The sequence below is a fragment of the Abramis brama genome (genome assembly GCF_963993115.1).
Source record: "Abramis brama genome assembly, chromosome: 15".
Classification (NCBI taxonomy): Eukaryota; Metazoa; Chordata; class Actinopteri; order Cypriniformes; family Leuciscidae; genus Abramis; species Abramis brama.
This window is the reverse complement of record NC_139977.1, coordinates 3,020,438-3,276,097: the sequence shown is the minus strand read 5'-3', so window position 1 is coordinate 3,276,097 and position 255,660 is coordinate 3,020,438. Positions and strand designations below refer to the sequence as shown.

The 255,660-nt window shown below is 39.7% G+C and overlaps 10 protein-coding genes across 13 annotated transcripts in view; 4 read left to right on the top strand and 6 right to left on the bottom strand.

Annotated features, from left to right (window-relative positions):
* Window positions 1-11,502, bottom strand: part of tmem185 (transmembrane protein 185) — a 14,735-nt gene extending 3,233 nt beyond the window's left edge. The window contains 5 exon segments of the mRNA XM_084137980.1: window positions 3,488-3,677; window positions 5,030-5,113; window positions 8,412-8,619; window positions 10,882-11,058; window positions 11,346-11,502. Of these exon segments, the coding sequence (XP_083994106.1) occupies window positions 3,488-3,677; window positions 5,030-5,113; window positions 8,412-8,619; window positions 10,882-11,058; window positions 11,346-11,383 (697 nt within the window). The 5' untranslated portion in view covers window positions 11,384-11,502.
* Window positions 11,503-11,668: 166 nt separating this feature from the next.
* ankrd46a (ankyrin repeat domain 46a) lies at window positions 11,669-20,043 on the bottom strand. The gene is made up of 4 exons (XM_084137867.1): window positions 19,936-20,043; window positions 18,353-18,677; window positions 15,555-15,713; window positions 11,669-14,306 (listed from the first exon to the last, which is right to left on the bottom strand). Exons 2-4 carry the CDS (start codon window positions 18,661-18,663, stop codon window positions 14,090-14,092), a joined length of 687 nt encoding a protein of 228 aa, XP_083993993.1. The 5' UTR covers window positions 18,664-18,677; window positions 19,936-20,043; the 3' UTR covers window positions 11,669-14,089.
* Window positions 20,044-20,172: 129 nt separating this feature from the next.
* Window positions 20,173-41,698, top strand: atg4a (autophagy related 4A, cysteine peptidase). The gene is made up of 13 exons (XM_084137865.1): window positions 20,173-20,221; window positions 20,715-20,816; window positions 22,718-22,789; window positions 23,386-23,484; window positions 25,986-26,087; window positions 26,507-26,579; window positions 27,062-27,141; window positions 28,469-28,635; window positions 28,718-28,796; window positions 30,706-30,851; window positions 33,288-33,344; window positions 33,416-33,527; window positions 41,083-41,698. Exons 1-13 carry the CDS (start codon window positions 20,212-20,214, stop codon window positions 41,145-41,147), a joined length of 1,164 nt encoding a protein of 387 aa, XP_083993991.1. The 5' UTR covers window positions 20,173-20,211; the 3' UTR covers window positions 41,148-41,698.
* Window positions 41,699-42,945: 1,247 nt separating this feature from the next.
* Window positions 42,946-50,410, bottom strand: irs4a (insulin receptor substrate 4a). The gene is made up of 2 exons (XM_084137862.1): window positions 47,036-50,410; window positions 42,946-44,742 (listed from the first exon to the last, which is right to left on the bottom strand). Exons 1-2 carry the CDS (start codon window positions 50,133-50,135, stop codon window positions 44,738-44,740), a joined length of 3,105 nt encoding a protein of 1,034 aa, XP_083993988.1. The 5' UTR covers window positions 50,136-50,410; the 3' UTR covers window positions 42,946-44,737.
* A 14,967-nt stretch (window positions 50,411-65,377) lies between these two features.
* LOC311097447 (NHS-like protein 2) lies at window positions 65,378-74,985 on the bottom strand. 4 transcript variants are annotated; one of them, XM_084137115.1, is made up of 4 exons: window positions 74,829-74,985; window positions 70,051-71,847; window positions 68,100-68,241; window positions 65,378-66,099 (listed from the first exon to the last, which is right to left on the bottom strand). In XM_084137115.1, exons 2-4 carry the CDS (start codon window positions 71,768-71,770, stop codon window positions 65,832-65,834), a joined length of 2,130 nt encoding a protein of 709 aa, XP_083993241.1. In that variant the 5' UTR covers window positions 71,771-71,847; window positions 74,829-74,985; the 3' UTR covers window positions 65,378-65,831. The 4 variants fall into 4 exon arrangements, with proteins under 4 accessions (XP_083993241.1, XP_083993243.1, XP_083993244.1 ...); XM_084137117.1 differs by having other exon boundaries at window positions 68,100-68,238; XM_084137118.1 differs by having other exon boundaries at window positions 68,100-68,238; window positions 74,748-74,858.
* A 15,424-nt stretch (window positions 74,986-90,409) lies between these two features.
* gpr185a (G protein-coupled receptor 185 a) lies at window positions 90,410-95,599 on the top strand. Its single transcript, XM_084136074.1, has 2 exons — window positions 90,410-90,611; window positions 91,223-95,599. The coding sequence occupies exon 2, from the start codon at window positions 91,246-91,248 to the stop codon at window positions 92,230-92,232; it is 987 nt and encodes a 328-aa protein (XP_083992200.1). The 5' UTR covers window positions 90,410-90,611; window positions 91,223-91,245; the 3' UTR covers window positions 92,233-95,599.
* A 5,839-nt stretch (window positions 95,600-101,438) lies between these two features.
* On the bottom strand, window positions 101,439-140,289 carry LOC311097449 (actin-binding protein WASF3). The gene is made up of 9 exons (XM_084137120.1): window positions 140,077-140,289; window positions 131,245-131,403; window positions 125,900-126,034; window positions 119,592-119,745; window positions 118,470-118,587; window positions 117,905-118,080; window positions 113,355-113,609; window positions 106,730-107,109; window positions 101,439-103,586 (listed from the first exon to the last, which is right to left on the bottom strand). The coding sequence occupies exons 2-9, from the start codon at window positions 131,375-131,377 to the stop codon at window positions 103,429-103,431; spliced, it is 1,509 nt and encodes a 502-aa protein (XP_083993246.1). The 5' UTR covers window positions 131,378-131,403; window positions 140,077-140,289; the 3' UTR covers window positions 101,439-103,428.
* Window positions 140,290-145,575: 5,286 nt separating this feature from the next.
* On the bottom strand, window positions 145,576-169,079 carry LOC311097948 (5-hydroxytryptamine receptor 2A; the record flags this gene model as incomplete). The annotated part of the gene is made up of 4 exons (XM_084137959.1): window positions 169,012-169,079; window positions 156,915-157,356; window positions 154,844-155,044; window positions 145,576-146,216 (listed from the first exon to the last, which is right to left on the bottom strand). Exons 2-4 carry the CDS (start codon window positions 157,201-157,203, stop codon window positions 145,576-145,578), a joined length of 1,131 nt encoding a protein of 376 aa, XP_083994085.1. The 5' UTR covers window positions 157,204-157,356; window positions 169,012-169,079.
* Window positions 169,080-205,248: 36,169 nt separating this feature from the next.
* On the top strand, window positions 205,249-226,960 carry tmlhe (trimethyllysine hydroxylase, epsilon). The gene is made up of 8 exons (XM_084136534.1): window positions 205,249-205,458; window positions 205,581-205,725; window positions 206,870-207,046; window positions 217,668-217,947; window positions 219,384-219,503; window positions 221,980-222,216; window positions 223,335-223,473; window positions 226,572-226,960. The coding sequence occupies exons 2-8, from the start codon at window positions 205,587-205,589 to the stop codon at window positions 226,701-226,703; spliced, it is 1,224 nt and encodes a 407-aa protein (XP_083992660.1). The 5' UTR covers window positions 205,249-205,458; window positions 205,581-205,586; the 3' UTR covers window positions 226,704-226,960.
* A 2,540-nt stretch (window positions 226,961-229,500) lies between these two features.
* dkc1 (dyskeratosis congenita 1, dyskerin) lies at window positions 229,501-245,448 on the top strand. Its single transcript, XM_084136073.1, has 15 exons — window positions 229,501-229,567; window positions 230,364-230,425; window positions 232,107-232,193; window positions 232,509-232,600; window positions 233,786-233,970; window positions 234,071-234,135; window positions 237,727-237,853; window positions 238,908-239,038; window positions 240,489-240,632; window positions 240,708-240,828; window positions 241,020-241,138; window positions 241,221-241,324; window positions 242,484-242,532; window positions 243,800-243,955; window positions 244,041-245,448. The coding sequence occupies exons 1-15, from the start codon at window positions 229,552-229,554 to the stop codon at window positions 244,107-244,109; spliced, it is 1,527 nt and encodes a 508-aa protein (XP_083992199.1). The 5' UTR covers window positions 229,501-229,551; the 3' UTR covers window positions 244,110-245,448.
* Window positions 245,449-255,660: the final 10,212 nt, after the last annotated feature.

Below are 255,660 nucleotides of genomic sequence, written 5' to 3'. Positions count from 1 at the left end.
AAGAACAATAACTATATTAGCGTCCACACCTGTGCATGATGTCATTCTGTTTGTTCAAAGCACAAACTGAGGTTTGTCGTCTGCAGCTTTAAATGCTCCAGCTCTTTAAAAGCAGGATGGATTCTGATTGGCTGTCAATAGCTACGTTTACATGGACATAATCGGAATGAAATCAATCCGATTGATGAATCCGAACAGGGTGTTTACATGAATGATAAATAAAGTAATCGGGTTGATGTGCGCGTTTATATGTCACGTTTCAAATCGGATCTGATGTTTTGACATGCGCACACTGCACGAATATACAGAGTTTCCCGCTGTTCGCGCATAAATATTCTCCTCTATTGGTTCTTTATTTGTTTTAAAAAGCAGACGTAATATTAATTCGTCTCTGGTCATAATTTAGAGCATATTAACCGTTTTGCCGTGCTGCTTATTGATCACGCAGTAAAATGCCCCTCCCCGTCGTCTGTGGATGAGAATCCAAAACAAGGACTGGTGGGACGTTGTCCTGCTTCACTTCACAGACGCGAGAGTGAAATGAGAATTTTAGAATGACGGGAAACTTATTAATATGACACTTTATTCAACAGGAAGAACAGCTCGTTCCGCGCGTCATACATCATTACGCTAGTTAACGTCATTGCACATGCGCAGTCCTTTCAGTTTCGGTTTTCAATCCGATCAAGTGTTTACATGTTCTCTCGATCGGATTACAAAAGGAATAAACCACCCCTTTCAATCCGATCGAAATTTCATTCGGATCGAGCTCAATCGGATCGATTAAGGTGTTTACATGAAGGTTTTTTAGTCCGATTGAGCCGTCAATCCGATTATAAGTGTCCATGTAAACGCAGCTAATGTTTTTAAATGTTTTCACGTTCGGTCTGAAAGTGATTCCAATGATCATGTTTCTCTGTGCCGTTATTGTTATAGTTGTGCTGTGCTTTTATATTTAGAACGATTTTTAGATCTATATCTTTATCTTTATAGTTATCGTCCTTGGTGTGGACGGGCCTTAAGTCTGGTCAACTGCTCAAGGGTTATTTCGTACTTCACAGTGAAGCTAAACTGCTGCGCGCGTGTGTGTGTGTGTGTGTGTGAGTGTTGCCTGTCTGGAGTCATGTTCAAATAAAGCACAGGCATTTAGTGAAGTAGAGCTACGACTGCACACAGGATGAAGACGCCATTGGTCAGATGTCTAGACGATAGATGTCATTGGTCAGTTTTTTGGTTCTGTGATATTTAGAACTTTTGTCCCATTTCTACTGCGGACATTTTGCTCATAGTAAAAACACTAGAAAATAGCAGTCTGTCATTTGCTCATTAGTTGCTAATTAGGACTAAATATAACATTTTTTTAAAGGTTCTGATTGGATGGATTCTGTGAATGCAGCAAAACGATCAGTTTTTCACTTTACTGATTATTCAACGAAATAGTGTTTCAAACAGCTGTAAAAGCTTAAAGCTTTTAGTTTAACATGGACCAAATATGTGATCTAGTATTATTTTATATGTGACTCAAGCTCAGCCTCAGTAAGATTTTATTTATTAAAGAAATTTATAATTTTATTCAGCAAGGATGCATTAAAGTGATCAAAAAAGACAGTAAAGGCATTTATAATGTTAGAAAACAGTTCTCTTTTAAATAAATGCTGTTCTTTTGAACTTTCTATTCATCAAAGAATCCTGAGAAACAACAAAAGCAGCACAACTGTTTTCAACATTGATAATAATCTGAAATATTCATAATAAATCATCATATTAGAATGACTTCTGAAGGATCATGTGACACTGAAGACTGGAGTAATGATGCTGAAAATTCAGCTTTGATCACAGAAATAAATTACAGTTTAATATACTGTATATTTAAACAGAAAACAGTTCTTTGATTTGTAAAAATATTTCACATAATTTTTTACTGTATTTTCAAAAAAATAAATGCAGGTGAATATAAGAGTTCTTTCAAAAACATTTAGTTCACACTTTATTTTAAGGTGTCATTGATATACACTTAAATACTGAGTAATATTAATTAATATTATGTGCTTACTATAGGTTTAGGGTTTGTGTGGTAACACTTTAGTTTAGAGATGCACCGATTACAATTTTTTGGGCCGATTCCGATTTCCGATTTTTCATTAAGCTGCCGATACCGATTTTAGCCGATTCCGATTTCATTTTTTCTAACCACTTTACAGCACACACAAATATTTATTTTATATCTTTTCTGTAATAGAACATTTTACAATTTGCATAGTTCACACACATCTAAAGTGCAGTGTTATGGAAGAACCATTTCCTTTTCACATTCAATATCCAATATTTTTTTATATATGTATTTAACAAACTAAACATCTGTATGAAAACAGGGAATGGCAATAAAATAATATATAAATAAAAAATAAAATAATATAGCCTTGCAGTATAAAGATATTTCTCAAAGCACACACACACAGGCCTATTGCAATCACTTGTACAAACTGAATAATAAAACAAGTTTAAATGGGTACATTTTCTATAAATATTAGTCTTCGTTTTCTTTTCTGACATAGCCTATTCCAGTTCTTGTTAAAACACGCAAAGTCTGTGCATTTTGGGCACTTTTTTGGTGAAACTCTATTTGGGCTATTTTGTCCATCAAAAGTGTGCTTTCCCTTTAATTGAGTGTGAGCAGTGCAGCAAATGGACTCGGCGCCGAAACACGCGCTTCACTGCTCGCGACGCTCCTGCTTGACGCTCACGCGCTGCTCCTGCTCCCGTTGTGAATGCACTTATTGATTAACATGCACGCCGGAAAAAAATACGCGCTTGCGGTCTGAACGGACGTAATTCACGAGGTTTTCTACATGTGTGTACCGTGTGCACGTGTGATGCTGATGTTGCGCGATGTTAATCATGCGGCGCCCGAGTGCATTTGACCGGCATAAAATCGGCATTTGTCAGACTGACCGGCCGGTCGCTGGTCACGTGAAAATCGGCCAATTCCGGTCACCAGCCGATCAATCGGTACATCTCTACTTTAGTTTAGGGTCCAAATCTCACTACTAACTAGTTGCGTATTAGCATGCATATTATTAGGACAATATGCATATTTTTAGTATTTATAAGACACATATTAATGCCTTATTCTGCATCTCTTAATCATATCCAACAACTACCTTACTAACTATTAATAAGCAGTAATTAAATGTTCAAAATAGTAAACATTGGACAAAAGTAAAGTGTGATTATTGGTATTTAGGTTTAGTTGCATGTAATTATTGAGTGTTTATTGTTATTACTATAAGTACATGTAACAAGAAAATATACCTATATATATATATATATTACAGTGTTCTTGTTACACTTTACATGTACTTATAGTAAAATATATATATATATATATATATATATATATATATATATATATATATATATATATATATATATATATATGTGTGTGTGTGTATATATATATATATATATATATGTGTGTGTGTATAGTAAATGAGTCCAACCTCGAAGGTGAGCAGCGGCACAACGATGGTCATCCAGCTGATAGCCATGGTGATGTGTGTGCGGCGCTGCTCTGCGATGACGTCCATGGAGCGCAGGAACAGCACAGACCACACGATGTAATACAGCACCACCAGACACAGGAACGACATGAGGATCCACAGCGGCACACACACCACCTGGAAAACAGGAGAGCCAGGGTCACACACTCATGATGGGCCAGAGCTCAATCACACAGGTGTAGAGCTGGCCGGTGAAGCGGTTCATACCGAATACCGGTGTTTTAATATGATATGAATTTTTAATATACCGCAATACCGGTGTATGTGGCTTTGACAGCGCTGGGAACACGACATTGTTTGAGGGTCTTTTCACTGTTGCACTGGTGATGCACAGATGTGTGTGTTACTGTGACGGTGAAGATGGAGAGGTTAAACTATAACTGATAGCTTACAGTGTTTCCCATTCATTGGTTCCCACAAATAGATTTTCCAAAAGGCTTTGACATCATAGCCTGGAAATCCAGACCTACTGTAAATCTGAAAGATGAATGGTCTGGCATCGACTAATGAAACTCGGCCAGCTCGAGGGGCGGCACCAAGCATGCATTTGAAAATCTCACTGCACGCAATTGGATAACACAACGACCAATCACAACATCGCTTAGCTACCAGCGGAGCAAACTGGTAGATTAGACTCTTGCCGTATCCGGTCGGCAAAACAGCAAAAACGCCCTTCTTGCAAAGGAACGATTCGAGCGGCGTCTTCTGTTCCTCATTTAGATAAAAAGCCAAGTCTAACTCGTTCATTGTAGCGGCCAAAGCCGTTTCAAACAACTGGTGTTCCTCCATAGCCATCTTGCCATGTTTGACTTCGACGTCACAGCGCTGTCGTCATCTCGCCTCTGGCCCGCCTATATCAGATAACCCGATGTGATTGGTGCAGCTCAGATACAAGGGCATATTTAATGAGCATCATTACTCGACACCAGAGTAACTCACTGAGCAAAATCAACTTTTTCGCGAGAACTCTGGATTTGTATTGACATCGTTGAATAAACATGAAACACGTTTCAAAGTCAAAATGCGGCGCGGGTGTTTTTATATGAGTGTTTCTTAGAAGGGAACTGACGTCTTTAGAAAAGTTTCAATGTTATTTTCATTTAATCTTTCTTTATCTTTCCTGCTGGTTTGTGTTCAGCCGTTACCGGGGAAACCGCTGTTTCTGGCGCGCATACAGCGCCTCCTGCTGGACCGCTTTATAAACACTGCAAACCTGTATTAATACTAGTGTGGATTTTTCTACAATATTCACTCATGACAGTAAAATAGGGAATTCTGAGTCGATCTACTGCAGCATCTCCTCTCTCAATCAGCAGAAAATGTGGTTAACACCCAGTCAGGCTTGAAAAAAAAAAGAATACCGTCATATACTGTGAAACCCGTATCATTATGATAAATAGAGTGATATAAATGTTTGGTCATCCCGATGCCCAGCACTACACATGACAGGTGTCGGTGTCCTTACTCACCAACCACGGCCAGCTGATGATCTTATCCAGCCTCAGAGCGATGAAGATGAACTGAAGGATATTTACAGAGCACAGAATCTCCAGCTGAGGGAAACAACACACGTCAGAAAAGATGCACTTCTATTAATGCTTAGGGAAGATATGCTTGATAAACATGTGGGTGAATCTGACAAGAATCAAATCTGGCTCATATTTCAACAAAAATATTTGTATATAGGAAATGGAGCTTGTTTTAGGACCAGGACTTTTGTGACAATATTTTGCATATTTTTTTCTTTATTGTGATGCAAAATAATAATAATATATATGTTAAAGTTATTTATCATTTAGTTTAGTTTTAAACCATATATAGTCAGAAACTAATCAAAACTGTACAGAATTCAGTCATAGTAATTAGATAGTAATAATAATAATAAAGTAATACAAATTTGTGTGTAATACTATACTAATTAAAATAATTATGAATCACGGGAATTACCAAATTGTCATGAAAACTTTTTAATAAAATATATATTTTTTGGTAACACTTTACAATAGGGTTTCATTAGTTAATCACTTTAGTTGACATGAACTAAGAATGAACAATACTTCGACAGCCTTTATTAATCTTAGATAATGCTAATTTCAGCATTTACTAATGCATTATTAAAATCAAATGTTGCATTAACATTAGTTAATGAACAAACCATGAAAAGCTGTATTTTTATTAATTAAAATTAACAAAGATTAATAAATACAGAAACAAATGTTTTGCTCAGTCTGACTAATGAAGTCTTATTGTAAAGTGTTGCCATTTTTTATTCACTTTTCTTTTGATTTTGGCATGAAATATTAGCCTGACGTCGTCATACTCAGATTCTAGTCAGAATGTGAGTCTGAATCTGCTCCATTGGGCTGTGATTATGGGGCGTGTTTCAACCGAACCAGGAAGGAAAATGCCTCTGCACTCAATTGGATAGAGTGACCTACAACCAATCAGAGCAACGGAGTAAGTGACGTATGTTTTTCATTCATGTTTCTGATCGACAGATGCCTTGATCGCGGTTCTCTGTTCCTCTTTTAAAATTAATGCGCTGTCGATATCTTCTATAACAGACGCGATGGCGGAATCTACACATAATGTTTCATAAACAAAGTTCAGGAGGAGCACGTTCAAATAATCAATCCAATCAACCGTCTAAGTTACGTCACTATTAGCATGAGGAAGCATATATTCACTCTATCAACCTTCCTTGACAGTTTCCAGCATCCCTCCACTCACTCTCGGCTTGTTCTTCCACAGCCAGGAATACGGGGGGAGTACTTTGGGTTCGGGCCGAATACCGAGCCCACCCTCTCCTCGGACAGCGCGCCAAATATGCATTTATTCTATCTGACTTATTTGTAAGTGTGAACTCGTGAAATCTCAATTCTCCAGCGGCAGTCATTTGAATTCAACCCAAGCGCTCGTTGGTGACGTGGATGATTACGTTACCGTTGCTCATCTGTCCATCATCGTATAAAGCCCGCCCTGACAATTTGATTGGTCCGAACAATTTTTGTTCGGGCATAATAGCTCCTCAACGGATCGAGTCCAGACCGAACTTCCCGACCTAAAAATTGTGTGGGCGGGGCTAAGTTCGGCTGGCATCCAGGCTAATGAAATATGACCTCAACATAAAATAGCCAGATTCAACCATCCTAAAAAAAAATGTGTTATGCCGGGTTTAGACTCCACAAGATCAGCCCGATTTTGGGTATATAGTGATATATATATATATTTTATAGTGTGTCATAGTTGACGTCAACGACGCTGTGTCTGTGATGCTTAGCAACAGAAAGATTAGCATGTTTAATTTTTTCCGGTATTCCACGACGGGTTTGGTCACATTGACCAATAGGAGCACAGAAGCTCTTCACACACGGTGAAACGAAAGAGAGACGATGGTACTGCCGCAACGGAGGAAAGATTTGTGGAAGGCTCTGCAGGATCCCAGCCGAGGAATAAGAGACAACCAGTTTCTCCCTGTTTACTGAAGTGAGGTGGACCCCGGCCGTATCCAGATCAGATGGTGGACCTGCACCTGGACCCAGCCATGACGCATCCCTGAAGTGCCAGCCTCATCAGCCCTGTGAAGGCCTCACCGACACGACCAATCTGACTTCTGACCTGTAACGCTGCATGGATCATAATCATACACTGTTCGCTCATTGGCCAGAGGAGACCTGGCCCCCCGACTGAGCCTGGGTTCTCCCAAGGTTTTTCTCTCCATTCTGTCACTGATGGAGTTTTGGTTCCTTGCCACTGTTGCCTTGCTTTTTGGCTTGCTTAGTCGGGGACATTTAATATTCAATATTACTGATCTGCCTTATTTAGGGTGGACGATGATGCAATTTTCTTCTAGGAACAAACTTTGTTGTATGTTTTCATGTTATCACTGTGAAGCTGCTTTGATACAATCTGTATTGTAAAAAGCGCTATATAAATAAAGGTGACTTGACTTATCTCTTCAGACAAAGCCTCCTTCCCTTTACCTCTGTACAGATAAAGCGTTGTCGGGATAATTCCGGTTCGCGTGGCTACGCGGAAGCGAGAGAAATTCTGTATTATACATTTTAAGGCCAGACAAGTAGTTTGTTGAGGGTTGGTTTGTAGGCAAGGACTACACGCCTGCGCACATATATTCAAACGCGCATACCTATAGACTGAACTCGTAATACACACGTGCACGCCGTCAGCGTTCTCACGGGTTCGTGTTTTGAAAGTTTGCGTAGAGAGAACTGAAGGGTTTTCTGTTAGAACGGTGTCGTGTTAGCCGCCCCTAAATTAATAACTAATGATCGTTGAGACGGAAGTGAATCAATCAAAACTAACTTTATCTGGACACTAACTTTATTCTAGAGCTGCTGTAAAGCCAAAACAATCTACATTGTTAAAAGCGCTGTATAAATGAAGGTGACTTGACTAGACTCTTAAAAAATATAAATGTTTATTTTGTTATAAAATGTCCGCTGGTTTGTCTAGATGAGACTCTTATTCCTCGGCTGGATCGTGTCGAGACTTTGAAGCTGCACTGAAACTCACATCTGGACCTTCGACCCGTTGGACCCCATTGAAGACACTATATGGAGAAACATCCTGGAGTGTTTTCCTCAAAAACCTTCATTTCTTTTCCACTGAAGAAAGACATGAACATCTTTGATGACGTGGCGGTGAGTAAATTATCAGGAAATTTTATTCTGAAGCGAACTACTCCTTTAAAGACGGCAAGCAACATGTTTCTTGTCCATGACACAAGAACTTAAAGAGTCAAAACTGCATAATCTGACGATTGTAACAGACAGGAATATAGTGTAGTCTGACTCTGAACCCGGCATTAGACAGATCTTTCCCGGCTCGTACCTCGAGCGAGCGGTCGTGTCTGAATCCCCACACACACGCGGCCACTGAGACGGGCGACACGAAGAAGAGCGGCATGAAGACGAGGAGCCAGAAGTGTGTGCCTCGCTGCACGCGGTCACACACCAGCACCTCGAAGGTGAGCAGGAGCAGGTGGATCCCCACAGCGATCAGCATGGCTTTAAACTCCACACACGTCTCGCCTTCAGCCCTGAGGACGACAACCCACCGCATCACAGAATACACTGACAGAGGCACGGTTTACAGCTGGTGTTAAAGGAGTAGCTCACTGTAAAATTAGCCCATGATTTACTCACCCTCAACTCATCCTATAGGTGTATATGACTCTCTTCTTTCAGACGAATACAATCAGAGTTATATTAAAAAAAATGTCCTGGCTCTTCCAAGCTTTATAATGACAGTGAATGGCCGTTTCTGTTCTCTGTTCTGTTCGTGTGGAGCACGTTTATCATGGATAGATGCACGTTTATGATGGACAGATGCACTTTTATGATGGATAGATGCACTTTTATTAGATGCACTTTTATGATGGATAGATGCACTTTTATTAGATGCACTTTTATGATGAATAGATGCACTTTTATGATGAATAGATGCACTTTTATGATGATAGATGCACTTTTATGATGGACAGATGCACTTTTATCATGAATAGATGCACTTTTATCATGAATAGATGCACTTTTATCATGGATAGATGCCCTTTTATGATGGACAGATGCACTTTTATGATGGATAGATGCACTTTTATTAGATGCGCTTTTATGATGAATAGATGCACTTTTATGATGGATAGATGCACTTTTATTAGATGCACTTTTATGATGAATAGATGCACTTTTATGATGAATAGATGCACTTTTATGATGGATAGATGCACTTTTATCATGAATAGATGCACTTTTATCATGGATAGATGCCCTTTTATGATGGATAGATGCACTTTTATGATGGACAGATGCACTTTTATGATGGATAGATGCACTTTTATGATGGACAGATGCACTTTTATCATGAATAGATGCACTTTTATCATGGATAGATGCCCTTTTATGATGGATAGATGCACTTTTATGATGGATAGATGCACTTTTATGATGGACAGATGCACTTTTATCATGAATAGATGCACTTTTATCATGGATAGATGCCCTTTTATGATGGATAGATGCACTTTTATCATGGATAGATGCACTTTTATGATGGACAGATGCACTTTTATGATGGACAGATGCACTTTTATCATGAATAGATGCACTTTTATCATGGATAGATGCCCTTTTATGATGGATAGATGCACTTTTATGATGGATAGATGCACTTATGATGGATAGATGCACTTTTATGATGGACAGATGCACTTTTATCATGAATAGATGCACTTTTATCATGGATAGATGCACTTTTATGATGGACAGATGCACTTTTATGATGGACAGATGCACTTTTATGATGGATAGATGCACTTTTATTAGATGCGCTTTTATGATGAATAGATGCACTTTTATGATGGATAGATGCACTTTTATTAGATGCACTTTTATGATGAATAGATGCACTTTTATGATGAATAGATGCACTTTTATGATGGATAGATGCACTTTTATCATGAATAGATGCACTTTTATCATGGATAGATGCCCTTTTATTAGATGCACTTTTATGATGAATAGATGCACTTTTATGATGAATAGATGCACTTTTATGATGGATAGATGCACTTTTATCATGAATAGATGCACTTTTATCATGGATAGATGCCCTTTTATGATGGATAGATGCACTTTTATGATGGACAGATGCACTTTTATGATGGATAGATGCACTTTTATTAGATGCACTTTTATGATGAATAGATGCACTTTTATGATGGATAGATGCACTTTTATGATGAATAGATGCACTTTTATGATGAATAGATGCACTTTTATGATGGATAGATGCACTTTTATGATGAATAGATGCACTTTTATGATGAATAGATGCACTTTTATGATGGATAGATGCACTTTTATGATGATAGATGGACTTTTATGATGAATAGATGCACTTTTATGATGGATAGATGCACTTTTATGATGAATAGATGCACTTTTATGATGAATAGATGCACTTTTATGATGGATAGATGCACTTTTATGATGGACAGATGCACTTTTATCATGAATGGATGCACTTGACTTCAAAACAGAAGCCATTCACTGTCATTATAAAGCTTGGAAGAGTCAGGACATTTTTTAATATAACTCTGATTGTATTCGTCTGGAAGAAGAATGTCATATGACGGCTTGAGGGTGAGTAAATCATGGGCTAATTTTCATTTTAAAGTGAACTATCCCTTTAAGCACCTTGTACAAACCCTGCACAACAATAAGTATCCCACATGATATTCTTTCACGGTCTATGGACCCCTAAAGTAGCCTAGTTATGCCAGTGAAAGGCTGACTCTGACCTGTACTGTGGGTTGTGAGCCCAAACCCCAGTGCCCACCGAAGCCCCGATGATGACCATGAGTTTCCAGAGCCAGATGGGCGCAAACACGGCCCAGTAACTCCACTGGATGATGCCATCCAACCTCAGGGACAACAGCACCGAGAAGAGCAGCAGACAGGCGTAGATCAGGAACTTACTGCAGGGAGAGGAGAACAACAACACACGGATCTGTCAGACTCACAAACAGACTTCTGTCAGGATCACGACACGGGCCTGAGGGAGAAGACACGGCACGAGAGGAGCTTTAAACAACGTATGGTCAAGTGTTGAATGATAAAGCACTTTCCATCACTGTGAGGCTGCTCAACTATGCGAAGAGAAATCAAAACAGGCCTGCGCGGTGAACATTAGCAGCTATGCTAACAAGCGCTTTCAAAACGAAACACCGTTTCATTGTACACCAATCACACACACACATCTTACCTGGGGTTGAAATCTTGAAAAACGCCTCGTAGATTCATGGTTTCCTCTTCAGACCATAGTTTACTGCGGTGGAAAGGAAAGGAAAGGCTGGTTTACTGACTGACTGGCGCTCGCTCGTTCACATCAGAGCAGTCGGTTGGCGAACGCGACCAAACACGCTGACGTCACGCGCCCTGGCCCCGCCCACCGGTGCGCTGTTGTTTACATTCACGTCATTATTATGAATAATAAACAAAGCTGTTTCTGTAGATTACCGATGTTGCGTTTGTACATTTTGTCTGTTTATTTGTATGCAATCTAATGCGTAATGAACCACGTACACCTTTGTTGAGGTTAAACTCTACATTTGTTTAATTTAGTTCCTATTTTACATTAAAATACATTCTTGTGTATTATGAATACAATGTTACAAAGGTCTTGAATGAATACATTGTTAATTTATTTATATTGCAGGAAAAATTTGATGTACATAAACAGAAATGCTTAAATACACCCCCAATGTTTAAAGTGTTTAGTGGAATTTTATTGTTTTATTCTCTTTTCTTAAACAGAAAGTCATCAGAATGTTTTAAAATATTACGATATAAATTTCGGATCCCCAATTTCGGTTACCAATTAATGTCACACATCTTGTTTTGCACTTTTTTAAGCTATGCTATGTTCGCTACTTATATAAAACAAAAGGTTAAACCCTATATAAAACACCATTACACTTTAATGTGCAAATCCATTCATTTAAATGAAATGCTGAGGTGGACTGGCACACACTCAATAACATACATGTGCAGAATACACTACAAAAACAACCATGGATTTATTATAACTGTAATAAATTTGTATAACCACAGTTTTACTACACAAATACCATGGTTAAAGTATGGTTAGTGTAGCAAAGCCATGGTTAATTAGTGGTTACCATGTTTTTTGTTTCAGGGTTTCTGTAGATTTTATGAAGGTAAATTTAAGACCTTTTTAAGACCAAGTAACGAAAATGTAAGAAATAAATTGAAGGGAACACAATACATCAACATGTTCTCCAAGTGTAAATGTTTAAGGAGAAACACTTCAGAGTTTAATATATGTTACTTTTTAATTCATTTACAAAAAAAGAAAAAAAAAGAAGCTTGAATCATTTTGCTCAGAACCACAATATGGAAATATCTTTTACAGTACCTTCTGATCAAACTGCAAAAAAGTGATGTTTTTCCTCTTGTTTTCCAGTGAAAATATATAAAGATTCCTAAATCAAGATACATGTACTTGAGATGTAAAATCAAAATACATAAAATATGAAGTCTTGCTTCTGTGCTTTCTTGCTTTAGGACTTCAACAAAAACAAATATCTGCCAGTGGGCTCATCAAAATCTGCTTAATTTAGAAGTTTTGACAGATATTTGTTCTTGTTTTAAGCATAAACTCACTTAATTCTATTACATTTTTTCAAGACTTCGTTTTACATTTACGTCTCAAGTAAATGTATTATGATTTAAACTTATTTAGATATTTGACTTTCTGCTCTGATTTGACCAGTTTAAGGCCATAATTTGTGTAAGGGCAAATTAAGACTCGCTTTGTTTTATTTCTTTTAAAATCATGATTAATTGTCGTATGGGTTTCTAAATACACAAGAATTTACATTTTCTTTAAGCACATGAAAGGTCTATTTACATTAATATACAAAAAGAAAAAGAAAAAAAAGAGCGACAGAGAGAATGTATGGTTGCAGTTAGAAGCGTGGTTATACACATTCCTGTAGGAACAATCATCAGCTAATGAGAGATTTTAAAGTCCCCCTGTAGTCGATCATTTCATCCTTTAAAACTCATATTTGATCACCAAAATTACATATTTAAAAGTTTTTTCCTTGGAAAAATTCTTCATGTCTTAAAAATATCTTGAATGTAACTCGACACCCTTGCCTCATTTAGTATACGCAGTTGTATGCAGGGTTCCCACACTTTGGTTAACTTCAAATTCAAGAACCTTTCAAGGACTTTCCAGGTCCAATACCCTAAAATTTAAGGACTTAATATGGGGACACATTTGTGTTCAACAACAAACGTTGAGGTTCCATTGTAGTAGTATCGTGCGCGCGTGAACGTCATGGCAACGTACAACACAAAGTACCTCACGTGGGAAACACTTAACGTAACGCGTAAATGTGCATAACTAACGTAAATCAAGCAAGCTAGTATAGGCAAGCAGGCATAGGCCACGAAGTGTTGGTGAAATAACACTTTCATCTGACTGGAGGGAATAATATGGAATTTTTTTCTAGAAAACTTCTTGCACAAAATAAATTAAAGCACTTTCAAGGACCTGTATCTGTGTATGTTTATTTTCCAAAACCTTCCAGGGCACTGAATTTTTTTTTTTCAGTTTCACAAACTTTCAAGGATTTCAAGGACCCGTGGGAACCCTGTGTATGAATATGCAAATGAGCCCCGCCTCCACTCACTCACTCACTCAGCTCAGAGATCCACTGGTTGACGATCACTCGTTGATCTGATTGGTTACAAGGTCGTTTGTGACGTCAGAAACACCAGCGATTTCAAAGTGTGTTTTTGAGACTGTCTTTGGTTCACTGCAGTTTTAAGGAGGAAATACTCAGCAATGCTGTCGACTTATGAATTTACACATGGTTAGTCTTAAAGCATATTAAAAACACCACATAGACACATAAACAACATTAAAAACTGGATTTTCACCACAGGGGGACTTTAAGAATCATTGTTAATGAGCTTTCAGTGCACGAGCTCCAGCTGGTTGGATGCGAAGGGTAAGACTCCGCTGACGTAATACGCGATGCCGAGCGACAGCAGAGCGATGACGAGGAGCAGAAGAAGCACGCGCCAGAAGCCCAGATCCTCCACGAACTCCTGCCATGTGGTGCGAAAGCTGGACAACACGCCGTCGCTGTAGTGCAGGTGTGGGTTCAGCAGAGAGTGGCTCTCCATGGCACTGCAACACACACACACACACACAACAGCCAGGAATGAGTTGTAGGATTGAGAATAATCAGAGATATTTGAACATGTACAGCCTGAACCCCTGGAGAAACACCGCCCTCACAGAGGCTACGTTTACAGGCACTTTTGTTTCAGTCGGACTGAATTCATTCCAATTGGTGAATCTATAGTGTTTACATGAACGCTGAACATGTGATCAGGTTGATGTGCGTCTTTATGTCACAAGGTTATAATATATGGAATATACAGAGTTTGCCGCTGTTTGCGCTTAATAACCATCTCCTACATTGCTTCTTTATTTGGTTTAAACAGCAGACTTAATATTTATCCATTTCTGGTCATAATTTGGAGACAATGAGCATATGAACCGTTGTGCCGCTGCTTATATTTACATGTTCTCTCGATCGGATTAGAAAAGGAATAAATCACCCCTTTCCATCCGATCAATATTTCATTCGGATCGAGCTCAATCGGATCGATTAAAGGGGTGGTGTAATGCCCTTTCACAAGATGTAAAATAAGTCTCTGATGTCCCCAGAGTGTGTGTGTGAAGTTTTAGCTCAAAATACCCCACAGATATTTTTATAGCATGTTAAAATTGTCACTTTTTGAGGGTGAGCAAAAACACACCGTTTTTGTGTGTCCCTTTAAATGTAAATGAGCTGCTGCTCCCGGCACAGGGGGCGGAGCTTCAACAGCTTGTGTCCTTAAATTTTCTTTAACTTTTAGCCTTTTATGTCACAGTCAGAATGATGGAGAGACTCAAGAAGAAGTGACAACATGTAGACAACATTTCTGAATGAATTTATGTAGCTTATGTGTAGTTATCTTCTAGTTATTGATTAGCATATTCTGTCTTGATAATCTATAAATCGTGTTCAGGGGGCGGGGTTTATGTAAATTTTAGGGTTGGTGATGTCACTAACCCGGGAGGAAGCTCGTGTAGTCTCTACCAGCCGTTTGTTGTAGTTCTTAAAAAGCGATTTCTTTAAAAGCAAATATCTCCCTTTGCTTTGAACTTTGAGCGTTGTAACTTTGCAGATGTTGTTTATGCTCAAACAGCAACATTACACACTAACTAAAGTTAGAAAAGTCAAATCATAATCAACCACCCCTTTAAGGTGTTTACGTGAAGGCTTTTCTGCCCGATTGAGCCGTCAGTATCTGATTGCATGCAAGCGTAGCCACAGTAAACACACGTGGGGATCAGTAAGTTCTGGCTGTAACGGTCACGCCTCACCTCTCACTGTCAGCCATGTGCATCTTCTCCAGGCTGGCGTGCGAGCTGCGGTTGAAGCCCTTCACCTCCTGCTCCTCCAGGCCCTCCAGCAGGTGCAGCGAGTCCTTGTTCACGCCGCGTCTCTTGGCCAGAACCAGCGGAGTCGCTCCGTTGTGATTACTGTTCAGATACAAACACCACATCAGTCCCTGCGTTGAGCACGACACTGGAACTAACCGGTTTAGAAAGAGTTATCTGTCAGGTTTCCTCAAAACCGACGCACTGCCCTGCAACCCTCACCAAACACACCAAGGCCGGTTTCACAAAGCTATTTTAGACCGGTCTATAGTGTTAGACGAGTCTATAATTCGCTCATAGACTAGTCTAATGCAAGTTAGACTGTTTCACAAAAATAAAGACTGACTTAATTTAGACCAAAAAAATTAGACACCTCTTACCCCCGGGCTAACTGAGGTCTAAGACTCTGTTACCTTGGCAACCAGCAGTAACAATCAGTTACAAACTGCCAAAAGAAAAGGGAAAATGGCTCATAATTTAAACATTTCTTCTTGTTACTACATTCTCCGCTAAATTTCCCAAGTAAAATGTCCTTGTAACGGTGTACTCCTTCAACAAACACATATTCTCCGCTGGGGTATTAGCGGTTGAATGCGCTTACTCGATCCGCCATGTTTTTTGTTTTGAAAAGTGTCTTATTTTACCCAGAATGCATTGCAGTGTAGTCCTACTTAAGATAGTCAGAGTCTTCAGTGCTTTGTGCAACGGTCTGATTTAGATGTCTATCTGAAGTCTGACTATCTACTATATCTAAGCCATAGTCAAAGTCTATCTTTGTGAAACCGGCCCCTGAGCAAGACTTCAGAGTTACTGGAGTTATAACATTCAATTACAGATACAGTGAGTTTGATCTGGCTTTAGCTCAACTCTGCCGGGCCGGATTTGAGGAACCCTTCATGTACAGTCAAACCAAACATTATTCAGACACCAGATATCATTTTTGATATATTGTTTCACTAGTGTGTGCAGGACACTATAGTTCATTTCTGTAAGTGAGGAGAGCAAAATACAGTAAACTGTGACATATTATACCCAAATATTCTTCATACAGTGACTACCAGTGACATTTATACAAATTAGGGACCAAATATGATTCGGACACTTTGAGCTGATCATGTTTTGCTGAAGTGTGTTTTCTTTAATTGCTAATGCTCTTTTTACACACAGACTGAACAAAATGAAGCATTGCTTGGTGATTGGTTGAGCTAAACTGGTATTATCTAATAGTGTAGTTAAATTTAACAGCTGACAGATATTCAACATAATTCATGTGTGAGACAGTCTAACAGAAGGACGGACAAAACCAGTCAAATATCCACTGAGTTCTGCTCATATTTCATTACCATTTTCTAAACTATAGCGAATAAACTGATAATGTGAGAAATGTTGAAGGAGTCTGAATAAATGTTGGTTTGACTGTACACTGCTATTCAGGGGTGTGGGGGGAATAAATATAAATGCTGCCATTTCCAGAGTTTGATTATATACTTTCTAAAGACAAGCCAGAGATCCAATACTTTAAGATTTTACACGTATCATTTTTATTTTTCACATTTACAGAAGTGTTCAAAAGTTGTTCATTTTTGTTCATTACTTTACATGCCTATTCATTTTTACTTGTCTTCATTATAGGGATGCACTGATATGAACATTTTGGCCGATAACTGATAACTCTTTATATTTGAAAGCCGATAACCGATATATTGGCCGATAAATCTAAATCTAAATTTTGATATATCGTTTGAGAGCCTGATTACAAAAACAAAGTCTCACCATTAAAATCAATGTCCCAAACACACAATTATACTGTTCTCATGTGCTTAAACTTTTATGTAGCCATGCAACAGTAATTTCAGCATGCATTCACTGTATACACCGGGACGTGATGGAGGAACAAATATTGTATTGCAGTCTTTGCGAGACCTTGTTTGTATGTCACGTCTGCCAAATAGTTACAGACAACAACAAAAAATGAAACTCCCCAGCCTGCTTCTCCAAATCCACTCGTACTTTTGGGGAAGACATAATCGGCTACCAAAATAATTGAGCATAGAACATTTTCAATTAACAAAAAAATATAATACTACAAAATGTGCTAATATACTTCAACTAGCCTAAGTGAAAAACAAAATGCTGTTCTTTTTCTATTTAACAAAATGCATATTTGCAATAAAACATTCCCCTTTTCAAAGCTACACTTATTTTTTTTTATAAATTGTATACATTGTGTACCTGTTTGGCTTGATATTTTATATTCATTTCATTTATTTTTGTTCTCCGGTGGGTAATTTGCAGAAGGTGCAATCCTTTTTTTGTAATGTTGTATTAAGAAGACAAAACTAAGGCCAAATAGCCTTTACTATTTAAGTTTGTATTCATAGTTTTACATGTTATACATGTTTTACAGTAAGTTGACTTAACTGTATTGTTATATAATTGTTGGCACTGGCACTTATAAACACTAAATGGGTAAAAATTGCAATAAATAGGCTTAGTTTTGGAGCCAAATGTTGGAGTTGGAATAAATACCTCTGTTTTTTTGTTTTTTTTGAGAAATAAAAGCCAAATGCTTGATCATTTTACAGCCACATCATTTTTGTTATGCATTATTTGTTTTGGTTGTTTAAAAACACACAAATTTTTTTATCCGATTAATCGATCGATTAATTGCTAGATTAATCGATTACAAAAAGAATCGATAGCTGCAGCCCTAATATCAATAAGGATGAAAAGCCACTGACCAGATGTCAATCTTGAGTCCGTTGGACACGAGGAACTGGATGGTGTCCACATGCCCACACATGTGCAGTGCCGTGTTGCCTTGCGAGTCGGTGGCCAGCAGATCCGCGCCGAACTTGTGCAGTAAACAGCAGATCTCCACGTTCCCCCGGGCTGCGGCGAGGTGAAGCCCGGTCCGGCCCCGGCAGTCCCGCGTGTTCGGGTCGACCCCGGACTCCAGGAGCCGCTTGCTGAGAGCCAGGTCCCCGTCCACACAGGCCTGCAGCAGCGGCACCGTGGCCTGCAGCGAGTCACTGACGAACACGTACGACATTCTGCACCTGGAATCTGAGGTTTGGAGATAGAAGTCCGCTCATTTAGAAACAGCCTGACACATCATAATGATATATTGCATCTTTCTGCCGTTATTATCTGCCAACTCTCACGCTGAATGCAAACTAAGGACACTGTTCTCACGCCGCACATCCATGTTCTAGATAGAAAATTAATTCTAGAGAGGAGCATTGTGCTAAATATATGCATTATATTAAATATTTACTATATTTTTTACTCTTATATCATTTAAAAATATTATAACATTGTTATAATTACCAAATTCTATGAATTGTGTAAGAATGAGTTGTTAGTTTTAACCTTTAACACTCCTTTTTCCTGTTTACACTGTGTTTATAGAGCGATTGTATAAAAATATACATTTTAATAATACAAATGATTTATGCTGGAGTTATAGATTTATTTATTTTTGACAAATGAAAAATAAGAAACAAAACAAAAGATCGCTTTCCCCATTCATTTTCAATGTGGGGTCAATTTCAAGTCTTCAAGTTTTGTGTGCGTTTAGATAGTTAATGTAAAAAAATCACAAAATCTTATGGGACTGAGATAAAGGGAACCATGTTTTCTAACTAAGGAAAGTTGAAATGGGATCATACTGACCCCAAACACATGCCAGCTGACAAGTTCCCTGTATTTATACAGCATTAGTTGAGAGAGATTTGTTTCCTTGAGAAAAATTAACATGTAGGCCCTACTGTACCTGATATTTAGATGCATGAATCAATGTTGAATAAAGATTCTAATTATTTAATTAAATAATGATTCTAATCACAAGCTTATGAATCAAATCGCTTAAAAGTTGGATGCCCTGTTAAGACCTCATATTAATGGAAAATTTGTATTTTTACATACAGTATATATTCATAATTTGTCACACCACAATGCCACGAATGAACTGCAAATTGTTAAAAGTGCTCAAAAATGCTCAACGAAAGTAACGTTACACAACTGAGCCTTGAATCTCTTTTTAGCAAGTAGTTATGATGGATGCTGTATGCAACAATAATATAGGTTAAAGCTTCATAAATTGTAAAAGTATATTAAATAAAGGATGTATAATGCTGGGAAATGTACTTAGATTAGATACATGGCAGTGTTTCAATTATCAAAACAAACGACTGATTAAAAGCTAGCGGAATAGCTTTGTCAAGCTAGTAACGTTATGCTAATAAACAAAAACAAACAAAACGCACGACTGTTACCAATAATGCCAACTTCCTTTATAATACTAAAGAAGATTAATCAATACCTCAGACTGATATCTCGAAGGTGATATCTCTTCCGCTGCTTCCCGGCCTCTGTTGTTGGATAATAATAGAAATGAAATGACGTAAAAAGATGAGGAGGGCCAATAAACTACAAGCCCCAGTATTTGTTATGATTACTAGTATTCGACTTCCGCGTCTCAGCCTCAAAATCTGGTCATTGTAGTTTTTATGGCGCCGTCAACTATTGGAACGCCTCAGACTTCGACTACATTACCCACAGTGCACCGCGATGTATTTGTATCCGATGACGGCCGAGGATGGAGGCAGGTAGGGAATTTATGGTTAAAATAAATACGAAATTGGTCTGCAAAGTATCGATTTATTCCACCGACAATGTTCAGGTGACGTCTTAAGTTATAAAAGCGTCGACAAAAGTCTAGTAAAATCTGCTAGGGATTCTTCCAGAGGAAATTTCGTTACTGAGTTTCAAGTTTTCTCATTGTTCTACAGTGGCCTGTGAATCTCTGACTTACAAATGCAGACAAATAGAGTTTGTTTATTCCACGAGTCCCTGTTGTTGTTGTTGTTGTTCACAGTCTATACGTCGTTGCAAATTACCGTGGTAATACCATGTTTGTGGACATATACCATGTTTTGAAGATATGTACCATGGTATTTAAGTACCTCGGAGTACCCAGTAAATACAAAGTACATGACCATGTAACTATTATGGTATTACCATTGCTTCATCAGGGTTTCAGGGTGACAGAAAGTGCAAGCAATGCATGTTGACAGTGTGTCGCAACTCTAATCTCTCCAGTTCTAGCCAAGTATGAGAATCAGTTTTCCGAGTATCTAGAAGAGCTTCCTGAAGCCGACGAGCCAGTGTGGATCCTGGGAGAGTGTTACAATGTTAAAACAAGTAAGACATGCCACAAGTTCATAATGCAAAATCAGATCAATATTTCAACACATTCACTATTACTGAATGGGAATTTGCATTATATCAGCTACCCTGCTCAAGCCTCAAAAGCCATATTAGTTTACCACTAATTAAGATATTTGGTGTCCTTATTACAATGTAATTATACAAGTAAGTACTGTGTAATATTAATTAACAACATGTGCTAACCTTAAGGTTTGGTTGAGGTTTAGTTGCTTGTAATTACGCATCATTTACTGTCATTACGGTTACACTTTATTTTAAGGTGTCATTGTTACAGTGTAATTATATTTTTAAGCACTGAGTAATAATAATTAACTACATGTACTTACTATAGGGTTAGGGTAGGATTAGGATTTAGTTGAGGATTAGTTGCATGTAATTATGCATAATTACTGTTATTACTATGGTAAGTACATGTAATCAACTGATATTGGTTATTTTGATGGCCGATGCTGAGCATGGTGAGATATATACATATATATATATATATTAGGGCTGTGAAAAGATTAATCACGATTAATCACATCCAAAATAAAAGTTTGTGTTTACATAATATATGTGTGTGTACTGTACTACTGTGTATAATTATTTTGTATATATATAAATACACACACTTGCATGTATATATTTCAGAAAAATGTGTTATTTATATATAAAATATTTATATTGCAAATATTTATATTTCTTAAATATATACATGCATGTGTGTGTATTTATATATACAAAATAATTATACACAGTAGTACACACACATATATTATGTAAACACAAACTTTTATTTTGGATGCGATTAATCGTGATTAATCTTTTCACAGCCCTAATATATATATATATACAGAATGGCTCTTTCGGCATTATCCTGAACGCTGTATTTGCATTAATTTCATGTGAACGGAAGAGAGGCTCTCGGGAGCGTGTGTAAACGTCACATCCTTATGATTCTCCCAGCAAAAACAAAGTCCTTCATGTAAATATCAGTCTACAGGCTTTCATAGACAACCTAGGAAGGCGTGGAAGTCTTTTATTTCATTTGGTTACAAGCTGTTCACACATTGGCAATAAAAAAAGCGATTAATACATGAAAATTCTTACATATAGCCCTGTAACAAAAAGGCAGTAAGCACTGTAAGCAACAGTGCCCTCGCTGATCTGGCAAGTCTGTGTGCGCTGGGAAAGAGTTCGGGATGCACCGATTATATGAACATTTTGGCCGATACGATAACCGATAATCCTTTATGTTTGAAAGCCGATGACCGATATATTGGCCGATAAATCTAAATCCACATTTTTATATCATTTCTGAGAGCCTGATTACAAAGCAAAAGTCTCAACATTAAATCCATTTCCAACACACAATTATAATGATCTTCTCATTATTATTTTATGTAGCCGATATGACAGACTTGTTGCACTGAACCGTATTTTCCTTTTTTGAAGTGATTTCAATCATATTTCAAGCAATTCAAAGCCATCATGTTGAACAGTGCGCATCTGAAGAGTCTCAGCTGAAGGAAATAATACATTATTTATCAGCTTTAATATATCAGACAAAAAAAATTATCGGGCCGATAATGATCAAATTAAAAATGACATATATCAACTGGTACCGATAAGGTGGCTGATATATTGTGCATCCCTAGAAAAAAAAAAAAATTCTCAAATAAAATAAAGCACTGGATTCTCAGCAGTGTCGAAAATAAAAGTCACTTATCAGGAAGGGAGGAAAAACAAATTGGCCGATAATAATTATATATCGGTTTAATAATTATCAGATAATAGTTATATATCGGCCAACGAATAAACGTATAACAAAGACACTGTAAAACAGTGTTACTTAAATCCTTAAGCTAAAACGAACATCATTGTATCTCTTCCAGAGAAATCAGAGCTGCTCTCGGACGTGCGATCGCGACTGTGGTTCACATACAGGAAGAAGTTTTCTCCTATAGGTAAGTGGAGAGGAAACTAGTGGATCTGATTCAAGCCAGTGTGTTCGTGTGCAGAGAAGTGTGTCCGAGTTTTTTTTAGCTATGTATTTTACATTTATGCATTTGGCAATGCGACTTGCATTGCATGTCAAGGTACACATTTACATCCTCATCAGTTCTTGCTTTCCCAGGAATTTTAGGAATATTGTCTTTTATAATCTTCTACTTTTCTAAATGTCTCTTCCCCACGTCGGACGTGTTGTTTTGTGAAGCACGCTGGTCGGCTTCGGCTGTATATATTGTGGGAGAACGTGATTTCACCAAGTACCACATGTTCCTGGATCAACATCTTTGCTGACCCTGGAACAACTTTCCAATCAACCAATCAGATTTGAGGGACAAGTTTACAGTTTATGTCAAGTTTAGGCTAAGACCCAGGGTGAGGTGCTTCGACATCAGTGTAATTCACCTCTGATTTTAGGAATAACTTATGGGTAGGGTTAGGTTTAGGGGTAGGGTTAGGGTAAGGACAAAATATGTTGACCCAGGAACATGTCTTACTTGGTGACCATATACTGTGCTGTATAAATACAGGTTGAGTGTGTCTGTGTCCTCAGGAGGAACAGGCCCTTCGTCGGATGCGGGATGGGGGTGCATGCTCCGCTGTGGACAGATGATCCTGGCGCAGGCGTTGGTGTGCCGGCACCTCGGACGAGGTGAGCAAACGCCGCACAGATCGTAACGGGTTACGATAATAGTGTAATTGTCGTTTTAACGATGTGCGTTCTGACGTTATTGAATATCAATAACATAGTATTAACATCACATGAAGATGCCATTTTTCTCCAAGTATCAGCATGGTTATGGTTACAAATGTGATATTGATTTTATACAACAGTTCAATAAACAAGAAGTTAATAGATGTCTCCCAGATTGGTGAAGGAGCTGAAACGGGTTGCGCTAATATTGTAATTGTCATTACATTGACATTAAAGTAACATTATATTGACATTACATTGTAATTGTCGTTTTAACGATGTGCGATCTGGCGTTATTGAGTATATCCCTCACTTTATAGGTGCACACATACACTACGTGATGTAGTCTAGTGGGTTAGACGTGTGTGTGATTTACTGTGTGATTTACTCTATAAAATGCATTTATAATGCGTCGATATTCAAGATAAGGGGCAAAACTACCTTTGTATGTCTTTTATATTTATATCATTTAATATAGTTAAAGTCCCCCTGTAGTCGATCATTTTATCTATTAAAACTCATCTTTGATCACCAAAATGACATATTTAAATGTTTTTTCCTTGAAAAAAAATTCTTCATGCCTTAAAATATCTTGAATGTAACTCGACACCCTTGCCTCATTTAGTATGTCGGTTCTATGAATATGCAAATGAGCCCCGCCTCCACTCACTCACTCAGCTCAGAGATCCACTGGTTGACGATCACACGTTGATCTGATTGGTTACAAGGTCGTTTGTGACGTCAGAAACACCAGCGATTTCAAAGCGTGTTTTTGAGACTGTCTTTGGTTCACTGCAGTTTTAAGGAGGAAATACTCAGCAATGGTGTCGACTTATGAATTTACACATGGTTAGTCTTAAAGCATATTAAAAACACCACATAGACATACAGTATAAACTACATTAAATGCTGGATTTTCACTTTGAGAGTCAAATGCTTCGTTCCCGAATGAATCAGCCATTTGAACGAATTGGTTGAATCTCATTAAAACTGACTTGCTGTCACCTACTATTTCAAATATCAATATTTAATGTCTTATGTTTAAAACATCAGCACATTATTACAGCATGTGTAACTGCAGTTTAAATGCATTCATGTCCCTCTGAGCTGCATTAAACAGCCTGAGTAAATGTATATAAACGTCACTTCAGATGCAGCGTCTGTGTTTCCTAATGATTATATGATTGATATTGATTAAATGTAAGAATTTTGACACAAAAGATGATGCATACATTTAATTAGCTGGCTTTATAAAGTTAAACATGCCCATAAAAGGTAAAAATCCATTTAAACTTACTGGAAAAGCTGATTTCTGTCACTGCTGTGAACTGACCACCGCTCAGAACATGAAGAATATCCAGAACTGTAGTAGTCGGCTGTTCACGGCAGTCCTAAACCTGGAAAGGCATCAACACAACAACACACTCGGCAAAATAGCGTTTAAAGGTCCCGTTCTTCGTGATCCCATGTTTCAAACTTTAGTTAGTGTGTAATGTTGTTGTTAGAGTATAAATAATATCTGTAAAATTATAAAGCTCAAAGTTCAATGCCAAGCGAGATATTTTATTTAACAGAAGTCGCCTACATCGAACGGCCCGTTTGGACTACATCCCTCTACTTCCTTCTTTAATGACGTCACTAGAACAGTTTTTTGACTAACCTCTGCCCACAGTTGCTCCCTCAACTCTACCGAAATTCGTTTATGTACTTGCGCACTTCTTATAACTTACTGTCACTGTGTTTACTCAGCTCTTACGGTGATTTTCTGGAGTAAAACTGACGCTTCATCTTTTGTGTGATGTACAATAAACTTTATTAAACTCATCAGTACATGTTTGATCATCATTCGGATCTGGTCCGAAACAGCAGACTTGTAGGCTATTAATAAATAATGGATACATACAAGCAGATGACAAATACGTTATAATAACCGTAATTAAACTACTAAACTATACCTGTTCCATCTCTATACAGCACTCTGACTCTGTAGGCATTATTGTCCGACTCGAAATGAACACCGTTACTGAGTTTCTGATATTATCATCATTCCGTGAGGTGATATTGTCCTGAGAGACTGAGCGCGAGCTCATGAAGCTCCGCCCCCTGGGTCGTCCAGCAGCAGCTTATTTGCATTTAAAGGGCACACACTAAAACAGCACGTTTTTCTGTGCCCCAAAAAATGACAATTTAAACATGCTGTAAAAAATGATCTGTTGGGTATTTTGAGCTGAAACTTCACATACACACTCTGGGGACATCAGAGACTTATTTTACATCTTGTGAAAAGGGGCATAATACAGGACCTTTAATTATCGTTATCGAGAAAATCCCAGAAAATATTGAGATTATAATTTTTTGCCAATATCACACACCGGATTAGCTACTATCACGCTACTCCTACTGTACTCTGTGATACTGTAGTGAAGGGTTATGAACGCCTCTCTGCTTCACTGCTCTAGACTGGCGGTGGGATCCAGAGAAACATCAGCCCAGAGAGTATCACCGGATCCTGAGCTGCTTCCTAGACAAGAAGGACAGCTGCTACTCCATACATCAGATGGGTGAGGCTTACTGTGTGTGTGTGTGTGTGTGTGTGTGTGTGTGTACTTGTACAACTATCTTTGTGAGGACCAGTTTGAGTTTTAGAGCATTGGAGTGAGGACAGAGAGAGTAAAGTAAGGACATGTTGGCCGGTCGTCACTCTCTGAGAGCCTTTAAAGGCCTGTTTGAGGGTCAAGACTTGGTTTTAGGGATAAGGTTATAATGAGGTTAAGGGTCGGTTTAGGGTCAGGGGTCGGGTTAGGCACTTAGTTGTGATGGGTTGTGAAGGTTAGGGTAAGCGGCTAGAGATTGCATTGTGTCAATGAATGACCTCATAAAGATAGATGTACAAGAGTGTGTGTGTGTGTGCTGTACAGCAGTGGTACTGAAGTCTGTGTATTGTGTGTGTGTGTGTGTGTGCGTGTGTGTGTGTGTGCAGCTCAGATGGGCGTTGGCGAGGGCAAGTCTGTGGGAGAATGGTATGGACCGAACACAGTGGCGCAAGTACTCAAGCAAGTGTCTTTTCTTCTATGCCAAACATTCTTGAAAATAATATTTTGTTGTTACACATGTACACATGTTACACATGTTGTTTGTCCTTATTTTGAAGAAGTGGTTTTACACATTCCACCCCCCCAAATCCAGTGATCTGGATTAAAAGGACCTGCTTTTTTACACTTCCAACTTTTTTAAAGTCCCCCTGTAGTCGATCATTTCATCCCTTAAAACTCATCTCTGATCACCAAAATTACATATTTAAGCATGTTTTCCTTGAAAAAAAATCTTCATGCCTTAAAATATCTTGAATGTAACTCGACACCCTTGCCTCATTTAGTATTTGCGGTTCTATGAATATGCAAATGACCCCGCCTCCACTCACTCACTCAGCTCAGAGATCCACTGGTTGACGATCACACGTTGATCTGATTGGTTACAAGGTCGTTTGTGCCCAAAGGTTGGGGTGAGCTAATGGCCAGTGTGTGTTTGCTTGCAGGAAACTGGCCCTGTTTGATGACTGGAATACTCTGGCTGTGTATGTGTCCATGGACAACACAGTCGTCATTGAAGACATCAGTAAGTGTCTTTTTCTGATTAGTCAAGTCACATTTATTTATATAGTGCTTTATACAAGACAGATTGTTTTAAAGCATCAAAATAAGTGTAAATGTTGCAAAGTTCATCAGTTAGAAAACTTGGCTTTCAGCTGTAAAGTAGTGTCATTATTCAGTTGTGTTCTCATCCGATGGTGTATGCGCAGTAAAATTGATAATATTACTGAATATTAATTGTGTTTTAAACCACAACTAAGCAAGCCAAAGGCGACAGACACTAGCTGTTTCCATCCACATATTTCTGTGCAAATTTTTGGATATTGCACAAAAAATGCTTAATGGAAATGCAGAGATGTGCATAATTTCTAAAAATGTGGATAAAAAACCTTGTGCGCTCAAACGAGGTGGATAAATATTTTTATAATAAGACGTTTATAATAAGACGTTTATTGAGTCTCGTCTGACGCTCTGAGACACTCGTTTATGATGGAGTTTTTATTACTGATATTTTGAGTAATTTGCGTCAAGTGATGATTTTGTTCTCTTGAACACATGGGTTTGAAAAACTGATTCATTCGCAAGTGTTTTATAAGATATTCCAATTTTGTGCATAAATTAAATTCGCAAATTTGGATGGAAACATTGCTAGTGGCAAGAAACCCAGACCTCATCAGGTGACAGAAATGGAGAGAGAAAACCCTTGGCAGTTCTCCTCTGGCCTGACTTCATTAGAAAGGCTGACAAGGTCCATTGGTGGTTGCCAAAGTTGATAGTTCTTCGCCATTATCACAATGCTGGAGGGATTGTGGGGGAACACGAATAATCAACCTTAAAGGTGCAGTGTGTAATATTTAAGAGGATCTGTTGACAGAAATGCAGTATCATAAACATAACTATGTTTTCAGTGGCGTATAAAGACCTTACATAATGAACCGTTATGGTTTTATTACCTTAGAATGAGGCATTTCTCTCTACACACACCGCGGGTCTCCTTACATCGACATGTTTCTACAGTGGCCCTGAACGGACAAAAGCGTTTCGTCACTATGTTGTTCTTCGTATGAAGAAGCGAGCTAAAGCTAGCGAATAAAACACTGACACAATGATGAACAAGTAACAATAATATTCACAATAACATATCGTTTTACTGAACAATCAAGTAAACCTAATTTCTTAATTTATCTTTGTAAAGAATCCTCATTGATTAACTGGCTACTCTCTGCTGTCTCAGACGACGACATCACTTCCTGTCGGGTGCAATTCACAACCTCACCACTAGATGCCGCTAAAATGACACACTGCCCCTTTAACTCTTCTTGTTTCTCTCTTACACTCTTCTTGACGAGCAGAGAAGCAGTGTCAGCAGCCGGGTCGGGAGTGTGTGTCGGGCCGGAGCGGTTCAGAGGCTCTTCATCTTCACACACAACGGCCCCTGGACTGGAGGCCCCTGCTCCTGGTCATTCCTCTGCGAATGGGCATCAACAGCATCAACCCCGTCTACATTCAGGCCTTCAAAGTATGACGCTTCTCTGATGTTCAGCCCAAGTGCATGATGATGGCCCTTCATGTGTCACATGTTTCATATCTTCTTTTTCTAGGAGTGTTTCAAGATGCCTCAGTCATGTGGTGTTTTGGGAGGAAAGCCCAACCTGGCCTTTTATTTTATTGGATTTATTGGTGAGTTTTCTCAGGCTAAGTTTTGAAACTCTGATGATTCTTCCGCAACAGCCGTGCTTCCACTGCCGGGCCAAAAGCGAGTGTGTTAGTGTGTGCCAGTCGCGTTTCCACGGTCACTTCCAGGGCGAACGAGCGACGGAAGACTTCATGTACCAGCTAGCATCCGCTTTAAAGACTTTTACAATCATTTTAGCTCAAAACTCACTTTCAGACAGCAGTGAGTGTTTGAATATCTTCTGTTTGTGATCCGATGTGGATTCTGGTCACCGTATAAGGCAGAAATATTTATACGCGATGCAAAAGATGCGCGCTAACCATTACCATAGTAAACGTGGTAAATACGGCCGCTTGAAGAAATCAAGACAAATCATATAGGCGATCACAGTCCTGTATGTATTTTATCTGTCAGTATGTCGTTATACAGGACTGTCTGAGATTCATATGTAGCTCTGCATACGTCACAAAATAAAGCAACTTTCTGTGTGACTAATGTGCAATCTTGACACAAATTGATTCATTAAGGTCAATGTATATGTCAATTAGTGTAAAACATTGATTGCTTGGGTTATAAATCTTCAAGTAAACAACAAAAATGTCAGCAAACGGTCTCTTTTATCGTTTGCGATCTCGCTAGTTTCCACTCATTTCTCATTTAAATAGTCCATTTGTTGGTGAAATGATGAGTTTGTGTGACGTTGTTCCAGAGAGGCGTGTTTTAGTGAAGCGCTGCGGAGCTTCTGGCCCGAGCGTGGTTTTGTGCTCCAGGTTCGAGGCTATAGGCTAGTTGCACGTGGCCGCCATGTTGGATTTCCGATCAGAGAGTGTGCGGGTAGACACTTCCGGTTTCGCATTACGCCCGGTGCAGAAAGCCGAAAATGATCTCTTATAGTTGTTTATAGAATCAATAATATCACTTAAAATACTACTAAGATCCATATTACTATCACGGCAATTAAATGCACGGATGCATAGTCAGATTAATGAATGAAATACAAATGTTCATGAACAGAAGATTGTGTTTGATTCATGCTGCATACGCAATGCCAGTTATGCCTACTGTAAATATAGAGTTACAACTACGATTAGAGTTGTTTGCATAAATGCAGCGTGAACATTCACACGTTTGCCCTGTGATAGGCTACAGTTTATCTCCATAAATACTATTTTCTCAATTCTGCGCATATATTTTCACTTACTTGCATCAATTGTTCGATCAATATTATCATCACATATTTTACATTTACATTTTTAACTGTAGGTACCACAGACAATTTAATATAGGCAAGTTTGTGTATATTTTACACGTAGTAAAATACTGTATGTGCTGCTTATAAACACTAGACAAATAATGATTTATGAAACAGATCTTTACTCATCTCACTTGCACAAAATAAATGCAGTAGTAGAAAGCACAGAAACGCACAGGTGAAATACACTGAAAATTATATGCATTTAAAAATGTGGTCGGGTTGAAGTCATCCTCCGGATCTTCTCATCCACTCGGCCCGTACCGCAGCGTCAACGGGGAATGCATGAACGCTGACTTCTCTGTTGTAACGCGACGAAACGGTACATAACGGCACACAGCGATGAAGTGCTGAGGCTGTCACCCTCTGAAAGGCAAGTCGTCTCTCTTGAATCCTAAAAACACTCATTGTGAAAAATTATCTCTGGCAATGGACCTCGGTCGCTGTTGTCACTCGCTCTCGCTGTCAGATCACCGGAAGTACTGGCCCACACACTCAAGGTCGAACGTCAACGGTCGCCATATTGGCCCTGTTTAGTGCCCCGGCTCGCACTGGCCCGACAGTGGAGACGCAGATAATGATTCCTATGAAAATGAATAAAAAAAGTGATGCTTTATCCTGGAAAATGTGTCATGGATGCATTCTCATTTGTGCTTCTTCAGATGACGAGTTGATCTATCTGGACCCTCACACTACGCAGCAGGCCGTGGACTCTGAGTCAGGCAGTGCTGTGGACGACCAGAGCTATCACTGCCAGAGGACCCCTCACCGCATGAAGATCACCAGCCTGGACCCTTCGGTTGCACTGGTGAGAGATCAGACTCTGTGTGCTTCCCTTCAGCCTAACCTCGTCTAGCACTTCTCCCCACCCAAGATAAACCATGGGTCAAATGTTTGAGATGTGTCATGGTTTTGAAAAACTGCTCTAAGGCCCAGTTTACAGCTGGTGTTGACAATGCTTTTTGGTGGATCGGATCACAAGCAGACGAGGGAGACACATCCCCGTTTACACCTGGTGTTTTAATCCACTCTCCACCACTTCTTCAGAGGAGGGTCTATGAGCGGGTAAATGTGAGCTTTCTCAGATCTTTCAGTCTAATGGACGAAATAAGATCACACAATCTCTTACAGCCACAAGATCAGCCGAGCGCTGTGAGTGTGTGTTAGAAATCAGGAACGCTGAGAGAACAGTGTGTTTGGCTCGATTTCCCTCTTCAAACCGAACTCGTGTCTCCAGCTGATAAAGATTAAACCCGTCCGGCTCGAGCTCTTCTCATAATGTTCCCTCATTATTCAGTAGACGGAGAGAAGACGGTCTTTTAGAGGCTGTTTGAACACACTCGATCACATGAGCGTTTACACTACGACAGCAATCCGGTCGAATGGAAGTGGAGGAAGTGGACGAGCTCAAAGCGTTTTAGACCCGTTTACTCCTGTGTTTAGAGTCGTCCACTAGTGACCCGATCGACTGAAACACATCTAAACACCAGCTGTACACAGGGCCTTGCTCACCAAGGCTAGGTTTGGGTATTGTTTGAATTTTAGCAATTCTGATTCTACTTTTTGATTCTGATTCTTATTGATTCCCAGATTCAATTCCAATAAGGTAAACAATAAATAAATAAGTAAAACATTTAGATATCAAACATATTTATTCTGTGTCTTTTTGCAAAACATTGAATACCATTGAACACTTACTCAAAGAACATTTGCCTATGGTTTTAACAAAAATACAACTAGCCTAACTAATATAAGGTTCAAACATTATTAAAGACAAGGAAACAGTCAGTAAAAAAATAAGAGCAAATAAACAAATTAGCGATAGCACAAATAAATACAGCTAAACAACGTTCAGGTACAGACATTAAAATGTAAAATAACACTGCATCTTCACTGTATAAATGAAATAAAGATTAATCTTATTAAAGCTACAAAAGTGATTCAGTCGAGAGATTTTAATTAACGTTAATTAATAATTAAACGGTTTATTAGGCTGCTGTCCCTTTAAGAGCTGCACAGATCCAATACACTGATACACGTTTTCTTTCTCAACTGTTAACGTTCACTTAAGACAAATCTGACTGTGATTACGAGGATATTTTGACATCATTTTGTGTGTATTTCCCGAAAAGGGAAACTCCAGTAGGGAGTCATCAGACCGGTTTCAAAATAATGAGAATGGCACAGAAACTGTGAATCATGGGAAAAGTACAGAAACATTGATCCGATTGCTTGAGCGACATTACCCAGAATAAAGGTGCAAACTTGGCAGATCAGTGCCCAAATTTATTTAAAATGCAATATTCAATTCACTTTTTTTTATAGCGCTTTTCACAATACACATCGTTTCGAAGCAGCTTTACAGAAAATGCAAGAGTCCACATTACAGTACGGCAGAAACAATGAGCTTATTGAAGTAATGAATACTTGTTTGTTAAGAAATGATTATGACATATAGAAAATTTAAGCACTGATCTAGAAATTAATCAAAACTAAAACTAACTAATGCTAAAAGTGAAATAAGAGTACCTAAATAGTAATATTTAAAAACAAAAACTCATCTAGATCATTTAGATCAGAGATCTTTTAGATTTGGCCCACCAGTGTGTGTTTGTTTGTTGTTGTTGTTGATTTTTTGCAGCGAAATGTAGAAAATTGAATTTTTTTTAAATGTGCATTTTAATAAAACACAGTTAGATATAATGCAGTTAAATACAGTTTTTACTTTGAGCCCACGTCCCTCAATCAAGCTGGATTTTTGTCCGTTCTTAAATGCTTGGGCACCTTCTGTTACACGAAGCAAAAAAAGAATCAGAATATTGATGTTTGATATTGCAATTATTATGTAAAGTTATCATTAATATTATCCTCAGATCTTTTGCATACTGTTGATTGTATTTTACACCCTAAAATGAAAGTATGTACAATTGTCAGAATTGTAATTGAGAACATATCGCTTTAATCAAAGGCCTGTCTGTGCTTATGTGTGAAAACATTCAGTTCACGTTTATTTGTACAGCGCTTTTCACAATACACATCATTTCAAAGCAGCTTTACAGAAAATGCATGAGTCCACATTACAAAACATAACGAGCCTGTGAAACCATTTATTTTATATGCTGAGACCATTTCACTTCCAAACGCATGAATGAGAGAATGAGCCGAGCGTTCTGAGTTCCAGATGGTGGAGTGTGTGTTCAGGCTTGGGTTTGAGTGGCCAGTAAACGTGAGTGTTTGTCTCTAGGGTTTCTTCTGCAAGAGCGAGGAGGACTTTGACAGCTGGTGTGATCTGGTTCAGCAGGTGAGACTGGCACGTCTGCTCGCTGGCTTCATACCTTTAACTTGCTTTTAATAATTCTCTCTGATTTCAAGGAGCTCCTCAAGAAAAGAAACTTGCGTATGTTCGAGCTGGTGGAGAAACATCCCTCTCATTGGCCTCCGTTTGTTCCTCCCACCAAACCAGAGGTTCAGACCACAGGAGCAGGTAATGTCGGATCTCAAACCTTTGGCCCCGTTCACACACGGTGTTAAGATGCGTTTCAGTCGATCGCATCACGAGTGCACGACTCTAAACTAGTGGTCGACCGATATTGGTTTTTTGATGGCCGATGACGATATCTTAGAGAGCAGGATGGCCGATATAAAGCCTATATTTTTATTATATACTTTATATTTATTTTAATCAATATTTTATAAATTTTAAATAAATTAGAAAGCAAATCTTTAAAATAAACATGCTTATACTTTAGACGGAAACTTCTTGAATCTGCAATCCTATTACAGTATTTTTCACAAATAAAGTAATTGTTTAAAAATATATGAATATGTGAATAAAAAGGAAGTAAACACTAACATTGCACTCAGTAATCTGGCGATATTGTGCGCACTGGTAATCATATTCAGAGGTGGACGAAGTACACAACTTCCTTACTTGAGTGAAAGTATAGATACTACTGGTCAAATATTACTCCGTTACAAGTAAAAGTTGTAAAGACCTATTTTTACTTAAGTAAAAGTACAGAAGTACTCGATTTTTAAAATACTTAAAAGTAAAAAGTAAATGTCAATGCATTGTTTTATTATTGTTGCATTGTTGTATGTAATACTTAAAGTACCGTATGCCTCTGAAGCTACGCCTGCCTTCCTAACCTCATATCAATATCAAATTTATTTCTAGAACACAGTTCCAGTGGGATTGAATGTGAGATTGAATAAGTCACTCAATAACGTCCACAATGGTTTCGGACACCCAGATGGCTGTTCACTCAAATATTGCCCTATTTAAAGTTTTTGGGCTTTTAGTATGAATATGTCAGCCTTACTGTTATCTATAAGCTAGTGTGCTCCAAAAAAGTGACAAAAGTCGCATTTAGAAGACCAAACCCAACGTTGAAAATGAAAATCAGGTTTATGTCAGAATCCAATGTCAGATTGACGTTGATCTCCAACGTTGGACAGACGTTGTATTGTGGTTGAAAATGAAAATCGGGTTGACGTCAGAAACCAACATCAGTCGGGTTCTGACGTCACCCCGACTTTCATTTCCAACCAAAATGCAACCCCTGCAACCAAAATCATCCACTGACTGATGTTACTTTCTACTCAAGGACCTTGACAGAATTGTAGTGGAGTAAAAAGTACGATATTTATCTTTCAAATGTAGTGAAGTTAAAGTAAAAAGTTTCCAGAAAAAATAATACTCAAGTAAAGTACAGATACTCAAAAAGTGTACTTAAGTACAGTACTCAAGTAAATGTTCTTTGTTACTGTCCACCTCTGATCATATTTAAATCAAATAAAGACAAGGTAACGCTAATATTACATACAGCACAGTGAAAACGATATGAATATGACACAGTTGGCAACTGGATATAGCACAGCATATTTTAAAATGAAGGATTTAAAGTGTTTCGATCGCGTCTCCTGAAGCTGATCTTCTGTTCGCATTCACTCACTTCGCACAGACCGACCGTCACTCGCAGTAACACGTTTATGCTGACAGTAATGCACACTTCACAAGATATCACAGCTGGACTCCAGTAAACAATTGGTTCTTACAATTGATTGTTTGGGTCCTTACATGCGCTTCGTGAGGCACACTAGCACACACACGCAAGGTCTCTCGCTCCCTCTCTCTACACGTTCTTTCCCCGGTAGACGTAGAATCCACAGCTAGATCAATGAGAAACCCTATGATTACAACGACCATCATTTGAAGTGTCACACAGGTCTGAAATTATCGTACATTATAGGATTTTTTCCATTATTGATCGTACATCGTACAGAGGTCAAAATTATCGTACAAATACGATAATTATCGTACATCTGGCAACACTGGTGAGCACTGTGTGTTCAGGCGCTGGTGTTCTCAGCGCCGCCCGTCAAAATAAAAGTCTGGAGCGTCGTCAAAATAAAATTCCCGCTTCCAACATATCGGCCAATCAGAAAAACTTATCGGCCGATGCCGATATTTTAAAAATGCCAAATATCAGCCGATATATTGGTCGACCACTACTCTAAACACAGGTGTAAACGGGTCTGAAACGCTTTGAGCTCGTCCACTTTCACCTTTCAGGGAGTTGAAAACACATTCGACCGGTTTGCTTTCGTAGTGCTCATGTGATCGAGTGTGTTCAAACAGCCAATAAAAGACCGTCTTCTCTCCGTCTACTGAATAATGAGTGAACATTATGGGAAGCGCACTATTTTTTCACTGGCTTTTCCCATAGGCTTTGGGATTATCGCTAAAAACAAGCTCTGTGATCAACAAAAGTTTATGATACTTGCTCGTTTTGTCCATCAAGATAATTATCACAGATGAACAACTTTTATGAATTTTGAAGCCTAGATGCCAGGAGTAAAAAGCTAAAGGAAGGCTGTAAACGAACTACACCACGGTACCACGGATTCAACGTCACCATCACTACACTCATTTAGACACTTGTTAGGCCACTTGCCCTTTTTCAAGACACGTAACAGCTTAAAAAAATCACGAGTGGGGTAATATGGATGTATTTTATGTTGTAGAATAAAACATGAAAGTGTCCTGAGCTTGTGTTCACCACAGACCTTATTTCAGCCATTTAACCAAAACCCCATTCAAAAAACCCATTGACTTCGGGACGATGGAACCGGAAGTGCTAAAATGCAACTCGCTTCTCATTTTTGGCCTACAAATTTACTTAAAGGGGTGGCATAATGCCCTTTTCACAAGATGTAAAATAAGTCTCTGATGTCCCCAGAGTGTGTGTGTGAAGTTCTAGCTCAAAATATCCCACAGATATTTATATTTATATAGCATGTTAAAATTGTCTCTTTTTGAGGGTGAGCAAAAACACACCGTTTTTGTGTCTGTTCCTTTAAATGCAAATGAGCTGCTGCTCCCGGCGCAGAGGGCGGAGCTTCAACAGCTTGTGTCCTTTTACACACACATGCACACATGCACTGAAAATTTCAAAAACTTTTAGCCTTTTATGTTCAAACCGGAGTCAGACAATGATGGAGAGACTCAAGAAGAAGAGACAACATGTAGAAGCAACAGGACATTTCTGAATGGTTAGTTGATGAATTTATGTATCTTATGTGTAGTTGTCTTCTAGTCATTGATTAGCATATTCTGTCTTGATAATCTATAAATCGTGTTCCGGGGGCGGGGTTTATGTAAATATTAGGGTTGGTGATGTCACTAACCCGGGAGGAATGTGGTGTAGTCTCTACCAGCCGTTTGTTGTAGTCCTTAAAAAGTGATTTCTGTAAAAGCAAATATCTCCCTTTGCTTTGAACTTTGAGCGTTGTAACTTTGCAGATGTTGTTTATGCTCAAACAGCAACATTACACACTAACTAAAGTTAGAGAAGTCAAATCATAATCAACCGACCCTTTAATATCTGTGCAACTCTATTAGCATAGATCCACCCTGAGTGATCCTCAGTCAGCATTCCTGTTTCCTCGCTGAGATTTACAACATCTGTGCCAAAAAACATTACAAATGTTCTGTGATTGGATGTACCAACGAACATAAGAGTCTCCGGCGTCTGAGCCACTGAGGACACCGGGGCTGAATTTCATTTATGAAGGAAATGTACTGAAGAAAGTCTGTAAAGTGTTATATATTTGAGCAAATCATTTTACGCCAGATTGCTTCTCAAATGAGGGTCAGTTCAATGCTGGATTTGCACAAAAGTTGTTTCTGAAATATTTTTAGATTAACATTACGGTACATGCTAGTCGATGAGTCGAATCATCTTAACTCTACAACAACTTCATAAATATATCCACTAACCGTTCAGAAACCGTGTCTCCATCAGTGTCCGACATCGACACGTGTGAGGCTGAACAGTGCTAATGACAGTTCGGCTGCGTGAGATTCTCCAGTCTTGTTGGCGCCGGAGTATCCGAAGCATGAGCTGCACAGGCTCCGCCCTCTTCTGGAAAGGGGGCGGGGAGCAGCAGCTCATTTGCATTTAAAGGAACACGCATGAAAACTGAGTGTTTTTGCTCACACCCAAATATGGGCAAATTTGACAAGCTGTAATTAGTGATATCCGGTTCTTTTAGTGAACCGGTTCTTTTTAGTGAGCCGGTCGAACCAGTTCACCAAATCAGACTGAATCGTTCAAAACAGTTCGCGTCTTGAGTCAACGCCGATTCACAGTCTTCTAAAGTTACTCACTTTCCAACATGCCTGACACAGTCCCTCCACTCGAAATTTTGTTGAACATCAATAAGCGTAACAATAAAACATGTTGGAAACATGTTTATCACATAATCACTGTCTTATCACTGTATTATTTTAAAGATTGGAAACACAATGAATGGATTAAAACTGTCAAACTAAACATTTATTATTATACTAAAACATTATTTTCAGGAACAGCTGATTTAATTTCTAAGTAAGTTGATATTTGACGTGAACTCTTGCCACGGTTTTAAGGGTGCAAAGTAAATGTGTTTATAATGTGTTAATCAAAACATAAGTATTAAACACACTCGAGACATGCTGCAACTTTTTAGTTTTGTTGAAACAACCACCAAAATGTCAGACAAGTATCAACACGTCTGTAAAACATATTCTTCAGGAATGCCCAATCTTTAATGTTATGAGTCAGCGCTTTATTTATTTCTGGATCCAGAATGTATTTTGCATTAAAAGTACATTTAAAGAATCTTTTTTTTTTTTTCTAAGTTTGTTTTAATTATGTTATACTTCTAATATTGTTGTTAAATGTTCCATGAGCACGGGTGAACCGATGAGGGGGCGAATTTGGAAAAATGTACATTTATTTAATAACAAATAAAGCGAACTGGAAAATGCAAATGCAACTATATAAAACATATTAACATGATGAACATGCAACAACTGTTCAGTCAAAACATGAAGGCCTAAATGTATTTTACTGTTTACTGTTGTGTGTGCACGTTAGCCTGTATTTCAAGCTTTATGAGCGGGATCCTGGTTTCTATAAGAAGTTGATGAAGACCAGTTTATTCACCTTATATCTTTAAGACAGCGTTTGCTCATCGCCTGTACTGGGTTCATTTGTAAAACGTAAATGTAAGAAACGTATCCAAGATGATGATGACGATGATTACTATTATTTAACTGAAGTTATGATTACTTTATTTGAATGTATTTTTATCCGCCGAGATGATAGAATCGACGTCATTACGCGAGGACGTAAAAGAACTGGTGAACCGTTCATTGAAACGAACTGTCCGAAAGAACCGGTTCGCGGAAATCAACCGGACTTCCCGTCACTGGCTCTAATAACTGATCTGTGGGGTGTTTTGAGCTGAAATTTCACAGACACATTCTGGAAACACCATACATTTATATTACATCTTGTGAAAAGGTCTCCTTTAAACTTTGTCCGCTGAAGACTTAAGTTTGGTTCGAACATGAAAAAAACAAAGATCTGAAAAGCCCATAGATTCAGTAGACCCTTCCCTGGAAGACATCAGGACAGAAGAGATTAAAACTCCTGCGGTCTCATTTATAAATCTGTGCGTAAGATCCTTAATAAAAGTGTACAGTACCAGTCAAAAGTTTGGAAACACTACTATTTTTAATGTTTTTGAAAGAAGTCTCTTATGCTCATCAAGCCTGCAGTTAAAAAAAAAACAAAACAAAAAAACAGTAATATTATGAAATATTATTACAATTTAAAATAATGGTTCTCTTTTTTAATATATTTTAAAATGTAATTTATTTTTGTGATGCAAAGCTGAATTTTCATCAGCAAGTACTCCAGTCTTTGGTGTCTTATGATCCTTCAGAAATCATTCTAATATGATGATTTGATGCTCAGTTATTATCAATGATGGAAACAGTTGTGCTGTTTAATATATTTTTTTGGAATACTTTTTTCAGGATTCATTGATGAGTAAAACGTTAACAGCATTTATTCATAAAAACAGCATTTATTCAAAATAAAAACATTTCTAACAATATAAATCGTTACCATCACCTTTTATCAATTTAACGCATCCTTGTTGAATTAAAGTACTAATTTCTTTTAAAAAAAATAGTTATTGTTCCCAAACTTTTGAACGGTAGTGTATATTGTTACAAAAGATTTCTATTCTAAATAAATACAGTTCTTTTTAACTTTTTATTCATCAAATAATCCTGAAAAAAGTATCTCAGGTTATAGAAAAAATATTAAGCAGCACAACTGTTTCCAACATTGATCATAAATCAGCATATTAGAATGATTTCTGAAGGATCATAAGACACCAAAGACTGGAGTACTTGCTGATGAAAATTCAGCTTTGCATCACAAAAATAAATTACATTTTAAAATATATTAAAAAAGAGAACCATTATTTTAAATTGTAATAATATTTCATAATATTACTGTTTTGTTTTTTTTTTGTTTTTTTTTAACTGCAGGCTTGATGAGCATAAGAGACTTCTTTCAAAAACATTAAAAATAGTAATGTTTCCAAACTTTTGATTAGTACTGTATGTGCGTCTGAAAACAAAAAATGGCGTATGGTAAAAAATATTCAGACTTATAAAACCGTGCGTACACCAGAACCTGTGCAAAATTCACCCGAAATAACCATATGTGGAGCTTACAGCGCCTCTTTTACTATGCACATCCTCATCTGCATATCATTTGCATATTCATCCACGCGATACCATGTTTAACGGTACAAGACATTATGAAAATATGAGATACTGATGTGCGTCACATTACATTGTTAAAAATCATTTAGTAGCCTATCCTTTCCTTGTTTTTGAATAAATAAATCAAAAAGTATAAAGTACATTTCAGAGAGAGTTTTTCTCAATCTTTTCCACTGGCCAAATAGTATTTTTAATTGCTTTATATTTTTTATGGAAACAGAGAGGCCTTATTGTGCATTATTGATCACTATTTGTGTGGAAATATGTCTGTTCTGCTATTATCATGCGCTAATCAAACATTAAAGCACAGCATGCCACAGGAAAAGTGTTCAAAAGCAGCGCATCCACTACAAATATTATTTATTAGAATCTAAAAAATGTAACGTCTCTGTAATGATTTCATGTAATTTAAGTGCTTAACTCCATTAATGAGACTGACATATTTAATCTAAATGTGTTTATCAGATGTAAAACAGTTCATTATTTGATGTATTTAAACTGTTATCGTGAACATGCACTGTATTAATGATTAGGACTCATAATGAAGATTTAAAGTGGTTTTCCTTCATCGGTCCCTCAGATCGCCGTCGGTGTCGCTAAACTGCTCCGTCTCAAATGTTCGTACGCATGGGTCAGAGTTTGCGTGCAGGTGCGCACATTCTCCCGTCAGTTTTGTTTTTATAAATCATAACATAAGTGTGGGAAGTGGCGAACGGCACTCACAGGGCCTGTTCTGTGTGAACGCAGTGGTTATGAATAAGTGTCTCCCTCGTCTACCTGTGATCCGATCCACCAAAACACATCTCAATACCAGCTGTAAACTGGGCCTAAGATACTCTCAGACATCCTAGATAACTGTGGCAAAGTGAATTTGTGTTTCATAACCTGAACATCATTCTTCTCCTAGAGTTCATCGAATCTCCAGACAAGCTTTTCGAGTCGGAAGAGGAGTTCGAGATCCTGAACGTGTGATCTCGGGCCGGCCGGGTGTCTGAAGCTTGTCTCCGCTCCACAAGTGCCTCAGATCAACACCAAGCAGAAAACACGAGCTCGTGCTTCTCTCTGTGGAAACAGGAGAAAACAACAAGCCAAGGATCCCGTAGCGACTTCATGTGACGTTCAGCCTCATCCAGAGGCCACAGAAGCAGAGCTTGACCAGTTGCATGAACTTTCTCGTACTGTACGATGGAGTGAAGGCTTTCATGAGGATGATCTCTGTACAGCCTCAACACACTCTTACCTCCTGACTGCAGGAGATCGACCATATGCACAGTAACACTCAATCTCTAATTCAGTGTTATATAAGAAAACCTTACTGGTTAAAAAAAAGTGCCTCTATTTGACATATTTATGTTTTTGACTGGTAAAGGTGATGTTTCCTTTCCTTTTTAATGGGTTAATTATGACACCCACCCCTGCACATCTGTAAATATGGCTTCAAATGAAGATATTTAAATATGTTATCGTGTTTTGGATTGGTCCTTTCACTTTTTTAGAACAAATAAACTACCTAATTACGTATCGTTTACTGTCCCGTTCACTGTCTTTGTTCTGAGCAGGACTCTTCAGCGGTTGATGAATGAAATATTAATATTACATCAATAGTATTATGTAACGTCTTTAAAGAAATAATGTATTGGCCTAATACACACACACACACAGTATCAGTCAAAAGTTTGGAAATATTACTATTCTCATTACTCTTCTGCTCACCATGACTGCATTTATTTGATCAAAAATACAGTAAAAACAGAAATATTGTGAAATATTATTAAAAATTTTAACAGCCATTTTCTATGTGAATATATAGTAAAATATAATTTATTTCTGTGATCAAAGCTGTATTTTCAGCATCATTACTCCAGTCTTCAGTGTCACATGATCCTTCAGAAATCACTCTAATATGATTTAATATCAATGTTGGAAACATTTGTGCTGATCAATATTTGTTTGTGTTTTTTCAGTGATATTTTTTCAGGATTCATTGATTAATACAAAGTTAAAAAGAATGATTCAAAATAGAAATCTTTTGTAGCAATATAAATCTTTACTATCACTTTTTATTAATTTAACACATCCTTGCAGAATAAAATTATTAATTTCTTCCAAATAAAGAAGGGAGAAAAAAAGAACTTTTGAACGATACTTTTGTTACAAAAGATTTCTATTGTAAATAAATGCTGTTATTTTAAAACTTTATTAATCAATAAATCCTGAAAAAAGTATCACAGGTTATAAAAAAAAAATATTGATAAAAAAAAATATTGATCAGCACAACTGTTTCCAACACTGATAATAAATCATAATTAGAATGATATCTGAAGGATCATGTGACACTGAAGACTGGAGTAATGATGCTGAAAATTCAGCTTTGATCACAGGAATAAATTACATTTAAAAAAAATATTAAAATCTATTTTAAATTGTAATACGTCACAATTTTTACTATTTATTTTGATCAAATAAATGAAAAATGTGACTTATTTCACTTAAATTAAATTGTGTAGCTTTGTTTCTTTAGTTTTTCATATAGGTAATGTAACTTGATTTTACTAAATGACTACATACATATTTAAGGCTTAATTTCCGCCTCATTTCAGGGACATGGTCTCGAGAGAGGAGGGATGTTTGGGTTATTCTTGCTCTTCTCTGTCCAGTAGAGGTCAGCGATATCAACTAGAGTACAGGACAATAAGTGTAAAGCTGGGTCTTAACATGTCCACAGCCATGTTGCATCATACAAGACATGAGAAATCACAAGCACATGAGATACCTTGGCACTTTTTTTTATTGCAATAGCTCTATTACAAGCAAAAAACAATCTAATAAATATACACAAAAAACAAAATATAAAAATGTAGAAGTGACCAAAAAAAAAAGAAAAAAAAAAAAAAAGAACTCAAACACCCTCATCCTTGAAACCAAACGAGGTGCCGTGTAGCATGTCGACTAGAGAAGGGATATCAAAAATTACAATATTTACAAAAGGAAGACGGCGCTGATAATGCTCTGCTTCAGTCGTTATTATCAACAAGCTTTCAGCATAACTGAGTACTGACCATATGAACAGCAAACTGTTGACACACTCAAATGCTTCTTCTTTTTTTCTTGTCCAACTCTTCCTTTCAATCATTGTAAAAGGCAAACAACTCGACACAATATCAGAATCCCCAAAATATAACCTCAGTAGAGCCCCAAGTATAAAAACAAAACAAAAAAACACACGTTTGATTATTTTCCCAGGCTGTCACGGTAGTTATTGTGTAGCAAAATCCCCAAGAAACGGTATACTACTGTTTTTTTTTTTATTCATTTCACATTTTACTTACATTAAAGCAACGCGATATCATGACACAATAGCTAGTAAAAAAAAAAAAAAAAGAAAAGAAAAAAAAGAGCGCGCAACGAGTGTGACGTCACGCAACCCAAACGAGTGGAAAATCACTGACGTATGATTTCGTCCCAACATAATCTGGACTACTACTGTAAAGCTTACACATCTCACTACACAACCACAACCTCAACCCAAAACCTCTTCATATAAAGCTTTCAGGTACAAGCAAGAGGAAAAGGACTAGAAAAAAAGGCCCAAGAGATGAGAGGTTTTCTGAAGTTGTATATACACTGAACTCCCGCTCTCAAACCGTGCCGTAAACGGTGACCGTCACTCAATAAATAATCAATAAATAAACAAAACGTCGGGAATGCAGAGTAGCACGACTGTAATGTGGCAGTTCGTAAGACTAGTAGTGAAATGCAAATACAGAAAACCACGAGAAGTGCGTCGAGACACCCGCCGTTTATGTAAACAATGCCGCGTTGCATTTTAAACGAGGACAGGAAAGCCGTGGTCGTGGAGAAACGGTATTCTGCATCACGTGACTTCACATTAATACTAATTAGAGGATTTCATGAGCGTTTTCAGGAGGTAGCAACTCAGAAACACTGTCACGTCAAAAAAACAAACAAACAAAACAAAAGTGCACGATTGGAAAAGTGTCTTTTAAATTCGCCCAATTTAAGTTTTCATGGACACTCGCAGGGGTCGTTTTCATGCGCCGTTTCACGACTCTAAAGCGAGACAAAATCCACCCCTGAAAAAATATTTTGACTTTATACAAATCAAAACCAGTGGAACTAAGTGTGGCGAGCGTCTTGAGGAGTGGCTCCTTATACAAAAATGAGATTCAATATACAAGCTTCTCATATTTACACGGATCCGGCGCGGAGGAACACAAACCTGTAACCAAAAGAGCTATGATGCGTTTCAGTTCGTACACACAAAAATAGAAGTGCTAGATATCTGAAGAAGCTCACAGTTCTAGTTTAGCGAACCCGCTCTAGTAAACAAGACCAAAAAACAAAAAAATAAACAGTATCATTCGGACAAAAACAGACAAATGAAACCGGTTGTTGAGGCAGTTATGTGGGAAACACGGAGCGTAAGAGGTTGTGCAGTTTCTCAGTCTGTGTTGTTGGAGGTCTGAGGAGGAGGATGATTCCTCTTCATCGCTCCAGAGGTCGTGTCCTGATTCTCCCTCGGGCACCGTTGTATTACTCACTCAATCTGCAGGGATGAGGAGATGGATATTATGTTAGATATTAGCATTCCTGGGTTTGATTTCCAGGGGAATTATTAAAAGTATAGCTTTCATACAACAGAAGTCACTTTGGATATCAAGCAACTTTTTATATACTGGAACCACGTAAATCAGTAACTTTTTTTTAAAAAAGTTTACTACCTTAATATTAACATTAAAGGGATAGTTCACCCAAAAATGAAAATTCTGTCAGTAATTATTCACCCTCATGTTGTTCCAACCCCGTAAGACTTTCGTTCATCTTCGGAACACAAATGAAGATATTTTGGAGTAAATCTGAGAGCTGTCTCACTCCTCCATAGGCTTCTAGGTAATCGATATCTGCCAGCTCAGAAAAGTTAGTAAAGACATCGTTAAAATAGTCCAAGTGACTACAGTGGCTCAACCTTAAGTTTATCAAGCGACGAGAATACTTCTTGTGTGCAAAAAAACAACAAAAATAACGACTTTATTCAACTATTGACTTTCTTCTGTGTTTCTCTGACTTGACGTAGTGTATCAGTGCAGCACTTCTGGGTTGTACGTCAGAACAGAGGCTCACTATTGGCCGACGCTGGTCATGTGTGTGATGCTGGCCAATAGTGAGCCTACGTTCTGACGTACAACCCAGAAGCGCTGCGCTGTTACACTACGTGAACTCACTCAGAGAAACACAGAAGAACATGAAGAGTTGAATAAAGTCGTTATTTTTGTGTGTTTTTTGTGCACAAAAAGTATTCTCGTCGCTTGATAAAGTTATGTAGTCACTTGGACTATTTTAAACATTGTCTTTACTAACTTTCTGGACCGGCAAGTTTCGATCCCATAGAAGCCTATGGAGGAGTGAGACAGCTCTCAGATTTCATCAAAAATATCTTAATTTGTGTTTTGAAGATGAACGAAAGTCTTACGGGGTTGGAACAACATGAGGGAGAATAATTACTGACAGAATTTTCATTTTTGGGTGAACTAACCCTTTAAAGTCTATTATGAATTGTTAAGGACAAAACTGATTGGGATCCAGATATATTTTTCAACCCATTAATATTTGTTTGTTTTTTGTTACAGCAGACCTCATTTTTGAAAAATATAAGCATAAATTGGAAATCAGGATAATGATGTTGTTTAGACAGCGGTTTTCCTAAATGCTTAGAAGCAAAATCTTTTTATATGCATAGGTTGAATGATTTCAGAAAAGAAACACTTCTCATCTCTTATGATATATCATCTCTTAGAGTAAAAAAAAACATTTGAAGGGACAGTTCAGCCGAAAATTAAAATTCTGTCATAATTTTCTCGTTCAAAACCTGTATGAGTTTCTTTCTTCTGTTGAACACAAAAGAAGATATTTTGAAGAATGTCAGAATGGACCCCATTGAATTACATAGTATTTTTTCCAATACTATGGATGTCAATGGGGTCCATAAACTGTTTGGTTGCCCATATTTGTCATCTTTTGTGTTCAGAAGAAGAAACAAACTCAAACAGGTTTTAAAGAACTTGAGGAAGTTTTCATTTTCGGGTGAACTAACCTTTAACCTTTGCTTATAGTGTGTGGAATTTCCTTTTTTTGTTGTTGTTCAATAACAGAAGATGTAATATAGTGTGAGTGCAAGTCTAATCAAAGCTTTTATAAACATTGCAAGCAAATAAGCAAGACATGTCAACTTCAGCTGACTCTTATGATAAAGTGAGTGCAATGTCACACGCAAACTTCTTGTTGAAATGATGTAGGTGTGAAAGAAAATCATCATCAGCAGCAGGAATGCATCTTTGATGGACCAAGAATTCAAACATTTTAAGTCATCTTGGTAAAAGTTTTACTTTGACCGTCAAAACTGTGAAAGCGAGTATTTTATGCAGCATGCAAGTGGATTCCTTTAATATCATACTTGCACATCACAACATCTGTGCGCATGAAGTGCTCTTTACCCAGTGCTTTTCAAAGTGTGCAAAACCAAGTTTCAAATCATGTTCAATCAATAATAAAAAAGAAAAAAAATAATGTCTTTGAAAGCAACAGCAATATTTTTTACTATAACAACAGCAAGTTGAAATGACAGTTCTGTCCATCGTCTCTTCTTAGGACAACTTAAGTAAGTCTTAACAGTCTTAAATAAGTCTTAAGTAAGACTGTTTACATTACTTTACATCACATAGCTTTCTTAATAGTTTGCATTCACACATGACAAACTCAGAAATGAATGTTGATGCAGCATGCAGCCTTTTACTTGCGGTCACTTATCTTGTAGCATAATGGGAGACAGAGATGCAACCAACCTTTTGAGGCAGTGGCACGTCCTCCCGAAATGGAGAAGTCTATACCAGCGTACGCATCGCTCTCTTGGAGGTTGCTGTTAGCGGTGCGCGGAGGGGGCGTGTCACGGGCAACTCTGGCCACGCCTCTCAGGTCCAGAGCGATGTAGTTGAGGTAGCTGGATGAGGCGGTAGCGGCGTCCGAGTGCAACCACATGCTATCGAAGGAGGTGGAGTTTTGCCATCTGCTAGCTTCCGGGGGATTCTGATTGGCTGAAGGTCTGATCCCACAACCGCTAGCGAACGAAGCAGGCGACGGGATGAATGTCTCTGAACTGTGTCGTCTCCTTCCCTGTGGATCCGCCCTGATGACCTTAGGCTCCGTGTGAGCGAGCCGTTCGGAGACGCAAAGATGCTGCATCGTTCTCAACGGACCGTCTCCGTCGTGCGTTTTCTCGGGATCCAAATTAGCGGACGCTTGTCCATAGGAGCATCCTAAGGGACGGGCGTAGTTAGGAGGGTTCCACGGAGCTACAAGCGAGTGCCGAGGAGGCCGGTCCTTCAGGAGGCTATCCATGTTTAGTCCCAAATAGTCATGATCCGGTGAGGAGCAACATAGGCGATAGCAGGGCTGGGAAGGTGGCGGAGTTGAGGGCGAATCTACAGAGGATGGCGACACTGCAGTGTGACAGGGACGCGACACAAAGTCCATGTGAATGTACTCTCCGGGACTAGGCGGGGTTGGGGGATCGGGTGGAGACATGGGAATGTAGTCCATCTTTTGGTGCTTGTCTCGGGACGGGGCTTTGTAGGAGCGCGGGAGAGAGAAGTATGAGGCCTTCGGGCCTTCCGGTGAGGCTTGGGAAAAGCCTTCAGTCACGGTGAGTTGGGACATGTCCATGTAGTCGTCGTACTCCGCCTGCTCCCTGCTGGAGGTGCCGTCGCCCGGGAGCATCATCATGTAGCCGAATCGTTCCGCTTGCTGCGAGGAACACGGGTGGACGGGATGGTTTGCTCTGGGATGCATAGGGGTGTAATCTGCATTCGGAGAGGGTGCAATGCTGTAAATCATAGGCATGTAGCCGTCATCTTTCGGGAGTTTCTTCTGACACTCAGAGCTGAGCAAGAGAGGCTTGTTTGGATAATGCAACTCAGACTTATAAGCTGACTTCAGGATGCACGAGCAAACCTGGTGTCGTTTCGACTCCACCGGGCTCGGTTCGTCCAAAGAGGACGAGGTTTGCGTAGCTTTCTGCTGCGTGATGCTTAAACTCCCGCCTAGTTTTGGCTTGGACGAATGTGCTAGCTTAAGGAAAGTCCTTTCCATGTAACTGCTCTCCTCTTCGAAAGTCCTTGCTCCATCTTTATGCCAATCCATGGTCATGTATTCAGTCAGACGGTAGTCTTCCCTAATCGGAGGTGTGCCGCCGTGGGATTCGGGAGTGGTGCAACTTGCGTGGAAGTACCTGAAGTCGCACGGGCTCGGGCAGAATTCGTCAGAGGAGTTGAAGCCGCCGTCACTTGGTGAGCCACAAATGGAGGAGCTAGAGGGGCGAGTGTGTGTGTCGGAGGCCGAGCCGTGTCCACTACTGCTGGACACGCTAATGGGGCTGGTGGCGGACAGGAAGTGAGACACAGGAAGTGATGCGGAGCGGGTGTGCTGGCTCGAACTTGGTGAGGCGTGAGTGCAGCAGCTGCCACTTTCTTCCCGGCCCACACTAAGGATCGGGGTGTTTAGGTGCACAAGACTTCCCGTGCCAGAGCTGAGGGGTCGATCTTGAGTGCCTTCGCCCTCGCTGGACGTCCGGTAGCGTTGACCTCGCCCTTTGTTTTTCCCGGTCGGCGGAGTTCCCGTCACCGAATCTGTTCTGGACGGGCGCTGCAGTCCGGTTTGGCTTGGGGGAAGGTTGCCGAGATGCCGACGAGTCGTTATAAATGGAATTGGATTTGAGCTGGAGGACTGGCTTTTGCTCCGCGGCCTAAAGTCCGGAAAGGCCTTCAAAGCCTTCATAGTGTCCAGAATGGTCTCGTGCATGTTCTGCGCAACCACAGAGTCCTCGACTTGCACCCAGATTTCACCGGGGCCGATGGAAGAAGAGCGGCCCACCTCGATAAAGAAGAAGCTCTCGGAGTGGCCGCAGCGGCGGATGTTCATCAGCGGCAGGTTGACGGCGGGCGTCTCCGAGTTTAGCTTCACCAGGTGAATAGTTTTGGCGGAAAGGCACAGACGGTACACCCCCATTAAATTCCTAGTCTGACCCAAGCCTTTAGGTTTGACGTTTACCTGCCACACCTCCTTGAAAATAGTCCCCGGCGAAATCGTACCATAACCGTCGTCAAGTTCGTCGTTGTCCAACTGCCCCTTTTTTCCCTCCGTCATAAGTTCAGTGAGCGACAAGTACCACTCCTCTTGCTCCTGTTCGCTCTCGGCGACCACCGCAAAGTACTCGTCTTTAGTATAAAGGGCAATGAGGTATTTGTTCTTGGCATCAGCCCTTTTGTTGACCGTAAAACACTGGGATAGGTAAATCACCCTTTTGGCAGGGCACGTAACACCGGAGGCAGCAGCTTTAAGGGCGTTTCGAAATTTCTTCTCGCTGTCGTAGTACTCCAACCGACTAGGCCCGAGGTTGCTGGCGCCCCTAAGGACAAAGAACCTCTTGTGGCCATGTTTCTGTTTTCGGAGATAGCCACATTTCCATATGTCCCGGTCCACGCCGGAGGAGCAGACGGCGGCGGCGGCCAGGGCAGCAGCGGTGGTGTCGGCGCTGAGTACGCGGCAGAAGGCAGAGTCGTGCACCTTATACTGGAGGGGTGGCAGGTTCTTCCTCAATATAGCATCCTGAGGGCTCTCATCTGGGAACAGATGATGCACTTTAAAGTGGTAAGGCGGATGGTACCTCCTCTGTGGCTGAGAATGAGAGGAGGCTGTTAAGTGCATGGGCAAACGGGAGCTGTTATTGATTGAGGTGGTGGAGGAAGAGGAGGAAGATGAGGATGGTGGCTCCCCGGTAGCACAAGAGATGTCGCCGTTAGTCGCGGTCGTTTTCGTGACAACGCGACGCGGTTGTGCCTCCAATGTCAACATGACGCCGTGATTCGGTAAATGCGGCCGATCTTCCATGGGACAATGCAATGAAAGGTCACTTTACCTCAGCTTTACGCCGATGCACGGCCCATTTTGTTGGCTAGCTCTGATACAATTACACGTTCGAGTAATCCGTGCAGCTTTCCGATGTATCGCCGCGGTGATTGTTCAGCACGACAAGCACGACGAAACGTTGCATCTTCGCGGAGCCTCCATCATCGCTCGCTGCCATTATAAATCTTTATTTGCCCGCTTCACTCATGGTGACTACACATCACTACAGCCCAGCGAAAACATCACGTGACGCGCACGTCAGCGTACTGCGCGGGGTGAACGGCGTCAGGAGATGCTGCAGATTGGTCCGCTCGTGTGACAGACAGCACTCTAAACCAATCAGAGCCGTCGTTCCAGCAACCGCTTCTTGTTGATTGGAGGAGCGCGCTGCCTCTGTGTGCTGGTGCTGGAATAAATATATTTGGAATGAAAATAAGAGCCAAAAGGCGAGAACGAGGTGGTTTATTTCACACAAGAATGTAGTTTTGCATTTTTTTAATATTGAAAATAAAATATTGGACGATTTTAAGGACTGACGGGGGCATAGTGTCTCGCGCTGATCTGTCAGTCAAAAGTTTGGACACTCCAGCTCATTCTTTATTATAATAATTTTTATTATTATGACACTATTCAAATAGTTTTAGAATAATAGCATCACAAGAAAGTGAAGTATAGATACCATGTGGCTAGAAAGTGGTAATGTAAAAAAAGAAAGAAAAAGAGAAATATATATATTCTTCTTTTTTTTCTATTATATATATATATATATATATATATATATATATATATATACACACACACACACACACACACACACATATATAAATATATACACACACACACACATGTATAAATATATATATATATATATATATATATATATATATATATATAGTTTGCTGCAATCTCAAATAGCCAACTGACATTTGATCTCATTGTAATTATATATACAATCCCATGATTTATTGATCTACATTGTTTTTATGTTTTGCAGGGCCAGACAAACTTCATGTTTGTGAGGATGGAGGAAGTTCATTCTTTTCTTTTAGTCTGTCTGATGTTTTATACTGACCGAATCTGACATGATTAATAAAAATAATAATACGTTTACATGTTGTATCTGAATTTACTGCCTTAAATACTCATTATGAATACTCAGGAGATGAAGCGATGGTTGAAAATGAGCAGGATTTATTGAATAATCTCAGTTGCATCTGACTCACAAATTCAGCATGTCTTAGTGCTTCATAATAAACCTTGACATTCTCTTATCTCAAACTTACAGCACAGCACACAACAAACACTAATAGAAAATAGCAATAATTATTCAAATGAAATGAGTATATGAAATACCCATAACCGCTTTAATGCTGTAATGCATAGGCTGAAAGGATTTATCAAGTTACTGAGGTTGCATGTTTTAGAAGGATATAATATTTTAATATCAGGCTATTAAATACGATAAACAGTCTATCAGTGGTATTTCCTTACACTACACTCGTGTTTCAATACTCACTGCATGGCAGAGGGACTGAAAATACTGAAAAATGTCACAATTCAACACAACTAAATGCAACATTTACATCAAATACACTGCCCTTCAAAAGTTTGGTTTTTAAAGAAGTCTCTTCTGCCCACCAAGGCTGCATTTATTTGATAAAAAATACAATAAAAACAGTAATGTTGTGAAATATTGCTACAGTTTAAAATAACTGTTTTCTATGTGAATATCTAGTAAAGTGTAATTTATTCCTGTGATCAAAGCTGAATTTTCAGCATCATTACTCCAGTCTTCATGATCCTTCAGAAATCATTCTAATATGATGATTTGATGCTATAAAACTATAATAAAAATAATAAAAACATATCATTATTAATGTTGAAAACAGTTATGTAAAAAAAATCAGGATTCTTTGATGAATAGAAAGTTCAAAAGAATAGCATTCATCTGAAAGAGAAAGCTTTTGCAACATTACATTATACACTATCGTTCAAAGGTTTGGGGTCAGTAAGAATTTTTTTTTGGGGGGGGGGGAGAAATTAAAGAAATTAATACTTTTATTCAGCAAGGATGCATTAAATTGATCAAAACTGACAGCAAATCATCATATTAGAGTGATTTCTGAAGGATCTCTGAAGACTGGAGTAATGATGCTGAAAACTCAGCTTTGATCACAGGAATAAATTACAGTTTAAAATATATTATAATAGAAAACGGTTTTTTAAATTGTCATAAGATTTAACAATATTATGTTTATTAATTATATTTTTTGTTTTGTTGCATTTTTAATCAAATAAATGCAGCCTTGGTGAGCAGAAGAGACATATTAAAACATTAAAAATCGTATCGACCCCAAACTTTGAGACGGCAGTGTATATTAAAAGGAAGGGCATTGTCTGATGATTTCTAATAAACATAAGCCTTACATCCCCGTAACAAAACTCAGTCTGAAGCTTTTCGCTGTGTAGTTTCATCCCTGTTCTTGAACAAATGATCTTGTTTTATTCAATCCCAGCACTGTAATTTTATAAAATTCTTTCTCTTTTCATCGTCCCAGTGATAATGTGGTCAGAGTAACTAATCTCAGTCTTACATATAGTCCAAAAGAGTATATTTATAGACATCAGAGCCAAATATATCCAGAGATCCTCTCACTAAAATATAGTCTTTTAATAATTTCTCATTATTTTGACCTCCGAAAAGACTGGTGCCCGTACAGAATTATAATTTGTCCTCATCCAGCACTATTACACTCCTAAAAATAAGAGTTTTTTACAGCGATGACCCCCAGATAACCCAAAGAACCCTTTTTCTTAATCCGAACCCCTGTGCGATCTTATGGACATTTTTGTCTTTTTCAGTTTTTTTTTAATAATTTTTCCTGTGTTAATACCAACTGCATACATTTATATTGTATTTATATTGTAATTTTACTATTTCACCCGCATTTCTTAAAAAAAAAAATCTATTTTGCACTAGGGACACAAAAATAGTTCCTCTCGGGACCTTTTGGACAAAAATGTCCCCATTCAAACCATTATGCAATTGAACCATTGAAAAATGATGCAATCTTTGTTAATAGGCTTTCATTCTGTTGGCAAGGCTTCGAAATGTACATTTAAAAAAAAAAAATGAGATGGTGCCATTTTTTCAGGTTTGTCCTATAAAGCAAATACTCCTTTATTCCTGTGTTCTGCTTCTGCATATTATAGAGCCAACTGGATAAATTCTACAGCTATACTTGAGTCTGTGTGTTGGTATGGATGTCAGAGTGTGGTTTTAATATGAAATTTGTGTGCATGTAATAATATTTGAGAGAAACCCCTCCAGCGCACCAGTGGAGTTTTGCTGGGTTTAATGGGGAACATGTGTTACTGCGCACACACACACACACACACTCACTGAAAGCTCATTTTCTGAGATATCATCCTCAGATTTGGAACACATTGTTTAGATTTATGGCTTTGATTTTCTAGCAGTTTTAGAGTTCAATATGTTTCATAACATAGGTATTTTATATAAAATATTGTTCATAAATCATTTTCATAAACTTAAACCTCAATAACTTTTTTTGTTTCACTTTTTCTCTCTCTTTTTTTTTTTTTTTACCTCACCAATAATCTTCTTTAAAATGAGACCAAACTTAAGCCTGTGCTCCAAAGCTTCAAACTTTTGATGACAGTTTTCTTTGACATGGACATTTTTAGTCCACAATGGACCTGTGTAACTTTTTTCAATAGATGCACAAGGCTTAAACTTATTTTAATAATCCGAGGAGCTGTTTTCCACTGTAAAGAACCTTTTGTGGAATGGAAAGATTCGATGGATGTTAACGGTTCTTCATGGAACAATCAATGCCAATAAAGAGCCTTTATTTTTAAGAGTCTTTATCCTTTCAGAGTCTGCAGTCAAACATAGTCTTATATTGTTGACATGTCTTCAGGTAAGAAGAGTTACGAGATACGCTCGGGATCGCCAATGATGTTTGGTTATGACTTGAGATGTTCCAGTTCTCATGAAGGAAACGCCCATCAGTGATGTTGGATCATGACATTTTCCTCTTTGTATTTCCACAGGGAAATACACGTCCTCACTGCTTTCTTCAGGAGCCTCTTGAAGTCTTCAGTCTGATCTGCAACACAGCAAGAGAGCAACATCAGTCCTGAACAGTGTTGGGGAAACTTATGTGTTACAATATCTTTTCAATAACAAAAAACAAACAAAAGTTCTGTTTATGGCAAATGTAAAAAGTCCCTTTTACACCAGAAGTGCAGTGAGTAGCAGAGCCCGTCTACGGAGAGCCTGCCCACTCCCTATTAAGTCCTATTGTACCGAATTGTGGTTGTAGTTCCACCAGAGTTCCACTGGGGGCGATCGCCCATGAGTGCAGAATGAATGGGAGTCTATGGGGCTAGACGGCTAAATGTGTCTCTTTCACCCGATTGCCGTTGAGAAATCTCAGATTTGATTGTAGGTTTTGCAAGTTCAACATGGGTTTTAGGTCTAAAGTTGAATGAACGAGTACTTATGTCCTTTCGATTTCTTACAGGTTGAGTTGTTGTTGCCCATGACACGCTAGCATTCTGCTAATGAACCATAACACGCTAGCATTCTGCTAATGAACGCTGATTGGTCAGTGAAGGACTGATTACGACCAGAGATACCGCTTGATGGCATCGTGTGTGTATTTTCAGCCCGATCTCACCCCAAGGCGCCATATACTGACCAGAGCCATAGAGAGAAAGAGTTGCGACACTCCCATAGACCTCCGTTGTAAAAAATGGCGGCGCTTTTAACCGCCTACTTCCGGGATTTGAAGATCGGAATAGTTCCAAACACTGTCATTTGGGCGTTGGACCCCATTCACTTACATTGCTGCGCGTCGAGTTGTTCCAGAGTTAAGTTGCTGAAATATCGACCTCTTTTGAATTGTCAATTGTCTATATTGTATCAGAGGCCCTTTGCGATGCTTATACTGGTGTTCATTTGTACATGCACAGCGTAATTATTTATATTTTATGTTGGTTGTTTCAACCAATTTTCAAGCACTGCCTGCTAGCTAGTTAGCTATAGCGCGACTTCGTCAGCTGTCACTGTGACAGTAAGAGTTCGGTAATGAATCGCTGCCACCTTTATAGCAACTTTTATTTAATTTATTTTTTGGGGATATACTAACTTTTAATTGTTTTATTGTCTTGAGTGAAGCGGCTTGTGAGAACAATGCTGGACCTCTAGGATTGTTATGGCCATCACCAGTCCTGTCTGTTTCATGAATCACCTGCCCCTGGTTTTTGTTTTTCTTGTTCACACACACTCACACATTTTTGTTGTCTGTCATTGTTTAATAAAAAATATTTTATTTGAAAAATTTGTATCAGCCATGCTTAAATTCGTTTTTAATCTGTTATAGTTTTGATAATGTGTATGGCTTAATCTTAAAATAATATTCTTAGTCTTAACATGATCATGTTTCACGGTGTGGTCCTGGGGGTGGCCACTTTCATCAGAAGAAGTGAGCTAGCTTCTAGGCGAATTCTGAACGGACCGCCACGGCAGACCTCTCTGCGTGATCACGAAGGTAGGCTAATGGCTGAATCGGAATTTATAAGCAAAATCACGGGAATCAATAGCCTAATACAGCCCAGTTGTGCTAAAATAAATATCATGAGACGTCCATCATCAGATGAATGATATGGAAAAGTTAAGTTAGAGCCGCTAAAGCCAGTGCTACCCATGCGAACATGAACACTAAGCTTTTCCCTCCAAAAATATAGCCTAAAAATTATCTCCAAATGCAAAACTGACATTAACAAAATGCAATAATGCAATAACAGCTGAAAAAGTACTTGGGTGTGTGTTTTATTTTATATTTACCGTTCAATAATGCAATCGCTGCTGTCTGTCCCATAGAAGAACATGACAGCCAGCGTATGTTTTGGAACTATTGGGGCTTACATGAACCACGTGACAGCCATAGCGGCGACATCAAAGAGTGTCGCAACTCTTTCTCTCTATGGCTCTGATACTGACGCTTTTGACATTTCGTCTACATCCAACGCACATGGCACCCTTTAGCGTCAATATGAGACGCAGATAGATATATTATGTATATATTACGCGCATAGATATGGGCCAGAAGGCGCCTCCTAGCGGTCTAACCCTAATCCTACCCCAGACCTAAACCTAACCATAACCGAACAAAGCTAAAGGGTGCCATGTGCGTTGGATGTAGACGAAATGTCAAAAGCGTCAGTATATGACGCCCTAGGATGAGAATGCATTGGTATTTTCGGCATGGTCTTTTAAAACAACAAAACAAAAACTCTTCTAGCACGTGTATTTACCTGTGTCAGCTGTGTTGTCGATGCCTCGAGAGAAAAGAAAGTGCAGAGCGCGAAAGCACCAAAGCGACTGAAGGATTGCCATAAAGCAGTATCTCCGGTCGTACGATGTGTATGACATCATTGACATTTTAAAAGACTTTTTAAAGCAAATAAGTGACTCTAAAAAATCTAACACCCAGTAATGTGTAATTTCTTTGCATCTCCTTTCGAATACAACATTCAAATTACTAGACAAAAAATTATATCCTGGGAAAAGTGGATTTTGAGGGGTAATAGCGCCATAGACCTCCATTCATCCTGCACTCGTCCTGTGAGCGCCCTCATGGCTGAGGGAAGTGCACGTTCAGGGCTGTACAGTAGAGGGCGCCGCTCATTCTGGGTCGCAGGAGAAGGAAGCTCAACAATGGCCCTGTCCCAAATGCTCCCTAATCCACACTTTCATGACGTAACGCCACTTTGACTGTCGGGTAGAAGTCAGCTTTGGGCACATATCAGCCGCAGAGCACACTTCTGAAACCAATCCAATATATACACACATATATCTGTGCAAAAGACCACAAGTGCACATGAAGGGCACTATTTTAAAGGGGTCATGACATGAGAAACCAAATTTGCCTTGATCTTTTGGTATATAAGAGGTCTTTGTACCATTAAAACTTCCTGCCAGTTTCATAGCTTAAGACGTCCTCCCCATTATAAACGAAGCATTTATTTAATCAAGCTCTAATTACAGCTCGTTGGGGATCCATGGTGAGAAGTGACGTCACGGTACGAAGTGACGCACCAGTCGTTTGCATATTATGGAAGGCCAAAAGGGCCAAAACGTGTGAAACTGTCATGTTAACACATATTTACACGCAATTTACGTGTTAACGCATTCATCCCAATTCATGCTGGCACATTGGAAACTATCTTGCACAAGCACAAAGAACAAACAAATCCTGTAAATTGCAGGATTAAATCTAAAATAAAATTTGAACAATGTCTTTAAAAATGGACAATTAACATAAATAAATAGCATACATTATTATTTTATTATTTTTAGAAAATTTTGAGAATCACTCTGATTAGAAATTTGTCTTGGGCTCAAAATATAGCCACATGCATCACATAATCATAATAACACATAACATTTAAAACAATACATATCCTAACACAATAAAAAGCAAGCAACTGTAAACACAATTACATGAATCAGAAAGTTTAATAGACCGCTTACTGATATTTAGTTTTTCCTCAGTCAAACTTCTTCAAATGAATAGTTGCTCTCAAAACAATTAACACAACACACTAAACACACCCTTCTGTTGATGAAACAGTTCAGTGTTCACTGCACAATGAAGCACTGCAGTCTATTAATGCCACGCAGATGTGCTGTTCCTGGCTGTGGACTAACAACATGTTTGAAGACGCTGCCGAACGATCCAGACGTCAGGGAAAAATGGATGGTTTATTTTTTGCGGACGTCCCAGTCACGGCAGTGTTAATTTAAGCGTGTGTTCTCTACATTTCAAGGATGACTGTTTTGAGAACAAATCGCAGTATGATGCTGGCTTTGCCAGAAAACTTTTGCTTATAGATCAGGCCGTGCCGACTATTCTGGGCCAACAATGACGCCGCAAACTGTAAGTAATGTATTTCATCTTAAAACTACTTTTAGCCAATGACGTTAGCCAATCATAACAGTGGGCGTTAACACTGAACTCTTAAAGGGGAAACACCCCCAAAACAGACTGGTTGAATCATGACCCCTTTAACCTAAGTGCATGGCGCAAGTTCAGTTAGGGCGTGTCCGAATCCACTTTTGCTAGTTTAACGATGGGAAAAATGGTCGACTCTTAATGAGTAATGGGTGTGTTTTGGGCGTAACGTGCAATAAACCAATCAGTGTCTCGTCTCCCATTCCCTTTAAAAGCCAGTTGTGCTCGTGCCATGGCGGATTCGCTATTTACATGGAGGAGTTTACAAGCGGAAAAACTGAACGCTTCTCTGTGGTTTTGGAAAAGCACGTAAAAGTCCTGGCAGAAAGCGATGCATAAGGATATAGTGTAACGACGCCCAGTTCCAGGAATGCACTAATATTTTGTTGGTAGTACCAGTTTATAACAATTATTATTTAACACTGAGTTGTTAACACTTCGGAAAAAATAATAATTCATCGTTACACTACATCCTTATGCATCGCTTTCTGCCAGGACTTTTACGGGCTTTTCCCAAATTACGGAAGTGACGTCAACGTTAGCAGTAGCATGAGCCGTCAGACAAATGTTATTTAAATAAACTCCTGATGTACTTGTGATGGTGTTTGGCTCGAGGTCAGGGTGCAAAGAACCCTAGGTTGATTTTACTCCGATCCCTTCAAAACTGCAGTGAACCAAAGACAGTCTCAAAAACACGCTTTGAAATCGCTGGTGTTTCTGACGTCACAAACTACCTTGTAACCAATCAGATCAACGTGTGATCGTCAACCAGTGGAGCTCTGAGCTGAGTGAGTGAGTGGAGGTGGGGCTCATTTGCATATTCATAGAACCGCGCATACTAAATGAGGCAAGGGTGTCGAGTTACATTCAAGATATTTTTTTTTTCAAGGAAAAAACATTTCATTATGTCATTTTGGTGATCAAAGATGAAATTACTGACTACATGGGGACTTTAAGCTTTTTATATATATATATATATTGAACTGTTCTGCATCAAACAAACGTCATGTTGCACAAGCCAATCATTTACCAAAGAATAAATGTGATGAATTTATGTATGTGATGAAGATGATCCCTCACTGTAATACGCCTCAAAAATATTAATCAAAAGTATGAAACTACTTTTGCACCACTGTTAAAGAGACCTGAATTATGTAATTTCTGGTAAATTATGTCTCATATTAGGTGGAGCCTAAATTATTAACGGCGGAGAATGGTTGGTGTGACGGGGTTCAAACTTTATAGTCTTTTTTTTTTTTTTTTTACATTCTCTTTATTACATTTTCTACATTGGCACAAAGAAAAACTCCAATATAATTAATTTTGCAGATACAGTGTGCAGTAATATTCTTACATATTGATAGATTTTGTATTTTCAGTCATCAGATTCATTTACATTGTGACTTAGATTTAATCAACTGAAAACAGTGTCTGTGTGAACCAAATGGCCCACAGTCATATGGCCCATACAGACAAATGGCCCATAGAAACTGATGGGTGTGAAACCACATTGCTCAGTGTAGAATGCAGTATAGATCGATCTCCTGTGGGAGGTCCTAACCGTTTTCCTTTGTTTGTAGCCCTTTTGTCTTCATGTATAAAGTTCTGTCTTAGACACAGAACTTTGGGTTAAGATTGTTGAAGGGTGACATGCTAACATCGCTGCTGAAGGACTGCTACACTACAAACCTTCAATAAATTCTTCTCCCCACAAGAACTCTGGTCAAGCTTACTTATTTTATGTATTGGAGAAATCTAATACATTGGCGAGCCACCCAAACGACTGCTCGGCCAAATACACCAAAATCTAACAGTATGTAAACAATTTATATTTTAACACAGGTAATGATATAGGGAAGAAAGAAAGAAAAAAAAGGGTGGGGGGGGGGGGGGGGGGTAGGAAGTAGTAGTAGTAGTGGGGTTAAAATAATTAATCAAAGGTTTCCATACTACATAAAAATGATCAGTCTTCTTTTTTAAAGGGTAACTCTCGCCAAAATGCAACCTAGGGTCTTCTTGTTAATCTACTTGAGGCAAACTTTCGTTTAAAAGCATAATAAGAATGGGAACGCCACTTTTAAGTTTGACCGTATTTTCATTTTAGGTTAAAATGCCTTGTGAATGGGAGTGAATGGGGCACGACTATGATAGCATCAAAAATGGCTATTTTTAAAACGGCTCGACACAACATGAAACTGTGCTGGAAGTATCACCAGGGGCTCTACACATGAACTCCAGCATTGAGAACATTGTTTGTGGACACAGAGTTTACTAAAAAGAAAGATTTTGAACAAAAATATTTTCTAAGTACAAATTAGAAATTTGTGATTCTAATTTCTAATTTCTAATAGAATTCTAATTCTAATTCAAATTTTATGATAAAATGTATTTAAATGCAATAATTAATTTTATTCATTAAAATGGGCAAATAATTGTGAAAAGCTTTTAAAGTGCCCCTATTATGCTATTTTAAAGGGTCTTAATTTTGTTTTGGAGTCTCCAGGTTTACATGCATCAAGGGTAAAAAAACCTGTTTAATTTTCTCATAATATACATTGCACATCACCACATTTTTCAGTGATTCAAAGGACTTGTCGGATGAATACTCTGCTCTGATTGGTCAGATGACCCAGTCTGTTCTGATTGGGCTACTCTGCTCTGATTGGTCAGATGACCCCATCTGTTGTGATTGGTCTACTCTGTTCTGATTGGTCAGATGACTCCGTCTGTTGTTACTGGTCTACTCTGCTCTGACTGGTCAGACGGCCCAGTCTGTTGTTACTGGTCTACTCTGCTCTGATTGGTCAGATGACTCAGTCTGTTGTGATTGGTCTACTCTGTTCTGATTGGTCAGATGACTCAGTCTGTTGTTACTGGTCTACTCTGCTCTGATTGGTCAGATGGCCCAGTCTGTTGTTACTGGTCTACTCTGTTCTGATTGGTCAGATGACTCAGTCTGTTGTGATTGGTCTACTCTGCTCTGACTGGTCAGACGGCCCAGTCTGTTGTGATTGGTCTACTCTGCTCTGATTGGTCAGATGGCCCAGTCTGTTGTGATTGGTCTACTCTGCTCTGATTAGTCAGACGGCCCAGTCTGTTGTGATTGGTCTACTCTGCTCTGATTGGTCAGATGGCCCAGTCTGTTGTGATTGGTCTACTCTGCTCTGACTGGTCAGACGACCCAGTCTGTTGTGATTGGTCTACTCTGTTCTGATTGGTCAGATGACTCAGTCTGTTGTTACTGGTCTACTCTGCTCTGATTGGTCAGATGACTCAAGTCTGGTGTGACTGGTCTACTCTGCTCTGATTGGTCAGACGGTCCAGTCTGTTTTGATTGGTCTACCGCTTACAGTGCCTGTCAGAATCTAAATGGCCATTTCACAACTGAACTTCAGCTCCAGAGGCTTCCTCAGTCCTCAGTGATTGTACATTTTACCATATCAATCTGAGTGCGAGTCCGATGATGAAACATTGGAAGAGCTAGTTATTCAACCCGAACCTTCATTGCAAGGATGACTTAAGCAGGACATTTCTCAGTGATACGCTACTCAGTTTGAGGAACATTATGAGATGTAGCAACCGTAACTCCTCACCATCAGCATTAACAGGAGTATGTCCATCAACAAACCCATGTGTATATTTCTAATTTATTGCGGTGCACGGATAACGCACATAGCCGAGCACTAACGTGAATGACTGATGTAACAAACATTTGTTAAACAAATCTTTCAGTAAGACAGTAATAACAGGGTTCCCACACCTTGCTTAACTTCAAATTCAAGGACCTTTCAAGGACTTTCCAGGTCCAATACCCTCAAATTCAAGGACTTAATGTACCTCATGCGGGAAACACTTAACGTAAATGCGCTTAACTAGTGTAAATCAAGCAAGCTAGTATGCATAGGCCGTGAAGCGTTGGCGAAATAACACATTAGGGGACCGGAGTGAATATGGAATTTTTTCCAGAAAACTTATTGCACAAAATAAATTCAAGCACTTTCAAGGACTTGTCTCTATGTATGTTTATTTGCAAAAACTTTCCAGGGCCTTGAAAACATTTTTTCAGATTCACAAACTTTCAAGGATTTCAAGGACCCGTGGGAACCCTGTAATAACTTGAGTTAGCCGGTTAGCTGGTAGCAATATATAAAACAAGCTATGCATTTGAACACTAGCTTATCAGCCCCTGGCCCCGCATTCACAAACACGCTTCCCGACGTTATGTTCTCAGTCACGATTCTCCTGTCTGATTTTAGTGCTTCTACACCGGTTCACGCCTCTCCTCTCTCCGCTGAACGCCAGCGATTACTAATCAGGGTTGCCAGATTGGGCGGTTTTGCAATCTATTTTGCGGGCAAAAATGGGTTTGGGCGGGTGGATAAAAATTGGGCTGGTTTCGGATCAGGGCTGAGTTTCCCGATAACGTTGTCTCTTAGCGCGCTACGAAGACTCTTAAGGTATAACTTAACTGAAGGTATACCATTTCTAGGCGTGTTCCCTTAGAAACACGCCTATACCTTAGAAAGCTGCTTAAGATATACCTTCTTACGTGCGGCGTTACTGGGTGCTGTCCGTGGCGATGGTGCTGAATTGGTTGATATCGATGGTTCGAGAATCAATTATTCACTCGTGCAGGGGCTGTTTATGTGAGAAAGCGGTGTTCTTTATAAAATAAGCACTTCATAAATAGTTGAAATTGCATTTATTAGGACTCATGGGATATTATAAAAAATAACCCAAACTATAATAGCCTATAATAGCCTTGCCTACATATTTTAAAATTGTATCATATATTGCTGCCATAATAACCATTTCAATTATTTATGTGCTTTCTTCTCTTTCCTATTTTTGTTCGCGGAGATGGAGCTGTTGTAAATACGTCGTATGGTGCTCGGCAGTGATCAAAAAGGATTTAAACAGTGGATTTTGAATCTCTTCTTGTAAACTCCGAGATGTGGATTCAGACGCAATTAAATTAACGTACGACCTGTTTGTCAAAAAACAGTAGGTACTAATTTGGCCAGGGATTTTTACGCGGGTTGGGTGAGAAAAAACACTGATATTATGGATTGGACGCACTAAAATAACCGACTTACTGTACGAGCCCATGAGAAACAATATTAGCGTCCGAATAGACTAACTGACAGTAGCCTATGCTTTCACTGGCATTTAAAAGCGCTCTTTAATTAAAATAAATGTATACAATTTTATATATAATTAAAATTCGATTAACAATCATGTAATGACAATTTTATTCTTTGCATGAAAACACTTGAATTAGCCTAACTGAACACTGTCTGGGTGTATTAAAACTTCAGAATTATATTCATATAGCCCTGCAACAGTGATAAGGTAAAGCTAAGAGTGGTCCAGACCAACCTTCCGAACGTATGACTTACAGAAGGTATACTTAACTAAGAACGTTTCGGGAAACACGTAACGATATAGGCTACAGCTTAAGGTGTAACTTAAGAACGACGTAGCGTTAAGTTACTACGTCGTTCTTAAGTGCGGGAAACCCAGCCCAGTTCGGCGGGTTTTTATTGCCGAAACACCGGCACTTCAGATCCTTCTTCCTGCGACCCAGTGTTCAGCAGGCAGCAGTCTCACTCACTCACTCTCACACACACACACACACACACACACACACATTACGTGAGAATGCTTTGACGCGTTTCCACAGCTCATGATGTCTAAGGGAACGTCTGCCAATTCCACCAACTGCGTTAAACGTAGCCTATCATTTGTAGCCTATTATTTAAAATTAGTTTTAACATTTAAAAACAGACGTTTTCAAATTCCAAAGCTTGTAGAAGTTTCCTATTGGCAATACTGACTTATAGGCTACAGCTTTCCTGGTAGCCTTGAGTAAATTAACTTGTCTCAGAAAATGATTCATAAAACACATCAGTTGAGCCTATGTTTACTTTCTTCACTGACACAGACGAAAATTAAAAGACTATCAGTCAAAGTTCAGCTTTAGGAGGGGAAGAAATAGGGCAGGATAAGGAGACTGAGAGAAAAAGAAAGATGAAGATGAGAGCAGGTATTGACAATCTAATGATTTAAATTGATAAATTTCTTATCATTTTTTTTTGGCCTTCGAAAGCCCTAAAGTGCACATATGTAGGTCAGAGAAATCCAAATTTTCTCGGGTGAACATGCCCCCGAACCCCCCTAACTACCACACATTTGAGTCCGTTTTGGACTTCCCATTTTTATGTTTAAATTTACATTGTGAAAAACAAAGTTGTGTTCCATATTGTGGTGTGATACTTGGTGCCACAGTGACACTCTTGTCCCAAAAAGTATTGCTATACCACAATACTCAATTTGTAGTCCCACGGTGAGTCATTTTCCCCTGTTGCACCTACACAAAATTTGAGGGTTCCCCCACTTGCCAAATCCCACTTTAACCACTGTCAATAATTAGTCATACTTACAGGTTGTGATGAATGGAACCTTATTGTAAAGTGTTACAAAGATCATTCTGTATCGCTTCTCTAGAGAGTGGGTAGTCTTAGTTGTACATTCAACTGTACATCACATCACCGTCTTACTTATATTGAGGATAAGTAGCCTACAGCATTTTACGTCATCTTCATGAAAACACCATCTTTTTTTCAGCATGGGTGTCAAACAGATACAAGTCACAACATAATTTTGAGTTAAAATCGAATTGATTGCTTTCAACTTTATAATGCAATATCAAATGCATGGATGCTATATATTATCATTCTTTTGGTAAACTTACCAAAGTTGTGGAGAAAGTTGAGGAATGCATAAACTGCATTGCCTCCCCATAATGCAGAAAATATAAGATGTACAGTACGATATAAGATGCTATAAGAGTTGGTTCTTGTTTTTATTTTTTTACAAATGAAGGAAAAGAATGAAGTGCTGAAACAAGCCCTCATCTCTCAACAAAGTCAGACTGTAGTGTGTGTGTGTGTGCAGATTTATGTCTATGCAACCTGAAGATTATATTAATTCCTTATTATGACAGCTCTCCCTCACACATCCAATGTCTAATGGTTCTTTGAAATGAAGAGACATGATAGACACTCCTGTTTGAGACATAAGCTTAAATTATATGTAAACATTTTAAGCACAATTTAAATGCATCCAAAAAGTGAATAGAGAATGTTCTAAATCTAAGAAACACAAAAATAAGCATGGTTTACTTCTGAAAAGCAATTTAATATACTGAACATGTGCATATCTACAGCAGAACATTTTAAAACAGTCATTGATATAATCTGCTTCGTTATGGAAGGCAGGAAGCCCAAACACAACAAATTATTTATGTATTTATATTCAGTAACTTTATGACAAGAACTGCAATATTATATCTCATAGATAGCATCTCAACTCTTAAAACATTTATATTTACATTAACACATAAAGATATATTTGAATTTACACACTATTGTGTTATCATTCAATACAATGAAAAACCAATACATGTTTCAGGAAGATATGATTTGAATGTCTTAATGTTCTGCTTCGGATCCAAAAGCATATTTACGAGCTCGTTTTTTTTAATACTTTGATATTGTTTCGGAAACTTTGACATGGCATTGTGGTGAAAAAACTGGTGTGGATGTAAAACATAGGGGCGAAAAAATAGACTTTATGGACCGTGTGACTGTACATAGCTATTTTTGCAATGTTTGATGTTTTCTGCAATGGTAACGGAGGGCTTGGAGCTTCTGAGGAGCTCTGTAGCTGAGATTCGTTCACTGCAACCAGCCTTGGCACTTCTCGTCCTCCTCAGAAAAGCCATGAAGTTGTCATTTTGAGAGCTGATCTTGGACGCCCCGCTGCCGAGTGTCTGAGCGCCAGGGTCACCTTGTTTATTTTCAAAGGAGTCTTTACGACCCAGGAGCTTTCTTTTAGACCTGCAAAATGGGAAAACGATATAAAAGAGAGCGGAACGCTTAAGCCAACGTCAAAACAAGACTGGAGCTGTACTGGGAACTAGAGTATTTTGTAGCAGCACTCATTAACCTGTGAGTAGGGTTGGGAATCGGATACTTGAGGTCAGGAATTAAAATTTAGATTCCTCTTATCGATTCCTTTGTGTGCATTTTAATATAACTTTAAACCATTCAAACACAAGAAGACACATGTGCTGTTTTCTGTGCTGCTCACACATCTAAAACGACGTGCGCACAGAAAGCCGCATCAGAGCGTGTCCATTATTTTTCAATGTAAACGGACACTGGACGGATGTCTTTAACCGTTACGCTCACGTCTCGTGGCTTTTGCAGCATCTCGCACATGACACGCAGTCTATCGAAGCTCATGGTCTAAAAGCGCACTGCGCAAGTGCACTTAGGGCGTGTCTGAATCCACTTTTGCTAGTTTAATGACGGGAAAATGGTCGGTGCTCCCGGCGCATGGTCTAAAAGGGTCGTCCCTATTCTCTTAATGAGTAATGGGTGTGTTTTGTCTCTATTCTCTTAATGAGTAATGGGTGTGTTTTGGGCGTAACGTGCAATAAACTAATCAGAGTCTCATCTCCCATTCCCTTTAAAAGCCAGTTGCGCTCGGGCCATGGCGGATTCGCTATTTGCAAGCGGAAAAACTGAACGCTTCTCTAGTGAAGAAAAGGATCTGCTCGTGCACGGGGTTAAAGACCATCTACGGGACAAGCCGGATTCCACCATATCTTTATACACAATATTAATCTTTTACATTGTAATCCTTTTTATTTTTAATATTTGGCATGTTTGTGTGCTGCTGTGCGTCCCTGTGTGTGTAATAAGCAGAGTGTATGTGTGTTGTGGACCCGCCTATAAGCGCTTATTACTAATACGCCCTTTAAATAACAAAAAAATACTGCTTCATTGACTTTAAACCAGGTTTCAGTTGGTCAATGGCGCAGTCTATTTCAGTTCCTCAAAATAGCAATGCGTCAACTATGCGCCTGACCACACACCTCGTTTTCAGACCAGCACAAATGGGTGCAAATGCATTTGCTATTTAAACAACGTGGCGCAGGACATGAAAATCATAACTGCGTCGGGCTTAAACTAGCAAAAAACTAGCCGGGTGTATGATAGGGCCCTAAAAATGCAGCGCTCAAGTTAAAATAAGTTCAACTTTTTAAAAAATGCATCTCTAGATCTTGCGTTTTTTTTCTTTCCACTGACCTGCGTCTTTCGTTTTTGACCGCAAAAACACGTTCTGCCCTCATTCGCTATACTGCGCAATACTGAACTGAGTTCTCTTCCACGTCTTTTTGCACTTGAACGGACAAATACACACAAAAATATGTCAAAATATCCTCGTAAACACAGGCGGTTATGTCTTAAGTGAACGTTAACGCATGTGTATCAGTGTATTGGATCCGTGCAGCTCTTAAAGTGACAGCAGCCTAATATTCCTGCTATAATAACACTAATCAAACAACAAAAGACAAAGAGAAAATGCACTCGCTGTTCTTGACTGAATAACTTTTGTAACTATATTTGTAATGTATATTTTATTCATAAACTGTAGTGTTATTTTACATTTGATTACAGTTTCTGTACCTGAAAATCTTAAAACACTTTATTTCAATTATATCTTTGTTCAGTTGTATTTATTTGTGCGATTGCTAATTTGTTTATTTGTTCATTATTGTTACTGAGTGTTTACTTGACTTTACTGTAATAATTCTTGAAATATAGTTAGGCTAGTTGTTTTTGTGATTGTATTTTTAAACCATTGGCAATAGTTCCTTGTGTAAGTGTTCTTTAGCCTGTTGATGTTTGTTCATATTATTCAGCTAAAATGACATGTTTTGCTTTAAGACTTAGAATAAATGTGAATTATATCTAATTAGGAATCGATAAGAATCGGAATCGATAATCAGAATCGCAATTGTCCAAATTTAAACGATACCCAACCCTACCTGTGAATTATGGTGAATAGATCCTCCGTTGTTTGAGATTTGGACTTGTAAAGAAATACATCATCTTCCTCTCCTACTAATTGTAAAGGTCCAAGGTCGGGCATTCGCTCCCTCTTCTCAACATCGTATGTTGGATGATCTGCTGACAAGATGAGACAGCAACTATTGATTATGGTACAGAACATGGCAGTTTCACTAACTGAAAGATAAAATTCAGTCCATTACACCGTGTCCTAACCAGAATCGATGCGATAAGATTCCAGTGACAAATAATTTGTCTGTCCACACCAGACGCGACACGATAAAAATCACAGCCAATCAGAAGAACGCGCGGGCGGCAAGCTCTCGGCACTCGCAACGAAATGGATAAGTACATAATCAAATTCATGAATATTACACCATTTTAACATATTAAAAATACATACTGAGTTACTCAAACAATAGTTGTCATAGAATACACATTAAAGGGGTCATGACATGGTTTTTGTTTTATTATGTTCCCTTTGGTGCAATTATAGTATTACTATAGTTTTTTGGACAAAAAACTTTTAAATGTTAGTGATTTATGACCTTTTCCCACCCTGTTTCTCATCCTCTGATTCAACCAGTCTGTTTTGGGGGTGTTTCCCCTTTAAGAGTTCAGTGTTAACGCCCACTGTTATGATTGGCTAACGTCATTGGCTAAAAGTAGTTTTAAGATGAAATACATTACTTACAGTTTGCGGCGTCGTTGTTGGCCCAGAATAGTCGGCACGGCCTGATCTTTAAGCAAAAGTTTTCTGGCAAAGCCAGCATCATACTGCGATTTGTTATCAAAACAGTCATCCTTGAAATGTAGAGAACACACGCTTAAATTAACACTGCCGTGACTGGGACGTCCACAAAAAATAAACCATCCATTTTTCCCTGACGTCTGGATCGTTCGGCAGCGTCTTCAAACATGTTGTTAGTCCACAGCCAGGAACAGCACATCTGCGTGGCATTAATAGACTGCAGTGCTTCATTGTGCAGTGAACACTGAACTGTTTCATCAACAGAAGGGTGTGTTTAGTGTGTTGTGTTAATTGTTTTGAGAGCAACTATTCATTTGAAGAAGTTTGACTGAGGAAAAACTAAATATCAGTAAGCGGTCTATTAAACTTTCTGATTCATGTAATTGTGTTTACAGTTGCTTGCTTTTTATTGTGTTAGGATATGTATTGTTTTAAATGTTCTGTGTTATTATGATTTATGTGATGCATGTGGCTATATTTTGAGCCCAAGACAAATGTCTAATCAGAGTGATTCTCAAAATTTTCAAAAAATAATAAAATAATTATGTATGCTATTTATTTATGTTAATTGTCCATTTTTAAAGACATTGTTCAAATTTTATTTTAGATTTAATCCTGCAATTTACAGGATTTGTTTGTTCTTTGTGCTTGTGCAAGATAGTTTCCAATGTGCCAGCATGAATTGGGATGAATGCGTTAACACGTAAATTGCGTGTAAATACGTGTTAACACGACAGTTTCACACGTTTTGGCCCTTTTGGCCTTCCATAATATGCAAACGACTGGTGCGTCACTTCGTACCGTGACGTCACTTCTCACCATGGATCCCCAACGAGCTGTAATTAGAGCTTGATTAAATAAATGCTTTGTTTATAATGGGGAGGACGTCTTAAGCTATGAAACTGGCAGGAAGTTTTAATGGTACAAAGACCTCTTATATACCAAAAGATCAAGGCAAATTTTGTTTCTCATGTCATGACCCCTTTAAATAAAGCACATAAACAGTACCTGAGATTAGCATACTTTCTGTTGTTGTTCCAGCCGTGACTTCGCAGAAATAGAAACCGTTTCTAAAATACAATCATCGCGCAAAAACTCTGATTAACATGGAAAAGATACCTTTTATCGCGCGGCGTCGCAGCACGTCTGGTTAGGACACGGTGTTATATTTCTCTTACCGGGTGCACTTGAGTGCTGTTGCTCAGTGACCAAAGGGTAAGTAGGAATGACGCCATATAAAGTAACATGGTATTGACTTGCAGAGGTCGGAGACTTTGGAGATTTTGGAGACTTGCAGAGGTTCGATGGCGACTGGGCTTCGTCTGGGCTCTTCAGAGCATCTGAGTTATGATAAAGCGAATTGTCCACAGCTGGAGTCTTTGCCAGAGGAGGCGGTGGGGCTCTTCTCTTCTTATGAAGTTGGTTACAATAGGTGGTTGTGTTGAAGGGGACCACGTTTGGATTCTTTGGCTCTAAAGCGCATGGGGGTGGTGGCACCCCTTCCAAAAAAAGATAATTTGCTTGTTCAGTGCTTTGTGAAGGTACAGTCACTGTTGGTTTTGTTTTGTTAATCATTGCGTAAATGTCTTCTGATCTCTTGCCGGCCGTTGCTGCATCAGAAGTCGCTCCAAAACGTGGCTGAACCACAGCATTGGGTGGCCATTTATTTCTCTGTGGCTTCGGAGCCACTGGTGGTTTGGCTTTTTGGTTGTTTGTAGGGCTTAGATTGTTCCCAGTCTCCTCCTCGATAATGTCAGATGTAGTTTCCGGTGCGTTCTCGAGATCAGTGCTGCTGACTGAGCGTAAACGCACACTGTTCAGATCCTCCTGGGTCACCACTGGCATTATCATCATGCTGTTACTCATCCTTTGCTTGGGTCTGGTGGCTTCAGTGCTGTCCGAGTAACGCCGATTCACTTTGGACGGAACTGAAGGCTCTGGATCCGGAGTGTGTTGTTGAAATTCAGGAAACTGAAGAGAAAGCCTCGCGTTACGGTGTCTGGTTCTCTGGCCTGGAAGAACACTGGAAGGCTTATGGCGCATCCTACAGGACAGGACCGACTGAGTCGGTGTTTCACACTGGCTGGCGTAGCCACTCGATGGAGAGTTGCGTTTTGAAGGCGAAGAGATCGAGGGCTGGGAAGAGTGTGACGACGACGGGGAAGTGTTTACATCAGCAATACATTCATTTATTGGAGTCGCCACGGAGGACTTGCACGGTTCGCTGGATCGAAGCTCATTTAATGCTCTGTGACCGGAGACTGATGTCTTCAACGCCATCGGCTTGCTAGGCGCTTCCGTTGGTTTCTTGCACTTGCCGACGTCTTGCTTCGAGGTTGGAATGAGATCCGGGAGTGTCTTGATGCTTTGGGAGTCTTTTCTAAGGTGAAGTCCCTGTGTTTTATGCTCCGACGCGAGCCTTTGGAGGGACACGGTTCGTACAGGTGGAGCTGGTTTTCTTTTGGGCTTCTTGAGGACGATGCTTCGGGATCTAGATCGAGGTACGGCATCGGGAAGTCGATCTCCTCTTCTCGTAGAGTTGCTGTCGCTGTCCTCCGAGCTGCTGCTGGGATATGAGAGCGCGTAGCTTTCGCATCGGCGTCTCGCCACGCCTGGGTTGGGATTGACAGAAGTGGAAAGTGACACGGAGCGTCTGTGGAGCTCTATGTTACTGGTTGGTCTACTCCTACGCTCTTTCCTCACACCTTCTTTATCTCGTCGTGAGTTTGCCGGTGATGCCTGGCTCAGATCCTCTGGATCCTGGAACTGTGGAGGCGGTTTGATCACGTCAGGTGCCATCAGAAAGGAGTTCACGCTATCATCCCACTCGGATGAAAAGGTGGAAACGTTTGGGCCGCACCAGCCCTGGGCAGAACAAAGCAGGGTTGTGTTTTCCATCTTGGATTTCAGTTCAGCACTTTCTGTCGCAGAGATATTCCATTGGCTCCTTCAAGCTATTCTTGGAAATGGGGAACCTGAATGGGGCGACAGAAAGAATAATTCATTTCAGGGCTGTGATGTTATAAAATAAAATGGTAACACTTTACAATAAGGTTCATTATTTAACATTAGTTAATGTGTTTGTATATCAGACAAATGGAAATGCCAGCACTATTCATATTAATGAATCACGGCATAAAAAAAAAAAAAAAGATGTGTCTCAATGGTCATAGATAAAGCAACCAATGGCTTATGGGTAATCCTCACCTTTATATGATGGTTTGAACATTTATTAAACATTAGTTAATGTATTAACTAACATGAACTAACTATGAGCAATACATTTGTCACTGTATTTGTTAATCTTTGTTAATGTCAGTTAATAAAAATAAAGCTGTTCATTGTTTGTTCATGTTAGTGCATTAACTAATGTTAACAAGATTTTAATAAAGTATTAGTAAATGTTGAAATTAACATTAAAAATTAATAAATGCTGTATAAGTGCAGTTCTTTATTAGTTCATGCTAACTAATGAAACCTTATTGTGAAGTGTTACCAATATAATAATCTTTCCCACTAAAAATATCACTGGGTGACATCACTGTCCAAATGCTTTAACAAAGCGGACTATAAAGTGTGGAAGGGAGAATCTGCCCATCTCGGTCTTTGTTTGGCACATGAGTGGGTGTTTGCCATGGCAACGGTTACCTGTTCATCCATATAGAGACTCCAGAGAAATCTCAACTGCATTTACACATTAATATTATTGCTCTCAGAAGCAATCACGAGTGGCGAAGGACAACAGAACGCCACGCAATATGAAAAGGTTGATTTATTGATGGAGTTACTGCACACCGAAGGTAGTACGTTTTCTGTATGATGCACACTGTAGGAGTTCACCACGTCATTCTCGGTAAGGACGGTTAATGCTCAGGTGAGGGTTACAGGCTTGACCAAAGTCATCAGAAACAGTCTGGCCTTTGTGGTTATCTTTTCTGAAAGTTGGTAATAAAAGAAAATCTGTGCCTTTGTCAGTCTTGGCAATAAAACAGGCATTTACAGCCAACAGAGTGATCTTCTGAATTATTAACCTTATATCTCCCATGTGCAGCCCCAACGTCTTCATTATTAACCCCTTAACTGCCTTTTTTCCCTATCACATAATTATCATACATTAGGGATCATTCGAAAGCCTCAGTATTCATCCCGTTAAAAGCACTTTGAAATCGGACACTACGTTACCATGGAAACAGAACTTAAATTCCTTTTATCGGGCCTCCCTCCTCCCTCTCTAGCGGGTGGTGTCACGTTTCATATTTACAAAATTTACTGCACTTGATTTTTATAATCAAATCTTCTTTCTAATCTTGGAAAAACATATCGTTGGAAAGGCCTGAGACTCAAGGTTCCATGTTTGGTGATTGTTTTGTGATAGAAGTGATATTGTGATAGAAATGTATTACTTTGTGACAGGAGAATGCAAAAAAATATTAAAAATTCAATAGAATGTGAGTGACACCGGTGGCTATTTTTGGTATAGCGCCTAAACAAAATCACATTTTTGTGATATCAAGTTCAAATTTGGAACGCAACTTTAGACGTACAGCTTTTATGGAAGCTTGTTTCCGCCACTGAGAAAAAAATGAAAAAGGTAATTGCGACTATCTCACAATTCTGGCTTTTTTCTTAGAATTGTGTGATATAAACTCGCAATTGCGTGTTATAAAGTCAGAATTGCGTGATTTAAAGTTGCGATTGCGCGTTGTTATAAAGTCCAATTCGGAGGCAATCGCGATTTTATATCAAGTCAGAATTGCAAGATCGCAACTGTGAGAGTAAAAAAGCCAGAAATGCAAGAAAAAGTCCGAAATATGAGCTAAAAAGTCGCAATTATCCTTTAAAATTGTTTTATTCCATGGCAAGCTTCCATAGATTTTATAACATTTTTAGATTAAAAAAATGTTTTCTAAAATACATAATGTGTATAAGATAAAAAATGTTTAGTACAGTACTAAAAACTGTGTGTGTGGGGGGGGGGGGGGGAGGGGTGACAGTTAAGGGGTTAATTTAATATTATTTAAGTGATGATGTCATGTTACACGTCATTGCTGGGAAAATAACAAAAACAGAATGATCGCCCAGAATATCTGCACTCTGCTTTCACTGGAATGACTCATGATTTATTCAAATTTTTTTTTTTTAAAAGGTACATTTATTCATGTAATTTATTCAAAGTGTCTCAGACAGCCAAACCCAAATACTGAATGCATCCATTATATAACCGAGTCAAGCCCAATGCTACTTACATTTCAAAACACATAATTATAGTAAAAATATGATTAAAAATATAAAATGTCTCGGATGCAGTATGTGTATAAGAGGACATTCAAATGCGATAAGAGGAAAAATTATGAAGAACACAGAGAAGATGGACTGAATGTAAAAAACGAAGCCTGAAAGAGACCTGTAGAGCGTCCCAAGCGTCAGGCCAACTAAATACTAGATGATACCAAATGTTAAAACCTGCTTTTCAATGGCTGGGATCTCAAACCTTAGACAACCTGTCGCTCTGTGCGGATAACAAGCAGCATCACTGACCGCCAGTGCTCCACATCAACATACTATTACCACAAGGATCCTTCAAATCAAACAAAACACTGAAGAACACACACATCTGGCTACTCACATGCTGTTGCATGTGCATTGTGACGTTGCTACTTACAACCAGAAAAATGTATGTTTATAACCATCCAGATGTGCATGACACAAGTTGCCATGTTGGAATACATCCGCAAAATAAAAATGCTAATGAAAAAACATGAATTTAGAGACTGTTACTGTCATTGCACGGCCAAAGTCAGAGGTCACTTCGCCAAAACACACAGTATTGCCGCAGAGGACGAGCATCATACGCAAAGGCATGAAATCGACCAACCTTTAAATGCAGTAAAGGACATTTCCCAGAGACCTGAGGACGATCAAACCCAACCGTCTCAAAACATGTTCTCCGTCTTACCTGTCATTCGCTCTGGAGACTGAGCCAGCCGTGCCTTCGGATGCTGTTCCCACTCTCTCTCTCTCTCTCTCTCTCTGGCTCAACGCATTCACATGCTGTTGCCATGACGATAGGAAGTGGGCTGCTTGCTTCCTCTCCGAGTTCAAGTTCGTTGAATGCTGCGTAGAGAGAGAGAGAGAGAGAGAGAGAGAGAGAGAGAGAGAGAGAGAGAGAGAGAGAGAGAGAGAGAGAGATTATATAAACACCAAATCCTCAGAGACACTGGAAAATTCACTGTGCTGCTTGTCAGAAACACCAGGATCCACATCGATGCTCATCTGAGGACAGTCACGCAGTGAAATATACACTAACACCCATTGCAACTCACTGTAATCTGTATTATGAACCCAGAAGATTGACATCGAGTAGCAGCTACGCCAATGCATTAGCAATTACTCTAATAATCAGATGCACTGACAACAACACCTCATAGAAACGGCGCTTTCATAATTGATATTAAGATAATGTTATGCAACATTAAGACCAAATGCTGTCGGAATCAACGCACTGGGTAAAACAGATGAAGATTCACTGTGCTGCTCGTCAGAAACACCAGGATCCACATCGATGCTCAGCTGAGGACAGTCACGCAGTGAAATATACACTAACACCCATTGCAACTCACTGTAATCTGTATTATGAACCCAGAAGATTGACATCAAATAGCAGCTATGCATATGCATTAGCAATTACTCTAATAATCAGATGCACTGACAACAACACCTAGAAACGGCGCTTTCATAATTGATATTAACAGTGTGCTTGTTACATATGTTACATGCACTTACCATAGTAATAACAGTAAATTGTGCATAATTACATGCAACCAACCCTCAACCAAATCCTAATCCTATAGTAAGTACATGTTGTTAATTAACATTACTCAGTGCTTACATGTATAATTACACCGTAACAATGACACCTTAAAATAAAGTGTGACCGAATAATGTTATGTAACATTAAGACCAAAAGCTGTTGTGATCAACGCACTGGATGAAACAGATGTCCTCACTGCAGCGAGGAGTGAAGAACACACACACATCTCTGCAGATCTGAAGTTTGTTCCACCCGTTTCAGGAAGACTGCGAAACACTGCCATTGTTCTGCATTTTCCACATTTCAGCAACAGAGGTGGTGTGAGTGCATGTTTGAAGAGGTGTGAAATATATAATCAGTCCGTATTACACAACTCCGTTGCATAACAAGTGCATTTGATCGTAAAAACGTAAAAAACTGATGTTCAGTGAAGCAATGCCTGATTTCGAGGTTAGACCGGGATGTTTTGGGTCAGATATGACCACTGTAATCATAGATGGCTTGATTTATATAAACATTCAAAGAGATTCAAGCAAACAATTCACATGCAAACTTGATGATGTGAACATGGATGTATAATCTTACAGCATTCATGTAAGTTATCTGATTGAAATGCAAGGTTAGTTGAGGACACTTGTGTGTCATAATGAAGCCGTAATGAAGGGAAAGACAACGTAATTTACTCATTATCTTCACCTGGAATGTTATAATGACAACGCAGTGTTCTTACAACAGGGTTTTGGTATATTTGCTGTTATATTGCTACATATAATTGTTGCAAATAAATTTGCATTTTATAATTAAGTTTTTAAAATATGCTTTATAAAAATAAAAATATTTTTAGTAACTAAACTGAATTTTATTAGGTTTAGTGACAACATGTTACAATGTTTACATGGTACAATTACTGGTAAGCTACGTTTTTTTACTATTGCTTGACACAAATTTCACGATTTCAATTAAATTAAATTCCTGTGATTTAATTTAATAATGACTTGGATAAATATTACGTACACAAGATAGTCATTAATTTTTCTCAAGAAAAAAAAAACTCACCTAATGCTGTAAACATACAGAGAGCCCTATCAGCTGGCAGTATTATTTAAGGTTAAAAATAACTCAAATTAAATATAATGCGTTTTTTATTATAATAACAACTTTAGTAAAAGTAAAATAAAATATGTCAAGTAAAAATATAATAAATACGTAATAGAGTACACATATTTAGCAAAATACTCTCTATAGCTTTTTTTTCTAGCCAACTAACGTTAACGTGCTACAGCTAGCCCATATCATTAACGTTAAATGGCTTTCCTGAGGTAAATGTTATGTGACATAATTGTTCTCCAGCTGTTTTATTGACCCCTTTCCGCGGATGAAAAACACTGATTGATTGATATCATGTATGAGGAATATATATTTCGGTAAGTTGTACTGTATCTTTCAACAGTGTTCGTGTTTATTTACTATTAGCTAGTAGAGATAATTAGTTCACCTGCCTAGGGATCTGTCAATCACATTTACAAGCGCCAAAACGGTATTTATTGTTTGAATTTTATTTCGTAATAAAATTGACAGAATCTGAGAGCTGAGATTTTTTTTTATATCATAAGTAACTCTGTCTAGTCTGTCTCGGTCTCCGTGTCCTCTTTGCTTCGCGATTTTTCTGTGCGTGATTTTTCTCACGGTGAATGCGTGAGAGTTGGCAGGACACTATATAAATTCGTTTCTTACACATGAAATGTAAACTTCATATGAAATGTATGACATAAATGTGTGTAATATATTAAACACAAAACAAAACATGAATTATTCTGTTTATACGTTACCTCGAACTCTCCCGCCATCTAGGTTTAAAATGAATCCAGGGGGATTCGTCACCCTGGGTCACATGACCATAAAAGATAAAATTACTCCCTTGAAGCTGATGGACTTGGAGGGCCCTTTTTTTTTTTTTTTTTTTTACTTCACTTTTTTTTTGCCACTTGCTATGTGATTGTGAACACAAAGAATCATGGACATGACTCGAGAAGGTTAAATGGTCCTGAAAAAAAAGTCACATGTTTGCTCCTCGCGGTCAAAAATGAGCGCATTGGAAATGAATGGGAAACGAATTTCCTCTAGTGGAAGCGTTTGGTACTGCAGCCGAACACACAACTTGTTTTGACTTTTAGTCCAGTCATTTTATGAAAAAAGGTTGAACAAATTGCAACAGAAGCAAATTCAACTTTTTTTGTATCCTCAATATGTCCTGAGTAAGGGAAAAAAAGCCCAGAAGAATCCCATTAGGGGAAAGTTTCGAAAAAGACCCAAATATAGTCTATTCATACGCCTATTCATTCTTTTTCTTACGTGAATAGGGTAGAAACTGAGTTGATTACTTACATCAAGACAAACAAATGTATTACAAGTTTTTTTAAATTGTTTGTTAACATGGACAAACTGATCTAATTACGTATGTGCTAATTTGCATAAATACCACAACAGATCTAAACATTGGGTCTAGCCAGGGGAAAATATCTTGTTGAATCTTGTTGGCACATAACAGTAAAATACTTAATGTTAAGGTCTGAATGGAACCCATTACGGCTACCCATGAGCATTAATACATAGAAGCAGGAAGAAGTACTTTAAACCAGTGGCGTAGGTTTGATTTTAAAATTGGTGGGGACGGGGACATCAATATAAATATATTTTAAGTTTTGATCAAAATTATTGCTAAGGATATATCAGTGTCACTGGATATTGGTAGGGACACGTCCCTAGCGCCCCTACTAAATTCTACGCCCCTGCTTTAAACCAGCCTTTATTAATTATTATTGCAGAGATGGGGTTTGGGGCTGGGTCCGTGGGACTGTTTCTGGGATTCACTTTTTATTTCGCCTACCTTTTGTCTTCTGCATTCTCCTTACCATTGTCTCCTGTTCTTCCCTCAGACTCGTCCCCCAGAGACACTTTTTACTGGTAACATCAGACATTTGGCATTATCAGGATCCACAAATATTCCCCCATTGCATTATTATACATTATATTCAACATTATATATAGGCTAGTAGATTAATGTCTGATACTAAAACTCTAAAAACGTGATTTTTTTTCTCACACAGTAATTTTTATTTTGGGTGAATTATACACTATACATTTTGTTGCGTTTTTGTATTGCGATATATTGTATTGCGATATATTGTTACACCCCTACATTTGAGTGTTTTTTTTAAAAGCTAGTCCAAAAGTATAATTTTTCAGTGTAAGACGAGACGATGCCTGCATTGGTCAGTGTGTGCTTTATAAAGGTGTCTCTCCAGATGCCTGACTGGAAGTGGCAGCACTTCATCCTAAGTAAAGTCCCGTGGAAGCCACAGTGTAATGCCTAGGTTTGTTTTGGGTTCATGTTTCATGTCAGTGATGTTTCTTGTCTTATCATGTGATTCCCTAGTCTTTTGTGTCATGTTGTCATTGGTTAATTGTCTAATCATGTTCACTGGTGTCTTGTTTAGTGATTAATCCATATAGTCCATGTGTGTATTATTTAAGCCCTCATGTTTGCCCTGCCTCTTTATTGTTTGTGTATCCACTGTGTGGTGAGTGTCAAGTCAAGTCAAATCAAGTCAAAGTTATACTTAGTCAAGTCTTGTTTTGTATCTTGATCGCGTTTGGATAAATAAACTTGCCTCCAGTGGTTACACACAGACACTGAATCCCCACACTGGACGCTCGACACAAACTGGTGTGTGTTTCCCATGCACTGCTGTAACTCACTGCTTCACTACTATAGTACGATGCATCATTGAAGAAATCTAGAAACTCTGCTTCTAACCACAGCTCGAGATCTGATAACTTTTACGCCAGAAATGTTTAATGACTGACAGTAATATCATCCAGTGATGCAAACTAACGTTTTTAATTGGAAATGTGCTATTATTTACATGATTCATGTAACGAGTGTGATTAGACGAGAATCATTTTGCGTTTTTAACATATTAGATATATGAATAAGAGTGAATGTGAACATATTTTTAAATAAAACATTTAGTTTAAAAACAACTAGCCTACAATAAACCTGGAACTTTTTTATTATTATTCTTTATTCCCTTAAATCACTTTTAATCTTTTAATTATTTAATTCATTTAATTAAAAAGACCAATAACCCAATAACCAAAAGAAAACAAATAAAGAAACGTTGGTCCCCCAATGTTCAAGACACACGGCCTTGCCTTAAAGATATATTTCGACCTGATTTAACCCATGAAATTATTTTGTTGGTATAAATTAATGTATACAGGTTGGTTTAGTGATGTTTTAATATTTTTAACTTGAATAAAACCAGTTACTTTAGATGTTACCATTTTGTTCAGTGTATGATAATGCATGAATTCACAGTAAATAAATTCCGGTAATATTTTATTTTTATGATCTACTAACTACAGTATAAGTAACTTTGCAACTACATGCCAACTTATTCTACTAACCCGAACCCTACCAGTCTACATATAATGTCTAAAGTGGACTATCGAAATAAAGTGCAAGCTAAATTCCTCCAATGTTGTCAATGTTTTGCATGTTTTCTTGCAGCAGTTCAGTGCTTCACAGTCCACCCTCTTATCATTGTTCTTATAACTGTCACCAAACCCACAACTGAAGCACGAGACACTCCCTTCAAATAGAGGAAGCACATTTGCTCAAGCGGACAGTGACGGGAAACGGGTTTCTAGATTGCTTAAACATTGGGTTGAGGTCAATGCGAATGTCAAGAAAGCACCTGAGAGGATTTGAAACCACACAAGTGTGAAATAAGGACAACACCCAACAACAACTTCTCCTTGGGCGTTTGTTATTATTACTTAATTTAATTTTTAATTCGAAATGAGTTTATTTATCTTTGACTGTATAATACATGAATTATTTTTGCCAATTGAAAATTTTCAGTTAAAGAGATAAAGAGTACACAGTGAAAGAGACATTTTGAAGAGTAAAAAACATTGAAATAAACATTTAAAGTCTCCCTGTGGTGAAAATCATGTTTTAATGTTGTTTATATGTCTATGTGGTGTTTTTAATATGCTTTAAGACAAACCATGTGTAAATTCATAAGTCGACACCATTGCCGAGTATTTTCTCCTTAAAACTGCAGTGAACCAAAGACAGTCTCAAAAACACGCTTTGAAATCGACGTGTGATCGTCAACGAGTGGATCTCTGAGCTGAGTGAGTGAGTAAGTGGAGGCGGGGCTCATTTGCATATTCATAGAACCACGGATACTAAATGAGGCAAGGGTGTCGAGTTACATTCAAGCTATTTTAAGACATGAAGAAAACATGACTTTGACTCACAATAGACATACAGCTGACATTTCATCAAAATCAGTCAATGTATGCAGAAATTATAACACACTTCCTGTTTTCTGGGGCAGATCTAGAAAATTATTTATAGGGTGGCATGAGGATTATGAAGGGTGGCAACACCAAAGCAAGCGCTCATGCAAACTTTTTGTGAATTTATGGCCTGACATACAGATTCATGTTCATGAATATATGAAACAGTTGCATTACCACAAAGTCATCATCTATACTGTTTAAAAATAAATAAATAACAACATATCAATATCCAGTGCATCAACAGATTGTAAATGTCTCTGAGCTTCTATCTTTACACTGTTAAAATTTTAGTGTGAAATTACAGTATATTCCAGGTTAATAATTGCATTACTTCCACAGTAAGACTTCTCTTTTGCACTCTCAGAAATTTATTGTAAAATCTATAGTACCTTACTGAAGTTTTTACAATTGTACTGTAAAAAAGCTTGGTTTTACTGCGAGTTTAACACAAAAAATTACTGTTAACAAACAATATCATAGTGTATTTCTACAGTGCATGTACTATGAAGGTACCCAGCATGCAATGCGGCATGAATAGATTATGCTGTAGAGTTTTTATCTGTGCTGCTGATCTTGTTTTTGGTTCACTTGGTTTGTTTTGTTTGGTTTATTTTGTAATATTCAGAGTTTATCATCTTCTTTTCCTTTTTTTTGAGTGCCACCATAGTTGTTTTGTAGTATTGATGTCTGTGCATCATTAGGTGATGCTTATAAGAAACAAAGTCTTGTAAGATGATGTGACACTGTAACGACTGAGACAAATCAGACACAAGGATTTGTTATATTTAACAAATAATCTTTAAAACTCACTCTCGGATCTATAGTCCCACCCCCCAACTAGGGCAAGAACCATGATGCCATTAGATAAGATGGTTTTGTTGCTGTTAAAAATGTGGTCATGTGGTCAAGACTGAGGCCATAGGAAAGACCTACAACGTCTTCTTTAAAAAAATTAAGACGAACTGATCTATAAATGAACATGCATCCAAGGACATGTGTGTGATAACTTTGTCTTGTAGACTGTATCTTGCATTTGTATTTATTTCATGCATGCTTTATGAGAGAACTACTAGTTAATGTAACCCCACCTAATGCCGCCTCAGCGTCCTCGTTACAATTGTGTCTTCTATCGAATTAATCCTCATTTAATGACTTACACTTTAGTGTACATCGCTTTTTATAGAATGCAGTGTGTGTTTGCTATATCTATCCGAGTATAAATGGACACAAACGGCAAGGCTCATGTCTAATCACACTGGAGACAGAAGGCGCGTTTCCATTACAGATTTGCGCAAAACTTTAGCGATTTTTTTTTTCTTCTAAATGTCGACAAAAAAACTATTGCGAAATGACGGCGTTTCCATTAACCGATGTTATGCGACTAAAACTACATTTTTTTCCTCTCGCAATAAGTAAAATCATTCCAAAAACAATGGCAACGGACGTTGGTAGGATTATGTACTATATCCCAGCCACTGCACTAGCCATTATTATTAATCGAAGGAGACGTATGTGTGTTTTCCAATCATTAATGGCAAGGAACGACCCTTATTATATTTGAAAGCGGCACATATGAGGTGTTTCTGGGTGTTTCTCCCTCATATCTGCTTCGAGGTCTTGATTGTGGCATTTATTTGAGGTTTAGAATCCATTATTTCTGTAATTATTTTGTCTTTTATGAATTTAATAAAGAACTCTGTCTTGTATTCTGTCCAAACACACCACGTCATCTACATCAGGTGACCTGTAAATGCGCAAAAACTGTTTCCATTGCAGTTTTGCGAAATATTTCTTTTTCGAATTGCCGGAAAAACCACCTCATGCGAGCGTAAAAACTTTTTTGCAATAAATGGGAGTTTTTGCGAAATTGACGTATTTCCATTGGGCATATTTTCAATTCGCAGTTTCAATTTGCGCAATTTGAAGGGTAATGGAAACGCGGCTAGAGTCATAAATCCTCCCAACAGAGGAATTTCCCGCTTGGAAATTCCACCTTTCTTATTGGTCGAGCCAACCCGGAGGGGTGGGACCTTTCTCAGGCTTTAAATTGTCTCTACACAAGCCCTTCTCTCTCTTGGCCTTCTCGGTACGTTCAGGTTGCTGTCCTGCATGGCACCAGGCCACAGGGCATCAGGCCTCGACCCACAACCGGCCATGTGTTCATCCAGGAGAGAGAGGACTCTCTCAACCACAACAGAATCAAGGACAACATCAGGAGTTTGGTACAATTTCTTTATTCAATGCAGAAGAAGTCAATCGCAACTCCAACCATCAACTCTTCTTACTTCCTCCCATCTCCTGGTTGCTCTGCGTGGCCTCTCTGGCCCAGGGCCATGTGCTCATGGAGAGGAGAAAACCTTCAACCATGCAAGTTCATCACCATTTCTTCATTCAATGCCGAAGAAATTGATTGAGACTCATGGGACCATCAAAATCCTTCTTCAGGAACTTCACGAAATGCTTTCACTGCAAAGGCCATGCATGTATACATTTAATGAGGTGCTCTGAATATAATAAGCTGATGGTTCTTTTCATAGTTAAATGGATCTTTTCCATTTCCTGCTTCCGGTTTCATTCTGTCACTTACCATTTTACCCATGTATGTGTGATTGTATGTATGTTGTGTGTTTAGATTAGTTATGTTTGTGATTTAGTTAATAAAACTTGTGCACAATACGTATTTAGTTCTGATTCTCTGCTTGCAACAAAGTTTATTTTACGATTTAGATTTTGCCTACAGGCTCTTAGTAGGACTGTACAGTAAGAAAGATGTTTCCCTCCCCCGGAAATGAACATTTCTTAGAATTAATAAACAATTAATACTTAACACTGAGTGTTCACGGGACGAACAGGTTGACTGATTGTAAAATAAATTTTACTACATTAAATTAATTCTATTAATTGATCCAAATATTAATAATTAATTACTACAAGTTATGATTCATTATTAATATTTATTTTGAGCTAATTTGCTACAACACCTTTCAAAGATGAATCTCAGCTGTTGCCTCACTATTGTGAAAGATACATCTACAAACAGTTATGAATTTGAAATAAGATATTGGTAAATCTTCATGCTGAAATAACGCTAAAATGAAAGTAAAAAAATAGACAGCAGAATGAATCCAGCTGAGTACATCCCACAATTCAACATGTTAAGTAAAAACACATGTTTGTCTTTTAGACACTGAGTTTTTTTCATGATCTAATTTCAATCATGACAGCTCTCAGAATAGTTTTGGCATTTAATTGAATATGGCAATGTTAATTTAGTCTTGGCGTACTAGATCTGCTGCCCTGCTGCAGATTCACAGACTGTGAGCATGAAAGATCTGCTGCTGCTGCATCAATAGGCAGTCATCAATCCTGACAGACATCAATCCTGGCAGACATCAATCCTGACAGTCATTAATCCCGACAATCATCAATCCTGACAGACATCAATCCTGGCAGACATCAATCCTGACAGTCATTAATCCCGACAATCATCAATCCTGACAGACATCAATCCTGGCAGACATCAATCCTGACAGTCATTAATCCTGACAATCATCAATCCCGACATCCATCAATCCTGACAGACATCAATCCTGACATACATCAATCCTGACAGACATCAATCCCGACATACATCAATCCTGACAGTCATTAATCCCGACAATCATCAATCCTGACAGACACCAATCCCGACATACATCAATTCTGACAGACATCAATCCCGACATACATCAATCCTGACAGACATCAATCCTGACAGACATCAATCCCGACAATCATCAATCCTGACAGACACCAATCCCGACATACATCAATCCTGACAGTCATCAATCCTGACAGATATCAATCCTGACAGTCATTAATCCCGACTATCATCAATCCTGACAGTCATTAATCCCGACATACATCAATCCTGACAGTCATTAATCCCGACAATCATCAATCCTGACAGACACCAATCCCGACATACATCAGTCCTGACAGATATCAATCCTGACAGTCATTAATCCCGACAATCATCAATCCTGACAGTCATCAATCCTGACAGACATCAATCCTGACAGACATCAATTCTGACAGTCATCAATCCTGACAGACATCAATCCTGACAGACATCAATCCTGACAGTCATCAATCCCGACAGTCATCATCCTGACAAAAAACAAACAAAAAAAAATATATTTTTAAAAATAATAGAATAGAATAGAAGAGAAAGTGTTATTATTACTGGATCAATTGCTGTCGAAAAAGAAGCGTCTTCAGCCATTTCTTGAAAGTGGCTATGGACTCAGCCACTCTGGTTGAGTTAGGCAGATCATTCCTCCAGCAGGGAACAGTCATGGTGAAGGTCCGAGAAAGAGATTTTGTGCCTCTTTGAGATGGCACCACAATACGTCGTTCGCTTGCAGAGCACAAGTTTCTGGATGGCACATAAGTCTGAAGTAATGAGTTTAAGTAAAAGTTCTGTAGGCAAATGTCAGTGACTTGAATTTGATGCGAGCGGCAATTGGCAACCAGTGCAATTGTGTGAGGAGAGGAGTGACATGTGCTCTCGTTGGCTCGTTAAAGACCACTCTGGCTGCAGCATTCTGGATCAGTTGCAGAGGTTTGACCGTGCAAGCTGGAAGACCAGCCAGGAGAGCATTACAATAGTCCAGTCTGGATAGAACTAGCGCTTGGACAAGGAGTTGTGTGGCCTGCTCTGATAGGAAGGGCCTGATCCTCCTTATGTTGTACAAGGCAAATCTACATGACCGGGCAGTTCTAGCAATGTGGTCTGTGAAGTTCAACTGATCATCAATTACCACTCTAGCAGTGATAGGAAAAGCCATGTTTCTCAATCACAGACATCAATCCTTACAGTCATCGATCCTTACAGACATCAATCCTTACAGACATCAATCCTGTCAGACATCAATCCTGACAGACATCAATCCTTACAGACATCAATCCTTACAGACATCAAAGAAACAAAACAAGAGGTATGATGATTTCCTGGGTATATTTTCTCTCATGATGCCAAGGTGTTAATATGTGCTTATTAGGGTGTTATAATGTAAGTGGTTTTGGTGGTTTGGGTGTTTGTTTCCTGTTCAAAGTCAAAAGCCAGCCCCCAAATCTCTCTATATATCTAGTTTAGTCATGAAACTCTAGAGGGCGCAGGCTGATCGGTCCTTTACATGCAATCTACAAGCAATCGCATCATTACTGCATGACACAAGCTCTGGCCTCTGCGGATCCTGCAGCCAATGAGATCGCTTGCTCAACATATTGATGTCTGTCAGGATTGATGTCTTTCGGGATTGATGTCTGTCAGGATTGATGTCTGTCAATATTGATGTCTGTCAGGATTGATGTCTGTCGGGATTGATGTCTGTCGGGATTGATGTCTGTCAGGGTTGATGTCTGTCAAGATTGAGGTCTGCCAGGATTGGTGTCTGTCAGGATTGATGTCTGTCAGGATTGGTGTCTGTCAGGATTGATGTCTGTCGGGATTGATGTCTGTCAGGACTGATGTCTGTCAGGATTGATGTCTGCCAGGATTGGTGTCTGTCAGGATTGATGTCTGTCAGGATTGATGTCTGTCAGGATTGACGTCTGTCAAGATTGACATCTGTCGGGATTGACGTCTGTCGGGATTGACGTCTGTCAGGATTGATGTCTGCCGGGATTGGTGTCTGTCGGGATTGATGTCTGTCAGGATTGATGTCTATCAGGATTGATGTCTGTCAGGATTGATGTCTGTCAGGATTGATGTCTGCAAGGATTGACATCTGTCATGACTGAAATCTGTCAGGATTGATGTCTGTCAGGATTGATGTCTTTCGGGATTGATGTCTGTCGGGATTGGTGTCTGTCAGGATTGATGTCTGTCAAGATTGATGTCTGTCAGGATTGATGTCTGTCAGGATTGGTGTCTGTCAGGATTGATGTCTGTCAAGATTGATGTCTGTCGGGATTGATGTTTGTCGGGATTGATGTCTGTCAGGATTGATGTCTGTCAAGATTGAGGTCTGTCGGGTTTGATGTCTGTCGGGATTGATGTCTGTAGGGATTGATGTCTGTCAGGATTGATGTCTGCCAGGATTGATGTCTGCCAGGATTGGTGTCTGTCAGGATTGATGTCTGTCAGGATTGGTGTCTGTCAGGATTGATGTCTGTCAAGATTGATGTCTGTCGGGATTGATGTCTGTAAGGATTGATGTCTGTCAGGATTGATGTCTGTCAGGATTGATGTCGGTCAATATTGATGTCGGTCAATATTGATGTCTGTCAGGATTGACATCTGTCATAACTGAAATCTGACAGGATTGATGTCTGTCAGGATTGATGTCTGTCGGGATTGGTGTCTGTCGGGATTGGTGTCTGTCGGGATTGATGTCTGTCAGGATTGATGTCTGTCGGGATTGATGTCTGTCGGGATTGATGTCTGTCGGGATTGATGTCTGTCAGGATTGATGTCTGTCAGGATTGATGTCTGTCGGGATTGATGTCTGTCGGGATTGATGTCTGTCAGGATTGATGTCTGTCGGGATTGATGTCTGTCAGGATTGGTGTCTGTCAGGATTGATGTCTGTCAAGATTGATGTCTGTCGGGATTGATGTCTGTCAGGATTGATGTCTATCAGGATTGATGTCTGTCAAGATTGAGGTCTGTCGGGATTGGTGTCTGTCGGGATTAATGACTGTCGGGATTGATTTATGTCGGGATTGGTGTCTGTCGGGATTAATGACTGTCAGGATTGATGTCTGCCAGGATTGATGTCTGTCAGGATTGATGTCTGTCAGGTTTGATGTATGTCGGGATTGGTGTCTGTCGGGATTAATGACTGTCAGGATCGATGTATGTCGGGATTGGTGTCTGTCGGGATTAATGACTGTCGGGATTGATGTCTGCCAGGATTGATGTCTGTCAGGATTGATGATTGTCGGGATTAATGACTGTCAGGATTGATGTCTGCCAGGATTGATGTCTGTCAGGATTGATGTATGTCGGGATTGGTATCTGTCGAGATTAATGACTGTCAGGATTGATGTCTGCCAGGATTGATGTCTGTCAGGATTGATGATTGTCGGGATTAATGACTGTCAGGATTGATGTCTGCCAGGATTGATGTCTGTCAGGATTGATGACTGCCTATTGATGCAGCAGCAGCAGATCTTTCATGCTCACAGTCTGTGAATCTATTAGCAGCAGCAGGGCAGCAGATCTAGTACGCCAAGACTAAATTAACATTGCCATGTTCAATTAAATGCCAAAACTATTCTGAGAGCTGTCATGATTGAAATTAGATCATGAAAAAAACTCAGTGTCTAAAAGACAAACATGTGTTTTTACTTAACATGTTGAATTGTGGGATGTACTCAGCTGGATTAATTCTGCTCCCAATATTTGGGATATGTGAAACCTATCCAAAAAAAGTTTATACTAAAAATATTCATCTGATACATCAAAAAATGCTGGAAAAGGCTAAGCTGAAATTTCAATATTTCATTTATATAAGGTATGACATAACTGACAATGTAGATAAAGTTACACATGCATTTGGTGGGCACATTTACCTGAAACAAATGCATGTTCATATTCATGCTTTCTCTGGGAATCTTTTTATGTTGATTGTGGCGTCTCAGAAAAAAGGTTCAATGGGGCATTCATCCTAAATATCGCTGAGAAAAGAAAAGAAGAAGAAGAAGCAACTAGGGTCACGTTTGCAGATTCTCCATCACCAGAGAGCCTCGTTGTAGTTGAATGTGTGAGTGCTGCCATCTGGCGCAGACCCCAGGAACTGCATCAGCACCATGGTCAGCACCAGCGCACGGACTCTATAGACCAAACATCTGTTATTCATTGCTGGGGTTTTTAGACAATCTGTAGAGGTTGCCAAGCAAAATGTTTTTTGAGGTTATTCACATTAATTGGGGAAACTTCATAGTTGTTGTATGGATGTCTTTTCTGAATATGTGTTATTGGATTTGTCTTAGTTTTGTTTTGTCTGTATAGTAATCTCAATTTAAAGAATAAGACTAAATTTGGGTAATTTTGTCAAAACGTGTAGTAAGATGATGCGGTGGGGGGGTGATCATGATCTTACTAAAATGATGCAAGTGCATGTGTCAAGAGCGAATAGGAAGACTCGGTAGTTGCTGACACTATAAAATGACGATATAGAAAGTACTTTTAGCCATACACGCATATATACAGTATCAGTATATTTGGAAACTTTAAGATTTTGTAATGTTTCTGAAAGAACTCTCTTCTGCTCACCAAGGCTGCATACATAAAAAATACAGTAAAAACAGTTTTCTACGTGAATATATAGTAAAATGTAATTTATCTATGTTTTATTAATGCGTTACTCCAGTCTTCAATGTCACATGATCCTTCAGAAATCATTCTAATATGATGATTTGATGCTCAAGAAATATTTATTACTATTAGCAATGTTAAAAACAGTTATGCTGCTATTGTTTTGTTTTGTTTATTTTTTTGGAAACCATAAAACACTGCCATTCAAAGTTTTGAGGTAAGTAATATATATATATACTTTTATTCAGCAAGGACGCATTGAATTGATCAAAAGAGACAGCAAAAACATTTATATTGTTGCAAAATATTTATATTTCAAATAAATGCTGTTCTTTTAGAATCCAGACAAAAATGTAGGCTATCACGGTTTCCACAAAAATATTAAGCATGCAAAAATGGTTTTCAACACTGATAAAAAATAAATAAATAATAACCATTATTAATTATTGAGCACCAATAATATTTGAGCACAAAATCAGTGTTTTCCTGTGATTTTATGAAGGATCATCATGTGACACTGAAGACTGGAGTAATGATGAGAAAATTCAGCTTTGATCACAGGAATAAATTACATTTTAAATTATATTCAAACAGAAAACTCATCATCTGATGTTTCTTGTAATAAGCTCCTCGTGTACGCCTATATGGTGTGAATGTTTCTGGATAATTCAAACTGAAAAATGAAACTTAGCCGATTTAAAACCACAACAGTTCAATTTGATTCCACTTCAATTCTACTTTCTTACACTGAAGTTTTGGACTGTATTTCAAAATTAATTCTCTACCTACTCGATGAATGGCGCGCAACCGGGATAACGGGAGCGCGCGCGTTTCGTCGCGTCGCGTCAGGATTCTATCCGCGTCGCGTCGCGTTCGCAGTGTAGGTGTGTGTTATGAATGAGAAAGAAAGGTCTGTTCTGCTGTGCTTCTGTACCACAAGCCATTGACGTCAGCAGCGCGAGTCATCTCAGCGACCAATCAGATGCGAACAAGCAGGCGCTTGTCTGTGAACTGCCAACGCTTCTGATCAGAATGACAAGCCAAGGCTGAGCGCTGCCCAGGTAACAAACCGAGGATAAACGATAAATAAATAATAACAGCAACAACGACAACAGAAGAAAGCCGACGGATTCTCTCTCAATCCCCAAAAGATGCGCTTGGCACGGGACGCTTTCCTGAGCCTCATCTATTCTTCATCTTCATCTTCACTGGATGGAAGAGGGATGGAGACACGCGCGCGCTCAGTGGTCGGTACCAGTCTTTGTTTGTGACATATTTCATAATGAGTCTGTGTTTTACAACAGTGTGTGCATGATATTTTCACTTCAGCTTGATTATTAGCGCAGAAGTGGTAGAAATGTCTCAGTTAAGTCAAGTGCAACCTCTTATCTGACATGCAGAGGGCTAAAAATAGCTCATTCTCTGCCTCTTTTGAACAGATCTGTGACAGATCAGTTGTGTAGACTGGTGTATCTTTGGTTATTTTTGTATTTTTTTTTTAGTCAAGGTAAATCAAGTCAAGATTGCTTTAAAGCAGTTTTCACATTAATAAACAGATAAATATGATCAATTATGAATCAAATTCAATTTCAGCTATAAAGCAGCTCTACAGAAGACAATGATGGCATTATTCATCTCAAATCAGGTCATCCATCTCAACACTTGCAATTGTTTTTTGATTAGCTATTATTTATTTAATTTTTGAATGTGTAAATTGTGGTATTGTAATTTTGTGTGAAACCTTGCCGTCTTGACCAGGTCTCTCTGGAAGAACAGATAGCAGTATCTCAGTGTGATTCCCCTGGTTAAATTAAGGATGAATAAAAATGCGTGACTCTTGCGCTTGTCTCATTTTCAGTGATTCGCCCTCCTGCTGTAGCGATGAGTAACCTGCTCCTGAACACTTCTCTTTTCAACTGGGATGTACCGGAGGGAAGAAACACGTCGCCCGTCCCGTCCTGGGAGTTGGAGCCGGTTCCGGTTCCCGTGATCCTCAACCCGTGGGACGTTCTCCTGTGCGTGACGGGAACGCTCATGTCGTGCGAGAACGCGGTTGTGATCGCTCTGATCTCCTACACGCCCACTTTACGAGCTCCCATGTTCATCCTCATCGGGAGTCTGGCGTTTGCAGACCTCCTGGCCGGCCTGAGCCTCATCCTCAATTTCATCGTAACTTACATAATTGATTCAGGATTCGTTATGCTACTGTCCACCGGGCTCCTCATCACGGCCTTCTCGGCCTCAGTGCTCAACATCCTGGCAATCACCGTGGATCGCTACCTGTCGCTGTATAACGCGCTGTCGTACCACACCGAGAGCACGCTGACGTTCACCTACGTCACGCTCGTCCTGCTGTGGGTCGTCAGCACTTTGCTGGGATCGCTCCCGGTCCTGGGCTGGAACTGTCTGGAAGACGAAAGCACGTGTAGCATCTGTCGACCGGTTAACAAAAGCAACGCCGCGGCACTCGCCGTGTCCTTCCTCCTGATATTCGCTCTGATTCTGCAGTTGTACCTTCAGATCTGCAAGATCGCGTTCCGGCACGCTCAGCAAATCGCAGTTCAGCGTCAATTCATGACTGCGTCGCACTCGTCTTCCACCACGAAAGGCGTCTCCACCCTGACCACCATATTGGGAACCTTTGCTTTCTGCTGGATCCCTCTGGCCATGTACTCGCTGGTGGCGGACACTCGATCCCCTGTGATCTACACTTACGCCACGGCTCTTCCAGCCATCTGCCACTCCATCATCAACCCCATGATATATGCCTTCAGGAACCCTGAAATACTCAGGTCTTTGAGGATTGCTTGTTGTGGATGCATGCCTTACAGATTCACCATGCGACCACGGACACCCAGCGATGTGTAGCGTGTTCAGATTGAAGCACAGTCGCGGTAATGGCACGTCATTAAAGCACATGTTGCATAGAATACACATTTTGTAATCCAGTGGAGTGAGGAAATGTTCATTATTTGGGAAATTTTAGTAGCACTTCATGTCAGTGTCCATGTTACACGATGACATGTGACTGTAATTAATCACTTCAGTAAATAGAATAATTGTTGTATTACATCAACAGTAGCTTACACCATGAAGTGACATGATGAGGGTAAAAACATAATCAGATGGGAGGAAAATTTTCGTTCTCACAAGAACGTTCGCTTGCAAAAATGTTGTGTTCCCAGAGAAAATTAGAAAAACTTTAGTTACAGAAATTAGTGTTGTCACGATACTGGACCCAGACAGCAACATAGTGTCGTTGCTGTCCCAGATCTGGGCCGACACTATGTTGCTGTCTGGGGAATTTCCAACTTCGATACTATACCATGAAAAATATTGATATTCAATCCCATTTTCGATACCACAGGGAAAACTGGCATATATCACTTGTAACAACTTACACACAGCACAACGAGTCGTTTATTTGAATCACTGAACTGCATTTACAAAAAAAGACAAGTAAGCAGCCAGTAATAAAATAAGAACAAATTAACAAATTGCAAACAATATCACAAATAAATACAATAGAACAAAGAGACAAATGAAATAAACATGGCTTTAAGTTTTTCAGGTGGGTCTAAAAGTATTCAGAAATACTACTGAAAATACTACTTTTCATTGTAAATATTAAATACAGATTAATGCTTACAAATAAAGCTACAAACGTTATTCAGTCGAAAGCAGTGAGTTATTTTCTCTTTGTCTTTTGTCCTTTGATTAACATTAATGACACAGGTTTATTAGGCTGCTGTCACTTTAAGAGCGAATGCACCAATCCAATATACTGATACACAACATGCATCTTTCTCAACTATTATTAAGTTCCAAAACTGAATGTATTTGCCTGAATACTCAGCAAGACAGGCATTTAGACATAATTTTGTATGAATTTGCCCATTTAAGCGCAATAAGCCACGAGAAAGAAGTCAAGCTGTTTGAGAGAGGGCTTTATGAGAGCAGCACTTATCAGTGATGCATGCGCTTTAGGTATGACATATATATATATATATATATATATAATATAAAACTATAACATATATATATATATAACTATATTTCAGTGCACAAAGTTGTGAACACAAAGTTTCTCAGGGGAATGCAATAGTTTTACAACAGAGAATCCACATTTTTTGCAAGAGAACACAAATATTAATTTTCTTCCCATCTCATATTTTTTTCCATCCATACTCCGTGCAAGCTGCTTCATTCCAGAATACAATTGTACTGTAAAACTAACTATAGTGGTTTACAACATACTGTGTTGTACAATCAACTGTCTAGGGTGTTTCCCTGCCATCGGCCTGAGGCATGCTGGGACATGTACCAGCAATCCTGTGTGGCCCTGCATAAAGCAGGAATAGAAGAAGGAAGGATGGATGTACAACTATAGTTGTTGTTTGAATGCCAGATATACAGGATTCCTACAGTATTGTACAACTAACCACAGTAATAGTGTAGTCACAGTAAAACTACAATCTCCAGTACATGCAGTGATTTCAAAATCAGTGATATTCAGTAAAACTACAGAAACGCCTTATGAAGAACACACATTTTCACAGAAACGTCTGAGTGCAAATCAGTCAACAACACAAACTGACAACAAAATACTGTAAACCGTTTCCCACAGAAAAACACCATTGCACTTCAGGACAGTAATTCATACAATAAATGCGGTTTTGTGGCTCTTTAAAGTTCAAACGGCAGGTAAAACATCATCTCTTCCTCTTCACTACTAGTTATAGCACCAAATAAACATCAGAAGGAATGTCGTTTCAACCATGGAAAGACATCAAATACACACAATTTTTCAAGTTCAAGTCCATCGACGTTAATCTACTAGCTCTCCTGTCCGGTTTGTTTGTCGGGCGGATTCGGCGTTATGATTAGTCAGATCACTCGCCTGTCAATCAAACTCCCAGCGAAATCAACCAAATAATTACACATTAAATACATGTTGTCCATTATAATCAGAATGTGAACACACAGTAACATGAACGCTGTAATGTAAAGATTGACCTGCAATTTCTGTAGTGATTTAAGTGGATGTTTTATATGCATTTACTCATTTACACAGATAATCACATAGAAATGTGGTGTCCAAATATGAATTAATATCATCATCATCATCATCATCATATATAATTATCCAAATGTAGCATACACTTTACATTGTTGCCTGTAAGCACTGTGGTATGCCTGAATTCTTTACATTATCATTACACATTTTAGCCATCAAACTAACCCCTGTACAATGATCCCAACGGCACTGAAGTGTATATTGTGCTGTTCTCAGAGACCAGAACATGTGTCTCTGACATGTTAAACTACACAGTTATTAAATGCATCATGTTTCAGTTGAAGCTGTGTACATTATTTCTGATATACTGATATATATTGACGCGGTGTATCGTCACAACTAGTCATGTACTGTATGAACAGATATAGAGATAATCGTTTTCTGTTGTATGCTATCGATTGCTTTCATTTTTTATTTGATGCTGCTCTCAATTGAATGTTGTGTGAATGTGTGGTGCATTATGCCTTATTTGCACTCGCTTTGATGTATTACAAGCTTGAAGTTGTTTTGCAGTCATTTAATGCAACAGTAATGCAGAACAATAGGAGCCCACTAGACTACTTCTGTGTGTGAAAACACCTCGTATCATCTGAGTATCATAGCGTGTTTGATGGGATGTCATCAGTTCACCTGAGACAAAATCTACAATTCATTTCTGGCGAAGGCAGCCAAAGAACCAGATTTGTCACGTTGGATTCACTGAACTTGAATGAAACTACTGTGTTATTCTAAATAATATATAAGATGTCTACATTTCTGAATGTACTGTCTGTTGCCAAGAGTGCTGTGATTGTCTCAGACTTCCAACTTTGTATTACAGTCTAACATAAAACGTTGGTCTTCATTCACAATAACGTCACATTCCTTTTTTTTTTTCAGTGTAACATTTATATAGACGTATATTTTTGTACTTCCTTAGAAAGTTTCCCTCCTTGTGTGTTGAGAGATCACAGATTGAATCTATAAATAGCGTGTGTAACATTCACCCCAGGAACATGGCTCTGTCTTCCTATGTTTGCGGTGTGAGACTGTCCTAATGCATACTGGTTCTGGTTCTCAACCCTTTTGACGTCCCTCTGTCCAGGAAAATACCCGTAGGCCTGACCTGTACCTCTGATGCTTCAGTTGTAATAAACATTCATACATTAAAAAACATGATCTCAGTGTAATGTTGTACACTTATTTATTTTTTAGCATTATTGTTAAAGGGTTAATTCACCCAAATATGAAAATTCTGTCATTAATTACTCAACCTCACTTCGTTTCAAACCTGTAAGACTTTTGTTCATCTTCGTAACACAGATGAAGTCATTTTTGATGAAATCTGAGAGATTTCTGTCCCTCCATTGACAGTCATTGGAGTGTTTGAGATTAATATTTTTTTAAATAAAGTGTTAAATTATGCATTTTTTTGCCCAAACAAAGTATCGCATGGATTACTTTAAAAATGTCTACCTTTTTAGACATTAAATCGCATGGATTACTACCTTTCTGGGGCTTGAAAGTGGTAGTTGCGTAGCCTGTCAATGGAGGGACAGAAAGCTCAGATTTCATCAAAAAGATCTTCATTTGTGTTCAGAAGATGAACGAAAGTCTTACTGGTTTGGATCGACACGAGGGTGAGTAATTAATGACAGAAATGTCCATTTTGGGTGAACTAACCCTTTAATATAACTACATTTAAATCATTATAAGACATATTGGGACCGCTGGAAGTTTGCTGAGGCCTCCTGGTTGAGAACCACTATATATCGTCTTTTCTGGTGAAAGTATGTAAAACAGTACACAGGAAAACTGTTTCAGACACTTATATGCTACCTTATTACATTGCATGTTTGTCCAATCAAATAACGAGTCAAGAATGAGATGCTAAAAATTACTAAGAAATTACTTCCAGTTCTTCAGTCACACTGAACATTTTTGAGGAAGTTATTTTTAGTGCTTCAGCAGAACTGCTTAATCCTGTATCAAACACACACACACACAGTGCTGAAGAAAACAACAGTGCTCTTAAATAAGCATGTATAATGCACTGGAGAGCGCCTGGTCGACGTGTCTGATGTCAGTGAGGGTTAGGGTACACACACAGGTCGAGTGCATCTGTTGTTTGTCATGGTCTCCTCAGCATCCACTCTTCTCCACAATGAGCCACCGGAGAGCTGGCGGAGATGTAAGGGACAGATGGAGGCTCGCTGACGGAGGAGGACAGTGACGTCAGAGACTCGGAGGGAAGCTGGAGAAATATAAAATCCTGCTCGCTCTCTCTCATCTTTAGCATGCTTTAAATAGAGAAATGTTACAGCATAACCTCACATAGCAAGTTTTGTTCTGGTCCACACAACCCTTTTCCCTCGGCCCCGGAGTGGTCCAGATCCGGGTTAAAGACAAGAGCCACGCATGTGCCATAACTGGCCCGAGTCTCAACCAATTAATACTAATTAAATGGCCCTGCATTGGGCTTGAATAGGTTTAGTGTTGTAGTAGAATAAATCAGACAAATCTCATATATTTGTCTGGAACATTTATTGGTACAAAAACGATAAAAGAAACATAACATATAGAGTGTGATCAATATCATTTATTTATTGCAGAAATGTCTGAAAGCAGCCCCGTCGCAGTCCTCTCTGCTGGTTTATGCATTAGTATTGTGTGAGGTCAAGAGCAGAATTTAGGTTGAGAATCTTATCCTGATCCACGCCGTGAAGGCGCGCATTTCTCATTCAAACACACATCACTGAAACATCCCAGACAGCAACATAGTGTCGGCCCAGATTCGGCCCACATCTGGCAGGTGTGGAGTCCTCGTGTACCAGGCTGGATCTGGGCCGATTTCTCACCATTCCTGATTTTCTTATTTTTCACCATTGGCACATGTGGATGATTGGAGTTGAAATAGCATCTTTTCAAATATGATGTGGTTTTTGCAGTAAAGTCCATCTTGAATCTTCACTGATAGTTAGGGTTTGATGAAATACAGTCACTGCAATACACACTTGTTTCAAGAGGGGCTATCAAATAAAATCATTCCCTCTTACTGTTAGATGAAGAGAAGTCCAAAACTTCAACTGTCTTAAGGTACTGGATGTGATCATAATATATGTGGGGTGTGTGGACTCATGTCGAAACATTTAAAGGTCAATGTCAAATGAGTGTGAAGTTTTCATTTGTAGCTTGTGAGTCCGGAAATATTGATCTTTTTTATTATTTATTTCTATAATATATGTGTTCTTCTAACCTTTTAAAAGTTTGTCAACTGTTGTTTAAACTCTAATATGTAATGTTTTGTGCTACTGAAACTGCGGCCAGGTTATAAGAGAAGGGACTGTCTGTATGATTACTTACATTCTTACAGTTTTGCTGTCGTGGATGACTCCCCATTTCCTTAGTTGCTAATCATTTGTTTATTGATTAGTCCCACCTGCTCCTTGTTTTCTCCCTCATTCATTCTGTGTTTATATATCTATAACCCGTTTGGTTCAGTCCTTTGTCTGTTGTCGATGTGTATAGTGTGGTTTTGTTCCTAATTTTCCTAGTGCCTTTATTATATAAAACGTCTCAAAACGAGTCAAGCAAATCATGATGAGCTGAAATGGCAGCCACATATACCTTGAGGGTGGAAGGAGACAGCCTTCGTTCCAACCCTTCTTTCGTTCCAACAAATATATCTGATTGTATCTGCGATTCAATGCATCAAAGTTCCTTTTATAACTTTTGGCCAGCATGGTTTCATGGGTCAGTCATTCTGATTTTACGTTATTAGCTGCTGGAAGCCATGTTTGTTGAACTGAATTTGAAGAAAATGTACTGTAAGCATTTGACCCAAAAACGACTAAATAAATTTGATTAAATAAGTTCTAGTGCCCCCTATGGCTGGAATTTGACACAACTTGGTGTGTGTCATCTGTGTATCAAGTTTTGTTAAATCTGAAGATTGTGATTGTCAGATACGCTGTAGTAAATTCGTAAAAATGGGTGTTTCCTGTGGTTGCAAAATTCCAGGAATTTTCAAAGTTGGAAACTTTGTATGGGAATTAATGGGAATATTTGGGAATTAACAGGAATTAATGGGACTAAACAGGAAATTTGCAAAACTGCAGGTTAACCTTATGCTTAAGACCAAGTTTCCAAATAATTCCATTTAATTCCCATTAAATTTCCTACTTGGAATATTTCCAAAATTCCCCAGCTTAACTTCCCCTGGAAAGCTTCTGGAACATTTCCGGAAATTTTACACCACTTTGCAACCCTAGTGTTGATGTATCAAAATTATTTGGATAACTATTTGTTCTGATGTTATGTCAGAAGATAGGGGTTTTTGAGTTGAGTTGAACCAACAGTCTAGGACAGGGCCATTCAATTAGCTTCATTCGAGGGCCGAATTATCAAATCGAAAAGTTGAGGTGGGCCGGTGGGTTGATTTGGGGGTTAAGCTTATTTATTGAAACATAACAGTTTCAATAAATAAGTTAAAGTAACCCTAAAAAAGTATGGTATTTACTTGGAAATGTGGTACCCAATAGTATGCAGACATATAAAACTATAATAAATAAAAACTTGATAATTTACAGCTGTGTACAACTATTTTTCTTGGAACAAATAAATAAATTATACAAACTCGTAGCTGTTGGTGAGAAATAATAATTATTTTATTTATAATTGTTATGCTTAAATGAAAATATTCTGACAGTGAGACTTGATAACCACAGGCTACTCACTCCCACTGTATAAAAAAAATGCCTAAACACAAGTTAAAAACTATGCACTTTTACAAAGAAACTGACATAATTTCATAACAAACATTAATTATATATTCCTCTACCCACTGCAGTGTGCAGGAGAAAGCGAGGATCTAAATGCAGGGTTTTAATGGAGAAACACGTAGTACAAATAAAGAACACGAAGGACAAAGAAACAAAACCACGAGAAGGACCGAACTAGAAGCACCCATACATGTACAACAACTGACCAGGTAACAAGTGAAACAAGGGCTATAAATACACAGAGACAAACAAGCTTAATTAAGTAACAAGGGGGCGTGGTTAATAAGAAACACCTGGGGAGACTAATAAACAAGAAAGACTACAAAGGACTACAAAACATGGCACAGAACAGGAAATAACAAAAGTGCACACAAGACAAGGGAAACACAGCACAGGAATCATGACATAGCCCCCCACTTAAGGAGCGGATTCCAGACGCTCCTCAGGAAATTATTCAGGAGGGTGGTGGAGTGGAGGCGGACCCGGGGGACGGGATGGAGAGCCAGGCCCGTGGAGCGGAAGAGGGCCTGGAGACTGCAATAGTACGGGCGGCCAGGGCGGAGACGACCCTTCGGGCGGCCAGGGCGGAGACAGCAGTTCAGGCGGCCAGAGAGAAGACGACCCTTCGGGCGGCCACGGCGGAGACGACCCCTCGGGCGGCCACGGCGGAGACGACCCCTCGGGCGGCCACGGCGGAGACGACCCCTCGGGCGGCCACGGCGGAGACGACCCCTCGGGCGGCCACGGCGGAGACGACCCCTCGGGCGGCCACGGCGGAGACGACCCCTCGGGCGGCCACGGCGGAGACGACCCCTCGGGCGGCCACGGCGGAGACGACCCCTCGGGCGGCCACGGCGGAGACGACCCCTCGGGCGGCCAGGCGGAACAGGAGACCACCCCTCTGGCGGTCCTGGCGGATCAGACTGGTCCGGAGGTGTATTGCCCCCCCCCCCCCAAAAATTTTCTTGGGGAGGCCCCCCGTTAAGAGTCCTGGACCAGCGATGAAGAGGGCCTTGAGCTGGGCAGGACCAGCGGCGAAGAGGGCTTTGAGCTGGGCAGGACCAGCGGCGACGAGGGCTTTGAGCTGGGCAGTGATGAGGGCTCTGTGCTGGGCAGCGATGAGAGCTCTGAGCTGGACGGAACCAGCGGCGAAGAGGACTCTGAGCTGGGCGGGACCAGCGGTGAAGGCTCTGTGCTGGACGGGACCAGCGGTGAAGAGGACTCTGAGCTGGACAGGACCAGGGAAGAAGAGGGTGTTAAGCTGGACAGAACCAGTGGCGAAGAGGACTCTGAGCTGGGCGGGACCAGCGGTGAAGGCTCTGGGCTGGACGGGACCAGCGGTGAAGAGGGCTTTGAGCTGGGCAGGACCAGCGGCGAAGGAGACTCTGGACTGGACGGGACCAGTGGCGAAGGAGACTCTGGGCTGGCGTGAAGTGCAAGCTCGGCTGGACTGGCGTGAAGCTCTGGATCGGCAGAAGTGACGTGAACAGTCTCTGGATCAGCAGAAGCGACGTGAACAGTCTCTGGATCAGAAGAAGCGACGTGAACAGTCTCTGGATCAGTAGAAGCGACGTGAACAGTCTCTGGATCAGAAGAAGCGACGTGAACAGTCTCTGGATCGGCAGAAACGACGTGAACAGTCTCTGGATCGGCAGAAGCGACGTGAACAGTCTCTGGATCAGCAGAAGCGACGTGAACAGTCTCTGGATCAGCTGAAGCGACGTGAACAGTCTCTGGATCAGCAGAAGCGACGTGAACAGTCTCTGGATCAGCAGAAGCGACGTGAACAGTCTCTGGATCAGCAGAAGCGATGTGAACAGTCTCTGGATCAGAAGAAGCGACGTGAACAGTCTCTGGATCAGCAGAAACGACGTGAATAGTCTCTGGATCGGCAGAAGCGATAACCTCCTTCTCCACCTCTCCTACAGTGAAGGAGGATCCACAAAACAGCAGGACAAAATCAAGATACTGTGCCAGGGTCCAGTTGGGGTCTTCCTCCGGTAGATTCAGGCTAATGTCCAGTTCCAGTCCACTCCATAAACAGTCCTTAAGCATCGCATCGTCACCAGGAACGAGGTGACTGTAAAAAAGGAACTCTTCCACGTAATTCTCAATGTTGTGATCATGTTGATAAATTGAACTAAGTCTGCTCAGGGGGTACCGGTTACTACCTGCTAGATCCATAATGTGGGTCAGTTGTTCTGTAGTGTGCAGGAGAAAGCAGGCGGAAGCGAGGATCTATATGCAGGGTTTTAATGGAGAAACACGTAGTACAAATAATAAAGAACACGAAGGACAAAGAAACAAAACCACGAGAAGGACCGAACTAGAAGCACCCATACATGTACAACAACTGACCAGGTAACAAGTGAAACACAAGGGCTATAAATACACAGAGACAAACAAGCTTAATTAAGTAACGAGGGGGCGTGGTTAATAAGAAACACCTGGGGAGACTAATAAACAAGAAAGACTACAAAGGACTACAAAACATGGCACAGAACAGGAAATAACAAAAGTGCACACAAGACAAGGGAAACACAGCACAGGAATCATGACACCCACCTAATAAATCTAATGCAATATAAATCACTATATTTATTTATTACTACATAGTATTCAATATATATATTGCACATTTCTGCCCAACCATGGTAAATTACTAGTACATTCATGGTAAATGTTTGTAAGGGTGATTAGGGGATTTAAAGTCTTCTAATTTCGTTCATGCCACAATGTTTCTCCTGCTTTCCTCATCAGTCTTGTTGGGAATGTTGAGGCTGTTTCATCCGATTTAATACTAGTTAAACCATCGAGTGATTTGTGGTTTGTAACAGAGAGGTTGTCGAACTGAAACGCTTCCCACTGGTTGTCGCAACGTTTAATAATAGTGTCCGGGACCGGTAGTAAACGCAACTATTTGTTGAACTTGTTACTGTACTGACCGAGAAACCAATTTATCAAACTAAATTTGCCGCACCGCCAGGAAAAGAGGAGGAGGGAGGTTGGTGCCGTCGGGCCGGATGGAGATGATTGGCGGGCCGCCAATTGAATAGCCCGAGTCTAGGGGGAATTAAAAAATGAAAAAATCTTGGATATGATTTATTTTAGGGATTGACTTACGGATTCAGAGGAAAAAAATAGTGTTGGCCCTTGTGGTTCTAGAGTTGTGCACTAAAATGCAAATTTCAATTTCAGTAAAAGCTAAATTTTATTCGATTTTTTAATTTATTTCATTTATTATTCATACATGCATTTTAGACTCTATTCCTACAACATGATAGTTTAAACATAAGATGCCATTTCCGTCTTTTGAGCAGTGTTACAAAAATCTATACAACAATAAATTGTAAAACATATTAATGATACAGTACAGAGTATTGTTACAAATGATAGCGGATGTCACAGTCTCGTACTCCATCACCTCGTCTGACACATTTAAGCACACACACAATACACAAACACACACTATTAGTAAACTGCGAGCAGTAATAAATTATTGGCCACATCGGTGCCTTAAGAAATAAAAAAAAGTAATAATGAAAGCATCAAGAAATTCACTCACTGCTAAACTGGGGCATAAATAATCATCACAACACTGTCCACAATTGAACAAAGAGACAAATGTTGGATAATGGAGAGTTGTGATATTGAAGGAGAAAAGTACTTTGATTAGAGCAACTTTAAATATCTACTATAGCGATGATTTGATTGTCCATATACTGTATTCAGGGCATCTCGCGTGAAGCAAGCCTGAGATATCACAACAAATGTGTTTGCGTAACAATAATGTGGCAATAATTTGAACGTAAAATTAACACAAGTGCTAACACCACTGTTGACCATCGTTTTTGTGTATCACAAGATATGGATAGATATTTCACTATATTCTCCGGACGGCTGACAAAAGATCAAAAGATAATCAAAAATCACAGAACGAATATTTTTTCTCAATAAGTATTTTCTTGGCAACTCTTGCAAAAGCTAGCATGTTGAATTTACATTGTATTTATGAGACACACTGTTTTCTGAAAGTGTCTGAACTGTCTCTTCTGTCATCTCTCTATCTCTGCACTTGCACCGCGTCCTTCCACTTTGCATTGCATTCAGTTTGTGATCTCCTCAGCGGCCTCATCCATGGACCATCTGAGCGTATGAGGAGGAGTGTGTGTGTGCAGGAATGGATAGCAGCATTCTGCTGGTGTTCGCAGTCCTCTCCGCCCGGGCTCAGTCGGACCACTCGTTCTCCTCCGGCTCCGAGTCCTCGTCTGATTCGCTGTACTCCACTGCGATGCGGCGGGACAGAATGGTGGCCACGTCGTTCCCCACGGGCTCTTTCTTGGCCTCCTGCTCTCTCTGCTCTTGCACCTTACGAAGCTGGATACCTAGAGGACAAGTCAACAGTCAATAAAAGATAATGCCTAGGACAGTAGGTTTCTAGAAAAGACATAATTGAGCCTGGGAGGATTGGGGCTATGACGTGATTCGCCATATAGAGGGAATGCATTGACGTCACTTTCCTGCGGGAACACACTCCCTCAGCCGGACTGAGTGGCAGAAGAGCTGCTGAGTGACTGGGTTTAACAGGGGAAACTGTGAAAACGCGAGTAAAACTAACGATTATCAGTTTAAACTAAAGGTTGGACTCAAAATGTGTTCCTTACAACTTACCAAAGATCCAGTGATCATGGATATTGACATGCAGCAGGAATCGTGTTTCCTGACATTTATATGAGCCTGATTTCAATGCTGAGCAAGCAAACATCAAGCAAATTTGCCTGTGAACACTTTATATAAATATAATATAGGTGACTTGTATCTATGTGATGACTTGTATCAATGTAATATATACCTCCAGCCCTAAAACTTGTGTAGTTTTTTGTCAGTGTTTATTTAAAAACGTCCAATTATGCAGAATATTCAATGGTAAATATTTAATTGATGAGTTGTCAATACAATATATAACAATACAATAAATTCAGCATATTGACACACAATGATAACTGCAAATCCAGCTTTCTCTGCCTGGATCCAGTTGTTTCTGTGAATCCATCTGCTTCTCTGTTCTGTAGCTTTCGGCAGTGTGTAAAAATATACCTCAGATTTCTTGTCAAATCTAGTTGTACAGTCGATCTCAAAGCTCTTTTCCGTTTTAGGTGTGTTTTGTGTGTTTTTCGTGTCATTCACGCTGCAAACTAATGCTGCCGCTCAGTCTTTTTGCCACTCAGTGTGTGTGACCGCAGTCACTCCAGCCGACAGTGACGTCACACGCATACACACTATTGTGTGTCTATTCACGTCTATTGCGATCTCAAAATTCCGGCCAGTTAATAACACCTAGAATATCAAAATCGACTGCTGGCGGTAGATCCTTCTCCTATTTAGCACCAAAACTTTGGAACAGTCTTCCTAAAATTGTCCGGGAAGCAGACACACACTGTCAGTTCAAAGCTAGACTAAAAACACATCTCTTTGACCTAGCATACACATAACACATTATAGATTTATATAATTCCATGTTAGGCTGCATAGATTAGGCCAGCCAGAACCGGGAACACTTCCCATAAATCCTGATGTACTCGTTACATCATAAGAAGAATGGCATCTACGCTAATTTTAGTGTCTTTGTTTATCCCGAGGTTTTCCCGCAGCCTGCCGGATCCAGGCCGTATCCAGATCTGACGAAGGACCTTCGCCTGGACCCGATGTCATAGCGGGGTGCTGAAGTGCCAACTAGTCTCTCCCTATGGAGGATCCCTTTACCACTCTACAGATAAAGCATTTTCGGGAAAATTCGGTTCGCGTATCTACCCCGAAGTGATAAAATTCTGTATCAAAAATGTTAAGGCCAGACAAGTCGTTTTTTAAGGCTTGTTTTGTAGGGAATTACAAACCTGCACACATATATTCAAACGCGCATACCAATAGACTGAACTCGTAATACGCATGTGCACGCCATCAGCGTTCTCACAGGTTTCGCGTTTAAAGTCTGTGTAGAGTTTCCTGTTAAAACGGTGTCGTGTTAGCGGCCCCTATGTTAACAATCTCACAATCTAACAATCAAAACAATCTCTGTTACTTTAAACTATCCTTGTATCTCTGTAAAGCCGCTTTGGAACAATCTACATTGATAAAAGCGCTATATAAATGAAGATGACTTGACTTGACTTGACTATTGCCTGTGCAGCTCAAAGCTCGCTCAGTTGAGTCAGTGCTGCCACACAAATTACAATTCAGTTATTAAAAATATTCATTGACTATGAATAGACCTTAATCAGAGCAGCGCCATGACGGGTATGAAAGCACTCATTGATCAACTGATTAGTGTCACACCTGTTCCCTGTTCAGTTGATTACCTTCCTCTGTGTATTTAAGCTTCTGTTCTCCCCCGGTCTTGTGTTAACATTACACTTGGTTTGTGTTATGCTCTTGTACCTTGTGTTGATTAAAGTGTATTATTATCTTTCACTCTGCGTCACGCACCTTCATTGGATGATCTACACAGCCGACCCCTAACTAGTGATTGGAGAAACAAAGCTTTTCAAAGCTTTGAATCAGCTGAACCAATTGCTTCGTAAAATGATTCAGTGTTTCGAAGTGTTTGAAAAGCCACATGCTGGAGACCCCTCTGCTAGATTGGTCAGAACAGTGGAAATGCAACAAAAACTCAGGCCAAACATGCATAAAAACACCTTTTACAAACCCATTATAAAGGTCCTTGCACACTGAGGGCCCTATTTTAACGATCTAAGCGCAGGGCGCAAGTTCACTTAGGTGAACCAAATCCACTTTTGCTAGTTTAACGACGGGAAAAATGGTCGGCGCTCCCGGCGCATGGTCTAAGAGGGTTGTCCCTATACTCCTAATGAGTAATGGGTGTGTTTTGTCTCTATTCTCTTAATGAGTAATGGGTGTGTTTTGTCTCTATTCTCTTAATGAGTAATGGGTGTGTTTTGTCTCTATTCTCTTAATGAGTAATGGGTGTGTTTTGTCTCTATTCTCTTAATGAGTAATGGGTGTGTTTTGGGATTTATGTGCGTTAAACCAATCAGTCTCATCTCCCATTCCCTTTAAATGCCAGCTGTGCTCGCGCCATGGCAGATTCGCTATTTACATGACGGAATTTGATAGTGGAAAGACCGAATGCGTCTCCAGAGCGCAAACAGATCTGTGTGCAAGGTAAAAGTACGCAAGGAGAACATCTACAGGACAAGCCGGATTCACCATATCTTTATGTACACAATAATAATCTTTTACATTGTAATCCTTTTATTTAAAATATTTGGCATGTTTATGTGCTGCTGTGCATCCCTGTGTGTGTAATAAGCAGAGTGTGTGTAATAAGCAGAGTGTGTTTAATAAGCAGAGTGTGTTTAATAAGCATAGTGTGCGCGTGTTGTGGACTATATAGGCACACATTACGCGCATAGAATAAAATAGGCTATTCTTGGGCTGTGGTTTAGACGTCTATTAAATTTTCACTGACAGTCCAAATTTTGCCTTGTTTTAGACGTCTGTGCGTACTGACCTCTGCGGATGGCGGCCAGCAGGTCGCTCCGGGCATCACTGATGGGGACGAGGGGCACCTGGCCCTTCCTGGGAAGAGTAGACTCTCCAGGTGTGTGTGTTCCTCGGGACGGGGACGGGGCGTGGGTGGGCGGTCCCGGTGGGGGGGGAGGTGGGGCCATTGGTGGGCCGCCCATCACAGCATGCGAAGGGGAACCGGTGTAGGCCGAGGCAGGAGCCGGTGGAGGAGAGGGGCTGTAGGGCCGTGAGAGGGAGATCACTGTCCCCGGAGCCAGTGATGGAGGGCCAGATGTGCTGTCAAACGCAGTCTGAGATGAAGGGATGAGGGGAGGAGGGGGAGGGGGGGCGGGTGGGATGATGTGCTCGAGGATTTGATGGCCGCTGTCAAGGGATTACAAGGGAAAGTTGTTTAAGGAACTATTTTGCATTGAATTTTTTTTGTCATTTCCTACTAATGCCACTATTGCCTCAAAAGAACAGTTCACCAAAAAATAAAGATTGAAATGTTTACACAGCTTAAAACAAGTGATTACAAGGGAAAGTTGTTTAAGGAACTACAGTAGTCCACATTTGAAGTGGATCAAAAAAAGTTCATCAAAGTTTTCCTAAGACAAGAACGGGTATTGTTCCAAATTCATGTATAACTTTGATGAAAGGTTTTGATCCACTTTAAATGTTGACTACTGTATTTTGCATTGAAAAATATTTGTCACTTCCTATTACTGCCTCAAAAAGAACAGTTCACATAAAAATAAAGATGAGTACTTACCCTCGGTCATTTTAAACCTAAATAATTATTGAAATGTTTGCACACATTATTGAAATGTTTACACAGAATAAAACGTCCTCATTATAAACTAAGCATTTATTTAATGAAGCTCCAAAAACTGCTTGTTTTGATATTGCGGATCTGGGCAAATATAGAGCAAGACATTGACCAATAGTTATACATCATCTCATCATAGGCTCCGCCCACTGGTGTTCAGTCCCTTAACGGCTGACATTTGCCCACACTGGATGTGAGTGTCGCATCAAAAGCAAACAGAAGTCATTATAATGACTGATCCTGTCTACACTGATACAGTATACAGATGTGTGTTCAGATTATAATGACTGACGCTGATACACTGATACAGTATACAGATGTGTGTTCAGATTATAATAACTGACTGTCTACACTGATACAGTATACAGATGTGTGTTCAGATTATAATGACTGATGCTGATACACTGATACAGTATACAGATGTGTGTTCAGATTATAATGACTGATGCTGATACACTGATACAGTATACAGATGTGTGTTCAGATTATAATGACTGACGCTGATACACTGATACAGTATACAGATGTGTGTTCAGATTATAATGACTGATGCTGATACACTGATACAGTATACAGATGTGCGTTCAGATTATAATGACTGATGCTGATACACTGATACAGTATACAGATGTGTGTTCAGATTATAATGACTGACGCTGATACACTGATACAGTATACAGATGTGTGTTCAGATTATAATAACTGACTGTCTACACTGATACAGTATACAGATGTGTGTTCAGATTATAATGACTGACGCTGATACACTGATACAGTATACAGATGTGTGTTCAGATTATAATGACTGACACTGATACACTGATACAGTATACAGATGTGTGTTCAGATTATAATGACTGACGCTGATACACTGATACAGTATACAGATGTGTGTTCAGATTATAATGACTGACGCTGTCTACACTGATACAGTATACAGATGTGTGTTCAGATTATAATGACTGATGCTGTCTACACTGATACAGTATACAGATGTGTGTTCAGATGATAATGACTGACGCTGATACACTGATACAGTATACAGATGTGTTCAGATTATAATGACTGACACTGATACACTGATACAGTATACAGATGTGTGTTCAGATTATAATGACTGACACTGATACAGTATACAGATGTGTGTTCAGATTATAATGACTGACGCTGTCTACACTGATACAGTATACAGATGTGTGTTCAGATTATAATGACTGATGCTGATACACTGATACAGTATACAGATGTGTGTTCAGATTATAATGACTGACGCTGTCTACACTGATACAGTATACAGATGTGTGTTCAGATTATAATGACTGACGCTGATACACTGATACAGTATACAGATGTGTGTTCAGATTATAATGACTGACGCTGATACACTGATACAGTATACAGATGTGTGTTCAGATTATAATAACTGACTGTCTACACTGATACAGTATACAGATGTGTGTTCAGATTATAATGACTGATGCTGATACACTGATACAGTATACAGATGTGTGTTCAGATTATAATGACTGATGCTGATACACTGATACAGTATACAGATGTGTGTTCAGATTATAATGACTGACGCTGATACACTGATACAGTATACAGATGTGTGTTCAGATTATAATGACTGATGCTGATACACTGATACAGTATACAGATGTGCGTTCAGATTATAATGACTGATGCTGATACACTGATACAGTATACAGATGTGTGTTCAGATTATAATGACTGACGCTGATACACTGATACAGTATACAGATGTGTGTTCAGATTATAATAACTGACTGTCTACACTGATACAGTATACAGATGTGTGTTCAGATTATAATGACTGACGCTGATACACTGATACAGTATACAGATGTGTGTTCAGATTATAATGACTGACACTGATACACTGATACAGTATACAGATGTGTGTTCAGATTATAATGACTGACGCTGATACACTGATACAGTATACAGATGTGTGTTCAGATTATAATGACTGACGCTGTCTACACTGATACAGTATACAGATGTGTGTTCAGATTATAATGACTGATGCTGTCTACACTGATACAGTATACAGATGTGTGTTCAGATGATAATGACTGACGCTGATACACTGATACAGTATACAGATGTGTTCAGATTATAATGACTGACACTGATACACTGATACAGTATACAGATGTGTGTTCAGATTATAATGACTGACACTGATACAGTATACAGATGTGTGTTCAGATTATAATGACTGACGCTGTCTACACTGATACAGTATACAGATGTGTGTTCAGATTATAATGACTGATGCTGATACACTGATACAGTATACAGATGTGTGTTCAGATTATAATGACTGACGCTGTCTACACTGATACAGTATACAGATGTGTGTTCAGATTATAATGACTGACACTGATACACTGATACAGTATACAGATGTGTGTTCAGATTATAATGACTGACTCTGATACACTGATACAGTATACACATGTGTGTTCAGATTATAATGACTGACGCTGATACACTGATACAGTATACAGATGTGTGTTCAGATTATAATGACTGACGCTGATACACTGATACAGTATACAGATGTGTGTTCAGATTATAATGACTGACGCTGATACACTGATACAGTATACAGATGTGTGTTCAGATTATAATGACTGACGCTGATACACTGATACAGTATACAGATGTGTGTTCAGATTATAATGACTGATGCTGTCTACACTGATACAGTATACAGATGTGTGTTCAGATTATAATGACTGACGCTGATACACTGATACAGTATACAGATGTGTGTTCAGATGATAATGACTGACGCTGATACACTGATACAGTATACAGATGTGTGTTCAGATTATAATGACTGACGCTGATACACTGATACAGTATACAGATGTGTGTTCAGATTATAATGACTGACACTGATACACTGATACAGTATACAGATGTGTGTTCAGATGATAATGACTGACGCTGATACACTGATACAGTATACAGATGTGTGTTCAGATTATAATGACTGACACTGATACAGTATACAGATGTGTGTTCAGATTATAATGACTGACGCTGATACACTGATACAGTATACAGATGTGTGTTCAGATTATAATGACTGACTCTGATACACTGATACAGTATACAGATGTGTGTTCAGATTATAATGACTGACACTGATACACTGATACAGTATACAGATGTGTGTTCAGATTATAATGACTGACGCTGATACACTGATACAGTATACAGATGTGTGTTCAGATTATAATGACTAACGCTGATACACTGATACAGTATACAGATGTGTGTTCAGATTATAATGACTGACACTGATACACTGATACAGTATACAGATGTGTGTTCAGATGATAATGACTGACGCTGATACACTGATACAGTATACAGATGTGTGTTCAGATTATAATGACTGATGCTGATACACTGATACAGTATACAGATGTGTGTTCAGATTATAATGACTGACGCTGATACACTGATACAGTATACAGATGTGTGTTCAGATTATAATGACTGACGCTGATACACTGATACAGTATACAGATGTGTGTTCAGATTATAATGACTGACGCTGATACACTGATACAGTATACAGATGTGTGTTCAGATTATAATGACTGACGCTGTCTACACTGATACAGTATACAGATGTGTGTTCAGATTATAATGACTGACACTGATACACTGATACAGTATACAGATGTGTGTTCAGATTATAATGACTGACGCTGATACACTGATACAGTATACAGATGTGTGTTCAGATTATAATGACTGACGCTGATACACTGATACAGTATACAGATGTGTGTTCAGATTATAATGACTGACTCTGATACACTGATACAGTATACAGATGTGTGTTCAGATTATAATGACTGATGCTGTCTACACTGATACAGTATACAGATGTGTGTTCAGATTATAATGACTGACGCTGATACACTGATACAGTATACAGATGTGTGTTCAGATTATAATGACTGACGCTGATACACTGATACAGTATACAGATGTGTGTTCAGATTATAATGACTGACGCTGATACACTGATACAGTATACAGATGTGTGTTCAGATTATAATGACTGACGCTGTCTACACTGATATAGTATACAGATGTGTGTTCAGATTATAATGACTGACACTGATACACTGATACAGTATACAGATGTGTGTTCAGATTATAATGACTGACACTGATACACTGATACAGTATACAGATGTGTGTTCAGATTATAATGACTGACGCTGATACACTGATACAGTATACAGATGTGTGTTCAGATTATAATGACTGACGCTGATACACTGATACAGTATACAGATGTGTGTTCAGATTATAATGACTGACGCTGATACACTGATACAGTATACAGATGTGTGTTCAGATTATAATGACTGACTCTGATACACTGATACAGTATACAGATGTGTGTTCAGATTATAATGAATGACACTGATACACTGATACAGTATACAGATGTGTGTTCAGATTATAATGACTGACGCTGTCTACACTGATACAGTATACAGATGTGTGTTCAGATTATAATGACTGATGCTGTCTACACATCGAAAAGAAATTAAGGTTTTTGAGGAAAACATTCCAGGATTTTTCTACACAGAATGGACTTCAATGGCAACCAAAAATAAAATAAAATATATATATATACTTTTTTAACCACAAATGCCCGTCTTGTACCATCTCTGAGATGTGCCACGTATACAGATGTGTGTTCAGTACAAAAAATGGTTTCACTTTATTTTGATGGTCCCTTCAACACATTCTGTTAACTATAAGTAACGTTGCACCCACATGTCTACTAACTCTCATTAGAGTATTAGTAGAGTATTAGTAGAGTATTAGTAGACTGGAATGGGTTAGAATACGTTGACATGTAGTTGCAAAGTTACTTACAGTCAGTAGAATGTCTGTTGGGGAGCATCACAATAAAGAGTTAGCAGATATTAAAGGATTAGTTCACTTTCAAAAAAATTTTTTGCTGATAATTTACTCACCCCGATGTCATCAAAGATATCCATGTCTTTCTTTCTTCAGTCGAAAAGAAATTAAGGTTTTTGAGGAAAACATTCCAGGATTTTTTCCAGGGTCCAACAGTTTGAAGGTCCAAATGTCCGTCTCAATGCAGCTTCAAAGTCTCAACACGATCCCAGCCGAGAAATAAGGGTCTTATCTAGCGAAACGATCGGTAATTTTCAAAAAAAAAAAATATATATATTTTTAACCACAAATGCTCATCGTGATGACGTAATACGTGGCACATCTCAGAGATGGTACAAGACAGGCATTTGTGGTTAAAAAAGTATATATATATATATATATATTTTTTTTTTTTTTTTTGTTGGTTGCCATTGAAGTCCATTCTGTGTAGAAAAATCCTGGAATGTTTTCCTCAAAAACCTTCATTTCTTTTCGACTGAAGAAAGAAAGACATGGATATCTTGGATGACATCGGGGTGAGTAAATTATCAGCAAATTTTTTTTGAAAGTGAACTAATCCTTTAAGAAGACAGTCTACTAATACTCTAATGAGAGTGAGTTGACATGTTGTTGCAAAGTTACTTTGATGTTCAAAAGGGACCATCAAAATAATGTGTTTCCCAAAAAACCAATGACTTGAATGAAATACATCTGGACATCACAACATTACTTAATGATAAAAGTAGCACCGCTAGTTGTTTACTCCCCAAAAATACTCCAGTAGTCGATAGCATTATAGTCTGTAACTTTCGAGAGAGAAGTGACATGCCTGTATTCTTTAGCAGCTGCTGGCCGGGGCCCGTTGAGAGCTGATTCTGGCGCTGGGGGCCCGTGGTGGACCTGGAGGCGTCCCAGAGAGTGCTGTCGGGCCCCAGCAGAACTGGAGGAGCCCGGGGGCCGGTGCGCTCGGTCCAGGGACTGAGTCTGCGTGGGGCCGGCGTCTTTCCCATCAGCCCCTGCTCCGCCAGCCTCCGGTGGGTGGTTCGGACTCGCTGGGTACGAGTGCTCATCTGACATACCAGATCTGGGTCAAATCAAACAACACAATATACAGACACACAGTGTGCAGGTATTATTATGGCTGCCTATTCAGTATAGAATTGACTTTAAAGGGACAGTTCATCCAAAAATTAAAATTAGCCCATGATTTACTCATCCTGAAGTCATCCTAAGTGAACTCACCCCTTCTTTCAGACGAATACAATCAGAGTTATATTTAAATGTCCTGGCTCTTCCAAGCTTTATAATTGGGAGTGAATGGGCACCATTTTTTTCATTTTTTCCCTTTAAGATTCTTTTATTTGTATACACTGTGAATGTCTGCATAACCATGCTCCTATCTACTTATCAGAATTGCTGCATTCCTATACCCTTAAAGAAGCTTAAGATCAAGTGACCAAAACCTCCGTCTAGTCCCACACTCAAACTTAAACGTAAAGGGGATCGAGTGTTTTCTGTGGTTGGTCCTCGGTTATGGATCAACCAGGCCTTAGAGATCAGAGTGGCAATTTTTAAGTCTCATTTAAAAACGTATTTGTTTTCTCTGGCGTATTGATTTTTTTTTTATTTTAATTTTAATTTTTACACATTTTTCTTAAATGTGTATATTATAATTGTGTGTATTACCTTAAGTGTGTATATTTAGGATTTGTATTTAGATATCTTGTACAGCTACTGTACAAGTCATAGCCATTGTGTGAAGAGTAGACCACATTTTAAGCTAGTATGAACTGAAATACAGCCCAGTGCAATCTGCATTTAAATAAGGCGCCTTTAAATGTGTTGCATTATATTCAGCATCACTGATGTTTAACTGAATGTATAGGTTCAACAAAGAGACTATATGCCACTGCAGCGTCTGGGACAGCGGCTCACACTCCAACTATGAACGCTGTAAAGCTTTTTTTCTTGGTGCTGTCATGAACACAACACACACCATTCTTAGCCGTTTATACTTCAGTTTGCTAGTTCACCTATAGACAAACAGATGGCATTTTAATTATCCTTGTGAAAAAGAAGGGCACTTAATTGGATTGAATGTGCACTTATAGTGTACTTCAAACCTTAAAAGTATATTTTTATGAAACAGTCCTTGCAGATCATATATTAGTGATGAATTAAAAGGCCACTTAAGTGTACTTAAATAGAGTAGGCACTTTCAAGACTGTTTCGTAACACACTTCTTAAATGTACTTTACAGTTCAACTGCCATCTTATATTTTTAATAACTAACTGCATTTGATATAGATTTAATCATACAATGCAAATACAGTTGACAGCACTCACTGGGTGTAATGAAGTGTCTAATCAACTCAAGTCAAGTGGAATAAGTAACGGGCAAATGAGTACCTTTATTCAGCTTCAGATCAGAGGAAGACACAATAGAGTGCCATCAGTTTATGAGAGCTGCCGATGAATAATTAATTTTTTTGGTGAATTATTAATTTAAAGTGATAGTTTACCCAAAAATGAAAATTCTGTCATTAATTACTCTCCCTCATGTCGTTCCAAACCTGTAAGACTTTTGTTCATATTCAGAACACAAATGAAGATTTTTTTGATGAAATCTGAGAGCTTTCTGAGAACTACCACATCAAAGAGTTCATAAAGAGATCGTAAAACTAATCCATGCGAATTGAGCGGTTTAGTCCAAATTTTTCTGAAGAGACTCGATCACGTTAAATTATGAACAGATTGAATTTAGGCTTTTATTTAGGCTTTTTACTCAAACGTGATGCGTAACACGAGAATGAACCTCATTGGTTCTTGCAGAAGCTCAAATGTGCTGCGTAACACAAGAATGAACCTCATTGGTTCTTGCAGAAGCTCAAACGTGCTGCGTAACACGAGAATGAACCTGATTGGTTCTTGCAGAAGCTCAAACGTGCTGCGTAACACGAGAATGAACCTCATTGGTTCTTGCAGAAGCTCAAACGTGTTGCGTAACACGAGAATGAACTTCATTGGTTCTTGCTGAAGCTCAAACGTGATGCGTAACACGAGAATGAACCTCATTGGTTCTTACAGAAGCTCAAACGTGCTGCGTAACACGAGAATGAACCTCATTGGTTCTTGCAGAAGCTCAAACCTGCTGCGTAACACGAGAATGAACCTCATTGGTTCTTACAGAAGCTCAAACGTGCTGCGTAACACGAGAATTAACCTCATTGGTTCTTGCTGAAGCTCAAACGTGATGCGTAACACGAGAATGAACCTCATTGGTTCTTACAGAAGCTCAAACGTGCTGCGTAACACGAGAATGAACCTCATTGGTTCTTATAGAAGCTCAAACGTGATGCGTAACACGAGAATGAACCTCATTGGTTCTTGCAGAAGCTCAAACGTGCTGCGTAACACGAGAATGAACCTCACTGGTTCTTGCAGAAGCTCAAACGTGCTGCGTAACACGAGAATGAACCTCATTGGTTCTTACAGAAGCTCAAACGTGCTGCGTAACACGAGAATGAACCTCACTGGTTCTTGCTGAAGCTCAAACGTGCTGCGTAACACGAGAATGAACCTCATTGGTTCTTACAGAAGCTCAAACGTGCTGCGTAACACGAGAATGAACCTCATTGGTTCTTACAGAAGCTCAAACGTGCTGCGTAACACGAGAATGAACCTCACTGGTTCTTGCTGAAGCTCAAACGTGATGCGTAACACGAGAATGAACTTCATTGGTTCTTACAGAAGCTCAAACGTGCTGCGTAACACGAGAATGAACCTCATTGGTTCTTGCTGAAGCTCAAACGTGCTGCGTAACACGAGAATGAACCTCATTGGTTCTTGCTGAAACTCAAACGTGCTGCGTAACACGAGAATGAACCTCATTGGTTCTTGCAGAAGCTCAAACGTGATGCGTAACACGAGAATGAACCTCATTGGTTCTTGCAGAAGCTCAAACGTGCTGCGTAACACGAGAATGAACCTCATTGGTTCTTGCAGAAGCTCAAACGTGCTGCGTAACACGAGAATGAACCTCATTGGTTCTTGCAGAAGCTCAAACGTGCTGCATAACACGAGAATTAACCTCATTGGTTCTTGCAGAAGCTCAAACGTGCTGCGTAACACGAGAATGAACCTCATTGGTTCTTGCAGAAGCTCAAACGTGCTGCGTAACACGAGAATGAACTTCATTGGTTCTTGCTGAAGCTCAAACGTGCTGCGTAACACGAGAATGAACCTCATTGGTTCTTGCAGAAGCTCAAACGTGCTGCGTAACACGAGAATGAACTTCATTGGTTCTTGCTGAAGCTCAAACGTGATGCGTAACACGAGAATGAACCTCATTGGTTCTTGCAGAAGCTCAAACGTGATGCGTAACACGAGAATGAACCTCAATGGTTCTTGCAGAAGCTCAAACGTGCTGCGTAACACGAGAATGAACTTCATTGGTTCTTGCTGAAGCTCAAACGTGATGCGTAACACGAGAATGAACCTCATTGGTTCTTGCAGAAGCTCAAACGTGCTGCGTAACAAGAATGAACCTCAATGGTTCTTGCAGAAGCTCAAACGTGCTGCGTAACAAGAATGAACCTCAATGGTTCTTGCAGAAGCTCAAACGTGATGCGTAACACGAGAATGAACCTCAATGGTTCTTGCAGAAGCTCAAACGTGCTGCGTAACACGAGAATGAACTTCATTGGTTCTTGCTGAAGCTCAAACGTGCTGCGTAACACGAGAATGAACCTCATTGGTTCTTGCTGAAGCTCAAACGTGATGCGTAACACGAGAATGAACCTCATTGGTTCTTGCAGAAGCTCAAACGTGCTGCGTAACACGAGAATGAACTTCATTGGTTCTTGCTGAAGCTCAAACGTGATGCGTAACACGAGAATGAACTTCATTGGTTCTTGCTGAAGCTAAAACGTGATGCGTAACACGAGAATGAACCTCATTGGTTCTCGCACGTCAAGCAAACATGCTTGAGCTTCCGTTTACTACAACTGATGTGTGAGTTGATGAATGTTTATATGTGAATAAACGGCTAAATTGAATCTGTTTATTATATAAAGCGATTGTGTCTCTTCAGAAAATTTGTACTAAACAATTCATATGGATTAGTTCTTCATGAACTTTTTTAAGCGTCAAAGTGGTAGATGCGTAGCTGTCAATGGAGGGACATAAAGCTCTCAGATTTCATCAAAAAGATCTTCATTTGTGTTCAGAACATGAACGAAAGTCTTACGGGTTTGGAATGACGCGTGGGTGAGGAATTAATGACAGCATTTTCATTTTTGGGTGAACTAACCCTAAATACGTTGCATTCTTCAAAACACTAAGGTGGCTCGACCATAGAGAACAGACCATAGCACCCACCTATCAGGAGACAGAGATCCCTCAGAGGACATGCCATGGTAAGGAGACGGTGTCAGACGAGTGTCCGGACGAAACTCCTTATCGTACGCCATCATATTCCACTCCTGACGCCGGTTACGAGCTTTACGAACTTTCTTTACCTCGCGAGAGGGATCCTCCGAGTGTTTTTGCTCTTGCTAAGGCAGAAAAAAATTTAAAGTCTGAGTAATATTTAACTGTGCAGAAGGAACAGGCACAGTAGGTCTGTAAATGAATACTGACTAGAGAAGTGTGTCATTTCTACACCTCTAGTGTTACCAAACAGAAGAGCAGAATAATAGCTGTTTTCAAACAGGTTTCCAGAACGCCGCTTGGTAAACGTGGGCTATTTGAGCAGTAAAGCTTCCTCAGTCAGTGTTTGGGATTCACAACTGGATTTAATAACAGGTGTGACTCTGGAACTGTATGGAGAATGACTTTTGTTGTTTGGACTTTTAGTTTAGTTATGTGTTGGGCGAGGATTTAAGACTGTGTTAGTGTACTTACAGTACATAAAGTATGTTTCTGGCCACACACAGACACACACCTTCTGCCGGCGTTTCTCCTTCCTCTTGTTTTCTGTGGCTTGCAGCATCTTTTCCTTCCAAAGATTAAAAAAGTAGGATGGATCTGTATAGAATTTGAGCCCGTCTTTTTTGTCATCCCTGTAAGACAACACAACACGACGCTTAGAAATTAAATCCTTTTGCTTAACATTAGTTTTTATAATCAATTTTATTTGTAATTATTTTGCATGAAGAGAATGAAGTCTATTTTAACAGCCATTATGTTTTTTCGCTCTACTACCAATTACCATTACTAAAGAGCTGAGATGGGAGGGCACTTTCATGCACTTTTTTATTTATATATTTTTTAATAAACCAAGAAATTAATCGAAATTTACCTTAATAGATAAAGTTACGTTAACACTTCAAGCCTTTATGTATAATGCATTAAAAAAGTGATTTAATGCATTAATTATGCCTTATAATGCACCTTATAATGCATTATATGATGGCATGAACAATTGTAAAAAAAAATATATATAATAGTATAATGCAAATATAAATGTATAATGCATTAAAACACATGATGAACATCCAATTTCAGATATAACAAGGAATCTGCAAATATTATGCATTTTAACTTTGGTCACAATTATTTATGAAAAGATTTAATGCATTATAATATACATTATGAATACCTTTATTAATGCGTTATACATAAGGGCTTTAAGTAAAGGGTTACCAAAGTGACTTCTGGATTATCCAAGGTCATATGCTAATAATAACAAGAGAGAAGTGACATTGAGCACATGACTTTATATGTCTTCTGTTCACCAAAATGCAGCAGGTTAAAAATAGTGGTAGTAGTGGCTATCGTAATGAGAACTTGGTTAGTAACGTAACCGTAATGCATGTATTTAACCATTAAGTAGAATTTCATCTAATTAAGCTTAACTGAAATGTACTACAACAGATGCTATCATGATTGTACAATCAATACTGTACTTTATGATATATGAGATTTATATATACTGTAGGCTATTAAAAATGCTAATGGTCCTACAAAAATATGCACATAAAAAGTTTGACTTTGAGGTGAATATGATCTGAAAATGACTGTTTTTCATCTGAATGTGCATGTCCTCGCCGAAGCGAACGCTGACCTGTATGGCGTGAGGATGTTGAGAGGGGGGGGTTTGTCGGAGCGCTGGTACACCTCCATCACTGGGTTCGGGATGGAGTTTCTGGACACCACCTGCTGGTCCTGGATAGTGGAACTCTTGAATGCTTTTCGCATGTTGATGTCCTGTAAGGACACTGAAGAACAAGCAGACAGACCCATAAAACACCATCAAACACCAGCGCTAATCTATGACTGGGATATAAGAGACATAAACACGAAATGAACTCTTTTCCTGTTTAAGTGGGCAGTTTTTGGGCAGTTTTGGCTGCACCAGTGAATCAGACTCTATTCATGAACTAATGTATTTTGTCAGGATGAATGCATTTATAAGTTAAACAGACATGAACGTTCATTATACACTGTAAAAAGTGACAAAACCGTATCATGTATTTAAAGTGCATTTTTATATTGGTCTAGCTGAAAACAATGCATTCCGGTTTAAACCTTCAGAACAGAATATTTATTTATAGTAAGTAAACTAAATTGAACATTGACCAACACAGTGTTTTTAGTTTTATCTTAAGGGTACACTGACAGGGGTTTGTTTGTGTGTGTCTGTGTGTGTCTGGTGTGGGAGTGGCAGGGTTAGTTGAGTGTGTGTGTGTGTGTGTGTGTGTGTGTACTTGTACAACTATCTTTGTGAGGACCAGTTTGAGTTTTAGATCATTGGAGTGAGGACAAAGAGAGTAAAGTGAGGACATTTTGGCCGGACCTCACTCTCTGAGAGCCTTTAAAGGCTCAAGGGTTTGAGGGTCAAGACTTGGTTTTAGGGATAAGGTTATAATGAGGTTAAGGGTCGGTTTAGGGTCAGGGGTCGGGTTAGGCACTTAGTTGTGAAGGGTAAGGTTAGGGTAAGCGGCTAGAGATTGCATTGAGTCAATGAATGTCCTCATAAAGATAGATGTACAAGAGTGTGTGTGTGTGTGTGTGTGAGAGAGAACAGAGGAGAGTCTGCTGGAGAAAGAGAACGAGACAGAGCTCGTAATAAAACAAGAATCAACATCAGATCGAGTGTGTGTGTGTGTGTCTGTGTGTGTGTGTGTGTGTGTGTGTGTGTGTGTGTGTGTGTGTGTGTGTGAGAGAGAGAACAGAGGAGAGTCTGCTGGAGAAAGAGAACGAGACAGAGCTCGTAATAAAACAAGAATCAACATCAGATCGAGTGTGTGTGTGTGTGTGTGTGTGTCTGTGTGTGTGTGTGTGTCTGTGTGTGTGTGTGTGTGTGTGTGAGTGTGTGTGTGTGAGAGAGAGAACAGAGGAGAGTCTGCTGGAGAAAGAGAATGTGACAGAGCTCGTAATAAAACAAGAATTAACATCAGATCGAGTGTGTGTGTGTGTGTCTGTGTGTGTGTGTGTGTGTGTGAGTGTGTGTGTGTGAGAGAGAGAACAGAGGAGAGTCTGCTGGAGAAAGAGAACGAGACAGAGCTCGTAATAAAAAATAAAAAATAAAACAAGAATCAACATCGGCTTTAGGAGATGAAGAACTGAGGGACTGGAAATGTTGTAAAGTGATGTGGAGATGATGGTGTTTTATCACTCAACAGGAGAGTGAGTGTTTTATTGAACAGATAAACTGCCATAAGTATCTCTCTAACAGAGTTCACTGTAAACAGTATCTAGTGTGAAGATCAGTTCATAATAGTTGTTGCAGCTGTGCTGGAGTTTCTCTTCAGGGAAGTGTCGAGTCTATTAATGAGTAAAGCTACAGTCACGTCTTCAGCTGGACAGCTTGAGATCCTACATCACTGAACATTTGGGCTTCAACATCAAAAATATATGAAGTATGGTCTTTATAGTCTTTGTACTTTGTATGAATGTTTTTGTCTTATATGAAGAAATATATGAACCAAACCATAAATATAATTTAAGAAAACAAATTAGAGTATTTTTCCCAGCCTTTAGGGGCTCCGGAGGATCCAGAGTAAATCGTACTCGGTTACTAACATAACCTCGGTTCTCTCTAGAAGAGGGAACGAGTACTGCGTAAGTATCTTACGCTCGGGGAAAATCCCTTTTCCGTGAGATATTGAAGCCAAAAAATTATCCTTAATTTTGTATTAATGTAAAACGCGTTGCGGCAGCATACAGACATAGGCAAGACGGCTCGCGTGCCTATTGGCTGTTCTGCGGCAACTGCAGCAGCCTATCGAGCGAGGCCAAGCGTGACGTCAGACCCAATGAGGGTGCTTCGCGCCCACTGCGTCACGTCCCGCTGAAACGGGCGTGGCTTAGGCCTATAAATAAGGCTCGCAGGCAGCTGATATCTGGTTTTTCATCGCTGAAGCGAACCAGAGCGTGTTGCATGCATGGCAAGATACGCAGTCCTCGTTCCCTCTTCTAGAGAGAACCGAGGTTACGTTAGTAACCGAGTACGTTCTCTTACGAGAGGTCTCTCGTACTGCGTAAGTATCTTACGCTAGGGGACCCAATGTAAAACGCCGTGCGTGCTGGGATCTAACACCAAAGACCCGAGGGCAAGCGCCTGGGGTTCATCTAGTAAACAATCACCAAGGGAACTCACAGAGAGTCCGGGAAAGAAAGGGGCAGAGCCACACTTTTCCCACATACAGCAGCGTCCCACAGGCGCAAATTACTTAACCATATATCATACAGACAGGGCGGAACTCGGCCTGAACTGAAGAGAAAATTGTGGGTCTTATACATTTTGCCCATAAGCAATTTATGGTCGATCAGCGAGCAGCGCTCAGCGGTCTCAGTATTCTGAACCGATAGCATCAGAACAGACAGTACTGATTCATTTAGACCGACAACAGCCTGGCCTGTAAGGCGGGAACCTCTAGGTTATAAAACCTTATAAATGTAGATGGGGAGGCCCAGCCTGCCGCCATACATATATCTTGTAAGGCAATCCCACTGGACCAGGCCCACGAAGAGGCCATGCCCCTCGTGGAATGCGCTCTGACACCCAACGGGCACTGCATGCCCATGGAAGTGTACGCCAGCGCTATAGCGTCAACTATCCATCTGGATAGGCTCTGTTTCGAAGCGGCTAGTCCCTTAGAACGCCCGCTGAACGAAACAAAGAGCTGCTCCGTCTGTCTGAAGGCAGACGAGCGAGACACATAAGCTCTTAATGCCCTGACTGGGCAAAGGAAGCTCGCGTCTCCCTCCTCGTCAGAAACCGGCAGGGCTGACAGGGAAATGATCTGTGCCCTAAACGGTGTGTTGAGGGATTTTGGAACATAACCGTGCCTAGGTTTGAGTATAACTCTCGAGTCATTTGACCCAAACTCCATGCACGTCGCGCTTACTGAGAGCGCGTGTAAGTCCCCTATGCGCTTCACTGAAGCGAGAGCCAGAAGAAACACTGTCTTGAAAGACAAGTGTTTAAAATCAATCGTTTGGAAAGGTTCGAATGGGTCACCTTTCATGGCTTCCAAAACCGTAGAAAGGTCCCACACAGGGACTGAGGGAGGCCTGGGAGGATTCAGCCTCTTAGCTCCCCTAAGGAAGCGGATGACTAAATCGTTCCTTCCTATTGACTGACCAAGCGTCGGTTTGGAAAACGCTGCTATGGCCGCCACATAAACTTTGAGCGTGGAAGGGGTCCTACCCTTATCCAGCAGCTCTTGTAGGAAGGAGAGAACCTCCGTCACCCCACAGTCTGGGGGTGATATGTCACGAGCTGTGCACCAGCTGGAGAACACTGACCATTTCGAGGAATAGAGCCGTCGAGTAGACGGGGCCCTAGCCTGCGTGATCGTGTTTAACACTCCCTCTGGGAGGTCAGCGGGTACCCGTTGATGGCCCAAACATGAAGGGACCACAGCTCTGGGCGCGGATGCCAAATCGAGCCCTTGGCCTGAGAGAGGAGGTCCCTCCTCACTGGTACTGGCCATGGGGCAGTGCCTGTTAGCTGCATCAGAACTGGGAACCAGGGTTGGTTTTTCCAGAGCGGCGCTACGAGCAGCACTGAGCATCCCTCTTCCCTGATCCGTTCTATCACCCGGGGCAGGAGAGAGATGGGGGGAAAAGCATAGAGCGGGCAGCGGGGCCAAACGTGAGCCAGCGCATTCCTGCTCTTGGAGAAAAATTCCGGACAGTGAGCGTTTTCCTGAGACGCAAACAGGTCTACCTTCGCTCTGCCGAAATTCTCCCACAGCAGTTGGACCGTCTGTGGGTGTAGAGACCACTCGCCTGTCGGAACGTTGTTCCTGGACAGCCTGTCTGGTCCTATATTTAGGAGCCCTGGCACGTGCGCTGCTCTCAGCGAGCGCAGGTTGTGCTGAGCCCACACCAGGAGGCGTTCCGCCAGCCTGTGCAGGTTTTGGGACCTGAGACCCCCCTGGCGATTTATGTAGGACACCACTGACATGTTGTCCGAACGGACCAAGACGTGGTGTCCTCTTATTTGGGGACAAAAATGCGTTAGCACGTTGTCCACTGCCAGCATTTCCAGGCAGTTTATGTGCAGAAGCTTCTCCCGTTCTGACCACTGGCCGAAGAACGGTCTGCCCTCGAGCAGCGCTCCCCATCCCGAGGTGGATGCGTCCATAGACACCACCCTCACACTCGAGGAAGTCCCCAGGCTTACACCTGATCGGTACCAGTCGGTTGCTTTCCAAGGTTTCAGAGCTGTGATGCATTTCTGATTGACCTTGAGACGAAGCAGACCGGAAGTCCATGCTCGGCGCGGTACTCGCGCTTTCAGCCAGAACTGTAGCGGGCGCATGCGAAGCAAAGCGGTTCCGGCTTGTTTACTGCAGAATACACTGGAACAGTCACATTTCTTGGAACTGAACGGAACTAGGACGACTTCGGGACCTCGGGCTTTACCGCAATCCTAGGCCGTGGCCCACGCAGAGCGGGGCGGCGGCTAGTCGAGCGAGAGAGTGGTCTCGAGCTTCGGGCCTGACGGCGCTGCGAAGTGGCGGTGGGCGGAGGCTGTGGCTGTGAGCTCCGAGAAGGCGGTTTCGCACGGCCTGCTGCGGAACTTGAGCGCTTCGGTAGGAAGTGCTTCATGGCCTGTGACGCTTTCTGCACCTCAGCGAATCTTTCCACGAAGTCATTGACGAAAGATCCGAAGAGGCCAGCAGAAGAAAGCGGGGCGTCGAGGAACGCGGTGCGCTCAGACTCAGACATCTCCGAGAGCGTTAACCACAGGTGTCTCTCAGCAACAGTGTGAGAGGCCATGCTCCGTCCTATGGCCTGTGCAGCAGACTTAGTAGCGCGGAGAGCGAGGTCCGTGGCACTTCTTAAGTCTGGCACGCAAATCGCTTCTGGTCCTCTCTCGTCCAGCTTTCGGAAGAGATCGGCCTGGAAGATTTGCAGGGTGGCCATAGTATGCAGCGCTGACGCAGCCTGCCCAGCGGCGGAGAAAGCGCGACCGAGCAGGGTTGATGTCGTGCAGCAAGCTTTAGACGGTAGCGCCAGCTTAGCGCGCCGTCCAGCGGAGGGCGGGCAAAGGTGGGCTGCTATCGCTTCTTCAACTGGCGGGAGCGAATGGTATCTTGAGCTTGAAGGCAGCATTACTTTACCACTCTATTAATTATGATTCCTTGTCAACTGCCTCTTATTCAACCAGACCATTTCACTGTGCTCTTAAAGGGATAGTTCACCCAAAAATGAAAGTTCTGTCAGTAATTACTCTCCTTCATGTTGTTCCAACCCCGTAAGACTTTCGTTCATCTTCAGAACACAAATTAAGATATTTTTTATTATGATAAACTTAAGGTTGAGCCACTGTAGTCACTTGGACTATTTTAAACATTGTCTTTACTAACTTTCTGGGTTTGCAAGTTTCGATCTCATAGAAGCCTATGGAGGAGTGAGACAGCTCTCAGATTTCATCAAAAATATCTTAATTTGTGTTCCGAAGATGAACGAAAGTCTTACTGGGTTGGAACAACATGAGGGAGAGTAATTACTGACAGAATTTTCATTTTTGGGTGAACTAACCCTTTAAATAACTCAGTTAAACTCTAAAAAATGCTGGGTTGTTTTAACCCAACTTTGGGTCAAATATGGACAAACCCAAACATTAGGTTAAAAATGTAATTAAAAAATTGAACCCAACAGCTGAGTTTTTCCATATTTGACCCAAAGTTGGGTTAAAACAACCCAGCATTTTTTAGAGTGTAGTGTCTCGACATCAGTGGAACATGCAGGACTTTGTCTCTCTGCTCTTCTTTGTGCCTCATCTGCACAGCTTCTCTATCATACTGCCAACATACAGCCTGTGTTTGCATTGCGCTGTTCTTCCAGGCTGTGTCACACCACATCAGGTCAGCAGTGGGTCAGTTTCTGCTAATCACACTCGTTCTTACGCACCCTCCTCCACTGTGGAGTCCAGCTGCGTGACCTTCACCGCCAGCAGGTCCACTCGCTCCTGTAAACCGTTCATGCGCACGTAGAAGCTGTTGGCCTCGTTAAACAGCTCGCCGAAGATGTCCTCTGCATGTCGACCTGAATACATAAACACATATTGTAGAATCAGGCATAAATTATCATTTTTCACATGTACAACATCATTTATTAATAAGAGACCCAATGCAGAGAAATCGACTGATAATTGCATTTTTTTCTTTTTCGTTCTAATGTCGTTCCTTTTCAAAAGACTTGAATGTGACTATAAAAATGATCAATATGTTGGGGTGGGAAATGTTAAAGGGCACATCCTTAAAAATACATAAATGAGAACAAACAAAGAACTAGGGCTGCACGATTTAGGGAGGAAATCGAATTGTAATTTTTCTAATAATGACTGCGATTTAAAATGTGATTTTAAAAGGAATTCCAGGTTTTCTGTGTTTGCATGTAGGACTGCACTATTTAGCTGTAATGTTGTGATTATACATCAATATGGCTATATAATAATAATAATAATAATAATAATATATTATAATAATGCATTATTATAATAACATATTATAATTATTATTAATAAAACTGTATTATTATTATTATTATTCAATAAAACAAAATAAGATTATAATATGTGTAAAACTATTTCAAAATTTGACCTTAAAATAAAATATAAAATAAATATTGAGCATTTATTTCAAAATATATAATATATATACAGTAGTGGTCAAAAGTGATGTCCGGCCTAGTAAAATTGACATCTTTACTCTTTATTCCAATATTATTAAAAAGATGAAAGATTACAGATTTTGTAGTCATATTATTATTATTATAACCTTTATTTTACCAGGAAAAGAAGCACATTGAGATTAAGAATCTCTTTTACACGAGCGTCCTGGCCAGGACTGACAGACACAGCTCGTTTGAGTTTAACAGATAACATCCATCAATACATACACAGATACACACAAAAGCAAATCCAATCAATTTCAATATCAATACATAACTAGTTGAAACATCTACAGCCCTATGTTTCATTCTCCAAATCGTTTAAAACTACTTTGAAAATGTCCAATGAAACCGTACTTTGCAATTTATTCCAGGCAGAGGGAGCAGCAAATTTAAATGCCTTTCTCCCCAATTCAGTGCGTACCACTGGACAGACAGTAAGAATAATTCCTGGACTGTAGGCTATAGCTACAAACATACTTTTTACAGATGTAGGTTTAAAGATATGAAGGAAGTAGACCCAGGATAGATTTATAAATAAAAAACATGCCAGTGTTTTTGTCTTTGGATGGACAAAGCAGAGCATCCAACCCGAGCATACAACACACAATGATGAGTGTGGGTTTTAAGATGTGTTATGAACCTCTAGTGCACCATGATAAACAGTGTCTAAAGCATGTAAACACTGTGAAGATGCATATATGCACACTGTGAAGATGTATATATGCACATATATATATAACATCACCATAGTCCAGTACAGACATAAAAGTGGCTGCACTCTTTTTTGCCTCAAAGGACAGACAGGATTTGATTCTAAAGTAAAAACCCAATTTCACTTTCAATCTCTTCACCAGTTGCTGAACACGAGGGCCAAAGGAGAGAGCGTCATCAATTAAAATCCCAAGATACCTATACTGAGACACAAACTCAATCTCCGAACCCTGGGACGTAGTAATAGGCAGAAGATTATGAGGGACTGATTTTGATTTAGATAACAACATTAATTTTGTTTTATCAGCATTTAAAACTAGTTTTAATTCAAATAAGTTGCGCTGAACAATATCAGATGCAAGCTGTAACTGAGAGAGAGCCAGATGGGGTGTGGATGCTGAACTATATATAACTGTATCATCATCATAATAATGAAAAAAAAATGAAAAAAAAATAAAAAACCCTCCCCTTTCCCTCTAAAACCTCACTTATCGGGCTTATGCTACTCTGAATAATGCCTGAACTTCGTATCTTGAGCTCTTCTTGCGTTGTTTTTGTTTTTGCCTCTTCATGATGACTCGCTTAATCTAGTCCTAGTTTGTAAGTCACTTTGGATAAAAGCGTCTGCTAAATGACTAAATGTAAATGTAAATGTAATGAAAATTTATATTATGAACATTTTGATCAATATCATTTATATATAGAGTAAATAGGAGTGGTCCTAGGACTGACCCCTGTGGCACACCTTTAGTTTCACTGAGTGAACCGGAGATAAAACCCTCAGCCTGTACACATTGAGTTCTGTTTGAGAGAGTTATTAAACCAACCAATAGTATGTTTAGATAATCCAATACTGACAGGTCGCTGTATCAGTAAGGTATGATCAACAGTATCAAATGCTTTTGATAGATCGATGAATAAGGCTGCACAGTGTTTCTGGTTATCAACAGAATCAATAAAATAATTTAGTACTTTTAAGGCTGCCGTAGTTGTGCTATATTGTTTTCTAAAACCAGATTGAAAATCAGACAGGGTATTATTAACAGACATAAAGGGCCCTATCTTGCACCCAGCGCAATTGACTTTGTACACGACGCATGTATCATTCCTATTTTGCACCCGACGCACAGCGGACTTTTCCCTCCACAGACGCACGTCGGTAAATTAGGGAATGAACTTGCGCTCCCGGGGGCGGTTCAGCGAAAAGAGGAGGCGTGTTCCGGCGCAAACGTTCCCTGGTGCTATTTTGCAGTTTCAGAAAACAATTCCGCCACAGACCAGGAGAAACCTCGTCTAAAGTCAGTGCGTTATTCAGATGCTATTTTAAGGGCGCATACTTGGCCATAATGTAGCATGTGACTGTCCTGTCATACACTTTGCTTCTCTCATCTACACACAGACGCAGCAGTTTCCATTTTTGCAAACCATACATAATTACAAGGAAAAATATTATTTTTGTGGGAAAAAGAATATGAGGGAAAATATTCTCAGTGAGGGAAATCATTGTGGTGTAGGCACAAATATAGGCATAAATCTAACTTACACATTTACCCAAATTATCATACGCCTGTTTAACCGAAGCTAATTTGGGTGTGTTTCTCCATCCCCAATGTCACTTCTCTGTCTTTTACTTCTCCTGGTGTGCGTCTGGCAAATCCACCGTTATAATAGCAATCCGCCATGGAACAAGCGCGCCTGCTCTTAAAGGGAATGTGATACTTGCGTTTCAGATCGTTAAAATAGGGCCCAAAGTCCTTTCATTTATTGTTGACAAATGTTTCGAGGACTTTGGCCAAGGCTGACAGCTTGGAAATGGGCCGGTAATTATAGGGACGTCCCGCGTGACGTCACGCCATTTGGAGCAGCCATCTTGACGGAACAGAAAATGCTAAACCGCCGGTGATACTCGTGATACTACAGCTCGTAGCGAAATATTCCTATCATGCCCGAGCGACGCTGTGCAGTTGGATGCGATCAGATACGTGATCATACAAAAGGAATATCTTTATACCGTATCCCAAAAGAAACAAAACGGAGAAACAAGTGGTTGGCGGCAATAAACAGGCAAAACGCTGATGCGGTGTTTGGCTTCCAACTGTTTGTGATATAAGGTACAAGAAGTAAAATGTAAACAAAAGTGCATGTAAAATATACAATAAAGTTTAGATGAAATTATACAAGGTTACTTGACTTTTTACGTCTATTCAGTTTTTGTAACATGTCCATGACAACCGGTTAACTGTTATGTCCATGACAATTTTGTCCATGTTATTGTCCATGACAATTTTAGAACTCTATTCTATTCTGTTCTATATAAATTTTTTTTAAAAAAAATCTGCGTTAGATTAAACTGAGAAGGGTCACAGCACTTGCATATTGTTGTCCTACTGTTAGTTTAACTGCTTCTATTGTTCTCATTTGTAAGTCGCTTTGGATAAAAGCGTCTGCTAAATGAATAAATGTAATGTAGGCCTAAATGTAAACCGATAGCCTGCTAAGCTTTTGTATGCTTTTAATGAAGCTCCGGTGTAGCGTGATGGGAAGTGAATAAGGTAGCTGTAAATGTCACCGAACTCAATGTCAGGAAGTTTTTCTACACATTCAATGCCTGTAAAAAGAACTTGTGGTGCTTCATATGGATCTATGATTCCTAATTCCTTTATTTTCCTCTTGTATATTGTATATATATCTTTTTGTGATGTAAATAAGTGTGATGACATGACGTGAAGAGTTAGCTGACGGCCACTGCGCTAATAATAGATAACTTAGTGGTGGGGAAAAAATCGATTCTGTTCAGTATCGAGATATTTTGCGCACGCAATTATATCAATACTGTAGCGCAAAGTATTGCAATATTTAGGCTAATTATAAAATAATTATACTAATAATTATATTATTAGTATAATAATATACTCTCTAATATATTACCCACCCCTAATAATAGATCCATTGCCACTGAGTAGCTGACGGATGTATTCCGTCAAAATGGCTGACAGGCGGCTAGGGGTCACGTGACTGGGAGCAAGGGCGTAGATTTGGTTTGAACATTGGGGGGGTTGAAGTTTGGGTATGCCTCCTGATGCCTCCTTTTCATGTGATTATGGTATAAATATTGGGGGGCTTGTAATGCATAGATTTAAATATTGGGGGGGGGGGGGGGGGGGGTTATCTCCCCCCCAACCCCCCCACAAATTATGCCCCTGACTGGGAGATCCCTATTTGGGTGTGTAGGATCTCCGCCTTTAAACAGGGGAAGAACAAAAGCTGATTCCCATATAAGTGGAATTTCATTTAAGACAAGAGAAAGGTTAAAAATATGAGGTGGGGCAATAAATCAGCTGCTAGCTTTAAAAAGTAAGGTCAGATTTATCAGGACCTGCCGGTTTTGAAACATCTAAAGATTTAAGGGCTGTGCACACCTCAGAGACTGCAATTGGTGAAAAGTTGAATGATTGACTAGTTGAAGCTCTCTGACTGAACAATCGAAGGGTTCACATGAGCACCATTAATTGAATCAAACAAAAAAACAGAAGCTATGAAGTGTTCATTGAAACAATTAAGCATTTTTACTTTATCAATGATTGTATGAGAGCCCTTATTAATACATGATGGAAGTTCTATACCTTTATTATTTTTAGTTAATGATTTAACACTTTTCCAAAATTTTGATGAATTGTTTAGATTGTGAGATGTTTGTATAAGAAAATGTTCAGCTTTAGCTTTTCTGACTGCAACCGTGCATGCATTGCGCAGTCGCATGAAATCAAGCCAGTCTGAATTTAATTAAATCACAGACCCTTACGATTTGATAATTGAAGGGTTAAAAATGACTGTGGGTCACCAGTTGAAGTGAGAAAAAGGGAACGTACTGAGTCCTCCCAGCTGTTTGATAATGGCCGCCAGTGTGCTGTTTGTGACACACTCCAGCTCATTGGTCACCCCGTCAGGCAGCGCTCCCCGACACAGGTGCTTGGGCTCGATGGTCCTCTTTACAAGAGGCATGGCTGTCCTCAACTACAAACACTGACCTGTGAGGAGACAGAAGTGCATTTTACACAACATGGTCTGAGCTAACGTGATACAGCAAACTAGATAATGTTTAGACTTTCACCTCCAATCCTAATACTTACAGCCTTACAAAGTAATTAAAGTCCCCCTGTAGTCGATCATTTTATCCCTTAAAACTCATCTTTGATCACCAAAATTACATATTTAAAAGTTTTTTCCTTGAAAAACATTTCTTCATGCCTTAAAATATCTTGAATGTAACTCGACACCCTTGCCTCATTTAGTATATGCTGTTCTATGAATATGCAAATGAGCCCCGCCTCCACTCACTCACTCAGCTCAGAGATCCACTGGTTGACGATCACACGTTGATCTGAAGGTAGTTTGTGACGTCAGAAACACCAGCGATTTCAAAGCGTGTTTTTGAGACTGTCTTTGGTTCACTGCAGTTTTAAGGAGAAAATACTCAGCAATGGTGTCGACTTATGAATTTACACATGGTTTGTCTTAAAGCATATTAAAACCACCACATAGACATACAGTATAAACTACATTAAAAGCTGGATTTTCACCACAGGGGGACTTTAATAAACAATTAATTACTATATTTTTTCTCCATAATGAGTTCTTTCAGACTACACATTAGTCAAATCAAAATAATTATAATTGACACATAACACTGGGTCTCATTCACTAGCCGCCAATACACGCATATTTTCGTGTAAAACATTCCCCCCCCTCTCCGTTTGGCCTGAAATACTATGTTCATAGTCATTCAGTTTGAAATGTTGACTCCAAACACAGAGATCTTTCAGATTTTCCATCTCTCCATATTTACGATTCTTGAAACGACACTGGAAACCGAAAGTAACTCACTCCTGCTAAATGTTTACTCAGACAATACAAATCGTCACCATTACGCCTGAAAGTTTGCTAAGTAGTATTTCCTACTAAAGCGATGTGGTATTTGAGAGTATCAATAGTAGACTGGTGGGCGTGGCCTTGGACAGCACAAGCCCAGTGCATTATGGGTGTTGAAGTGTTCCTACTTATTTGGCAAAAGGGAAGACAACAGCATTTCTCTAGCCAGGTAGAGTCTTTTTTTTTGCCTTTCTACTCTAGCCAAGTTTTATTGAAAGCCCATTTTACCAGTGGTGAATAACCCTTTAAACTGCTGAATCAATCAATCTTACTGACAATATAAATGAGGCTCCCCTTCACACACCAACCCAGTGCTGAGTATAACTGGATCAGTTTGTCAACAGTCATTCTGTATTCTGTCCTGAGAGAAAACGTCCTGAATTATTCATACAAACAGTAAAACATCCAGTCTCACATTATACAGTATCCTTCATTTGTTTAAATGTACTCACAGGGCAGTGATGCAATGCTGAGGACTTAACTTGTTTCTTTACAGGATACACAATATAACAATGTAGGAGGGAGACAAGAGGATCAACGAAGGAGATCAACGTGGGAGTAAGCACCAGTACAAGCAGGTTATGCGCAACAAGCTTCCGTACTCTGTAAAACAGGTCGCATCTCTTCCGGTTCTGGTCTTTAGTTTGTGCTTTGTTAAATATAGGGCTGTTTTACTCAAGATGCCTTCAAAGTAGCAATCAAAGATTGCCAATGTTTTTGAAACATCTCTGTGTAAACTACAAAAAAAGCGAATTTGTGAAAACGGTGACGTCATGTGCATGCGTATTACATATTCAGTCTATACGCGCATAGTGTGACATTGCCAACTACTGGCCTGGCATAAATAATACAGCGTTTTTAGTAGTTTTCGTGCATTTGTGTAAACAGGGGTTGTTTTGACAATGTTGTCGCCTGTAAGCGAAAAAATCTGTTTTAGTGTTATCAACGTGTCGTGTAAACATACCCTTAATACACAGGAGAAAACGAACTGAACAAGAAACAGGTGCACAAAGAAATCAGTAACCATGACAACAAATACTGAATAACAACTGGGAAAACCCCCTATAGGTGAGTATTGGCAAACATACATCAGGCTTTACATTTACTGGTTCAAAAATTTTAAGAATCCACAACAATAAGAAGATTCAGATGACTGTACAAATAAATAGAAAAACAACACTATATTAATTATTGAGCCAATAAGAATCACAAGATATTGTCTGACTTGATGCAAACAAACAAACAGACGGTAAGTGGGTGTTTGATTACAGACTGGCATATCATCAAAAAGTAACATTTACTGAACCAATTACTGTCATGTATACAGGCAGATAAATCAAGCAGGATCACAAAATTAACATAACATAATATAGGCCTGTGAAACGTTATAGATAATTAACAAGCATAAGTGTGCTACAGTAGGGCTTTTGCTAGCATAATGCATAATAGAGCCAATTCTAATTGGGGAAGAAATAAAAAACATTTATCTTATTGTGCTGACATGGATGCACACAATTATAAACACTGACAGAAAAGTCGTTCTCTGTAAACGCACTCCACGTCCGTTGAGAGATCATATGTAGGTAATCTAAGGCATTGAGTATTGTTAGCCCTTATAACTGATTACATAAATGTCCTAATCAATGTCTCAAAAGCCAGTGTTTTGAATTAAGCCCATTTATGCCTACTGTTGCTACATGGATTCAGTGTTTCACGTATTTTGTAGCTGCAGAGAAAGGTTTTAAAGACTGTACCTTATCTTCTGTGTGGGCCTCTGAGTGAGTTCACGTAGTGTAACAGCGCAGCGCTTTTGGGTTGTACGTCAGAACGTAGGCAGAAGCGCTGCGCTGTTACACAACGTGAACTCACTCAGAGAAACACAGAAGAAAATCAATAGTTGAATAAAGTCGTTATTTTTTGTTGTTTTTTTTGCGCACAAAAAGTATTCTCGTCGCTTGATAAACTTAAGGTTGAGCCACTGTAGTCACTTGGACTATTTTAACAATGTCTTTACTAACTTTTCTGAGATGGCAGATATCGATTACCTAGCAGCCTATGGAGGAGTGAGACAGCTCTCAGATTTCATCAAAAATATCTTCATTTGTGTTCAGAAGATGAACGAAAGTTTTACGGGGTTGGAACAACATGAGGGTGAATAATTACTGACATAATTTTCATTTTTGGGTGATCTAACCCTTTAATAGCGTCAAACAGTTCATGAGTAGTTGAAAAATGTTTCCAAGTTCGTTTGAGACCAAATATTCACTATAGTGTTAAAATCTGAACTGACCACCAGGCCAAAACATGAGCCCGATGGACTTGTTCTCAAGCCACTCCTTGTTTGTTTTTGCAGGGTGTGCAGGAACATTGTCTTGTTTAAAAAATAACAACTGATCATTCCTCTTTAGATAACTTTTCATTTTGAAGCAAGCCATTCTGCAATATTCCCCTGTACATCAAAGGATTAAATTACTTTTCACGGTGAAGCAGCTCACCACAACCAGCAGCTAAAAAGGCTCCCCACACAACAACTCATCCTTCATATTTTACTGTGGTAGAGTTACAAAGTTCTGTCATGAAACTCCTGATGGTGCAGGCTGATAGGTCCTTAACTCAATCTGCTTGCAATCACATCATTCTCTATAAGGCAGAGCTGATTGGTTCCTGCTGCATCAGTAGCCAATGAGCTCGCTGCTCAACCTTCAAATACTGGTCAGCATTTGCTGTAGCAGTTGCAGCAATAACAGCAGCCGCAGCAATAACAGCAGCAATAACAGCAGCCGCAACAATAACAGCAGCAATAACAGCAGCCGCAGCAATAACAGCAGCAATAACAGCAGCCGCAGCAATAACAGCAGCCACAGCAATAACAGCAGCAGCAGCAGCAATAACAGCATCAATAACAGCAGCAGCAGCAAAAACAGCAGCCGCAGCAATAACAGCAGCCGCAGCAATAACAGCAGCAGCAGCAATAACAGCAGCCGCAGCAATAACAGCAGCAATAACAACAGCAGCAGCAATAACAGCATCAATAACAGCCGCAGCAGCAATAACAGCATCAATAACAGCAGCAGCAGCAATAACAGCAGTAGCAGCAATAACAGCAGCCGCAGCAATAACAGCAGCAGCAGCAATAATAGCCGCAGCAGCAATAACAGCATCAATAACAGCAGCAGCAGCAATAACAGCAGTAGCAGTAATAACAGCAGCCACAGCAAAAACAGCAGCCGCAGCAATAACAGCAGCCGCAGCAGCAATAACAGCATCAATAACAGCAGCAGCAGCAGCAGCAATAATAGCAGCAGCAGCAATATGAGGGTGAATAATTACTGACAGAATTTTCATTTTTGGGTGAACTAACCCTTTAATAGCTTCAAACAGTTCATGAGTAGTTGAAAAATGTTTCCCAGTTCGTTTGAGACCAAATATTCACTATAGTGTTAAAATCTTGACTGACCACCAGGCCAAAACATGAGCCCGATGGAGTTGTTCTCAAGCCACTCCTTGGTTGTTTTTGCAGGGTGTGCAGGAACATTGTCTTGTTGAAAAATAACAACTGATCATTCCTCTTTAGATAACAACTTTTCATTTGGAAGCAAGCCATTCTGCAATATTCCCCTGTACACCAAAGGATTAAATCACTTTTCACGGTGAAGCAGCTCACCACTACCAGCAGCTAAAAAGGCTCCCCACACAACAACTCATCCTTCATATTTTACTGTGGTAGAGTTACAAAGTTCTGTCATGAAACTCCTGATGGCGCAGGCTGATAAGTCTTAAACTCAATCTGCTTGCAATCACATCATTCTCTATAAGGCAGAGCTGTTTGGTTCCTGCTGCATCAGTAGCCAATGAGCTCGCTGCTCAACCTTCAAATACTGGTCAGCATTTGCTGTAGCAGTTGCAGCAATAACAGCAGCCGCAGCAATAACAGCAGCAATAACAGCAGCAATAACAGCAGCAGCAATAACAGCAGCCGCAGCAATAACAGCAGCAATAACAGCAGTAATAACAGCAGCAGCAATAACAGCAGCCGCAGCAGTAACAGCAGCAATAACAGCAGCAGCAGCAATAACAGCAGCAGCAGCAATAACAGCATCAATAACAGCAGCAGCATCAATAACAGCAGCCGCAGCAGCAATAACAGCAGCAATAACAGCAGCAGCAGCAATAACAGCAGCCGCAGCAATAACAGCATCAATAACAGCAGCAGCAGCAATAACAGCAGCAGCAGCAATAACAGCAGCAGCAGCAATAACAGCAGTAGCAGCAATAACAGCAGCCGCAGCAATAACAGCAGCCACAGCAATAACAGCAGCAGCAGCAATAACAGCAGCCGCAGCAGCAATAACAACATCAATAACAGCAGCAATAACAGCATCAATAACAGCAGCAGCAGCAGCAGCAATAACAGCAGCCGCAGCAGCAATAACAGCATCAATAACAGCAGCAGCATCAATAACAGCAGCAGCAATAATAGCAGCAGCAGCAGCAATATGAGGGTGAATAATTACTGACAGAATTTTCATTTTTGGGTGAACTAACCCTTTAATAGCTTCAAACAGTTCATGAGTAGTTGAAAAATGTTTCCCAGTTCGTTTGAGACCAAATATTCACTATAGTGTTAAAATCTGGACTGACCACCAGGCCAAAACATGAGCCTGATGGACTTGTTCTCAAGCCACTCCTTGGTTGTTTTTGCAGGGTGTGCAGGAACATTGTCTTGTTGAAAAATAACAACTGATCATTCCTCTTTAGATAACAACTTTTCATTTGGATGCAAGCCATTCTGCAATAACAGCAGCCGCAGCAATAACAGCAGCCGCAGCAATAACAGCAGCCGCAGCAATAACAGCAGCAGCAGCAATAACAGCAGCAGCAGCAATAACAGCAGTAGCAGCAATAACAGCAGACGCAGCATCGATAACAGCAGCAGCAGCAGCAGCAATAACAGCATCAATAACAGCAGCAGCAGCAGCAGCAATAACAGCAGCCGCAGCAATAACAGCAGCCGCAGCAGCAATAACAGCATCAATAACAGCAGCAGCAGCAATAACAGCAGCCGCAGCAATAACAGCAGCCGCAGCAATAACAGCAGCAGCAGCAATAACCGCAGCAGCAATAACAGCATCAATAACAGCAGCAGCAGCAATAACAGCAGCAGCAATAATAGCAGCAGCAGCAGCAGCAATAATAGCAGCAGCAGCGATAATAGCAGCAGCAGAAACAACAATAATAATAGCAGCAGCAATAATAGCAGCAGCAGGAGCAATAATAGCAGCAGCAGCAGCGATAATAGCAGCAGCAGCAACAACAATAATAACAGCAGCAGCAACAATAACAGCAGCAGCAATAATAACAGCAGCAGCAGCAATAATAATGGCAGCAGCAATAACAGCAGCAGCAGCAATAATAACAGCAGCAGCAATAATAATGGCAGCGATCACCATGCAACTTCCCAAAATCTGCCAAAAACTTAATTATGTCTTTGATGTTTTTCTGAGACAGCAATGGCTTTTTACGTAGTGCATTTGCTTAAATATTGCTAATTTCATGACCAATCATTTGTGGTTAAGACAATTAAATGCTTAGTGTTTAGCCATTTAGGGATTGGCCCCCTTTTTCTTTTTTACCAGGAGTGTGTACATTTGAAAAATTGTAAAAAATTAATGGTTCAAAATTAAAAATAGATTACAAAAAGTAGGAAAGTACACTTCCAATATCAAAATACATTTTTAGATATAAATGCAAATGTGTGTATAATATAATTCCATATGAAAACCCATTTGCAATACATATAGCCACTTTATGTCTTATGGGTTCACACAGACAGACAGTTTGCCTTGAAGCCTATGGCCATTTCCATGACAACCATCCAAGGCCCCTCTCATGCTCCGGTGCGTACTAGAGCTAGTCTGTTAGTCAGAGACAATCTCTTTGTAATGCTACTCTAAACGCATACTCTATTTTCAGGCTTGGCTTTCTTCTGTTTTGCCATTCCCCCCTAAAAAAGAAGAAAAAAGAAATAATAATATTTTTTTAAATAGGCCACAATGCTCCCTGAGGCTGTGAACCCTTTTTGCAGCTGTTGTAATTGTGATAATCATCCGACACGATGTGCACATAAACATCCTGAAGGGGAACCTCGATCTGTGGTGCTCATGACACTGTGACCTCATTCCACGAAGCCCATTCCAGCGATACAAATATCTATTTGTTTGAGCAGTGTGAGGAGGCTAGCAACCACAACTCTCCTCAAAGAAGAATTTGCTATTGGTATTCGAACAATATACAGATACAAAACTCACAAGTTTCAGGTGAGATCTCAACAGCGTCACACAGAGCTGTAATGAAAAGTCAAGAGATTTCAAAGGAACCTCAAATAATTCATATAAAGTGTCACATTCATACACAGTGATGTGATGTAGATGTAGAGTTCCTCGTCCCACAGTGCAAACAGACCCGACAAAGAATTACAGATGCATAACAGAATATAGAATGAAATAAATACAAAAAACTATCAAGAAACGTGTGAATCAAATTGAAAAACGACTATAGAATATAAAAAAATAAAGTGTTGCATTACGTATTGAATCCTATATTATATCTGCCCTTCTAGTATGTGAAATAAAACAGGATTTGCTACGAGGACACAGCTGAATGATCTCTCGCGTCTCAGTGTAAATACTCAGCCTGTCTCTATAGTCCTCGTGAGAGGAAACCATGGCAACGCCTCAACTACACTGGTGGAAAGACACGTTTACGTAATCAAACTCCGCATTCCCACCTCAGATCTGTGGGAACAGGGCACCCAGGGTTAAGGCTCGGGATAAAGGGATATTCTACAAAAGAAGGAAATGCCATTTAGGCGACAAAACCACATTATACAGTCCCTCATTTCCAAATCCCAGGCAAAAAAACGTTGTTTATCAATAAAATAAGCAGAATTTGCGGTGAAGACAGCAGTGTTCAGTTACAGAGAGGGTTTGACTACGCTATAATGATTCTGGGCACTCTTCACTAATGTCTTGAAGACACTGTCATTTAATGATCATACTGCTATTTAAACTGACTACTGAGCGTCTTAATGTCTCAAATGTTCATCAGTACAGGAGTGAATCAGTCAAGCAGGATTTAGTTCTTTCTGATACTGGACCACGTTTCAACAAACAAGAATGAGTCAAGAAATGAGTCATTAATAAGTGTCTGACATGATGACTGCTTCACAAAGAATTGATGTTGTAAGTTTTCACCTTGAAATAAGACTAAATTGAGTCCTCTGATTGAGAAAATCTCCTCTAGAGATTCAGAAGTGACTCAACAATGTCTAAAATATGCTCAAGATATCAATAAGAAGACAACAGTGTGAACTCAAGCATTTCTCATCAAACAATCTGAGCTCTATTTCTTTCATAACTCCGTGTCATTTGTGGCTATTTTAAATTCTCATTTTAGCAGAGAGAATATCAAAGTTTAGAATTCCACGATCTATTGACGCTCAATAGAGTGGCTGTTGATGACCATGACGTCACTCATCATCCATAACACGGTGTCGCGCATGACGTCATCCCCCAGAGCACTGTGCTGGCATGTGATGCGATAACAGGTGCATTTAAGTGGGAAAATGAATGAAATGGCAGCAGTCATTATTGTTTTCTATCTGTCAGCATATTCTAAAGCGCCGTTACATCTACGAGTCTTGCCTTCAAGTCATCATGACACAAGTATGTGAAAACACACTCTTGAATTGCGCGTAATTGGCATTTACTTACGGATAATAGTAGTTGGGTAGGTCTTCTGTTACGCGGTCGTGGTTTCCGATGAGCTGTTCGGCGTTACATGGCGTTAACGCGCATCATCATCATCAGCATCATCATCATCATCAGCATCATCACGCTGTGTGTTGTGCGACGGACGCGGAGGAGATGCACGCGCGCGTTGCCTGGGAAGCGTCGCTAGATACTCTGCGCTGCAGAGGCGAGTCCACTGCGCATGCGCACGCGTGATCACAGCCCACCACCTGTGTGTGTCTTGTGTGTGTGTGTGTGTGTGTGTGTGTGTGCGTGTGTACCTACTTAACTATATTTTGGGGACAAATTTGTACCCAGAAGTGACCAAAACCTGACAAAATCTCCAAAAACCTTCCTTTAGTGACGTCCTCAGTTGTAAATCTGGTATAAAAATAAATTAATTAAAGGTTTTTTAAAAATGTAAAACTGCAGAAAGTTTTGTGTGATGGGTAGGTTTAGGGGTCGGGTTAGTGTGTGTGTGATGGGTAGGTTTAGGGGTCGGGTTAGTGTGTGTGTGATGGGTAGGTTTAAGGGTCGGGTTAGTGTGTGTGTGTGTGTGTGTGTGTGTGTGTGTGTGTGTGTGTGTGTGTGTGTGTGTGTGATGGGTAGGTTTAAGGATCGGGTTTGTGTGTGTGTCTGATGTGTGTGTGTGTGATGGGTAAGTTTAAGGGTAGGGTTAGCGAGTGTGTGTGTGTGTGTGTGTGTGTGTGTGTGTGTGTGTGTGTGATGGGTAGGTTTAGGGGTAGGGTTAGTGTAAGGGGAGAGAATATACAGTTTGTACATTTTAAAAACCATTACATCTATGGAATGTCCCCATTTAGATAGCTAAGTAAACGTGTGTGTGTGTGTGTGTGTGTGTGTGTGTGTGTGTGTGTGTGTGTGTGTGTGTGGGAAACACTGACACGTAATGGAGCAAAATATGCAACTCAAATTTCTTGAGGTGAACAGGCTAGTGTAAGAATACAAATGCAGCATTACGCGAGCTTAATTAATCCTAGTCTTTAACTCAGTGCTTATTGTTCTTTATTTTATGCTACTTACTCCAATTCAACAGAGTCTTCCTCTTTAAGTGTTCGTATGGTTTGGGACAGCGAGGATCCTCTTGTGGCCACCGTGGGAAAAACTTTGAGAGCTATTGTAGCATTGAATTGGTTTCAACCCATGTTTCCTGAATAAATTACAACCTGACACTTCAAGACAACTAGGAATGTTAATAAAGAGAGAGAGAGAGAGAGAGAGAGAGAGAGAGAGAGAGAGAGAGAGAGAGAGAGAGAGAGAGGGAGGGTTTTTTTTCATCTACTTATTTGAAATTTATATAAAAACTTTAATCAATGTCAGCTGTCTCCTAGTGTGACCTGTTATACTTAACCTATTATTTCATTCATTTCCCACTCTGGGTTAGGGTTAGGCTACTGAACTAAAACAATAATAATAATTACAACACATTTTAACAATACCCACAAAATTAGAAATATGAGCACAAATACATTAATTGCAGACTCTTTATTTTGATAATGTATTTAAAATACAAACAGCTCCAATCAAGAAGTCAACTGGTCAAAAGGTGTCACTTGAAATGTAATGTTTACATTTTTTATTTATTTATATTTTAGCATCATAATTGTAGTAACCCATTAACCATTTATTCAGAAATTAAATGAATGTCACCACTTGGTGGCGCTCTTCCACTATAAAATCTTTTGCTGAAGCGTAAGCCTGACACAAACATGCTTGACATCAACTGATTAAAGAGAGTCCACAGGAATGCCTGTGCAGGAATAAAACAGGTTGTGTGAGAAAGAAAACACTGGAAAAGAGTAATATACTTTAAAATCACCATGAAATCAAAACCATATGCACAGTTTATGCACAGTTACTTCCTGGTTTTCGATCAGCCAGCCTGGTTTCCAGTGAACTGTTAGCTGTCATTCTGTACTCTCTGTACAACGACACAAAACCATCAATGACTGACTTTTTAATGTTGTAGTTATATTTTAATGCAGTTATCACACTTACCTAACTTGCCAATAAACCAGTTTTATTGATTGCAATAAAGACTTGAGGCTAATGGAAGAAGAAACTCGATGTCTGTAACTGGACATGCACACGCTACATTTTTCCAGCGCTTCAAATGTTCTTTCTTTTCTTCAAAACATTATTTGCTCATCCTTCTGAAATTGTCCCCATTTGTAAAACCTAATGTTTCAAGATGTAGGAAATCCAAAATTTGATAGGAAACACTTTTATTTGAAAATAAAAAAGACATGAATTACCACTATAACCAGTAGATGGTAGCAGAGGAGGGTTTATCGGCTAATATTAACCCTTTCCTGAAATATTTTTTTCACATAAAATCACTGGTTAAAAAAAAAAAAAAAATTGTCAATGTTTAGCACTTTTTATAGTGAAGTACGAAGTTGGAAAAGTCACAAAGTCTCATGAATTTTCTTTCTTTCTTAAAACTGCGAATAGAGCAAGCCCAGCGCTCTCTCATAAGCACTGAAGCTGTCAGTCTCAGTGAGCTCACTGACTTCAGCACACTTTCGGAAACTCCTATTTTGTTCAGTGATTCTGACTAAATTGTACAATAAATCTTTAATTTATAGTGTTGATGCTTTTTTCCCCCACACAAATTAAATTTTGCTGAGAAGGAACACTCTTTTTTTATGTTGTTTTATGTTTGAATAACTAAACTGATGCTAGGTCTGACTATTTAAGTGACTATATTCTGATTATAAACTAAGTATTACACTTTTGATGCTGTTAAAGCTGCCTCAGGACATTGAAGATACCGTGACATTTCACCGGAAGTTTTCCCAGCTGGCTTATATCATTGCGGAAGTTCAGTGCATATAGTTAAATTCTTTCTTTCTTTTTTTTTTTTTACTATAGAATATTGCAGTATTTATAGTAGCCTAAGTGATGTATTCATGCCTGTCTTTTTAAAATTCATGTTACTGGTAATCTTAAATCAGAATAACTTCTCTTGCAGCATCTCTTCTCTTCTCTGATGACGAGGGCGGGGCTATAACCTGTCACTCACATGAGATCCACCAATAGCAAACCACAACCATCCAATCAATTCCCCACGGACAAAATCAAGCCCCGCCCACATTTGTTCTTGTTCCAGAAGCGTTTCACTCGGATGTACGCAACCTCGAAATGGCAACTTTAAACATTAGAAAAGTATGCATTTAGTGTATACTTTATGGATATATCACAATAATTATAACATAAACACATTGGTTTGTAGCAGAAAATTGTTTTACCATTTACTGCATATAGCCTACCTATATTAGCTAATGAATCAAAATTCACAGAAAGTAGCTTATACTTGCGCTTTACACAATAAGGTGGATCGGGTACAACACGGCTGAAGGCACACCGCAAGAAAAAATGTTTGTATTGAACATTTGAGGAGCAACAGATTTTGTGTGAAAATAAATCATTAAAGTGGTTTATTTTGTTTCAAAATCGTATAAATGTATGAGGTGTCGAGGTCTTTTACTTCACAGACACACGGGGCAAGACACAAATGCAAATACTTTAGCTAAAATAATGTGTTTTTAATAATGTCTAAGTTAATACTTGTTCAGAACAATCACTTTAGCAAAGTGTGTACTATTTTCTGTTTATTTTGTTAAATAAAAATAGTTTTTGTTCAATAAATATACTGTCATTAAAATGTTCATTTTAAAAAATACAGAAACAAATTATTTAAAAAAAGTAAAGATTCTGAAAGCATTGAATGAGATCCAATAATAATTAAATATATAACTATCACAAACTAATTTAATAACAACAAATTATATTTTATTATATGATATGATTAATATCATATTTCTAAATATGATGGTTTCATTTTAAATATGGTGATTATCTCTAAGTTTTGATATATGATATTTCCCATCTGAATAACCATGTCATGTCAACAAATGTAAAAGTCAGTCATCTGCTTATTATCATGTTAATTATTGTCTTGCGCCCCAAAACACCATTTACATATTCTTCCATTATTGAAAAATGTTGTTTTAATAACCTTGAACAAAACTGAAAATTATTAAGACGACATTTATCTCAAAATATATTAAATTTTTTTAGGCATTCTTATTTGCTACTTAAATCTACAAAATAAAAATAAAAAACACACATCAAATATTAGACCAATTTATCTCAGAATCAGCTCGAATTTATGACACGATCATGTCAAGGATCAGATGAACTTCCACGTGCATCTTGAAAAGCGGTTGTTAATGAAAGTTTTTGTGCATCTATGGTTTAGAGGAGAATAAAACCAAAGGCACGTTTTACCCGGGTGTGCCTTGATCCCCTCGTGCTGGAAACATTTGTTATGTCCCATTACACAAGATAAACTGATCTTATAAAACTCACAGCAAACAATCAGCCTCATATTAGAAGTACATGGATGATCTGAGATGGCGAGTGTCATTAAAGGGATACTTCAGAATTTAGCATTAAGCTTTGATCCGGTAGTATTTTCGATTGACCGTGCTTCCCTCCCTCATATCCCCCTGAGACGAGAGATTTATGTATTTTTTCTCCGATCTGAGGATTTTTTGTCCAGAGACGAGAGACTACAGCCAATAAGAGGAGCATGTTCTCAACCCGCCCATAGGGGGATCTCACTCACAGAATGTACACATAGTGTCAGCCATCTTTCTTTGGAAGCTAAGCTAGCAGGCTCTTGTTCTGTGGAGACAGCTGAGTAGTAGGGGTTACCATCCTCTTTTTACCGGACATGTCCGGCCATCGAGATCGTCCAAAATGTCCGGGATTCAGCTTTTGCTTTCTGTGGTCGCCATTCATTGTTTACATGCACACCTTTTGCTTCAATCTAACTGAATTCATTCCGATCGGTGAATCTGAATGTAGTGTTTATATGAACGCTAAACAAGTGATCGGTTGATGTGCGTTATAGCATTGCTAAGAAAATACCCGCTCCTCCGTGAGAGATACGAGACCGGTGCGTCTGCATCAGTAATCACGTCACCGGCCTCGCATTGTTCTCCCGCGGCCCTAGCCTCGTCCTGCTCGCCACAGTAAACATGATGAATGGCGACTGTAGAACGCAAAAGCCGAATCCCGGACATTTTGTGCGATCTCGAAATCCCGGGCAGACTCGTCATGGAGACTCGCTAGTAGCCTAGCCTTGTTGTTTTAAACTGCGCGCTCTTACCGGTAGGCGTGGCTTGGGAGTGGCTTCGTAGAGCAGTGAAGCAAGTGCATTCTGGGAGTTGTTGTCTTTCATCCACATGAGCCAAAAATACATTTTCTGGCTTTTCTCAGTCTAGAAAGCTCCAAATTCAAAAATAATTTCACATTTCTTCTACATAAATGACCCATTTTAAATACACATTCATCTTTCCAGAGGTGAAGTATCCCTTTAAGGGTCTGACTAGTCTATTTATGATCAGATGTAATGTGATCAGATGTAATGCTTACATATGATGTAAGCGTGTGTCAGCATATTCTGTTGGACTGGATCTTCTTCTCTTCCTGATATTTACACTGTAGGTAGCGAGCGAAGGCTTGGCGGTACGTCTTGTTGAAAAGGGTGTAGATCAGGGGATTCACTCCCGAGGACACGTATCCCACCCAGACAAAGAAGTTAATGAGTTTATAGAGAACCTCACTGCAGTCGTCCCGACAGATCGCGATCAGCACGTTCGTGATGAAGAACGGAGTCCACATGACCAGGAAGAGGAAGAAGACGATCCCCAGGACTTTGGAGGCTCGTTGCTCGTTTTTTATATTTTGCATCATGCCTTTATTGCCTTGGTTTCGTGGAGCTCTGAACACACGTTTGCTGATCGGAAATGTGGACTTCTTAGAGGAGGACTCACTCTTGAGCAGACTCGTGTCTGTTATCTTCGCGGAAGAACATGTGGAGTTGCTCTTGCTCTCCTGCGGGAAAGATAAGCTGTGTTTCTGGAGATCCCGGAGAGTCAGGATATAGCAGACCACCATGATGACCAGAGGAACGAAGAAGGCCACGGATGAGCCCACCAGGACGAAGCGAGGCTCGTTCAACACGCAGGTGCCGTTCACAAACACCTTCTGCTTATCCTGCAAACCCAGCACTGGAATGGGCAGCGACAACACTGAAAGAGAAGAAGAAAACAACAAGAGTCAAGGATCACTTCAGAAAGCTTGTTTTAAAGGATTAGTTCACTTTCAAAAAACATTTACTCACCCCGATGTCATCCAAGATATCCATGTCTTTCTTTCTTCAGTCGAAAAGAAATGAAGGTTTTTGAGGAAAACATTCCAGGATTTTTCTACACAGAATGGACTTCAATGGCAACCAACTAAACCAATGTTCAAAGAAGGTTCAAATGTCCGTCTCAATGCAGCTTCAAAGTCTCGACACGATCCCAGTCGAGAAATAAGAGTCTTATCTCGCGAAATGATCGGTCATTTTCAAAAAAAAAAAAATATATATATATACTTTTTAACCACAAATGCCCGTCTTGTACCATCTCTGAGATGCGTATTGCGTCATCACATTGGAAAGGTCATGAAAAAAATAAAAATAATAGTAATAATAAATTAAAACAAAGATGTCGGACGATTTTGAAGTTGGAGGAGAAAATGAGATGGAGTTTTTCGCCCTTCCCTTCCTTTTTGAACCGGAGAACACAGACAAATAACTTGATGACGTGACGCGTTAATTGATTGATGACGTGACGCGTGACCTTTCCAATGTGATGACGCAATGCGTGGCGCATCTCAGAGATGGTACATAACGAGCATTTGTGGTTAAAAAGTATATATATATGTTTTTTTTAGAAAATGACCGATTGTTTCGCTGGATAAGACTCTTATTTCTCGACTGGGATCGTGTCGAGACTTTGAAGCTGCATTGAGACGGACATTTGAACCTTCTTTGAACATTGGTATAGTTGGAAGTCCATTCTGTGTAGAAAAATCCTGCAATGTTTTCCTCAAAAACCTTCATTTCTTTTCGACTGAAGAAAGAAAGACATGGATATCTTGGATGACATCGGGGTGAGTAAATTATCAGCAAAAGATTTTTTGAAAGTGATCTAATCCTTTAACTCATCTCGTGATCTCACCGATTACATTATTTGATTTCACTTTATTTTGATGGTCCCTTTAACACATTCTGTTGACTATAAGTAACGTTGCACCCACATGTCTACTAACTCTCATTAGAGTATTAGTAGAGTATTAGTAGACTGGTATGGGTTAGAATAAGTTGACATGTAGTTGCAGAGTTACTTACAGTCAGTAGAGTGTCTGTTTGGGAGCATCAGAATAAAGAGTTAGCAGATATTAAGCAGACACTCTACTAATACTCTAATGAGAGTTAGTTGTTGTTGCAAAATTACTTATAGTGAACAGAATGTTCAAAAAAGACCATCAAAATAAAGTGTTACCCATTATTTTATTACAGTTTGCCCCACTGAAATATGCTGTCAGTTTAAAACAGAAAAAGCTGTCAGAATACTTATTCAACTATCATATTTGATTGAGATACGTGTAAACTGTCTGAGGCTGTTAGATGAGGATTAAATAGATAATTTGGTTTGTCCTTTCCTCCACAGTTGCAAGTTAATAACAAATATTAAATTGTGCCACTAGCACTGTAAAAATAAATAAAAAGTGTAACTGTAAAAGACAAAAAACAGTAATAACCTGTTAAAGTAAAAACTTGTTAACTGGTTAACAGTAAATTCCAGTGCTAAATAAGGGAAAAACTTAAGTTTATACATACTATATGCAGGGAAAAATCTAACCCTACATTTTATGTAATTTTACAGTAAAACACTGTTAAATGTACCATTTTTTTTAAGTAAAAAGAACAAATCATCTCATATTTTACAGTGAAAATCTTTAAACTAACATTCACAGAATTCCCTGACACTTCACATTTAATGGTTTTTCTTTTTCTTTTTATCAGTAATGTACATTATGTACATCTTATGTTTTTAATGTCAGGTATACCTATATGTTCTTTTTTTCATTCAGTTTTGATTGTATTGTGTTTGCAGTTAGTTTGTTAGTTTATCTTCTCCTCTGTTCCCTGGCTGTCTGTCTACTACAGGTTTCAGATTGATCTGAGTCCTCAGTGTTTCATTAATTATCTCGTTAGCTCCTTTGTTTGCTGTTGTTTATAAGCCCTCTGTTTCAGTTCCTTGTCTTGCATTGTTTAACATCAGGTTGTATGTGGTTGTGGTTCCTTCAAATAATTCTCCTGTTTATTGCTTTGATTCTTGAATTAAAGAGGTTTAATTATCTTTAATCTTATTTGTATGTTTGATTAGCTGTAAAATGTGCAGGTTGTTCTGTAAATTTGTTAATATTTTTACCACAGCTGCCAGTTTTTATTCTCTAAAAACAACAAATTTTATTACATTTTATTTTTGTTAATTTTGTAATGGTCTAAATGTTCAACGCTATCTCACGACCAATTCGTACGAGTGATAAAAAGGTGGCTAATTCGTACGAATTTGTACGTCCTCACTCGTACAATTTGTCTAAACCCACGTGATGGGTAGGTTTAGGGGCGGGGTCAGGGGTAGGTCATTCGTATGAATTCATACGAATTGGGCAATTCGTAAAATATGTACGATTTAGCAAAAATCCTACTAATTCGTACGAGTGAGGTCGTATGAATTTGTACGAATTAGCCACCTCGTAGAATTCGTACGAATTGCCGTGAGATCAGGCTGAAATGTTTAATTTATAGTTGCCTGATTTTCACTGTAGTTTCAGTTAAGCAACTGTGACTAAGAATAGATTTAGACTTTTTATTTATTTTATTTTATTTTTTAAAAATAGAGCATTTTGTTTCATTGGGCGATCCAGGGTGAAATACATGACCGGCATAAACGATGCACTCGGATTGACAACGGCAAATGAAAGTGCTTGAGACTGGGGTGGGATTAGCTATTATTACTATATTATAACAAAACCATAAGAGGAGCTGTGCAGAAATAACGAGCATTATGCATCATAAATGCTGAATATGACACGAATATCATTCCTCCTGTCAGCTCCTGTTAGCGCTGTTTACAACAACCCCAGGGAGCGCAAGGAAACCGGGTCAGTCTGCTTGCCTGACTGCTTACATTATTACATATATCCCAGACAGCAACATAGTGTCGGCCCAGATCCGGCCCACATCTGGTACACATGTACTCCACACATGCCAGATGTGAGCTGACCTTGTTGCTATTTGTGCGAAAGGAGGTTTTTCACTGACAAAATGGATAAGTAACAATCGAGCAAAAATTCCAGAGGAACTGTAACTGTTAAAAAGTAATTCCCTTTAAAGGAAATGTCGCACTTGACAAACAAAGCCTCGATTATCTGGAAATATCTGAATCATTTTTCCAGTTATCCATGAATTACGTGGTGCTGAATCATTAAGGAAATACGCAAACCGTGGGTTACGAAATCTTTTAGAGGGGAATACGGTAGAGCATTATAGGCTAAAAAGAGAAATTAAGAGGGAAGTCTATAAGGAAGATCTCCAGTTAAAAATGAAAATGGGAAATGTGGGTTCTGTTTGGGAGGGGGTGCATTTAATAACAGGCCAGGATAGTAGGAAAAGAAATAATAGAATTACAATGGATTCAGTTCAGATGCTGTTTTGTCACAGGATTTTAATAGTTTTTATATGAGATTTGATACTTATGATTTTAATCAGGAAATTGAGGATGTCGGATAAATGGAGAGAATGATTGTGTCCCTCTTGATGTGGGGGACAGTTTTCAAACAGTGTAAGTTCAGGAAGGCTCCTGGGCCTGATCATACAGGGGGTCGATTACTCAAGGAATGTGCTGAGCCGTTACATTTTTGCTCTGTCCCTGCAGTTGCCGGAAGCTGTCGACAGTGAGATCGGAATAATGAAATAATGCTATACTTCATTTAGAAATGATAAATTGATCATTAATAAAGTATGAAAATACAATTATTAAACACATTATAGATATGCTTATAAATCAAGAATAGAGCATTTATAGCTGTATTTATAAACTGCTTATTAATGTCTATTAATGCTTTATAAATGATGAATTTACTGTTCAGTAATGCTTAACTAATGATTAATAGCGTGCAGTTATTATAAAGTGTTACCAAACTTGGTAGAGTGCAGTTTCTTCCTGCACAGATCTTGCAAGATCTTTTTTTGCACATGAAATCACAGGAGAAGTGATTCCTGAAGGACCATAGACAGAACTCATGGAGGCCAGGATCCCTCTTTTGAGGTCTTTGCTGGAACTCAGTCTTAAACTTGAAGGCCTCTGACTCATTCTGCTTAGTGTTGCTTTCGTCAACGAAAATTATGACGAAATATTGTCGTCAACGAACCGTTATCACCTGACGAAAACGAGACGAGACGAGACGTAAATGCTGGTCATGTGACGATGACTAAATAATGCAATATCGTTGACAAATAAAAACGAGACTAAATGTGGTTTACAAAATAAAAACTATGCTAAAATGTCTCTTCATTTTCGTTGACCAAAACGAGACGAGACGAAATGTTATAACGTCACGACGAATGAGAGAGTTGTGCGTGAACCCATAGCTTGTCGGCTTTAAATTCTGGTTTGCGATCTGGTCACCCGATTATCAGCGAATTTAACAATATTATTCCATTAGGTATTCTATTAAAATGTCTCATTGATATATTTGACACATTCATAATCATTACTTTTGCCGGTTCTTTGTGACAGCTGTATGTTATTGGCAGCGTCTCTGGTTACATGAACGCGTCACCGCATCAGCACCAGAACATGGAGATTTTATTTTAGAGAATAATCGCACAACCTATTCGATATTCTATAATTAAATAAACTAATCGAATATCCAAAAATCGTGACTCATCCCTGCATGGAATCTCTTGTTTCTTTTCCCAAATCTTCCCTCACGTCTCACCCATTTTCTAAAGGGATTAAACGTTTCTTCATTGGTTCGCTTTTAATTAGGCCTATTATATTCGTATTCTTTACTGTGGTAAAGTAGAAAAACGCTGTAGGACTATGGCAAGCCCTTTTAACATTTAAAAGCTAATTTTGACTATCCGGAATTAACATTGTAGATATCAACAATGTCTTTCTGACTAGTCGTAATTACATTTTGGATAGTTGGAATTGTCATTCAAGATATCTGTAACGTAATTGTGACTAGTCGAAACGACAGATAGAGATATCTGTAATTCAGTTTTAACTAGGCAAAACTGAATTACAGATATCTGCAATGACATCATTGAAAACGACATTCAACTCGTCACACATCTTAAATGACAATTGCAGATATCTGTAATTCAGTTTTGACTAGGCAGAATGAAAGTTAAAGATATCTCAAACGTCATTATGACTAGTGCAAATTATTGTGCATGACGTTTATGGCAAGCCATTTTAACATTTAACAGCTAGACTGGATATGTGTTGCAGATATCTGTAATTCAGTTTTGCCTAGTCAAAAAGAACATTTCAGATATCCGCAACTAGATTCTTCCTATCCATAATTGTAATTTCAGATATCCACAAAGACATTCTTCCTAGGACAAATGACGTCACTTTTGCCATTCATTTGTATGGGGTTTATCATTACAGATATCTACAATTCAGTTGCAGATATCCACTATGTAAATTACGGATATCTGTAACTGAATTGTAGATATCTGTAATTCTAGTTTGAGATATCTTCAATTTGATTCTGACTAGTTAGGGATAGTCATAATTTAATTGTAGATATCTATTATCAAGTTATAGATATCTTGAAATTAATTTTGATTAGAGATATCTGAAATTTGAGATATCTGTAACTTTCATTCTGCCTAGTCAAAATGTAATTACAGATATCTTGAATTAGAGTTTTGATTAGGCCAAATGACGTTGCAGATATCTGTATGCATCACACTTTAGGCGGGAGCAGAGCGTGTTGTTCAAATCATCAAATCACATAGCACCTGTTAACTGTTAACTTTAATTAGCACTGATTAGCACCATGTCGGAGCAACCAGAGTTTTTAATCGTCTTTTTAATGCTGTTAGATACTGTTTCAAACTGAAAAAATAAAATAAAAAATAAGAACTAATCTGAACTAAGAACTTTTTTTCTCATCTAAGGAAGTTAATGTTATTGTACTTCCATGGCAAGAATAGCATGCATGTCAGCATGCATGTAAAGTGAATTAGTGTGAATCTCTTTCACGCATAAATCTTACGGCAACAATAACCTTTTAAGCATGATCATAAACATAGTATTGCAACATTATTATTATTATTTTTTTTTTGTATATAAAAATAATTTTCTGGTGTTTTTTTCGATTCCAGCCAACGCCATGACTGCTTCTTTCTTCTTCCATTCATAGAAATAAGGAAATGAACCCACTTCTTCTTTGAATATGGCGGGGAGGGGAAATGGATATCTAAAATAGAGCAACGTCATGCACAATAATTTGCACTAGTCATAATGACGTTTGAGATATCTTTAACTTTCATTCTGCCTAGTCAAAACTGAATTACAGATATCTGCAATTGTCATTTAAGATGTGTGACGAGTTGAATGTCATTTTCAATGACGTCATTGCAGATATCTGTAATTCAGTTTTGCCTAGTTAAAACTGAATTACAGATATCTCTATCTGTCGATTCGACTAGTCACAATTACGTTACAGATATCTTGAATGACAATTCCAATTATCCAAAATGTAATTACGACTAGTCAGAAAGACATTGTTGATATCTACAATGTTAATTCCGGATAGTCAAAATTAGCTTTTAAATGTTAAAATGGCTTGCCATATTTAACTAGGCCAAATGACATTGCAGATATCTGTATGCAAATTAGACCCGCATCACACTTTAGGCGGGAGCAGAGCATGTTTTTCAAATCATCAAATCACATAGCACATGTTAACCGTTAACTTGTAATTAGCACTGATTAACTGATTAACAGTTCGATGAACTGTCACACCTTTAGTACAGTGGGGGAAGTGTAATCATCTGATTGGTCAGTTTGAATGTCTCACATTTGGGCTTTAGTCACATGGTCAGGGAAAGGATAAAAGAAGATTCTCTGATTCTCTGGGTCCCTCTCTCTCTCTCTCTCTCTCTCTCCCTTTACCTCCTCTTTCCTCTTAATATCTACACACACACTCTCTGTCTCTCTCTCTCTCTCTCCCTTTACCTCCTCTTTCCTCTTACTCTCTCTCTCCCTTTACCTCCTCTTTCCTCTTACTCTCTCTCTCTCTCTCTCTCTCTCTCTCTCTCTCTCTCTCTCTCTCCCTTTACCTCCTCTTTCCTCTTACTCTCTCTCTCCCTTTACCTCCTCTTTCCTCTTACTCTCTCTCTCTCTCTCTCTCTACCTCCTCTTTCCTCTTACTCTCTCTCTCTCTCTCTCTCTCTCTCTCTCTCTCTCTCTCTCTCTCCCTTTACCTCCTCTTTCCTCTTAATATCTACACACACTCTCTGTCTCTCTCTCCCTTTACCTCCTCTTTCCTCTTACTCTCTCTCTCTCTCTCTCTCTCTCTCTCTCTCTCTCCCTTTACCTCCTCTTTCCTCTTACTCTCTCTCTCCCTTTACCTCCTCTTTCCTCTTACTCTCTCTCTCTCTCTCTCTCTACCTCCTCTTTCCTCTTACTCTCTCTCTCTCTCTCTCTCTCTCTCTCTCTCTCTCTCTCTCTCTCCCTTTACCTCCTCTTTCCTCTTAATATCTACACACACTCTCTGTCTCTCTCTCCCTTTACCTCCTCTTTCCTCTTACTCTCTCTCTCTCTCTCTCTCTCTCTCTCTCTCTCTCTCTCTCTCCCTTTACCTCCTCTTTCCTCTTAATCTCTACACACACTCTCTGTCTCTGTCTCTCTCTCTCTCTCCCTTTACCTCCTCTTTCCTCTTAATCTCTACACACACTCTCTGTCTCTCTCTCTCTCTCTCCCTTTACCTCCTCTTTCCTCTTAATCTCTACACACACACACACACACACACACACACACACACACACACACACACACACACACACACACACACACACACACACACACACACACACACACTCTCTCTCTCTTTCTCTCTCTCTCTCTCTACCTCCTCTGTCCTCTTACTATCTCTCTCTCTCCCTCATCTTTCCTCTTACTCTCAACACTCTCTCTCTCTCTCTCTCTCTCTCCTCTTTCCTCTTAATCTCTACACACACACACACACACACACACACACACACACACACACACACACACACACACACACTCTCTCTCTCTCTCTTTCTCTCTCTCTCTCTCTACCTCCTCTGTCCTCTTACTATCTCTCTCTCTCCCTCATCTTTCCTCTTACTCTCAACACTCTCTCTCTCTCTCTCTCTCTCTACCTTTACCTCCTCTTTCCTCTTACTCTCAACACAATACATCTATTTTGTAACTATTTTAAGTGTAACCATAACCATATTTTGTCATTAAACCTATCAATTATAAATAATGTGCTAACTAGTTTTGATTTGGTATTGACTTTGAAGTGCTACAAACTGCAACACAATATTGTCACTCTCTATAGCAACGCTCTCCCACATATTAAGCTATTGTAACTGTGTTTATTTCCGTCGCTGGTATAAGTGGCAGTGGGTGGCCTTTTTCTTTTTCTCTTTAACCCTGATGAGTGCTTGTGTGCTGAAATGTGTTTCTGAGACTGTTTTCTGTACAGTATAAACCATCACGAACCACAATCTTCTGAAACTCTGTGACACTGGATGCTTCATTCTCACCTATAGAAATGGTCCACACAGTGATTATTTTGAGCATGGCCTTGCGCAGCGAGCTGCTGCGGCCGTATTTGAACGGGTCACGGATGCCGATGTAGCGGTCCAGAGAGATGGCACACAGGTGCATGATGGAGGCTGTGGAGAACAGCACATCGAGGAAGATCCACATGGGACACAGCAGGTCAGGGAGAGGCCAGGTGTGATCTGCAAACAACAGGAGGAGGACGTTTCAGGAGATAAACCTAGCATTTTCACAAACATGTTTCAGCGAACACTTTTTTCTGGTGCTGGTCATTTTTGATCGAAAAATGTTACTTTTTTTTTTTAATTCATCGGAATGGTGACTTGCTATGTGAACACAAAAATAAATCATGGACGTGATTAAATGATCCTGTAAAAAATAGTCACACTTGTGCTCCTCGCGGTCAAAAATGAGTGCATTGGAAATTAACGGGAAACTAATTTCCTCTAGTGGAAGCGTTCGGTACTGCAGCCAAACACACTCTCACTGAAAGATCATTTTTGGAGATATCATCCTCAAAGTTGGAACAGAACTTATTTAGATTTATGGCTTTGATTGTCTTGCAGTTTTAGAGTAAAACGTGTTTTTGACAAAATAAAGATTTCATATAAAAATTTAAAATAGTATTTTTGTGCACTTTTCATAACAATAAATGTAAAATTCTGTCACTTTTTTTAAGTTAACTTTTTCAATTCAGCAATAATTTGCCAAGTGTCATCGCTGAAAAGAGATCAAACTTCAGGCTGTCCTTTAAAGCATTCAAGATTTACGACAGTTTGAGTTGGAAAATTAATTTTCAGATCGTGAATAACTGGATTATAACTACTGCGTAAATATAATGTAGTATAAAATCCACTAAAAATACAAAATATTACATAAAAAAACATTATCAAACTAAAATATAGTACATTCCTTTCAATGAAAAAAGTAATTTTTGACAGCCATGCGAAGAGGGTTAAGGCAAGACACTATATATGTAAATAAAGTAAAAATGTTATCACCATACATGATTAATCACAGTATGTTAAGACACTTGTTTTGCATTGAAAGTTTTCTGAAATGGTTAAATATGCAAATTATGCATTATCGAATTAAATATGCAGTCATTTGCATACTTTTCTGGAACAGAAATCTGAAGATTGGATAAAGCCAGGTCAGATTTTGTTGACATGTTACAGTCGAAGGTTAAAGGTTTTACAGAGAAGATTTATCTTCTTATCACTCTATAAATCAGATAAAATAAACTCTTAAATGTGTATTTTGAATGTTTCCTTTTTCAGTAGTGCGAAAGAAGACACAAATAGCTCAAAATCGTCTCGGGTTACGACTGTAACCTTTGTTCTCTGTGTCTCAGGAACTCTCAGGAACTCGAAAGGGAACTAAAAGTGAATACCTGAAAAAACAATGGTTTTGTCTTGCCTAAATATGCTATGACTAAGCATTCCTTAAGTTGTTCCACAGACAATAGATATAATCTATAATAAACTGATATTACAATTACTTCAAACTGTAAAATTCAGGTGAATCTCACAAAGACATGTCTGGGCTATATTTCACCACAAGAAAAAAAAAAAAGAAAAGATGAAAAAGTAAAGAAATTATTGGTAAAACTTTACAATACCGTTTCATTTGTCAACATTTGATGCATACATGAAATAATAATAAAAAATACTTCGATATCTTCGTTAATAATTCAATCAAACATTTATTAATACATTAATAAAATCAAAAGTTGTATCTGCTAATATTATTTAATTGACCTGAACTCTCAGTGAACAGCTTTATTTTTAAATGTATAAATACTGTAACAAATGTATTGTTTTAAATGCATTAATTAACGTTAATGAACAGGACCTTATTGTAAAGTGTTACCAATATATATTTGGCATAAAAACAATGAAGCCCATTCAAGGAAAATTAAAAAAATTATTTCATGACAGTAAAAAAACAAACAAAAACATGTATTTTTAGAGAGCTTTTGTGAGAAAATATTTTCAGACTATTTATGTGCATTTGTTGTTTAAAAAAGAAAGAAAAAAGCATGGTACTTACTGTAAAGAATACTAATAAGCGAGGCTGGCATAACCAGGAATCCCACCAGCATGTCCGCTACGGCCAGCGAGCACAAGAAGTAGTTGGTGGCATTGTGAAGCTTGCTTTCGATGGACACCGCCATGATCACCAGTATATTCCCCACAACAGTGAAAAATATAATGGCCAGAATGAACAGAGCTGCCCAGCTCTTCTCCGTGGGTTGTGTGTCCTCTAATTCGGAGAAGTTGGATTTGAAATAGCTGTTGTTGACGTCCAAAGAGACGTTCCAGGCGTTCAATAAAGCCATTGTGGGAAAGGTAAAACTGAAGTCTGATAAGGCTCTCAGAGACTGTCAGTGTTGATTCTCTATGATACTGTATGTGTGATCAGTTTCGGGTGTCAAATGACTTCAGGCCGTCTTCGGTACAACTGCTTACTCTTCTGGTTGTGAATCCTACACCTAAACACACAGTAGTACTGTTTAGATTAAGAGATAGACATGATTTCAAATATCATAATTTTTTGTAAAGCAACAATGTGCACTGTGAAAAGTGCTATATAAATAAATGTAACTTTAGATAGGTAGGTAGATAGGTACAGTATATAGATTGATAGTTCCTGTGAAGAGGTTGTGCACATCCTATTCGTTTGAAATCATTATTATCAAATATTGACACATGTAAATGTCTGTTTAAACTCAGAGTGAAATGTCTTATCTAAATTCTTGTAGGAAAAAGATCAAAAGTGTTATGAGTTGAATAATTCAGCGCTGACTTTGTCACGTGATGTAGACAAGAGACGTAGATTCAAATGCAGAGTGATTTATTCGGATGCCAAACTGGAAAGGTACAAACTCCAACCCTAGGCATAAATGAGAGGCTACAAACTGGAACACGTAACAATAACAACGAATCGGCACAAGACTACAAACACAAGGAGACTAAATAGGGGAACAAACAAAGGAGGGTAACGAGATTCACAGGTGGGACAAATTAACCAATAATCAGATAACAAGATGGGCGGGGTTGACAATTACGACGAGAGCACATGGCACAAGAAACAACAAGACACTCATGTGCTCACACAGGACCAGACTGAACATAAACACATGACAAACCGAGCGTGTCACAGCCCTGTCACAAACCCATAGGAAAATCCAGACCGAGGTGACAGAACTGTGACACTACCCCCCCTCAAAGGGACGCCACCTGGCGTTCCCAAGGAGGCACACCAAAACAAAGACAAAAAACACCACGAGCAAGACCACAAAAAACAAAACAAACAATTCAGGACACCAATACACAAAGGGGATAGAGGTAAAGGTACCAGGGAGGGACGGGAGGGCCTAGATTCCAGACTACGGGCCAGGATAACACAGATCTTGCAGGGCACCAGGATGAGAGAGACAGTTCATCTGGCGGCCAGGGCGGAGACGACAGTCCATCGGGCGGCCAGGGCGGAGACGACAGTCCATCGGGCGGCCAGGGCGGAGACGACAGTCCATCGGGCGGCCACGGCGGAGACGAACCCTCGGGAGGCCACGGCGGAAACGACCCCTCGGGCGGCCACGGCGGAGACGACATTCCATCGGGCGGCCAGGGCGGAGACTCTCCCTCGGGTGACCAGGGTGGAATGGACAGTCCATCGGGCGGCCACGGCGGAGACGAACCCTCGGGAGGCCAGGGAGGAGACGACAGGAACCGACACCGACTCAGGAACAGGAACCGACACCGGCTCAGGAACTGGCACCGACACCACCGGCTCAGGCACTGGAACCGGCACCACCGGAACTGGCAGTGGAACTGGCACCAACGGCTCAGGGACTGGAACTGGCACTGGAACTGGTACCACCGGCTCAGGCACTGGAACTGGCACCACCGGCTCAGGGACTGGAACTGGCACTGGAACTGGTACCACCGGCTCAGGCACTGGAACTGGCACCACCGGCTCAGGCACTGGAACTGGCACCACTGGAACTGGCACTGGAACTGGCACCACCGGCTCAGGCACTGGAACTGGCACTGGAACTGGCACCACCGGCTCAGGAACTGGAACTGGCACTGGAACTGGCACCACCGGCTCAGGAACTGGAACTGGCACCACCGGCTCGGGCACTGGAACTGGCACCACCAGCTCGGGCACTGGAACTGGCACCACCGGCTCAGGCACCGGAACTGGCACTGGAACTGGCACCAACGGCTCAGGGACCGGAACTGGCACTGGAACTGGTACCACCGGCTCAGGCACTGGAACTGGCACCACCGGCTCAGGCACTGGAACTGGCACCACTGGAACTGGCACTGGAACTGGCACCACCGGCTCAGGCACTGGAACTGGCACTGGAACTGGCACCACCGGCTCGGGCACTGGAACTGGCACCACCGGCTCGGGCACTGGAACGGACACTGGCTCCGACTCAGGAACGGACACTGTGGGTCCGAAAGGCAACTCTAGGATTCTGGCCAGACGCTCGAAGTAATCTGACAATGTCCCAGAGGCCACCAGAATGGGCCTCAGGAGTTCATGCTCAGCAGGACTGACGTGGAGTTCAGGCTTGGGTGGACTGACGTGAAAAGACGACTCGTTGGGACTGACGTGCACCATCTCTGTCTGGGCAGACGTGACGTGAGCCGTCTCTGGCTGGGCAGACGTGACGTGAACCTTCTCTGGCTGGGCAGACGTGACGTGAACCATCTCTGGCAGGGCAGACGTGACGTGAACCGTCTCTGGCTGGGCAGACGTGACGTGAACCGTCTCTGGCTGGGCAGACGTGACGTGAACCGTCTCTGTCTGGGCAGATGTGACGTGAACCGTCTCTGGCTGGGCAGACGTGACGTGAACCGTCTCTGGCTGGGCAGACGTGACGTGAACAGTCTCGGAATGAACCGGCGCCGACCTTCTCCTCCTCCGTCCCTTCGGATGGTTGCATGCAGACTCCGAAACCATCGATGAAGTCCCTGCGCTGAATGGAACCAGTGGCGAAGACCTTATACTGGACGAGATCAGTGGTGAGGGATCTGTGCTGGACGGTCCCCGTGGTGATGTCCTTCTAATGGGCGAACCCGACGGTAGATGAACCTCTGGGTCGAGGAGAGACCGATGTGAAGAGTGATGCTGGAACTCTCCTCTATCACCTCCTCTCCTACAGCCTCCGCGGGTCCCAGAAAATCTGGCCAATCGGGTTCCCTCAAACCGCTGAAAATCAGCAGGGGTCTTAACACTATTAACAGTCATAGTACAGATCTCACCGCCTCCCGACCGAGGGCCGACTGCCCTGATCTCCTCATTCCTCTGAGCACACACGGAAAAATACTTAAATAAGGAGATCCCATTCTCCCTCTCCGCGGGACAAAGTTCGCTCCGCTGAATCCACATGATGGCCGATTCGTTCTGTCACGTGATGTAGACAAGAGACGTAGATTCAAATGCAGAGTGATTTATTCGGATGCCAAACTGGAAAGGTACAAACTCCAACCCTAGGCATAAATGAGAGGCTACAAACTACAACAAGACACTCATGTGCTCACACAGGACCAGACTGAACATAAACACATGACAAACCGAGCGTGTCACAGCCCTGTCACAAACCCATAGGAAAATCCAGACCGAGGTGACAGAACTGTGACAGACTTCTGTTGCACGTTTTATCTGATAGCAAATAGTTTGATGATATTATCTAGAAGATATCGTCATATCTTGAGAACAACTGATGTGTTATGACTCAAAAATCTGTTTGTTAAGGCTTGCTAAACATGTTGATGCATAATGAAACAAAATGGGGGGAAAATCACTGGACTTTGCACCAACTCAGTTTGACATCTGTCTGAGAACCACAAATCCAAAGAACCCTTAAACCATAATGTTGGCAGAACTAAAAAAATAAAAAAATAAAATTGAGGCAATCAGTTGCATCAATTTTCTAAAGTCAACAAAGTTGAACATTAAAGTAGAACTGAAATTTTGTATTTAGTGCTACACAAACATATTAATTACAATTGAATTGAAATATTTACTAAACTTGCACAGTTTTGTTGCATAACCATCATATTACCTTGAATTCTTAACTAGCATGTGCTAAAATCACTATACACTTGCATAAGTATAGTGTTGCAAAACTGCAACATAACAGAAACTCCCATAAATCCAAACATAACAGAATATTAACCAGTAAACACCAACACATCTCTCACTTTATCAATCTTGTGCAAAAACACACAAAATAACACTTCATTTCAGCATTTATTTCCCCTAGTGAAAAAAACAAAAATACTTTATTGTACTATTTTTAAACATGTGAAAAGTATTTTTACCTATTTTCACAAAACAACTTTTAACACACTTTAAAATAATTGTACTTTAGTATATTTTAGAAAAATATATTTTAGAAAAATATACTTGAAGTGAAAATTCAGTTTATTTTTTAAAAGTGTATTTATTTGCACTTTATTAAAAACATATTTTAGGTATATTTTAACTGTGTGCTGGAAATGATCAATGCATTGAAAGTATACTTTCAAAATACATTATAGTATACAACAGTATTTTGTACAAAGTATAGCTAAGTTTTATTTGTCTATTAATGTGCATTTGTTATTGAAGACAAAGTATGCAATTTAGTACACAAAAGTACACCAAATACACTTAAAATTATGCTTTACTACAATTTAATTACAACTAAAATATACTTAGCACAAAATTAGTTGTTTCAAAATAGCACACTTCAAGTTAACTAGTCATTAACACACTTGAAGTATCTTGATAATTAGTCTGGCTGCAAGTATACTTAGCATATTTATTTTTCACCAGGGACCCTCGTACAGTCTGGTGCAAACCATGCATCATTCAGTTTAAGTTCAGCTTAATACAATCAGATTTTGAGTTCACATAACTCTTTTCTATTAAATACAATGAACTTTTAGTAATACTTGAGTGAATATTTCAGTTGTCAGGTTTATGTTCTGTTTCTATGGACTTTTAGTTGATTTTACCCTGTTTTCGTGTTTCTGTTTCATTGGCTCATATGTTCCCGCTCCTTATTGGTTGCTATGGTTTTTGATTAGTGCTCTCACCTGTGTCTAGTTAATCATCTTGTTCAGTCTCTGTGTATTTAAACCCTCTGTTCAGTTTAGTTCGGTGTCTGGTGTCTTCAATGTTAAGGTGCTAATCTTTGAGGCCATCTTTGTCCCAGAGCCCGTGCCAAAACGCAGTCTGTCAAGGTGCAAGAGCCGGTACTGATGTCCGTCCCAGAGGGAGATTTAGTGGATTTCAAAGGTATGGACTGGAGCCCTGCCCATAATCCCACCACTAAAGGTGTGCTGTGCGAGGAACCCAAGGATTGGTATGACCAGCTGGATGATTTAATTCTTCAAAGCCTCCAATTCCAGTTGATCCCGCCCCTCTTCACATCTGCTTTGTTGTCGCTGGTCCCGTCTAGCCTCAAGTCTCCATCACCAGTGGTCCTGCCCCTGACAACACCATTCTGCTCCTCTGACACATTAGCTCCACCTCGGCCCTCTGACCCATTGGCTCCACCTTGATCCTCGTCCCTCTGGCTACACCTCGGCCCTCTGACCCATTGGCTCCACCTTGGTCCCTCGTCCCTTTGGCTTCACCTTGATCCCTCGTCCCTCTGGCTCCACCTTGATCCCTCGTCCCTCTGGCTCCACCTTGATCCCTCGTCCCTCTGGCTCCACCTTGGTTCATTGTCCCTCTGGCTCCACCTTGATCCCTCGTCCCTCTGGCTCCACCTTGATCCCTCGTCCCTCTGGCTCCACCTTGGCTCATTGTCCCTTTGGCTCCACCTTGATCCCTCATCCCTTTGGCTCCACCTTGATCCCTCGTCCCTCTGGCTCCACTTTGGTTCATCGTCACTCCAGCTACGCCTCGACCCTCCACCCCTCTGGTCCCACCGGGCTCCTCCTTCCCTCCGGTTCCACCATTGTCCTCACTCCCAGTGGTCTGCACTCCAGGCCTACAGTCGTCTTAAGGTGTGTTGGACATCGGCTGCAGCTGGATGAAACCGATCGGTGAGAGTTGCCGCGTACAGGCGGGAGGAGCTGAAAACTGAGATATGAAGTTGGACACTTTCTGCTTCCCGTAGTGACGCTCGCGCTGTCTTTGCATACTTTACCACCACTGAAGTGAAATAAATGCAATATTTGTTAAATACAAAGACTTTTCAGAAACTTTTTTATTCAATACTTTATGTACAGTCCTGCTAAATACGGTGTCTGTTTGTATAAGAATAAAGTTCAACATAAGCCTATATACTATCAATGACGTGGGGTGTACGTTTTTTTAAAATCAGTTTTATTTTAATAAACATGACACAATATAATATTTGGACTACATGAAAAGAGATTTTACTGTTATAAAAAACAGATTTGTGAGCATTAGTGGAACTGAAGGTGTGAGAATAAACACGAAACACACGTGATCGTTGTCATGCGGTGAATCCGCCCAGGTGTGGATCAGCTGTGTCGTCATCAGAGCTCGTGCAGCCGCTCTGGAGAAGCTGCGCAGAATGAATCAGCCGCTGCTCTCAAATCGTTTTCACGGTACTTTGATGGCATGCGTCAGTCATGTGGAGTCGGCGCTGTCTCAAGTCAGACACAATTTGTAACCGACATGCACTGCTTCAAGTCATCGGCCGATCGGTCTGCGCAGCGGGTCTCCACCTCTCCCAGCTCCACTTCAGTCTGTCGGGCTCCTGGTTCTTCCCTCCACTGGTTCCCCTGGGGGCCTTCCTCTTACGGGCTCTGCTCTGGGTCACTCCCTTTGTCATCTTCCTTCTTTTTAGTTGAATAAATTTAGACCACTGCTAACGGATGCTCTACTTGCTTCATTGTGGACCCAACCCATGACATCAGTAATTCTTTAAGTTAGTATTTCTTTAAGTTAGTTTTTAAAGTTTAGTTTTATAATGTGACCTGAACCTGTCTCTATTTTAACCGCCTCAGAATGAGCACTGTAATGTCATCATAAAAACAGTGCATGAGATGCACAGATATGGTTGTATTGTTTCTAATTTGGTCTTTTATTCACACAAAGCTATCATATATGTTCATGCCTACACTAGTATACAAACAATATATAATTTTTTTTTTTTTTAAATCATACCCTCATTGTGGGCTGAGCCCCCCTAATACTGAAATCCTAGAATCGCCCCTGAACATTATCCTCTTTTAATGTTTACTATGAAATAAATTAGGGTGAGTACACTGAGTAATGACAGCACTTGCATTTTGGGGAAAACTATTTCTGTGCATGTGATCATTTTTTTTCCCACATTTGAATAATGAGGAATGTAAACGAGCGTGACTTGACTTGATTTACATTGCTCACAGTAATTTGCATAAGATTACCAAGAAACTGCTGTCTTTCTTGATCTTTTTTGCCTGAGGCAAAAAATGACTCTTTACCATGTGGCGAAAACAGAATGATTGCAAAATGTTATGCTTATAAGAAATAAGGATAGCATTTAATCATAGAACAGATTTAAAAGGAAAAATGTTTCATTTTCAAAGGTGTTGGGGGGGGGGGGGTATCATACAAATGTATTTTAATTACACTTGAGCAAAAATGAATGATAGCAAGCAGATATTTCACTATATATTGTCACGATAAAGGCAGTATCACAATGCTTGTTTATGCAAATCTTACTAAATTGTTATCCTGCCGGCATTTAAGCATTCTGCCAAGAATGTAACTAGAGCAAGGAACAAGTTCAGCAGCATGTCAGTTCAGCACATAAAAGAAATACAAAAACACAAATGCAAAGCAGCACTTGTCAACATCACTCATGAGGAAAGTTCATTAAACAAATATTTGAAAACAAACTTAAACTCATGATATTTTCCAAGCTAAACGTGGAGGAGGAAGAATGTTGTATGTATTTATGAACTGACATGTGATGGGGAAAAAGTAAGTGAACCTCTGTTACGACTCATTGAAGGAGTCAATAAAGGAAAGAGTTTGGAAGTGTGGGATGCACAGGTGCATACAAAGCCTGGTTACTGATAAATCTGTTCTTCTTAAGAACGATTGGTTGGTGTGAATCATACCTCCATCCTAAACGCTTTCACGGGATCTTAAAATTGCACTAGAGAGATGCAGAGCTCTATATTAACAATGTAAGCTCATGGTCTAAAGCGCACGGCTCAAGTGCACTTAGGGCGCGTCCGAATCCACTTTTGCTAGTTTAATGACAGAAAATGGTCGGCACTCCCGGCGCATGGTCTAAAAGAGTTGTCCCTATTCTCTTAATGAGTAATGAGTCTCATCTCCCATTCCCTTTAAAAGCCAGTTGCGCTCAAGCCATGGTGGATTCGCTATTTCCATGGTGGAGTTTGCAAGCGGAAAGACTGAACGCTTCTCTAGTGAGGAAACGGATCTGCGCGTGTGTGAGGTTAAAGGGATAGTTCGCCCAAAAATGATATTTAAGCCATGATTTACTCACCCTCAAGCCGTTCGAGATGCATATTTCAATCTTTTTTCAGTCGAACACATTTTCAGTTATTTTAGAAAATGTCTTAGATCTTTCAGTGGTTATAATGTGAAGCAATGGGGTCCAGCAGATTCAAGTCGCAAAATGTGCATGCATCCTTCACAAAAATAATCCATCCGGCTCCAGGGGGATAAACGAAGGCCTTCTGAGGGTAATCCGTGCAGTTTTGTCGTAAAAATATACATATTTAAAACTTTATAAACGAAAATAACTGGCTTCCGGTGGCGGTCGGCGCGCGTTCATGGAGATGAATGACGTCGTGACGTAGAGCGAACGTAGAGTTTTGTTTTGCTCTGCTCTCTGGCTGCGCTGTCACGCTCGTTCTACGTCACGACGCTTCCTGCGTTACGTCCTACGTCATATGCCAGCAACCATCTCCATGAACGCGGACCGACCGCCACCGGAAGCCAGTTATTTTCGTTTATAAAGTTTTAAATATGTATATTTTTACGACAAAACTGCACGGATTACCCTCAGAAGGCCTTCGTTTATCCCCCTGGAGCCGGATGGATTATTTTTGTGAAGGATGCATGCACATTTTGCGACTTGAATCAGCTGGACCCCATTGCTTCACATTATAACCACTGAAAGATCTAAGACATTTTCTAAAATAACTGAAAATGTGTTCGTCTGAAAAAAGATTGACATATGCATCTCGAACGGCTTGAGGGTGAGTAAATCATGGCTTAAATATCATTTTTGGGCAAACTATCCCTTTAAAGCAGACCATCTACGGGACAAAGTGTACGTGGACCCGCCTATAGGCGCACATTACTGGCGCACAGACCCCCCCCCCCCTTTATTTCAGTTCCTCAAAATAGCATCGCTCCAACAATGCGCCAGAACACACACCTGGTTCTCAGACCAGCAGCCCATGGGGGAACAGATGAGTGCAAATGCACTTGCTATTCAAACAACGAGGTGCAGGATGTGAAAATGAAAACTGCGTTGGGCTGAAACTACCAAAACACACTTGCGTCGCGCCTGCCGCTGCATTGCACAGTGTATGCTAGATAGGGTTGCCAACTGTCCCGTATTAGCTGGGACGTCCTGTATTTTGGGCCTAATTTATTTGTCATGTGCGTGACCTCCTGTGTCCCGTTTTTTGACTAGCCTGATCTAACCACTGACTGACACAACAGCAAAAGTGCTGATCACGACACTTGAGGATGATCACCGACACCTGTCATCATCCAATCACAGATTTGCGAACATAATCCTCTGCCGTCTCGCTTCCGCTTCAAGCTGGACTCGTCTCGCGCTAACGGTAATTCCCTTTCACTGTCCATATTTTGATTTCGGAAAATCAATTTTGGCGAATGCAAACAATGTGATTATTGTTCATGAGTCCAACATCCAGCCACGCAAGAAAACATGTAATACCTGAGGGAATAATATGCTCAAAAAACATTTCTGAATATTATTAATGTTTAAAACAGTTTTTTTCCCCCAGGATTCTTTGATGAATATAAAGTGCATAAGAGATTTATTTGAAATAGAAAGCTTTTGTAACATTATAAATGTCTTTATTGTCACTTTTGATTAATGTAATGCATCCTTGCTGAATAAAAGTAGGCAATTACTTTCTTTAATTTCTTTCCAAAAAAAAAAAGAATCTTACTAACCAAACTTTTGAACTGTACGCCTATGTATAATGTTAAAAAAGCTTTCTATTTTAGATAAATGCTGTTATTTTGAACGATGGCTTGTTTGTAATGTGACATTTTTTTATGTATGACATTAAAATTCTTTTTAGAATTAAATTGTACATAAATAGGTTAAGCATTAAAAATGTGTTTATGTCTGATAACCTTTTAAACACACACTTAACTGCAGACACTGAAATGACGTACACAGTGTACAAATATTTTGAGTATCCCTCATTTTCCTATAAAGAACCACGATTGTCCCGCATTTTCCTTTTCTGAAGTTGGCAACCCTAATGCTAGAGCCCGCGAAAATGCTGGGAAAGTCTACAAAAGCATCCACAGTATAAGTGTCTACAAATGCAGGAAACTCTGGATTGTTGCTACTCTGCGGGGAGAGGACATCTTTCACACTCTAAGAAACACAACGGACAATCTGAGACAGACTTTTAACACTTATACAACACGCATGCGTCGTGCTGCATCGAAGATTCATATTTTGTAAATAAAGTGGTAAATTTTGTCTTTTTGCGCAAATAAAGCGCTCACATCGCTTCATAAAACTGAGGTTAATCCACTGGAGTCGCATTGATTAATTTACTATAATGATGTCTTTACCTTTCTTGGGCTTGAAAATGGTAGTTGCGTAGCCTGTCAACTATAACTATCAAGAAAACACAGAAATACTGATCAACTGAAAAAAAATGTTCCCCCGGGAATGGTCCATATTGGCCAAAATGTGCTATTTACGTTTAAAAAAATATGGTAACAATAATACACATGGTATTTTTTAGTAGTTTTTAAGGCTTGATTTCTTTAATGGAATCTACATATCATGTAAAATCTTCTAAAATATTTAGTCTATGACACAATGAATTTATTATTTTTAGTGAAATGTGTCAAAAAAAATGATTTTTTTTTATTTTAAGTTGACTCTCAAAAGTGTGAATGGAAATGACCTCTTTATATTTGACTTTGAGTTATGTTGCGCAATTAAAAGGCTGTATGCTGCACAAGTCGCAACATGCTTCATATTATTAGAACAAACATGCAGTTATTCACAACCTAACCATAAGAATTATGAACCATTAATAAAATTGTGGTTTCATTAATGAAATATTTTGTAATATTTTCTATACAACACTGAACCACAATTGTATTAATAAAATATACACACTATTTTTAATTATCACCTTAATTTTTTTAATAAAGAAATTACAAAACCCATAATTATTTTTTTACAGTGGAGGTTTTGCTGCTGAAGGAGGATCTACAAGTTGTTTATGTGTGTTATTATTTTAGTCCGACCCAATTTATATTTAGTGTCTTTAGTATGTGCTAAAATTTAAATAAATAATTTGATACAATGCACTTATTGTATACATATACATGTTTTACATACAAAAAAAATACATACATGTAATTACAGGTGTAATTAATTTCTGTAATTACATCCATAAATACACTGTTGACCTTCACACACACAGGTTAACTCACACCTAAACCTGTCCCTAACTTTACCCATATCTCACCTCAATAACAGCACAAGTGTTTCACAAAACAACATCAACACAATAATTACACTGTACAGGTTAGGTCTAACCATTATTATGATGATCTCCTAATATAGTGAAGTCAGATCGCGTTTTCTGTAATTGTGACTTAGACACATTTTATGAGTAGTATTTTATCAATAGCCTACAGATATTTTCAGAATGATCACAACTTACTTGTTTTGCCACTTTACAGTATTTTGTGTTTAATCTTGTGCTGTAGACAGAGCACCTTATTCCCTTACAGCACTTATTCAGTAGCTCTTTACCTCTTCAGGAAAATCTCTAATCTTAGTTTCTGACGTAACTCATAACTCTCCATCCCATGTCTCTCCTGTTTTATAAATCATTCTTAAGACTCCAGACTACCATTTCACCATAATCAAACGAATAGCCACTCAAGATCTTACCCTTGTACTGCTGCCCTGTGCTCAGTGTGTGTGTGTGTGTGTGTGTTCGCTCCTCGCGCGGTCGCAGTGAAGTGCGCGCGCATCCAAGAGTCTCATTTATCAGTGCAGGAAATATGTGTTTCTGAATGAGGGCTGGACATTATATTACAGAAATGCTTTCAGTTTCACCTTGAAGTGCAATACAGTTTTTTACAATCACTTTGTTACTATTTTCAGAACCTCGATGTTATTTTTCACAACTCACAAAACTCACAACCAATGATCAAAATGCACATTTTTCAAAACTCTAACCCTTTTCTCAATTGCTTGGATACAATACACATAAAACTTAGATCATTTGTTCATTCAACAAAAATCACCTGTTCAGTATGACACAACTTAACATCAAAGTACTACTATTTCAAAAGGCAATTCACACATTACATTTCAAATGAGTGTCTATTCATTTCCTTACAATGATCTAACTATCAATTGATACAGCTGCTCAAAATGATAAGTAACTGTTGCATTACTCTTAATGCATAGTTGTATGGAAACAGACAAACAATCTTCCATGGACATCATGAAACATCCATTGTGATGTAGATGAGAACACTGTAAAAAATGTTCGTAATTTTAACAGTAAAAAACTGTAAAAAAGCAACGGAAAAAAAATGTTAATTCCTTAACAGTATGTACCCTTACTCTCACGGGACATTTAATATAATAATAACACAGTAATATACTGTGAAATGTACGGATTTCACTGTAAAAAAAACAACGTACCGTTGCATTTACCGTACCTTACCGTAAAAAATACGGTAGCAATTTTTTTTACTAATTTTACAAAGTTTTACATCATCGAACTAAAAATGACGGTAAAAAACAGTGATCTTAATAATTACGGAAAAAAACGTGGCCAAATCCACAACACAGAGTTGATGACAATGTAGAAGTACAGTAATCACTCCTGTTTTGTTTCTTACAGTACAAGCAAGCAAGTTGAGGAACACTGCATTTGATGTTTTACAGTAGTCTTTTCTATTTCATAGCTAATTATTTTTGCTTTGATTCAAATAAACCTATGTTGTGATTGTACTGTAGTGTTTTGCATCAATATATTACAATTGTCTGTAGTATTCACTCTATACTGCAGTACTTTTACAGAGATGTATTTACTGTACATGTAGTGCCATAATGAAACCTGTATCACCTATTTTGTTCTACAATATTTAATAATTGTACGAACAATGACACAGTGAGTGCTTGTGTGTGGGTGATCTATAGTTATGTTTCAATGGTATTTCACAGTAAATTTGTTTTTTGAACCAATGATTGCGCAAGTGCAAGATTTCTTTAAAGATGTGAATGCACAATACAATGTTTTGAACATTTCAGTTTTGTGTCTAGAGTTTTGAAAAATGACATCAAGGTTCTGAAGATAGTAGCAAAGTGATTGTAAAAACTGTAAGACGAGTGTTTGTGTGCATCACTATTAACTACTTTAGATGAGTGTATCATAATCATAATATTAGGAGAGCCCGTTGTGTTTTGCACTCTTAAACTTTAATATATTTATTCCCATATGTACAGTATACAAATTAAAGTTTTTCAAATCTACAAAAATGTGTAAATTCATTTTAAGTAGTGCCTAAAATGACTTATTGTTATGTGTGTGTGTGTGTGTGAGTGAATGAGTGAGTGAGTGTGTGTGTGAGAGAGAGTGAGTGTGTGTGCGTGCGCACTGGTAAACCTTACGTTATGACGACAAAATGTCCCCACAAAGATGGCAGTATCTGAAATCCTTGTCTTGGGGACATTTTTTCATCCCCATGAGGAAAATGAGTTAGTAAATCACACTAAGCAATTATTATTATTATTATTATTTAGAAAATGTTAAAAAGGGGTTTGAATCTTCACTGGAAGGAAGTTAGGGTTTGCCATTATCCGAAGCATTTATCTTGAGGCCCTTTCCTTTATTTTCATTTATATGTGTAGCTTGCAGTTTAAGGTTTTATTTTATTATTCATACCACAGTAGTAAATAAGTGTCTTTATAGACATTTTATAATGTATATTATCTTGAAAAAGAAGACAATTTTACAAATTGGCTGCAGGGCGGAGTTTCCACTGAACTGGTTTGACGTATTTGGACATGGGTGTGGCTTCCGACGTCACACTTGGATGCGGGCTGTGTCTGTGGCAAAAGATGACTATATGGCGAAAACAGAATGATTGCAAAATTGTATGCTTATAAGAAATAAGGATGTGATATATCACTTAATCATAGAACAGATTTAAAAGGAAAAATGTTCATTTTCCAAGGTGTTCGCAAAATCGCAAGGGGGGGGGGGGGGGGGGGGGTAACATACAAATGCATTTTAATTATACTTGTGCAAGAATGAATGACAGCAAGCAGATATTTCACTATATTGCCTCAATGTCTCTGAGCTCGTTAGAGTATAGGTCAATCATAACTACATAGAGAAAAGTTCATTAATATTATTTAGGCTGCTTGGATGATATGTAAATCACACGTTTTAGCGCATCAAGTTTAAAAGCAACAAAAACTTTCGAATGTGCACATAGCAACCATTGAGCAACCACCCATAACACCCAACTATCTGTTTCTCTGTCTGTCCGGACCTTTGTTATAGATTTCTTTCTCTTCGTACCTGACCTAAGTCTACCTTCTCGTCTACAATCGACGTTAGTTTCTCTGGGTCTCCTCTAGCTTGCTGTGCAGCAATAATAACAGACAGACTTCAGCAAATGTCCTTTAAATGCTTTAATCACGGCTGGGAGAGTTCTCGAGCATTTCTCAGAGAATCTCCCCCCAAAAAATTATATATCAGGTTTTATAGGATAAAGACAGACACAACAATAAGATCGTCGTGACTAACTCATGACTTAAAGCAACACTAAGGAACTTTTCCTCTTCGGTCCCCCTACAGGTTGGAAGCAGAATTGTCATTACCGCTGTCGTAAATAATTTCGCCGCACACACACTCGCTGTTTATCCAGCACCGGCTTTGGAATGAACGATGTCCACAGACGAGGTACAGTATGTTGCATGATTTCATGAAAGTATGATGTATTGCTTCATCAGAAATGAAGGAAAACTAAACAATGACTATTGTAACGCTTGACGTAAAGCAAGTCAAATTTGTGACGCGGAAACAGAAACGCGACCCGGTTTGGCAAACTTGCATGGTGTGGTTATAGCAGATATAGGGCTGCAAAGCGAATCCAGAAGTTCCTTTCACCCTGTTACGACTTGATGAACCACTGATACGATTTTGGAAACATTATTTTAAGGTTAAAAATGTTCCTTAGTGTTGCTTTAACATGTCACCTTTATGGAAGTAGCCTAGTAAAATAATGCCAAATGTTTTTGAAACAAAAAAGCCTGTTGAATTGCACTACTTGAAAATAAATATGCATTGCATTAACCATGCTTGCATTTTAATGTATTGTATTTTTAGGGCTTGCATTTTTATGGGCTGAAATTCAGCATGGTTGAATATTTCAATTCAAAATATTTCAAACACATTTTCATTATTAAAAATTCAATAATCCATATTCACCTTTCATATTTCACTTCCAAAATAGTCAAACTGTTTAAAAATACAACCTATTCTATTCAACAGGCAATTTCCGGTCCATTTTATTTCGCTTTGCAAATTCGCTAGTTAGAAACATGTATACCAATGTCGTATGTAACTTTAGAGACGTCCCTAAATGTGCGACTGTCCAATGTCAAGCCAACTTTATGCCAGTATATCGATGGGAAACACTCAGCATTAAACTTTGTGCGTTAAGTTCATATTCTGAGTCCATCTGCTTGCCTGTGAGTTTGGTGTTTTATATCACTGTATTAGTCCATTAAGCTTCGTTAAGCATTTATATGTCCAGTAGGGGAATCCTGAAGTATTGAGGGAAACCCTATAGCCTACTGCATGCAGCACATCGCCACAATATAAAGTTAAGACAACTAAACAACCAAGATAAATATATGTCAACCTCAAATGTAACATTGGATCTGGATGTCACGGTTCATGAATTCACAGGCTCGCTCTGTGTGTATGTGTGTGTATGTGTGCGCGGATGGGTGTGGCCGCTGATTATCACTCAGCTGAGGCTATTTATACTCATTGTGTTTGTCAGATCATTGGGTTTGTTTCCTGTGAGTTTGTCTGTTCCCCTGGCCGTTCATCTTGTTTCCGGTGGATTAGCTGGTGTGTTCGCGATCGCTCTGCTTTTCTCCCCTGAGGATCGTATGCCGTTGTTCCTTTGTTATCCTGTGGAGGTTTGGATTCCCTTTCGCTCCACGTATCTTCAAGGAGGATCTGGGTTGTCCATTCAGTCCCTGCGCTGCCAAGGCCAGACTGTTCCAGACATCTCACCAATATCTGACTCTGTTTCACTACTCTCACTTGTGTTCAGCAATAAATGTGTATATTCACTTGCAATTGAATCTTCTGTTTATTCAAACGTAACAGAACGATCTGACCAACGATGGATTCAGCGAGTGAAACAGATTTTACTGAGTTTTTGTACAGAAGCATGTCTCGTATGGATCGGCAGGATGAGCAGATGACCACCACAGGTCGTGTGGTACAAGCCTTGGTAGCGCAGGTGTCCGAGCTCACCCAACAGCTTCAACATCTCAGCGGTCCCACTGCGCCACCCACACCGCCTGTTCCCCCCGCTCCTACACCGCCTTGCCATCAACCTGAGCCGCGTATGCCTACCCCGGAGGCATATTCTGGTGAGCCCAATTTTTGCAGACCTTTCATCAACAACTGTTCTTTGTTCTTCTCGCTCCAGCCACAGACATTCGCCTCAGAACAGTCCAAGGTGGCTTTTGTACTAACTTTGTTGACAGGACGCGCAGCTCAGTGGGGAACAGCGGTGTGGGAGAACCGTCACCCATGCTGCGCTTCGCTCCAGGCACTCTCAGAGGAACTGAGGAGGGTCTTTGACCGTGCAGTGATACTCGCGGATCTTCGTCAAGGGAATAGACCAGTGTCGGACTATTCTATCGAATTCAGGACCATAGCAGCAGAGTGGCAATGGAACGAAGAGGCGCAGTGGGACATGTTCCTGCATGTTCTCATCGTTTATCGTCCGCCGAACGTAACTATGACATTGGTAACAGAGAATCGTTACCGAGAGAGTCTCGTACCGCCTGGGTTCTAAGAACATCAAACCAGATGCTTTGTCTCGCGTTTTTTGACCGCTCCGAACGCCCGTCTACTCCCGAGTGCATTTTACCTGAGAGACTCATTGTTTCCACACTCATATGGGAGATGGAGTCGAAGGTCAAATCGGCTTTAGAAGGGGTAACGCCTCCGCCCGGTTGTCCACCGAGTCGGTTATTCGTGCCGGAGGAACTGCGGTCAGACGTCATTCGATGGGGTCATTGTTCCAAAGTAGCTTGTCATCCAGGAGTAAACCGTACCAGTTTTTTGGTCAAGCAACGATTATGGCCCACGACGTTCGGGGTTTTGTTTTGGCCTGCTCAATTTGTGCCACTGGTAAGACTTCCAATCGACCTCCAGATGGGTTACTCCAACCGCTGTCTGTCCCTTCGAGACCTTGGTCCCATATAGCGCTAGATTTCATCACCGCCCTCCCACCCTCCCAAGGCAAGACAGTCGTTTTGACTGTTGTGGACCGGTTCTCGAAGGCGGCTCATTTCATTTCCTTGCCTAAATTACCTTCTGCCAAGGAGACAGCGGTAGCTGTCGTAGATCACGTCTTTCGTTTACATGGCCTCCCGATGGACGTGGTCTCCGACAGGGGGCTCCAATTTGTGTCCAAATTCTGGCGAGAGTTTTGTAAACTACTGGGGGCGATGGTCAGTCTGTCTGCGGGGTTTCATCCCCAAAGCAATGGTCAAACTGAGAGGGCTAACTAAGACTTAGAGAGAGTGTTGCGGTGTTTGATATCCAAGAATCCTTCCTCCTGGAGTCAACATATCTCAATGGTTGAGTACGCTCATAACTCGTTACCAGTGTTACCAGAGTTTTATGAATGAATGGCTCGGGTCTTCGTCTACAACACGCGATTTTGCACCTCCTGCTGGTGAGGCGACTAACAGCAGATGGAGAGTATGCTCGTATTTTTGTTTACGAAAGGTGAATATGGATTATTGAATTTTTAATAATGAAAATGTGTTTGAAATATTTTGAATTGAAATTTTCACAGCTTAAATATTCAGCCCATAAAAATGCAAGCCCTAAAAATACAATGCATTAAAATGCAAGCAGGGTCAATGCAATATGTATTTGCAGTGCAATTCAACAGGCTTTTTTATTTCAAAAACATTTGGCATTATTTTACTTCCATACACCTTCTTTCAATATGATTGGTTCAATTTGTAAAAGCAAGCCCCCCACCCACCCTTTACCCTCTGTTACTGGCATTCCAGCGCACTGCACCCAAGAAAACATGGATCAAGCAAATCGAAGAAGATCTGTAGAACCAGCGGCTTGACCCACAGGAGGCAAGAGTAGTCGCCACAGACCGAAAAGCATGGAAACAAGTGATCGAACGAGTTGGAAATCCTGCAGCACCCACAGCATACTGGCTGCAAGGTCGTCCTCCCCCAGATGACAGCTAAGGATCAAAGAAGAAGAAGACTAGCATTAGCAAAATTATCTCGAATCATCAGAAAACACTAATGCTGAGTCCCAATTCGCATACTATCCGTCCTAAATAGTATGCGAAACTAGAATTAGTACGTCCCAAATCGTAGTATGTTGAAATGAGTATTCCCAAGACACCCGGATGGTCTACTATTTCCGGTTAGAATTCGAAGTGCAGATCAATGCACACTCTAACGGCTAATATTGCCCACAACCCATTGCGTGCGGGAGGGAGGAGCTTTGTGGTGATGGTGGTGATGATGTAAACATGACAGTCGGACGCAGCAGCGGAGATGCGCCCTCAGTTTTTAAGTGTAAGAATTCAAATGTTTAACCCTAATTAAAGCTATATTTAACCACACTGACTTATTTGTTGTAATACTGTGGCTGTACAAATGTTAACTTTATCAGTCCAACTAAAAGACACATGGTTACTACACTTTTACTATAGTAAAAGCATGGTTCATTTTCATCGGGGTATTTTTGAGTATTATACATAATGATGAAATTAAGTTTAAAATATGTTAAACAATAGTTATACTATAAACTTTAAATATTTTAACTCAGAAAATAAGTAGCTTTCGTTACACACATTGCACACGATTGCTCATGAACGTCAGAACCAGCCGCCTCACAAACGACCTGCGTTTGGTTAATCTACGACGACGCCCTGCTTCACTCCTCAATTTGGTAGAACACATTGTAAATGTATTGTGGAAAAAACGATGAGGAAAAAAAGATAAAAAGATGGGAATAGTAAATAAAATTATATTGGATATGAATGAATGAAATGTAAAATGTTCTGTTAACAGTTGCGGTGTGCGTAACTAGGCAACCACGTTCAAGTTCACGTTGCATGACGTCATCGAAGTAAGTCCCAGAACGTGCATACTCTTTTGCTACACACTCAAAAGTATGTACTTTTTCCTCACAAAAAAAGTACATACTTTTAGGTCGTAGTATAAGTAGGCGAATTGGGACTCAGCATAAGAAAAGGGTTAAGAGTTCAGTTGATTACTCAATATGTCATGAGACAATTCTACACAGTATATTTTTGATATTGTCACGGTCAGCACTTCAGAATTTTCCATGGACACAATATTCAAAGAACAGAACATTTTAGTACATTTTGTGTTAGAGTGTTAGGCCTAAAAGGGAAGTAAGGTTTACATGTTAGAATCATGGTTAGTTTAAAAGATAGTTTACTATGTTATCTAACCAATATATCCAACATTTATTTTCCCTAAGTGTTGACAACTTAGTGTTAACTAATAATTGTTATAAACTGGTACTACCAACAAAATATTCCTGGAACTGGGCGTCGTTACACTACATCCTTATACATCGCTTTCTGCCAGGACTTTTACGTGCTTTTCCCAAATCACTGAAGTGACGTCGACATCCGGGTTAGCGGTAGCATGAGCCGTCAGACAAGTGTTATTTAAATAAACTCCTGATGTACTTACAAACTTTCCAATGCCTCGTTTTATGAGTACAGAACCTATTTGTACTACTGTAGAAGTTTAGACAGCCCAGGCTCCACAAATGGCAACAAAAACAAACTGGCCCAGCCTGGACCACGAAACATAACAAACAGTGTTCGAGCCAATAACCGATAAGATTGATTTGGGGGTGGGGGTTGGGGGATTAGTGTGTGTGCACATGAAGGGGGGTGTGGGGAGTGGAGGAGAGAGAAGCATGAAGAGGGAAGTTAGCTAGAGGAGAGATGTCCTTGACAATGCCAGCGACTAACGTTAGAATTATATTCTCTTGCCGACACACGACCAAAGAGACAACGTTCCGATGAACAAATAGCAAAGAAGAGGGAAAAAGGAGAAGGAACGTGCAAAGTCCCGAATTTACATCGGAAAAGCTCGGAAGGGAGGGGGAGGGGACGGGATGAGGAGGAGGGAGGGTTGAGCTAGGCTCCGTTTTATTAGACAATACTTCGAACGTCAACAAGAAGTGACGTCACCCAACATCGATAAGAGCAGCTTTAAGTAACTTCACTGATGGTTCATTTTTGATGTACAAAAGTTTTTAATTTAGTTCATTTATATATATATAGCCGCTCTGGAAAAAACAGTGATGTCATCGTCCATCTCACTTCAGTTCTTGTATAATAGTGTCAATGCAGGAGATCAATAATATTGTTGAATATTAAATGTCCCCAACTAAGCAAGACAAAAGCTGAGAACCAAAACTGAGAAAAAAACCTTAGGAGAAACCAGACTAACCAGACCAGCTCAGTTCTCCTCTGGCCAACGAGCGAATAGTGTATGATTATGATTCAGGAAGCATTACAGGTCAGAGGTCAGACTGGATTGGAACATTCAGAATATTATCCAGTTCCATCTGGTTGATGATCGGAGTCACGCGCCGGTATTCAAGCGCAAAAAGATGGCAAAAAGAACTTGCAAATTAAATTCACACAAAAATTATGTCAACATGCCAGTCTTGGCGAGTATCCTAGTAAACACAGAAGGTTATTTCTTAAGTGAATGTGTCACGATACACACACAGGAAACAGGGAAAGTAGATCCAAAAGCAGTATGTCTTTTATTTAGGGTAATCCAAAATCGTAGTATCCAGGCAGGGGTCAAAATCCAAATAAGCAGTCCAAAACAATAAACAAAACAAGAACAAACCAGGAAACAGACATCAGAAGTGTAGTGACAAACCATAAGGACTCCGTGACAAACACTAACCAGACAGGGTATAAATACACAGAAACTAAACAATGTAATGAGAAACAGCTGCGTGCAATGATGAGTGATGAGAACAGACAAAGGATCGTGGGAAATGCAGTTCCAGAATGAATGGTGACAGTAAGGGAGAGAGACCTCTAGTGGACACCCGGGGAAACACAAACCAGACACTGTGACAGAATGTAAACAGTCCAGAAAGACAACATCGGTTTTGCTGTGCCAAGTCCATAATGATTCCACCTGTACTTGTTGTGAGAAGCAGTAAGGGGTGAGTGCCTTGTTTTTCTTTGTAGGCCAAAAGGCCGTTACTTTTTCTCCTGTTTTGGTTAGTTAAGGAGATAGGGTATGTTACTGTATGTTTTGTTTCTTTTATTTTATGATTCATAGGGAAGTTATTTTTTTTTGTGGGAGAGTTAGTTCTGTTTGTTTATTGTTTTGGCATTAGCTCACCCCTGAAGATTTTTTGCTTCTAATCTTTTCTTTGTTTGTTTGGTTTGTTTGATTCTCTCTTTTTAAGAGATTGTTTTGTAAAAATTTGAAGTACACCGCTCTGAAGGCAAACAAAAGAGCAAGAAAAGACAATAAACAAGTCTAACTAAAAAGTATTGTTTTGTTGTTTATGTTGCGTTCCTGACCTAGACCAGGGATCGTAACATAAATTGGGGGCTCGTCCATTGCATATCAATGAAAGTAGTTGGTATTGGTTACACATGCATTTGTTGCCTGGTCATTTTTCTTTGGTGCTTGACGAATTGGAGTATAAGCATGGAATTTGATTTAACGTCGTTTACATTGTCTCCTACCACGGAGGAATTTAATAAGTGTCGTAAAGCTGATTTGTTACAGATAGCAGATTTCTTTAATATTGTTGTTCACAGGGAGGCGCCAAAACGATGGGTTAAAGAAGAGTTGCATAGCAAACTGGTGGAGGCTAGTATTTTGCCAGATGAATCTGTGGAAGGAGTAACTGGGAAGGGTGCTGAGGCAGCAGTAGATGGAGATACCTTTCCTTTTTCTAGCATAGATCCTAGTCATTCTCGATTTGATCCTATGCTGGCTATTAAGTTGAAGGAGTTGGATCTGCAGTTAAAGAAACAGGACTATGACGCGCAGCTTCTTCATTTTCGGACTCTTGAGTTAGAGGCTGATAATAAATTTAAATTACGCAGTTTGGAATTGCAAGCCAGATCGTCACCTAATGTGCCTGTGCCTGTGCCTAGATCTAGACCACCATCTCCTCGTTTGCCAGTGAATGTTCCAGTTTCACCTGCACAGAATCAAAGTCCACCTGCTACCTCTTCTGTTGGTGCGTCTGCGTCCAGCTTTGATGTGAGTAAATACGTTACACTTGTTCCTCCTTTTAGAGAGACGGAGGTAGACTCTTATTTCGTCGCTTTCGAACGTATAGCAGCTACATTACGTTGGCCAAAAGAGTTGTGGTCGCTGCTATTGCAGTGTAAATTGGTGGGTAAAGCTCAGGAAGTGTGTACAGCTTTACCTATTGAGCAAAGTTTGAATTACGATACTGTTAAAGCTGCTGTTTTGAGAGCGTACGAATTAGTACCTGAAGCTTATCGCCAGAAATTCAGGAACCATCAGAAAATTACCAGTCAAACATTCGGCGAGTTTGCTCGTGAGAAAACGGTGTTGTTTGATAAATGGTGTGCAGCAAGCAGAGTTACAACATTTGAGCAATTACGTGAACTCTTGTTGTTAGAGGATTTTAAAAGTTGTGTTTCGGAGAACATTGTTATATATCTGAACGAACAGAAGGTCTTGTCTGTGACTAATGCAGCTGTTTTGGCAGATGAATTTGTGCTCACGCACAAAACTGTTTTTACTCCGTCTGTGTGTAGAGAGAAACACGGTTCATCTGTTGAGTTTCCTGTGAGAAACAGCTCAAGGGTTTTTTTTAAGGGTAAAGGAAAAGGAGAGAATAGAGAAGCAGCTTCGAATGTGTTTCGTAATACCAATGTGGCTCGTGAGGGAGAAAGGCGTGTTTGTTTTTTCTGTCGCGAGCCAGGACATTTGATTGCAGATTGTAAGCGCTGGAATCAGAGTAAACCTCCTGAGAAACCAAAGGGAGTTGCTCTAGTTCATACTGATCCGTCTGTGTTTAATTCTATTAATCCGCATACAAATCTATACTGCCCATTTATTATGAATGGTTCAGTATCTCTCACAGGGGAGCAGGGAAATTTGAAGCCAATTACAATCTTGCGAGACACTGGTTCGGTTCAATCCTTTATTGTGGAAAGCGCACTAGACTTCTCAGAACAGTCGTCCTGCGGATCAAGCGTGTTAATCCGTGGTATTGAGCTTGGCTGTGTTAAAGTTCCTTTGCATTCCGTTTACCTTCAATCTGATTTGTTCACAGGAATTGTAAGTTTGGGAGTACGTGCTCAGCTTCCGATAGAAGGAGTAGGTCTGATATTAGGCAATGATATTGCTGGTGGTAAGGTGTTTCCTCAGCCCATTGTTGTGGATAAGCCAGATGTGTCTGGGTTTTGTGAACAGTTTGATGTAGGTCAACAGTTTCCTTCTGTTTTTACTGCCTGTGCGGTAACTCGTGCTCAGACTAGAAAGTTTGATGATGTTTTAGATGTGTCTGAAACATTTATGACTGATAAAGTTGACAGAAAGGAATGTATGCAGGATGTTTCTCCTAATGTGTGTGTTTTTGATCAGGATGTTTCAGTCCAGTTTGACTCTATGCTTGGAACCGGGAAAGAACAGCTGGCAGTTGCACAGAAAGCTGACCCGTCTCTTGTCAAGTGTCTCGCTGAGGCTGTACAAAAAGATGAAGTAGCAGATAAGGATGTGGCTTATGTTTGGGAGGATGGAGTGCTTATGCGTAAGTGGGCTCCATCAGAGAAGGATCTCAGCTGGAAGACTGTGTTTCAGGTAGTGGTCCCTCATAATTATCGTGAACAGATTTTGTGTTTAGCTCATGATCATGCTCTCTCTGGTCATCTGGGAGTAAATAAGACTTTTAGTCGCATCCTTCACTATTTTTACTGGCCTGGCTTGAAAAAAGCGGTTTCAGAGTACTGTCGTTCATGTCATGTGTGCCAGCTAGCTGGTAAACCTAACCAGGGAATTCCTAGTGCTCCTCTTCACCCTATTCCAGTTGTGTCGGAGCCATTTGAGAGAATTATTATTGATTGCGTTGGTCCATTACCCAAGACTAAGTCTGGTTATCAGTATCTGCTGACTCTAATGTGTGCTACTACTCGGTACCCCGAGGCGATTCCTATGCGTACCATTAGAGCTAAGAATGTGACTAAAGAACTGGTCAAATTTTTCTCTACATTTGGTATTCCCAGAGTTATACAGTCAGATCAAGGTACAAATTTTACCTCCAAGCTGTTTTCTCAGGTTCTGGACTGTTTGTCTGTAAAGCATAAACTTTCTAGCGCCTATCACCCAGAGTCACAGGGAGCACTAGAACGCTTTCATCAGACCTTGAAAAGTATGTTGCGTACGTACTGTTTCGAAACGGGGAAAGATTGGGATGAGGGCGTTCCCTTGGTCATGTTTGCTGTACGAGAGACCGTTCAGGAATCCTTAGGTTTTAGTCCTGCCGAATTAGTGTTCGGGCACACTGTGCGAGGCCCGTTAAAACTGTTTCGTGAACAGTTGCTGGCAGAGACAACCCCCCAAATGAGCGTACTTGAGTTTGTAAATTCCTTCAGAGAACGCTTACACCGAGCTCGTGAAGTGGCACTTTCGGAGTTGGGCCGCACTCAAATTAAAATGAAGACCCGCTTTGATAAAAAGAGTGTTTATCGAAGTTTCCAGGAAGGTGATTTGGTGCTCGTCTTCCTTCCTCTTACAGGGTCCCCATTGCAGGCAAAGTTCTCGGGTCCCTATACTATCAAGCAGAAATTAAGTGACACAGATTATGTCATTAATACTCCTGACAGAAAGCGAAAGACCAGAGTGTGTCACATTAATATGCTTAAAGCCTATGTAATGAGAGATGTAACTCCGAAGGATGTAGCTCAAAATGTGCCAAAAGCCATTGATTCCATCTCTGCTGCTGTGGCAGCTGTGTATTGTCCTGAGGAGGATGGGCTTAGGATGCGAGATGTATCGTGTGCTCTGTTGGATAATTCAAAACTTTTAGTGGATTTAAAGTCCCATCTGTGTTACTTGAGTGAAGCGTGTCAAAGTGATGTTGTTACCCTCATTAAAAAGTTTCCTGTTCTCTTTTCTGATGTGCCTAGTCAAACCACAGTGTTGGAACATGATATTGATGTGGGTGATTGCTCTCCTATCAAGCAAAATTCCTATCGTGTAAACCCCATCAAGAGAGAAATATTGCAAGAAGAGTCTGCATATTTGTTAGAACACGGTTTTGCTGTGCCAAGTTCCAGTCCATGGAGCTCACCCTGTCTGTTGGTGCCTAAATCAGATGGGAAATTTCGGTTTTGCACAGATTACCGCAAGGTAAATTCCATCACGAAACCTGATTCCTATCCTTTACCAAGGATGGATGATTGTATTGATAGGGTTGGCGCTGCAAAGTTTGTGACCAAGCTTGACCTGTTAAAAGGTTACTGGCAGGTACCTTTGACCGCCAGGGCTTCAGAAATCTCTGCCTTTGTTACGCCTGATCATTTCCTGCAGTACAAGAGAATGGCTTTTGGGATGCGAAACGCACCCGCCACTTTCCAACGCCTAATGAGAATAGTGCTGGCTGGGTTAGAAAACTGTGAGGCATACCTGGATGACATTGTCGTTTATTCATCTGATTGGGAACAGCATCTAACAAGTCTATATGCAGTTTTTCATCGACTAAGTGATGCATCTCTTACATTGAATCTTGCCAAATGTGAGTTCGGTAAAGCGGTCGTGACATATCTTGGGAAATGTGTGGGTCAGGGACAGGTGCGTCCTGTCAATGTGAAAATTGAGTGCATAATTGACTTTCCAGCTCCCAAAACGAAACGAGAGTTGCGTCGTTTCTTGGGAATGACGGGATACTACCGTGCTTTTTGCAAGAATTTTGCTGAAGTTGCATCACCCCTTACTAACTTACTGAGTCAATCCAAAGTTTTTGAGTGGAGTTCAGAGTGTCAGTCAGCTTTTGATGCTGTTAAAACGTTGCTGTGTAGTGCCCCAGTTCTATCAGCTCCGAATTTTTCACGACCATTTAAATTGGAAGTGGATGCGAGTGAGGTGGGAGCAGGCGCAGTCCTTATTCAGGAGGATGTTACTGGAATTGATCACCCAGTATGCTATTTTTCAAGGAAGTTTACGAAATCGCAGCGACATTATAGTACAATCGAAAAAGAGGCTCTTGCGCTGTTGCTTGCACTTCAGCATTTCGAAATTTATCTTGATGCTTGTAATGTCCCTATCCTGGTGTATACTGACCATAATCCCCTGGTTTTTCTGTTCCGGATGTCGAATTCAAATCAAAGACTGATGCGTTGGTCTCTTTTGATACAAGGTTTTAATTTGGAAATTCGGCACAAGAAGGGATGTGAAAATGTGCTTGCCGATGCCTTGTCACGTGCACCATGTAACCTTGAGGATTAAGAATTGTTTTGTGATTACAAATAATTATTTGTAATTTTAAGGGTGGGGGTGTTACGGTTGTGATGCTTTTGTTGCTGTTCCTGCTGTCTCCTTCTCCTTAGGATTGGTCCTGGACTTAATGAGAAGCCGTTGGTGGTTGGACCAGAGAAAGAGGCTTGGACTATAAATCCCCTGGAATTCCTCTGGAGGGAGCTCTCTGCCTCTTTGACTGCACTTGTTGTTGTACTGTGTGTTAGCTGGTGAACATGTAGCACAATAGATTGTGATTGCTGTGCTCCTTTGTATGTTAACAGAGTGCTGTTAGCCACTTGTGATTTGTTCCTAAAAACATCAAGGCCATAATGATTCCACCTGTAAAAGTGTACTTGTTGTGAGAAGCAGTAAGGGGTGAGTGCCTTGTTTTTCTTTGTAGGCCAAAAGGCCGTTACTTTTTCTCCTGTTTTGGTTAGTTAAGGAGATAGGGTATGTTACTGTATGTTTTGTTTCTTTTATTTTATGATTCATAGGGAAGTTAGTTTTTTTTGTGGGAGAGTTAGTTCTGTTTGTTTATTGTTTTGGCATTAGCTCACCCCTGAAGATTTTTTGCTTCTAATCTTTTCTTTGTTTGTTTGGTTTGTTTGATTCTCTCTTTTTAAGAGATTGTTTTGTAAAAATTTGAAGTACACCGCTCTGAAGGCAAACAAAAGAGCAAGAAAAGACAATAAACAAGTCTAACTAAAAAGTATTGTTTTGTTGTTTATGTTGCGTTCCTGACCTAGACCAGGGATCGTAACACAATGCATGTGTATCAATGAATCTGTGCATTAGTCTTAAAGTGACAGCAGCCTAATATTCCTGATGCTGTCTGTGTTTTTAATGTTAATCAAACATTACAACAGACAAAGAAATCACTTATTGTTCTTGACTGAATAGATTTCGTAACTTTTCTTTAACAATAATGATTAATCTTTAATCTATACAGTGAAGATTATATGCAATGTTATTTTACACTTTATTACTTCATTCAATTTCTGTACCTGAAAACTACTGTTAGAAAGGCTACCTAAGTAACCTGAAAAGCACTGTTTAATTTATTTGTATCTTTGCTCTATTGTATTTATTTGTGCTGTTGCTTGTAGTTTGATTATTTGGTTATTTTCTTTGTTTATTTGACAGTAGTCCTTTTTCCCTGAACATACTGTAGCACATACCAAACCACACTGAAACTGTGACTTTAAAACCGTGATCAAAACTGAGCCGTGAGTAATTTGAACCGTTAGACCCCTAATACATATTCATAATTCACCAGCTTTATTGCTAAATTTACCCGATTTTTAATATCAACAGGAAAATATTCTGGGATAACCTGGCTTAATGGGATTGGTTACAACATGTTTGTGACGTAGAGAACAAGGTCGATCAGGCCGCCTTTTATAGTTCCTCCTCAACCACAACAGCCAGCTTATGCTGCGTTCACACCAAACTACTGTCATTTGGAAGAGATGGAAACCTGTGACCGTATACTCGTGACTCAAATTTATGCGCAACACTATCAACGCCTAAATGCATCTGCAGCAGTCAGGTGGTACAGGTCACTGAAAACATTAAAAGCTGGATTTCACCACTGGGGTTTCTTTAATGAAGTTGACTAGCCGTGCAGCAAATGTTTTCTTGGATTTTTTTTTTTTGCTGTCTACATCTTATGTTATCACATTAAAGCACAGCAGCTAAAATGTGGTAAAACACTGCTTAGATTTATATTTTATACTGGGATAAATATGGGGTGGCAATGCTTTTTCTTAGGCTACGTCTACATTAATCCGGATAGATTTGAAAACTGAGTTTTCGTTTAAAAACGCTCTCCATCCACACTAGCGTTTTCAAGCGTTTTCCAAAAGTTTCTCATCCACACTGAAACTTTGTGTGAAAATTCACCTTACAGCACATGTGTAAACCCTCACAAAAGCTCACAGACAGAACAGACATAATCAAGTTATCTCGCAATTCTTCTGGCAGGATTATTTTATTTAGCTAAATATCTCAGCGTTCACTGACCAGATCGCTCTCACTCACCATTATATGTTTGGTCTAAAACTGCTCTCATGTTTCACCGCAGGACAGCAAATGCAAGTGAGTTTTCTGTCATCTTTGCAGGGCTGTGATATGAAGAGTGTGTGAAGTAACATATCTTAGCAGCAACTGTGTGAAAGTGAATAGCACATAACAGGCACAATACTGGTATAAACATGAATATCTATGGCAGGGATAGGCAACTCCGGTCCTGGAGGGCCACTGTCCAGCAGAGTTTAGCTCCAACCCTAATTAAACACACCTGAACAAGGCAATCAGTGTTTTCAGGGTTACTAGATAGATACAGGCAGGTGAGTTTTTATCAGGGCTGAAGCTAAACTCTGCAGGACAGTGGCCCTCCAGGACCGGAGTTGCCTATCCCTGATCTATGGGTTCAATATATACGTCACATGACTAAATGTACGTCATCGTTTTCAAATACCTCTGTTTTCACAGTCCACACTACAAAACGCCATCTCAGTGTAAACGGAAACAGAGAGAAAAAGATTTTTCAAACCAAAACTGTGGACAAGGCCTCTTTTTTCACATCTGAGCTCTGAGGAACTCTCTGAACGTCCGTATTAAAACAAGTGAACACCCATCAACAGGGCTGCCAACTCTCACGCATTGAGCGTGAGACTCACGCAATTGACACTTTTCACACGCTCTCACGCCACACATCCATTTTCTCACGCACAGAAAAATTGTGGAGCAAAGAGGTACTTTTAATATTAAACTAATTCTCAGCTCTTAGATTCCGTCAATTTTATTACGAAATTCAGACAAAAATACGTTTGGCGCTTGTAAATGTGACGTGACAGATCGCTGAGCGCCTCAGTTCAAGTGCACGTGAACCGATCACCTGTTAGGCTACTTTTTTTTTTAAAGATGCAGTACAACTTACCGAAAGTATACATAATATCGACCAATTAGTGTTTTTCAACCACGGAAAGAGGTCAATATAACAGCAGGAGAACAATTATGTCACATAACGTTACATTTACCTCAGGAAAGCCATTTAACGACCAAAGCATGTTAATTGAATAGAAAAAAATAGCTAGAGAGGAGATTTTGCTGAGCACTATATTACATATTTATTATATTTTTACTTATGTCATTAAATAATTGTTATTATAACAAAAACTGCATTATATTTAATTTAATGTTATTTTTAACCTTTAATAATACCAGCAGATTAGGCCCTCTATGTTTACAGCTTTAGGTGAGATTATTTTTTTAAATAAAATTTAAAATAAACATGTATCCAAATTAGTCAATATTGAATCAAAATCGGAATCAAATCACAAGAATGGAATTGAAATCTTGAAATTTGTGTCAAGCAATAATAAAAACTGTATCCTACCAGTCGTTGTACAATGTAAACATTGTAACATGTTGTCACTAAACTTCATAAAATTCTATTTAGTTACCAAATGTTTTGACAATCACAATTACACTTATTGTGATGCAATATTTGTTTTTACATCCCCATTCGACAAAAAAAAAAAAATCTCACTCCAAGCTAAACTCAAAAGTTGGCAGCCCTGCATCAAACTAGTCGTGACTAAAATAGTTTGTGCGCTTAGGCGTATTTAACTTTCATTGTAGTGCAGAGAAAAGAAGTGTCATTCATTCTTGAGCTGATCAGCGAGTTTTCCGTATAATTCCGTCACACAACACCAACCACATTTTCTTCTAAGGAAAGAAAATAAGACGTTCTTAAGAAACCATTTGAGAACTTCTTAAGTATTTTTTCAAGAAAGGCTTATGAACCTCTTGGAATGTATCTTAAAATATGTTTTAACATGTTCGTGATTCTGGTCCTCGCCAGATTATTACCCCCGGTGTATAGGTGTGTATGATTAGGTGTGGGGTTTGGATTTGGCAGTCAGGCAATGCTACACTTATTCACCAGGTCACACACACACTCCTCACATGTGCAAACACTAATTGCTTACAGTTTTTCTCGATTGTTTACACACATTTTCTGGTACTTGAGACACAATGACCACAACATGTAACTCATTCACCAACCCCTGAACCAATTCTGCTAAACTACAAGCACAATTCCTGCTTTACACTCAAATTGCAGTTCTAAAACACACCTTTTTCAAAACACTACACACAATTCTCTGCTTTTGGACGAGGGGGATGATAATTTGGCAGAGAGTCCAAATTCAGGTTCAGATTCTTAGATAAGCACTGTGTCATAACCATTTGATTTTTACTTGAATATACATTATTACGTTTACATAACAAAATTAACTTTGTTTGGTAAAGGCTCAGTGTATCACAGTTTGAGAATTACTGTTCAAAAAGATTTACTAAAAGACAACATTTCTGGGATTCAGAAGGAAAATGATATAGGTTTAGAGTAAATAATTTACAGCTCCTTTAAGATGAAATGAACTGAACAACGACAATGCATCATTACACTAGTTACAAAGATGCATGATTTAAATTCTTAACATTTTTTAGTGACACTAGCTTACATTGAAAAAAACAAATGTTCTCCACTTACTTCACTAGAACTTTTAACTCATTAAGAAAGCGAAATATGTTGTGCCTCAAACTTGGCAGAGATAAGCTGGAACTTCCTCATTACAGCAAACCACAGACAGGTACAGTACGATCTGTGGTCATTGCCAAGGTTCAGCTCAAAATGTAGAATTATATAGATTTATTGATAGCGAAGGCTGATCTGGAAGCACCGATCACTCCACAAAAGAAGCTCTTCCAAGCCGGATCCAGGATCACTTCAGGAGTGAGCCATTTAACACCAGAATTGGGAGAGTTTTTTCCTTCCCTCGGGTCATTGAGGACTTTTGTTGCACTTGAACTACACACACACACACACACACACACACACACACACACACAAAGTAATGGATTCGAGGAGTTTTGTGGTTGCAATTTACAGTTTTTACCAACTGCTTACACAAAATCTTTTCATGTCACACGATTTTTGAAACCTCTCACTCAAAGTGCAAAACTACATGCCAAATCTCCAAAACCATGAGCTATTTCTCAGCCTTTGACTCAGGTTTCAATTGCATAAAACACTTTTTTCAAAACACTACACACAATTCTCTACCTAAAACACAAAGATCTATCAGGAAGTGACTTGCTTTCCTTTTCCAAACACAATCAAAATGCTACACTTATTCACCAGGTCACACACACACTCCTCACATGTGCAAACACTAATTGCTTACAGTTTTTCTCAATTGTTTACACACAAATTCTGGTACTTGAGACACAATGACCACAACATGTAACTCATTCACCAACCCCTGAACCAATTCTGCTAAACTACAAGCACAATTCCTGCTTTACACTCAAATTGCAGTTCTAAAACACACCTTTTTCAAAACACTACACACAATTCTCTGCTTTTGGCACAATTTTCATGCAGAAAATCTCTTGTTTTCACTAGGAACACACTGCCATTCAGATATGCACACTGACTCATCACATGGGCAAACACCCGTCACACAGGTTTACAATCAGAGCTTTAGCATAAAAGGGCAACAGGTGAGCTCTTCAATGAGCAGTGGATGCCAACATTGGATTTTTCTTTTTTTACTGTAACTGTATACAGTCAATTCTTCTGTTGTTTTGTATGTAGACCACTGTATGTACAACTTTGTGTTGGTCGGGATGTACACTGTGTACATTGTTTTTGTGGGAAAAATAAAATATATTTGTTACCGTGTATTTGTGTGTTCTGAGTATAAAAACAATATTCTCAAATATTTTACAACACACTTATGTATGTACTGTCTGTAGAAAGTGTAACACTGAACAAAAAAAAGGCCTAAGTCATTATGATAAATGGAGAAGAAGTGTTTTGCATTCATCATAGTGTTTACATTGAGCACATCAGTGTTCAACTGGTTCTTATAAATGTCTGTTCATATGATGGTTTGTGTGTGTCATTTGAAAACAAAATACCATTTTGAGAAGAAATAACATTGTTTTGAATGTAAAGGTTCATTTTGCAGGAGAATTGAGGGGTTTTGCCCATTGTGTGTGTGTTTTTTGATTTGTGTGTAGAGTTCTGAGAATACGAGGCATGCTTTCAGAAAATGTGTGTAAACAATCGAGAAAAACTGTAACTGATCACTAACCAATCACTGCTGTACTTTAGTATAGGCCTATAAATAGGTCAAAGGTCAGATTACCTGTTACGGAGAAGAGATGAAGCTTAGCACTGGGGACTGCACCCCCTCTCCCCCCCTGCCAATTCCTGGACCGGGACCCCACACACAATTTACTGTATTCTACTGTAAAGAATATACTTTTGGTTTACATGTTTATAGTTTTGTTGTATGCTAATGTATACAACAGTAATGTTTGGCCTAATAAATATTTTCTGTTTCTACATTGCATTGGCGTTTCCGGTGTACTTGTTACCCCTCTCAGCAGATTACTTTCACTGTAGAACATTGTATTGAAATGTAGATATAAGCCTATGAAAGACCAAAGAGCTTTAGATTTAGAACAACAGTGTTTACATGGTATATCCAAAAATTTATTATTATGAAAGAAGTGTTTGCCATTTGATGCAAATGCTTCATTCTGACGTGTTTATGGCATTGTGAATGCAGTGTTACATTTTGAAGGAGATGTGAGGCATTTTGCATTTTGTGTGTGCAGTTTTGAGAATTGTGTAGAGTTTTGAAAAAAGGAGACTTAGTTTTGAAAACGTGTGTGTAAGCAATTGGTAACAACTGTAAAAAAGTAACAAATCCTTCCCTTGCGGGTCAATTTGACCCCCTTAGGAATGAATGAATGCGAGGAATGCTTCAATAGGCTACATATAGAAAAACCTAAAAATGCTCAAAATTCTAACTAAAAATGCTAAAACTTTACCAAAAAAATATTTTATAATGTCTATGTGTATCTGAATACATACTGAAGAAAAACTGACTTTATCATCCAGCAGAAACAGCTCATTTGCTCCATATAGAGCTATAAGGCCATCTAGTGGCGAGAGTCATTTACAGTTTTTGCCCGTTGCTTGAACACTATAGACCCATGCTTAGACTAAAGTAACACAACTTGAAGCTTTTGTTACCATACCTCAAACACATATACCCATACCTTAAACAAAAGCACTGCTTTGCACTCTAGTTGCAATTCTGCAACACACTTACTCCTTTATGCAACACACTTGGTCCTGCATACTACACTCTATTTCATACAAAAGACACTTCGTTCAAAAATGAAATCTCAGGGTGCCATTTGGAAAACACATGTATCCAAAATACAAAACACATCGGGTAATTGCAACCACTCAAATACACCTGAAGGCACTTACTTGCAAAACTGAACACCAATCAGCCAGCTACAAAAAGCCCTCAGTTTAGCCATTTCAAGAACTTTGCAAGCATGGATGGAGGGAGAGCAAGGAGGAGGAGAAGGAGAAGGAGGAGGAGGAGGAGGAGGAGGAGGAGGAGGAGGAGGAGGAGGAGGAGGAGGAGGAGAAGGAGAAGGAGGAAAAGGAGAAGGAGGAGGAGGAGGAGGAGGAGGAGGAGGAGGAGGAGGAGGAGGAGGAGGAGGAGAAGGAGGAGGAGGAGGAGGAGAAGGAGAAGGAGAAGGAGAAGGAGGAAAAGGAGGAGGAGGAGGAGGAGGAGGAGGAGGAGGAGGAGGAGGAGGAGGAGAAGGAGGAGGAGAAGGAGGAGGAGGAGAAGGAGAAGGAGAAGGAGGAAAAGGAGGAGGAGAAGGAGGAAAAGGAGGAGGAGAAGGAGGAGGAGGAGGAGGAGGAGAAGGAGGAGGAGGAGGAGGAGAAGGAGGAGGAGGAGAAGGAGAAGGAGAAGGAGAAGGAGGAAAAGGAGGAGGAGGAGGAGGAGGAGGAGGAGGTGGTCAAGGTCGAAGAGGCCATGCACGGACCCCTATTTCTGATGATATAAGAGCAACTTTGGTGGACCATGTCATCAACCATGGCCAGACTATGCGGGAAGCTGGGCAGAGAGTCCACCCACATCTAAGCCGCTTCACAGTGGCATCTGTAATAAGAACATTCCGACTAGAAAACAGGTATGTCTTCACCTCTCTACCTTCTACTCTACTCAGATGGTATTTACAGCACTGTACTACAGTATATCACATTACCACATCACGTGTACAGGGTATTGCAGGGTGCTAATGCTCCTTTTGCAGCCAAAGTGGTAGTTTTTGTGAAACATACCATGATGATTACTTACAGTATATTGAGATGTTTCAGTACAGTGGATGATACAGTATATACAGTAAAGTACAGTAAAAAAAAAGAAGCAAACCGATGACAATTTGTGGTTGTATTTCTCTAGAATGACTAGAAGACCTTCTGGGGGAGGACGCCAACGCCTGTTCACGCAACAGCAGGAACTTGCCGTTGTGGACCTAGTGAGGGCAGACAATGCCATCCGTCTCCACCAGCTACGACAGAAAATACTTGCAGACAGGCAAGTGTTCAACAACATAAACCATGTGAGCATCACCACCATCAGACGCATCTTGGGAAAACAGAACATCACCATGAAGCAGCTCTACAGGGTCCCATTGAGAGGAACAGTGTCAGGGTCAAAGGACTTCGAGCTGAATATGTACGGGTAAGTGTAACTGTCCTTTACATTTACAATACAGTATTGGTGAAATCCAGTAGCAGCTGAATATGCACCATATCAGTACCACATGGATCCATTGGGAGAGCTACACAGGTACCTGTGTGATGGGGTTAGTGTTCTGTATGTGTAGCACTGTAGTACAGTAATATGTTGGGGGTTTTTTTGTTACAGAGAATCTTGGCCATGGATGGAGCTGCACAGCCTCATGAATTCATTTTCATTGATGAAGCTGGATTCGACCTGAGAAAAACAAGACGAGGGGGTCGTAATGTAATTGGCCAAAGGGCAATTGTGCACGTCCCGGGGCAGCGCGGGGGAAATATCACATTGTGTGCCGCCATAAGCCTTCGAGGGCTTCTGCATCATCATGCAAAACTAGGTCCATACAATAGCCAACATATACTCATATTTCTAGATGCTCTCCATAATATAGTTGTACAGAACAGACCAGATCAGCCCAGGTTTGTGGTGGTATGGGATAATGTCAGTTTCCATCGGGCTGCTCTGGTCCAGGCCTGGTTCACCAACCACAATCAATTTGAAGTGGTACACTTGCCCCCTTACTCACCATTTTTAAACCCTATAGAGGAATTCTTTTCAGCTTGGAGATGTATGGAGCTATTCTTGTGCCAATAAAAATGAACGTAGCTTTTCAAGAAACTAATGAAAATATAAATTGAAACTAAATAAATTATCTCTAAAACTGAAAAAGAATAAATCACAGGCAAATTTTTTGACTTCGTTTTTAATACACTGCATGTTTTGCTAACTGTTTCTCATATTTCAATTGTCATCTGAACTTACAAATGCGCTTCCAGAGTTTTCATTTACGCTTCTGAAGTTTTCGTTTATGCTCCCAGAGTTTTCGTTCGCCGTTCTGACACATTTCTCTCGTGGGGGCGGGGCTAGTAGCAGTGTGTTCTCATTGGTTACTGAGCTTTTGATTGATCGCTTCGTGACCTGGAAGTGAAGACGTCAGTGTTTATGTGTGGATGTGAGCGTCTGTAATCGCAGCTTTCTATTTCATTTTAGTGATGTTAAGTTTATATCTGTATTTATTTGCTGCTACACTATATTGTTGAGATGATCTCTTATAGAAGGAATAGTACAGACGAATGATATTTTTCATTAGTCATCGTCGCTATATCAGGAGGATACTGGATAACGTTAGCCTACTCGTGGTAAGTCTGATTTTTGTTTTGTTTTTAATACTATACTAATACTATTTATAATACAGTACTGGCTTTTTTCAGGTGGAGAGGCATTTTAGAGCTCAATGAGAGCCCATAACATTATACAGCTGAGCTGTGTTGTCTTGATTTAACTGTTAGCCCAATCATTACATGACTTGTTTATCTACATTCGGTTACAGTCTTCGATTAGATCATATTTGCTTCGATTAGATCATATTTCCCCACAGCCACCCCAAACAACATTGAGCTAGAGTACTGTACAGTAGCCTATCTGTACTGTATCAGTCAATGACTGATGCCATAGGACGAGAGCGCTGTCAATCACTGCCTGATTCAACTTTGGCAATGTAAAGCCTTTTTTACCATGCCAATAAAGCTATTTAAACCTGAATTTCTCAATTGCTGATTAATTTGCGATGCAAAGTTTTTGAAAGAGGAGAGACACGACTTGACCACAGACCACGTCTCTGTTCGTAATATGTAAACACTCAATTATTTTGAAGTATCGCCCTGGTTGCAATATTTATTCTGATTACTTTTGTGTGATAAAGATGACTGATAAAGCTATTATATGTATCTAGTATGAGTAACAAATTGCTTTTTCTGTGTCCATATTTGACTAATAATAATGAAAAAAGTGCACTTCAAATGAACATTTCTTTGACAAATGTTAAATCTTTAATAGTCTTTAATAATAAATATATGTCCAAATTAAAAACTTAATACATGCAAGTAATTATGACTGAAAACATCCAGCAACTAGGGAATACACATCCATATGTTTATATATAGGGCAATACAGCCATCTACTGGTTACACAACAGTATTACAGATGATAAATGCTGCTTGACTCCGAGGTAAATATTTAGTACTGTAAAATCCCTTAAATATAAATATAATAAATATTTTAAGTCTGCAACGTGTCACTGTATGGGGAGTTCAAAGCAGTTTGTATTGTTAGATTATAATACATTTCCTCTCTCATTTTCCAGGGAGTGGAGCAACATTTCCATAAACAAAATTCTGATGCTGACACAGAGGATGGAGTGATAGTACCAGAGATCCACTGTCCCTTTCAGACAATAGTCTTACTCTGTTCAGACACATCACCTTTGAATGACTGGGATCTTGATCTTCAGACACCTGATTTATTTTAATATAAACTAGCAAATATTTAAATTTCCTCTAGATTAAAACAAACACAGTTCACAAGTACACAAGAGGTTTCACTTTATTCTTATTAATCTATGCTGATCTTGGATTAGCATACCAATAGCATATAAATGTTGAGGGGATAGTTCACCCAAAAATACAATTCTCTCTTATTTTGCTCACCCTCATGCTGTCCCAGATGCATTTTACTTTCTTTCTACAGATAAACACGAATTAAGATTGTAAGGAAAGTAATCCATCTCTGCGAGTCCTAAAGACGCTTTAAAAACCACACACAGTGAGCGTGACGGTAATCCATGTGACCTCAGTGGATGAGTCAATGCCTTCTGAAGTAAAACAATAGGCTAGATAAAAGAAATACTAATAATGTAAACTGTTTTAACTATTAAAAATCTTACGTACATGGGTTACAATCCACTTGTATTATGGACTCACAGAGATGGATTATTTCCTTAAATATCTTTGTCTATGTTTATGTCAAGAAGAAAGTCATACACATCTGGGATGGCATGAAGGAGAGTAAATGATGAGAGAATGCTCATGTTTTGGGTGGACTATCCTCGTACTGCTTGCAAGGGTGTAGATTTGGTTTGAACATTGGGGGGGTTGAAGTTTGGGTCTGCATATTTTTCATGTGATCATGGTATAAATATTGGGGGGGGTTGTAATGCATAGATTTAAAGATTTAAATACAATCTTAAATGTATTTGTATTTGTAATTGTGCATTTTGTATAGTAATGTATATCATGAGAATACTGTGCATTACATGTTATTATGCAGTTAATGTTTTGTGGATTCTGGTCTTTCCTGTCACAACATAATTGCATCCAAGACCTTCACTCTGATACTTGTGTATGTATGCTTTAGTGACAATAAAGAATGTAAATTTATTTGAATTCATATTTTCAATTACATTAATTTAACTGGTTGTATAAGTCACGATTGAAACGGTTGATGATTGTTAAAATATATTTACAATTTTAAATGTTAGCAGATAGTGTTAATTAAATGAAATAACTAAATACAATTATCAATTTAAAAAAAATGGCAACAAGAACATTCTTTGTGTGACATGTAATGAAATGCCCTTTGAGGTCTGTATCTGACAGCAGGCCACGACTGTAATTTTCATTTTGTTTAAATTCCTCTTATTTAAGTGATCATTAATTTTGATGGTGTAAACGTAGGCTATATCATGCTAACGATGAGTAGTGTGATGGCCATGGCTGCCAACCTTGATTACTTGGTTGAAGTTTGACTTTCTTGACGGCTGAATATATCACACACGTTTGCTAGTATTCTCTTTAAATTGTAACAGCTGAACCTAATCAGAGCCTCACATGCAAAAGAATCATCAGGAATAAACAAATATTCTCCGAAAACATCGGACACTACAATATTTTAAGTATTATATACAGTACTTTAATGTGCAATTACACCTGAATAGACTGAATAGATCTCTTGTGCTCCTAAAAAGCTTCTGCCAACTAAGTAGTAGCAGCAGGTAAATACAGATAAAATTAAAAAACAAACATAACTTAATATCACTAAAATGAAATAGAAAGCTGCGATTACAGACGCTCACATCCACACATAAACACTGACGTCTTCACTTCCAGGTCACGAAGCGATCAATCAAAAGCTCAGTAACCAATGAGAACACACTGCTACTAGCCCCGCCCCCACGAGAGAAATGTGTCAGAACGGCGAACGAAAACTCTGGGAGCGTAAACGAAAACTTCAGAAGCGTAAATGAAAACTCTGGAAGCGCATTTGTAAGTTCAGATGACGATTGAAATATGAGAAACAGTTAGCAAAACATGCAGTGTATTAAAAACGAAGTCAAAAAATTTGCCTGCGATTTATTCTTTTTCAGTTTTAGAGATAATTTATTTAGTTTCAATTTATATTTTCATTAGTTTCTTGAAATGCTACGTTCATTTTTATTGGCACAAGAATAGCTCCATAGAGATGGCGTGTATATGACCGCCAACCACACGCCCGCATGCCTCTTCTGCAGGCAATGGAACAGGCCTGCGGCGACATTCAGGTGACAGCAATCCATGGATGGTTTCGACATGCAAAGGGATATTTTCCCCAGTGCTATAGCGGGAGAAGACATTGCTTGCGATGTCGATGAGGTCCTGTGGCCAGACCCCAACAGACGGCGGGATCCATGAAGCCCACGTATGCACAATTGCCATGATTTTCTGTGTTTACAGTAGGCTATAGTGTTTTTTCTATTATTATTATTATTTTTTGTTTTTTGTTTGTTGCTTTATCTGAATTCATGTTACTGCAATGTACAATATTGAGTAGGCCTATTTGCTTTTTTGGTTGTTTGAAAATGTGCCTCCTGAAAATATGCCTTCTGAATAACCAGTGAAAATCAAAGACTGCAGTGTTTTATATAAAGTAGACTAGTGTGTTCCCCCTGATCTGAAAGTGTATGCATATGATGCAAGTATGTGTCATTTTGTCATCAGAGTTACATTTTGACAAAGGAATGTTAGGTTTTGATAGCAGAGTTTTAATTTGACACAGATGTGAATGGTATATTTCCCAGTGTTGTGTCATGTTTACTTGTGTGTAGAGTTTTGGCACAATAAGCGAAGTTTTGCAAAATGTGCTCAAGCAACGGGCAAAAACTGTAATATCATGTTATATTATTTTATTTTTTCCACAAGAGGTCGGCAAAGACACCCAAAGTAAGAAATTTTGAGCTGAATTAAAAGGGTTATGCATGAAAGTGAGTTATTTTTAATATAAGTTGAAAGAATGTGAGGAATGTGCCGAAATTACTGTTTATTTATTATTTATTGATCAAATCTAGTAATTTAAAGGTAAATATATATATATAATGAAAATGAAATTAAATAAGCTTTCTGGACAAAACAAAAAGTATCATTTTAGGTCATTTTGACCCGCGAATGACGTGTTAAGTGCGAGTGAAGGATAAGGATCTATCAGAAGATTCACTGCGAGGTGAAGCACAGGGTGAAGCCCCTTAAGTCGATTGGGTGAGTTTTGGAGCCAGAGACTGTGTGGTGATGGAGTTGCCAAAAGAAGAAATGAGGATGGTTTGTATTACAGGAGTAAATGATGGAGATCCCCATGAGCCAAGGAGGTCGGACAGGGCTTTCGGGATGAAGATAATGGAATCATTGGAGGATCTGACTCTCCATCAGAGCATGCGAGAAGAGTAAATATAAATATTAGCATGCTAATATTTATATAAAAAAAAAAATATATATATATATATATATGTATGCGGTAATGTGAGCGCAGTCTTTCACTGCGGAGTCTTCTTGCTCAGCGCCGCTCTGTGATATTATGGTGATTTGAGGATCAGTGAACAATGTGAAAAAGCAACACATCTTTCCAAACATGAGAAGCATTTATGAACCTCTTGTCCTACAAAAAGACACCATTTACAGTTTTTTTCAATCGCTAACAAGCGCTTACCCATACTTCAGATACTTTTTCTAAACTCTTAACACAGACTCAAACCTACAAAACACAATTGGCCAAATGGATAAATTTCTTCTCAAAAACACATTTTGTTAAATATATACTAACTCTTCATTTCAAAATAGAACACATCTTTCTCTGCACACACTAACTTTACTAAAACACTGGAAATCTGACTCAAAATGAAATTATTCTGTCAAAGAATAACACTTGTTTTCACTTCACAAGGTACATGCAGTCAATCACAGTACACCAGATTTCAAAATACTGGCTACTGTTGACATTATAAAAACTGCATAGACTTTTATGTTTCAGTTCTACAGGTATTTGCATGCAAAACATGCAATCCACCATTTTTACACTAAATTTCTTGGTTGGGAACTGTATGTCCTATACTATAAACTATACCTGGACATATTGTCGTCGTGGCTCCTTGACTCTCTCACTGTTCCTCTCAAAGGGAACAGTGTAGAGCTGCTTCATCCGCACTCTGTGTTTGGAAAATGTCCGCGTAATGGTTGTGAGGCTGATGCTATCGATATTGTCAAATATCTCATGGTCCTCCACAATTCTAGTTTGAATTTCATGCAGTTTTATTGCATTATTTGCAACAACCATTTCTACAATGGTAAGCTCTTGATCATTATTGAGGAGCTTTCCTCTTTCCCCAGAGGGTGGAAGACGGTGCATTCTTTAGTGGGACAAAAAATTCAACATATGCATTACTGTATGACCTTATTGACATGTCAAGTGAGAATAGAAACAATCCATGTAAAATGCAATACTTACCTGTTGGTTTGTTGAAAGATGCGTATAATGGAGGCAACCGTTGACCGCCTCAAATTGGGCTGCATCTCTTTCACCAGCCTCTCATAGTGAAAGACTGTGGTTGATTACATGGTCAATGATAGTGGCACGAATTTCATCACTGACTACTGTTCTTGCAGCCCTTGGAATGCCACCACCATGCATTCTTACACCTCTACCTTGCCCTCTCCTTAGGCCTGCTCTTCTCCCTGGCCCTGCACCTCTCACTGCACCTGCTCCTCTTCCTGCTCCTGCACCTCTCACTGCACCTGCTCCTCTTCCTGCTCCTCTTCCTGCTCCTCTCACTGCACCTGCTCCTCTTCCTGCTCCTCTCACTGCATCTCTCCCTGGCCCTGCTCCTCTCACTGTACCTGCACCTCTTACTGCACCTCTCACTGCATCTCTCCCTGGCCCTGCTCCTCTCACTGGGCCTGCTCTTCTCCCTGGGCCCCTTGCTCTTACTCTTCCTCATCCAGACATTACAGTGTTTGTCTTTTTCTGTTTCTGTTTCCAAAAACATCACTCCTCAAAGTCCTCCTTTTACTGTATAAGTGTCAATGTAATAGAAAAAAATAACCCCTGCCACTGAGTCTAAGCCAGACTGGAATCAGCTGTGGTTGGCCCAATTTACCCAACATAAATCAGCTGTGTGTCAAATATTCAATTGTTTGTTTATTATCAGCTGGGATATATTGTTTTTGAACTGATATCATTGCAGAAGCAGAGGTTTTTATACTGTATCTAAGGTTTGGAATATTGTTTTTGCTATTGTGGGATGTTGTGTGTTAACATTCGTAAATACTACAAAAACAATCCATAATTTTGTTGGGAGGTATAGCTTGTCTGTTAAGAAAATGTAAGCATTGTGGAAATGTGTTCACTGACTGCATATTGTGTGAAAACGACATGAAATGTGTGAATGGTATGGCCACAAAAGACCGATGCTGTGCTAATTGTGTTTAGAGTTTTGAAAATGTGACAACTGGTTGGACAAACGCTTGTTAGCGACTGAAAAAAACTGTAATAACATGTTTTTACTCCAGACTCACTTCATAATGAGAGCGCCGTCTGGCGTTCAGATGGAGCATTTACATTAAACATTCATCTCACGACGGATAATATTGGTGAGATTAAGCATTAAAATTAAACTACAGCCCATGAGCATTGTAATGTTTAAAGCGGATGCCATAATAAATGTCAGCAGACTGGGAATATTTTAAAATGAGCGGTTCATTCATAAATCTGTATGATCTTGTCTTCATGCTGTGGAAATACAAACCGGAACACAGAGCACAAGTGCAATAACCTTGTCTAACTCTAATATTGTGTAATGTGATATGCTGTGTATTCCATTCTTGCATTTCTTTAATAAAAAGGTGGACTCTGAAGTATTGTGCATATACACATTTAGGATTGTGCGAACTTCTTTAAATAGGATAATGAAATAGCCTATGCGTCGGGATAAATGACAAACATTTCCTAATTTTAAACTGTGGTGTTCTCAAGTGGGGTCCGGGAACCCCTAAACATATTATCCAGACTAAGTCACGTTTCTATCATCAGAAACCTGCTGCGATTCATATTCCAAAGTGACTCAGTCAGTAGCCTAGCCTATAATGCATTTAATACACACGTAAAAGTATATTTCTACAAGTATAGACTAACACACAGCCTATTCATGCAATCAACCAAATATAGAAAATGTAGGCTCGGCTCAAGTTTAAATAGTCTGTTGTAGCCTAAGTTACCATGGAATAACAATAACCATGCATGTTTTTTTTGTTTGTTTTTTAATCGTAGTAAAACGATACTTGGTTACTCACGTAACCTCGGTTCTCTCTAGAGAGGGAACGAGTATTGCGTAAGCTTGCTTACGCTGCGGGAAAGTCTTCTTTTCTCGAGATACTGAAGCCAAAAATTATCCTTAATTTCATATTTTGTCAATGCAGTGCGGCTGCAGGCAGCTGAGCTAGAGCGGCATACTGCACGCTCATTGGCTGCCGCGCGGCAACTGCTTAAGCCTACCAGTGAGCCTGGCGTGACGTCACGCCCAATGAGGGCGCGCGCGCCCTCGCGCGTCACAGCCCGCCAGAATGGGCGGCGTCAGAGCGTATATAAGGAAGGCTCGTAGGCTATATTCTCTGTTTTCTGTCGAATGAAGCGACACGAGCTATAGGCTTTAAGCACGGCAGGGAACGCAATACTCGTTCCCTCTCTAGAGAGAACCGAGGTTACGTGAGTAACCAAGTATCGTTCTCTTACGAGAGGTTCTCTCGTATTGCGTAAGCTTGCTTACGCTGCGGGAACCCCTTGTCCACGCCGTGCGCGCCTAACGATCACATATGACTCTTTATGAAAAGCATAGAGGTGAAATGACAGGTGGCCAGCGGTGCGGGCCAACACATGTTCATAAGCACACCCAGGGAACACAAGAACGGTACGGCCGGTCTATGCATACTGATACCCTGAGCGTGCAGCTCAACAGACAAGCTAATCGATAATACAGCCTGCGCACATGAGCAGGACATGAACACGACTAGACTGACAGAAGTTTAGCCTGCAGGGCGGGAACTTCCAGGTTATAAAACCTAACAAATGTAGAGGGGGACGCCCAGCCCGCCGCCATACAAATGTCATGAATGGAAATCCCGCTGGACCATGCCCACGATGAGGCCATGCCTCTGGTGGAATGAGCCCGTATGCCCAACGGGCATTGCAGGTCTTTTGACGCATATGCTGCTGCAATAGCATCCACTATCCATCTGGATAGCGTCTGTTTCGAGGCGGCGCGACCCTTAGCGCGCCCTCCAAACGAGACGAAAAGCTGCTCTGAGAGCCTGAAGGCTGCAGAGCGCATGACATAACACCTTAACGCCCTGACCGGGCAAAGGCGGTTAACACCCTCCTCGCTGCCGGATGACGGCAGGGCCGATAGGGTAATGACTTGAGCCCTAAAGGGAGTACCTAACACTTTGGGGACATAACCGTGCTTCGGTTTGAGAATGGCTAACGAGTCGTTAGGTCCAAACTCGAGGCACGACGCGCTGACGGACAACGCATGCAAATCACCCACTCGTTTGACTGAAGCCAGAGCTAGCAGAAAAACGGTTTTAAGCGTCAAGTATTTCAACTCCACAGAGTCCAAAGGCTCGAAGGGATGCACTTTTAGGGACTCTAGGACCAGAGACAGGTCCCAAATAGGGACTGACGGGGGCCGAGGAGGGTTCATCCTCCTGGCCCCGCGCAGAAAGCGGGTAATGAGTTCGTTCCTGCCCAGCGAGCGGCCGCGCGCCGAATCGGCGAACGCTGCTATGGCCGCGACGTACACTTTGAGCGTGGAGGGGGACCTGCCCGCGTCCAACATCTCTTGGAGAAAGTTTAATACCTGTGGAACTCCACAGGACTGAGCATTAGAACCCTTTTCCAGACACCATTTGCTAAACACCGACCATTTAGACGCATAGAGCCGCCTCGTCGAGGGGGCTCTGGACTGCGTGATCGTGTTAATTACCCCTTCTGGCAGATCAACGAATATCCGTTGATTTCCCACGCATGCAGAGACCAGTGCTCTGGATGGGGATGCAGAATCGATCCTCGGGCTTGAGAGAGAAGGTCTCTCCTCACCGGAATCGGCCATGGGGCTGTGTCTGCCAGCCTCATTAGCTCGGGGAACCACGGTTGGTTTTCCCAGCGCGGAGCTATGAGGAGCACTGCGCAGTCCGCCTCCCTGATCCCCAACCCATGTTGGACGCGTCTGTCGAGACCACTTTGCGGTGTGCGATGACCCCCATCGTCACTCCCCGCTGATACCATTCGGCCGCCAGACAGGGCTGCAGGGCTGAGACACAGCGCTGAGTCACTCTGACTGGTGCGCGGCCCGAAAACCATGCATTGCGGGGCACTTCCGACTTTAGCCAGCATTGAAGCGGGCGCATTCGAAGTAAACCCAGCTGCAGGACCGCTGCGGCTGACGCCATATGGCCCAAAAGCCTCTGAAGGGTTTTCAGGGGAAAAACTTTCCCCACTTGAATGGAAGTGATGGGGATGCCATTCCTTTCCCCACTTGAATGGATCTAGCGGATGGGGGGCAAAGATGCGCTGCAACCGCCTGTTCGACCGGTGGGATCCGGTCATACCCCTTCTCCGTGGCTCCATCCACGCGGGAAAGAGCTGATGAGGCCGGAGAGCGGAGTCTGGCCGAAACTGGAGCATTCCACGATTTAGCAAGCTCCTCGTGAAGCTCCGGTAGAAAAGGCGCTGGTCTGGACGCTGGAGCTTGTCGACTGGCGGGCAGGAAGCATCCGTCGAGCCTGTTGGGCGGGGACACCGCTGGCGGAGACCATTCGAGGCCCAGGTGCTCGACTGCCAAAGTGAGGAGGCGGAGAAGCTCGGCGTCCACACTGGCGTGAGTCCTGCTGGACGCTCTGGTGGAAGAGGCGGAGCGGACAGAACCGGACCATCCCTCGCTGTCCGACGCCATTAATGAGCACGTGTCCAGTAGCGCGTTGTCATCCGCATCATCCCCTGAGGCGACGGCATCGAGGGCGAGAGCTGTCGGCTGCGCGTCGGGAAGCGGGGGCGGAGAAGGAGAGAGCGAGGCTCGCGGGAGAGGCTCCGGCGAGGCCCTGGCTCGAGTCTCGTGCTCCGGTGGTCGTTGAGAGCGGCGTTTCTTCTTTCGCGGCCCAACGACGGTTGGAGCAGGCTCTGTGAAAAGGGCGAGTCGAGCCCGCAGGGTCGACATCGGCAGCTCTTCACAGAAGGTGCAGCCGCCCGTGGAAAGCGCGACGGCTGCGTGGTCCCGGCCCAGGCAGAGAGCGCAGATAAGATGGTGGTCTCTGTCGCTGAGTGTAGAGCGGCATGAGCCGCATGTGGTGCGAGGCATTTGCAACAACGCCTCCGCTCTTTTAGATAGTGCTGCGGAAGCAAAACACACAGAAAGAGCTTTTGAAAAGGATATCGCCGGATAGCTGAGCTGGCACGGCAGGCTGAAGGCGGCGAAGATTCGTCCGGCTTCCTCAGGCTGTCCTAAGCTGGCTCGTTAGCTGTTCCTTGCAGGACACGGCGACGGCTTCCTCTCAGAGTTCAGCGATGCGAGTGCTTCGCTGAAAAGACAGAAATCAGAGAATATAGCCTACGAGCCTTCCTTATATACGCTATGACGCCACCCATTCTGGCGGGCTGTGACGCGCGAGGGCGCGCGTGCCCTCATTGGGCGTGACGTCACGCCAGGCTCACTGGTAGGCTTAAGCAGTTGCCGCGCGGCAGCCAATGAGCGTGCAGTATGCCGCTCTAGCTCAGCTGCCCGCAGCTGCACTGCGTTGACAAAATATGAAATTAAGGATAATTTTTGGCTTCAGTATCTCGAGAAAAGAAGACTTTCCCGCAGCGTAAGCAAGCTTACGCAATACGAGAGAACCTCTCGTAAGAGAACCATGGTTCATTTTCGTAAGAGTAGGCTATGGGGTCCTTGGAACATTTATGAGTCCATGGCCCCAAAAAGTTTGTTGATACAGGCAGCGGAAGGTATTTTATGCTAATATTTGCTTCCGCTTCTCGAACGCGAAAGTGTGAATGATCTGATCAAGGCTATATAAATTCTCTATTATAGATAAACCGATAAAGACATAATTTGCACGCGTAACGTACAAAATATATAGTTTTAACGACATAACATCTCGTTATTACGACATAATTGAGTAGAAATATAATCTATAGCCTATGTGCCAGGTTGTGCCAAAATAAAAACAAAGAAAGAAATAAACCAGATCAACTACGTCATATATATTTATGATATATTTCATACATTCATTTCTTATTAAAACAAAATCCTGTCATCCAGCATCTCCCGCCTTCCTCTTTCATCCTCATACTTTTCACCTAAACATTATTTTAGGTGGCCAGATCAATAGCCTACAAAGGACATAAAAACCCCGCGTTTGGCGGGTGTTAATTTCAAACCCTGGAAGCAATGCGCCAGCCACGTTGGCTGAACTTGTTAATATTTATTAGGTTATGATAAAGTTGCTCGGGAAGCTCCTCCAATGGTGCAGCTCTGATCATGAATATGGAGAAGGAAAGCCTTCGCCATAGTAGAAGAGCTCGTGGGTTTGAGCGCGTGCGTGAGCAAACACCTCTTAACAACGCGGACACAATGGCGGGAGTGAAGATCAAGTTCAATGATTAATGTTAACGGCTATATGACCATCACTCTCTAACCAGCCGTGAATTAAAGTTCACTGGAGCTTGAAGTGCGCAAGTGAGTCGACTCGGGCACACTTTGATACACTATATTACATTGTAACTATTGTTATCCGAACAAAATGCGCGTTGACTTGATTTTTTGCTGACTAATAGATTATGTGTGCGTGTGTTTTGCAGGTTATCATGTCATTAACACGAATGTTGAAGAGACTGAGTGGATCTGTGCTCTGGAAACAAGGTTTGGAGAGTCTGGGAGGAAGATTACAACACACTGATGCCCATTCATCTCCATTCAACTATCAGCTGCTGTCTGACTGCCTGGGTGAGAGAGAGACACTGAGACAGACAGAGAGAGAGAGAGAGAGAGAGGCAGAGAGAGAGAGAGACAGAGACAGAGACAGAGGCAGAGACACACAGAGAGAGAGAGAGACAGAGAGACACAGAGTGAGAGAGAGAGAGAGAGAGAGAGAGAGAGAGATAATAATATTTAATTTCTTAACATTAGATGTAACTGCATTGAATTCACAATAAAAATACTTTATTAAACTTAGCGGTAACACTTTACAATAAGGTTCATTAGTTAACATTAGTTAATGTATTCACTAACATGAACTAACCATGAGCAATACATTAGTTACAGTATTTATTAATCTTTGTTAATGTTAGTTAATAAAAACCCAGCTGTTCATTGTTTGTTCATGTTAGCTCACAGTGCATTAACTAATGTTAACAAATACAACCTTTGATTTTAATAACGTATCAGTAAATGTTGAAATTAATATGAACTAAGATTAATAAATGCTTTAGTATTGTTCATTCTTAGTTCATGTTAACTAATGAAAACTAATGAACCTTATTGTAAAGTGTTACCAACTTAGCTCATGTTAATTTCACCATTCACTAACACATTACTAAAATCAAAAGTTGTATCTGTTAATATTGCTTAATGATAACTAACATAAACCAGCAATGAACATTTGTATTTTAATTAAATAATGTTTACAAAGATGAATAAAGACTGTAACACACGTTTTGTTAGTGATAGTTAATGCACAGACTAACATTAACTAATGGGATCTTAATGCAAAGTGTTACCTTGATCTGCCAAGCATCAAGATTAATCATTTTATATCTCAACTAAATAATCAGATACAGAAACTATTTCACTATACACTAGTGCTCAAACAAGTTTTTAATTTTTAATGCATTGACTGATAAATATATCTTGAGAACAATGGCCACTATAATGTCAGTTCATGTAATACAATTTAATGATGGCAAACAATTTTATTTTATTTTACACAATATCAAAAGAATCACTAAAAATGTTGATTAATCTGCCTATCAATACTATATCCACATTATTTACACTGATATATATGTTGCATCGTTATAGAATGTTATGTTTGCTATCATAAACCGTAGTAAAAAGATGAACAGTTGTTAATTCATATATAATTCTGCAGCGCTCAACTATGGGGGTCTCGTAATGCACTTTGACTATGTTTGGCTGAGAGATCACTGCCGTTCAGCTTCATGCTACAACTCAAAAACCAACCAGCGTAACCTGGACACGGCCAGCATCGACCTGGACATCAGGCCCGTGAAGAGCAGAGCCGACGAACACACACTCTTCCTGACATGTGAGTGCAGAACATCGATTAACCGCACTGAAATCACAGTCACAGGCGTTATTCACTCTCCCTCACAATCTCAAGCTCCACAAAGAGATAAAAAGCTGATTTTATCAGTAAAAAACGTTAATTGGTTAACAGAAAGTTTCTGTTATCACATTACTGTGATAGATCTAAGTCATTGCACAGCGAAAAACCGTTCTTCCCACAATTCCCTGCGTAACACTTCACATTTGATGTATTTTTGTTGAAATCAGTTATGTACATCAGGGTTTTATGTTACATTTAATGTTGTTAAATTAATGTTTATTGCATTTTTAAAATGTCATGTGTGTTATCATGGTGTTTGGTGTGTGTGTGAATGACACTGTGCAGCTTCTGTATATTAGTATTAAAGGGGTGGTTGATTATGATTTCACTTCTCTAACTTTAGTTAGTGTGTAATGTTGATGTTTGAGCATAAACAACATCTGCAAAGTTACAATGCTCAAAGTTCAAAGCAAAGGGAGATATTTGCTTTTACAGAAATCGCTTTTTAAGGACTACAACAAACGGCTGGTAGAGACTACACCACATTCCTCCCGGGTTAGTGACATCACCAACCCTAATATTTACATAAACCCCGCCCCCGGGAACATGATTTATAGATTATCAAGACAGAATATGCTAATCAATGACTAGAAGATAACTACACATAAGCTACATAAATTCATCAATAACCATTCAGAAATGTCCTGTTGCTTCTACATGTTGTCACTTCTTCTTGAGTCTCCATCATTGTCTGACTCCGGTTTGAACAAAAGGCTAAAAGTTTTAGAAATTTTCAGTGCATGTGTGTGTGAGGTAAAAGGACACAAGCTGTTGTAGCTCCGCCCACTGCACCAGGAGCAGAGGCTCATCTGCATTTAAAGGGACAGTCACAAAACAAGGCATTTTTGCTCACCCTCAAAAAGTGACAATTTTAACATGCTATATAAAAATATCTGTGGAGTATTTTGAGCTAGAACTTCACACACACACTCTGGGGACATCAGAGACTTATTTTAGATCTTGTGAAAAGGGCATTACACCACCCCTTTAACTGTCTTGTGGAAAAGCTGCTTGTGATGAGCTTTGATTGATCATGTTGTGAAGAGGCAGAGACAGTGGGATCCATTTGCAGCTTTATTAGAGAGTAGTCAAGACAGGCAGGGTCAAACACAGCAGACAGGGCAAAGCAGGCTAGGCAGAGACAAACCAGGTGAACAGGCAAGGGTCGAGGCAGGCAGCAAGAATCAGGAATCAATAGACAATCCAGGTCAGGGCAGGCAGCAGAGAATCAGAAACGATAAACAGTCCAAGGTCAATAACAGAACTCAAACACGGGAATAAACGCTCAGAAATGATGGCCGGGGCAGAATCAAGACTTCGCATTGAATGTGTGTGTGGAAGTGGTTTATATGAGTGTGTGTAAATGAGGTGCAGGTGTGTAACGCAATCAGTCCCAGGTAAGCGGTATTATGGGAAATGGAGTTCAATGGGTAAAGTTAATATTCCGGGGAAGGTTCCCTCCGGTGGTGAAGAGGAGGCGGTGCGGAAGCCTGCTCTGTAACAGAGCCCCCCCTCTGCGAGCAGCTCCTGAGGCGAGAAGGCAAACGACGCCGGGGTCTTCCACGAGGTCGAGGGGCTGGTTTTTCCGGATGCATCCGATGAAACTCTTCTGTGAGTGTGGGGTCTAGGATATCTCCAGCGTTGACCCAGGATTGCTCCTCCGGACCGTACCCCTCCCAGTCAACCAGATACTGGAGGACGTTACCCCGGCGCCTGGAGTCCAGCAACTCGTGCACACGGTACGCCTCCTCGCCATCAACCAGGATGGATGGGGGGTCTGGAGCCGCGACTCCCTCCTCCGACTCTCCTCTCGGACCACCGGCAGGTTTCAGGAGTGATACATGGAATGTAGGAGAAATACGGTAATTAGCGGGCAAATCAAGTCGAAAAGATACAGGGGAAATTTGGCTGAGAATTTGGAACGGACCAACATACCTGGGACTGAGTTTGCGACATGGAAGTCGAAGTCTGCGATCTCTGGTAGAGAGCCAAACCCACTGGCCGGGTTGATAAACTGGAGCGGGGCGACGGTGACGATTAGCCTGGACTTCTTGACGTCTGACGGCATGGAGGAGATGAGTGTGTGCTTGATCCCAGACCTCTTCACTCTTTTGTAACCATTCGGTGATAGATGGTAAGTCAGTGGGTTCACCGGACCAGGGGAAAAGTGGAGGTTGGAAGCCCAGGATGCACTTGAAAGGAGTGATGCCTGTAGCAGGTTTGACCAAAGAGTTCTGAGCGTATTCAGCCCAGAACAGATACCGGCTCCACTCGGTTTGGTGTTGTTGACAATAGGAGCGCAGGAAGCGAATTACATCTTGATTAAGACGTTCTGTTTGTCCGTTGGACTGGGGATGATAACCAGAGGTAAGGCTGATGTTGACATTGAGGTGTTTGAAAAAGGATGTCCATACCCGGGAAGTGAATTGGGGTCCTCGGTCAGAGACTATGTCGTCTGGAAGGCCGTAGAAGCGGAAAACCTGGTTGCAGAGTAATTCAGCAGTCTCTAATGCAGTGGGGAGTTTGGGAAGAGGGATTAACCGGCAGGCTTTGGAGAATCGATCTACTATGGTGAGTATGGTGGTATGGCCTTGTGAAGGTGGTAAGTCTGTGATGAAGTCGATGGCTATGTGAGACCAGGGGCGTTGAGGTGTAGGCAGAGGAGTTAAGAGGCCTGCTGGGAGTCGTCTGGAAGACTTGGAGGTATTACAAGTTATGCAGTTCTTGATGCGAGTTATGGTATCTGATTGTAAAGTTGACCACCAGAAGCGGTTCTGAAGTAGATGGATAGTAGCCGTGATTCCGGGATGTCCTGAGCTGGGTGCAGAATGTACTTGGTCGAGTAGTCTTGAGCGCAAAGGTTCTGGAACGTACAGAAGGTTTTCGGGGCATTCGGATGGAAGTTCTGCTTGGTGGTTGAACTGTTCAATTTCTGTGATTATGTCCCACTGTACCGGGGCTACCAGGAGACTCTCAGGAATGATGGTGTCATTGGGGAGAAGTTGAGTGGGTTCTTCTGCTTGGCGGGAGAGAGCGTCTGCTTTTACGTTCTTTGATCCTGGTCGAAAGGAGACAGTGAATTGAAATCTGGTGAAGAATAGAGCCCATCTAGCCTGACGAGGATTCAGACGTTTAGCTGATCGAAGGTATTCAAGGTTCTTATGATCAGTGAGGACAATGAAGGGTTGAGCAGCACCTTCCAGCCAGTGTTGCCACTCCTCGAGGGCGAGTTTCATGGCCAACAATTCGCGGTTTCCCACGTCATAGTTTCTTTCTGCTGAGGATAGTTTTCGGGAGAAGAAGGCACAGGGAAACATTTTTTCTGGGTTACCTTGGCGTTGAGACAGAATGGCTCCGACCCCGGTATTGGAGGCATCCACCTCCACGATGAATTGACGTGTGGGATCTGGGTGTCGAAGAATGGGAGCGGAGGTAAATTGGGTCTTTAGCTTTTCAAAGGCTTGTTGAGCTTCAGGGGACCAGGTCAGACGAGACGTGTGGCGTTTGGTCATGGTAGTTAGAGGAGTGGCTATGATGCTGAAATTTCTGACGAAACGTCTGTAGAAGTTGGCAAACCCTAGGAAGCGTTGCAGTTCCTTGACGGTTTGGGGTAATGGCCATTCCAGTACCGCCTTGACCTTCTTATCATCCATTGCCACCCCTTCTTGGCTGATTACATAACCCAGAAATGAAGTGCTGGTTCGATGAAATTCACACTTCTCTGCTTTCACGTAGAGTTGGTATTGTAGCAGACGTTCTAGGACCATTCTGACATGGTGAATGTGTTCTTCTAAGGAGTTTGAGTACACCAGGATGTCGTCGATGTAGACAATCACCCATCTGTCCAACATGTCCCGGAACACGTCGTTCATGAACGATTGGAACACTGAAGGACTGTTAGCCAGGCCGAAGGGCATAACCAAGTATTCGTAGTGCCCGCTACTGGTGGAGAATGCTGTCTTCCATTCGTCACCCTCACGAATCCGAATTAAATTGTATGCATTGCGAAGATCCAACTTGGTATAATATTTGGCTTGTCTAAGTTGTTCGAGAGCAGCTGGAACCAAAGGTAAAGGATAACGAAATTTGACAGTGATGTCATTCAGTCCACGATAGTCAATGCAGGGTCTCAAACCTCCATCCTTTTTCTTCACAAAGAAAAACCTGGCGGATGCTGGAGAAGTTGATGGTCTAATAAAACCCTTGGCTAGTTCCTCTTGGATGTAAAGTTTCATGGCATTAGATTCGGGTTGCGACAGGGGAAAAATTCTACCCTTGGGTGGTGTGGAACCTGGAGTGAGTTCGATGGCACAGTCAACAGAGCGATGTTCAGGAAGTTGAGAGGCTTTCTTTTTGCTGAATACTTCAGTGAGGTCTGCATATTCGGAGGGTAGTTTTACTTCTTGGTTATCAGGAGGGGACACGATGGAAACAGGTTGAGAAACTCGAGTGATTCTCGAGAGACAGTGTTCATGACAGTGCTCACCCCATTGTGTGATCTGGCCATCTCTCCAAGAAATGTGTGGATTATGGGTGCGTAACCAGGGTAGACCGAGGATAAAAGAGTGATGAGGGGCCTGGATGACATAAAACTGAATGGTTTCTGAGTGCAGGGTACCGACGTGCATCTTGATCTCTTCAGTCAAACGATGAACTTTTCCTCCTCCGATGGGATGGCCATCTAGCGCCTCCACTGTCAGAGAAGACTCACAGGGATTTAATTTTACTTGATGTAATGACGTGAATTCATGAGAAATGAAGTTTCCTGTGGCTCCTGAGTCGAGCATGGCAGTAGTGACAATAGTTCGGTTTTTGATGTGCAGGCGAATGGGTAACAGGATACTGGATGTGAATAAATTCTCTTTGGTGTGAGAACTCACCGATTGAGGTTTGCTGACAGGACGAACAGGGCAGGAAGCTTTCATGTGACCTGGTTGACCACAGTACAGGCAAAGACGGTTCTGCTGGCGATGCTCTCGTTCTTCAGGTGAAAGATGAGTAAATCCCAGCTGCATTGGCTCGTGCATTGTAGTGGATTTGTGAGCGGTGTATAGGGGTGTTCTGACTCGGCGTCGAGAATGCATGAGATTGTCAACCTGGATAGTGAGATTGATGTATTCGTTCAGGCTCCTACCTTCATCTCGGCAGGCCAATTCAGACTGTAGTTCGACTGTGAGACCTTTTCTGAACAGAGTTTTGAGGGTATCCTCTATCCAGTTGGTTTGTGCAGCGAGAGTGCGAAAAGTGAGAGCGTAATCAGCAGCAGTGTTCCTTCCTTGAGAGAGTTTTAACAATTGTTCTCCCGGATCTCCTTCTGCTGTGGAGTGTTCAAAGACATAACGGAATTGTTGAAGGAATGCTCTGAATGAGGAAAATGACGAACCCTCTGGTCTCCAAACTGCCGTGACCCATTCAAGTGCCTTTCCAGTCAATAGTGAACAGACAAACGCGATGCGTCCAGCATCGTTAGAGTATAATGAAGGTTGCTGATCGATATAGAGATTGCACTGTAACAGAAACCCCTTGCATTTAGTGGGATCACCGTCATACTTCTCCGGGAAGGCAAGACGAGTGTTGATTGAAGTACTGACGGGATGTGCTGATGCACTCTGTGCTTGTTCCGAAGGAGCATGACTGGAAGTTCGGAGAGCTTGTAGCGCTTGAACGAGTTCCTCAGTGAGGGAGGTAAGACGACTCAGCTGATGATGATGAAGAGATAACTGTGATGCTTGAGCAGATAGTTCAGTGGTGATCTGCATGACTGCTGCTGGATCCATAAGTGGCGAAGTCTTCTGTTGTGAAGAGGCAGAGACAGTGGGATTGCAGCTTTATTAGAGAGTAGTCAAGACAGGCAGGGTCAAACACAGCAGACAGGGCAAAGCAGGCTAGGCAGAGACAAACCAGGTGAACAGGCAAGGGTCGAGGCAGGCAGCAAGAATCAGGAATCAATAGACAATCCAGGTCAGGGCAGGCAGCAGAGAATCAGAAACGATAAACAGTCCAAGGTCAATAACAGAACTCAAACACGGGAATAAACGCTCAGAAATGATGGCCGGGGCAGAATCAAGACTTCGCATTGAATGTGTGTGTGGAAGTGGTTTATATGAGTGTGTGTAAATGAGGTGCAGGTGTGTAACGCAATCAGTCCCAGGTAAGCGGTATTATGGGAAATGGAGTTCAATGGGTAAAGTTAATATTCCGGGGAAGGTTCCCTCCGGTGGTGAAGAGGAGGCGGTGCGGAAGCCTGCTCTGTAACAGATCATGTGACTCTCAACACCACTGTGATTGGTTGTTGTCAGTGTGTTACAATAGTACAAAACAGATATTAGTACTTCAGTAGGTCGATAAATTAACAATATATCAAAATTAAATATGTTTTTTTTTACTGTAAATTGAAGTTAAGTCGAAAATATTTTTTACTGTAAATTTCTGGCAACCACAGCTGCCGTTTTTTTTACCATAAATTTAACGGATTTTTTTATAAGTCTCATGTGCATACGACAGTTATTCACTGATAATCTCATCCTCGGACAAATCTCTGATCCATTCTCGCCAGGTTTGATGTGAAAGATGCCAAGTATATCTTTACTGACAAATATGGATTACTCAAATGTTTGTTGTTGTTTTCTGGAGCTTGACAGACGTGTGAGCCGTTGTTGAAAAGAGGATGAAGAGTTTTCAGTTTTCGGTTAACTAACCATTAAGGATTGAGATTTTTCTTATTGGTTGTTGTTCCACATTAATTTATTCCCTGGTAAACATCCTGGTTTTCAAAACCGAAATTGGATTAAAATGGCACCTTTACATAATATGCACTGTTTTATGCAAGATTGCTTAATATTGGGATAGGAAGATGAACCAGCTTGACCTGTGTCTTCATGTTTCCGTCCTCTCCTCAGAGACTGTGGTCTTATTGTGCTTAGATAAGTTTAACACTCTTCCCAAACAAAGATGGATATCTCTTTCCTAAGTAAAGATAAGGCTCCGCGAGAGTCCGACAGAACTTTGACTCTTACGAAACGCGGCAGAGAGACCATGTGAGATTCACTTTACATCAGTTACACAGTAACACTTTCTCATGACTTTAGTGTCTGTGATACTTTGGCCTAAGATTGTCAATCAACTGGTGTTTAATAATATTCAAAGTCCTCCTGTAGTCGATCATTTTATCCCTTAAAACTCATCTTTGATCACCAAAAACTTTTCCTTTTTCTTGAAATAATATATCAAATAAGCTTGAATGTAACTCTACACCCTTGCCATATTTAGTATAGGAGGTTCTATGAATATGCAAATGAGCCCCGCCTCCACTCACTCACTCAGCTCAGAGATCCACTGGTTGACAATCACACTTTGATCTGATTGGTTACAAGGTAGTTTGTGACGTCAGAAACACCAGCGATTTCAAAGCGTGTTTTTGAGACTGTCTTTGGTTCACTGCAGTTTTAAGGAGAAAATACTCAGCAATGCTGTCGACTTATGAATTTACACATGGTTTGTCTTAACGCATATTAAAAACACCACATAGACATTTAAACAACATTAAAAGCTGGATTATTGTCCTTCATTGTCGCACATCATTAATACAGCCATTTCTGACACTAACACGCCTGCACTGAGTTCAATAGCTCTTGCATATTTAATATTTATAACATATATAAATATATATATATATAATCATATATATAATACTGTCAGTTTATTTTTAGGAAGCACTTTTCCTATTCGGACAGGACTAGTTTTCTTGGAGAAATGTGTGTTTCACAGATGTACTTTGAGATTTTAATCCTGTCTGAATGTCAAGTCTGTTTTTCTCACACAACCTCTGTAAAAATTCCAGAGCAAACGACCTGCTGTTTTTCCTCTGGGAAATCTAATCCCGTCCCATGGACTGCATCGGATGAAAAAGTAATGCAATAAAATGAATTAAGGAGACCTGTGTCACTGGGACTTTACGGCGGTTTAGATTTCTCTGCTCATTTACGTGGGTTTATTATAAGCTGCCACTTCTATTAACTTCTATTTAAATAATCATTTAAAATTAAATAAAAAATAATTCATCAAAAAGACACATACGTCATGACATCTAGAAAACACACACTCCTGCCTCAGTGATAAACACAGAGACGTTTGTCCTCCTGTCTGGATTGGCAAATAAAATCACAGTCAATGTGTGATAAGAATTGCTATTCAACGTTGTTTAAAAACCAATTCAGTCTGAAAAGGGCTTTAAAGGGACAATTCACCCCAAAACCGACCATCCTGTTGTTGCAAACCTGTATGAGTTTCTTTCTTCTGTTGAACACAAAAGAAGATTTTCTGAAGAATGTCGGTGACCAGACAGTTGGACCCCATTGACTTGCATTGTATTTTTTTTCCTACTATGGAAGTCAATGGCCACCGTCAACCAATATTCTTCAGAGAATCTTCTTTTGTGTTCAACAGAAGAAAGAAACTCATACAGGTTGGAACAACTTAAGGGTGAGTAAATGATGACAGAATTTTCATTTTTGGGTGAACTATCACTTTAAAAGACTGGGATGATGCAGGCATCATTTTTTAATTTGCAGTCAGATATAACAAAAGTTAAAGTCCCCCTGTAGTTGATAATTGTTTACCTTAAAACTAATCTTTGATCACCAAAAAGACCTTTTCCTTGAAAAAAATGTCTTCATGCCTTAAAATATCTTGAATAGATATTCAATTACATATAATCAATTATATAATCACCACATAGACATATAAACAACATTAAAAGCTGGATTTTCACCACAGGGGGACTTTAAGATTATTTTTTTGGAGAAAAACTGAAATGATATGCTTGTCATTTCATAAAAGCCCTTAACATGAATTCTTCTGTGAACGCTTGTGTATCATTTGTGTTGTAAAGCTGTTTAAATAATAATTTTTACAGTTACAGTTCAGGGTTTATAGTGTTGTGTTGTAATGTCATGGCGATGAAGTTGTAAAATTGGATATAACCTTACATAGGAAAGATTAGCAAGCAATTTTTTTTATTGTCATATTGTTGGCTATAGGGGTGAGCGCTTGTAACACACATGGTTTAAAACTGTCCACACACAACTTAGTGTATTGACTAGTTGCCATATCAACACTATATAGAGAAAAAATTGCACCAAAATTAAAAAAATCTATGGAAGATATCACTGAACATTTATTTAACCATAGCTAAATACATTTTTCACGTCTGTTTTTTTGTTCATTTAAAATTTTACAAATCTGATAATATTTTAATCTTATATCTGTTCTTTAATGCTGATCTAACCAGCAGAAGACACTCGCCGGGTTTGAATCCCAGTTGTGCAGGCGGGGCACGTTGTCACACTCTGTTACAATACTATTAGAACTATGATATTCTATTCTATACTTTTATGAATTCTATTGAGAAACCATGAGAAAAAGGTGAATAAATAGAGAGTCAATGTTACGAAATTATTCATTATTATTATGTTTTGTTTTATTATGTTCAAAAATCAGTTTATTTTTCATTATTAAAAATGGCATTATTTTATATGAAAAAGTTAATAATTGCATTTTATTGACCAAATATTTTAGTTAGTCTTGTATATTTTTTTATTAGATCAGATAACATTTTAATCTGTCATATGATCATATGGGGCATGTTGTCACGTTTCACTTTAAAATCAAGAAAAAAAGTATACAATGTATTAATGAAACAAATTCGCATAATTGTACTAGACATGTATAAAATTAAATGTGGGAAAAAATAAATACTTAGCCCTAATTGGATTTACACAAACTGAGACCTTTACAATTGAAACTGAATATTTTAACATTTACAAATTGGTCCGGTTTAGTCCTATCATAAGTGCCCTTCTGTAACCCAGCTTTTTGCTTTTTTAAATGAAAAATAGGAGCAAATGGAAATTTATTTTTGTAGTAATCAGCGTTATACCTGTCTCGTACTGCTCTGAGACACGAAGGTTGAGGATCCAAATGCAGTGTATTTTGAAAGGATAATCCAAAGTACAGGCAAGGTCAAACACAGGAGGCGGTCCATACAAACAAACACAACAACAAGAGGAAGCCAAGACACAGGCAAAGATCAATAAACCAAGAACACACGATCAACAGAGTGAATGCAGTGTAACACTAAACAAGACTTTGCAGGGAATGACTGTGAAACCAGGCTATTATAGTGTGAGTTAAACAAGGTAATGAGACACAGGTGAAAACAATGAGTGCTAATGCGTCCAGGCAGAGAATTATGGGAAATGTAGTTTGCGAGGGAATAACAATAAATTGTGAATATCCTTTTAAAGGTTCAGATATCCTGATGTGCATGTCACCGCACTAGACGCGTTCTCCACTGATAAACACTGATGAATCTGGACTCATATGTTATCTTCTAATGAAGTGATTTTCTTCTAGAAACAAACTTTGTTGCATTATTTTCCTGTTATCTCTGTAAAGCTGTTTTGAAACAATCTGTATTGTAAAAAGTGCTGTATAAATAAAGGTGACTTGACTTAATGAAGTGTTTTGTGACCCGCTCCAGGGCCCGATGGTCACGTGACGCGCTACAGCCTAGCATGGCTAGCGCAGAACAGCTACGAGGGCCAGAAGAGAAGTGCCATGCAACCCCGTGTGCTGTGGGACGCTGAGATCTACACCAGCGCTCGGGTTCCCAGTGCACGCTGGGAGAAGTTCATGAGCTGCGACGAGGAGCTGAAGATCTTCCTCAACTGCTTCTTGCTTTATGGAATCGCCTTTGTCGAAGACGTCCCACCGACCGTGGAAGCCACAGAAACCGTGACCCAAAGAGTGAGCCTCATCAGGTCAGGCCTCGTGTTTTTCTGCTCCAAAATGATTTGTGTTGATAGGCATATGTGACCCTGGACCACAAAACCAGTCACATGGGTAAATTTTTTAAAATTGAGATAGATTTATACATCATCTGAAAGCTGAATAAATAAGCTTTCCATTGATGTATGGTTTATTATGACAATATTTGGCTGATATACAACTATTGTAAATCTGGAATCTGAGGGTGCAAAAAAATCGAAACATTGAGAAAATCTCCTTTAAAGTTGTTAATTTATGTTGGCGATTGTGCTGCATTCACTCACAAAAATAAATGTTTTATATATTTACGGTAGGAAATTTACAAAATATCTTCATGGATCATGATCTTTACTTAATATCCTAATGATTTTTGGCATAAAAGAAAAATTGATCATTTTGACCCATACAATGTATTGTTGGCTATTGCCTCAAATATACCCGTGCGACATGTGACTGGTTTTGTGGTCCAGGGTCACATATGATCATATGTAATCACATCATTAATTACCCTAATGTCATCCAATGTTTTTTTCTGTTGCGGAACTCAACAGGACTATAGTGCAAAAGTCACATTTGCTGCTTTTATGATGTTTTTGGTGTTTGTTTTAACATTTTTTTTAGAGATGCATTGATGTCTCGGCCAGTAATCAGCATCAGCCGATTAAAGCTATTGTTTTCACTATCGGCCATTGGATAGTTGTTTAAAAGCAGCCGATGATCAGGACCGACTATCCTGTCAATCAAAAGATGGCAGAAAAACGTGTCTGCAACTCATACTGTGTGTGTGAAGAAAGTCTCTCTTGTGTTGAATTTAAGGCAAGTTAGCGCGACAATAACGCATTAACAGTTAAAAATAGCTCCATAAAAGCTCTATTTGACCCGATGAATCTAGTTCATGCCAGGGTTGCCAGGTCCACGGTTTTTCCCTACACCAAACATCGGGGCTGTTTACATGATACCGTTTTCAACTAAACACGTAAAACTTTTTATGCGTTTTGGCCGTTCGTTTACACGACAACGCCGTTAGGCCGCCTGAAAACGCAAAGTTTTAAAAATGGGTTTCAAAGTGCAAGTTTTTGTTCTCTGTGTAAACAACAAAAACTCGAATATCTGAAGGCGATGACGTCATGCACATGTGTATTACGTGTTCAATCTAAAGTGTTTCATCGCCATCTACTGGCCTAGCAGCAGAATACAGCGTTTTTAGTCGTTTTACTCACAGGACCACCAATGCCTTACTGTTTTTAGTGTTAAATTTAGATAAATAGAGAATTGTTGCAGTGTAACAGGAATGAGGGGTGGGGTGGCAGGCAATGCTAGAACCGTGACGCTTTTTCCCCCGAGATTTTGATAGCATCTGCAGAAAATAGTCACAATAATAGTTTATTCAAATAAAAATGACTTAAATGAGGCAATTCTTTGTTTCCAGAGAGACCATGTATGGGCGGATGTGGAACTTCACTTCAGATTTTTCTCGTGGAGACACAGCCTACACGAAGCTGGCGCTGGACCGCCACACCGACACCTCGTACTTTCAGGAACCCTGCGGGTAAACAGGAACATCAGAGCTGGCCTTCAGTTAGCCATGATCGGCTTAACACCTGTCTGTCAGATCCAGTTTCCTCACAGCATGTGCAGTCGATCAGCAGGGACTCAAACTCACATTCTCTGTTCTATTATAAGAGCTTCGAGTAAACAGTGACCACTGAAGTAACTGTAGATTACATTTAAAGGACAAATCCAGTGAAAAATGAACCTAGGGGTAATTAACACATGGTTACCGAGTCGATCGTTCCCTGCGATGCGTTTTCATGAAAATCGAATGTATAGAGTTTTATCTTTAAAAACAGATTAGCTCATAACACTAGTATATGGGGCACAGAGTAAGTAAAAATAAATCGCTAGTTAAAGGACAATTCCGGTATTTAACACTTTGAGTCTATTTTGTAGTTTGTTTTGGATGAACAAGAGTGGTGGACAAAGAAATTTTGACAATGGTTCCTGTCTCGACTTTTTGACTATTTTAGAATTGCCCATGACCGCTTTACAATGGGAGTCTATGGCCATGCACAAACATGCCCTTAAAACAACCCTTAACGTTCGTTTTCAAAACTGTGCAACTCACCGAGTGGTTTGTGGTGTTCGTTGATGTTCCAAAACAAGTAGCGTAGCGAAATACAGTTTCTGTCGTGTTTTATTTGGCATTTTGTAAAATCTCATTGATTTCCGTTGGAGGACTCATTGCTCGTTGATATTACTGCGCTACCGGAAACTGAAAGGGGGCTGTTTACATTTGGTTGTAGTCTTTTAGGTCTTTTCGCTCGGTTCTCTGTCTCTCAGAAGGCTAGCGTGAGCAGAGCAACGGAAGTTGCGGAAGAGCGGAAGTTTATACGCGGTTGTGAGGTATCTGAAAAAATAGTTCCACTATAGAAAAATAAATGGATTGAAATCATACATTGCGCCGATATATTTGTTTTTAATCATCAACGAACACCACTAACCACTCGGTGAGTTGAACAGTTTTGAAAACGAACGTTAAGGGTTGTTTTAAGGACATGTTTGTGCATGGCCATAGACTCCCATTGTAAAGCGGTCATGGGCAATTCTAAAATAGTCAAAAAGTCGAGACAGGAACCATTGTCAAAATTTCTTTGTCCACCACTCTTGTTCATCCAAAACAAACTACAAAATAGACTCAAAGTGTTAAATACCGGAATTGTCCTTTAATACCACTAACAAGGCTCAAAATAGCCTCACACTAACACGGTAACATAATGAGGGTCCTTACATACAAACCGAAGCATTGAGAACTTTGTAAGTGTACAGACAGTTTAATAAGAAGATACTTTATAAAGACAGTACATTACGCGTTGACATGCAGGATCCATCTTGGAAAACAGTCTCGACTAATCGAGCCACAAACGCCGTGCTACGTTAGATTTCACAAACGTAATTCCTATCGACGGCGTTCGTGACTCGATTAGTCTAGACTGTTTTCCAAGATGGCTCTTGCATGTAAACGCGTAATGTACTGTCTTTATAAAGTATCTTCTTATTAAACTGTCTGTACACTTACAAAGTTCTCAATGCTTCGGTTTGTATGTAAGGACCCTCATTATGCTACCGTGTTAGTGTGAGGCTATTTTGAGCCTTGTTAGTGGTATTAACTAGCGATTTACTTTTACTTACTCTGTGCCCCATATACTACTGTTATGAGCTAATCTGTTTTTAAAGATATAACTCTTTACATTCGATTTTCATGAAAACGCATCGCAGGGAACGATCGACTCGGTAACCATGTGTTAATTACCCCTAGGTTCATTTTTCACTGGATTTGTCCTTTAAGAGATCTGACTGATATTTCTTCACTGACGTTCACACTTCCCTACTCAGTTATCAGTTTAATACTTACTTTAATATCAGAAATGGTAGAGCTTATCAGTTTAACATTGGCAGTGGCACCAGTGAGACCTGTTGAGTCACCATCTGAACTCTTATTTTAGGCTGATATGTAGATCGTGTCTTCTTCTGCTCTTTTACGTGTTGTGGCGGTTAGCAAACAGCATTGCATTACCGCATATTCCCCCTTCTGGACTGGAGTGTGTATCGCCTGTGACTGTATTCGTCGTCTGACTGTATGAACCGAACCATGACATCTGGGGCCGGTTTCACAAAGCTATTTTAGACCGGTCTATAGTGTTAGACTAGTCTAAAATTTGCTCATAGTTTCACAAAAATAAAGACTGACTTAATTTAGACCAAACCTTACCCCCAGGCTAACTTAGGTCTAAGACTCTATGTTACCTTGAGTATGACAATCATGTCATATGATGATTAATTAATCAGCACGTTTAACAGTATTATTATAATAGATCATTGAAAAAGACATTTGATGATTTTCAAATGTACAGCATTGATTTGTTATTACAAACATTGCCTTGATGTCTAAGTGATCAGTGGATAGAAATAGTTATTTTACTTGAGTGTCATAAGCGTAAGTTTTAATCCTCCTCCTGGTCCACAAGCATCCAGGTGTTTCACTGTCTGAGGCACGAGGGAACGGGCGGCAGGACTCTTCTGGTGGACGGCTTCCACGCCGCCGACTCGGTCCTCCAGCGAACGCCCGGGAACTTCGAGCTGCTTTCCCACGTGCCGATCAAACACGAGTACGTCGAGAACCTGAGCGAGCACCGCAACCACATGATCGGCATCGGCCCCGTGCTCAACGTGTATCCCTGGAACAACGAGGTCTACATGATTCGGTGAGGCCTATGTGTTTCTTTGTAAATGCTTTCTTGACAAACTTTTGACTTTTTGTTATGTCAGGTCAAATTAATTTCATAATACACATTGATTCAAAGCAGCTTGACATGAAATCATGATTTAATCATTACAATATCTTACTATTTTCATGCCTTATTGTCACATTTAGCGGATTAGAGCTGGGTGATAATATAGTAGTGGAGATTTGCTATATAGTATATGTTACCCTATGTGAGTATGCAGTGCTACTTTATAAAAACAAGTGATTTTTATGCTTTTTAATGTCAAATTTTGTAATATTTGCTTTGTTTTATTTTTTTAGGGAGACACTGCCTCCCTCGCCTCCTCTGAGGAAACGTCCCTGTTGTATATCCACTTTTCTATAAAGAGCTGGCCGATAATATAGTTTACATTTTGTGACAATATAAACTATAGTATTACTTTTTATGAGTGTACTGTATGTATGCAGGTAAAGTAAGGTTTACTATTTATCCAACTTTTAATATATCGCTGGGCGATAATATAGTGGACATTTTTACAACGAGTGGATCTCTGAGCTGAGTGAGTGGAGGCGGGGCTCATTTGCATATTCATAGAACCGCGGATACTAAATGAGGCAAGGGTGTCGAGTTACATTCAAGATATTTTAAGGCATGAAATATTTTTCACTGGAAAAAACGCTTAAATATGCCATTTTGGTGATCAAAGATGAGTTTTAATGGATACAATTATTGACTACAGGGGGACTTTAATTGTTACAATGGTAATTTCTCGCTAGAAATAACATCAAAAGTTGGTCAAAAACGTAGGCCTACATTTACACAATTTCCAGACGCCATATGCGTATTATGTTTGTAATAGTACTAAATAATGTTCGGGAAATCAACACTCTATATCCTTTATTATAGGCTTTTATAGATACTAAAAACAAGCGCCATTTTTTGCCCTGTATATCTCGAATTTTGGGAGCATTTTTATTAATTTTGGTGCCATTTTTGCTCCAAATCCCGTAAATATCTGACCCTGGTGTGTGTGTGTGTGTGTGTGTCCCGTTTCATGTGAAACGGATGAGACACAGCAAAGGCTGCTGCTGATTTTGTTTTTTGTTGTTTTGCAGGTATAATAACTATGACCGTTCTGTAATGAGCACGGTGGCTCATGATGTGGTGCGGCGCTGGTACGCGGCTCACAGGGAGCTCACCGCAGAACTGAGGAGACCCGAGAACGAGCTGTGGGTCAAACTCAAACCCGGCAAGGTATCAGTCTCCGCACATGCTCAGTTAATCTCAAGTGCTCAAAAAGGGCATAAGTAAAGCAATATCCTTCAAAAAGGTCTCATCAAAAATATAACGGATAAGTAAAATAATGTTAAGTAAAATGAAATAGTCAAAGCTTACTTGCACTGGATGTGCTGGTTTCGGCCTCATCTCATATACGAAACTCCTGCAATTCAGGAACTACCCTCTAATGCATTCGCATTCGTGTAAAACAGCCGTGTGGAAAGGTTTGGGTGAGTAAGAAGTTATAGTACCTTCAGTGCCCTGTAGATGGCGATATCGCTTCTTTATAGCAGCAATAAACTGCTGCAGAAAAAGTTAGGTGTCATGCAAAATGTAATGTGTAATTGCATTACTCTTCACAAATGTACTGGAGTAAAGACTACATATACTTGTTCAAAAATGTACTGTTACTGTTACTCATAGTAACATGCCATGCAGGCTACAATTGCGAAACATTATTGGATAATTCTTATAATTGACATTTCTCTGGGCCAATCGGAATCTTTGCACTTTTTCTCGTGGCCAATCGGAATCTTGGCACTTGCGTCAGAATCTTGCAGCACACAGCGACAGCGTCAACTGAGCTCGCCATTGGATGAGACGCCTGGCTACCGTGCGAGTCTAATGGAAACTCACGCATGAATTTTCCTGCATTGAACTTGTTTTAGCGCCCGCCAAAGTGAATTTTTGTCCCGCCAAAGTCTTATTTGTTCGGTGAGTAATGTAGATGAACTGCTGCGCTTGTGACAGGGCGCATGTTTAACTGAAAGAACGAGCAGAGAGAGAGACCCCGTCGCACGCGCGCGCACTCTCTCTCTTCGGAGCCATGCGAAAGTGTAAACAAGACTTCACCGTCTCCAAACTAGACGCTGTCTTGCTCTCTCTCCCTCGCACATATTAATCTAAATAAATCGACACGGTGATAAAAGGTCGGAAGACCAAAAGTTTCATGTGGAGCATTCAGAGATTTTTTTTTCCTGAATTACCGCTGGTGTGAATTGTGCTAAATAAGTTGCCTTATCTTCTCTGAAAAGCGGACATTCAGCTGACATAAAACAACACTTTAATTAAACGGAAAAAAAAAACTATCCAGTGATGAAATGTTTTCTGTGTTGACAGAAATCTTGGATGTCCATGTCCTAACTGCTGGGATAATCACACAATGCGCACGACACGTCCAATTCGCGAACTAATGACTCCTTTGAACCGATTCATTTTAATGAATGGTTAACACAACTGATCTTTCCAACAGTGAACTCAGGAGACGTCTGAATCGGTGTATAATAATCAGTAACACTTTACAATAAGGTTCGATTTATTACATAAATTACATAAAAAGTACAGTTTGCTTACTCAAGCCCACTTGTTTTTTTTTTTTTTAAAAGCATATTACTACGTTTTTCCACACAGTGCTATCAAGAATCGATAAGAGAATCGTTAAAGAATCGGATCGATAATCAGAATCGTCAGTGGCATTATTATTGATAAAATCGTATCAATTCCCATCCCTATGTGAAGACAGTAAAATTATAATCAAACATTAAAGAACATACATGTTTTTTTAATAGTTTTTTTTTTTTTTTTTTGAGTTAAAAGATTAAAACATTTTGCTAACATGAGGTCTTATTGTGTCACTGTCAGTCTTTTTACATCAGTGCAAAACTAGGGTATGCAGATTAAGACCACTATTCATCAGCATGCATTGATTAATCCCATGGCATGTAGCAAAAAAAAAAAAAGGTGCGACCAAATCATATGCTGGTGCGACCAACAGAGAAAGTTGGTAGCACCAGTGCAACCAGTGGAAAAGTTAGTCTGGAGCCCTGGTGTTAATCTCTTGTTGCATGGGATACGCCGCATACCTGGTAAACATTCATTTCTAACAACATAGAGCTATTTAGATAAACAATCTGGCGAGCGTGTTGTTTTAGGCTAATACACCAACAGCAAATTTCTGTAAAGCACTCAGAAATGTGTCATTTGCATATTAAAATCACAAAAAATTTAGCTGGGGGCACGTCCCCCCCCCCCCCCTCGCCCTCAAGTCATCCTAGGTGTGTATGACTTTCTTCTTTCAGACGAATACAATCAGAGTTATATTAAAAAATGTCCTGGCCACTTTTATGATGGATAGATGCACTTTTATGATGGACAGATGCACTTTTATCATGGATAGACGCACTTTTATGATGGACAGATGCACTTTTATCATGGATAGAAGCACTTTTATGATGGATAGATGCACTTGTTGGATAGATGCACTTTTATGATGATAGATGCACTTTTATGATGGACAGATGCACTTTTATGATGGATAGATGCACTTTTATGATGATAGATGCACTTTTATGATGATAGATGCACTTTTATCATGGATAGATGCGCTTTTATGATGGATAGATGCACTTTTATCATGGATAGATGCACTGTTTATGATGGATAGATGCACTTTTATGATGGATAGATGCACTTTTATGATGATAGATGCACTTTTATGGTGATAGATGCACTTTTATGGTGATAGATGCACTTTTATCATGGATAGATGCACTTTTATCATGGATAGATGCGCTTTTATGATGGACAGATGCACTTTTATGATGGATAGATGCACTTTTATGATGGACAGATGCGCTTTTATCATGGATAGATGCACTTTTATGATGGACAGATACACTTTTATGATGGATAGATGCACTTTTATCATGGATAGATGCACTTTTTGATGGATAGATGCACTTTTATGATGATAGATGCACTTTTTTAGACTTCAAAACAGAAACCGGCCATTCATTGCCATTATAAAGCTTGGAAGAGCCAGGACATTTTTTAATATAACTCTGATTGTATTCGTCTGACAGAAGAAAGTCATACACACCTAGGATGACTTGAGGGCGAGTAAATCATGGGCTAATTTTCAGTTTTGGGTGAACTATCCCTTTAAGTACAGTAACTAATTACATTTACTCCAATACTTTACACCTCTACGTAAACGACGTTCAGAATCATATTGGATGTGTTCATATTGATGTAGATCAGTGCATGTAAACACAGCTCCTGTTGTTTTGTCCCAGGTTCTGTTCATTGATAACTGGCGTGTCCTGCACGGCAGAGAGTCGTTCACGGGCCTGAGGCAGCTGTGCGGGTGTTACCTGACCCGGGACGATGTGCTGAACACGGCCCGATCTCTGGGACTCCAGGCCTGAGCGCTCCACTACCCCGAGGAGAAAACACCAGTTTATGACGATAGCAGAGGACAGACAGCAGGATCACAACAACTCTGTGAAAGGCCATTAACCTATGATGATCATGGCAGCAAGAATATGAAGACTTCACTTAACTCTCAGTTTTTATATATGTATAAGAATTGATCTGTCTCTCTATCTGTACTCATTTAACAATCAACTCAGCTCTTTGTTTGAATGATTTTACTATTTTAATTAAATTAGTTTTTTGTAGTGGATGATGTATCTTTTTTATCCAAATTGCTTTCTTTCCACAGAAAACCAGATAGTTGTAATCAAAGGTACTGTATGTAAAAAAAAAAATGTTTTGGCTGTACTAAAGCATAAAAATACCATGATATGTTTGCTTTACAGATATTTAGGAAACAAGTTCACATACTTTTTATTTTATTATTAATGCAGCATGTACATAACAAAACGGAACAATCAACAATGTAAGACACTTCTATTGAGACTAACACAGAGTTTGAATCTGAGGAAAAAGCAGGAAAAGAAAAGGGAGCCAGGGTGAAGACAAACAGGTAGCCGATTTAGACATCAAAGAAAAATATATTTAAATAGTAAATGTTTTGACAGAGAGAAACATTTTGTTTTTTGAAACATTGAAACAACATGAAACATTTTAACAAACTCGCAGAGAAATATATTAAAGGAGGGCTTACACAAGTTCACATACTTGTTTCTCTGAAAAACAACACTACAGCCAGTTATTCTGCTTTGAAATGTGGTTCCGTGTCGGAGTGTCTGATTTGTTTTGATCTGTGTGACTCCGCCCACTGCCAATTTACCCAATAGTATTTCGACACCCGGGTTGCCAGTTGACGGAAACTCCGCGTATTGCGACTATGGAAGCAGCCAACGAACTGGGTCAGAGATCACAGATTCCACACGACCTTATAAATCTCTAAACCCATCTAGAAAGCTCTACGATGATCAGAGGAATAGTAAAACGCAGATATAGTAGCTGTTTAACTAACTGTAAAGCTCGTCACGCTCGTTCCTGTTGTGTCACGTCACGTGTTCTCAATCTGGCAACCCGCGTGAGCATCGAGTCTGAGGAGGTGGGAGAATCAACACTCCAATATTTTGTATTTGGATGATTTGGACTGCATTATGCATTTTTTTCAACCGCTTTGTGTCAATATTACAAACTGCACAAAAGATTCTTCGTTTAACCGAAACATCGAAATGATGGAAATGTCTTAAAATGGTTGTAAATGCAGGGCCTATGGGTTTGTGCTTTAACAGTGATATGAGAATGCAGAGATGGCACTAAATTTACATATATATCCTGCAATAATCTCATGCATGTTATGTATATTTTAATCTGTAGCATTTTAACACCCTGTATCCTATATAAAATGATGTCAAATTAATGTACGCACAAAAATACCAATGTTACCTCTAGGAAATAAATTGAATTCCTTGCATTTTTGTCTTGTTGACTTTGACTGTAGTCTCACTGGTTTTTGATTTTAGTCATTTTAGTTTAGTTTAGACAAGGCTGTAAACTATGTACTTAATAAACATAAAATGCATACAATAAATAGCCTATGAATTATACACATTTTGCATTTTTACATATAGTATGTGCAGGTAGAGGAAAAGTCAGTGCCCTTTACATTTAAGATTTAATATGGTACAATCATTTTGGGATTTTTACAAAATTATCTTTAATATTCTTTCTTTCTTTCTTTCTTTCTTTCTTTCTTTCTTTCTTTCTTTCTTTCTTTCTTTCTTTCTTTCTTTCTTTCTTTCTTTCTTTTGTTGCTAAGTGTAGATGTGACATTTCAGACATCTTAAAACATAATGGCCAAATGAGTGAAATCATTCAATTTAAATTATCTGTGTTATTATAACGACGTATCTTCAATACATTCATAAAACGTATTTCCCTTTCAGAAGCCTTGATTGTCATCAGTTATTCAACTAAATTGTCAAAACACAATTTTAAAGAGAATGGTTAATTTAGTATTTTACATAAAAGACCAGTGCTGAGTAGATTAGTCAAATTACAGTGAGATGAAATTATGAAAAATTATATGAAAACTGTTAGAAACTATTTCATTACACATTTTAGGTAATGTAATCTGACTAGTTTTGGATCACTTTTATATTAGTTTTGACCTAGTGACTAGTGTGTGTATTATCACAAAGATTTGAATAGGATAATCCTGTACAATGCTGATATAAACACACACACACACACACACACAAAAAAAACTGATGTGTATTAAACATTATGTCAGAGTTTTGGTAGAAGGAATAGTTTGTATAAGTTGATGAAAATGTATAATTAAGTTATATATTTATTATTAATATTTAATTAAAACAAAAATGTAAAATTAAAATAATTTTGTACTTAATTTTTTCAATTCCCCCCCCCCCCCAAAATAAAACAAAAAAGCCTCTCAATTTTCTGTGTAATTATATCCTTTATGAACATATATAAGTGACATGCTGTTTTTAAAAAGAGAATCAGTTATTTATTAGTCATTTAATGTAATTTTGTGAAAATTAAGTAAACATGTCATAAATAAAAATGTAACTGTAGTCTGATCATGAGTAGTTTATCTTCCCTCATTTCACCCTAATCATTCCTGAAACAAGGCGCTGATTTTCCTGTGATCCCATAGGAAGGGGCTCTGCTTGCTCCCTCGTGCGGCCACGTTCCACGTTCTCAGCGTTATAATATCGCGATACTACAAATCCCGCGAGATGTGAGGCCGCTCTCTCCGCCTCCGCAGAGTAAAGCGCATGCGCGAACTGTCACACGTGCTGCTGTCCTCTGAAGCGCGCAGCAGCGAAGATGGCGGACGTGGAAAGTAAGATCATGCTTTACACATTTGCGTTATTTGCTACGATTTTGCTTACATTTAAACTGTACTTTAATGTGCATTTATCCACATATATCATGCGATTTAGAAGGGTAGAAGTAAGCTAATCAGAGCTGAGTTCTCAACTTCATCAGCACGCATGATTCCCGGGTGCGTGTAGAAATGCGTGACCTGTGCAAATGCTCTCATTAATGCGTCTTATTGCTAATTAATTCTACTGTTAATGCTAGTTTATTTATTTTATTAAATGCTTGAAGAAAATAAAAGGTGGGGGAACTATTAATGTTAGTTTATCTATTTCCCCAACATAAATAACCCGTCATTAGCTAGCCAGTAATAATATAGGAAGTAAATGTATTTCTGCTTGCATGAAAGCCGGATAACTTTACTGTTTATAAATAGTCTTAGTAAATAAATTAATGATGATACAGTAAATGGGCAGATTTGCGGCTACTTTAAGTTATCACATGTCTGCAAACCTCACGGTCACTTAATACTTGTAAATTATTATTTTTCTCTTTACTACTTATTTATCGTAGCGCAATCTGATCGGCAGTGACAGACAGTGGTGTAATGTAACGTTTAACGTTAATAATGTAGTTTTAAACCTGCTTTGTGCTAAGTTAGAGCGCTAAATCAAACGCCACGTGCTGCTCGCACAGGCCACGTGGTCTCGCTATGTGCACGCGCTCGATGAAGAAACCAGGCTTGATTTAACATGCTTTATGTGCAGATCTACACAACTGACTCTCGTATTAATGCATGTTATTTGTTTTGTCCTCAGTTAGTTCAGCCAAGAAAGAGAAGAAAAGAAGGTCACAGAAAATTTCATCAGAAGATGTTGGGGTAATTGCAGTTTTATATGCATGTGTTTTTCTTGATTTCTGTATCCAAATGTTGTTGTTGAAAATATATATTTTATTAATGTTATGCTATGTCCAGGACTAAGTAGTAGTAAAAAAAACAAAGACATTAAATTACATGTATAGATGTAATGCATGTATACATTTAGCAATCAATTTTCAGGTTTCAGGATTTTTTAAAAACAAACAAACTGTGTATAAAGATGATTCTCAATTGTTATGAAAGATATAATGGAATGAATTGATGCACCATTTTACTTTATTTGTAAAATGGCCATAACTGGGTTTTCCCATTCAATACAATGTATCTTACACTGCATCTAATCTGCATGTTAATGTTTTTTGCGGCAACATGTAATGAAAATAGTGTAAGAATGGGAGTAATAATTGGTAACACTTCCATAATATCTAGTATTTCTTAGGAATAGTGATCTATAATTCCACTAGTTGTGTCTCCCAGAACTCCTGATAAACCTGCTGTAAGTCCTGGTGTCTCTACAGTGGACATGTATGAAATCAGTGCAATGTTTTATAACAGAAAGTCATATTTTGATCAGAAACCCCATAACGTTTTCCAGAGATGTTGATTTGACAAACAATTTGAGAAGTAGTCAGATTTAAATAATTACGAAACTCATATTTCCGATTATAAGAGTGCTACATTAGATCACTAAATTAATGTCAGTCATTTTTAAAGACCCATGAGAAGTTGTTGTGATGGTGAAACCTCCAAAGATTTGGTGTCTGAAAGCCCTTAATGTGCTCTTTACAGGACATTCACACTTAAAACTGTGACGTTCACTAAAATATAATGTGTCCACAACTGAATTTCTGATCTAACATTTTTATTTTTTTTGTCTAAAAAAAAAAAAACGTATTCCCAATCTGAAACCATTTTGTTTCCATATTGTAATGAGTATAACAGGATATTCACTGTAGGGCAGACTTTGATTTTACATCAAAATGATTTGCCTGGAACATTTGATCAATCATAGACAACTTTTCGTATGTATTTGGATGGTATTGATGCTAACTTATGCAATTTTGGTGTTGTTGACAACACTACCTGATTATTATTATCTAGGGGTGTAACGATCCCCTCATGTCACGATTCGATACATATCACGATATTGAACTCACAATACGATATTATCGCGATACTTCAAGACACATGATAAAATGTTAACAAAAAATGAACTGTTGATTAAAACGCTAAATTTGGTTTTACATTGTGTGTGTAAATGAATAGTCTTGGACTTGGTGCTGAAACCCAAAGCACAGGACAATAGAGACGCCAGAATAACAATATTCATGATTCTGAAGCTGAAAATACTGAATTATTGTAGACGAATATTCTCTCTCACTGACTAGATATATTTAAAATAATGTCGGACACTTTTTACTGGTAACATCAGACATTTGGCATCATCAGGACACCCTAATATTCCTCCATTGCATTATTAGACATTATATTCAACATTATATATAGTAGTTTAATGTCTGACACTAAAACTCTGAAATCTTGAATTTTTTCTCACACAGAATTTTTTTATTTTGGGAGAACTACACACGACACATTTTACATCACTATTTTTATCACAAACTAGATTTTGTCCATTTCCAAAATCAGTTTACCAATAAACTCACTGAACTGTTTCCATCAGGACATTCAAGAAAGTGGAGACTTCCTGATCAAACCCGAGTCGAAGGTCGCGACCTTGGACACGTCTCAGTGGCCGTTGCTCTTGAAGGTCAGTGTCTGTTTACCCACAAACCCTTTCACCAAGCGTGTGTGTGTCATGATGAACGTGTTTATCCATTCGCTGAGCGCTAGTGTTCCTGTCGCTCGCCGGCCCCGCGGCTCGTTCTGGGTCGCAGGGTTTGGGCGCGTGGTTCTGCTCGTCTGGCCCGGTGTTCTGTCGGGTCAGCGGGTCAGGGTCATGATGCTGGTGCGAGGGGTCAGGCCACTTCTGACAAAGACGATTAGACACCTCTGATCACACATACACACTTCGGTCTAACTTTCTGACGTCACTTCTGCTTCTAACCTACATGTTTTTCTACAGCATTTTGATAAGCTCAACATCCGGACGGCTCATTACACTCCTCTGCCACACGGCTCCAATCCGCTCAAGAGGAACATAAGTGATTATGTCAGGTAAGAAATCCCGTATTAATAAATGTTATAGGGATGCACCGATATGAAAAGTTTGGCCAATAACCGATAATTCTCAGTTTGAAAGCCGATATTGGCCGATACATTTAAATCCAAGTTTTTATATAATGTTTGAGAGCCTGATAACAAAAACAAGTCTCACCATTAAAATCCATGACCCAAGCACACAATTATGTTTTTATTATAATTTTATGTAGCCGATATGCTGCAAATGTTGCACTGGATTAGTGTTGCACGGTGCACCGATACTTCAAAAGTATCGCGATTCTAGGAAATTAAAAACGTCACGATTCCTAAATGTATTAGTATCGATACTTAAAAGAATGACCACGTTCCAGATTTGTAAGGCCGGTGACACACTGGCTGCGTGGCGTGAGCGTTTTTATTTCGGCTCCCTTGTTAACAGGTTAGAGCTAGCACACTGCCTGCATATTTTTATTCAAAGTTCAGAATCAAGATAAAGTTATTACCGGTAACTCTTATGTTTCTTATGATAACTGAGATAATGCTGCTAAATTAATTTTTTTACCTTGAATGTCATTGCTCTAATTAATTTTTGATATTTTGATATTTCATATTTTGTTCAAATGTTTAATATATCTGCTGTTCATTTATTAGTGTGTTATATGATTAGAATGTTGTCCCGGTTTTAAAATAAAGCACAGCAATGATATTTGAAAGTGTTTCTCCCTTTTCAGGAAAAGTATCGAAAAAGTATCAATCGCAATTCTTGACTTGGTATCGAAACAATAATTTTGGCATCGTGACAACACTACACTGGACCGTATTTTCCTTTTTTGAAGTGATTCCAATCATATTTCAAGCATTTTTTGAAGCCATCATGTTGAACAGTGCGCATCTGAAGTGTCTCAGCTGAAGGAAATAATACATTTATCAGCTTTAATATACAAGACATAATTTCTTATCGGGCCGATAACATTAAAAATGAACAAATATCGTCCGATATCGATATGGTGGCCGATATATCGTGCATCCCTAAAATGTGATGTAAGCCACATGATGATGTGATGTAGATTGCATTAGCACTTTGTGCGAAGATGACCTGCTATCTATCACCCCAGACTGATGGTTCCTCCACACATGTGAGTGTATTGTGAAGCTGCACCTCAAGTTCACACAAGTGTTATGTTGAACCTGTGTTCCCAGAGCTGGTTTCATTAACCTGGACAAACCTGCCAATCCCTCTTCCCATGAAGTGGTCGCGTGGATCAAGAGGATTCTTCGTGTCGAGAAAACGGGTCACAGTGGCACTCTTGACCCCAAAGTCACGGGCTGCTTGATCGTGTGTGTGGAGCGAGCCACGCGATTGGTTAAATCCCAGCAGAGCGCAGGTGGGTCGTCCGCAGCACTTCCAGGTCAACAGTTTGACCCGTTCAACCTCACATTAAAATTAGCAGCCTTTCCTTACTACTCTTGTCTCATTGCTTTTAGGCAAAGAGTATGTGGGCATAGTACGGCTGCACAATGCACTAGAGAACGAACACCAGCTAGCCAGGGTAAGTAGGATTGAGTTCTGCTTTAAACAGAGGTGGGGAATATGACGGATAAACTCTGGGATTGTTAGAAATAATCATCCAATAGGGATTATGAATGTTTTTTTCTTTAATTCTAAAGAAAGGTGCTTTTGTCTAAGAACTTGGAGACAAAACGAAAACATTAGATTAATTAAAGGGGTGGTTGATTATGATTTGACTTCTCTAACTTTAGTTAGTGTGTAATGTTGCTATTTGAGCATAAACAACATCTGCAAAGTTACAACGCTCAAAGTTCAAAGCAAAGGGAGATATTTGCTTTTAAAGAAATCGTTTAAGGACTACAACAAACGGCTGGTAGAGACTACAATGAGCTTCCTCCCGGGTTAGTGACATCACTAACCCTAATATTTACATAAACTCCGCCCCCTGAACACAATTTGTAGATTATCAAGACAGAATATGCTAATCAATGACTAGAAGATAACTACACAAGCTACATAAATTCATCAATAACCATTCAGAAATGTCCTGTTGCTTCTACATGTTGTGTCTTCTTCTTGAGTCTCTCCATCATTGTCTGACTCTGGTTTGAACATAAAAGGCTAAAAGTTTTTGAAATTTTCAGTGCATGTGTGTGTGAGGTAAAAGGACACAAGCTCTTGAAGCTCCGCCCCCTGTGCCGGGAGCAGCAGCTCATTTGCATTTAAAGGGACACACACAAAACGGTGTGTTTTTGCTCGCCCTCAAAAAGTGACAACTTTAACATGCTATATTAAAATTATCTGTGGGGTATTTTGAGCTAGAACTTCACACACACACTCTGGGGACATCAGAGACTTATTTTACATCTTGTGAAAAGGGCATTATACCACCCCTTTAATCGCCAACATTCTGTTGAAAAACTTAGTTAACGCATGTGCTTTCTATAATAAAGTAAAACAAATCTCAAAGTAAATTTTAGTGCAGGATTGAGAGAGAAGCATGTTTGAAGGACAGTAGGACAGCACTAGTACCCTAATGTTAGTTAGCCACAACTTTCTCTGGTCAAAAATGAAGCAAAATCCTGGTTCACAACGCAGATTTTAAGAAGACTAGAGGAATTGGGTGTGGAAAGGTTGGAGGGTTCGAACACTACCAATAAAATATGGACTTGAAGCGCTCATTATATAGATGAATAATTAAAATGGTAGGGGGAAAAAAGTGAAATAATTGGTAACTTGGCTGTATTTAAAAAATATCAGTTCTGCGCTTTACTGATCAAATACTCACACTTCATATGCAAAATCATATGCATATCATTATATTGGATCAGTGCATTCAGTATTAAAGTGACAGCAGCCTAATAAACCTGTTGCTGTCTGTCATTGTAATCAAACGACAGAGCGAATCACTCACTGCTCTTGACCTGAAAAGCTTTTGTAGCATATTTAATTAATTCAGTGAAGCCCATAGTTTTTATTTTATTAGTATTAAATTTCTGTATTGCTTCATCTTGAATACTAGGCTAGACTTACCAGAAATACTGTCTTTGACTTTGAAAGCATAATAGGGAAAGATGGCAGAAATATACTATTGCATTTTTATAGAAATGTATTTATTAGGATTAACTCCTTGAGATGAACCATCTCGTTTTCGAGATATAACAGCGAATAGGTCACTACATATCCACAACAACAAAAATACAAATTAACAATACATCAAACAACAAAACACAAACATTCATTGAAAAATAACACCACAAAGTTGAAATAACAAATATTAAATGTACAACAAAGTATATTATCAATGAATGGAATTATAAATAAGCATCCAATATAAACCAAAAATAAAGAAATAGTCACAAATAGCATGTACAGTCCACCGCAAAATGTGAGGATCAAGTTTGTTTAAACATACAAAAGGATGTAATAGATCAAATATCTGCAGGTAAATAATTCCAGTCTATTTTTGAAGAACAGTTTGTTCAATTTTAAGTGGTTATTGTGGTGGTTCATTGCAATGAGTGCAACCAGTCTTAAAGGGATAGTTCACCCAAAAATGAAAATTCTGTCATTTACTCACCCTCAAGTTGTTCCAAACCTGTATGAGTTTCTTTGTTCTGCTGAACACAAAGGAAGATATTTGGAAGAATGTTTGTAATCAACAGATCTCGGTCCCCATTGACTTCCATAGTAGGAAAAATATATACTATGGAAGTCAATGGGGACTGAGATCTGTTTGATTACAAACATTCTTCCAAATATCTTCATTTGTGTTCAGCAGAACAAAGAAACTCATACAGGTTTGGAACAACTTGAGGGCGAGTAAATGATGACAGAATTTTCATTTTTGGGTGAACTATCCCTTTAAAGTGACAGGAGCCTAATAAACCTGTTGCTGTCTGTCATTGTAATCAAACGACAGAGCGAATCACTTGACCGAAAAGCTTTTGTAGCGCATTTAATTCATTGTGAAGACTGTAGTATTTATTATTATTCAATTTCTGTATTTCATACTTTAATATTAGGATGGAAAACACTCTTTGACTTTAAAACCCCTGGTTTAACGCATAAAAGTGAATAATTGCAGAAATCTGCCATTGTAGTTTTGAATAACGCCGTTAGTGTGTCGGTTCATTGCTGTGTGTGTGTGTGACATGATGAACTTGTTTATCCATTCTCTGAGTGTCTCTCGGCCCTCCTCTCTCTCTGCCGGTCTCGTGGCTCTGCTGCAGTGTTTTGCTGTATCGGATGCTCTCGGAGACCGTGCATGAGTCGAGGGCCTGGATTCACCGAAGAAGAGCTGACATTTCTGAACACACACGGGCTTTCGCACCAGAACGAGCCTCCAGTGTTTCCCCAAGAACTAATGTTTCCCATAGGAACGTTTACCTTGTTGCGTTCGCAGCGCCAGCAGGAACTCTGAAGTGACGTGAGACACGCTTGTTGTTGAGACTTTTATTTTGACGTCGCTGAGATCGGCAGCGCTCTCATTCTCCGTGTTCATTAGTGTACGATCTGTCTAACAGTGCTGTCTCATACGTTATCAGACAGAACTGTTACACACAGAGAGTAGACAGTGATGAAGAGTTATTAGCGTATGCCGCGTGTCTGATGTCCAGTGTTGCTGAGCAGAAACACATAATCATGTTTCTCTTGATCTCCTCAAAGTGGCGTTGGATTTTCTCCTCAGCGTAAAGGTTTAGAGGCTCATCTATCACTGTTTTACATGTTCGTAGAGTTAGTTTGTGGAGTAAATATATAGGCTTTAATCTGTGTGTTTTAAATGGCGGGTGCTTCGCGTGCGTTCGGCCAATCAGCGAACACTAAAGACACTGATAGTTCCTACAGCGCTGGTTTAGACCGACTCTAGGGTAGGAGGGTTAGGGTTACATTAGTTATTAGCTAAATTAGTTCCTCCAAACGAGTTCCTAGAACTGAAATCGTTCCCAGTTCCTGCGGTGCGAACGCGCCAAAATCCAGGAGCTTCCGCCAATAGTTCTAGGAACTATGAAAGGTTCCTCCGGTGCGAAAGCCTCTATGCACATGGACCGTGACCGTGAATGAGTGCAGGAAGTCTTGTGTGAGAGATTGATCAGTGTGTGTGTGTGTGTGTGTGTGTGTGTCTCTTCAGGCGATGGAGTGTTTAACAGGAGCCCTGTTCCAGAGGCCTCCGCTCATCGCTGCTGTGAAGCGCCAGCTGAGAGTTCGCACCATCTACGAGAGCAAGCTGATCGAGTATGACCCCGAGAGGAGACTAGGTTAGGAGCAGAAGCTTTATTTCTTCTTGACTCGTTATTTGTAAGCCACATGATGATGTGATGTAGATTGCATTAGCACACTGTGCAAAGATGACTGTCTATCTATCACCCAAGGCTGATGGCTTTACTGCAGACCTCTACAGTTCACTCGCATACGCCACTAGATTTCCATGCTAGGCGACTAAATGCCCGTCATCAGACGCTGGCTTATAAGTTTAGATTTCCCTCTCCAGTGTACGGCTGTGAAACGATTAATCACATCCAAAATAAAAGTTTGTTTACATAGTGTGTGTGTGTGTACTAAATATCATTTGTTTGTGTATATATAAATACACACATGCATGTATATACTGTGTATATATAACTTATATTATATATACATTTTATATATAAAACACATTTTTCTTAAATATATACTTGTGGGTGTATTTATATATAAATTATACACATTACACATATTATGTAAACACAGACTTTTATTTTGAATGCGATCAGTCATGATTATCTCAAACACTGGATTGGGTCTGTGAAATAATCAGGATCCAAAATAAGTTTGTTTACATAATGTGTGTGTATATGTGTGTGTATATATAATACACGCATGCATATATTTAAGAAATTTGTTATTTGTATATAATATAAATTGCATATACAGTATATATCATATAATATAATATAATACAATATATGCATGCATACATAAATACTATACGTAGTACACGCATGTATTATGTAAACAAACTTTTATTTTGGATGTGATTTAATCATTTCACAGCCCCACTCCAGTGTTTGACATACAGGCTAATTATAAGTCAATCAAGGATTTTTTATTTAATTTTTTATGATAGAGCTTATGTTAAAAGTTTACTTTCAGATAATGTAAAAGCTGTGCCACTTTACAAAGATAAAATAATTTGGTGCAATCATTCACACACGGGCACATAAAATACACAAGCCAGTGGCTCTTCTGTTGCTCAGGTGTGTGTAGAGGGTTAAATCCACTGTGATGACTTAGTTTCCGAAGTGCAGGATTGAGTGTGTGTGTGTTTTGCAGGTATCTTCTGGGTGAGCTGTGAAGCGGGCACATACATCCGAACGCTGTGTGTGCATCTGGGTCTGCTGCTGGGCGTCGGCGGGCAGATGCAGGAGCTGCGCAGGGTTCGCTCGGGTGTGCTGGGAGAAATGGTACGGTGAGAACCCGGACCCAAAGTGTTGAGTTCGGTTCTGGGCTTCATCCCCAGTTCTGCTAATTAATCTTTGGGACAGAAAATGGCTGTGTGTTAACAAAATCATGAAGTGGTTATTGTGTGACCTCCTTCATCGAACTTCAGCCGACACAAACTGCTTTAGTCGTAGGCTAGTAATGATCAATCTCTCCAGTTCCTAACCCCACCCAGTGTATCTACTTATATTTGAGTATAAATGTGTACCCAGAAATGAGCTAAACCTGACGATCTCCCAAAACCTCTTTTCTGGAGGTCTGTGCATTTGTAAAAATTATTAAAATGCTGAAGGGTGTTGGTTAGGTTATGTTTTTATAACTATCTGTATATAGATGCAATAGAAGTCTATGTAATGTCCCCAATTTAGATAACTCTGCAAACTGTTTAAAAATATTTCTTATGTCTGATTTTATTTTAAGACATTTTATTTTACCACAACAAATCGCAATGGCAAATATTTATCGCAATTGCAATGCTCAAAATATTAAATGGATGTAAATCTTGTCAATTCTCAGTGCCAATTTCGATATCGCAATGAAAAATATTGCTAGGTAACTAATATGTAAAATGTTCTCATGCAACTACTGAAGACAACATGAACGGGCAGTAAAAAGAACAATCACAGCGTATCCGCAGTCTTTTCAGCCTCACCGAATCATTTCATTCTTAATATAATTAATATTATCACTGAAGTACTGATTAAAGTTTATAGTTCAGACACTGTCTACAGTAGCGATCAAAATGTAGTAAATCACCTTTTGAAAGTAAATTGACCATTCAAATAAAGATTGCCAGTTGCATTTTTACACCAGTAGGTGGCGACAAGTGACGTTAAATTGCAGTTTGTCATTCAAGAGATTCGTTCTTTGAGTGAGTTGTTTAATTGTTCATTTTGAACAGACTGCAGTAATTAATGTCAGACGCTGATGACAGTAAATGCATGTCATTTTGTTAGAGTTCTCTATTTTAAAGAGAATATTGAGCTGTGTAGTCCTTGCATGCTCTGACACATAACACGAGAGATTTGGCATCTAATGTCGCTTGAATGGTTTAAAATGACAAACACTTAAACGGCTAATGCTTAAAAACATGTAAAATGATGCTTTGAGACATAACAGCCTTAAATATCGTTCTTTATATAATTCAAATTATCACAAAATGAAAGTTTATAGTTTGTATATAAACACTGATCAAAGTGATCAAAATGGAGTCGATCACCTTTTGAAAGTAACTTTGACGATCTTTATTTGAATGGTCGTTACATTGTTACGCCAGTAGGTGGCGACAAGTGGCGGGTATTTTTAATTTGAAACGCACCGAATCGGTTTAAACGCATGCATGAAGAGCTAATAAAACATGTTGCATGACATTGAAAGCGTTGAGTTGTCTGAGCCCAGTGTGTGTGTGTGTAGGATAACCTGGTGACGATGCACGACGTGCTGGACGCGCAGTGGCAGTTCGACCACAACAAGGACGAGACGTACTTGAGGAGAGTGATCTTCCCTCTGGAGAAGCTGCTGATCTCACACAAGAGGATCGTCATGAAGGACAGCGCTGTAGGGAACTTTACACTCTTCAGACTCCGCTCAGATCGTTAAGTTCGGGATTATAATGACGTGTTTCTGTGACAGGTGAACGCTATATGTTACGGCGCTAAGATCATGTTACCGGGCGTCCTGCGATATGAAGATGGCATTGAGATCAATCAAGACATTGTCATTATAACTACTAAAGGAGAAGCCATTTGTACAGGTAAACCACGTTTGCAATCCCAGCATGCTCTGTTTTAAGCCACATGATGATGTGATGTAGATTACATTAGCATTACTGCGAAGATGACTGTCTATCTATCACCCAAGACTGATGGCTGTGTGAAACGCTTCATCTGTTAGCAGAGATGCTAATGTTTTAGCAGATTCTCATTATTCTGGTGTTTTCCGCAGCCGTGGCCCTGATGACGACAGCCGTCATATCCACATGTGATCACGGGGTTGTTGCTAAAATCAAGAGGGTCATTATGGAGCGAGACACGTATCCACGCAAATGGGGTCTCGGACCGAAGGTGAGGAACACTGAGAAATCACACGCTTTAAAGTGCTGACGTCCGTTTGTGTGTTTCATAACGTAACATTCTTGTGTTTCAGGCTAGTCAGAAGAAGATGATGATTCAGAAAGGGCTTCTGGACAAACATGGCAAGCCGAACGGCAGCACTCCTGCGGACTGGAAAGAGGGATACGTGGACTACAGGTACACATGACTGGAGGAGGAGCTGATTTTGTTACTTGTATTGTGATAGTGTTCACAAAGCAGGAGCAACAATAGCAATAGGTTAAAACAAAATTGATAGTCTGTTTTCAAATAGACAACATGAGTGGCAGAGTCTACTTTCTAGTCTAAGGCCCAGTTTACAGCTGGTGTTGACATGAGTTTTGGTGGATCGGATCACAAGCAGACGAGGGAGACACATCCCCGTTTACACCTGGTGTTTTAATCCACTCTCCACCACTTCTGTCCTGATTTCTTAACAGGAGTGTGAGCTTTCTCAGATCTTTCAATCTAATAGACGAAATAAGATTACGCAATCTACATATGAACACGACAGATAAACACACGGAGAGCATCAGCTTTAGTTCTGCTCTTACAGCCACAAGATCAGCCGAGCGCTGTGAGTGTGTGTTAGAAATCAGGAACGCTGAGAGAACAGTGTGTTTGGCTCGATTTCCCTCTTCAAACCGAACTCGTGTCTCCAGCTGATAAAGATTAAACCCGTCCGGCTCGAGCTCTTCTCATAATGTTCCCTCATTATTCAGTAGACGGAGAGAAGACGGTCTTTTAGAGGCTGTTTGAACACACTCGATCACATGAGCGTTTACACTACGACAGCAATCCGGTCGAATGTGTGTTTAACTCCCTCTGGAAGTGGAGAAAGTGGACGAGCTCAAAGCGTTTTAGACCCGTTTACTCCTGTGTTTAGAGTCGTCCAGTTGTGATCTGATCTTATGGCTTTTAATACTCTAAATTTATGATTTTAATCTTAATACCAGGTGAAAATTAGCCCTGAAACGCATACATTTATCCAGTTTACATTCTTAGTGTCCACAGGATGGCGCTATTTATCAGTGGATCTGATATATTACAAAACTGAAAGGCAATAAAGAGAAAATGCAGCTGACCATGGGTAGCTCTTCCGTGTTTATCCGAGGTGTTTCCGCAGACTGTTATCCCTGTCTGGTCTGCGGTGACCTTAGAGGGAGTCTGTCTGCTACAGTAAACCCTGAGCTCGGGATCTGGCGTCTGCAACGTGCCGGCGTCCCCGGAGCTCTCGGGACACACCGATCGCCAGATCCTCGGGAAAGAGTCGTGTGTCGAATGGGATTTACCTGTATTCTCTCTCTCTCTCTCCTAGCACGGCGAAGGTGAAGAAGAGTGAAGCGACAGCTCAGACTGCAGCAAAGGTACATGTGACTTCTGTTTTCTTTTTGTGATCACTCTCAAAAATCAGCTTGTTGAATTAGCCTCGGTTGATTCTCAAACTTGTTTTCTCTCGTCGTGAACGGCCCTGCGTTTCAAATGGTATAATGTTGTTATATAATTTATAAGTACTTTTTTTTTTTTTTTTTTTTTATTGTGAATAAAAATTAAATGAATGATTCAAAGCACTACTGTGTGTGCTTTATTAGACATTTTTGAAATGGAAATCAGCTTTGATATTTAAAAAACTTAATTGCAATAACTAGCTGATCGAACTATTGCTAAAAATGGAACAAAGGCTTCAGACTTGACGTGTCTCGCATTCACACACTTCAAGACAGAATCAGGTTAATGTTTGCATTCTGGGTAAAATCAGGCAATGCTGTGTTTAAAGGTGCAGTCTGTAAGAATGACAGCTAGTGGTGGAAATAGGTACTGCAGCCCAAATATAAATCGGAGATTTAGACCCGCCTCTTCAGACTCGATGCTCTCACGGTTCCCAATGGAACGAGCGCAATGGACAATAAATGGCAAAGTGCCGTATCACACAGACCAAAACTAAAACACACATTCCAGCCTGGAAACACACATTTCAGAGTAGAATAACTGGCTGTAGAAGTGAAACGAGTATGTGAACCTCAATATATGTGACCCTGGATCACGTCACCAGTCTCGAGTCGCACGGGTATATTTGAGGCAATAGCCAACAATACATTGTACGGGTCAAAATGATCAATTTTTCTTTTATGCCAAAAATCATTAGGATATTAAGTAAAGATCATGATCCATGAAGATATTTTGTACATTTCCCACTGTAAATATATAAAACATTTATTTTTGTGAGTGAATGCAGCACAATCGCCAACATAAATGAACAACTTTGAAGGAGATTTTCTCAGTGTTTCCATTTTTTTGCACCCTCAGATTCCAGATTTACAATAGTCGTATCTCGGACAAATATTGTCCTATCCTAACAAACCACACATCACATTTATTCAGCTTTCATGTGACGTATAAATCTCAATTTCATAAAATTGACCTATGTGACTGGTTTTGTGGTCCAGGGTCACATATTCAAACATTATGGTATATTTATGCTTTAGCAGAGTGAGAAAGTGACATCCAGCATCTTTAAGCCGTTTATGAGCTCACTCTAGCGGAGGAAAACCGGTTAACAGCGTTTAAGAACGAGACTGTAAACCGTGTTTTTTGCTTCTCTTGGTATTGGATTAACACTATTTGTTGTTCTAGAGGAAACGTGATGAGAGCGGAAGTGAAAGTGGTGATGCTGTTGCTCAGGACACATCCAAGACAGAGGAAGAAATCAAAAAGGAGAAGAAGAAAAAGAAGAAAGAGAAGAAGCTGAAGCTGGCAGAAGAGGCTCCGGCGGCAGAGGAGGAAACCGAGGTCAGCGGGTTTAAGCGCTCACGACACACACACACGTCTGTTCATGCAGTGTGAGGATGTACTAAACGACTCCTTTTACATGCAGGTTACGGAGAGCGCTAAGAAGAAGAAGAAAAAGAAAAAGGAGAAAGATGCAGAAGCGGCCTCAGAATGAACAGAGACTCGTGTAATGTTGAGAGATCGCTCAAGTACTCGTGTGACTGGACACTGGTTCTGATGATGGACGACGGGCCGGTCCGAATCTGTGGCTCTGAAGTTCGTTCTCGTGAATGTTTGCGGTTCTGAATACTTGTTGATTTTTTTTCTTTTGTTTTTTTTTTGGGTCGTCCAAATGAAACCCGTATCGCCCGGGTGCATTCATGTATTTGAAAGGTTTTTTTTATTATTATTGTAAATACAGAAATTGTAATCAAATGAAACATGACTGACTTTTTACAAAAAAAAAAAGGCCTCTTTGTTTCCTTCTGCGTCTGCCATGTTTAAGAGGAGCCGATTCGTCCACTCAGAGATTTCTAGGACCGGCACAGTCTTCGCTTGCTGCAGGTTTACGGGGTTGTGTTCGCTCTCTCCTGGCCTCTCATTGGACAGGATTCATCCTGGAAGGACACCTGACTGTTTGCTAGATTCACTGACTGTTCCAGCAGTGCGAACCGCTTTCAGGAGGAGGCCTGTTATTAAAATCTAGTTTAACCATGTAAAGTGATATTGAATGTATTTTTGTCTAAAGATTTAAAAGAAAAAAATCTAAGTTTTGGATAATTTGATGCATCAGGCTTTTAGGGTTCATCTTCTGTATGATCGCGTATGAGATAGAAAATATGAAGCCCATACTTGGAGAGACCCAAACTGAGCAACAATATGCAATTTCATGTGTTTGTTATTGATATGACCAAAAAGTTAAGATTCTGATAGGTTGTAATGTCAATCAATGAGATCTTATAACCGTATAATACACTGTAAAAAGTGATCACTTAACTTAATTTTTTTTTATTTCGCATTGCGTTTATTTACTTAAGGCATCAGGTTTCCTCAACTAAGTAATGTGCAATTGTCAAGTTTGCATAACTTATTAAAATTAAGTAAACCCGTTGCCTTAAAATTAAGTTATGCAAACTTGACAATTGCACATTACTCAAAATTAGTAAACCTGTTGCCTTAAGTAATGTGCAATTGTCAAGTTTGCATAACTTAATTTTAAGGCAACGGGTTTACTTAATTTTAATAAGTTATGCAAACTTGACAATTGCACATTACTTAATTTTAAGGCAACAGGTTTCCTCAATTTTTAAGTAAATAAGTGAAAATTAAGTAACACGTTAGTGTGGTCTACTTAGAGGAAGTGCACATAAATGTCAGTCCATATCTGCCAATGATGACTTGGCGAGATATTTAAATGAAAATAAGTTGATCAAATCACTCTAACTTTAAAACAAATTAATGCAATACAATGATGATTGACAGATGAACAAATAAACCTTCCTCAAAAGCCTGAAGATCATATTTAATGAGTTTTAACTTAAGTTTACTCGATTATCCCTCTTAGTTTCCTCAGCCCATTATAAGGGCCTTTACACAGTTTCAACTATAAAAACACCACTAATTAAGAGTTTTCTGTTCATTTACACGACATCTTTTGAAATCTGGATTCCAAATGCAAGTTTTTGAAAACAATACTGTTATTGTGTCCATGTGAGCTACAAACAGAAATTTGTGGGGGGTTTTTGTTTGTAGTTTACACAGATGATAAAGAATCTTTTTAAAGTCTTGTGCTTTTAAACCCCGTTTTAAAAAGTTGTATTTTCCAGGCCCCAAAACACAAGTTTTCCTCTCTTAGTTGGTTTCATGCATCTTTGTGAACAGGGATCGTTGTCTGTACATGGAAAGAAACTTTTAGTGCATCGTTGTGTAAACATAGCCAGAGTTCATGTTGAAATATTAGTAACAAAAAAGCGTTTATTTTATAAGAGCTCAAAGAGACGTGAACCACCACCTGAAGGAGATGCTTTACAGGTGTGCTAAAAATATCAATCGGACGACGAAAGGCACGGAGTAGACTGTGTATCTGCAAAGTTTTGATCATGTTGGTGATTTAGAGGCTTTAGAAATTCATGCATCAAATATGAAACGGTAGGTGTTGTCGGGTTGACATTAAAGCAAATGGTATAGGCTTCAGTGCTCTTGAACTATCTCAGTGTGTGTTCTGTCTCATAATGATTTTAACACAGACAGGCCAATAATTAAAAAAAAGTGAAGAATGTTACATAAAGCCAGAATGTCAAGCTATTGAACAAACCTGTTTTTTAATCCCCTTGAACATCCTGTTCACCCAGCCTTTTCACTAGCAAATAAACAAAGGGGATGCAATCTATGTGTGGCGATTTCACACTATTTTTATATGAAAATAATGTAGCAAGACAAAAAAATGCGTATAGGATTGATAGATCTTCATTTTAGATATTCATTGAATAAATATTGCTTGTGGCATCATGGTACTATACAATGTTCAAGTGTTTTCTTCTGGATTTCTGCCTTTAAGGGCTTAGAGAGCTTAAGGTGAACTAAAGAAACCAGCATTTCTAGCCATATCCAGGTCCTGAAAACCACACAAAAAATCTGCTGGATCATCGCAACAATAGCAGAGATCGGCAAAAGGCCACTTAAAATCATTATTAAATCTGGACACCAAATTAAAACGGGTTTATAACTGGTTAAACTGCAGAAGTGTGTGAACAGGGATTGTCATTATTGTGTGTGTGTGTGTGTGTGTGTGTGTGTTAGTGTCTGCCAGATGATGGCACCATAAAGCAGCGAACCAGCTGCTGGGAAACTGCCTACACACATCTCTGGGGTTTTATGACCTCTCATATGCCAATAAAGCATGAAAAAATTATGGAAATAAAATTTCATCATAAAATTAGGATGTACAGTCAAACCAAAAAATATTCAGACACCAGATATAGGCACATTTTTTACATTTCTTCACTAGTGTGTGCAGGACACTAGTTATTTCTGTAAGTGAGGAGAGCATAATAAAGTAAACTGTGACATATTATACCCAAATATTATTCATACAGTGACTACCAGAAACATTTATACAAATTAGGGACCAAATATGATTCGGACACTTTGAGCTGATCATGTTTTGCTGAAGTGTGTTTTCTTTAATTGCTAATGCTCTTTTTACACACAGACTGAACAAAATGAAGCATTGCTTGGTCACTGGTTGAGCTAAACTGGTATTATCTAATTGTGTAGTTAAATTTAACAGCTGACAGATATTCAACATAATTCATGTGTGAGACAGTCTAACAGAAGGACGGACAAAACCAGTCAAATATCAACTGAGTTCTGCTCATACTGTATTTCATTACCATTTTCTAAACTATAGCGAATAAACTGATAATGTGAGAAATGTTGAAGGAGTCTGAATAAATGTTGGTTTGACTGTACGTTTGATGATCTTTTGAATTTAATTGAGTGTCTACAAATTATTTGCAGTGTTTTGGGTGAAGATTCTTGACATGTAGGTCCAAACAATATTGGACCCCATTGATTTCCATGGTATGGACATTCCATTGCATCTTCTGTGTTAAACAGAGGTATATGGTTTGGAACAACATGAGGGTGAGTAAATAATGATAGACTGTTTATTATTGGGTGAAATATTCCCTTAGCTTCAAACCCATGATTAGCGAAGTGTTTGATTGAAAGGTGAGACGGTTATTTGCCGTTGTTGGCCAACATCAGCAATCACTCAAGGTCTTCTTCGAGCGTCTTCATGCTTTTCTGTCCGTTGAATGTTGATAACATCTTCACACATCCAAATCTGTCTCGAACATTAGAAATGGACAGTAACACCCTCTGTTCCACAGGGATTCGTCCTGGGCCCGTTTGGGTTTTATCTGACAAAAAACTACATTCATTATCATTGTTATGCTGATGATCTCCAACTCTATCTTGCAATTAAACTAGGAAATAACTTATTATGCCTTGATGAAGTCAAGACCAGGGGCCTGTACCATGACGGTAGCTGAACAAACTCAGGGTTGCAGGATTAGTGTCGAGTTGACAAAACCAAACCAATCCAACCAGGCTTTATCCTGAGTTTAGGAGTTAATGTGTGACATCAGTAGCGAACAGCCAATCACATGAAACTGAGATTCATTTCTGGCGAGAGAAGCAGCGTGATTCACTTATTAAATAAAAGTATTAAAATATTAAGAATTGAAACAAATTTACACAGCGAGAAGAAAATGGCTGTCTATGAAAGAGGACGACTAAAAGAAAAAGTCTCGCTACTGTATATCAGTGCAAGTAAAAGTTGTGAAGTTAGTTTACACAGTTGATAAAGGTATAGAGAGAACTGAACGTTTAAGCTCACATGTAGTCATTTTATAGTCTAAAGCGTATTTATTAGGGGTGTGACGAGATCTCGTGTTACGAGATCTCGCGAGATTAAAACGCGACGAGATTTCTCGTCGAGGTGAAACTTTGTCTCGTGAGTTAAAAAAAAAACTTTGTCTCATGAGTTGTTGTGATGTCAGCGTGATGGAGCGTGAGGGTGAAATTTGTATTGAAGATGCCCCTGCCACTTTTAAATCATTTGTGTGCCGGGCCAATCACACACACACTCCGCACACACACACACTCACTGTCCCTCGCTCACTCACTCACTCGCGCGCACACACACACACACGCACACTCACTGTAACCGCACTCTTACTCACTCTCGCTCACACTCAACCCGTCGTGGAGGACCGTTAAAATTAAACATGCTAGTCTTTCTGTCGTGATGTCGTGAAGCATCACAGACGCGTTGTCGCCCACTATGACACACTATACGAAATGAAACGATCGAATCTTGCGTCCCGACGCCCGTTGTCCTTTACGAGTCTCCACGAAACGGATCGTGCCAAAATCGCGCTAAAATAGTGTAATCTGAACCAGGCAGGTAATAAACATTTGACCTATCACGCAAAGAACCTATTAAAGCACTAAGACATGGGAACAGTATAGCTAACATTCACATATCACAAGTCAAATCGACATCGCAATATTAAACAATGTTATCGCACATCGCAGCTTTTCCTCATATCGTGCAGCCCTGCCCAAAGGTCTCAACTGCTGCCAGAAATCGTCGACATGCTTATATTCTTGAAAAAGAACATGACCATATCTTAGGCTTATCTTAGTTAATTTATCTCTTTTTCATGCTTGAAGAAAAAAATTGTTTCTGTTTGAACTTGTAGTTTTGAGAGAGCAGTACTTTGATTATGGATACACACTTACTGTTTGCATTTAAAGTGTTATTTCAGTTATTTATATTTATTTTATTTATACTGTTTTATTTTTTTATGTTCGATTTGTGGAAAGGAGTTAGATTTATCATGTGAAATCGTACAGGGAGAAGTAGAGTTTATAGCAAAACATTTTGCAGTGTTTGCATGTCCTTTACTGCATAGAATTCATTAAAATAGAAGTAAAATAACATTCATTACAAGTTGATTTCAAAATGCACATAAATTGTTTTGCATTTTGTGATTTTCAGTTGAATAAAAGACTATTTTCCATTCATATATTTCATCATTGAGGATTTCTTAAAAATTGTGTAAAAATCTCGTCTTGTCTCGTTCTCGTGAACCCAATCTCGTGTCTCGTCTCGTCTCGTGGAGTAAGCGTCTCGTCACACCCCTAGTATTTATATTACCTTTATATATTTATTCATTTAAACTCTGCGTAATAATAATTGATGAACTAAAATTGTACATGTGTGATCGATTAAGGGTATAATAATTACATAAATAATATCTAAATCATACAAATGTATTATTCTAAATAAGCATTACTAAATGCCAGACGATTTTGTCTTTAAAATTCACTTGCTCTGTAGTGACTTTTAATTTGGAGTAGAAACAGGTGGAGTGACTTTATCGCATCAGACATGTGACACTTTGCTCACAGCTGATTGGTCCAAGTTCGGTTTGCAACCTCTCACCTGGAACATCACCTGTCCCGGATCAGGTTAGCCGAGGAGCGTGAGTCACTACACGCTAAAAACCAAACCACTTTCATGGTGCCTAAAACCCAGGGTTGGCGCAAACTAAACTGAAACATATCTGGCTATCCACCTAAACCGGCTTCATGGTATCGGCCCCAGGCTGTCAAATACATTCCTAGAAACTGAATGAAAATAAAGCTGGTGTTTTCGCTAGGTCCTGTTGCTAATAACGACTCCATTAAAAGACAGTTCGTCTCTTTAAGTAGCCTCTTTCTTTTCAATATTTCTCATTGTAAAGCACTTTGGATCTTGACGACTGACTGGACTCGCTGTTGCTTGTTGGTCGACCCCCAACTTAATAAACTAAGATTTCTTCTGCAAGAAATGCTGAGACTGTAATTCCTGCTCTGTGAAAAACTAATGAACTCTCATTACTTCACTATCCTAAAGCGAGGGTGTTTCATGAACAGTGTTCCCACTAGCACTCAGAACATGTACAATTTGCACGACCACAAACTTTTTAATTTCTTTTATTTTAAGTAACGCCCTCTTTCTTTCTTTTTTCATTCTCTGTTATTTTTAGTGACTGTTCTGTTTTTGTTTTGAGCTGGTGTTGGCGAAGTTTTCTTTAACTATTCTTTATATTTCTGTTATTCTTAATACTTATTGTTGTGTTCTAATTTTGTTGTTTCACACTGTAATCTGAATGCTCAAATAAAGCATTAAAAAACAAAAAACAAAAAGAAGAGCGTTCCCATTCGCTCCCGGTTTCATTGTTGGAATTCCTAAAAATATACAGGGCAATTTTTTCTTTTCTTTAAATGACAGAGATGTTAATCCCAGACTAAAATGCATGTTTGAACTGTTTTTAAAGTCACCCTGTGGTGTAAATCCAGCTTTTAATGTTGTTTATGTGTCTATGTGGTGTTTTTAATATGCTTTAAGACAAACCATGTGTAAATTCATAAGTCGACACCATTGCTGAGTATTTCCTCCTTAAAACTGCAGTGAACCAAAGACAGTCTCAAAAACACGCTTTGAAATCGCTGGTGTTTCTGACGTCACAAACGACCTTGTAACCAATCAGATCAACGTGTGATCGTCAACCAGTGGATCTCTGAGTTGAGTGAGTGAGTGGAGGCGGGGCTCATTTGCATATTCATAGAACCACGCATACTAAATGAGAAAAGGGAGTTGAATTACATGCAAGATATTTTAAGACATGAAGACATTTTTTTCAAGGAAAAAACTTTTAAATATGTCATTTTGGTGATCAAAGATGAGTTTTAAGGGATACAATTATTGACTACAGGGGGATTTTAAATGAAAGCAACTTGAGCTGATATATCTTAAACTAAATCAGTGCCATGGTTTTGTCTGAAGATTCACACCAGTAATGTTTTTTTTCTAAGGCATGTTAATAAAAGCTACTTAGGCTATATGTCCTAACTGAACTAACGCTTAATCCAACATGTTTCATTAAATAAATCAAATTTATCTATCTCGCAGTCACATGCTGTCCAATCCGTACTGAAATCTGCACCAAACACTAACTGAAAAATCCATTTTAGTTCAATAAATAATATAAATCTAAATAAAAATTTCTAAATATTCTTACAATTTAACATGAATTGTTAGTCAATGCAGCTAAAAACAAAACCCTACACAGTCTCTTAGCACTCTTAGTCCCACCATTGGCAAAATATACAGTGGGAGAAGCAAAAGATTTCATTCAAAGATTTCAAACAAAAAAGAAATAACCAAAAATAAATATGTAAAACTTCTAACCCGTAAAACAAAAAGCAACCGCCCAGTTCCGCGGGGAAACCGTGGACTCAGCAACCCCAGTGTCTGGTTATTCGGGCTATACATGAAAGAAATGACCATGTTGTTCTGAGGCTGGTGAGAGCAGGGTTTCCCTCATGTTGCCTCTAATGACCTCTTTAACACACTTGTTTAGTAAGATGATGACATCATATGAACTGTTTTGAGAAGCCGCTGGATTCTGTGAAACCACTAATTATACGGTGGTTTGCTTAACTATGTGTTTGCCATTCTGTCACAGTCACACACAAACATAGAAAAGAAAGAAAAACAGTCTTAGGTGAATCGATGATTGTGCCTTGGTCTGTTTTAGAAGAGGTTCCCACACTTTCACCAACGGATTTCAATTACTTATAGACGTTTGTCGAAATTGTAACGATTATACATAAACAATAGAGATCAATTGTCAATTAGGCATGTGCCGGTATCAAATTTTCATGCTGCGATTAATTGATTGAGTTTTTATCACGGTATACGGTATTATCACAATATTTTAATTGCTATAATTATTAAAGGTTAAAAATTAACAAATTAAATTAAATACAATTTAGTTTTCATTATAATAAATTATGACACAAGTAAAAATATAATACAAATGTAATATAGTGCACATATTTAGCAAAATACTCCTAGCTATTTTTTCTAGTCAACTAACGTGTTGGTCATTAAATGGCTTTCCTGAGGTAAATGTAATGTTCTGTGACATAATTGTTCACCTGCAGTTTTATTGACCTCTTTGGTTGAAAAACACTGATCAATATTATGTATGAGGCATAAATACCTTTCGGTAAGTTGTACTGTATCTTTAAATAAAAAGTAACAGAGGATCGGTTTGCTTGAACTGAGGCGCTACAGCGATCGGTCACATCACATTTACAAGCGCCAAAACGGTATTTATTGTCTGAATTTCGTAATAAAATGGACAGAACATGAGAGCTGAGAATTTTTTTCATATCAAAAGTAACCTGCTCTGTCCAGTCTGTCGGTGTCAGTGTCCTCTTTGCTCCGTGATTTTTCTCTGCGTGAGAAAATAGATGTGTGGCGCGAGAGCATGTGAAAAGTGTCGATGGCGTGATTCTCACACTGAATGCGTAGAGTTGACAGCCCTGCTTTTAGAAGGGGGATAAATCGTCGGCAGTGTTCCTCCTTCCGCCATGCTTCTCCATGTGAGGATTATTTACATTAAACTAGAGTGCCACTGCGCCGCATGCACACAGTGCTTCATGTGGGGATTGTTTACATCAGAGTGCGCACGTGTTTCGCGCAGCATATGCAGTGTTTGTTTAAGCGGTTGATGGAAAATAAGCTAATGCGCGTTCTATAAATATAAATTCTGATCTATTATTTTTCAGGTATTTTGAAGTGCCCGCGATAACAATATCGTGCATATTCATTACCGCGATTTATCGCATTACCGAATACCGGTGTTGTGCCAAATTTTGACCCCCGCCTAATTATTACCCCCCTAGTATTGGTAGATACTTTTAAAAATATCTATTTTTATAAATATAAATATTTTATAAATATAAAATATAAAAATATATATTTAAATATATATTTATATATTTTATAAAAATATAAAAATATATAAAATATAAATTTTTTATAAATATAAATATTTTATAATGTTAAATATTTTTAACATTTAAAAATTAAACTTCTACCTGCGTTTCATCGTAGCCGAAATATGCTATGACTGAGACTGACTGTCCATAAACAATCAGTGTACAGTTCTGAGAACACATTTTAACTTTCTAAGCATTTATATTCTGTATCTTTTTGAATAAAATCATAAAATGTTATGCAAGGCATCAGGCGTTTCCCGTGAAAAGATGATGTTTCCACAAGATCCACTTGTTAGGTGACTCACATCACGCCCCTGTGTGTTGCGTTGCATAAAATTAAACGATATACATAACAATAACGAATTTATGTACACAAACCTGTAGGCTACCGAAGACATGCCCCAGTTTGACGGAGATGCACTGCTCTCTCCTGAAGAGGGCGCAGAAAGCCTGTGATAAATAACTCAATCCCTGGGTTGTTGTTACGTCTAACACAAAAACTACCCAAACACTGGGTTGTTACATCTGACCCAGGAGCTGGGTAACACAAAAACTACCCCAAACACTGAACAAAAACTACCCCCCCCCCCCCCCCCCCCCCCCCAAGGCCAACCCAGGATTTGGAAACACCCTTTATGCCAACATTCTGGCTTACTTTCTTGTCCTGAATAAAATATGACTGCAGTTACTTTTATATTCAGTCCCCGTACATGCCAGAACACATTATTATAAAATGTTCCAGTATATTTGCTTGTAATTCACCGTGTTCTTGACTAGTCGTTGGCCCAGGAATGAAGAGCCTGCTCCAGCTGGCCTTTAGGGGTTTTGAAGACACCTTCTGCTGGACTAATGATCGCTGATGGTTTTTATAATACACAAAGCTGCTGGTTTATTTTTAGCTGTTGCAGAGGAAGATTCACAGATATCTGCTTCTATTTTTCTGCTCTTAATCGAAGCCAGCGCTCTCCACATCTGCCTTCCAAACGCCTTGTCCAAACTTGGTCTTGTGAAGCGAGTGACTCAGCAGAGATCTGCTTCTGCATGCACGCCTCTGTATCTTCACAATCTTTCATACTGACCCTGCTGGCACGACACTGATGACTCCAGTGGATTAACCTCCATTTATGAAGCGACTTGATCAATGCATGATAGATTATATCAGTTCAAAAGTTATTTGGCAATTATTCATTGCCAGAAACCCATCTGATATTTCCAATTTAATTATATTTTAAACCAATCAATCACTAAGTGATTAGTACAAAACGTCTCAGTATGACGTACCAACACAATCCACGGTATTTTTAGCATGATCCAACTTGTGTTTGTGCAAAACTGATATAGACTCACAGATATATAGCCACAATATTAACCACTGTGTATTTCAGGCAATGGCAACATCCCTCGCTGTGGTCCGAGATTGTGTGGGATAGCGGAAAAGTCAGAGAAGGAAAGGAATGTGAGGAGCAGGACCAGTTCTGGTTGTGATTAGGAGAGCGTGAGCGTGAGCCGTGCATCAGAACTGCAGTTTGACCTCGACAGCTGAAATCACAAACCCTTCTCATTTACATGCACACTTCTCAGCTGGGGGAAACTCCTACAAGAACACATGCTCATCTAAACCGTGGAAACCGAGGAGCTTTGAAGAAGCAAGCCAGATGCGGTGAAAGACTTTAATGTTGGTCACTTTTGTAGAGCGTGTCTGATGAGCAAAAGCTCACAGGCTTGTTGTGACAGCAAATGGTAATATGGCACCAGTATTTTACATGTTAATTTATGTAACAATCTCTCCAGCCCTGATCAAACTCCCCGCCTGGAGCTTTCTAGAGATCCTGAAGACCTCGATGAGCTTGTTCAGGTGTGTTTGATTAAGGCTGGAAGGAAAATGGATCTGCACTCATGCTCTTTCATGGGAACCTCTTCAGATCTGCCAACCCTTGGTTTGTGATTCCTAACTTCCATGACTTTCTTACTTCTGTGGACCTGCTTTAGTCCAGTGATGCCCAATCCTGCTTCTGGAGGAAGAGTTAATGAAGGCCTTCTGAAGCAAAACCATGAGTTTGTGTAAGAAAAATATTCATATTTAACACTTTGCAAAGTAAAATTCCAGCTTCCAGCCAAACAAACATACTCAGTCTCTACTCATGCAACTCATGACGACAGAATTAGCGTAGTGTCATGGCGTAGCGTAAATATCAGCAGTTCGTCACATTACTCGCATAAGTTGCGCTTTACACTTAAGTCGAATCTTATATAGCTACTCTATATAGCTAATTTTGCCCTTCATGACAACTGTGAGAGGGGTGAGAGATTTTACAGTC

Coding starts and splice junctions, on each gene's coding strand:
- tmlhe (XM_084136534.1), top strand. CDS start 205,587: ATGTCATTAACACGAATGTTGAAGAGACTGAGTGGATCTGTGCTCTGG. Junction 217,948..219,383: donor CAAAGAGTGAGCCTCATCAG/GTCAGGCCTCGT, acceptor CTTTGTTTCCAG/AGAGACCATGTATGGGCGGA. Junction 223,474..226,571: donor TCAAACTCAAACCCGGCAAG/GTATCAGTCTCC, acceptor GTTTTGTCCCAG/GTTCTGTTCATTGATAACTG.
- gpr185a (XM_084136074.1), top strand. CDS start 91,246: ATGAGTAACCTGCTCCTGAACACTTCTCTTTTCAACTGGGATGTACCG.
- LOC311097449 (XM_084137120.1), bottom strand. CDS start 131,377: ATGCCTCTTGTAAAGAGGACCATCGAGCCCAAGCACCTGTGTCGGGGA. Junction 118,588..119,591: donor AACATCCTCACGCCATACAG/GTCAGCGTTCGC, acceptor GTTGTCTTACAG/GGATGACAAAAAAGACGGGC. Junction 103,587..106,729: donor GCTGGCCGCCATCCGCAGAG/GTCAGTACGCAC, acceptor CTTGTCCTCTAG/GTATCCAGCTTCGTAAGGTG.
- LOC311097447 (XM_084137115.1), bottom strand. CDS start 71,770: ATGGAAAACACAACCCTGCTTTGTTCTGCCCAGGGCTGGTGCGGCCCA. Junction 68,242..70,050: donor ACAGCACTCAAGTGCACCCG/GTAAGAGAAATA, acceptor TCATCTTGTCAG/CAGATCATCCAACATACGAT. Junction 66,100..68,099: donor CTATTCACCATAATTCACAG/GTAGGGTTGGGT, acceptor CCCATTTTGCAG/GTCTAAAAGAAAGCTCCTGG.
- atg4a (XM_084137865.1), top strand. Junction 20,817..22,717: donor GTGTTACAATGTTAAAACAA/GTAAGACATGCC, acceptor TATCTCTTCCAG/AGAAATCAGAGCTGCTCTCG. Junction 26,580..27,061: donor ACAGTGGCGCAAGTACTCAA/GCAAGTGTCTTT, acceptor GTTTGCTTGCAG/GAAACTGGCCCTGTTTGATG.
- ankrd46a (XM_084137867.1), bottom strand. CDS start 18,663: ATGTCGTACGTGTTCGTCAGTGACTCGCTGCAGGCCACGGTGCCGCTG. Junction 15,714..18,352: donor GGACTCAAGATTGACATCTG/GTCAGTGGCTTT, acceptor GTATCTGAACAG/TAATCACAACGGAGCGACTC. Junction 14,307..15,554: donor CACATGGCTGACAGTGAGAG/GTGAGGCGTGAC, acceptor TGTGTGTTGCAG/TGCCATGGAGAGCCACTCTC.
- irs4a (XM_084137862.1), bottom strand. CDS start 50,135: ATGGAAGATCGGCCGCATTTACCGAATCACGGCGTCATGTTGACATTG.
- dkc1 (XM_084136073.1), top strand. Junction 234,136..237,726: donor ACGAACACCAGCTAGCCAGG/GTAAGTAGGATT, acceptor GTGTCTCTTCAG/GCGATGGAGTGTTTAACAGG. Junction 242,533..243,799: donor CAGCTCAGACTGCAGCAAAG/GTACATGTGACT, acceptor TTGTTGTTCTAG/AGGAAACGTGATGAGAGCGG.